Raw genomic sequence first — 280,808 nt, 5'->3', positions numbered from 1 at the left:
GTGGCCATGAAAGGTGGATTGCCAGCATTTGTCTGGACTCTGGAAAATGGCCCGGGAGCCTCCCCACCACCCTCCTTGCTTGTTTCAGATGTACTTGTACTCTAGTTCTAACTCCTCACAGCTTCAATCCCCTCGCCCAGAGACTCTTAACCCCGACTCCCACCTCTATCTGACTTTTGAAACATGGTGTTTGATCCTTGATTTCTCTCCTCAAGAATCTGGCTTGGTTAGCCTTCTCACCTTCTGTGTTTTCTCCCCTCCCACCCTGGCCTCAACTCCATAAAATCCTATCCTCACCTCTACCCAGGAAAGGACGTATGAAATCCAGGGATAATGGAGCAACCAAAATATCAAACGCAAAGACATAGCAATTAATCATTTGGCATAGTCACATAGAAGCATTTCCTTCCCTTCAAAGCCCCATTGCTATATAGTCCTGTTTAATGTGATTATTTCACCAATATGATTTTCTCACTAGGCTACAAACTTCAAGAGCATGGCTTTGCTTTACATCTTTTATGCTCCCTGCTGGAACATAGCAGGTACTCAATAAATATATTACGAACACATAAATAAGCAGAGATTCATAAAAGCTTTCTATTATACAGAGGATAGCTCACATAAATAACATTAATGGTATCTGCAGCAGCAAATAGCAGACAAAACATAGACCTATGAATTTGAGCACATAAATAGACTAATTTTATTCAGAGCCTTAGTCCCAAGATTGAGGTTATGTGTACAAAGAACAGGCCATCTCCTTAGTTATTATAATTGAGAAAAGTGGGAAGTTCCCTTGCCCTCAAATTATTTTCACCTGTCTCTCCAGAACCTTAAATTACTATTAATGGAGGTGATATTTTAAGCCTATTTGCAAATGCAAATATGTTCGCAGTATGTGAAATATGTTAAACCACTGCCTGAGCTCTTTTTTGAACTAAGAATATTTCTTTCCAAATGAGCTCTCGGTCTCTGGTGCCAAGAGGGGCTAATGTTGGGATGGGGCACTTGGATGAGAATAAATAATGGGGAAGAGTTTCTGGACCAGAGAAGGGAAAGGCCAAACAGAAAAACAGAGACCATTGCAGAGAAGCTGCGAGTTTTGCCCCGCTCCTTTGGATTTCCCACCGGCACAAGGGGCTCAGGCAGGGCCAGTAGGCATCCTTGGACAGCTTCCTCTAGAGCAGAGATGCTTGGAGCCCCCAGCATCCCAAGGCCAAGAGCGGCTGCCAGTTATTTGGTAAGTGGCACCTTCTATATCCTGCCTGTCCTGTCTCTTAGCTCACAAAAACAGATGAAAGGATCTGGCAGGAAGAGACATATTTTTGTAATGTCCCAACATCCACATAGCCAGTCTGAGACTCAAGCCTGATGGTCAAAAGTTTTAAGCATGTTCTCTGCGCTCCTCCTACCCCTTCCCTTCAGCCATGAGCACATCAGCACCGCTACCCCAGATACAGCTTCATTTCACACCACTCCCCAGGCATCTGAGTCTACGAGAACGTACCTGTCACAGATGCCCATCCACCTGGGCTCCCAGAGACCAGACGCACAAGCACAGCAGCATTCCCGAGGCAAACAGAATCGAGGTACTAAGAATAAACCAGAAGGAGCTTTTGCATGCTCCCCATGCCTCCTAAAACTCCTTGTAGAGAGAAAAACAACCTCAGGGCTGAGGCTAGAGCTCGCATACAGAAAGGGGAACTGACTAAAGAGAAACACCACCACTGACAGGGACAGTGTTCTCGTTTGGTTCCAGATAACTTCTGCTGGCAGGTGGGCATTTCCACTGATGAAGATGACTACAAATGCACCCTCGGAGAGTGAGTGTAAAGCCCTGAGGAAACCCCCAAATACAGCCCCATCCACAAACATGACAAAGTCACCTTCTCTAACAGATTGACAGAGATCTGGGAGCACAGCGTTTAGAGCCCGTAGGTAAAGACCGGACTCAGTTCAACGAAGGTTTTCACTCGGCAGCCATGTGGCAAGTCCTGGGTCTAGCTCCACAGAGCTGCAGAAGACAGTCCTCAACCAGAGAGATCAGAGAGACCAGGAGCTTCCACTCTTGCCCTCCCCTCAAACCAGTCATTAAGTTCCTCTCCACAGATCCTGCTAGAAGGCAATTAACATAACGCAACTCCCATTTTCAGATTATCGTAATCCAATCCTAGTTGTTTGGATCTAGAATGTTTGTGTTACCTTGGTCCACTGTTCCTGGAAGTGGGTGGTACTCCTGAGTTTGGGGACAAGTCACAGGCAGATGCCGGAAGTTGTGTGAATGCCCACTGAATACATTTCTATGCACCCAGTGCGTCAGCAGGGACAGGCTGCGCAGACATTAAGTCCTGCCCCGGACGCGTGCAGCTCCTGCCACTGCAAAGCCCTCTGCTCGGGGGAGGGAGGCGCGTTATGTGCCTCTGAGGCCTGCAGCATTGAGCTCTGAAGGAGAAAGGCGGCCCTCCGTGAGCACGCCCCTCTCCTCTCTTGGAGGCCGGCTGTGTCCTGCAGGGCAGGAGAACTGAGAAGTGACAAGGTGAAAGTTGTTGCCTGGGTAGAGGAGGCTCATCCAAACAAAGGCGCATAGTGCAGGGGGGAAGGAGGTGGGTTTGGAACTGGTGGTCTGAGGTTCAATCCTGGCTTGACCACTGGGCCCTGGGCACTCTGTGAGTGTCAGTCTTCTCACGTGAAATGTGGCTCATAAGAGTTTCCTGGCTGCATTGTTATGAAAAACAAATGAGATCTTTTCTGTAAATCACCTGGTGCAGAGCATACCACGTGACTATTCAGCCTTCATTCTTACTTTCCTATTTTCTTTTCAGACTTTCCCATTTTCTTTTCAGACTTTCCCAGTTCTCACTGACCTTTCCGCAAAGATCTTCCTTCGGTCACTGAGGAAGTCCGTAAACAGGTCTGTGAAGCCCTTCACCTTCCATCCAGGGCCTCTCAAACCCACAGGGCTCCTGCCTGTGTCCTGAACCCTGGTTTACAGGTCACTTCCCCTTGGCCATTTTATGTGCAGCCCTTGGAAACGTCATCCTTTCCACAGAGAGGTCCCACCTGGGGTTTTCCTCTGGATTTCACAATCATGATTTTTTGTTTTTGTGGTTTGAAAGGATCCATTTTGTTTTCTTATTGTAACACCTGAAATTACCTACTTATCAAAGCACAGGAGAATTAATAGTCTCCTTAATTTTCACATTTCCTTCTTTTCCTGTGCTCAGCAGTCAAAATATAAGACAGGCTAAATTCAAAGTCCAGCTCTCAAAATACTGGGAGCAGTATTTCCCAAACTTCTGCCGTTCTAGCTACTAGTACCACTTGATTTCCATACACAATCTATCCTATTATTTACATGGTATTTTTCTCTTACTTTAAGTAAATTTATTTTAAAAGGAATCTTTATGTCAATACTAAAAATTTTAGAAAGCAATATTATTTGCCATAAATAAAAGATGAGTGAAAATAACACACTGTACTGGGCTTTGGAGTCTCAGAGACCTGTGTTCACACCCTGGCTCTAGTACTTAATACCTGTGTATTCTTGGGGCAGCTACTTAACCTCTCTGAGCCTTGGTTTCCTCACAGAATACTAAATAGTTCACAGGCTTGTAATGAAGATTAAATAAGATAGCAGAGGTCCTGGCATATAGTAGGTTCTTTTTCAAAAAAAAGTTTTTTTCATTGTTTTTCCTTTTCCATATCCTTTCTCCCATCTATCTACTTATCCCAGTTCCTGCTCTGAGCAGCCTCCTCCACTGCTGTGACACATGAGTATGTTAAAGGCAGTGAAGGGAGATGAGTGGTGAAGCAGGTGACAGAAACAAGGGGTGACGTGGTGTCATGGAATTGTTTTACTCTATGACTTAGCTAGAATTACCAGGCTGTGAGGGACCTTAGAAATCAACCCTTCAGTCTCTCACTCAAGCAAGGATCCCCTTCGATGTCCTGACACATGCATGTCTAGCCTTTGCTTTCTTACTTGTCATGCTGGGAAACTCACTACCTGATAGAGAAATTGTAAGAAAAATGTCTTTTTTATAATAATCCCAAACTACTACCCCGTTAACTCCCCAGCTCCATAAGTAACACCTAGTTGTCCCTGTCCCCTTTTCTACAACTACTGCAATACATTCTTTTACCCTTTTCCATAAACCCCTCCAAAAAGCTGAAAGCAGATATTATAAATTTCCCGCATAACCTCTCAGTGTCCTCAACTGCTCCTCATGTGATAAGGTCTCTGGGACCCTAAGCAGCCTGGCGGCCCCACCACTAGCACCCTTCTCCCTGAGTCAGTCAACATACCTCCTAGCAGAGAGGGCCTGCAGAACGCGGAACAGGCAGTGACGAGATCACTTTCGCTAATGAGTCAGAGATCAAATTAGCCTTTCAACCGTTGCAGGAGGTTGCTGACCATATTTTTTTTTCACATATCAAGTCAGATTGCAACCCTGTCGTCCTGCTGTGTTTGTGTCCCAGGCCAGCGTTCAGCCAGTCAAAATCACTCTGGCCCACACACGTGTCATCAGAGTCAAAGGCAGGGAGGGTCCAACAGAGATGGCAGTGTCAACTGCTGAAAGGAGGACAAGCAAGGTGAAGTTCCTTGTGTTTGGTGAGGAGGAAGTTGCTGGTAACCTCAGAAAGCTGCTTTCGGTGTGGGGCTGCTTCCTCCAGGCCTCTTCTCGGATGTTCTCAGGTCTGAAGAGGCCGGGACTCTGAGGAAAAGCAGCCGGAAGGGGAGAGAGTACAGGTGGCAGCTGGGGGTGGGGTGGGCAGATACCTTCCTGATGCCCTCATCCAGCTTTGTCCAAGAGATATTCCCCTGAGGACCCCCTAGTCAGGATCGACCCTGTGCCAAAGCCAGAAACCTACTGGCATCTGGAAACATCCAAATACTTAGGTAAACTTTTCAATTTCAGTCATATGTTTGTTGCTACGTGGACATGGCCTCCTGGGGCCAGTGGTCAAGGTGCCATCTATAATATTCTGGGTGGTGGTGGTGGTGGCGGTAGTTTCAATGTAGAATAGTTTCCACAAGTAATTATAGCAGCATTATTTATTGAAATGTTAATTAGTGTTTGTTTTCTGAACTTTCTTGATACAGAGATTTGTGTGGGGGGTGGGGTTGGGGGGGTGGGAGGAGCAGAAGAGATCCAAAGTCAAAGGCTCTTCTAGACTTTTGTGAAAGCCCATGGAGGAGATGATTCACATGTCCTACAGGGTGAGAGGAGAGGGAGAGAGTGCTTTTGAGATGCAAGAGGATGGGAGGGCAGGGGATGGATGTGTGGGTCCTGTGAGCCATGGGAACCCAAGCACCCCTCCATCAGTGCTCCTGAGTGGGCAGCAACCTCGGGGGTGATGGCTCACACTACCAAGTACATATTCTCATTCCCCACTGTGGCACGGGGGCAAGGAGATGCCACGCTTCCCAGCCCACTGTGGGCTCAAATAGTGAAGATACTAATGGCAGCCAGGACAGACCTGTGGACCTGTGGCCCAGGCACCAGGTGAACTTCTTGGATTCTGACTGGGCTGTAGGAGAGGAGGGGGCCCTGACATGATCCAGATGGAATCTTTTGTTCAACTGGCAGAAAGGAGGCTCAGAGGTGGGATTGGGTTGAGTTAAAGGAAATAAGGAAAGTATTACTTCTTATGTACTTGGACTCATGTAAAACCTATGTGTGTGGGGGGGCTGGGATTCCACTGTAAACACAATTCTTGAATTGTTCTTAATTTAGAAGTGATGCAGCTCAGGGCTGGGTTGTCTTCTTTTTTCCCAGCCCTGCTGCACAATTGCTAATAAAGTAGGGTGGTCATCCCCAGCCCCCAGGACTTGACACTCACCTTTTAATGAAACCCTGCTGGGTCCACAGCTCCCTAACATCACCTGAGAGAGCGCATAAGACGTTTGTGATGAATTTTTCTTTTTACTGCTGCTATAAAATCATGTTTTTAGAACCCCTCCTCCTTAAAGCATAAGCACACACTAACCATTAGAAGAGTAAAAGGATGAGCCACAGAATGGAAGAAAACATTTGCAAAAGATATATCTGATAAAGGACTGGTTTCCAAAAGATACAAAGAACTCTTAAATCTCAAAGATAAAAACCCAATTGAAAAAGGGACAAAAGATCTGAACATACATCTCACCAAAGAAGGTATACAGATGGCAAATAAACATATGAAAAGATAGTCAGCATCACATGCCATTAGAGGATTGCAAATTAAAACAACAAGATACTACTATGCATCATTTAGAATGGCTAAAATCCAAAAACCTGACAACACCAAATACTGCCAAGGATGTGGAGCAATAGGAACTCCCATTCATTGCTGGCAGGAAGGCAAAATGGTAAAACCACTTTGGAAGACAGTTTGGCAGTTTCTTACAAAACTAAACATACTTTCACCAGACAATCCAGCAATCACACCTGTAGGTATATTAACCGAATTGAGTTGAAAATTTATGCCCACACAAAAACCTACATGTGAATATTTATAGCAACTTTATTCATAATTGCCAAAAACTGGAAGCAACTAAGATGCTCTTCAATAGGAGAATGGACAAACTATGGTACATCCAGACAATGGCATATTACGCAAAGATAAAAGGAAAAGAGCTACCAGGACATGAAAAGACATGGAGAAAACTTAAATGCATATTACTTAATGAAAGAAGCCAATATAAATAGGCTATATACTGGATGATTCCAATGACATGATATTCTGGAAAAGACAAAACCATGGAGACAGAAGAAAGATGAGTGGTTGCCAGGGGCTCAGGGAGAGGTAGGGAGGGGTGAATAGGCAGAGCACAGGGAAATTTTAGGGCAGTGAAACTATTCTGTATGATACCGTAATGGTGGTTATAGGACATTGCACATTTGTCAAAACCCATAGAACTACACAACACAAAGAAGGTAACAATGTAAATTATAGGCTTTAGTTAATAATAATGTATCAATATTGGCTTGTTAATTGTAAGAAATATACTATACTAATGCAAGACAGTAATAACAGGGGAAATTGTGTGCGGGGTAGAAGGTAGATGGGAATTCTTTGTACTATCTGCTCAATTTTTTGTAAATCTAAAACTGTTCTAAAAATAATGTCTATTAATTTTTTTTAAAAAAGCACGTTAACCACATGCACTTATTCCTGGTAAAGTAACTAAATTGATGATGTGACATTTTAGAGGGCTTCTAGACTAGTGGGAAAGAAAATTAGCATCAATTTCACAGTCCAAAGGTCCACTTCCCCATGCTGCACACTTGGAATCAAATACTATGCACATAATATTGTTGCAACAAATCTCAGTGTTGTATTTCTGCCCTATATTTTGACATTTTCTGCATCTTTCTGGTGCAGAACCGTAGATTTTTATGTTAATTCCTTAGGTAAATTAAAGAAAAAGCCCCACTGTTTTCTTAGGGCCAGATCAATAAAAAATGGCTTTCAGTTCCATGTTTCTGGAGGAACATTCTTAGAAATGTAGTGGGTTTCTTGTTTCTTTGAAGGGGGGATACAATTTTAGCCTGCACTTAAAAGCAAATCTTACATAGTTAAGCATTAGAAGTTGAATCTTTTTCTTTGAGCTAAAATTTTGCAGCCTCAGTATTTATGTCATGCCAGTGCGTCCCGAGGTAGCGAGTGACCCTCACTTTCACAACCTCTGACATAGACTTCACTCTTGTCCTAGGCTGGCTTCTTCTGTCTCCCTAGCGCCCTGGGGTATCTTCTTTTATTCACTTTCTCATGATGCAAATTCATGCCTATCATTCATGCGTGCTGAGAAAGAGGCAATGTGTATTGTTTCTTAACTTGTATTTGATCAATTTCTCAACACGGAAACTAGGGCCCAGTGACACAATTTTGCCTAGATGTCCTCAAGGGACAGAACGCAAGGGACGCCAAAAGGTATTTTCAGGATTCTATCAAGTGAATGCAAAAGACTATCGGCACTTTCTCTCAAAATCACGTGGTGGCTTTGGCAGCAATATACCTTTATTTGGATTGTACTTGCTTATATTAAAATGTAGGTTAAGGAAAAAAAATTGTCCAAAGAGTAAGCATTTTTGAAAATTTTTTTGGCAGTGATGAGTGTGGCCTTCAGACGTGCATTAGCTTTAGTAGTCTGGGCAAGGGGGAAGAGGGGCCTGGGTAGAGCTCAGGTTAATGACAACAACTGCAGCAGGTTGGGAGCCAGGGACCCCAGAGACAGGGTCTGAGCTAGGTCTGTGGTCTGGTGGAGACATGGCAGAGTGGAGTAGGGGTGTCCTGGGGCATACGCAGAATCAGGAACTTCTGGGAAGTGTGTGGAGCAAGGCCCATCCCTGTAGCCAGGCCACAGGGGCTGTTGGGGAACCAGACTGCAGGTCAGGGAGGCAAGGCTAAGCCAGAGAAAGACTGCAGTGTGGGGAACTGAAGGGCTCACAACTCATCCCATGGACACTTGAGATCAGGATCTAGCAGCAAGACCACATCCAGGGCACTCCTCCCGCCTTGCCTACCTGCCGTGGATCAAAACACCTCATAGAAGCAGCTGGGCAAGGCATCGTGCCAGGGTTGCATGGGAACTAGTCATAGGTACATAGACTCTAGTGACATACAAAGACACACATTTTTATGCTTTACCTTTGTTCCTACCCATCTCTGAATCTCAGTAATATTTCCCATTTTCCAATAAAACCGTAAAATCCACAGATGTAATTGCACCATTTGGAATTTCAGCTTTTCAATTTGCCTTCATTTATTCAACAAATGCCTTTCTAGCCCAGACTGAATGCAGGCCCTGGGCTAGTCCTGAGATCCAAGGTGAGCTAAAGAAGGTCCTTGCCCTCCTAGAGCCTGTAGTTGAGGAGACCTATAGTACTGACTTAATAAAGTCAAAGTACTTGCCACCAAGCAATTTTCAAGTCGGTTAGGTATGATGTCCACATGATTAAATACCATCTTAAGAGCATGAGGTAGATTCTAACTAGGTTGTATAGGTCACAACCAAGAAAAATTTCCCCCAGACCTCTGTTTCAGGAATAGGTTTCTCCCAGGAGATAGTGGGTCTCCTTCACATCATATTTTAAGTGGTCAGGGTATCTGCATGATCGTTAGTCATGGACAGAACGGTAGAGAGAACCTCCTGGAGGAAGGGTGGACTAAGTGACTTAACTTCCTTTCCAACTTAATAATTCTACAGTGATCTAACTTCCCTTCCAATTAATAATAGCTATATTCTAGCTATTCGATAGAATTTACAATATGATCTTACAGTCTCAGGACTTTCTCTGAGAGTTTCCACAAAAGATGGCCTATTAGTTAACAAATAACGTAACTGTGTAAAATCTTTCCAAGATGAAGGAAATACATACAACAGCATATTTAAAAATTGGTACCAATAAACTACCAACATCTGTGATATCACTTTTCAGAACTCAGAATAAATAGCTGATTCCAAACCTTTCATCTTTTCAATTTTTAGTGTTACCTAGGAACATTAAGCCAATATTCAGAAGACTGTGGTTCTGAATTTAAAGTGGCCCATTTGCTTAGGGGCATGAACTTACTTATTCAGAGAAACCATCATTTCTTTCACAAAACATCTGACATTTGTCATTTCCTTTATAACCTCAGTTAGAAGAACTAAAACGAGGTAATATACTAAATGTAAAAGTTGCTTAAAGAGTTAAGTTCATATTTTTTCCCCTATGTGTGCAGAGGAGGGGGTATAATGCATAACAAAACTAACACATTTTAACAAATTGCAGCATATTTAAAATTTAGGGAAGCAAGAAGGTATGTGAAAGCACCTTTTTATGTAAAATATTTGTTTAATAATATAAATAAAATGTGCACTACAAAGTAAAATAAGATAGATTGGGGCATACAGAACAGCAGATATGACTAAGCTTGTTAAGGGAAGAAAAACCCTCTGGATTTTTTTTAAAGCTTCCATTTTATAATGAGGGTGGCACTGCACAAAGACTTACTTCCCTATGACATCTTTGTGACCAAAAGCAATATACATAAGACACCTTTAAAACGTGCATTTATCAACCTGAATTTACAGTTTTCAAGTTGGTGGTGCAGAACCACAGAGATATAATTTTTACAGCTCTCTATTACTCCCCTCACATGCCTTTATCTGGAAGATTCTAAAGATCCACCACCACACAGAGGTGTTGGCCCTTGAGAGAAATTTTCCAGTAAAACAAGATGTCACTCTTCGTACTTCAGCCATGTAAGGGATGGCCTCTTTGGAAAAGTGCCTTAATTTGAGCTTTCCTGAAATCTTATTTAAGATTGCTTGCAATCTTAAATAAGCCTTGCCTGGTTGGCTACAATTTAAAGGTGAGGAGTTGCAATTTTTCAGAAGGACAGCATTTATAATAAACCAATTTGATCTTTGCGTTTCATGGCTTGGAAACAAAATATTGCTTTTTGAGTTGCATTTTCACTGTATGCAGCCTATTTGCATACAAACAAAAGAGACTATTTTTATAAGAGGTTTTTTGTTTTGGTTTTGGTCCCTCGGGATGACTGTGGTAAGGAAGAAGGGACCAGGACATTTTCATACCGTGGATTTCACACATTGTGTTTATGTCACCCTGCACTCCCCTTTCTGCCTCTCCACCCACTTCCAACTCGGTGGTGGCCAGTTTCAGAGCCTCGTCACCTCCTGTTGGACCACTGAATGCAACAGTCTCCTAGCCGGTTCCCTTCATTACCTTTCATCAAAAAACAGTCTGACTATGAAACTTCCTTGCTTTAAAGACCTGCTCCTTCCTCCTCACGAGCTAGTGTTCATACTTCCTAACAAGACACGTGAGGCCTTTCACAGCCTGTGTCCAAATTTTCCCTTCTGTTTTAATTATCCAACCCATACCACTTCTTCCCAAGTCACACATGAACCGTTCACTGTTCCCTGACCCCCTCAGACCCTTCAAGGGTCTTTGCACAAGCTGTTCCTTCTGCCTGGAATGCCTTCCCCACCTTCTCCACTAGGAAACCCTACTCTTCCTCTGAAATCCACGTCACTCCACAGTTGGAGCCTTCCCTGCACCCTGCCCTTCCCTTTTCACCATATCTGTATCTTCCTTCCTCCCAAATCACACTATTCTTCCATTATAACAATTTCCTCATTGTGTTAAAATTTCACTTCTCATATGGCTGTCCTCTACTGAGTTCCACCAGGGCAGGGAACAGATTGAATTTCCCTTTGCATTCCTGGCACTTAGCATAGAAACAGGTCCAGAGTGGGGGCTCAGTGAAGTGTCTATTTACTAAAGTTAACGTCTGTTAATTGGTTGCTGTAAGCTAGGTACTCTGATAGTACTCTGCGGCACTCGAAGTATTTTAAATGCATGACTTCACTTAATCTTCACAATAAATGTAAAAAAAATTTACAGACTGAGGAAACTGAGTTTCAGAGAAGCTAGGCCACCTGCCCAGGGCCAGACAGCTAATGATCTCAAGTTTTTAGCAGAATATAGAATTGAATGTGTTTAAATTTCTAGCTGACAATGCTACATGACTGTTAGAATGCCAGATGTCATCATACTTTTTTTTTTTCCTCAATGCTAAATGGTTTGGCACTTTTTGAGTAAGTCTCTCCACTCTGCCCCTTACTAATTGTGCAATCTTAGTTACTAAACCTCTCCAAACCTCAATTTCCTCATTTTTTTTCAATTGTGAAGATAATATCTAACTCATGTGGTTATTGTAAGGATTTAGGGACAACACCAGCTATGGAGTGAGTGTGTCCACCAGAAATCATGCGTTGGAAATCTGACTGCTGCTGTGGCAGTGTTGGGAGATGGGGGTTTTTAAGAAGTGATTAGGTTGTTAAGAAGGATTAATGCCACTCTGACAGAACTCGGTTAATTCTCGGGGGAGTGAGTTCTCATTTGTGGGACTGGATTAGTTCTCTAGAGCTCAGGTGGTTATCAAGTGAAGCTGCCCCTCATGTTTTGCCCCTTTTGCATGTGCTCACTTTGCTTCTGCATCCACTTCCCTGGCATGCCACGATGCTGTGCCAGGTCCTCACCAGAAGTAGCTGCCTGATCGTGGACTTCCCGGCCTCTAGAACTGTGAGACAAATAAACCTCCTGTCTTTATGTAATAAATTATGCAGTCTGAGGTATCCTGTTATAGCAACAGAAAATGGATCAAGACAGCACCCGCCTAGCATTCTTAGCTCTGTCCCTGGTCATCACAGCAGTCATTTGTTCCTTTCTGCTCTGAGCCATGGACTTGATATCCCTCTGTCTGACCACTTAATCCTTACCCTCTGAAAGTTTGGAATTATTCAACTTTCTAAAAGACAAACAAACTGAGGGTCAAAGAAGTTAGTAACCTGCCCAAAGTTCCTTTAATTTAAGGCCCCCATGGAACTGAATGGGACCCTCCCATCAATACCTGAATAGTGTGTAAAGGGATCACTCTACCTGTTCATGTGCAAATATAACTAGAGGCATTTAAGAGGCTGGAGTTTGGTTTGTTTTCCTTTTTCTCTAACTTTTTTTTCTAGCAACCACGAACACTTAACAAGCCAGGGAAGTCTCCTGGAAACAGAATCTTGGGTTAGCCACAGAATGGGCACATTAACTTTTCTACTCCCTATTGTCTAAATTTTTCATTTCCTTCAAATTTACATCTCTCCATCAAGCCCCCAGTCAAGTTTCTCCCACTCTCCTAATTCACTTCCTTCCCACCCCCAGGCAGAGATTTGGGAGTGGGGAAGGTAGATGGCCTTTGCCTTAGGATCTGACTTCCTCAAGGAAGTGGGCTGGCTGGGTCCAGATTTTCAAATAACCTTCCCTTCTGGACTCCCAGATCTTATCTGCTTTGATCCATAGGTTATTCCTTCCCACTTGTTGCTGTTTCATTTTCTGCACCAAGGCTCTCAGATGCAAGCCCCTGCAGGATCCAAGCAGGCAAGCAGGTCGCATAGAAAGAGGAGAGATTACGCCCTTGGAAGTTGAGCAGCCTCTGCCAGATTCACCAGCTGTAACCACGTGGGAATGTGGGCCCACTGTTAGCAGGTTTTCTGATTCCCTAGAGGAGCTAGAAAGCCAAACTTATGTGAATTCTCCAGATTTTTGAAATATTGGCAATGAATTATGATTTAATATTTTGTTTTGTTTTGTTATTCTGACTACTGTCTGTCATGGACCATTTCTAGTCCACCAGCCTTTAGTTTTCAACCTCCACCCCAGATTTTGCGCCTGTCCCAGACCACTGGCTCCCTGGCTCTTCCCTTTACCATTGGCTGCCAGAGCTTGTTTTGGACCTGACCCAACACAGCTCTCTCTAAGCTCAAATCTTTCATCCACAGATCTTTCTTGCTGCTGGGAGTAATCTCTCCCTCCCCTGATCTCCCACAACATACGGCATGGTTGTTCAGAGCTTGGGTCTGGAATCAGATTTGGAATCCCAGCTCTGTTACCAGTGATGTGACTGGGCAAGACTCAAGTTTTCACGTGTGGAAAATTGGGGATAATAATGGTACCAACCTCCTGCAGTCGTAAGAATTAAATGAGATAATTTAGGATGTAACATAGTACACCATAATTCCAGCCAGATGGTAAGCAGCATTAACTATAGTAATATATCCTCCTGTAGTAGCTTCTAAACAGGATCTCTATCTGATTCATCTTCATTCTCCCAACATTAAATAAAACTTCATTGAATAAATTAATAAACAAATAGTCCCAGACTCCTCCTTTCTGGCTCTGATTCACTACAGCCTGAGCTGCAATATAATATATTCCTAAACCACTCCATTCACAAATTTTTCACTCTCCTCTGAACCTCTGTTGCACTAACAGAAGTCAGTGATAAAACTGGTGGTCTACCCCCAACTAGCTCCTCCAGACATTGAGCCATTAAGAATCAGGATTTCACCAGTAAGTTTGCCTTTCTGACTTCTCTTGAAATATAAGACTTGGCTGTCCAGACCATATCCCTACATACCAGACAACAGAGCAGTGACAAGAAGCACGCCTTAAGATGGGGCTTTCCTGTGGGTGTAATGCTGCTTCTGCCATTTGTACGTCATGGAGCTGTACATAAACCACAGGCCTGCATCACTCACTTCTGTCATGGGAGGATCTATGTTGGCCATTCCTGGTGTAGAGTAGAGGCTGTACATCACCACTACATTACTTTTAACTTGATTTTATCCTGTTCAGCAGAGCAATGTAAGTTCACCGAAGATTTGGCAATTTTAAAATGTCAAAGAAAGAACCCTATTTCTGCAATTAGAGGTAACCACTGTGGTTTTTCTGACATGTTTGCTTGCTGTCTTATTTCTATGAATTATCTGTTTGATTTTACCTCTTGGGCTCCCCTTTCTCCAGCATCCCCTTCTTAGGAGGAGCTGCCCTTTCTTTTCCTGCTTTGTCAACCTGCAGCTGTGGACACAGAGGCTGCCTCCCCTTCCTCGACTGTCTGGGCTGGATGGTGGAGAGGCATGACTTATGCCCTCCTTCCAAGGCTGCCTGTGAGCCACGCTTTCCCTTCCCCTTTCCCATCTGTCTTGTTTGGCTGATTCATCTGATTTCAAATGGTTTTGTACAAGCTGACTTTTTGGAGTTGTTGCGTTTCTTTGCTTTGTTTTGTAAACCAATGTTTATGCCAAGATTTCTCTGTGCAAATATATTCTCAATTAAAACACTAGCTCCTCAATTCCTGATTTGGGGCTTTTTTTTTTTTTCTTTCTAAAATTCTTCCCATGTACTTATTTAGTTTTTAGGAAGAATTTACCAAAAATAACACACATTCTATGTATTATTTTCTTTGTGATTCTGTAGCCTTATGTTGTCTTCTGTCATTAAAGTGTCACTATCAACTTCATTTTTAATTTACTTTACTATTTGCCTACTTATTTAGGTTGATTCTTATTTTTCATTATATTAAATAATGCTATAATAAGCATTTTTGTGCCCACACATATCTCCATATCTCTTGTTATTTAATTAGCTAGCTCCTGAGAGGTGAAATTATCAGAGCAAGATATAGAAGAATTTTTTATGATAAAGAAAATGGTAGTTTATGTATCTTCTTAGAATTAGAAGTGTAAATTTGAATATAGTTATTCATGATTGCCAATGAGCAAAAAAGTCTTTGTAAATTAAAAACAAACTTAAAATATTTGAATTCTAGAGGCTAAAAAGTGGGCTTTTGTAGACAACTTCATAGAGATACTCACATGGTTACCATTATTGAATAGGATTTTATTTTAATGCTCTTGGCATCCTCTCTTATGTAAAATATATTTTAGCTGGCTTTGTTGTTTGACTTACACCTTATTCACCTGCATTTGGCCTGCCCCTTTCTTCTCTAATTAGGAAGTAGGTTACAGGTAAGACTCCGTTTGCTAAAACTCAATCAGAGAAGGCAGAGCTAAAGATATCTAAGGCTTAATTAAAAGCATAGGAAGTAATAGATATTAAAGAAAAGAATGTAAGTCATAAAATATTGTATTTCCATAGATCTCTACATCCATTATAAATTCTTATATCTTTCACGGCGTTTATAAGTACTAACGTAATTTTATAGAGGACAACACTGAAGTTCAGGGAGCTGATAGCTTCCCCAAGTGATAGCACTACTAAGTAGAGAACGATTTATTAACTACTTGTTATTTGACAGCAGCCCAACTGACTTAAAACCCTGGCATTTATCTAACGTAAATGGAAAAGACAAATGGAAAACAGCCACCTTCATGCTCCTGTGGAAACTTGCGTACTTCACTATTATAAAAAACATCACCTTTGATATATTTACCACTTAAACTTAAGATCTTGAGGACAGAAATAATGTTTACTCTTCTTTGGTATTAATATATTTCTAATGTGTGGCACAGTTCCTGGAACAAAGATGCCGAATGAACTAAAAAAATTACTAAGAACATAGAGAAATTGGCAGTGCCAAGAATGGGTGTCTGCTTGTACAAGCATTTTTAAGACTCTTGATGTACGCTGACAAACTGCTTTCTGGAAAGGTTCTACCTATTCATATTCCCACAATCAGTAATATATGAAAGTACCTCTTATTGTATGCTCTTTAACATTATTACTCTTAACCACCCCCAACCAAAAAAACACATAAATTGTTAATTTTATAAGTGAAAATATCTTGTATTTGAATTGAAATTTCTTTACTATCTAGTGAAGATGAATATTTTGGGGATTTTTTAAATTACTTTTTAAACTTTTTATTTTTAAATAATTATAGATTCAAAGAAAGTTGAAAAAATATATAGGGGAGTCCTGTGTACCCCTCATCCAGTTTCCCTCAAGGGTAACATCTTGCATAACTGTTGCAAATATCAAAACCAGGAAATTCACACTGATATAGTCCATAGGCTTATTCAGATTTCACCAGTTTTACATGCCCTCATCTGTGTGTATGTGTGTAGTTCTATGCAATGTTGTCATGTGTGTAGAGTCACCTAATGATTGCCATTATTAAGATACAGAACTGTTCATCACCACCTCCTCCCTTGTGCTATCCCTTTGTAGCCCTGCACCCCCCACAACCTCCAGCCATGGCAACTACCAATCTGTTCTCTGTCTCTGCGATTTTGTTACTTTAAGAATGTCATATAAATGGAATCATACAGTAGGTAATCTTTTGGGATGGGCATTTTTACTTAGCATAATTCCCTGGAGATTCATCCAAATTTTTGTGTGTATAAATAGTTCTTTCTTTTTTATTGCTGAGTATTATTCATGGTATGTATGTACCACAGTTTGTTTAACTAGTCGCCCGCTGGAGAACATTTTTTTCCAGTTTTTGACTATTGTGAATAAAGCTGGTATGAATATTTGTGTACTGGTTTTTGTGTGAAGATAGGCTTTTATTTCTCTGGGACTAATGCCCAAGAATGCAATTGTTAGATCATACAGTAAATGCATGTTTAGTTTTGTAAGAAACTGCCAAACTGTTTTCCAGAGTTGGCTATACCATTTTACACTTCCAACATCATGTGTGATCCAGTTTCTCTGCATCCTGCCAGCCTTTGGTATTGTCACTTTTTTAATTATTATTTTTAACCATTCTGATAGGTATGTAGTGATATCTCACTGTGGCGTTAATTTTCTTTTCCACAATGGCTAATGATGTTGACCATCTTTTTCTGTGGTGTTCACCATCTATATATCCTCTCTGGGAAAATGTCTTTTTATATCTTTTGCCCATTTTTCTAATTGGATTGTTTGTTTTACTGTTTAATCTGGTAAATGAAAATATCTCACTGGTGTTTGAATTGGCATTTCTTTACTATTTAGCAAGAATGAATTTTTGTCATTTATATATTTTTTTAAAAAAATCACTGAATTACTAACTGTATTGAATTGCTTTTGTTGGTTTCTATTTCCAATTAAACTTAAAGAATAACATATCAGCTATTTCATCTGTATTCTTCATAGTGCCTTAAAACTATCAGGTTCTTGATAAAGATTTATTGTTGGTTGAAAATAGTTGTAAGATGGTGATGATGATCTAGGTTGACACTTCTAGTAGTTGTGTATTTCAGGTTTACCCAGTTTTACTAGTTTCTGGCTGGTATTCACTATTTGGTTTACTTACCTAAATGTTCATTCTTTGTATTTTTATTTGATCTCTTAGTACAGTAATATCTGATTAATTTGACCCCAGTAATATAGAGCTGTGACATTTGAATTGTTTGGCCTATCATATTCCTGACACTACAGAAAGCAAATTTTAGATTCATTGTGACTCAAAGGATTTCTAAGAAAATATTTTAATACTTCTCTATTCCAATTCTCCCGTGTTTTTTCCCCTCCTTCTATTATGTAAACTATAAATGATCCCTGAAATTCCGCTTAGGCTTGTCTTCTTCTTCACACCACCAAATTCACCAGAGGCTTTATCTCTGAGAAGCTTTAACCATCAACTTGCTCATGACTTAAAAATACAGAATGGAAGCTATGTCAGTACTGAAACTCCAACATGGAAAATGACAGCTGCAAAAATTCTTTTCTTTCTCAACCCCTTCCCAAACCAGTTTTGGGTGGAAAAAGAAGTATTGACTCTTCTCTCCTTTGTTTAGCTTTTAAAGTTGAAGAGGGAAGATGCCAGGCCTGGCTGACTGGACTCCAGGTTATTTCCACGTGGCTCTTTCTGGACAGCAGTGGTGAGTTCGCTCCAGTGAAGAGGTCTCGATTCATCACCAGAATTTTTGCCGGAGTTGTCCATCTGTGCTGCCTCTGTGCTCTCAGCTCTCTGAATAGCACGCAACTGGAAGTACTCTGCAAAGGTCACCGAGGGCCTGTGGACTGGCATTTTCAGTCATTCTCCTACTTCACCTTTCTGCAGAATTTGAGTCTGTGACTATCCTCTGCTTTGTGAAATATTTTTCTAATCTTAAGTGACCTAATCCTCTTTGGTTTCCTTCCCTCCTCTCTGATACACTTATTCACCATTGCTTTCTCTGGCTATATGCACTCTCACCAAGTATATTACTTTTCCAGGGCTGTGGAAACAAAGACCACAAACTGGGGGGCTTACACAACAGACATTTATTTGTTTCTGGAGGGCAGAGTCCAAATGAAGGTACTGGCAGGGTTGGTTCCTTCTGAGGGCAGTGAGGAAAGAATCTGTTCCAGGCCTTCCTCTTTGGCTTACACATGGTCATCTTCTCCTTGTGTCTTCACATTGTCTGCTCTCTATGCATGTTTTTCGGTCCAAATTTCTTCTTCTCACAAGCACACCAGTCGTCTTGGTGTGCTAATGACCTCATTTTAATTTTATTATCTCTATAATGATGCTATCTCCAAATATAGTCAAATCTTGGGGTACTGGGTGTTAGGAATTCAACATGTGAATATGGGGGCAGTCACAACTCCACCCTTAATACTTAGTCACTAGAGTTGCGTTTTATGTCATATCTCATGTACTCAGTGTAGAAGTTTGGTGAATATGCTTTGTTTTTCTGCAGACATATCCTCCTCTTTCTTGCATCTCTCTCCTCCCTTGGTTTCTATGACACCACTTTCCCTTGGATTGTTCCAACCTCACTAGCTCCTCCTTGGTCACTATTGTACATTCTTCTTCCTCATTTCCCTCCGTAAATGCCAAGGTTTTCTGGATTCTGTCCTTGGCTTCTTCTCAATCCATAATGTCCTCTCCCTAAGGAACTCACCCACAATGAGAATTTCAACTATCAACTGTATCTATGCTGGAGACTCTTAATGTCCACTTCCAGGCCATCCCTCATTCTTGAGCTTGCACCTGAATATCCACTTGTCCACTTGGACATCTCTACCCAGCTGCTCCACAGGCACTCAAATACTCAAATTCAATATGTTAGAAAAGGAACTCACCATCTGTCCTCTCTCTCTTTAGCCCCAAACCAGTCCACATCCTATACCTCCTATTTTATAAAGGATGCCACTGTGCACTTACATCTCTCCTTCTCCCCAAGTCTCCACATCTGTCAAAAACTAAATCCTGTCAATTCTAGTGCTTAAACATCTCTGAAATGCATCCTCTCTTCTCTAATCCTACCATAACTGACTGGTTTCATGCCCTCATCACTTCTCCTTCAATTATTCCAATAGTTTCCTAATGATCTTCTTGTTGCTATAAATTAGTTTTCATTCTGCTGCCAGGGGAATTTTTTTTTAAATCAAATTTTATCATGTCTCTTCCTATTTTCAATTCTTCAAACTTAGGCTATGCCTTCAGGATAATCAACATTGGATGTCTGGGCTCTGGGCTCCATATACTAGCCCAGCTTAACTTTATTACAATTCCCCCAGGCATGTAGACCTCATTTGTCTATTTGATCACCCAGGTCTTGGATCTTTAAACCACATTAACTTGCCATGAAGTCCACAGCTGGTTGCCTAAAAGCCCCAGCAGGGTCTGAGTTACCTCTCTCTTGCACTAGCTCTTTGCAGGCTTCATCCCTGCAGCTAAGTTGGCTCTCAGCTCCCTTAGCTTCACCCTTCTTTCTAGCATTTGGCTTCCCATTGTGATTAGAGTCACTCCCTGGAGGCTAGCTTATGCCAGGAGTTAGTTAGCCTCCCAGTAAAACAGGTCCCAGACAGGATTGTTGCAAGAGATTTGGAAATAATAGAGACAAAGAAATAACAGAGACAGAGACAAAGTGCAGTTTAAAGTGATGGGGGAGTCAGGGGTCCTCCAGCATTCCCGTGAGCTGTGAGGCCCCAAGTGAAATCCCACATCAGTATTTATTTTTACAGCAAATAGTCGTCCTTGGTTAAAGAATTATGTGTACAACTCATTCATTGAGGTTTCCAGGGGACCCTTACCTAATTCTGTCTACAAGAATAGATGGTTACAAAATTTTTCTAAGATAAACATGTTAAGCCCTAAATTAGAAACAGACCTAGCTGAGCATACAAATTAAAGATAAAAATGTATAAAGTGAGAACACTGAGTCTGTGTACTAATCTAATCTACCTCTCTAAATACAGAGACATATGGACAGGAGTAAAGCAGGAATAGCCTTGAAGTTTAAGATAGTTCAAGCTGCACGTTATCTGCTGGGCAGGCATTTTAATCAGCTTCTCCACCAAGGACCCAAACCGAGCTTCTGCTCTGTAAAAAAGCTCAAGGTGATGGCCGGCAGCATCAAAGAAACGTTGCTTTGCAGACGTCCTGACAATGCCTCCATTGTTGGGAGCAGCTTCTAGTCTGTGAACTAACACACTCACAGATTCCTTCAAGGCAAAGCCCTGCAAAACTCCTGAAACATTTCACATCTCTTAGCTTATTTTCCCAACAGGCTTTGTTGTTGGATACTGCCTGTTGCAGGTCAGCTCCCCTAAGAGCACAGCCTGGAGTTGTCCTGCCAGACTTGGAAGTTACTGAACATTTCTGCTGGAAATAACCTTCTTGCATTCCAGTCCTAGCAACGCCGTTAAGTGGTTGCACAATCTTGGGCAAATCACCTCCCCTCTGTTTCTTAACCCTAACAGTAACAGCAATAAAAACAACTAATAATTTCCAACTATTTACCAGGACAAAGTTCTAAACACCTTAAATAGATTATCTCATCAAAATCTCACAACCACCTTATGACATATCACTATATTCCCCTTTTACAGACAAGAAACTGAGGATTACAGTGGCTAAGCAACTTGTCCAAGGTCACACAGCTATAAAGTGGGGGAGTGGTATTCAAACCCCAGTAATCTGGATAACCACTGCACTTCCCTCCCTCTCAATATGCAGCTCACTCTAGAGCCATGCAATCACATCTGTAAAAGGAGAAGAGAGTTCTAATTTCTTCCAAATGTAAAATTCTGTCATTGGATCTAACGAATTATGGGTGGAGTGAGTGTATTTTGAAGAGGAGTCAAGAGATGAAAAAGTTAAACACAAAAAGGGCTAAAGCTCTAACCACGGAATCCCATGAATTGTGTGACCACACATCACTAGATAGTTGTTTGCTTTTTCTGAGAAAAGCCGGCCATTGTTTTCTTTTTTTACTTAAATATATAGTTTTATTTTATGCCTGTAGATGTGATTCAAGTTCAAAAGCACACGGTAGAAATAAAAACCACCTATATTTCTGATTAACATTGTATATTACGTATAAAAGTGGCAGTGTTGTTCATTCTGCTTTTTTTTCCTCTTAAGCTAAACATATTATGAGTTATTCTAAGATAGAATTGTGAATGATTGCATGGCATTACATTAGGGATGTTCCATAATTAACCAATGACCTATTTTTAGACATTTGTTTCTAAGATGTTGCACATTAGAAACAATGGCAAGAAAATATCCATGTCACTAATACTTTACGAATATATATGATTATATACTTAGAATAAATTCCTAAATAGTAAACTGCTTGATTAAAGAGCATATATATTTTAAGCTTTTGATATGTATCACTAGATTATTATCCAGAAAGATTTTATCACTATCAGTGGGTAACAAGGGTATTAATATTCCTCCCTCCTTAGCAATATGGGTGATTCTTGCTTACTTACGTTTTAAAAAATTTAATATTTGCCACTTTGATAGAGAAAAATCAATACTTCACTGTTTTAATTTGCATTGATTTTATTTCCTACTGCTTATTGGCTATTTATTGGTTCATGACCAATTTTCAGGCACTGTGAAACAAAGAGAGAATCTTAACGAGAATAACATAGACAACAGTCTGTGGTTCTATAGACCTCTGCAGGCAGTGCTAGCATAATTAAGTAGTATCTACTCTATGGTTCCACAAAAATTACAAACTCTGAAATCCTTTCCCATACATGTATAATATTTCAAAATTCCATTGGAGGGAAAAGGAATCTTTACTTGGAAATTAAATTATGATTTTCTGAAATAAAAGCATCAAAGCTGTTTCTCAAACCAGCAAACACTGGGTACATGAAAGTTTCTTAGCTATTTAAAGAACAGTAATAACAAGTACATAGTGACTGGCCCCAGCCGCCACCATCCAAGAGTGTGACTCCTTCTAGGAAGAAGTGTGTCCCTGTCATGGGGACCGACCACAGCATGGAGACATTTGTGGTGCACAGCAAAGTGGGCAAGACAGATTTTTAGCTCTACCCTTTATGAGCAGCGTGACCTTGGGCAAGTTATTTAGCCTGTGTAAGCCACAGTTACCTCTTCTGTGAAACAGAATGATGATATCTGTTGAAAGTCATGGTAAAAAAATAAAATTCAGTGAAATAACACTAGTAAAGTACACAGCACACGATGCATGTTCAATACAGGACAGCTAACTGATTTGCCCTCCCTCTTTCTACTACTCCACCCTGCCCAGAATCTCCCAGGGCCTGTTTCTGATTCATTATCTGAGTTGTGCATTTTCTCGTTACACCTCTTTTTCCCCTTTCTTTTCCTTGGCCTCTCTCCATCTACTTTCTCTATCTCATACCCCAACTTTTAGGCCAAACTGACCCTAATATACAAAACATTTACTGTCTGTCATTTGTCATACTTATATGGACACTTAAGAATTTCCTGATTCTTAACTGAAAATAAAGGACTATAACATTCGATATTTGAAAAACAAATTTATAAAACCAAAATTAGTCACTTAAAGAAAACACAACCATCACCAATAAGCTGCTTTTTGGCACCTCAAATAATTCAGACCTTCATGTGGCCAAGATGTTCTGTAGGAAAAAAAAGTTTCCCCACATGGGAGCTATAGAAGCAACCTAGAGTGGATCGTCTAAGAAGGGAGAATGGCTTCCAGGCTTTAGCTAACCTCTCCCTCCCAAGGCTATAGACTCCTCTCTCTCCCAAAGGTTTCCACTTTTGGTCTCTGAATAGACATGCCCTTAGACCACATCAGCGTTCTCACACAGGAAGGACACACATCAGAGCACCATCCTAGATGTCAGCCTCCTACTGAGGTCACAACTCATAATTGCCTTGAAAAAGTAAGAATTATTACTCACCATCTAGGATCCATCTTGGCTGCTTCTGCTGTCCCTTATGTCTGGAAATGACCCCACTTGTCTGCCTGCCTGTGCTAGTCTGCGTTACAGCAGCAGAAGAGCAACCCTTCCACGCCTGTGTGAGCCTTTTCCACAGTGACTGTATACTTACTCAGTTAACTTTCTTCAATAGAAGTGGTTCCTCTTTTCTTTACAGATTTTTGCCCACACTTGAGGAAGAAATTTAACCCTTTCTTTGCATTTTAAATTTATTGACCTGGATCTAAATATATTTTTAAAAAATAATTCAGTGGTTTGAGTTCCAGACATGACGTTAAGATGAGGCTAACTAAAAATCTCCTCCAAGGGTTTTTGAAATTCCCTCAAAAAACCTAGAAAATAAAATAATTAAAAAGAGAAAAAAAAATCTCTGCATCTACAAACTAGAATATAAAAGGACATTTTACAGATTTTGGTAAGACAATAAAAAGTGATTTATTATGGGTGTGGATTGGGAGTGAGTAGCCTCCATCTGCCATTTCCACCGCCAAGATGACAGAGAATTTCGCTGAGCTTGGGGTTGGGGGACATGTTCTCTTGTGAGGACTGCACAACTTAGGATGGCAAATACAAACTACTGCTTTTATGATTTCATTCCTGCTATAGCCACAGCTTAAATTAGTGAAAGAGAATATTCTGAAATAGAAATCTTTTTTTAAAAAGCAGCATTTTAAAATTAATAGTTGTATCTGAGAAAGAAACATAGGAGCCACCAAGCAGAAACTATACCAGAAGAAATTTCCTCGTACGAACTTAAAAGGGCATCATCTAGAAACTCACGTCAAAGCAAAATTTGTGAACATGGATTCGCATGCAGATAAATCATTGTGAGCATTTTAAATTCCAAGGACAAAGAAAGTTAAAAACAAATGAAAAAGTGGGATGAGTGCAGAGAAATACAAACCAGCTTGGCCTGTAACTCAAGCTTAAATGGCAGAAAACATGAGAACAATATCTACAGAGTTTTGAGTTAGCATTCTCTACCTAGAGAAGATGCCAGTTAAATGTGACGTCAATGGAAATATATCACCAAGCAGACAAGAAAATAGCAGCAACAAAAATACCACTACAAAGATACCCTTCCTAAATAAATTACTTAAAGATGTGTTCAAGAATAATAAGAAATGAATTAAAATTGGAAAGCCTAAGAATGGAATAGAATGGAGAAGCCATAGCTAAAAAATACCAGTGGTGAGTGCTGAGCTGTAAAACAAGTTAAACATATAGAAATAAGACTAAATAATTGCAAATTAGTTTATACCAGAATATAAATTTAAAAAATTATTAGAAGTAGATAACATATATTATTTTAAGGAAGTATAAAAATAACAGATGATGTCACTGCTAATTGGAGGAAGGAAGCAAAATCAACAAATTGTTACTCTGCAAATAAAAAGACAGCACAATTATTATTTTGTCAACTTTGATAATTTCATCTAGTTTTGAGAATTTTTAACAAAAATGAAGATAGCCCCCAGGCAATGTGAACCATGGGGCATTCCTGATCCATTACAACTCTAAGTCTCATAAATACACATAGTATAAACCCTCTACCCTCTGTAACAAGAAAATGCCTGAAAAAATAAGCAATGGTATTAGAAATTCCTCTAATTTGTGATGCTATTAATTTAATGCATTCAGGAGAGAGAACAATCAATAAATTGGTGTATCAAAAGTAGCAACGTGTGAATAGAGCAGATTCTATATTTGAGATCTGCTAGCAAAGTATAGAGTTCTATGTGAATGTCTGTGAACCAAATTCTTCTGTGGAAGGCTCCTTTTGTGTGTGATTTCTGTGTCACATTTAAAAATACCAAGGCTTGTTGGACAATGTATGTCAGCTTCATAGCTGTATTGATTTTTTTATTCTTTCCGAATTGAATGTAAATATAAATAAAACCTTGACCTTCATATTAAAAAAATTAAGATAGCAATAATACAATTAAAAATAGATTATTCATCTTACAAATTATTGCAGGAGTGCAAATAAAATAGTATTTAAAATAAATGACACGTTAGAAATAAGATGAGATAAAAAACCAAAAATAAATCCATGTAAACTCACTTTATAAATATTGAAGGTATGGAATGTCATCTTTCAGTTTCTTGGTATCAATGTATATATTCTAATTTTTAATTAAGATAGCATAATCACATTAATAATATGTCAAGTAGATACATTGTATTATAATTATTATCTCCCTAATATCAGATAATATTTAGTTTTTGGTATTTTTATATTACAATTTTGTAATTAATATATTTGCAACATAAGTTTTTAGTATTCATTATTTATCCATTACTGCATAACAAATTATACTAAAACTTAGTTGTTCAAAACAACAAATATTTAGATATTATCTAGAATATGTAAAGAATTCCTACAACTCAACAACAACCAATTAAAAAATGGGTAAAGGACTTGAATAGACGTCGGTTAAGGAAGATATACAAATGTCAATAAGCACATGAAAAGACGCTCAAAACCACTAGTCATTAGGGAAATGCAAATCAAAACCACAATGAACGTCAGCAAGATGGCAGAATAGGAAATGGCCCTCTTCTCTCCCACAGAAATACTGATTCAACAAAAACTCACAAACTAATTCTTTTTGAGAAAAATCCAGAAGCCAGTAAAGAGGCTCCATCATAATAAGTGAGCACAAAACCAGCTGCACCAAAGCCAGTAGGAAAATTTGTGGTATCCTCTCACCATAGTCCCTCCCCTTGCCACAGTGCCACATGATCAGGAGGAAATTCCCAATTCCTGGCTCCTCCCTGAGAAAGAGAAGGGAAGACTGGATGATACATCCAAAGTTAAAACTTTTTGAGGAGGCTGACTGAGGGAATGGCTTCCGTCTTGCCCATCTCGTAGAGCTGATAGGAACCCATCTCTAAATGCTATAGGGACACTGAGAAAAAAAGGATCTCAGTGATGTGCTGCTGCTCTAGAGGGCCCTTGGAACAGCAGACACAGGCTGATACAGCTTGGTGGCTTCTCCCTCAGGGGCATGGAGAAGAGTAGAATATACATCTAACATTCTATCGTTTTAGGCAGATGGGGAGATGACCAACAGATAGGTTCTTTCTTGCTTGTCTTGGAGCACTGGCATACTTTAGATGCCTCAGGGCCCCTGAAAAGATTAAAAGAGATGGAGAGCATACTGCCACTCCACGTGACCCGTGATATTGTAGAAGCCAACATAGCTCAGTGCCCTCTACTTTAGGGTGGATAAGGGAAAAGTGGAGCATGTGCCCAACATTCTGCCTTTTCAAGGACCTGCCCAAGGGACTGGTTTCTGTGTAGCCCAACTTAGGACACAGATAAGACCTGATATACTTTAGGAGACTGAGGGCTGCCAAGGACAAAAGAGAGCAGGATAGTGTGCTGCTACTTCAGTGGAAACATGGTATAGAAGAGAGACACCAGAGGGGGAAAGAGATTATGAGCTCCTTAAAAAAAGAAACCAGAAAATCCTTCTAATTAAGAATCTACATACCCAAGTGTAGAGAAAACACATTCACAGAAAATGTTTGAGAGGTCCCTAGAATCTTTAGCTAGGCCGATAGCTAAAGGTCTTTCACAGTACAAAGTCAGTTGGTAAAGCCTGGAAGAAGTGGCTATTTTTTCAAATGTGCAGACATCAACACAAAGTTATAAGGAGCATGAAGAAATCAGGAAATGGTTTCATCAAAGAAACAAATCAATCTTCAGAAACAGACCCTAAAGAAACACAGAAGTATATGGATTATCTGACAAAAAACTCTAACTACCCATCATAATGATGCTCAGTTAGTTCAGGAAAGTGATACATGAACAAAATTAGAATTTCAATAAAGATAGAAAAAATTAAAAAGAACCAAACAAAAATTTGGGAGCTGAAGAATGAAATAACCGAACTAAAAAACTTCACTAGAAAGTTTCAACAGCAGACTTGATCAAGCTGAAGAAGTAATCAGCAACTCGATGACAGGTTGTTTGAAATTATCAAGTCAGAGGAACAAAATGGAAAAAAACATAATGAAAATGAGTGAAGAAAGCCTAAGGGACAAATGGAACACCATCTAACGGACTAATATACATATTATGGCAGTCCAAGAAGAAAAGAGGGACGGAAAGCTTATTTAAGGAAATAATGGATTGAAAACTTCCCAGATCGGGGGAAGAAAATGGACATTCAAGGCCAATCGACCCAAATAAGATGAACTCAAAGAAATCAACACCAAGACACATTATAATCAAATTGTCAAAAGTCAAAAATAGAATTTTGAAAGCAACAGAAGAAAAACATCTCATCACATACAATGCCCCCCCCCCCCCCCATAAGACTATTAACAAATTTCTCAGCAGAAACCTTGCAGGGCAGAAAGGAGTGGGATGATATCTTCAAAGTGCTGAAGGGAAAAAAAAAAACCAGCCAACCAAGACCAAGAATACTCTGTCTGGTAAAAATATCATTCAAAAATGATGGAGAGACAAAGACTTTCCCAAATAAACAAGAACTGAGGGAGATCATCACCACTATACCTGCCTTACAAGAAATGCTAAAAGGATTTCTTCAAGTTAAAATGAAAAGATGCTTAATAGCAACACAAAAGTATATGAAAGTAGAAAGCTCACTGGTAAAGGTAAATATATGGACAAATACAGAATACTGTAATATTGTAATGATATTGTATAAATCACTTAATTCTGGTATAGAAGTTAAAATATGAAAGTATAAAGAACAACTACAACTATGAAAATATATTAATGGTTATATAATATCATGACTTACTTTTTCTAGATGTGCAAAAAATGATGTTGATATTTTAATAGGGATTGCATTGAATCTGTAGATCATTTCGGGTAGTGTAGACATTTTAGCAATGTTGATTCTGACAACCCATGAGCATGGTATGGTTTTCCACCTGTTTATGTCCTCTGCTATTTCCTTCCTCAGTGTTTCATAGTTTTCCCTATAGAGGTCTTTTACCTCCTTAGTTAAATATATTCCTTGGGATTTTATTTTCTTTGTTGCTGTTGTGAAGGGTATTGAGTCTTTGATTTGGTTCTCAGTTTGGTTCAACAGTTCTTGACTGTTGTTGGCATACAAGAATGCTACTGATTTCTGTACATTGATTTTGTAACCTGAGACTTTGCTGAATTTGTTTATCAATTCCAGTAGTCTCAAGGCAGAATCTTTGGAGTTTCTTAGATATAAGATCATATCATTAGCAAAGAGTGATAGTTTGACCTCTTCTGCCCCCATTTGGATGCCCTTGATTTCCTTCTCTTGTCTGATTGCTCTGGCTAGGATTTCCAGCATTATGTTGAATAGAAGCAGTGATAGAGGGCAATTCTAAGTGGTTCCAGTTCTAAGTGGGAATGCTTTCAATTTTTCCCCATTCGATCTGATGTTGGCTGTGGGTTTGTTGTATCATTTTTAGGTAAGTCCTGTCTATGCTTATTTTGTTAAGTGTTCTTGTCATAAAAGGGTGCTGAATTTTACCGAATGCTTTTTCTGCATCTATTAAGAGGATAATATGGTCTTTTTACTTCTATTTATGTGGTGAATGACAACTTATAGATTTGCTTATGTTGAACCATCCCTGCATCTCTGGAATGAAGCCCATTTGATTGTGATGGATAATTTTTTTGATTAGCAGCTGAATTTAGCTTGCTAGGTTTTTATTGAGATTATTTGCATCTATATTCATAAGGGACATTGGTCTGTGCTTTTCTTTTTTTGTTGGGTCCTTTCCTGGCTTTGGTATCAGGGCGATGTTGGGGAGGACTCCTTCCTTTTCCATGTTGTGGAATAATTTCTGCCCGCACCAGTTCTTTGTCTGGTAGAATTCAGGTATGAAATCATCTGGTCTGGGACTTTTATATGTTGGAAGGCTTTTTGTTACTGCTTCAATTTCAGTACTTGATATTGGTGCATTCAGTAATTCTATTATCTTCCTGACTGAGTGTAGGGAGGCTGTGTATTTCTAAGAATTTGTCAATTTCCTCTGTGTTTTCAAGGTTATGTGCATAGAGATTTTTATAGTATTCAGAGATGATATTTTGTATTTCTGTGGTATCAGTTGTAGTTTCTCCCTTTTTTATATCTAATTGAGCTAGGTAGAGTCCTTTCTTTTCTGTTTCTGGTTAATCTAGTTAGAGTCATGTCAATTTTATTTATCTATTCAAAGAACCAACTTTTTGTTTTATTAATCTTTCATATAATTCCTTTGTTGTTGATTTCATTTAGTTCTACTCTGATCTTGGTTATTTCTTTTCTTCTGCTGTGTTAGGGATTGGTTTGTTCATCCTTTTCCGGATTTTTAAGATGATTCATTAGATTGTTGATTTGTGATCTTTCTGTCTTTTGGATGTAGGTATTTATGGCTATGAATTTTCCACTCAGGACTGCTTTAGCTGTATCCCACAGATTTTTTTTTTTGATAATGTGTGTCCCAGTTATCATTTAGTTCAGAGAATCTTTTGATTTCCATCTTAGTTTTCTCCTTGACCCAACTATTATTCAGCAGTAGGTGGTTTAGTTTCCATGACTTTTTGTAGAGATGAATGTTTCTGTTGGAGTTGATTTTTAATTTTATTCCACTATGGTCTGAAAAGATGTATGGTATAAATACAGCAGAAAACTTCAAACAGTAGCCTAGTCTAAGCAGAAGAAATAATCTCAGAGCTTGATGACCAGGTTTTTGAACTAACCCAGTCAGTCAAAGATGCAGAAAAAACAATAAAGAAGAATGAGCAACCACTCAGAGAAATATGGGACTATGCAAAACAAGCCAATATATAGTTTATAGGTATCTCTGAGGAAGAAAAAGAAAAAGCAAAAACCATGGAAAAACATATTCACAGGAATTATTGAGAAAAATTTTCCTGGTGTCACCAGAGATTCAGATACCCAGATATGTACATGACAGTCACCAAACACTGGGAAGATTCATAACAAATAGGACATCTCCAAGACACATAATCATCAATCTGATCAAAGTCAAAATTAAGAAGAAAATTCTGCAAGCTGTAAGACAAAAGCAACAACTAACTTACAAAGGAAAATCCATCAGGGTAACAGCAGACTTCTCAACAGAAACCTTACAAGCCAGAAAGGACCGAGTCCCCATTTTTAATCTTCTTAAACAGAACAATTGCCAGCCAAGAGTTTTGTATCCTAAAAAATTAAGTTTTATGAATGATGGAGAAATAAAGACTTTTCCAGACAAGCAAACAATAAGGGAGTTTATCACTACTAGGCCTGCCCTAAAGGAAATACTCCAAAGTGCATTATACATGGGACAGCATAATTGCTAGCCAGCAGTATGAAAACACCCAAAAGTTAAAGCTCACAGTTATTATAAAACAATAGCACAAGAGAGAAAACAAAATGACAAGGTAATACAACATGATGAACAAAACAGTATTCCACATATCAATACTAACTCTGAAAGTAAAAAGCCTTCATGCCTCACTTAAAAGATACAGACTGGCTGAATGGATGGAAAAACATAAGCTAAGTATATGCTGTCTCTAAGAAACACATCTAACTTGCAAATACCTTCACAGATTCAAGGTAAAGGGATAGAAAAAGTATTCCACACAAATGGGAACCAAAAGTAAGCAGGTATAGCCATTCTCATAACAGATAAGATAGACTTTAAATCAACAATGGTTAAAAAAGACAAAGATGGTCATTATATAAAGGTAAACAGAGCAATTCAAAAAGAAGACATAACCATCCTAAATATATATGCACTTAACACAGGAGTTCCCAGATTCATAAAGCAAACACTACTAGAGCTAAGCAAAGAAATAAACAGTAGCATCATAATTGCTGGATACTTCACCACTCCACTGACAGAAATGGACAGAACATCAATGCAGAAAATCAATAAAGAAGCATTGGACTTAAATGGGACTCTAGAACAAATGGACCTAACAGACATTTATAGAACATTCTACCCCAAAACTGCTGAATATATATTCTTCTCCTTAGCATATGGGACATTTTCCAATATTCATCATATCTTAGGCCACAAAGCCAGTCTCAGCAAGTTAAAAAAAAACAAAGTCATACCATGTATCTTCTGAGGCCATAGTGGAATAAAACTAGAAATTAATTCCAAGAGAAACACTCAAATCTACACAAAGTCATGGAAATTAAAAAACTACTGCTGAATGATCCTTGATGAAATTAAGATGGAAATCAAAAGATTCCTCAAACTGAATGATGAAGGGGACAGAAGCTTTCAAAATCTTTCAGATACAGATAAAGCAGTCCTAAGGGGAAAATTCATAGCCTTAAATGTCTATATTAGAAAGACAGAATGATCACAAATTAATAACCTAAGGTCACATCCCAAGGAACTAGAAAAAGAAGAGCAAACCAAACCCAAAGCCAGCAGAAGAAAAGAAATAACAAAGCTCAGAGCAGAACTAAATGAAATGGAAACCAATTATATATATAAATGTGTGTGTGTATGTATGTGTGTGTATATATATATTTTTTAAAGGATCAATGAAACAGAAGGTTGAATATTTAAAAAGATCAATAAACTCAATAGACCAAAATAGAAGAGAAAGGACTAAAATAAGCTCCGTCAGAAATGAAAAAGGAGACATGACAACTGATACCACAGAAATATAAAATATCATTCATGAATACTGTAAAAATCTCTATGCACACAAACTAGAAAACATAGAGGAAAGGAATAAATTTCTGGAAATGCACACCCTTTGAAGACTGATTCAGGAAAATATAAAAATCCTGAGCAGGCCATTAATGAGCAGTGAGATTAAAGCAGTAATAAAAAATCTCCAAACACAGAAAGCCCCAGACTGGATGGATTCACAGCTGAATTCCACCAGAGCTAAAAAAAAAAAAGAACTGGTATCTACCCTATAGAAATTCTTCCATAACATCGAGAAGGAAGGAATCCTTCCTAATTCATTCTATGAAGCCAGCATCACCTCGATACCAAAGCCACAAAAGGACACAACCAAAAAAGAAAACTATAGGCCAATATGCCTTATGAAGATATTAATAAGTACAAAAATCCTCAATAAAATACTAGCAAACCAAATTCAACAGCACATCAAAAAGATAATTCACCATGATAGAGTGGGTTTCATCCCAGTGTTGCATGGCTGGTTCAACACACAAATCAATACATGTGATTCACCACATAAACAGAAGCAAGAACAAAGACCATATAATCATCTCAGTAGATGCAGAAAAGGCATTCTATAAAATCCAGCACCCTTTTATGATAAAAACTCTCAACAAGTAGGCATGGAAGGAACGTACCTCAAAACTATAAAAACCATATGTAACAAACCCACAGCCAACATCATGAATGGGGAATGGTTGAAAACATTCCCCCAAAGAACTGGAACAAGACAAGGGTTCCCAGTGTCACCAGTTCTATTCAACATAGTGCTGGAAGTCCTAGCCAGAGAAATAGAAAGTCCTAGCCAGGCAATAGAAAGAAATAAAGTGTATCCAAACCAGGAAAGAGGCAGTCAAATTATCCTTGTTTGCTGACAATATGATCTTGCATCAAGAAAACTCAAGGACTCCACCAAAAGACTCATAGAATTGATAAATAAATTCAGCAAAGTCTCAGATTATACAATTGATGTATACAAATCAGTAGCATTTCTATATACTAGTAATAGTCAAGCTAAGAGTGAAATCAAGGACGTAATACCATTTATAATGGCTACAAAGGAAATAAAATACCTAGGAATATACTTAACCAACGAGGTGAAAGATCCCTACAAGGACAACTAAAAATACTGATGAAAGAAATTATATATGACACAGACAAATGGAAAAACATCCCATACTCATGGACTGGTAGAATCAACATCATTAAAATATCCATACTGCCCAAAGTGATTTACAGATTCAATGCCACCCCCATCAAAATATTTAATCATATTTCACAGATCTAGAAAAAATAATTCTAGGCTTCATTTGGAACCAAAATGAGCCCAAATAACCAAAGCAAATTTAAGCAAAAAGAACAAACCTGGAAGCATCACATTACCTGACTTCAAATTATACTACAAGGCTATGGTAACCCAAACATCATGGTACTGGTATAAAAGTAGGGACGTAGACCAATGGAACAGAATAGAGAACCCAGAGATAAAACCATGTATGTACAATCAACTGATCTTTGACAAAGCCGACAACAACATACACTGGGGAAAGGAATCCCATTCAATAAATTGTGCTGGGAAATTGGATAGCCACATGCAGAAGAATGAAACAGGACTCCATCTCTTGCCATTTACAAAAATTAATTCCAGTTGCATAAAATACTTAAATGTAAGGCATGAAACCATAAAAAATTCTAGAAGAAAAAGTAGGAAGAGCTCTTCCAGACATTGACCTAGGCAAAGAATTTATGACTAAGACCCCAAATACAGCCATAACAAAAATAAATAAATGAGACTTAATTAAATTTAAAAGCTTATACACAGCAAAGGAAATAATCAACAGGGTATATAAACAACCTACAGAATGGGAAAGAAATATTTGCAAACTATACATGCAATAAAGGGCAAATATCAGAATCTACAAATAACTCAAACAAATCAGCAAGAAAAAACCAAACAACTCCATTAAAAAGTGGACAAAAGACATTAACAGAGGTTTTTCAAAAGAAGATAGACAACTGGCCAACAAACATGAAAAATGTTCAACATCACTAATCATCAGGGAAATGCAAATTAAAACCACAATGAGATACCATCTTACCCCTGTCAGATTGGTCATTATTAAAAAGTAAAAAAAAAAAAAAAAACCCAATAGATGTTGGCATGGATGCAGAGAGAAAGGAATGCTTTTACACTGTTGGTGGGACTGCAAATTAGTACAACCTCTATGGAAAACAGTATGGAGATTCCTCAAAGGAATAAATGTAGATTTGCCATTCGATCCAACAATCCTACTGCTGGATATCTACCCAGAGGAAAAGAAGTCATTTTATCAAAAAGACACCAGCACTCTAATGTTTATTGCAGCACCACACACAATTGGAAAGATGTGAAATTAACCTAAGTTAATTCATGAGTGGATAAAGAAAATGTGTTTTATATATATGCCATGGAGTACTACTCAGCAATAAAAAGGAATGAAATATTGTCTTTTGCAGCAACTTGGATGGAACTGGAGAACATTATCCTAAGTGAAGTATCTCAGGAATAATAAAACAAACACCACATGTACTCACTAATAATTGGGAGCTAAACAATGGGTGCACATGGGCACAAAGAGATGTAAAGGACATTGGAAACCAAGAAGGGGGGAGGGTGAGAAAGGGGCGAGGGGTAAAAACTTACCTATCAGATACAATGAACACTACTATAGTGATGGGCACACTAAAACCCCAACTTAAACATTATACAAGGTATCCATGTAACAGAAACATTTGTACCCCCTAATATTTTGAAATAAAAAATGTATACTATATTATTTCTTTTATATAAATGTTAAATGGAAGCAAAGTCAATCTATAATGTAAGAATCCAAGATGGTGGTTACCTTTGGGAAGGAGAAAGCAGGGAATGACTAAGGGTCACAAGGGGGAGCTTCCAAAATGGTTGGACTGTTCTATATCTTGCTCAGAGTGGTGGTTGCAAACGTGTATTTACAGTGTGATAGTTCATTGAACCATACAACTCTGATTTGTGCATATATTAGAATTGTCTTATACTTCAATTTAAAAAAAATTTTTAACGCTATCAAGGAAATTAAAAAGCCCTCTTCTGGCAAGAACAAAACAGGTATGTGTGCTGGATTTGGCTTGCAAGTAGTCAATTTGTAATATCTGCTTTAGACCAAGGTTGATGTGTTAGTTCAGTTGGGCTGCAGTAACAAACTGCTATAGACTGGGTGGCTTACAAACCACAGCAATTTATTTTTCATAGTTCTGAAGGCTGAGAAATCCAAGATCAAGGTTCTGGCAGATTGATATCTGGTGAGGGCCTGTTTCCTGCTTCATAGGTGGCCATCTTCTTGATGGGTCCTTATATGGCAGAAAGGGCAAGGGAGCTCTCTGGGGTTTCTCTTTTAAGGGCACTAAACCCACTCATGAGGGCTCCAATCTCATGACCTAATCACCCCCCAAACATCCCCTCTCCAAAAACTATCACAGTGGGGATTAGGTTTCAACATATGCATTTGGAAGGGACATAAATATTTAGTCTATAGCAGCTGGTAAATACAATTTTCTGCAGGCCTCAAAACATATGGGTTATGATAGACTTTGATGGTAGCATCAATTTATTCCTGTAGAATTTAGAAAAATGGCATATTGGTTCTGGAAAAGACCTTCTGGATCATTGGTTCCGTGATTTTTCAAAACGACCTCCCTGGCAGAGGCAACCCCTTAGGTACTCCACAGCAGAGAATGTCAGAACTTCTCAGAACATAGTCTAAAAACCACTGATCTAGCCAACTTCCTGGTGTTACAAATAAAGGAACTGAGGTTTAGACAGGCTGTGTTACTTCTTTAGGGTTATGGAACTACTTGTAGTAATGTCCTAAAATTCATTCCCATATGAATGTACCATGAGTATATTATGCTTTTCTGGCGGGCGGGAAGCAAGAAAGGGGAAAAGTTACACATCTCAGGACCATGATTTTTGGAGTAAGAGTTGTCCTAGTCTGTCACTCTAGGTGGTGGCAAAGTTACCAAAGAGAAGCTGAGATAGGAAATGTGTTGAAAAGCATTCCAGGGACTGCCCTGGGGAATGCCCTATTTGATCACAAAGATGCGGGGCATTCTCTCATTCAGCTCACCTTTTAACTAGCTTCTCAGCTCTAGTTGCACATTAGAACCACCTGGGAACTTTTAAAAAATACTGTTTCCTGGGCCTCCCCACAGACTAATTCAATCAGACTTTCTAGAGTGGGCTGGAAAGGACAGGATATTCTGACTCTTCTCGAGCGTTACTGAGATGTGGGTGGACTGAACACGTCATATCAGAGGAGCTCAGAGTCTGAAGTTCAAACTGGGCCCTTAGAAATACTTTAGTTCTGCATTACTCTGTCCACCCATGGGAGCCTGACACCTTCCTAACCTGGGTTCTTATCCCCTTTGAACTGTAGAATGCCAAGGGTGAAAAGCACCAAAAAGGTTATCTCATCTAGTTCTCTATTTTATAGATTAAAAATATTCTTGGACAAAAGTAAATTTATGCAAAGCCACATATATGTCGGTGGAAATGTCATGGGACACACATATATGTCTGATTCTATACCCAGAGCTGACTCTTTTTTGTCTTAAAAGTATTTAGAAAAGCAAAATATACCAAAGATACATAGAAGCACATAAAATAGTATAATAGGCACCATCTAGCATATACTACCTAAATTTAATTTGACATATTTAGAGATTATGTTTCATATATATATTTTGAATAAAATGTTAAAGATTTAGCTAAAATCATCCCATCTCTTTCCTCCCTTCCCCCTCAGAAGTAACAACACTTAAGATTAGTGAGTCCCATATCTCTGAATAGTTTTACACTTTCTTCTACATATATATATATATATGTATATCGTCCATATGTTATATGATATTGTTTTGTCTCTTTTTTTTTTTTTTTTTTTGAGACAAGGTCTCATTCTGTTGCCCTGGCTAGAGTGCAGTGGCATCATCATACTTCAGCTGCAATCTCAAACTTCTGGGCTCAAGTGATTCTCCCACCTTGGCCACCACACCTGGCTGGTTTTGTGTCTTAACAATTGACATAATACTGTAGCCTTCTGCAGCTTCTTTATTCATATGAAATTATATTTTTAATATTCATCCATGTTATAGATCTAGTTAATTTATTTTAACAGCTGCATATTATCTCATCCGTGAATAAACACCACTCTATTTTTTTTATCCCTTGGAGAGAAAGTTGTTTTCAAGTTTTGTACAAATTTCTTAGCAATGAACATCCTTGCACATTTATCTGTGTGCATGAGTGACAGTTTCTATAGAGTGGAGCCCTAGAAGGGAAATCACAAGGTCCTAGGATTTGTTCACCTTCAGTTTTACATGGTATTGTCAAATTGTTCTCCAAAGTGGTTGAGCCAATTTACACTTCTCACATCTTTACCAACACTTGATTGACTCAGACTTTCACATTTTAATTAATTTGATGGATGTGAAATAGCATTTATTGTTTTAGTTTCTATTATCTTTGTTACTGGTCCAAGTTGAGAATTGTTTAATATGCTGAATCAGATTGCCTCTTATGTGAATTGCTGTTCATCTGCCTTACAATTTGGTTATTTTTCTTCACTGATTTTTAAGTTCTTTATACATTCTAATTATATAATTTTTTGTATTTTTAATGCACAGCAAATATAATTTCCTAGTGATTTTAAAATTGTTTGTACTTTCTTTTGTTTGTAGAACTTTTTTCTTTCTATACAAACTGTTTTTCTTTCTCTATACTCTCACACAATACATGCGACACGAGATAAGTGGTTTTTTCCCCCACAGCAAGCAATTCTCAACTTCTTGGAGGACACCGAGTGGACATCCTACAATTTAACTCAATTCTGACACTGTCTACTTGGAGATAGCATCATAACCCACAGGTTAAGGGCTCAGTCCCACAAGACTGCCCCTCCCAACTTCATATGCCAATTGCAAGTTGAGGTTGTTACTTGTGCTTCTGACCATGTGGCTATAAATCTCACAACCCCCTCCTTGCATTCAATAGTTTGCTAGAATGGTTCACAGAACACAGGAAAACAGTTCATGCACTAGATTACTAGTTTATTATAAAGAATACAACTCAGGAACAGCCCGATGGAAGAGATGCAGAGGGCAAAGTACGGAGGAAGGGGTGTGAAGCTTCCATGCCCTTTTCAGGTGCATTATCCTCTCAGCACTTCCACGTGCTCAGCAACCTGGAGGCTCTCCAAACCCCAATATTTTGGGGTTTTATGGAGGCTCCATTACATAGGCGTGATTGATTAAATTATTCCCTCCTGGGAGGTTGGACAGGTGGAGCTTAAAGTTCCAATCTTCAAATCACATGTTTGGTTTCCCTGGCAACCAGCCCCTATCCAGAAACTATCCAGTAGCTCCCAGCCACCAGTCATCTCATTAGAATGCAAAAACATACCTATCACTTCAGAGATTCCAAGATTTTCAGGAGCTGTGTGCCAGGAAAGGAGTGGTGGAAACTAAACATTTATTTCTTATTATGTCACAATGGTCTTATACGTATCGGTCTTGTTTAATGACTTCTTTTCTGTTTAAAATTCATTTTTTCTTCAACATCACATGGATATTCTACCACACATTGCTTTTTAAAGCTTGAAATTTTTGCATTTAACATTTGGATTTTAATTAGTTTGGAATTTATTTTGTATGTGATATGAAGAAAGGATACACTTTATATTTGAACATAAGCCAAATTATTCATTAGTTTATGGTTGTCCTACTGAATTATAATGCCATCTTTGTTATGTATCAAGTCCCCATCTAAATCTCTTTTATGTTCCACTTGTTTGTCTATCCATGAGTCAATGCTACACCGTTTCCATTGTTCTAGCTAATTTTGCAGTATGGTAGGGTAAATTCTTCCTCTCCCTACGTCTTCAAAATTGTCTTTGTTATTGGCCATCCTATAATTTCCATTTAATTTTAGAAACAGTTTGTGAAATTCTGGAAAAATTTTTTAGATTCTTATTAGAAATATATAGAATTGATTAATTTGGGAAAGATTATCATTCTTAGTGATACCAATGGTTCTTATCTAAGAACATGCTGTATCTTTGAATTTATTTAGGTCTTTAAAAAAATGTTCCCACTGTTTTCAATTTTCTTCATTAAATTATCCCACATATTTTATAACATTTATTTCTAGTTACTTCATAGATTAATTGCTATTGCATATGTGTATTTTGGTATGTAGTTGGTATATACAAATGTCAGTGACATGAATATATTGACCGTGTTTGTTTCCAGCAACCTCTCTTATAGTCCTTACATATAATGTATAGATTTTCCTTAATATTTTGTATAATCATAGTATTGTGAATAATAACATCTTTATTCTTCATTTTCAGCCTTTTAATTTTATTTTCCTATTGTGTTGGTTAGAATATCTGGTATAAGACTCATGATACAAATGTCATTTTTAAGGAAATAAGCAAAAGTATCTAGTATAATGTTAAATAGGAGTGGTGATAATGAACATACTTGTTCTCAAACTCTTTTCATTAGATTCTACCACCTCCTGCTTTTAGCTTTACTCCAAGATGACTTGTTTTGTTATAGCCCATTAAGTAAGAAGTAGGTGTCCCATGCCTACTGACCCAGACCTACCTGTGTAGGCAAGCAGCTCCTACCAGCATCATTCAGCCAACTACACATTTAATAAATGTGTACAACCATCCACAGGAGGTTTATGTGGATGCTCCTGGTCCACTATTCTCTCTAGTGCAACGTGTCTGAAGTTATTCAAAACCTGTTGTTCTTTCTATATATCTATGTTCTTTAAAGGCATCATCCTCCATGTAGGGTCAATACTCAGAAACCTGTATTCTATTCTCAATCCCCACACTAACTGATCATCAATCTTCTCAATTCTACATTCTAAATATCTGCTAAAGTATTCCCTCTTCTCCATTTCCAACACCAGTGATTGTCTTGGGCCCTCAGTATCTCCCACCATAATTATAGTAAGTTTCCTAACTAGTCTCCCTGCCTTTTGTCTCAATTCCCACCTACAATTAATTCTTCTCACTGCTACCAAGTTTATCTTTCGAAATTTCTCATTATGCCTTGCTCAGCTTAAAACGTTTCATTGTCTACTGTATGGAGTCTTAGTCCTCCAGCTGGTCATACAAGTCTCTTTATTTATCTTGGCTAGCTCTCTGACATACTAGCCTAACAAAACTAAAGAGCTTATTGTTCAGCTATACCGTTTTCTGGTGCTGTGATTTTTGTATATGCTGGTTTCTCTGCTTGGATTACTCTGGCAAAGTCTTATTCATTTTCAAACCCAGATCAAATGTCACTTCCTCCAGGAATTATTAATAAAGAGCTCAACAAATATTTATCTATCTTTATTCCAGGTACTATGCTAGATGTTAGGCATACAAAAATCCATAAGACATAGTCCAAATCAGGGGTGAGGAAACTGTGGCCTTCTAGGTCCTTAAGCATGGCTTTTTGACTGAGTCCAAATTTTATAGAACAAATCCTTTTATTTTTATTAATACATTTTTTGTTCTTTTATATTTTTATTTTATTTTTTAAAATGAACATATTTAAAACACCAAAGAATAAAATAAGTTTCAACAAAATAATCCTCCCAGATTGACTGGCACAATTAGAACATTAGTAAGCCCTAAGGCTAAATTGACGGCTGCTACATCCATGATTTAGTTCTAACCTCCTCCAACTGACTGGCGCCACTATGGCACAAGGCTGGTTGGCGAGAGTTTATGGGGGTCCAGTACTCCAGTCTGTTATCAGCTTTTGACATCGATGCACTGTGTTTCTCTTTGAAGTGGAATTTGTGAATAGTTGCACAGCTCAACAGTATTTTTTAATTTTGTCTGCTTAACAACTCATCATGTCAAAGAAGACCAAGAGAACACTGAAGGAAGAAAACAAATTTTTTAATAAGGATTGGGAATTGCAATATTATCTTGTTTCTGCTAAAGATAAGATGATTTGCTTGCTTTGTGATACTGCAATATCAACATTAAAGAAATTCAATGCTCATCAGCATTATAACACTCATAAGGACCACAGATATTTTAAATTAGAGGGAGAGGCACAAAAGGTTGTATTGCAGAAATCAAAAGATGAAAAGCAAAAGCAAAGACACTTCTTTCAAGTAGCAATAAGACCTGGAATTAATGCCACTGAAGCAACTTATAAAGTAGCTTATATACTTGGGAAAAAAGGGAAGCCATTCAGTGTTGTAGAAATTGTGAAAGAATGCATTGTCAAAGTTGTAGGATGCTTAGACCCCAGTAACGTTTCAAAGTACAAACAACTGCCTCTTTCAGGGAGAACCATACTGGTCAACAGCATGAATTAGCCTTCAACTTAGAACAACTTCATGAAATACCTCAAAAGGAAAATATATCTTATTCAATCGCTTTGGATGAATCAACTCATGCTACTGACTTGGTGCAAGTTTTATACTTCATTTGGGTCATAACAAGATTTTCTTTACTACAAAGTATTACTCACTTTGGGCACTCTGGCAAACAGAACACAGGCAATAGATACCTTCAACAACTTTCAAGATAAATGTCATGAAATTGGACTGAATTTGGTAAATTTAGTGAGTGTATGTACAGATGGTACATCTTCCATGACAGGAAAGCATGAGGGGTTGATTGCACAGATTAAAAAAAGGTACTAACAGATCCAGAGACTCTCATTTCTTTTCATTGTATCTTTGCATAAAATAGTAGCTTCAGCAAAAGCTACTATTGCAACAAGTTATAAGTATTGTTAACTATATTCCTGCAAATGCAACAGGGCCTGGTCAGTTTTGTAACATGCTAAAGTTGAATGATGAGATATTCAGATGAGATATTCATCTCATCTAAATTCTCATCTCATCATATCATTCTAAAGTGCTTTGGCTATGACAGGGACAGGTTTAGCCAAAATTTTATCTCTGCAAGAACAGATAGTTAAATTTTATGAATAACAGAATCAGCAATATAAATTATTGAAAGAAGATTTCTATAGGAATGCAGCATTTCTGTGTCATATCATGTCAAATCAAAACGACCTGAATATTTCTTTGCAAGGTAAACTAAGTCCATATATGATATGTGGCAAAAAAAAAAAAAACAAAAACAAAAACACAAACCCTAAGCATTTTGAAAAAAGCTATCTTTTTTCAAAACACTTCATTTTCAAAAGGAAATTTTGGATAAACATTTTCCCCAGTTAGCAAAAGTCATTGATGAGCAGGATAATGTATGCAAATCATTTGAAGAATACACAACTGTTATAGACCTATTAATTGGAGAATACAAGGAAAGGTTCACTGACTGTGAGAATAATGACATCACACTCAAATTAGCATTTCAGCCTCACCTAGTTGATATCAAGGCACCTAAAGAACTACAGATGGAATTGAGTGAGTTCTCAGTAGATGACATTTTAAAGTCACTGTTTAACACTAAGAAAGATCAAGCTGAAATATGGAAAAATGCAGTAAAATACCCATGCCTTTGGCAACATGCCTGAAAAATGCTTTCTTGCTTTTCAACCACTTATTCCTGTGAATCTACATTCTCCTACCTAACCCAAATCAAGACACCCTTAAGGTCACAAATGACTGATACCCATCTAGGGATCAACTGAAACCGCAGACCCCCATGCTGCAACCAAATATTCAAATGCTTTCCAACAAAAAGCAGACACAACAAGGTCATTAAAAGGTTAGTTAACTTTAAAGTTAACCAATAGTTTTCATTTTTTGAAATTATTAAGTACATAGTAATTAGATTTTTACAAAATAATGTACATTTTTAAATATATCTAATTGAAGTTTCTTGAATGTGGTCTTATTTGATTACAGCTAAATTAATGCAGCCTTCCAGCATGGAAAGGTTCCCCACTCCTGGTCTAGATCTTCTAGCATCAATTAGCTACTTTCATTTCTTGCCTCCCTTTAGCTCTAAGTGCCTGGTGCATGATTTTTACCTTTGTGGTTCTTCATTTTCTTTCCTGTGGGCCCCCAAAATCTTCTCTATTCTTGATAAATACTGTGCACATATAAATGTGTAAACATTACATTATTCTCAAATATAGATGTACATATACAGTATTCAGAAAACACACGGTATTGAGAAACATTCATGGATACAATTTCAACTAGGAAATATGATCATAAATGGTGAAATCACAGCTTAGTACTTTGTGGTCAGATCCTGGCTCAGTTAACACACAGAAGTACAGTATGACTAGGGTAGTGATTAAGGGTCTGTGCTCTGAAGACAGATTGAGTTTGCATCTCAGCTTTGCCACTTACAAGCTGGGTGATGCTGGGTAAGTTACTGAATGTTTGCACCTCATCTATAAAATGAGGACAATGATAGTCCCTGCCTCATAGTGTTGTTGACAGAGTTATTGAAGTTAATACAAAAATTGCTTAGAGCAGTGCCTAGCACAATGTAAATGTTTAATAAATGGTTAACAAATAATAATAATATTATTATTTTGTACATAAGGACAGTTATCTTGGTCATTAATAGTAGGTCAAGTGATTTTCACTTTGTATCCAGCAATAAAAGAACTATTTGCTGTTCTGAGCCAAATATATCCTCTTATCTAACCTTTATTGAACCAATGGCGCATGTTGGAAGAATGACTAGCCCAGGATTTCCCACAGCTGCGGAGTTGAGTTTTCCTTTACGTAGAGCTAAATGACATACGTGGAAAGATACTGCATTAGCACACACTGATACAGTCAGCTAGCTGTAAATACAGATTGAAACGCAGCTAGGTGAGGGTCTATGTGTAATAGCTAAGAGCAAGCTGTGGAGTTATTGCCTCACCTACACTCATTGCTCCACCACTTACTAGCATTGGGACCCTGGGCAAGCTATCTCTTCGTATCTCAGTTTCCACAACTATAAAATAGGATTGATAATAACAGCCCCTATTTCACAGTTATTGTAGGAATTTAATGAGATAATGCATGTGCAGCACTAAGAACACTGCTTGGTATACAGCACATAATAAATAGTGAAGAAAAAAGATGTGCACAGTAGACAGAGAAACAAATAGAAATAAAATTAACCTAAGTGTTTACTCCAAGAGAAGCAATGGAGGTAAATATTCAACTGGATGAGTGATTCCCAAGAGAAAATAAGTAAATTCTAATTCTATTGCACTTGAACTTTTATTAAACCTTTTATTTAACCTTTGTTAAAGTCATTTTTTGTTGTTGTTTCTATAGAGGTCTCTAACTTATCCCCCCAATTATGTTTGGTTTAGACCACCAAGATTTCCTGAAATGTGGTCCATGGAACATCTGCCCTAAGCTATGTATGAAAAAAAAGGGTTTTATGGTCGAATAACTTTGAGTAATGCTGCATGCCACATTCCTTTGGAGATTCAAATGTGCTCTAGCACCCTAAGGGCTTAATAAGTCCTGGATTTCTTGAAAAGGGGTTCAAGTAAAAAACCAGGAAAATGTTTCATTTAATTTAATCCAGCATTTCTTGAGTTGATTTAATCATAGAGGCCTTTTTTTTTTTTCATATACTACTTATTAACATTCCATGGAACTACTGTTCCATGGGACAAACAGAGAAATGCTGGCTTAGATGAATATTAAAATGGCCTTTATACCAAAGCAAGGGCTGAGGGGTATGGAAGAGTATGGGCAGGAAGAAGAGAGCTCACATTTTTCAGATTAGGATTGAAAACTTGCTGAAGACAATTCACAAAGTCAGAAACCATACAAATCCCTCAGGGTACAGACACCCAAACCCCCACAGTGTTTCTGGGAGCATGCACAGGGTCTCTGGAGGAGGTTGAGGGAGTCCCTGCCCCGCACTGCAGCCTCCTCCTGTTGCCACTGTGCTGGGATCCTGCTGTGGAAAACCTAAAGGCTCCTAAACCTATTTTACTACCTGCCTTCGGCCACACACTTTCTGAATTTACTTCCTACTTTCTGGAAGAGAAGAGGCTATAAGAAAACATTTAAAGTGAAGAAGCCCATTGGGGGAACTACGGGCCAGACCCAGGAGTGAATGGGGAGGAGAGAAGACATGGAGAAGAGACCAGGTTGAGACCTCACATCAGATCCAGGACAAGGTCGCTCCTCTGGGTGGAGGTGAGATGACTGACACCACCAGCAGGACACCGTCACAGCCGAGCAGGACAGGATGAATCTGCCCTTTACACAAATCAAAAATGGGGTGCAAGGCGAAAACTATGGTAAGGACCTAGCTAAAATTAAGGCACAGGCCTAGCTAAAAATAATGATTATAACTAGCCACTGTCCACCTGTTTGCTTCTCTATAATTGCCACTCTGGAGCTACACAGCTGGTGTTCATAAAGATTCTCAGCTTTCTCCATAGATAATATCACCTTTTTGAAACCTAGGAGCAGTTTCTCAGATATCTTCCAGATCCCACATTCCAGGAATGGCCGACCCACCCCCACCCGGAACAGCGACCCAGAGGAACTGACTCAACTGGTCTCGTGACCCCCACCCAAGAAGCCTGGTCAGCAAGAAGACAATTTCTACAACCCTATGGTTCTGATCCAGAACCCAGCCAATTAGCAGATTCAATTGCCTACGCCAAACTGTCTTTAAAATCCCTGTCTCCCAAATTCTCAGGGAGGCGGATTTGAGAAGTTTGTCCCCACCTACCGCTGTGTGGAATAAACTCTTTCTCTGCCGCAAACCCTGCTGTCTCAGCGTGTTGGCTTCCTCTTGGGCAGTGGGCAAATGAACCTGGTTGGATGGCAACCAGGAGATGCGCTTGGAAGTAACGTGGACTTCTGAGGACGGTTCACAGGATGGGAGCTTCCTGAAACTGCATCTTTATATTTCTTTTCTCGAAGAAAAGTGATGGCTGGTGGGGTCCCTGCCATGGAAGGAGAGACGGAGATTACATGCTGGTCTTTGCGAAGTTACAGGTGAAAACCTTAGGAGGGCTGAGGTCTGTTTGGCGGGCTGCTCAGTGACAATGCAGGATGGGAAAAAAATTAGAAAGATACCAACATTAGCAATGCCTACCTATGGAAGGTAAGAGCAAGATTTTTTAAAAAAATTTCTATTACTTTTTATTTTTCTAATTTTTCTATGATCATCTGTTACTTTTGTGATTGTGGAAAGTTAAGTTTATAAGAAATAGACTCATCTTTACTTTTTAGAAAACCTGAACAGACATTACGTGTAAACTTCATATTACTGTTTTTAGTGGGGAAATAAAAAGTTTTCCAAGCACTTACGAGTAAATGGAAATGTGACGCAGAAAATACTCTAGAAAGTTATACCCGTATAATTCTAGAAAGAGAGGGGGATAAATTCGCCAGGGGTGATGTTTCCGGGAACTTCTGGAAGACAAGAGTGACATTCCCTTTTGGCGGGCGGGGTGATTCGCAGGCGAGGGCTTTTCTTAAGGGGAGAATCACCTGGCAGCGCGCACCGGAGGCGGTGGCGGGGAGGGGAGGTGGCCGCCGCGCTCCCGGGAGCCGGGGGCGGGGCAGGAAGCCGCAGCGCACCGGGCCGGGGCGGGGCCGCTGGGGGCGCCGCAGGTGCGGAGGAGCCGCGCTGTACCTGCCGGGCAGCAGGGCGGACCCTCCCGCCGCGCTGCGCCCAGTGAGGGGAAACCTGAGGGATTTTCGGGAGAAGTGGTGCGTCCTGGGGCGGCAGCTGATGAAGAAAGGACCCGGTGCCCCGAAGCCTCTGAGTAGAAGGGGATCGGAGAGGGGCCAGCATGGGCGCCGAAGTGCCCACACCTTGGCTGCTGCTCTTCACCTGGCTCCCCGCAGGTGAGCCGTGGAAAAATAGGACCCATCCTGGGCCCAAGGAGACAGGAAGCCATTGTTGCCTGGCCTTGCAGAGCTGTCCATGGGCAGGGACATGGGCAGTGGAGGCCTGGGCCGCGCTCCGGTGGCTCTTGGCATGGGTGCCAGGAGGTGCGGGGACGAGATCGAGTTTCTGCCTGTGGGAACCTGTTGTTTTCCTCCTTTATTAGCCCAGGCGCTTCTGAAACAGGTGCAACTAAGAAAGAAACCTAGAGCCTTTGGGCTTCCCCTCCTGCAAGTCATTAAGCACTTCTTGATCTCAGAAGCTGAATTGATAGGGGCCAAGCACCATTCTTAAAATTCTTACTTTTTCCTTTCATCTGACACTTGCTTTTAGGTTTTAGATATGGTGACAACCATATTGGCCTAGAATTGCATTCATTTCATTCTTGGAAGGTTATAATGTGTCCTCAGTATATTAAGGAATGTTTGCCATGATCCCACATCTATTGTATGAGACCAGACATGTTTCTCTTTGCTGATCACATTCAGTGTTACTTTTCTACTTTGTATCCACCAATTCTCTAACTTTACCTCTTCCTCATTATCTCCTTATCAGGTGCCCAATGACTTACCTTCTGAGCTTCATCCTCAACCTACCCACTAGTCCGCTCTCTATTTTGGGAAGCATGGTTTTGTGTGTCTCTACGTATCTCTTGGAAATATGGCAGAAGTGTGTATCTGCATGAGTGAAACCAAGCAGGAAACGATAGCCGAGAAACAGAAAGTGCACACTCTTTCAGCCCTTTTCAAATTAAGATGTAGGTGTGATCTTGCAAACAAACAAGGACTTATAAATTCCCTTGGAAGTTCCACCCTGTTATGTTTTCACTCCCCGACCCCTTTAGAAATGGCTTCCCTTTTACTTCTAAGTTGTCACTGGAAGGTCAGCTCAGAGTTTGTTCACAGACCAATTTGAGTCTTGTATTTTTTGGAGGGAAAAGATGTAATATGAAGATGTTGGCAGAATTGCCTCCTTTTTACAAGCTGGATAGGACATGATAATTGCTCAAGTGTAATCTAATTTCATTCAGACAGGATTCTACAATATCTTAAGCTTAATGCTGAGAATAAAAGGGGGAGGGGAAGGCAAAAGGGTAGAAAAACTAGAAATTTGGTATCCCCAAGCTCTTCTGGCTTGCAAGGTTTTCTGCAAGATTTAGGTACTATATATTGAAGCTGACAAGACTAGATGTTGGACACTCACGATGCACAAGAAAATGAACTAAACCTCACCTAAATTTAAGTGTCTAAAATTCCACCAGGCAGTCACCAGATTAGACTGTGAATGCAAATTTATAAAAATCCCGCATCTTTGCAAGGTCTTCTCTCCTGCACCTCACATGCTCACCTCAAACTCTACAGCAGCTGGGGGTTTCTGAAGCTGCTTGAGCTGCCTTTTTAGGAAAATAGAGATCTGCTCCCACCTCTGCCCTGGATACCCCATCCCCAGAATTAAGAATTAATAGACAGTAGTCATACAGGTCAAGAGAGTAAGAAAATAAGCCTTACAAACAAAAATCCCATTAGGGTATAAACCCTAATACTTAAGTCACCAGCATAATGTTTAAAAAGCTATCCAGCTTTTATAAAGAATATTGAACACTGAACATGTTTCAAATACAGTGAATATAACCAAAGGGTGAATTCTTATACAGTTTGAACATCCCTAATCTGAAAATCTGAAATCCAAAATGCCAAAATGCTCCAAAATCTGAAACTTTTTGAATGCCGATATGATATCCCCAAGTGGAAAATTCCACACATTAAGTACTTAACACAAACTTTGTTTCATGCACAAAATCATTAAACATATTGTATAAAATTACCTTCAGACTATGTGTATAAGGTATATATGAAACAAAAATGAATTTCGTGTTTACACTTGGGTCCTACCCCCAAGATATTCCAAAATCTGCCCCCTTCTCCCCTAAAAATCCAAAATCAGAAACACTTCTGGTCCCAAGCATTTTGGATAAGGGATACTCAATCTGTAGAAAGCAAATTGCTAAATGGATGGGGACTTTATTTATTTTTTTATTTTCTCAATGTGTTTTTTAATTCAGGATATTATGGGGGTACAAACATTTTGGTTACTTTAGAAAGCAGAGTTCCAAGTCTTTGTGAACCAGCCACACAGTATTAGTAGCCAGGACACTGAAGTAGTGCAATTATACAGGCTGTGGTATTTGCCTGGCATTCTTTAAATGAATGACACCTTTTAGAACCAGGGAGCACTGAAAGCAAAAAAGTCCAAAGTGAGCATTTCAATTCACTTTCATAGATGAGAGATTGAGACTTCAGCTGTTTGACTCCAATACTTTGAGGGAAAAAGCTATTTTAGCAGGTATTTTCCCTGAATATGTGTAGGAAGTAAATAAAACTACATTCAGCTATTTAATGTGAGTTTGCATTGATGATGTTTGTGTGACTCTGGGCAAGTTACTGAACTGTTCAAAGCCTCCAGTAAATAGGGATGATTATAGTACATGTCTCATAAGGGTTTTGTGTGGGGTAAATAAAGTGAAGTTTTTAAAGTGCTCAATACAGTGCTTGAACAAAGGGAGGGAGGGCTTAATAAATATTAGCCATGGTGATAATGGTAGTCATGACTTAGACCCAGGTAGGATTGTTTAAAGCTAACTTTAAAGAGAGAAATTAAGTTTCCATACTCCTCCTCCACCCATGGCTAAAAAACCTTGAACTAATAGATGATTATCATGTTGGAATTCAAAATTTGCCTCTTTTTAGCTGTGATTTTGAACAAATTATTTAAATTCCCTTCATCTAGAAAACAGGTGAAATTTCTCACAAACTCTTGTTGGGTGGGTTAAGGTCAAGCACAGTGTCTACGACAGTCATCACTCAGGAAATACTGGGGAACAGTCCCTTGTACTACCCCCACTTTTTCTTTATTTTTAAGCCAAACTTCCCCAAATGTCTGTTAAGATCAAAGCGAACATCTAGCTTCCTCTCTTGTTCTCAGTACCTACCAAAGCAGTGCTTTTCAATTTTTTTCACAGCTCCCAGTGAGAAATAGTTTACATTGTGACATGTCTGCCCATGTATAAGGTTTATAAAATAGAAACAAAAGGGTCACCCAAAAAATTCTGTTACTTTGTTGGATAAAATAATAAAAATTGACTCAAATATTATCTTACTGATATTTAAATTCATAGAAAATGATCCCGACTTTAACAATATTAAATAGAAACATCCAGTGAGTTGATTTTCTCAAGACCCATCGCAAACTGTGATATGCACTTTGGAAAACCCTATACTACAGTGTGGTTTATTATTTTGGTCCATCACCTTGCTCTTCGCTGTCTTTAAACAAGAGTCAACCCAATTCTTTGATTAGCATCCGAGTTCCCACATTGTAAAGTATGAGGCAGCAGTGAAATTGCGTCAGATTTAGGAACTCATTGGTCAGTGTGGCTTGGGGCTGCTGATGAAGCTTCTGAAGTCAGGGAGTCTTGTGAAATCACTGCAGTCCCTGTGCTCTGAGCTATACAGAGATCAGTTGTCAGACGGGTGTGTGTGTATGTTTGTAATTTCCTGAAGTTTTTTCTTTCAGAAAGAAAGAAATTTTTGTCATACACATGATATGTGAATATTTGCTCCTTAAAATATTAAGATAAGGCCAAAATAAGTACCTGTAGCTGTTTGCATTATTGGCTAAGAGCTCTGGTTGCCTTCATCCAAGCTCAATGTTTATTCTTAGAATGAAAGTTTAGTTTTCCCCTGAAATTCTAAAAGGATGTGTCATTTGTGGTTTTGTGAATTTTTCTTTAACATTGTAGAATGGTATTAACTTACAAATCCACACAGCTATCAACTTGTATTATCATTCTTGGGGAAATCAGACAGTTGACCCCTAAGGGATAAGAGCCTTAAAGAGAGAGCATCTAGACCAGTAATTTTCCCTGGGTGGTGCGGAAGAAGGTGTGGATTATCCTGTAGACCTAATGAAATCTTATAAATTTCCCTGATATAGTAGATAATGAAGTAGAGCTTCTCGAGGTGGGGTGGGTATGAGTGGTGGATGGAGGGCTGCCCACTTAGCTGCTCCTTTTCCTCCTTGGGGGCCCTGAGGTACCTCCCAGTGCTCTGTGAATACAGGTAGAAACCACTCCCAGCCCTGTCTCCCCTCCCAGTCAGGTTTACAGATAAGGAAATCTGGATTCAGGGGAGTCATGTGTCTTGGGTTGACGCAATGGAGTTAGTTTGAGAGCTGGGACCAGAACCCTGGTGTCCTTACATTTTGCCCATTGCTCTTTCCCCTATTTTGTACCATGGAGCAGGTTTCTTTTGTTTAATTTAATTCTGGTATACAGAAATGGAAATACGTGACTTCTTCCTGGATGTCTAACTAAATGGTAATTATTAAACATCTTGCCCTAACAGCAATGCTGTGAAATGAAATGTTGGGTAAGTAGTGCACAGTCAAACTGGGTTTCTTTTACCATAATAATTTATTTCATTATTTGAAATCCTTGGGTGGAAATTGTGTGTTTTAAGAATTAGGAAGACTCTGGCCATATCTTATCTTTCTCCAGTTCTTTCTAGATGTTCAAATCTGCAAATCTTGGGAAAAGGTAGGGGTCAGAGGAAAGCAGTTTTGACACTTTCTTTATTTCCCGTACCCAGTTAATCCTCAAGTTATGTTACTTAGTCCCAGGATCTGTCTTGTCTTGTCTTGTCTTTTCTTTTCTTTTCTTTTCTTTCTTTTCTTTTCTTTCTTTTCTAGGTAACAGTATTTGTACTAGCCTACATTAAACATCTTAGCCATCTCCTTCCATCTAGGTCTACTTCCAATATCTGCCTCTACCCAGATGATAGGTTAACCTACCCAAATTAATCTTTCTCACCTTCACTTTAATTCTCCATCCAAGAACTTCCATTAGATCCCCATAGCTTATAAGAGTGGGTTAAAGCTCTTTGTTGGAATTCCAGCCTAACTAATTCTGCACTCACTACTTTGGGCAGGCTTGTCCCCACTGATATGGACATGGTCTTATTGTACCCCCTCCCCCCTCAACACACACCCTTCTTTCTTGCTTTTTGTCTGGCCATACTAAATATGATTAACCATTTATTTTCTGAACTTTTAGGGGACTTAAAATTTGTTCCAAGCAATTTAGCCTATCTTGCATGAATTTATTTGTTCACTCATTTGGCAAATGTTTATTGTGTGCCATGTGCCAGGCATGGGGCTGGCAAACAAAAGCAGTCATGGCTCTGACCTCATGGTGCTTGTGGTCTAAAGGGGATACAAGCAAATAAATACAACTGTGACAGGGGTCATGAGAGAGACACAGAAGGTCCTAGAAGTGCACATAATAGATGGAGTTTGCTCAATTGGGTGGCCCTCCCTGAAGAAGTGATGCTTGAGTTGAGCACTGAGAAATGATCATTCAAAACCAGAGAAACAGCATGTGCAAGACTCACTGCATAGAAGCCCAGTGAGTGTGAGAGATGGGAAGAATGTCATTGTGACTGAGTGGAGGAAGCCATGGGGAGTGTGGCAGAGAGGAGGCCAGAGGGGTGGGTAGGACCAGATATGTATGGTTTCACAGATCATGGTAGGAGGTTTTGTGTTCATCTTGAAAGCAATGGACAGCTGTTGGAGGTCTACAAGGAGGAGGAGTTGGGAGACTAACAGCAGTGTAGAACCCACATGGATGAGAACCAGAGGGTGTGCATGTACAGTACCAGTTAAACTGAGGCAGTATGCGGGCTGCAAGTGATGGTAGCCTGTACTGGGATGGTAGTGAAAACAGGGAAATTCCAGAAATATTTAAGAGAGAAATAAACCCAATTTGATGGAGTGTGAGGGAAAAAGAGACAAGAGGATGATTCCTGGTTTTTGTTCTTGCCCATTCACTGAGACAGGAAACATGGGAGAGACCGAGGTTTATATGGGAGGAGGATGATTTAGATTTGGGCTTGATTTAGAATTTGAAACGACCAAGAAGAGCTATCAGGAGCATATGGATACAAGTGTCTGTCCAGTCCCTTCTTGTACTAGGATTTAATATTCAAAGCAGAAGTACTCTATGTGTTTATTTGTTTATTGTTGATCTCCCACCAAGAGCCTAAGTTCCAAGAGTATAGGGACCTTGTCTCTCTTATTTGCTACTGAACCACCATCATCTCGAACAGTGCCTGGCTCAAAGTAGATAATAAATGAATGAGTGTGCATTCTGCTGGGACCAATTTGCATATGCTCTGAAATTTGTGTGTGGAGACATGAGTCACTAATCTGGGGTGAATGACTTTGGGAAACTCCGAGTATCTGCCCTTTACTCAGGTCTTGTCCTCCCCCTAGTAACCAAAGGAATGCCAACTTCAAACCACCTGAGTGTTTTTTTCACTTAGTAGTTTATACATTTTTTTTAAAGATTGATATTTTCCCCTGTTGAAAAAATTGTGGTGAAGCATGGGGCTGTCCCTCAGTGGTCATCAGAGTATAAATTTCTTACTTAAAGTATCTAATAGATATCTAATAGATACTTTGACCCAGCAGACTATTCTATCTAATAGATACTTTGACCCAGCAGATTCACTTTGAGAAATATATCCTACTTGAATAAAAGTATACATACAAAGAGCTACTAATATAAAAATATTCATTTCAGCAGTTTATGTCAGCATGATTTATAAAAGTGAATCAGAAACAACCTAAATACCCATCATTAGGAAAATATATAAATAAACCATGGCTCATCTATGGAGGGAATTTTCATGCAGCCACTAAAAAAATCATCTCTGTATATAATGATATAGAATATAATGATATGTCATTAGTTTGAAGAAAAAAGTTGTGAATCAATGTACATAACATGATTAATTTAAAAAAAAAAAAAAACCAGCATAGGAAACGATGTGAAGGGATGTACACCAAACTATCAACAGTTGTAATTCTGGAGAGTGGAATTCACGGTGAGCAAGGAGGAACTCTACTCTCTTCTCTATTGTTTGAAGTTTCTTATTTATTTTGCATTAAACAAAAAATTTTCATACAGAATGATTACAGTAAATTTGTGAATGCCCTTTAAGTTTATAAATATTCCTCAAAGGATTAAGTCTCAACCACTTAGAAAACTTATCCAGAAGGCAGGGTAGTATAGTGGAAACAGTATGGGCTTTGGAATTTTAGAGGTCTAAGATGAAATCTAGCTTTGGTGCTTACTAGCTGGGTGGGCTTAAGCAGGTTACTTAATCTCACTGAGAATTTTCCTCATCGATGAAATTGAGAGAAAGTAAAGCCAATCTCATGGGTTTTCTGCAAAGGTTAAATGAGATAATGTATGATAAAGCACCCAATACCATGTCTAACAATATAGTAAGTGCTCAGCATGTATCAGTCTCCTCCTCAGGGCAGGGTCCTCTGTTAAACGTATGATACCTAGACATAATTCCTTCCCCGCCTGTTCGTTCGTGTTCCTGGTCCCCTTTCCTCCTCTCCCGACTCTCCCTCACCCTTACTACTTGTCCATTACTCATTGCCAGTCCCTCCTCCCCTTAGTTCCTCTAGTATTTGCACTGTTATCTAAGGAAATGTAACAAGTACAGATGGCAAACATGCTTGCTAAGATAGCTTGCTCAGACATAAACTCTGATAGGATTGACCTGTGTACTTTTTGTTAACCTGCTGCATGGAGTCAAGGTGCCTTTTTACCTGAAAACCACTCAGGAATCCCTAGTGCCCATCAATGTCAGCACCAGACTGCCGCCCCTACTCAGCAAAGACCTGGCTCCCCTTCCCTGCCTACCACTTGCTTCCAGGCAGGGCCTTTCTTGCTGGAAGGAAGGCAAATGCTATCTAGTTCTCCAAAAACAGTTTCTTCATTAAAAATTTTTAAAAATATATTCTTATGCTGTGTGGATATCTTGTAGAAACTAAAACATCTTGCCTGATCTGATACTACAGGGAAGACAGACTTAATTAAAAAATGTACAAGGATGTGCCTGTATTTAGGAACATGGAGCATTTAGTTGCAAAAATACTCTGCTTTCCTGGGTGCATTTCCTTCTATTTTAGCATAGGATGGCAGTCCCCACTGCCCTGTAGTCTTGGAAAGTACCTCATGGCGGGAAATAGCAAATCCCCTTCCCCCTCCCTCCTTCCCATGATCTTTAACATCTCATCTGAAGTTTCCTTTCTGCCCTTAAGTGACAGGTCTCCCTCCCTTCCCCTTTCATAGAGAGGGCAAACTGTGAATGGGTTTGCTGGGGTACGAAACTTTCAAAGCTTTTAATATACTAACTCATTTTGCAAAGAGAAGACAGTAATGATAGTTTACATTTGTATCATTGTAATGTTTTTGCACACTGATCTCAGTGGATCTCAGTCTCCTAAAGTGGTCAAGATAAGTGCAAACGAGACAAATGTTTATTGAGTATCTACTATGTGCCAGGCTCTTTGCTAAACAGGAGACATTTATTGCCCTCACCATGACCCTATGAAGTAAGTATTATCATCATCCCAATTTTGCATATAAAGAAAAATGGCAGTTTGGAGATGACTTGCTAGGTCTTTAGATGGTGGGGGTTGGAGGTAGAATCTGAACTCAGGGCATCAGGCTCCAGAATTAAAGTTTTCAATAGAAAATTGATAGAGACAGCTAGGAAATTAGGAGGCAATGGACTGGGAAGGAGGAAATGCCACAGGATGAAGGAAATTTCAGAAAGAAAATTTAAGAATTTAGAAACTTGTAGTACTAAGTTTGAAAGAGCAAAGATGCAACAAGGATATGTATAATCAGGGCATTTATATTTTTGAGATTGTTCGTGTTTTCAGCCTGTATTGTGCTGCTTTTGGTCTCTTCTTGAAAACTTCCCCTGCTTAGTGCTGTGCAGGCCCAGTATGTTTCGTTTTACAGAGAAGTTAGAGGCTCTAGGAAAAGAAATTTGGGAGGTTTTTGCCTTTGAGTTGAGCTGTCTTACTACCTTCTTTCTTTCCCTCCTAATCTGGAAAATCCTACCACTTTTTGAGAGTCTGGCACCTGACTTCCTCTTTGGAAGATCAAGCTCGCCTGCTTGGGAAATACTGGGTTTTGGCATCAGAAAGACCCAAGTTCAAATCCTGATGCTGATACTTTTTAGGTATGTGATGTTGACGCATGGGGGCTTGGCTTATACTCTGTGAACTTTTGCCCACATATGTGAGCAGGGCTGCTACCCATTCTATGGGGTTTTTGTGAGGATTAGAGAGAAAGAATGTGTATCACCTGGTACAAAATAGATGCTGAGGGTTGGCAGGAACAACTGAGAAGGAGGGAGTTGGCTGGGTTGTTTAGCACCTCTTCTCCTGGGACTCTTCTCCACCCTCCCTGTGTGTGTGTGGCAGGGTGAGGGGTGGCAGTGAGATCTGGGCAGGATGCTGTGGGGTTGGCAGACCCCTGGAGGGAGTGTGAGTGAGCTCAATACCGTCAGAACCTGTGGGAACCTGATGTATTTTAAGGCTTGAAATTCACATAACGAATAAAATAGAAAAGAGCATAAACGAGTACCTGAGCAGGAAAGCCAGTGCTGACGTTGGTAAAGGTGAGTCATGTCACCCCGCCTGTGGTTGCCCATCATAAGGGCATTCATGTAAGGGGAGCTGAGGGATCACCCTGGTCCCCATTCTCCTCCCTTAAGAGTATCAGATTCTGCAATCTTCAAAGACACCCAAGAAACTTCTGACTCCAATCAAATTCCCTTTTCTGACCCCCAGAAAACCCACTCTCCCTCTCCTAAATGCTCTCCCTCTATACAAGTAATGTTGACTAGAGTTTTTGAACAAACTATTTATGTCCAATTACCATTCAGCCAAATAAAAGCCGTGTGGGTTAGTAATCGCTGTGTCAGAGTGACTGCTGCCAGTTGTATTTTAATTATTGCTTACATAGACTGACTCCAAGCTCCAATTATTTGCAGACTTATAAATACCAATCATCTTCCTTTATTTAAAGACTAGCTAGGCCTAGAGGCAAGAGCACTGCTCAGGGACAGAATCTTGACTCTGACCCCCTTAGAAAATGCATGACCACAGACAAGACATTTAAATTTCCAAGTCTCAGATTTGTTGTATATGAAGTGGGCACAGCCTGCCTCCTCCCAGGGATCACATTTAGTGTGTAAAAGAAAATATTGGAAGGTGTTGTGTGAGCCTAAGATGGTTTTTACACCACAAATCCGTGTTTTGCTCTCTAACAAAATAAGCCAGTGTTGACAACGGCACCCCATTCATTGTGAAAATCTTATCTGTAGCTACTTCCACTGTTCAGTTAAAACTGGTGGGCAAAAGCTCTAAGGTCTATTTCAGATCAGTTCTGGAAAAAAAACAAAGTAGTGATTAGAGAGGAGGAATAAGAATTAAAAAATAAGATTGAGAAATAGTCCACCTTAGACTTGAGATGTTGGTCGGTTGGTCACTAGCCCTTCTATTCCGATTGGCCTGATTTCAGGGACTCCTACAGCTGGTAGAGACAGCAGCTATTTGGCCCCAAACTGCTTAAAGTTTATTCTCAAAATGATGTTCTTTTCCATTCACAGCCACATGGGGAAGCCATCCATCTTCCTAAAAACACCACTTTCACCCTATTCTCTTCTTCAGAAAAGCCTTCAGTGATTATCCATGGACTAGAAATTGATGCTGGATTGCAAATTTAGACTCTGCCCGGTCTCCCCACCTCCCGCTCACCACCACCAGCCCTGCCTTACTTATGCCCTCTGTCTTCCATAAAACCAGAGAGGCCAGCTACATTGGTTTCCTTCAGGCTGCCCAAGTAACCGCCCCTTGCCGATAAAGGTCTTTGCTCCCTCCTTTCTTCCTTACTGACATGAGTTTCTCTGCCCTCTCCCTACTTCTCACGTGTAATCCTAATCCTACCTGAGCCTTAGGATCTAGTTTAAATCTCTTCCTTTTGTGAAGTCTTCCTGCTCGCAGGTGGTCTCCCCCACACTGCTGCAGAGCTGCTCTCCAGGACATGTGGTGGGGAGCCATCTTCATTACAGCCTGATCCTGGAGACGGGTTGGGTCATTTCTGGGGGCCGGAGCCTGTCCCGTGCTCTGGGCTGAGAGTGTCACACGTGTGAAGATCTGGAGAAGAGTAAGATCTTAACGTGGGAAGGGCTGCAGCGAGTTCAGAGTGGCTGAAGCCTCGAGTGGGAGGTGGGGCGTGAAGGGAGAGGAGACAGCGGAGTAAGGCAGGAGGTAGACCCTCGGCCTTATTGGCCTGGTCGTGGAGTTCGAACTTATCCCTAGGGAGATGGGAAACCATTTTAAGAAGAGATGTGATGTGGGAAAAAGTGTATTAGCAGTGTCACTCCAGCACAAATATGACTTTACTTTGATACAGTTTTTTTGTTGTCTTTGAATGTGCTATCACTGTGAATGGACGGTCAGTTCTTGAGAGTTCCCCTTACTCCTTTAGTCCAGCACTTCCCTCAGGTTGCCGGTGCCTTCTCCGCCCCACCCCATGCCCTGCCCAAGCCCGGTAAGAACCTGGCTCTGCCTGTGAGCTCTTGACCAGCGGCAGGCAGGAGGGCAGGCAGTGTGTTTTGCTCATTTGCATTGCTTTTATTACCCCAGGAACAGAAAGTAGGTCACCTTCAGCATTGTCTCCTGTCTTGGCTTTAGGGTGCCTGTCCTTGCTGGTGACGGTCCAGCACACAGAGCGTTATGTCACCCTGTTTGCCTCTGTCATCCTCAAATGTGACTACACCACCTCTGCCCAGCTCCAGGATGTGGTGGTGACCTGGCGCTTCAAGTCCTTCTGCAAGGACCCCATCTTTGACTACTACTCTGCATGTGAGTGCCCTCCCCCTTCTTGCTTCTCTGGGTCCCAGACACCTCGGTGACGTACTGCCGTTAGGGCTTAGGAATTATTTAGGATCACAAATCCTTATAGTGAGGAGAAGCCACAAAAATCACCTAATGCAATCCCCTCATTTTATAGATAAACACACTGAGCGCAGGCAGACGAAATAACTTATTCAAGGTCATATACTAGTTTATTTTAATTTTTTTTTTTGGTCCCATCTTTTACTAAAAAGATTTCAGGCAGCTCAGACATGAAGTAAAAGGCAGAGCCAGTCCCGCCTCCTCGTGCACTCCTGACTCCACGCCAGCGCGCTGAGCCAAGGAGGCCGGCCTGCCCCTTATCACCCCCACCGCCTTAGCACACAGGCAGGAGGACTCCTCCATGCCTCACATTCCCTTTACAGACAGCCTTCCTGGTGAAGGCCATTCCTCTGCTGACTGAGCACTTTCAGTACCCTCCAGGCAGCCCATGTGTTGTGGGACATCTCTCAGTGCCGCACAACTCCCCATGAGGCTCAGCCAGTCCTGCGTCTCAGTAACAATTTCCCATTCGAGTCACTTCTGCGTCTGGACCAGAGCTCTTCCCTGGCTGCCCATTTGTGTCCTCTCCCAAGGAGCAAGGGAACTCAGAATCCCACTGCCAGCCCAGAACAATTAACCTTTTAGAAATTTGGAGAATAGAAACAGATACCCTGTTCATAAGAAGGGAGCTTCCTAAGGCAAGGCAAAGGGAGAGGGAAGCATCAGCTTTACTTTTGTTTTAGCCCTGGGGCTAATGTCTCCCACTATGATTTGAGTAAAACCACAAAAGCTAACTGCTGAGCCACCCACTGAAGCTGATATTGTCCCCAAAAGACTCCTTTCTAAATTGAGGTATGGTTTTCTGAGGGTTACTCTTAAAATGCCTGGGTTAAGTGAGAAGAGAGACTTAGGTGGTAGGCATAGCTCTCAAACCTTATGTTGTAAGAGCAGGTAGATGAACCCCATGGAGTAGAGGCTGGGGTGACTTTGAAAATGAGACAAGAGAAGTTGGGATAGGAGATAGAGGGATACAGCTGGGATTTGGAAATGATGGCTCTTGTGGGGGATCTGGAGTCTCGCTGCTCCAAGTGTGGTTCCTGGCATCACCTGGGAGCTTTTTGGAAATCAGAATCTCAGATCCCACTCCAGACCTACAGAATCACAATCTTCATGTTTAACAAGAGTCCCAGGGCTCAGGAAAAATTAAGACACTTCACTGTGTCTGACACAGTGAGCAGGAAGGGCCCCTTCCTTCGTGGGAATCCCCTACTGCTGTGTGACTCAGGTGTGTCCTCTCTCCTCAGCATACCAGGCAGCGTTATCCCTGGGCCAGGACCCATCAAATGACTGCAACGACAACCAGCGGGAAGTTCGCATCGTGGCCCAGCGGCGGGGACAGAATGAGCCTGTGCTGGGGGTGGATTACCGGCAGCGTAAGATCACCATCCAGAACCGTGAGTGTGGGGGAGGCGGCAGAGGAACTAGGGGTAGAGGGAGGAGACACCAGGCCCGGCAGGCTGTGTCAGTATGGGATTTCCCTTTTTTTTTTTTTTTTTCTGCCTGATGGTCTACTTGGTCACTGTCATTGTCTGAGAAAAATGCCATATTCATTGAATGTGCTACACCATCTGCACTTCCCTGGAAGCTGGTCTCTGGACCAAAGGCTAAGCTTTGGCTAAAAGTCTGCGGCTGGGTTATTTCCTTTGCTCTCCTGAGATTTAGGGTTAAGGTATGGATCGTGTTCCTTTGACTTTTTTTCCCACAGATTGCTCTCAGGGCCAACTCAAACCCCAGGTTTCTGAGTTCCCCTCTGGCCATTCCTGTTGTCCATTTGGAAGGAAATAGGGACTTCTAAGTAGATGGCCATCTTGAGACCACTGCCCTTCATTGATAGAGGAGAGAGCATTGGGCTTAGATTAAAAAGCCCCAGGTGAGAGTCCCGGTGCTCCCTCTCACTAGCTCAGTGTAGTTATTTTCTCTGGCTTCTGTTTCCTCATCTAAAAGGCAGACACAATGGTATTCGCTACAGCAAAGTGAATAGCAAATGCAATATCCAAGAGCTGTGTCTAAAGCCTATTTGTGCCGGGTGCAGTGAGTAGCGGTTAGATCCTTGGCTCTAGAGTCAGACTCAGTTGTGTGTCCCTATTCTACATTGAGAGGGTGTGTGAACTTGGGCAAGCACCTTCAATTTCTTCAGCCTTAATTTCTATAAAGTGGAAATTGACATAGTACCTATCTCATGGAGATTTGTGGGGACTGAGATAACGTGTGTAAAGCATTTAGTAGTGTGCACTGTTAGTTATCACTCAGTACACTTTTGGATAAATGGGTTAGCTTGCACATTCCTATCTTATGATCCAGGGTTCCTGCAGTAGGTTATCAGCACAGAATTTGGAGCCTATTTCAATGAGCCTTATGTGCTGTGTTAAATAAATATTTGCAGTTTAAAGGGAAAAAAGGGGAGAACTCAGCAGGCTACTCATGGTGCCATATCTATGATTTGAGAAAATCAGGGCATAGTCTATGACTATTTAAAGGTAGATCATTTAAAGGGAACCAGTTTAATATTAATAATTGTTTCCAACTTTGTAATACTTAAGTCTGATCCTTTTACATTCAGCCTCTGATTTCTCTAAGCCAGCCCAGATCCCTCAGCCTTAGGAAACATCTGTCCTTCTTTTCTAGTCTCCAGGGACATCTTCATAGATTCCAGGTGGTTGTACTTTTTCCAAGACAGCAGAATTACTTCTGATCTGACTCTGAAGCAAGTCACCTTCACAGTTTCTGAAGGCTGAAAATCCCCATAGGTGCTAGTTCCTGTTCTTCTGTTTTGTTTTATTTTTTCCCTAAAAACATGAATGTATATACCTTCCACAACCTCCACTCCCAACCACCTTTGAATCAAACCTTACCTCTTTCTTACTCCCACGGGAAAGCAGTACTATTTCCTTGTGGTTTTTATTTCCACTTCCAGACTTGCTGTGACTTCCTGGAGCCCTTGTTTTCTGATACTTTTATGCCTGTGAACATTTGAGACAACCCTATCAAATCAGTTCCTGGATCCTTTAAAATATTAACATATCTGAATATTCTCATTACTCTGACATCCCTAAAATACCCTTTATGTCTCCAATAAACATTGGGGCAGGTTTATAATACATATCAAGCTGTAAGGGGGAATTTCCTTTAAAGCATTTTCACCACTCTTCCAAGTCTGGAGTAAGCCTTTTTCTTGGAAAGGCAGTGGGTTTGGAAAATAGCGCATAGGAAAAAATTGTGGGGATTGACGTATGAAATAGAAAGAGAAGGAAACAGAAGTCAAAGTTAGGTCCAGTGTTGCATGACCTCGAGTTTTCGTTTCATTTCCTCAATAAATATTTCTTGACGAACACATAATAAAGAACTGCAGATATGACCACCAACTAAACAGGAGCAAGTCTATAAAGCTAAGGTCGCCTGGCTCTTACCACGGGTGAGAGAGCAGGGACAGCCAATGCGCCGAGACCTGGAGACTGCCCTGGTGCCTCTGACTGGATTTTAAACCGTCTCAGGACAGAGAAGGGTCTTGTTCCTTTCAGATCTCCCACACAACTGCCTGATGTAGTACCGGATCCACAAAAGGTCTTTGGTGAATATTTGTTGACTTTGCTGAACTTGAACAAACATGTTAACCATTCATCTGTCTTAATGGGATAACATAGCACTCAGTGCTCATAAGAACCCAATCTTTTCTTGAGTTACATTTACTGTTATCATATTGGCATTTCATCCTCACTTATTCAGGTTCATCTCATACCTGTCCCTTTCAGATCTAGAGGTATTTGGTCATTTTAGGCTAGTGAAGGCTGCAGGCTGCAGAGTTTTCCACCCAGGTGGGAGAGGAGCTTAGTAGATAAGAGCTTTGAGGCAGAGAGACGTGAGTCTGAACCTCCCTCTGCTGAGCACTGTGTGTATATTAGTAAGCCAGTTCCTTTAGCCTTTTTAAGTCCTGATATTCCTCATCTGAAATGAAGTTAAATGATAATGCCCACTGTATCAGTTAGGATTAGGTTTGATTGCGAGTAAGCAAAAGCCCAAAATATTAATGACTTAAAGAAGTTTATTTCTCTCACATATAAAATCAGAGTCAGTGTGGTAGTGCTGTTCCATTGGGTCCTCACCAAGAATGCCATCTTCTTCCTCATGGTTCACAGTGGCAGCTGTTACATTTGCTTGCCCAGTAACACAGTAGAAGAGAGAAGAAAAGGGCAAAGATGTTCACAAGCTGTTTTTAAGAAAGTGTGTGGGAACCATTATGTGACACTGCTGCTTATGTTCTATTGGCCAGAACTGAGTCACTTGTCCATGTCCACCTGTAAGAGAGGATGGGAAACATTGATTTTATTCTGGATGGCCCTGTCTTAGTCCATTTTTTTCTGTTCTAACAGAATACCTGAGACTGGGTAGTTTATAAAGAACAAAATTTATTGGCTCACAGTTCTGGAGGCTGAGAAGTCCAATATCAAGGTGCCAACATTTGGTGAGGGTCTTCTTGCTGCCTCATCACGTGGCGGAAGGCAAGAAATCAAGGCGGGGTCAAACTCACTCCTTTGTAACAGCCCTAATCCCACCCATGAGGGTGAAGCCCTCATGGCCCAATCGCCTTTTAAAGGTCCCACCTCTTAATATTGTTATGATGGCAATTAAATTTCAGCATGAGTTTTGCAGGGTACAAACATGCAAATCATAGTAGTCGTGTACATGGTCAATATTCTATGACCATGGGAGAAGGAGAGAATGAACAATGGGAGACAATTGGTAATCTATACCACACCCACTTATAGGGTTGTGGTGGAAATTAAATGAGGCAGTGTATCCAAAATCCTGGCCAAGTCCTTGGTGGGGCTCAGTGATTAGTCAGTTCTATCATCATTATATTTTTTGGAGAAAGAGGAATTGAGACCTTTCTCTGAACTGCCCGGGGCCCTCCCTTGTAGGGTTTGGAATGATAATGCTGGGGTCTTGAAGCTGACATGGTTAATCGTGTCAAAATCAGTGCCCTCTCCTCTGACGACTAGCGCTTTCTCCCTCCCTCCTATGTAGGAGCAGATCTTGTGATTAATGAAGTGATGTGGTGGGACCATGGAGTGTATTATTGCACCATTGAGGCTCCAGGGGACACCTCAGGAGACCCAGATAAGGAGGTGAAGCTCATCGTCCTGCGTAAGTGCTGCTGGAACTTTCTATTCAGCCACCTCACCATCATAACACTTTTACTTACAGGAAAAAAACAAAACGGACATAAGCAAACCTAGGTTATTGTCATTGCATTGTCAACCTCTGAAGTTCCCTTATCAAAGCTAAACTTTTTTTTTCCAGTATATTGCTCAACCTTAACCTGTAGGTCAAGCACTGTATTTATTGGATGCCTAGACTTTAAGGACTGGAAGCATCCCCCCTGAATGTTTGGTCTGACCCCTGCTCGGCTTCCCCTCTGCAGACTGGCTGACGGTGATCTTCATCATTCTGGGAGCCCTCCTCCTCCTGCTGCTGATTGGTGTGTGCTGGTGTCAGTGCTGTCCTCAGTATTGCTGCTGCTACATCCGCTGCCCCTGCTGTCCCACCCGCTGCTGCTGCCCTGAGGAAGGTGAGAGGGGATAGGCAAGTGGTGGGATGGGGTGGACTAACACCCAAGACCCCAGGCTCATCAGCTTCACCTGCCCAGGCCTAAAGTTCTTCCAGGTTCTCCTCCATGCCCTTCTCTCATTGCAGGCTCAGAGGACATTTGCCTCCGCCCTGAGAATGATGCTTGGGGAGGCTGTATAGAGCCATATGGAAGGTGTGCACTTTCTAGGCAGCCTAAAGCCTCTGTCAGATAGCTCAGCTTACTGATGGCATTTCCTCAGTGTCCCTGATAGCCTGTGCTTCAGTCTTTGCTCCTAACACTGCCCTTGTTTGGACATAGGTGGCTGGAGGGAGTTGTTTAAAAGAAACAGAAAGAATACCACTTGTAAAGGAAAAAACAAACCTTTTTCCTATTCTCACACACTACTCAACATTTCTGATACCAGATATGTGGGGGTTTTCCCCACACGCCAAGAATTCTCCATTGAACACCAATTGAGTGTCCTATAATTTAACTCAATTCTGACACTATCTATCTGGAGGTATCATCACATCCCACAGGATGAGGGCTCAGTGCCACAAGACTCTCCCCTAACTTTAGATGTAAATCACAATTGCAAGTAGTAGGTTGTCACCGATACTGCTGACCAACTGGCTATAAATTGAGGGTTCCCATGACCCTCTCCTTGGGTTCAATTAATTTGCTAGAGTGACTCACAGAATTCAGGGAAATGTTTACTTACTTATGTTTACCCATTTATTACAAACGATATTTTAAAGAATGCAAATGAACAGACAGAAGAAGGAGATACATAGGGGACGGCATGTGGAAAGGGGCTAGGAGCTTCCACGCCCTCTCTAGGTGTGCCATCCTCCTAGCACTTCCGTGTGTTCAGTAATGAGGAAGCTCCTTGAACTCAGTCCTTTTGGGTTTTTATGGAGGGAGACTTCATTGCATAGGAATCATAGGCTAAATCATCGGCCATTGGTGATCAACTCAACCTTCAGCCCTTCTTCCCTCACTGGTTGTCAGAATGGAAATGAAAGTCCCAACCCTCTAATCATTACTTTATCTTTCTGGTGACCAGCCACTAGCTATCTCATTAGCATACAAAAGGAACTCATCACTCTGGAGATTCCAAAGATTATAGGAGCTGTATACCAGGAACCAGGAGCAGAGACTGTCATCCAAAGGAGTATAAGGATGGCTAAATAGTAGAAAGGAGAGTTTTATTGGTGATATCAATTTGCAAACTAGGAAGAGACAGTCTCCAGCGTGGACCAAAGTTGCTCTCTCTTTGAAGAGGGAAAGATCAAGTTGGGTTTTATACCTCACAGGGTCTGTATTGCACAATGGAGTCATACATGCTCAGCAGGTCTGGGGGGAAAGTTATATATTGATATAGTTATGAGGAGAGCTGAACACATGCGCAATGGGTAAACATGTATGTAGCATATTAATACATCCCATGTTCACCTTGGGGGTGGGGTTTTAGCATTAAAATGAAGTGGAATTTGGCTCTTTATGCAAAAAGTAAACTGTAGGACACAAGGATAGTTTGTGTATAGTCTCTACAAGCTGACTGAAACTGGCTTAAGGTATGTAGATGCTTATCAGAAAAGAATGTTTGTAAGGCTGGTCCTCTGTCCAACCAGTTGTAGTGGTCTGGTTTGTAAATCAGAGTTAGAAGGGCTCTGATAATTTGCCTGATAGCTGCTATTGTTAGGAGGTTTAGCAAGAGTGTGGTTTTTCTTGTAGCATTTAGAAATTTGCCATACCAGCTGGGCTCTGAATCCTTGATTTTTGGGTAACTTTTGTTTCCTTAACCTAAGAGTCTGTCTGAGTTGATAAAGGAGCATCTATTTTGGTCTCCTAGATCATAAGACCAAATATATATTTCTTATTCTAGCACAATGGTGTCCCACTCCTTAGAGATGAACTGAACAGAACATAACAGATGAGGAAGGTATTAGAGCAGTGGTTCTCAAACTGAAGGTTGCATTAGGATTACATGGAGGGCTTGTTCAAACTTAATTGCTGGCATTCACTTCCAGGGTTTCTGACTCAGTTGGTCTGAGATGGGGCCTCAAAATTTGTATTTCTCAAAAGTTCCCAGGGGATGGTCTGGGCACCAACATCATTACACCACCTATGAGTTAGGGGAAGGGAAGAGGGAGCAGAAGATCTTGCCCTTAATATAATTTTTTTTGGACTAAAATTTGATCCTTCAAAACAGAATTATAACAGAATTATGCTCTAAAAAATTTGGCTACAGAATATATGGTAAAGGCAAAAGAACAAAAAATTATCCTATAAAGATCTTTTCTTAGTAAATAGATGGAATAGCATCAACTACTTTAAGTGGAAGGTTTTTTTTTAGTTTTTGTTTTAAATAACATTTCCTTTTCCTGATGATAAAAGTAAAGTACTACATTGTAGGAAAGTTGAGAAATTCAGGAAAATGTAAAGACTGATCTAATTACCGAAAGATACTCATCATTTTGGTCAATTTGAAAAAAAAAATTTAAAGGAAAAATAAGGAATTGCCCATTAAGATAGAAACAAAACTTAATCTACAATGTTAGTTTAAGAAGGTCAGCAGTCTGAGTCTGGTTTCAGGCGTGTGCTCTGAGTTGCTGTCTTACAGGAAAACAGAACCAACTTTTATTGGATGTTTACTATGTGTAGGCCCTTTGCGTATATTTCCTCATTGAATCTCACAACAACCCTAGAAGGCGGATGTCATCTGTATTTAACAGACAGGAGACGAAAGGCCAGAGAAGTCCCTAGCTAGTAAGTAGCAGTGGTGGTGCAGTGTGGAATCCACGTTCATCTGACTTGTGAATGTCTGCATTTCCCACAGCAGGGACTGCCACAGCCTCTGTAGGCAGATCACTATGAGATTGGCTAAGATATTGTGAACTCCTTAAAGAGGGAAATAGCAGAGGATGCAATATTGGGTCGTGGGGCTCCCTACCCTTCAGGGACCGCAGGGAGAGAGGCCATGGAGAAGCCACTATCCCTGGAGTAGTAATACACAGAATGAGATAAGAAAAACCCTCCCAAGACGGTGTCTTAGAATCCAGAGGTCTGTGGGACACTAAAACAGGTAAGACTGGGGACAAGACTAGCACAAGTGGTAAATGAATTCCTTGTGGGTAAGCTAATAAACAGAGCTTCTGGGGGAGAGTGATTTCTCCTAAGTGGTTAAAGTTTATTTAAAAGAACTGGTGAAATAAAGAAATGTAGGCCATAAAAATCCCTGACTTTGAGCAAATGAGGTCACTGTCAAAGCTACATCGATAGGGCAGACTGTCCTAAGAAGTTTGTTGACAAGAGGAATTGCATGGAGGGGCACACGTGGTTAAGGAGAGTTCTTTGCTTAGGGGAAGGGGGGTGATTGTTGGTTTTGTGGAATAAGGTAATCCTAAGCATAGTTGTACGCAAAAAACCAAGATCAATGACAAGTGAGTAAAGTGAAGCCTTAAGAAGTGAGGTGATGACTGATGAGTGATGAAGACAGTGGGAGTGGCCTCAGGCCTACAGCAGAAAGAATTAGCCTTAGCGAGGGAGGGGAAAGGGAAGGGAGGCAGCCTGACCTCTGAAGACAGGAAGTCATTAAAATGTGGAGGATGATTAACACATAAGGGAGGAGGCTGAGGCAGCTCACAGCCGCCTGACTCGATTTCAGCAAATCAAAATGCCAGACGCAAAAGGGAGCTTCAAGAAAGAGGTCAGTGATTCTTGAACTACTTTGACCACAGCCCACCTCCTTAACCTGCTCCCACTTTCCAACTAGAGTTAAAAGAGGGTTAGAGAGGAGAAAAATAACACCACATTTTAGTAAGCCTTGATAATTCACTTACTACTGGTAAACAACCCTCAGTGGGACTTAAAGATGAAAGTTTTTTGAAATTGAATATTAGTTTTTCCATGAGAATTGGAGAAACGGCTTTCATCCCTAGGGTGGTTACTGGCCCTCCTTCTCAGAGAACCTCTGGGCATACCCTGCAGTGGGCACAGGCCACACTGAGGATCTCTAATCTATCCTGCCCCTTCCTTAATCCCCCCTTCCCCCCCTTCCCCCACCCGCCCCCGCCCCCGGCTGAGGGAAGTGAGGCTTGGAGAGACTTTTACACAATTACACACAGCCTGTTAGCAGTGGGCCCTGGACTAAACCTAGGTTTCTTAACTCTACGTCCAAGGCCAATTCCTCTTCCTCTACAAAGATGATGTCATGTAAGTTCATGGGGAGGGGAAGACCTGAGAAATAGGGAATGTTTAACCTGCTGCCGTAGAGGAGGGAACACATGTTCAGTAGATCAATCAAGGAAAGCCGTCTTGGGATGAGCCCTATTGGAGGTCAGCTGCTTGACTGGGGCCCAGAAGCTTCTGCTGGTAGTTTCCTAAAACTGAAATTACAAGAGTTCAAAGGGGCATGGAATTCTAGGAAGCTCCTGAGGATGTCACTGAAATGACTGGGCAATCAAGTGAGGGGGACTGGTAGTTTCAGAAAAAGCAAAAGGACTATGTGACTGTAGTTAAAAGGAGGGCAAGAATGGGCTCTGTGAGAGTGGAGAGGGCATGGTAAGGAATGGCAACCTGTCACAGGCAAGTGGAATTGGAGACCCTCAGGTGCACCAGTTCTGTGTGGTGATGCACACAGATGATGCTGGCTTCAGGGCAGGAGAGGTGCATGTCTCTGCAGGAGGGTGAGGTGTTGAGTGTCATTTCTGTCATGAAGGGGACATCTTAAAGAATATGCTCTGGGTTTTCTTTAGAGATGAAGGTTAATATACCTTTGGTGGTTTAGTCTCCCAATATTTGTTTTATCTCCTTCTATGGGATCTTGGGCAAGAAAAAAAAAAAACAATTCACAGCAATGAGAGCAACTGTTTATTGACTATCTGTCATATATTAGGCGTTTCATGTGCCTTACCTCATTTAACCTCAACGACCTTGTAAAAAAAGCTATTATTATCCCCAGCTCTCAGATGAGGAGACTAGTCTCAGAGACTCTGGAAACTCACTCAAAATCACAGAGCTAATACATCCTGGAATTCAAATTGAAGTTCATCTGACCTTCAAAGTCCATATTTAAGGAGACCTCTCCTGAAGGACCATTTGTTGAGAATCCTCATTGTCAACTCCAAGGTGACCTTCTGCATTAGAACAGGGAGCTTGTTGAAAATACAAATTTTCTTGCCTTGCATTGAAAGGCAACTGAAGGAAAGTCTCTGGAAGTGAGACCCAGAAATCTGTATTTTTAGCAAGCTCGTTAAAGTTGACTAAGGTGGATTTTACTCCCCTGAAGTTAAGAGAGAACTTATTGGGAGTCTTTTGAAACTTCATTAGTTTGTCTGTTTCTTATTTTTATTGCAGGTCTGATTCCCCATTAAGTGAGCAACAGATAGCCCGATGGTCTAGACATCCCTGAGAGAGGCTGTTTCCAGGGATTGGGGTGGAGGGCAAGAGAGAAGCTCAGAGGTTGTGTCTTCTGTGTTGTTTCATCAGTTCTAGTGCAATAAGGAAGGGAAGGGCCCTGGAAAAACATTGTAGCAGCTAACAAGGAAGTAGGTGGGTTAATCTCTGGACTGTGTGAAAAAATTCAGGGAAGTGGCAGGAAAGCTACTGCAGGATCTGGAAGGGTCATTAGGGAGTTATCTGTTCTGGGAGTCCCATTAATGGAAAAAAATCATCTGAGAAGCAAGGAGGAAGCACAACTCTTCCTTTCTCCCCTATTGAATTGGAGAGTAGAAGGAAGTGGCCAAGCAGGGGAATGGTACCATCTGGAAAAAACCAGGATTCAGTTAAAGGGGTGGTGATTGGTAGGGTTGTTCCTAATGGAATCAGGCGTACCCAGGTCTTGGAGGGAGAGACTAGCCTAGAGTGGATTTTGAAAAGTGTGGAGCTGAGTTGGAGAGAAGTAAACTGAGGAGGTAACCCTGGGGAAGGTTTTTTTTACTTCATCATAGAAATAAAGGAGTATGGGGACTCGGTGGTGTGACACAAGGAGCATAGGCTTGAATGTCAGACAGACATGGGTTCACACCTTGGCTCTGCCAGTCACTAGCTGTGGGACCTTGGGCTGGGAAGGTGACCTCTCTGAGATGAACTTCCTCATCTGATTCCCACATTAAGAGATTTCTCAGAGGACTAGTTAGCTTATGTAAAATAACTGGCAGGTACTAGGCAGGACATTCCTGTACGTGTGTTGGTGGCCGGTAGAGGGAGTTAGGGAGAGGCATGTGTTAGCAAGAGGGAACGGAAAGTGGCGAGCCTTGTGGACTTGTCTTCAGGCAGGCTGGGAGGCTATCGGTTAGCATGATGGTGTGGCAGCTGGGTGAGCTGCCGCAAGTTTGCATCTGATTTCTTCCAGGCTGTGCTGTGACTCACCATTAGGGCTTCTAGGGGCTCCGCTGCAACTGCTTCCTGTTGTGCTAGAAGTTTGTTTCAAATTGAAGCCGCTGGGTAGCCCACCGGATGACCCCTTTGCCATTGGCCTCAGCAGATCTCTCACCCTCTGTAGCTGGGTCCAGAATGCTTGTTTTCTGCCCCCTCCTACTATGCCAGGGGGAAGCCTCAGGCAGCACCCTACTGTTTTAGGGGTGGCCACAGGGCCTGGAGAACAGAGGAGGAGGTGGGGAAACAGAGGGGAACAGAGGAGTGCCAGGTTAGGGGTCTGTCCGTGTTCACAGCATGCGGCAGGCATTTCCTGCACTTAAACATGAAAGTACATGCCTTACATGCATGGGTAGTCAGAGACCTTGGGAGACGTATTCAACCATAATTGCCTCAAAATAGAAATTCATGAACAAAAACAACTAAATGCTTTCATTTTTAATTTGCACTCACTGTGGGTTTTGTGCCTCAGACTAGCCATGCCTAGGCGACTGGGGCCATATTGCTGTGGACCCGTTGTGCTGCTTTTTAAATTCTGTTTTCTTTGCCCATAAAGGAAATGATATTTCCCTTCCCTCTTCCTGCCTGTACCCCACTCTTTTGAGATTCCCCACACTTAGGGAAAATCCCAACACTTAATGAGATGAGAAAAGTAGAAACAATCCACTTGAGTCCACTTGAGCATTTTGCACTTTCTTGCCTTCCTCCCAGAGATCTTCTCCCACCCAGGGTTGGTTTACCAGCTAGAAACACTCTTCAGTGTAATGACCACGTAATTCTGCCCATTGACTTCAGCATCATATCCTTCCTTTTTTCTTTCTCTCCGAGCAGACAGCCTTGAGCTTATCTAGCAGACACCCCCACCCCTGACTCACAGCCTCGTCTAAGAACTTTGTATCTGCACCTCCTATTTGTGGCCTTGGCTTCTGGTTTTGTTGGCCCATGGCCCGAGATTTCATTGTCTGCCAGTATCAATCCATCTACCTGTGCATTTTAGGTGATGTTAGGAGTGGGCAGGATGGTGAAATGGGGTATAGAAGTTACAGTCTTGCATATAGGGAATTTATTCCCAGCTGCTTGCCATGGGTACAGTGTATATACTACTTCCTTCACCCTTATTCCCACGCAAGATAGGTGAGAATGGACTTAGAGGAGAGAAGCTGGCCTCTTGCAAGACCACAAGGTGGAGAGAGGTGAAGTGGGAGGTTTGGAGCTTGCCCTGGCTGAGGGTCTGCATTTCTCCTTCTTCCCCTGCAGCCCTGGCCCGCCACCGCTACATGAAGCAGGCTCAGGCCCTAGGTTCTCAGATGATGGAAAAACCTCTGTACTGGGGGGCGGACAGGAGCTCCCAGGTTTCATCTTATGCAATGAACCCGCTGCTGCAGCGAGGTAAACCTTGCCTGAGATTTGGGGTTGGGGAGGGCAGAGGGCAAGGGTAGGAACATGGACTGCATCGGGGCCCCATGACCAATAGGGTGTGTGTCTTCATGACTGCGGGTGGGAGGGAGTAAAGACAAGCTATATAATGTAACATTCTGATGTCCTGATTCTGAGGAGTATGTTTTGGGCCAGTAGATCTGCATATTCTGTCCTTATTTCCATTCAGATTTGTCCTTGCGGTCCAGTCTTCCACAGATGCCAGTGACCCAGACCATGGCTCACCCTCCCATCACCAATGGTGTTCTGGAGTATTTGGAAAAAGAGCTGCGGAACCTCAACCCAGCTCAGCCTCTGCCCCCTGACCTCAAAACCAGATTGGGCCATCCCTGCAGCATGATGTCTTCCCTGGGCTCTGAGGTTGTGGAACGCAGAATAATCCACCTGCCACCGCTGATCAGAGACCTGCCATCCTCAAGGAGGACCAGTGACTCCTTGCACCAGCAGTGGCTCACTCCAATTCCCTCCAGACCCTGGGATCTGAGGGAGGGGAGAAGGCAGCATCATTACTCTGATTTCCAGCAGCAGTTCCAGGACGGAGGGCCAAAGCCCTGGGCATTGGAGAGAAGGGAGCTGGACCACCCGTGGAGTGGAAGGCACCACAGCTCCAGGTTCAATGGGTCACCCATACCCTGGTCAGACAGGGACAGCCTCAGCGATGGCCCCTCCTCCAGCGTGGCGCGCTGGCATCCCAGCCGTCCCCCTCTGAGGAGCCACTATCAGCAGAGGCCCCGCAGGCCCAGCCCCCAGGAGAGCGCCCAGGGGCGTGGGAGACGCAGGCACCGCAGCCACTCCCCTCCCCTGCCCTCGGGCCTCAGTTCTTGGAGCTCTGAGGAGGAGGAGGAGAAGGTGAGGCAGCCCCAGAGCCGGAGGGCCCGCCAGCGCTCCTACTCCCCAAACTGGCCCGAGGAGAAGCCGCCCAGCTACAGCTCACTGGATGGCATTCCAGGCAAGAATGGCAGGACAAAAGGGAGTGTGGAGAGGCGCTCGGTGAGCCTGGGGCATCCCACTGAGGGTCGGGCGTGGGCAAAGAGGACTCTCCAGCCAGGCTTGGCCACAGCTGACACAGGCCGCCTGGTGTGCCCCTGCTGAGGGCGCGTCCTCCCTGTTTTGCACAAATTATCCCGGTCGGCTGGGTGAGCCACCTCTCCTTAGAGCTAATGGGACCTAATGTGTATAGGGTGCCAGTCAGAGTAGAGTGCAGGGGAGGGCCTCAAAGCTTACGAAGGGCCCTCTTGTCCTCAGTGTCACTGTAGCTCTCATCACAGTCCTGTGGGCAGGTCAAGCAGTGTCCCCATTTCACGGGTGAGGAAATGAGGTTCAGAATGATTAAGCACCTTGTGAGTAGTGGAGCTAGGACTTGAATGCAGGCCTTCGTGGCTGAGGCTTTACCTCCTTTCACAGCTGCCCTACTTTATTTAGCTGTGTATTTCCATACCCCAAATTAGAATGGGCAGCCTGACAGAAAACATTTGTCAAGTCAGCACACAAGGTCCTAGTGTATGTGAGGATGAGGCCCTCTGAGACATCCCCTGGAAAGGATCATTTAAACTGATTTTTTAAAAAAGCAGAGCCCTTATATCCCAAATATGGATCAGAACTTTGGGATTATTAGGCAAGATGTCAGTGGGTGCCAGACATAGCTTATCAGCCTAAAAGGAGGATGTAGGTGCTTTCTTTTTTTCTTTCTTTTTTTGGTAGAGAGGGGGTCATGCTCTTCTTCAGGCTGGTCTGGCCCTCCTGACCTCAAGAGATCCTCCCACCTCAGCCTCCCAGAGTGTGCTAGGTTTGCATGTGTCAGCCACTGCATCTGGCCAGGATTTAGGTCTTTTGGGCCTCTGGATACAGATATTTTTCTAAGAAGTGACTTTAAAAAATCATTTATAATTAATACACTCAAATGATGGTATTCATTTAATGTTGCCACTTTGCAAAAGAATGCTTCCATTGCTCAAAAACATTAATGAACTGCCTCAGAGCGAACTTACAAGCTACCCACCAAAATCTATTTAACAAAAATCCTTTTCTCTTTTGCTTCTGTTGAGACAGTCAAAGAGACATGAAGTAGTTCTGAGGGAAGTTCCCAGAGTAGAGGGATATTATAAAAAGAAGAATTGTAGTCTCTCACAGGCTTTGAAGGATATAACTCTCATTTGGAAGTACGTGTTCTGCTATGCTTTTATTAAAAAAATCAATCACACACATGGTGTGTGCAAAGGAACAGGCCTCTTGGGAGAGCCACAGTGCTGCTCTTTCTAAAGCAGAACCTTGGTGAGAGAGCAACTTATAAGGAAGGTAGTAAAGACCAGCAGGTGTATCTGAAATAGTCAATGGCAACTATGTCATTTTATCACAGATGTCCCATGAGAGACAAAGATCAGCAATAGTGAAAATAGCTACCCCTTGCTAAGTGGTACTGAGTTATTGACATGCAACATCTCATTTAATCCTCACAACAATCCTGTGAGATTGATACTATTATCCTCATTTGCAAATGATACAACTATTTTTTCTATGTTACCAGTAAGAAAATTGCATCCTGAAAGAAAACACAGTCAAAGGTCAGACAACTGACAATAATTACTTTATCATATAGTGACTAAACCAGGTCTCTTCCTTTTAACAGAAAAAATATAATTTAAAAACCAGTTTGGGGCCAAAAATCTAAACCCTATTTTCTTCTAAGTTAAATTCTTTTCTTGATTTTCTTTAAGTTTAAATTATGTGGCTTCTTATAAGAGAGGTGTAAAAGGAACATCAGTTATGTTCCAGACACTAGAGTTAGCCTTTTCCAAGCCTTAGTTAATCCTCACAACCACCATGTGAGGCTCAGAGAGGTTGAGTAACATGCCCAAAGCACACAGTCAATAGGGAGTGAAGCCAAAGTTTGAACATAGCCCTTCGCCCCCTAAGCCTATGTCCTTTTCAATAACTCATGCTGACTCCTTAGAAAGAAAGAGGAGTATCATCAGGGGTTAATGATATTTTCTGATAACTTTATTTCTTCCTCATTTTCTGAGAGTAATACAGTTTCCTTTAGCATCAAGATGTACACAACAATAATTCTACCATAAGCAAACCAAATTTTCAATTGTAAAGTTGCTCCCCAGAGGCAAAGATTTTGTCCAAGACAATTTTAAAAGGCTCCATTGTTTTGGGTCTCTTTGAGCTTATCTCCCAAGGAGTTATCATTTACATTATCACGTTCAACTCTCCTCTCATTTTCTTACCGTGACCAGAGGCTCAGGACCAAAAATTGATTTGGCAGATTGGTTAGTTTGAAGGGCAGAGTGTTTTGTTTGCAACTTGAAGTTTGAATGCCTTTATTGAGGCAAAAAAAAAAAAAAGCCTCTAGGGCCAAAGTCTTGCTCTTCCCTCCTCTCCTTGGTGAGGGTGGATCAGGGGTGGGGAACCTGCAGCCTTAAGTGCCGCCTTTTTATCGGTAAAATTTGGATTCAGTCAAAAGGCTGCACTTAAGGATCTAGAATGCCACATTTAGCCTTAAGGCCACAGGTTCCCCACCCCTGGGCTGGATGCTTCCCACACAGGTTACCTTCCTAGCCTCTGAAGTCATTGGAACTTGCAGCAGAATTCACATACCATAATACGATTGGGCCTCTGGAGGGTGATCTTTGATCATGGACACTTGAAGTTTCTGTTTGTTCCTAGAGTTGATAAGATGTATCACTGTTTTGTTTTTTGAAAAGCAGCCTTTTAGCAGTTACAGCTTAACCATAACTTTTTATAAGATACTTATTAAAAATTATTTAGTATTTAGAAAAATATGAGTTAAAAAAAAGTTTTCAGTTCACATGGAAGATTTTCTCTCAAGAGTAATGTGTAACAAATAGATACTAATAAACAAGAGTTTCCATGTAGATGATCTCATAGGAACCTGAAATAGGTAAGAACTATTTTTTGCACAGTGTCCATGAGGAAATGGAAGTTACGTTGAGGGATCTCCCCTCCAACTCGAGAACCAGGACTCCAGCTGAGATCTTCTTAATTCAGGTCTGGTGGTCTTTTCACTCAGCCAGAGCTACAACCTCAGAAATATAAGGAACAGAAACAGTGGCCCCTGTGTTCCCAGCCTCCTTCAAATCAGTTATCTTTCTTTCCAATCTTGCCAAGGCATTTCTGGCTTGTTCCAAACTTGGCCTGTACACACCTATTCTACTACAAGAGAAAACCGCCGTGTTCTATTCTCACCAAGCTAAATTCAAACTTTCAATAGAGAATCCTAGCTGTTCCCTTTTTTTCTTGACTTTTTTATTTAATAAAAAACTTCTATATCAGGATTCTTAATCTTCTGCTTTCAACAAAATGTCTGCTCCTTGGTCATGTCTAGGTTTTCCTTTAGCAAGCTGTGCACAAACTCCTTTTATCCCATTTCATTGTTTTCCTTTGTGTCAGATAACATTAATCCCATAGCATTTTGGTTAGAAACCATGACTTCTAAAACTCACTTTCCTGATAAATTGGATTTTTTTATAGCAACATGAATGTGCATACATATATGACACCTTTTGAACAGTATATTTTAGGACAGATGTCTTATCTTCCTACATCAAGTAGGATGAGGAAGGTCACATTCATGAACTACAAGTATAGATCTTCAAAATTTAAAATGATCCCCCATAGTACATAGTTAGAGAAATATGAGAAATGTAAACCATAGTTCTTACCCTCATCAAGCAAGTGGAAAAAGCCCAAAGACCAAGCAGAATAATTTCTGATGAAAAGCTACTGAGTTTAGTCAGGAAGAGGTAATTAGTGACCTTTGAAAAATAACTTCAGAGAAATACTAAAGTATTAAGCTAAAATTTTTAGAAAAAGGCTGGGAATGAATGATTCAGGAGACTATAAATGGAAAAAGAGAACTGAGCCCTGTCTTCATGGATAAATGGTAGAGAGAAGATGTTAAAAAACAGACCAAGTGGCAGAGTGGCTAAGACTGTAAGAATTTTTTCAAAATTAAAGGTATTTGAGGGAGACTCTAGAGAGGTAGGCAGGAAGAGAAACCTAAGCCTGGGGGGAGAGACTTGCTTCATGCAGAGTTAAGAAATATTCTTTAGGTTCAAATCTGCTGTCCCGGCAGCCCCACTCACCCAGGATTTGTGAATCAAGCCCGCCTTTGTGTATTATATGCATAGACAGAAGATTCTGGCTGACTGGATTTTTTGTGCTCTTCTATTCCGCAGGAGAGAGGCAGCTCCCGTAGCGGAAGGAGTGTTGTCATTTAGTCACCAGGCACAGCACAGATTCTGTGGCTACTTCTTGGCTCCTGCGTGTCCTCCGCATCACCTAGATTTCCAGCTGACTTGGGTGGGCCCTGCAAGTCTGTATATAAGGGTTTTGGCTTAGATTCTGAGAATCAAGTAGAAGAATTTTAAAAACAAGAATTTAAGGAATTAACGACTGTCATTTTAGCTTTGGTTCGCACACTCTGCATATTTATAGTCTCTGACTAGTAATGGACCCTAACTGGGATGTGATGGCTCAGGAACTTAAGTAGCCTGAGTCTTTAAACTAGGCTATGCTGCCCAGGACTATGGCCATTTTCAAAGTGAGGACTCAGGAATTTTTAAGAAGAAATTAAACATGTTGGAAATCTATGGCGTATTATAGGAAATTCCTGTGGGAACTTGTCTCCCTCTATTGCATGTCTTGAGGGTCCCTCCGTGTTTGGAGTTCATCCCGCTGCCCCCATGCTCAGTCCTGAGCAATCCTGAGGTTCTAGCAAGAGATGTCACAGGAGATACTCCAACCTTGTGCCCTCTCGTGGGCTATTTATTTTAAATGTAGAAACTCACAGGTAAGCAGTTTTTACAGACTTATTCTTGTGCCTTGTTTTCTTCTTGCTCTTAGTTTATATTTTCTTATATATTATGTATCTGTTAAAATCACTTTAAATGCTTCTTGGGAAGAGCACAGTGTATAAATGAATAAGAAATAAAATGTACCAGGCTGAGGATTCTACCCCAAATAAATATCTGCTTTTCTACTTTGGTGCCACTTGATGGGAGTAAGCCGCCTTCCCCACTAAAGCTCAGAGAAAAGCCAGGCCAACCTGGGTAGTCCTGGAGCCATCATTCTCGTGGTGCTACTCAGTCTTTCAGAGCTGAGATTTCTCAGGCAGAAGCATCCAGGCAGGTCTTGCCACTCAGAGAGCCCCAGGAGGAAAGGGCTGTGCGTGCCCTCCCTATAATAACCTTCGCTACCCTCTCTCATTTTTTGCAGCCCCTTTGGAGGCTTCATCAATCCATTTATGCTTGATGTGGAGACCGGCCCTGAGCATATTGGGAGGAGGTAGCCTGAGTGGAGGAGGAATGTGTGTGTTCTTCAACGGCATTCATGTGTGCTCAATTTGTACATTATTAACACATCCATTTTTCCCAGTCTCATTAACTTAGTTACATGTGGGGAAAATAGGTTAAATTCCTGCATTGGGCAAAGGTTTCTTTTTTGATATCCATGTGTAACTGGATTGAAAGTAGCAAAACAGAAAAAAAAAGATTTTAACAGATAATGCAGACATAAAAATTCAGTAGGTGAGGGACTATGAAGGTGGCAATCTGGTTTGGGAACTCATCCCACTGGATCTAATGGAATCCTGCCGGCAACCTGAGGCGAGGATACTGATGGGGAATCCTGCAAAAAATAAGTGACCAGGGGAAGTACTCTCCTCCCTGCTGGGCCAGAGACTCCTCTTTTCTGAGGAGAGATACTGAGGTGGGCAGTAAGAATCAGTAAGAGAAACCCAGGAAAAACAAGTGGTCCAGTTGGGGAAGCCTCTTTGTGCAGGCCTGAGACTTTTCTCCCTTGCCCTTTTCCTTGTAGAAACACAAAAAGGGCCCTGTCACAGCCAGCAGCTTCATCACGGAAGCCAATTTGTGGAACTGAGACTGTCCTGGGCCCAGAGAAACCTGATCAGCTGGGGAACACCAGCAGGAGGATTCCTCACACCCCTCCCTCACCAAGAGTTATCTGGCAGGAGGAATTTCCCCTGCCCCCTCAGGCAGTACCTTCTAGAGACTAGTGGGGGCTCCAACAACACCAAATAAACCAGGCAGACCAAAATAACACTACAGGGCTCCGAAAATTAAACTGCCATTAGAATCACAACCCACAAAAGTAGGCTAAGACCTATACGCTAAACCTAAAGAATGACTCCCTGTAAAATAAAATATTTATATAGAACTCAGAGTCTCCTAACATAATAGACAAAATGTCCAGAATACAAACCAAGAACCAAGAAAATAACAACTGAAATGAAAAAGGAAATCAACTGATGCCAACACTGAGATGAATCAGGTGTTGAAACTATCTGGTAAGAATTTGAAAGCAGACATCATATAAATGCTACAATAATTATAAATTCTTTTGAAACAAATGAAAAAAACTCAAAGAAATAGCAACTATATTTTAAAAGAAATGAATGAAAATTATAGAACTGAAAAATACAATAACCAAAACTGACGACTCACCAGATAGGCTCAGTAGTACAGTAGAGATGATGGAGGATAAAATCCGTGAACTTGAGGACAGAACAATAGAATTTACCCAATTTGAACAATAGAAAATAAACTGGAAAAAATGAATAGATCTCAGGGACCTATGAGACAATAACAAAATATCTATTTTATTTATATCATTGGAATTAAAGTAGGGGAGAAAAAGAGTAGGGATGAATGAATAATTGAAGAAATAATGGCTGAAAACGTCCCAAATTTGATGGAAGACACCAACCTAGAGATCCAAGAAGCTGAATTAATCCCAAAGAGGAAAAATCCAAAGAAATCCATGCGAAGATACATCATAATTAAACTTTTGAAAACTAAAGAAAAAAAAAGCCTGAAAGCAGCCAGAGAGAAATAGTGCATTACCTGTAGGGGGAACACTAATTTGAATGGATTTCTCATCTGAAACCATAAATGAGGAAGTGGCCAAATATGTTTTTTAAGTGCTGAAAGAAAAGAATTGTCAATCTATAATTCTATATCTGGCAAAACTATCAGGAATCAAGGGAAGAGAAAAACATTCACAGATGAATGAAAACTAACAGATTTTGTGACTAGCAGACCAACCCTTAAAAGACTGGCTAATAAAGGAAGTTCCTCAAACAGAAAGGAAATTATAAAAGAAGGAAACTTAGAGCATCAGGAAGGAATAAACAACAGAAAAAGCAGAAATATTGGTTCATATAATAGGCAATCCTTTTTCTTATGAGTTTTATAAATCATATTTGATGACTGAAACAAAAATGATAACACCATCTGATACTCAGAACAATGATACTTAAAGGAAACAAAAGGGATTACTTTATTCGAATTGGTAAATCTTGATACCAGTACATTGTTATAAGTAGCATGTGTAACACCCAGAGCAACTACTAGGAAAACTATACAAAGAGACAAACTCATAAGTACTATAAATAAATCAAGATGGAATCTGAAACATATTCAAGTAAATTGCAGAAAGACAAGAAAGAGAAATGAGAACCAGAGGAAAGAAATAAAAAATAAATAATAAAATAACAGACTAAAGTGCTAACATATCAATAATTACCTTAAATGTAAATGGTCTAAATACATGAATAAAAAGACAGAGATTGGCAGAGTAGATATAAAAAAACCTAACCATAATCCAACTATATGCTACGTAAAAGAAAATCACTTCAAATTCAAACACAGGTAAGTTGAAAGTAAAAAAGAGTGGAAAAAGATATACCATGTACACATCGATAATATTTTTTTAAAAAGTATAAATAGTAATGTTTGGATAAAATAGACTCCAAAGCAAAGAAAATTACCAGAGACAAAGAGGGATATTATATAATGATAAATTCACCGGGAAAGACATGATATACTACACGTGTGCAAACTAAACCACAGTCTAAAATACATGAAGCAAAAACTGATAAAGCTGAAATGAGAAATAGAAGACTCTATGATTATAGTCAGGAACTTCAACACCCCGACCCATACACTCCCTGGCAATTTATAGAACTATGAGGCAAAAAAAAAAAAAAAAAAAAAAAAATATCACAAGGATAGAGAATATCCACACAACACAATCAACAAGATCTAATTAACATTCATAAAACATGCCACCTAACAGACCTGACAGAATATATTTTTCTCAACGGCCCATGGAATAGTCACCCAATAGAAAAGAAAAAAATATATATATATATACCATAAAACAAACCTCAACAAAGGTAAAAGCATTAAAATCATATAGAGCACATACTCTGACCATAATGGAATTAAACTAAAAATCTCTAACAAAGACAACAGGAAATTGTTGAAATACTTGAAAACTAAGCAAGACACTTCTAAATAATCTATGGGTCAAAGAGGGAATCTCAAAGGAAATTAAAAGGTGATATAGAACTAAATATAAATGAAAACCCATATCAAACTATGTGGGATACAGATAAAGCAGTACTGTAATTTATAGCACTAAATACATTAAAAATGAGGAAAGACCAGAACTGGTGGCTCACACCTGTAATCCCAGCACTTTGGGAGGCCGAGGCAGGAGGATCACTTGAGGCCAGGAGTTTGAGACCATCCTGAGCAACTCAGTGAGACCCCAGTCTCTACAAAAAATAAATAAAATTAGCCAGATGTGGTATTGTGCACCTGTAGTCTGAGCTACTTGGGAGGCTGAGGAAGGAAGATCACTTGAGTCCAGGAGTTTGAGGTTGCAGTGAGTTATGATGACACCACTGCACTCTAGGCTGAGTAACAGAGAGAGACCCTGTCCACCCCCTCCAAAAATGAGGAAAGATATCGTATCTATAATTTAAGTTCCTACCTCAAGGAACTTGAAGAGCAAAATAAACCCACATCAAGCAGAAGGAATGAAATAATAATGAGCAGAAGCCAATAAAATTAAAAATTGAAAATAGAAAAATATTACTAAAAAGAACAATGAAACAAAAAGTTGGTTCTTTAAAAAGTTATAATAAAATTGATAAACCTCTAGCAAGATTGACAAAATAGAAAAAAAATCACCAATATGAGGAATAAAATAAGAGATATTATTCCAAATACTGCAACCATTAAAAAAGATGATAAAGGAGTACTACATACAACTTTATGCTCATAAATTTGACAGTTTAGAAGAAATGAAACAATTCCATGAGAACCACAAACTACCAACACTAAGATGAAATAGACAATCTGAATAGTGCTGTTACTACTAAGGAGATTGAATTTTTTTTTTAACTTTATAAACTTTGAGATTGAATTTTTAATTAAAAAGCTCTCCAAAATAAAATCTCCAGGCCCAGATGGTCTCACTAAAGAATTTCTACTAAACCCTTAAAGGGGAATTGACACCAAGTTTATATAATCTCTTCTAGAAAATAGAAGAGGAGGAAATATTTCCGAACTCATTTAGAAGGCCAGTACAAAGCCTGACAAAGACATTACAAGAAAAGAAAACTATAAACAGACATCTCTCCTGAACTTAGATGTAAAAATCCTTAACAAGGTATTAGCAAACCTTTTAATAAATAAATATAATTACACACCATCAACAAGTGGAATTTATTCCAGGTAAGCAAGTTTGGTTCCCAGAATATATTTAAAAAAATCTTGAAAAGTCTTGAAAAATAAAATTGGAGGACTTAAAACACTTTTCAATTTTAAAATGTACTATAAAGCATCAATAATCAAGACAGTGTGGTAGTGACATAAGATTAGACCTATTAATGTGACAGAATTGAAAATTCAGAAATAAACTCTTATATTTATGGGTAAGTTGATTTTTTACACAGCTGGTAACGCAATTCAATAGGAGGAAGATAGTCTTTACTACAAATGGTGTGGGCCATTTGTTTAGTCATGTGCAAAAAGATAAATTTATACTTTTAACACACAAAACATTAACTCACAATAATACACCTAAATATAAGAGCTAAAACTGTAAAATATTTAGACGAAAAAGATACAAGAAAATCTTTGTGTCTTTGGGCAAGGCAAAGAGTTCTTAGATATGACACCAAGAGCATAATCCTTCAGAGAAAAAAAATATATAAATTGGACTTCATCAAAATTGAAAACTTTTGTACTTCAAAGAATACCATTAAACCTGGAAATACAGGCCACAACCTTAGAGAATATATTTGGAAATCATATTCTGATAAAGTACTTCTAACCGGAATATATAAAGAACGCTTACAATTCAATAACAGGACAACCCAATTTTTTTTTTAATGGGCAAGATTTGAATAGAGACTTCAGCAAAAAAGATATAAAAATTTCTGATAAGCACATGAAAAGATGATCTTCATCATTAGGGAAATGCAAATTAAGACTGCGTTGAGATATCACTTCACAGTGATTGGAATGGTGTGTTTATCTGCCATAACAAAATGCCACAGACTGGGTGACTTAACAGAAATTTATTTCTCCCAGTTCTGGAGGTTAAAAGACCAAGATCAAGGTGTCACCAGATTTGTTTTCTCCTGAAGCCTCTGTCCTTGGCTTGCAGATAGTGGCCTTTTCACATCTCTCTCATATGTCTTAATCTCTTCTTATAAAGACACCTGTCAAATAGGATCAGGACATATCCTAAGTAGCCTCATTTTAACTTAATTCCCTCTTTAAAGGCCCTATCTCCAAATATAGTCATATTCTGAGGTACAAGGGGTTAGTGCTTCAGCATATGAATTTGGTGGGGGACGGTGGGGGGCAGGACACAATTCAGTCCGTAATGTGGCATATCCATGGAATTCTATTCAGCAATAGAAGGGAATAAATTACTGACACATGCTGCAACATGGATGAACTTCAAAAACATTATGTGAAAGGAAAGAAGCCAGATGCAAAGACCACATGTGGTATGATTCTATTTATATGGAATGTCCAAAAACAAAGGCTTACATTTCTGTAGAGTCAGAAAGTAGATCTGTGGCTGCCTGGGACCAGGTTGGAAACAGAAATTGTAAATGGATGCGAGGGTTCTTTTTGGGGTGATGGAAGTATTCTAAAATTGGATTGTTGCAATGGTTGAACAATTTTGTAAATTTACTAAAAATTTTTAACTTGTAAGCTCATAATGAGTGAATTTTCTGAATTGTATATTATACTTCATTAAAGACTTTAAGCATAGTAGATTAACATTATTCCAAGTTTTTTTTACTCTGAGCAATCGATACTCTTTTACAATGTGTTCATATGAATGTTACCACTTTTAATTTAAAAAATAAACTTTTTTGCTCAACTTTAACAGAAGAAAAGAAAATTGAAGTGAAACTGGAGGAATTGTTAAACTTCAAATATTTAAGAGATTTTACTTCTTAAAGAAATCCTCTTAGATTATGAAAGAAGACAAAGAAAAACGTGGAGCAGTTAGAATAATTGTGCTTTAAAACCTTAGGTTTCAAATGGACTTCCTGGCATAAAAATGAAAATGCTAGCATTCTCATACTTCTAATATTACAGTCCCTCAATTCCCAACTTGTTAAACAAAACTAGTTATTTTTATTTTAGAAAACCTGAAAAAGATCATTTTTATTCAAGGCTTTTTCAACTTCCACAGACAGGAAAGAATTCTGATGGCCATCTTAAAAATCAAAAGCTATTCTGGTCTTTTATAATTCTGTAGGAAAAAGCTGCTCTTTTCTTGTGGGAGTCTTAAGGAGGACAGAGTTTATAGAGTTCATTTTAAGTTCAGGTACATTAAGACATGAACAAGTCAAGGCTTCAGGTTTCTTTTAATTATCTCAAACATATTTCACAATTTTTGACAAACATAAAGGTTTACATTTCAGATGAGTCATTAGACAGTTTGACAGCTCCAGAGTCTTAACTTCTTTAGCTTGAATGGAAGGGAAGTAAGCAGAGAAATAGCGTAGTAGGTAAAGATAGAACATAGTCAAGTTTTGTATTTTTAGAAACCTCATCTGAACCTGAGGTTAGTAAATACAACCTTTCTTTATACAGCCAGGTCATAAATGTACTGTAGCCCCTAGATCCTATTGTCACACAAAAAAATTTACAACATAGTGATTTCATCATATAGCTTTTGCAAAAGATTCTCATAAAGGAAATGGTCCTTGAGTTGTTCATGTTAATGAAAGCTGTAAGTAGCCCTAAAACTTAAACCACATCTTGGTATAATTTTTCCTTTAGCATATTGTAGCAACCACTCAATTATCTTTTGGTATTGAATGTTGCTGTGGAAAAAACTGAGGGTAGTCTATGGTTTTTTGTTTTTTTTTTTTTCTTTTCTCCGTGGAGCAATGGTTCTTAAAGTATAGTCCCTGGATCAGCAGCATCAGTATCACCTGAAGTTTGTTAAAATGCAAATTCTCAGACTTCCATTTTATAGCTACTTAGTTAGGAATTATCAGTATAGAGTCTAGTAATTTGTTTTAACAAACCATCCAGGTGCTTCTCATGCACACTCGTTTTATAACTGATTAAATATTTACTTTTTTTTTTGCCTGAGTGCTTAAAGATGTCTTGCTTGAAATTCAACACCCTAATCTAGAAAAAAATTGAGAGCTCTTTATCAAAATTTTCTGGATTCATCTTTCAATGTGTACTCAGGCTGGTTGAGGGTGCAAAGCAAACAAATACATTTCCTTACTCTTATGACTAGATGACCATATGTTGTCCTGGCATATTTATTACTAGTGCTTTCTTTCACTTTCAAGATTGTCCTAGTTTGGGTGATAGATTGTCACCCTACTTATGACCAGTGAGTCCAATGGTTTTCAAAATATCTATAGCTGATCAAGGTGCTGTATGGACTCAGTGGAAGCCCTGATAGGAAAATCAGAGTAGAGGCCTGTAGGGTTCTGGAGAAAAATCATGGCTGTTTTGAAAATTAATTATCCTCGTTTTGAGAGAGAGCTCTTGGCTTGCTTTTGGGCCATAGTAGAGACTGAACACCTGCTGACTGTAGGACATCAGTTGCTCACATGAATTTGGTGTCTGATCTATCAAGCCATAGAGTCCAGCATGCCAGAACACTCCTTCATCATGTGGTGTATTTGGGATTGGGCTTGAGCTGGTTCTAAAAACAAGTGTAAACTGGATGAGCAGACGGCTATTGCTTCTGGTGTGCCTGCTGCCACCACACTGCCATCTTACTATCATTTATGCTTAAGCCACACAGAGTGTCGTCTGTGACCAATTGACAAAAAAAGAACAAGCATCAGCTAGTTTATAGATGGTTCTGCACAAGAGCTGGAGATGGACCTCTCCAATGCAGCAGCTCCACCAAGGGACAGCCCTGCAGTAAGAGTAGGGGATTCCTTCCACTGGGCAGAATTTTAAGCAGGATATCTATTGCCATTTTGTCCAAGGGAGAGATGAACTGAGAAGTTACTCTATAGTAATACATAGATAGGGGCTAATGATTTGGCAGGACATGAAAGGAATAAGATATAAAGATTGATAACAAGTTGGTCTGGAGAAAGAGTTATGTGAAGGGATCTCTCTGAATGAATTCAGAATCTGAGAATATTTGTGTCCTATGTAATTGCTCACCAAATGACTTTTATTGCAGAGAAAACTTCATTTACCCAGGTAAACATGACAACTCTCCAATTTCCACATAGGGACCTTATGATCAATTATTCAATGGCAAAGATTCCTGTGGGTTGAACCATTATGATTACCCACCAGTCCTTCTGCCTATTAAAATCACCAGCCCAAGTTGTCTCTGGTACTATTCATTAGTCTTCACCAACCTGAGATGTCATCATCCTTATTGAAATTGTAGAGCTTATTTCAATCTCCATATTTTCCAGCTTTATCACTGGCATATAAAAGTCAGTGATAATCGTGCTTTTCAAATATGTTGGTACTACCTTCATTAAGGCTTTTCTCAATTCTCTTATGACAAGTATGTTTTCGGGGCTGGGATAGCTGAGTGGATAACACATAACAAATCCACTTGAACATTCTCATCTCCTTAAATCTTTATATTCCTTTCTCTGGAAGGTATTTCTGAAATCTCAACTCAGCACAGGCCAAAAGTGAATCCGATTTTCAGTCTACCAACAACAAAAAAGGAAAATGGTATTTAGAACTCTACCAACTGTGTGTGTTAGACATTGAATGCAGAATCTGTGGTAAGTTCACCTATATAAGAATTTCAGCCTAACTTAAATTTGTGTTCCTTCATGACTGGGGTAGTAAGCATTATATTAATAATTCTATTTCACGTATGTTCACCCAGGTTTTTGCTAGTAAATTGCTAATGCAATTTTGTAAGTTCTTTGTCATGCAGGCCTCTTGCTTCCAAGTTTGACTTTGTGATTGGCCCTCGGGCTCTGGGATGAATGCCCAGGAATGCTGGGTCATATGGTTGAATGTTTAGTTTTGTCAGAAATTGCCAAACTGTTTTACAGTGTGGCTATATCATTTTACATTCCACGAGCAGTGTATAAGTGATCCAGTTTCTCTGCATCCTCACCAGAATTTAATGTTGCCACTATTTTTATTTTAGCTATTTTGATAGGTGTGTAGTGATATCTTATTGTGGTTTTAATTTACATTTCCCTAGTGGCTAAAGAAAAAACATCTTTTCATGTGCTTATTTATTATCTGTATATCCTCTTTGAAATTTCTCTTCATGTCTTTTGCCTATTTTCTAAATGAATTATCTATTTTATTAGTGTTGAGTTTTCAGAATGCTTAATATGTTACAGAAACTAGTACTATACTGGATATGTGGTTTGCAAATGTTTTTTACCAGTGTATAATTTGTCCTTTTACCCTCTTCACAGGGGCTTTCACAGAGCAAATTTTTATGGAGTCAAACTTACCAATTTTCCCTTTTATGGGTCATGCTTTAGTGTCAATTCTAAAACCTAACTCTAGATCCCCAAGATTTTTTCCTATATTTTTTCATAAAGAATTTATAGTTTTATATTTTACATTTAAGTCTATGGTATATTTTGAGTTAATTTTTGTATAAGGTGTGAGGTTTACATTGAAGTTTTGTTGAGGTATTTTGTTTTTGTTTTTTATTTGTTCGTTTGGTTTGGGTTTTGGTTATTTTTGTGTGGCAGGGCTGGGTTGTTTGTTTTCCTTTTTTTGTCTATGGATGTCCAATAGTTCTAGCACCTTTTATTGAAAAGCATGGCCTTCCTCCATTGAATTATTTTTGCACCTCTATCAAATATCAGTGTGGTAACCAACGCAATAATGAAAAAGAACAAAGTTGGAGGACTGACACTACCCAATTTCAAGACTTACAATAAAGCTACAGTAACCAAGTATGGTATTAGTGAAAGCATAGACAAATAGATCAATGGAACAGAATAGAGAGCCCAGAAATAGATCCACACAAATATAGTCAACTGATTTTTGACAAAGGAGCAAATGCAATACAATGGAGCAAAGAGAATCTTTCCGATACATGGTGCTAGAACAACAGGAAATCTACATGCAAAAAGCTGAATCTAGACACAAACTTCACACCCTTCATAAAAATTAACTCAAAATGGATCATAGATCTAAAAGTAAAATGCAAAACTGTAAAACTCCTAGAAGTTAATGTAGGCAAAAATCTGGGTGACGTTGAGTTTGGTGATGACCTTTTATTTATTTATTTTTTGCATTTTTAAAAATTAAATTTTATTGTGTATATTTAAGGCATACAACATGATATTATGAGATATGTATATATAGTAAAATGGTTACTATAGGAAAACAAATTAATATATCCATCAATTCACATAGTTACCCATTTTGTTCTACTTGTGGTAAGAGAAGCTATAATCTACTAGTTGAGCAAAAATCCTGAATACATTATTATCAATTATAGTCCTGATGTTGTACATTTGATCTTTAAACTTGTTCATTCTGCATATCTGCTACTTTGTATCCTTTGACCTATATCTCCCCATTCTTTTCCTGCACCCTGACCCTGGAAACCACTCTTTTATTCTCTATTTCTGTATATTTGACCTTTTTAAAAAAATTAGATTCCACATATAAGTGAGATCATGAAATATTTTTCTTTCTATCTCTGGCTTATTTCACTTAGCACAATGTCCTCTAGGTCCATACACATTGTGGCAAATGGCAACATCTCCTCCTTTTTAAAGGATAATTAATATTCCATTTGTGTTTATATACCACAGTTTCTTATTCACTTGTCTGTAGATGAACACCTAGGTTGTTTCCATATTTTGGCTATTGTGAATAATGCTGCAATGAACATGTGAATGCAGTCTTCTTTACAATGTGGTGATTTCATTTCCTTTGGAAATATATTCAAAAGAGGAATTACTGAATCAAATGGTAATTTCATTTTTTTTTTTTTTATGATGAAGTCTTGCTATGTTGCCCAGGTTGGTTTCAAACTCCTGGGCTCAAGCAATCCTCCCATCTCAGCCTCCTGAGTAGCTGGGATTATAGGCGTGTGCCACTGCACCCAGCTGGTAATTCTATTTTTAATTTTTTAGGAGCCTCCATACTATTTTTCATAACGGCTGCACCAATCTATATTCCAACCAATAGTGTACAAGGTTTCTTTTTCTCCATGCTCTCATAAATATTTATCTATTGTTTTTTAAAATTTTTAATTGTTGTGGATATATGATAATTATATGTATTTATGGGATATATGATATTTTGATACAGACATACAGTGTATCTTATTACTTGTTATCTGTCAATTCTGGCTTTGGATTTCCTCATGGTTCCATCTTGGTTGCACATGTCTAGAAATTTTCTCTTTCTTCTAGGTTTTCCAATTTATTGGCATGTAATTGCTCATAATAGTCTCTAATAATCCCTTGAATTTCTGTGGTATCAATTGTAATGTGTCCTTTTTCATCTCTGATTTTATTTATTTGGGTCTTCTCTCTTTTTTTCTTAGTCTGGCTAAAGGTTTGTTGATTTCATTTATTTTTTACAAAAAAACAACTTTTCCCTTTGTTGACCTTTTTGTTGACCTTTTGAATTGTTAGAGTTTTTTGGTCTCAATTTCATTTATTTCTGCTTTTGCCTTTATCATTTCTCCCTCTACAACTTTTGGGCTTGGAATGTTGTGTTTCCATTTTTGTTTGTTTCAAGAAATTTTTTAATTTCCTTCTTAATTCCTTCATTGACTAAATGATTGTTCAGGAGCATATTGCTTAATTTCTATGTGTTTGTATAGTTTCCAAATTCCTCGTTACTGATTTCTAGTTTTATTCCATTGCAGTCAGAAAAGATACTTGATATGATTTCAATATTTTTTAATTTTGAGACTTGTTTTGTGGCCTAAAATATGGTCTATCCTTGAGAATGTTTAATGTGCATTTTGCAGCTGTTGGATGAAATGTTTTGTAAATATCTATTAGGTCCATTTGGTCTATAATGAAGATTAAGTCTGATGTTTCTTTGTTGATTTTCTATTTAGATGATTTGTCCACTGCTGAAAGTAGGGTGTTGAAATCCCTAGCTATTATTGTATTTGGGTCAATCTGTCATTTTAGCTCTAATAATATTTCCTCTGTATATTTGAGTGCTCCAGTGTTAGTTGTATATTTATTTACAATTGTGATATCCTCTTGCTGAGAGGTTATATATATAATATATATTATATAAAGGTCTATATATAATATTATATATATCATGATATATGATTATATATATCATATAATAATCTGTATCTCTTTACAGTTTTTGTCTTGAAAGCTATTTTATCTGATATAAGTACAGCTACCCTGCTCTTTTTTGGTTTCCATTTGCATGGAGTATCTTTTTCCACCTCTTTATTTTTAGTCTATATGTGTCTTTATAGGTCTAATGAGTTTCTTGTAGGAAGCATATGGTTGGGTCTTGTTTTTTTATCCATTCAGCCAATCTGTGCCTTTTGATTGGAGAATTTAGTTCATTTACATTCAATGTTATTATTAATAGGTAAGGACTTATTACTGCCATTTTGTTATTTGTTTTCTGGGTTTTGTTGTTGAGCCTCTCTTCCTCCCTTCCTTCCTGTCTTCCTTTAAGAAACTTATTTTCTCTGGTGGTATGTTTTAATTTCTTGCTTTTTATTTTTTGTGTTTCTGTTATAGGTTTTTATTTTGTGGTTACCATGAGGTTTGCAAATATCATCTTATAAGCAATTATTTTAAACTGATGACAACTTAACTCTAATTACAAAGATAGTGATGACTTTTTAGAGGAAACACCAAAGGTATAATCCATAAAAGAAATAATTGATAAACTAGACTCCACTAGAATAAAAATCTTCCACAGGTGAAGTCTGATGGAAAGTCCTTGGTTTGGCTGCCTACCCTGGAGAGATTTCAAAAGTCAAACCTGAAATTCCTTATTAGAAGTTCCAGACTTAAAAAGTGGACTTAAAAAGAGCCTATATGGTCAATCACTATTCTTGCTACACATACGTAAATAATTGGGCCAAATGTAATGAGGCTAAACTGATTTTGCAAACAAATTAACTTCATAATAATTACCTTTGGTGAAAATGGAGATGACTATAGAAGAAAAATTATGTTTCAGTAGAAAACCATAGTGTACTTGTTATTAGATTCTAGCTCTGCTCATTGTCTTTGAGGTTTTATTAAACCGAATTGAATTCTGAATTTTTCTAGTTTTTCCTAATATCTGGCTACAACTCTCCAAACTATCATTTCCAATTTTCTCCCTCCCTTCTGATTTGAAACCTTTAAAAACTAAAATTATTCTTTTCCTAAAGTCCTGATAACTGAAACTGGACAATTTCAGAGAAATTGTAAACTTCAGAGAAATCACCACAAAAGTTCATATATGGACAACTTTGATGCCTGTTGCTATGTAGGCCACTCAGGAAGTTCACTGGAACACCCTCTGATATCACCAGAGACATTCAAAATACAAACCAGGAAAATCCATTAGATTAAAATTGCCATCCTCATTCCACCATCTAAAGATGCTTCAGGGTCAAATTTAGAAATCTTCTCAACTGGCTGCCTTCTGGACTAAGAAACTGGTTTATAATTTGCTCCAATCATTAACCTTTGTTTTTTATTTTTTGATTTCCATAGAAATGCTTCTAATTAAATACCTGTTTGCTAGCACCATATAGAGGCCTAACTTTGATGGGAGTCCACCTGCCACACTGCCTCCTAAAATAATACACAACTGTTTAACTGAACTGACCTGAATATAACTGAACTCAGCACTAAGAAATTGGTCCAATAAGACATAGGACTACCGATTTGGATTTTAATACGTAAAACTTTCTGAAAATAAAGTTTCAAAGGGGTAAACTATAAAAGAGCAGAATATGATATCCTAAAATATGCCACTTTGGCATAAGGATTATTTTGAGCTGAAGACAATTGGGAAAAAAGCAGATAAAAGAAAATCTCTGCTTTCCCTCTATTTGCCTAAAAGTAGGACATATATTTACCAATGTGTCCCTCCTCTCCTCTCAACCAGGAAGGACAGAAGTTGATCACTGTAGCCAACTTTAGGCCCTGATAAGCCTGGAGATTAGCACCAGAGGAATCTACATAACAAGATTTATTAACTAGCCTTTATCCACCATTTATTTGCCTTCCTACAATTTGCCGCCCTTAAACACTCAAGGTCCTTTCCTTTGTCTTGTCACTTCTCTAAAAACATGCTGTTCTTCGTTGAAGATGCTATGCAAGCCTAAATTCAGAACCACTTTTTAAAGATTTACTTATTTCTTTGGGTATCTCCCATGTATACATAAGGTATACATGTTATTAAACTTCCATTTGTTTAAAACAAGCAAACGAACAAGACACTGTCAAGAGAATGAGAAAAAAAGCCACAGACTGGGAGAAAGTATTTGCAAAACACATAGTTGATAAAGGGCATATAATGGTTAATGTTAGGTGTCAACTTGACTGGATTGAGGGATGCCTACTGAAGCATTGTTTCTCGGTGTGTCTGTGAGTGTGTTTCCAGAAGAGACTGACATATGAGTCAGTGAACTGGGAGAGGAAGACCTGCCCTCAATGTAGGTGGGTACCATCCAATTGGTTGCTGGCCTGGCTAGAACAAGCAGGCAGCAGAATGGGGATATTCAGCTTGCTGAGTTTCCTCTCTCTCTTTGTCGCTCCTTTCAAAGTGGGATGCTTTCCCCTCCTGCTCTTGGATGTCAGACTCCAGGTTCTTTGGCCTTTGGACTCTGGGACTTGCACTGGTGGCCTCCTGGGGGCTCTCAGGACTTCAGCCCATACTGGGGGCTGCACTGTCAGCTTTCCTGGTTTTGAGGCTTTTGGACTTGGCCTGAGCCATGATACTAGATTTTCTCATTCCCCACCTTGTAGATGGTCTATCATGGAACTTCACCTTTGCAATCATGTGAGCCAATTCTCCCTAATAAATTCCATTTCATATATATGGTATTGGTTCTGTCCCTCTGGAGAACCCTGGTTACTACAGGGCGTGTATAAAAATATACAAAGAACTCTTTAAACTCACAATAAGAAAAGAAACAACCCAATTTAAAAATGGACAAGGGGTCTGGATGGCAAATTCACCAAAGAAGATATACAGATGGCAAATAAGGTATAAGATAGGCAAATAAGCCTATGAAAAGCATGTTCAACATCCTATGTCATTAAAGAATTGCAAATTAAAATAAGATGCCCCTACACACTTACAAGAATAGCTAAAATCCAAAACACTGAGAACATTAAATGGGGATGTGGGACAACTGGAGCCCTCATTCATTGCTGAGAATGTAAAATTTTACAGCATTTTGTAAGATATTCTGGCAGTTTCTTACAAAGATAAACATAGGCTTACCATATGATCCAGAAATCCTGCTCCTAGTTATTTACCCAAATGAGTTGAAAACTTATCTACACACAAAAATCTTCATAAGAATGTTTATAGCAGCTTTATTTATAATTATCAAAGGTTGGAAGCAACTAAGATGTTCATCAATAGGTGAATGTATAAACAAACTGGGGTGTATCTATATGATGGTGTATTTTTCAGTGATAAATGAAATCTTAATCTATGGAAAGACATGTAGGGACCATAAATGTATATTATAATACTAAGTGGAAAATGCCTGTCTGAAAAAGCTACATACTATATGATCCCAACTATATGACATTCTGGGAAAGGCAAAACTGGAGAGACTGTAAAAATTCAGTGGTTGACAAGCTTTTAAGGTATGGGGAGGGATGACTAGGTACAGCAAAGGGCATTTTTAGGGCAGTGAAACTCTTCTGTATGATACTGTAACAGTGGATATGTGATATTACACATTTGTCAAAACCCATAGAACAACTCAAAGTAAACACTAATGTAAATGATGGATTTTAGTTAATAATTATGTGTCAATATTGGCTCACTAATTGTAACAAATGTACAACACTAATGTAAGATGTTAATAATAGGAGAAACTGGGGGTGGGGCAGGGATAGAATAGGGGTTTATTAAAATTCTACTGTCTGTAAAATCAAACTGCTCTAAAAATAATCAAGTCTATTAAGTAAAAAATCAGTTGGGCATATTTACATGGCTCTATTTCTGGGTTATCTTTTCTGTTCCATTGATCTGTGTGCCCATCCCCCTGCCAAAACCACATAGTATTGATTACCGTAACCATATTATAAGTCTTGAAATCAGGTAGACTGAGTTCTCCCAGTTGTTCTTTTTCAAGATTATTTTAGCTATTATATTTCCTTTTAGCAGAAAGTTTCCCTATTCCTTTTAGAATAAGCTTGTGTGTCTATAAAAAATTTTGCTGAGGTTTTTACTGGAATTGTATTAAACCTATATGTCAATTTGAGGGACAATTGATGTATTTACTATGTTGAATCTTTTAATCCATGAACAATATGTCTCTCCATTTATTTAATCTTTGATTTCTTTCATCAGTGTTTTGTAGTTTTCAGCATGCAAGTCCTATACATGTTTATTAGATTTACACCTAAGTATCTCTTTGTTTTTCCTCAAGGGATTGTAAATGGTATTGTAATTTTAATTAATAATTTAATTTTAATTTCATTGCCAGTATATAGAAATATAATTGAATTTTGTATGTTTACTTTGTATCCTAAGACCTTGATGAACTCACTTATTAGTTCTAAATGTTTATTTTTGTAGCTTTTTTGAGATTTTCTACATAGATAAGCATGTAATTTGCAAACAGAGACAGTTTAACGTCTTCCTTTCCAATTTGTCTGCCTTTTATTTCATATTCTTGCCTTAAGAAAAAATTATTCTGACACTTGTTAAAACAGTAAGAAAGACTTTATTCATGACTATTGTGTTAGGTGTCAAGATTATTGCAGTAGGGGAGAGAGAGTGGGCTCAACTCTGAATACAGCAAAAATAGCTGAGTATTTACAGCCGAAGAGCAGAGGGAGGGGGGTCAGTGGATGGAAAATTACTAAGAGGAGACATCAGTGGGAGATTCTTGCTAAATTCACTTAATAGGGTTTCCACTGAAGGCAGGCCAGGGTGGGGAATTCTTTTTTTGTTTTTTGGTATTTTTTCTATTTATATTTCAATAGATTTAGGGGTGCAAGTGGTTTTTGGTTACATGAATGAATTGTACAGTGGTGATGTCTGGGTTTTTAGCATACTTTTCACCTGAATAGTGTACACTGCACCTGATAGTTTATCTTCCCTAATCTTCTCATCCTTCCCCCTTCTAAGCCTCCAATATCCATTGTACTACTCTGTATGCCCCTAAATACCCATAGCTTAGCTCCCACTTATAAGTGAGAACATGTGGTATTTGGTTTTCCATTCCTGTGTTACTTTACTTAGGATAATGGCCTCCAGTTCCATCTGAGTTGCTGCAAAAGACATTCTTTTATCTTTTTTTATGGCTGAGTAGCATTCCATGATGTATATATACCACATCATCTTTATCACTCCTTGGTTGATGGGTACTTAGGTTGATTCCATATCATTGCGATATGGAAATTCGCATATTGTGCCATGATAAATGTGATTGCAGGTGACTTTTTGATGTAATTTCTTTTCCTTTGAGTAGATACCCAGTAGTGGGACTGCTGGATCAAATGGTAGATGTACTTTCAGTTCTTTGAGAAATCTCCATACTGTTTTCCATAGAGGTTATGCCAATTTACATTCACAGCGGAGAATTCTTTCTAAACTGATTTATCGTGATTCTTGCTAAAACTGTGGTAGACATGATGAAAACAGGATCCAAGCACAAGGCCTGGTAAAAAGGAGGGCTCAGGATCCTGCCTAAAGTTTAGTCAAGGAGGGAGTCTTTTTCACACTGGCTAGAACTTGCAGCATTGTGTGAAAACAAGAGTGGTGACAGTGGATATCCTTGTTTTGTTCCCAGTCTGAGGGGAAAAGTAGTCAGTCTTTCAACATTACATTTATTATGAGCTGTAGGGTTTTTGTAGCTGCTCTTTATCAATATGAGGATATTCCTATTTTTGTGAGAGTTTTTATCATAAATGGGTGTTTAATTTTGTCAAGTGATTTTTCTGCATTGATTGATATGATAAATTTTTCTTCTTTAGCCTGTTAATATAGTGGTGTATATAGCCCATTGACTTTTAATGTAATTCATGTATACCATTTTAACTTTCATTTTCTGAGTTCTCTCTGCTTTTCTTTTTCTGCCTTCCTGTGGGTTACTTGGACTTTTTTTTTTTTAAATTCCATTTTGATTTATTTATAGTGTTTTTGAGTGTATCTCTTTACACAGCTTTAGTCATTGTTCTAGGTATTATATTACACACACACACACACACAGAGTGATTTGCCTCTTGGGGAATACATAATAGTTGTTGATTTTTAAAATTCTTAATAGAATATTAGATAGTACCCTTACAAATTAGGAAATTTATGTCAGCTGATCAAGCTTTAGTGAAAGAGCTCCTCATGTTTAGGATTGGCCCTTAAATCAAAAGAAGTGTGAAGTGGCTGCAAGATCAAGGCATTTTATGCCATTGGAATCTACCCTCCCAAAGGAGTTGCTGTGAGGATTGAACAAGAATAGAATGCCGAATATTTAACATTAAGAAAGTCAGGCAATGATCAAACATAACAAACACAGGTTATGGTGCTAGAGCAAGGTCCTGGAGCCCCTTGCTTGGACCATTAAGTTGCTGTTTTGTATGAAAGTCCATGGGGTGTCGGCAGGAGGGGGCACAGGGCTGCCAGGGTAATGAGGGAGCACTTGCGGCTTTGAGTAATGGCTGTTTAGCAACAAGAACAGAGAAAATTCACTATGTATCAAAGCATACATGATGGTACAGGCCCTAGGATTGAAAGTTATTACTGTAGGTAAAGTGCTTAGCGCAAAGCCTGGCATTGGTAAGCATTCAATTAATGGCCATTATTACTCTCCTACTTCCTCCTGCCCTCCAGCTCCTCTTCCTCCTTCTTGTTCTTGCTCTTTTTCTTCCATTATATTGTATTATCCAAAAACAAATATCTGTCCTATAATGTTGAATGGAAAGCTTCTTTTCTATCCAAAATTTTGGCCATTCATGAGACTAAACCAGAGGTTCCCATACTTTCATGTGTCTCTCAGTGTCTCAGTAACTATTTTGTGCTCTGAGCCAGAAGAAATACTCAACTGTTCTATTTATTTAGGTAGGTCCAAACAACTATTAAATGTGCTAACAACTTGGTAGCCATTTGGAAAAGAAAATACACATAAACCAAAAGGCAAAACAAAATTATAATTTCATTCTTAAAAAACTGCAGTTACTTACTAATGAGACGTATGTACCTGTTGGGCACTGCACAGCTTCTCCAACCCTGTAATCTGTTAGTTAATGCCACCTTCATTTCCTGTTCCACAGGATTTTTGCATGATACTTGCTCTTTATCATAGTAACCACCAAAAAACTCTATCAGAGCAACCACCCTTTGATTGAAGGGTCTAATCCATTTATATTTAACATAATTATTAATGGTTGGATTTATATTTGTTATTTTGCTATTGTTTTCTAGATGTCTAATGTTTTTGGTTGCTCTATTCCTTCTTACTGCCTTCTTTTGTGTTAAATATATATTTTATAGTGTACCATTTTACTTCCTTTATGGATGTTTTAGCTGTACTTTTGTGAGTAATTTTCTTAGTGGTGGCTCTGGAGGTTGCAATATGCATGTTAATTTAAAACATTTTAGTTCTGATTAATACTAATTTAATTTCAGCAGTATATAGAAACTTTGTTCCAATATAGATAGCTTCTTTTTCTCTCCCCTCCTTTGTATTATTATTGTTCTAGAATTCCTATTCTTATATGTCATAATCCCAAAATAAACTTTTATGATTATTATTTTATGCAGTTGTCTTTTAAATTCATTTAGAGAAGAAAAGGGTAAAAAGTACATTTATACTATCTCCTCATTTACTATGTAATTACCTTTATTGACACTATTTCTTCAGAGAGATTCAAGTTAATACCATCTACTATCATTTCTTTTCAGCCTAAATGACTTTCTTTAGAATTTCTTGTAGGTTAGGTATGCTGGTGACAAATTTTCTTAGTCTTTGTTTATATGGTACTGTCTTTACTCTGCCTTGATTTTTGAAGGCTAGTTTTTCTGGATATATAATTGATAGTTGGCAGTTTCTTTTTTCTTTCATCGCTTTGAATATGTCATCTCACTGACTTCTGGCCTCCACTGTTTCTTATAAGAAGTAAGCTGTCAATCTTACTGAGTAACCCTTGTATGTGATCAATCATTTTTTTTTTTTCTTGCTGCTTTCAAGACTTTCTACTTTTCTTTGACTTTTGATAGTTCGACTATAATATATTTAGGTGTTGATCTCTTTATTTTTGTCCTACTTGGAGTTCTTTAAACTTTTTTGATATGAAGATTAATTTTTTCCAGCAACTTGGGACTTTTTCAGCCACTATATCTTCATTTTTTTTCTTCTCTTTTCTTTCCTTTTGGAACTTTTATTTTGCATATGTTGGTATCCTAATTGTTTCTCATAGGTCTTTGAGGCTCTGTTCATTTTTTTAAATTATTTTTTCTTTTGGTTCCTTAGACTGCATAATCTCTATGGACTTATCTTTAAGTTCACTGATTCCTTCTTTTGGTCCAAATTTTCTGTTGAGCCCCTCTATTAAATTTTTGTTTTGTTACTGTACTTTTCAATTCCAGGGTGGAAAGATTTGAAACCTACTGAGTAAGTAGAATCTACAAGATTTGTTGATAGATCAAATATGTGCAATCTGGCAGATGGAAGAGTGATGGATAATGCCAATGTTCCTAATTTGGAAAATGAGTAGATGGCATTGAATTTTGAACCATATAATCATAGTCTTGTGACTTTCTCCTGCAGTTCCTGGCAGTCCAGTAACAGGAACAGAAGTAATCGTATAAATTTGCACAGTGGTACAGATTGGCAGAAATGATGGAAAGTCAAAAATTCTGATGTGGTAGCAAGTGAATAGCTAAAATAATTGACTGTGGGATCCAGGCTAGTTTCAAGGCAAATGAAGCCAGCCTAGAATGTAATCTGAGAGAACTGAGATGTATTGATTGGAGATTACAATAAAGATGAACAGTAAGTTCAATGGAGAGGAAGAGGAAAGGTTGTAAAAGTGCAGAAGATTCAGATTGGAGATTTCAAAAATGGAGACTTTGGACGTAACATTTTTCAGGGGATATTTAATGTTGAGATATAGCTTAGTCTGAGGATGACTGAGTTACCCTAGGTAAAGTGGAGGTCATTGGAATTTAAAAAGGTGTTAAAGAATTGTGATTTCTGGGTGTTAATGGTTTTTGTCTATGTATATGGAAGACTCCAAAAGTGATTGCAGAAGATAAGACAGAAAAAGATTGAGACTCAGGTATACAGTTAGGAAGACACAAGATTTTTGAAGAAAAGTTTTGAAAATTGAAAAATTTTGAGCTCATTGATGGCAAAAACTGTGTTTCATTCATCTTTGTCTTTTTTGTATATAGCATATTTTTAACATAGCAAGTGCTCAATAAATATTTGCTGATTGAACTGACTCCATTGCCTTTCTTTCCTCAGAAATTCATATTTATACATGATATGCTACATAGCTATTTCAAATTCAGAGATCAGGTGATGAAGAGGTAACCTAAGAACTGAGTGACAAGAAGAGTCAATGAAGAAGATTGGGAGAAAGAACATTCCAGGTAGTTCAAAGATCCTGTCCAGAAGAAGCTTGGCATGCTTGAGAAGCAAAGATTGCTAGTGTAGTTGTAACTTAGTGATCATGGGAGCAGAAAATGATAAAGATAAAGATAAGGTTAGGCAAAGGCCAAACCACATGGGGCCTTATAGATCAAGTAGCTTGGATTTTATTACAATTGGGATGAGAATTTGTAGAGGGTGGTAGTTAAGGAATGGGTCAAAATTGGATCTGTTTACTTTGATCTACTGCAGTAATATATTATACTTCATCTTCTTCTTCAGCCTTATCTCCCACTATTACTCTGCACATATTATTTATTCCACATGAATCAGTCTACTTATCATTTCCCCAATAATAGTCATGTTTTCCTGTCTGTCTCCTTATCTTTGCTTGTGATGGACTTTCTACCTAGAATGCTCTCTTGTCCCTTGCCTCATGTCCAAATTCTAGTCACCTTCATGATCAAGCCTAAAATGCCACCTACTCCATTCCTGCTTCATGAATCCTTCCATAAATTCCAACAGCCAGAAATAATATCTCCTTTCTATTAACTTCCACAGCATTTTGTAAATTCCTTGATGTCAGTCACATTCTATCTTCATTACACAGGATTGAGAAAATAATGCATGTGAAAAGTAAGATGCTGAGCAAATGAAAATTATTATATTACTATTTATTTAGATGATAGTTATTTATATACGTGTCTTATCTTCATTATGCAGACTAGAAACTCCTTGAAAACAAGGACTCTTTACTTATACCTCTCTATTTCTCCCACAGTTCCTGATATAGTGCCTTGCAGGAATAAAGAACAAAAAGGAAGACAAAGAAAGAAAGACAAAAAGAGAGGAAGGAAAGGAAGAAGGAAGGAAAGAAGAAAAGAAGGAGGGAGAGAGGGAGGAAGGAAGGACGGACCATCAACTTGAATTAAATTGTGGAGGAAAAAGGATTCAGGCAAACTTACACAGAAATTACCAGAACCTGGCCAGTGTAGTGGGACACACCTGTAATCCTACTTATTCAAGAGGCTGAGGAGAATCTCCTGAGGCCAGGAGTTTGAATCTAGCTTGGGTGACATAAAGAAATTCATTTATTGTATGTAAGGTAATGTTTTCCAACTCTTTTCATTAACACATGTACACATACAAACAAAAAACCTGCATGCTCTACCAGCCTCCAACCCACAAGTTTTGACAGGATCCTTATATGGGTCTATGCCCCTCTACTGAGCATTGCCATTGTATGACCTCAAATCTAGAGCAATATATAACATTTATTGTTATATATAACAAAAAATATAACATTTTTTTAATAAGAAGGGTGACAAAAAAAGAAAAAAAGAAAGAAAGAAAGAGAGAGAGAAAGAGAGAAAGAAAAAAGAAAGAAAGAAAAGAAGGAAGGAAGGAAGGGAAAGAAAGAAAGAGGGAGGGAGGAAGGAAGGAAGAGAGAGAAAGAAAGGGAGGGAGGGAAAGAAAGGAAGGAAGGAAGGAAGGAAGGAAGGAAGGAAGGAAAGAAATGAACAGAACTCAGGTTTGCTAGCAGGAACAAGTGCTTCTTTTAGGTCAAAGATTATTTTTTCATATTGGTTTTATCTAATTACAATAAAGAATGTGTCATTTATAATAAATCACATTCTCCTGGATTTCCTTTTATTTCATAGGTCACCCATCTCATTGCCTTTGCTGCATCTTTCTCTTCTCCTAGAACTCTAATGTTGGCAGATCCGAGGACTCAGTCCTTGACAATTTCTCTCTATATATTCACTTCCTAGGAAATTTCATCCAGTTTCACAGCTTTGAATGACATTTATGTGCTGATGACTGTCAAGTTTATATTTCTAGCCCCTACCTTTTACCTGAACTTTAGACTTATATGAGCCTGCCATTAATAACTCCAACTGGATACCAGTTAACATCTGAAGCTCAACATGCCGCAAATAAAACTTAGTTACTTTACACTCCAAACCTGTTTTTACCCTAATTCTTCTCTACTTTCAGAAAATTCCATCATGATGTATCCCCATTATTCAGGCCAAAATCTGGGAGTGAGCATTGATTTTTTTTTTCAAATCACATATCCTAACCACATTCAAATCATATCAGTTCCATCTTAAAGTTTAATTCCAAGTCAAACTATTTCTGTCCACCTCCACTGCTACCCCATTGCCTAAGTACAATCATCTTTTGCCTGAACTGTTGCAAAAGCCTCCTAACTGGACTCTCTGTTTCTATTGCTTCTTGACCGTAGAAAATTCACTCAGCAGCCAAAGTGATCTTAGAGAATCAGATTATGTCATTCCCATGTTCTAAACCTCCAATGGTTTCATATCTCACTTAGAATAACATAAAAGTGTCTTACAATGGTCACAAGACCCTCATGATCTGATCCTTAGGTTCTTCTGAATGTATCTTCTACCAAAAAGCCAAACTGTTTTCACTTTTCCTCATCACACCATTACTTCTTCCAGGCCTTTGCACTCTCCAGCATCTTGACAGTCTATCTGGATAAGCAAGGTAACTTTGAGGACAGGTATAGTAGATTATTCATCTTTGTTTCTCCAACAGCTAACTCAGTGAATGGTATATAGTGGAAATCAAAGATGTATGTGGATAAATAATAGCTTTCTTAAAAACTTTGAGGTTTTAGCCAACCACATGGTCATGGGCTGTATATTGATGTTTCAGTCAACAACCAACAACATATATGATGGTGGTCCCATTAGATTATAATACTGTATTTTTGCTGTACCTTCTTTTTCATTTTCGTGTCCAAATTTTTCCAAATGGATTGCAATTGCACTCTTTTAAAAAATATTTTCAGGGTAAATATGATAATTTGATACATTCATCTAATGTGTAAAGTTTACTATACCTTTTCTATGTTTAGATACACAAAAAAACATTATGTTATAATTGCCTACAGTATTCAGTACAGTAACATGCTATATAGGTTTATGGCTTAGGAGAAATAGGGTATATCGTATAGCCTAGGTGTGCAGTAGGCTATACCACCTAGGTTTGTGTAAGTACACTCTATGATATTGCACAATGATGAAATCACCTAATGATGCATTTCTCAGAATGTATCCCTGTCACGAAGTGATGCACAATAGAATATAAGCCAACATTGTGGCGTAGTTTCTAAAAACATCTAATGTTACCTTATACTGCATTAACAGAAGTGCATTGTTTGGAGAAAGGCAGATGCCAGTTCTTCCAGTTAGACCACTTCTGGAATGTTGTATTTGGCTACAGGCATCACATATTAAGATATTTTAATCTTAATTCTTGTCTTTCAGGTAAAGGATATTTTTTCAGAAGAGGGAAACCAGGATGGTGAAAGGACAGAAATATGCCTTGTAAGGAACCATTACAGGAAGTGAGAATTTTTACTTTGAATATTTGACGACCGGGGAAGAGCCATGAAAGCTTTCCCCAAACAGCGAAACATCTACCACATGAAAAAGGAGGTTATGCGTATTCTTGTTGGCTAGAGAGGGAAGAACCAATGGTAGGAGGTTTCAGAGAGGAACTAAGGTTCAGCATGAGGAAGAATGGCCTAACAATTTTTCCCAAACCAGTGTTCTACAGAATGTTAGCTTAGACAAAATGTTTTGTGTCTTTACTACAGGATATCTCAAAGTCTTTAATATGCAAATGTTAACAAGAGGATATAGTATATCTCATTTCCCAAACTTATTTGCCATAGACACTTTTATTCACAGAAAAGCATTAACATCTCTTGAAACAATTTTTATAGAACAGTTTAGGTTAAAGCTGCTTTAAAGTGAACAGGCTGTCTTCTAAAGGAGTAAGGTCAGGTTCACATCAAGAGATCAGAAAACTGGGTGGCATTGCTGCCACTTCTGTACTTATGAAATGATAGTCATTAAAACTGAATATATAAAGCTTGGGAAAGTAAATTCTCTTACCTGTTAAATTAACAATGTGAGATCCAATACTCTTCTAGATGAAAATAATGTAAAACCAGTGGAAATGAGGCTCTCTAGTTCCGTGGTTCTAAACTTTTTTTCCTAGCAACACATTGCACAGTCATTGTATTCCCATGCCTATGCCTGGATTCATTTATTGTATGCAAGGTAATGTTTTCCAACTCTTTTCATTAACACACGTACACATACGAACAAAAAACCTGCATGCTCTACCAGCCCCCAACCCACAAATTTTGACAGGATCCTTATATGGGTCTATGGCCCTCTACTGAGCATTGCCATTGTATGACCTCAAACCTAGAGCATTAATATAACATTTTTTTAATAAGAAGGGAAGTTTCAGACCTAAAGGAAGAAATAATATTTTAAAATTATGGAAAAAGCAAGTCAGGATAAATTATCAAAATGGAACCACGACTTTGAGGCTAAATGGAATAATTACAAAACAAAAGTTGGACTTGTAAAAACGTTATTATTGAAAATTTGTTGCTATAGGCAAGACAAGATATAATAATAAGAAAAAGCTGGTCCAGCACCATTGATAAAACAAGGTTGCAAAATTATAATAACTGTCTATATAACTATCCACAGATCAGCATAGTCCAGGGCTAAAACATCACAGTTCCTAAGAGGAATGTGTACTGTAAAAGGATGAATGGGCTCATCAAAATTTCTACAATTTATACCTATTCCTATTCTCCAGAACCATGTTTATGAGTGTTTATTTTCTTTAATCTGGGTGCTAGGATCTATCAGTACTGAAAAAAAAAAAGAGTATTTGGATGAAAAGATAAAATACTATAATAATCACTATATTAACTATGTGTTAATAAAATGGCACGTTGTCTCCTATCATCTGTATTGAAAAATTTACTAATGTCTTATCAAACCTGGATAACCAACAAGGCAGCCCCTGGCTGGACCAGATCACACCATACATACCAATTCTTGAGGTCCTTGTTAATAGCACAATTACCTTGCTTATAAAGAAAGTTGAAATACCATTTCTATTATTCTGCAATTTTGCCCCTAAATCAGCAAGCACCTCAAAAAGCAGTTTTATCAGTTCTAAATGGTAGGTATCTGTAAAGGAATTCCCACATAACTTTGCATACTCTCAGAGACTGATCTTAAATATACAGTTGTATTTTCATGGCCATTAGGAGACACCAGGCCAGCTTTAGCAACACTGCACAAGATTTACTGAGTTTATGGATAGATCAGAAGACATAGAGTCTCAGGGGCCTCATTTAAAGATGTACTGAAAAACCCAGTCTTTAAACTGTCTCGATCATGGGAGAAAGGTGGAATTAGGTCAATTACAATGCTACCTCTCTTGCCTAATCTACTAGGAGAAAAAAATGCTTGACCAGGACCAGGAATTGGGGAATTGGGGTCAGGACAGAGTCCAGGGAGTCATCAAAGCTTTGTCTTCTTGGTCTCTAGGTTGATCATGTCCCCTTGGATGTGAGGAATCTGCTTATCTGCTGGACCCTGTATATCTTCTGGATTTACAGGAACATAGTAGTAGCCCATGATGGAGAAGATCAGGCAGACAACCAGGAGCAGGCAAGAAAACAAAATGAATTCAGCCCACTGCAAGGAGAAATAAATATGGCAAGATTATGGAAATAAAGTGGGTTTGAGTGGAAAAAAAAAGATTATGCAGAAACCTAAACGTAAAAGGATATTTACAGAGTCAGGATTAGGGAGTAGATTGACCCAAAATCACCAGTTTAGGCAGACTTTTACTGGAATAAGACTGGGTTCACTGGAATTTCCTCACATAGGTATATGGTGGTCATTATTGCCACTCTCGTATATCCATTATATTTTCCAGACAAAGTCTGTGTATCTAACCAATCTCATGTCACAGCACTGAGTGAGGGATATGGGAGACAGAGAAATGGAGGGAAAGGGAGAAGAGAAAGTTGGATGGAAAACTTTGGGTAGACATGAGCTCCTACTTCCCTCAGATACCTACCTGTACCAGGCCACTGAACTGTGCCACAACAAGCACGATGATATTCCCAACTGCAACTGTCAACAACCAAGCTGCCTGAAGTACAGATTTCATGCTAGAGGGAGCCTAGGGAATACACAGTTTGAAAGTAAATAAACTCCTTACACCACCCTCATGCCCCACGTGTCTATCCTGGAAACCTCTCCCACAAAAGCTTCTAGATTCAAACTTCCCCCACTATGTTCATCTATCACATTGATTCAGGGGTGGTAATAATGTTAACAGTAATAAAATGGAGGTCTTAATTGAATAGTTTAATTCATTATATTATATAATCTTTACTACAACCCTAAGAGATAAGTTCTATTAGATTCTTCTTTTACATGCAAAGAAAAAATAGCATTACAGAGATGACAATTCACTTGCTCAAGGTTACATACTAGGTCATGCAGCCAAAATTGGAACATGGGCAGTCTGACTCCACAGCCCTTAGTTTTAATCTTTAAGTGCTCTTTCCTAGGGCCCAGACAGCACAGACTCCTGTGCTATGCTGCACAGTCATGATCTGGGGAGTCAAGATGTAAAGGTCATAGATGTTCAGATTCATATACAAGGAACCCAACACCAAAAGAAATGGAGGTCTTGGCCAGGACCATATACCTATTTCAGGCAGTGCTAGAATTAAAACTCACCATCCTTCAAGCAGTATCTCCATTTCTACTTTTTATTTCCAAAAACTTACCTGTGAATAAGAAAACTCAAGTCCTGTGACAGAGAACATGACCTCCCCGGCTGTAACCAGGGCATATTGTGGTAGCTGCCATGCAATGGACATTTTGTTGGCTGGAATGTCTTCCATCTTCCAGGCCTGAAGACCCTGACTGGTACTCTTAGTGGAAGAAAGAAGAAATGAGCTTATCAATAGTGTCAAGTAAATATTCCTAACTGTAGCATTCTATGATCTTATATTCATTCCTTCTTTGTGTTATATTTTCATCCTTCTGCTACCTTCAGGAGATTGACCATTTCTGCACAATTCCAACTTTTTGAAATTTCTTTTGGTATCACTATGCTCACTCACCTGGCTTCAGTCAATCAGATACCATTATTGACAGAGACCTTAAATGGCATAATATTTTGATATTGCAGTTTGGGTTGTCACCATTTGGACCTACTGGGCATTTTGATTCTGGACAACATTTTAACATAAAATGGCATTTGAATTATACAAACAAAATAAATTTTCAGAAACATTTTCTTGAGAACAATTTAATTCCTTATTCCATTTTCTATGTAAGTACAATTAAATTGCTTTTAATATTTTCTATTTTCATTTTTATTTTACTGAAATTACTTTTATCAGAATGAATTATTTTCTTGGTAATTCTTACATTAAAGATTTTATTGATCAATTTTTAATACATATCAAATACCACCTACTATTTTGCATTCTATTTACTGCCAGTTCTATTTTAACTCAAATTTTATGTATCCAAATTTTGTCAAAGAGATATAATTTTTCTGTAAAATTTGGTCAAAAAGAAATTTTTTCAGGGTCTTTTTTGTTATTAATATTATCAAATATATGTGATTCTACAATCAGTTTTTTTGTCTAAAAGTACTTTTACTATATGCACATTTTTAGTTATGGTTTGTTTTATGTAGATTATATCTACTAACACTTTTTATTTTAAAAACTACATAATTTCTTGAATTAAAACCATTATTAGGTAGTAGGTGTAATATCTGGATATACAATAAGTTAAAAATAGCAGAGTTAAAACATTAAGGTCAAAGTCTTTGAGATTAAAAGTCTTTGGCATCTAAATGCCTTTGATTCTCTGAGTCAAAAGGCCATTAGGTTCAAAAGAGGAAGATGAAGGAGTTCTGTTTTGCTTTAGCTGAAAGTGCAAACAATACCTAGGCATCTGTTTGTGTTTTCTTGGCATAAGAGAAGACTATGACCAGAGCTTCTAAATGAAAGTCAGATAGTTAAATGCCCATAGGTCAGATGGAGACTATGGTGAACTGCACAGCACAGGCTCCATTGAAAGTGCACAGCCCCTACAGCACCAACCAATCGACACAGGACTACCTGTCATGAAATAGTCTGATTTTTTCCCCAAGAAATGTCAAAAATCCAACTTCTCAGGTGAAAGCTCTTGAATTTTAAATATTGACAATTAAATCTTTTGTTATTTTTGTCAACATTGTGCAGGCCATACAAGATAGGACTACAGAAGGAAGGGCCCCCAGACTCCCAATTTACGACCTCTACTCTAGATGTTTATTTGATCCTGGTATTCAGAAACATCATGTATGGCTTTTATCTTGAGCAGCAGATGAGAGACCGAACAATAACAACAAAACAGAATAACACCAGCAATACAAGTGTTACGGGCTGAATTGTATCCCCCAAAACTCATATGCTGAAGTCCTAAATACTCAGTACCCTCAGAATGTGACCTTTTTTGGAAATAGGGTTGTTGTGTATATAATTAGTCAAGTTAAAATGAGGTTATTAGGGTGGGCCTAATCCAATATGATAGGTATCTTTATTAAAAAGGGAGTGGGGAATTTGGACAGGCACATAGGAAAAACATGATGTGAAGGCAGATATTAAGAGTAATTCTGCTACACATCAAGCAATACCAAATATTTCCAGCAAGCCACCAGAAGCTATAGGAGAGGCATGGAACAGATTCTTCCTCACGGCCCTTGGAAGGAACCAACCCTACCGGCACCTTGATCTCAGACTTCTAGCCTCCATAATTGTGAAACAACAAATTTATGTTCTGTAAACCATTCAGTTTGTAGTGTTTTGTTACAGCAGCCCTAGAAAATTAATAGGGTTAGGTTGGTTTAATATCTGAAAATCAATTAATGTAATATATCATATCAAATAAAATAAAGGGCAAAAACATATTATCATCTCAATAAATGCAGAAAAAGTATTTGATAAAATTTAACACCTATTTGTGGTAAAATGAACAAACAAAAATACCCTTAACAAACTAGGAATAGAAAGTAACTTCCTCAATCTGATAAAGGGTACCTATGAAAAACCCACAGGTAACCTACTTAATAATAAAAGACTGAATGCTTACCCCCTAAGAGGATGTCTGCTATCATAACTTCTAGAGGTTCAAACCAGAGCAGTTAGGCAAGGAAAATAAATAAAAAGCATCCAAATTGAAAAGAAAGAAGTAAAGCTATCTCCATTTTCAGATGATATAATCTTGTATGTAGAAAGTCTAAGGGACTCCCTAAAAAACTATTAGAACTAATAAATGAGTTTAGTAAGGTTGCAGGATACAAGATCAATATACAAAAATAAATTATATTTCTATAACTTGCAACAAAAAACCTGAAAATGGAATTAAGACAATGATTCCATTAACAAGAGCTTTAAAAAGAACAAAATATTTAGGAATAAATTTAACAAAACAAATGTAAAATATCTACTCTGAAAACTACAAAATATTGTTGGAAAAAATTAAGACCTGAATAAATGAAAAGACATCTCATGTTCACTGATCAGAAGACTTAATATTATTAAGATGATAATACTACTCCCCAAAATGATCTTCAGATTTAAATGTAATCCCTATCAAAATCCCAGTTGGCTTCTGATCCTACACTGATCCTAAAATTCATATGGAAATTCTTGGGACCCAGAATAGACAAACCAATCCCAAAAAAGAACACGGTTGGAGACTTACACTTTCTGAATTCAAAATTTACTACAATGCAACAGTAATCAAGACAGTGTGGTACTGGAACAATGATAGACACACAGATCAATGAAATAGATTTGAGAATGCAGAAATAAGCCCTTATTTATATGCTCAATTGATATTCGACATGAGTGCCAAGACCATTTAATGGGGGAATAATAGTCTTTTGAACAAATTGTGCTGGGACAACTGGATATACACATACAAAAGAATAAAGTTGGACTTCTTACCTTATACTATATACAAAAATTAATTCAAAATGAATTAAATGCTGATGTTATCACTTTTAACATCCCCTATGGAGACAATGGGCTTTCTAAAGTCATTATAGAACTTTTCACCTTACACTAGAAATAAGTATGTGTTCCTGTCTGGCCACAGAGTCTTCTTTATCCTTTGTCCCTGCCAAGAGGACAGAAGATGGAGGTGGTGGGGAGTGGGTGCTGTGAGCTACTTACATTAGTGATAACAAACAGATATGCTGCACCAAATTCTAGTAGACCCAAATTCAGAGAAAAGTCCTTATCTTCTGTTTTACAATGCACTGCAGGGTATCTGGAACAGGATGAGTTCAGGTTAGAATAAATATCACAAGTTAGAAAAGCATTCTCATCTCTAGGGAAAGTGATCTCATCTCTCTACTGATGGTGAAGAAAGCAGTGAAGTCATCATTTCTCTTTGAAGAGAGATGTTTCTAGGAGTGAGTTACCATGCCAGGTTTCTGCCCCTAGTTTGAGTCCTTGATTGCTTGCTTGTTAGATATTTTTTTTAAAATCTTAAACCTGAATAAAGAAGGTACAAATCATCTTCTTTTGTGGACTTCAGGCCTAGTTGAACTATTCTCATACAAATCTTATGACTTAGTGAAACAGCATAAAACAGTGAACCGGAGAGGATAAACTCTAAGTAATAAAGTGCCAATGGGAGGAACCTAAGGATACTTCCTTTGGTAGGAGGGAACCAATAATAAGCTTTGCAAAATTCACAGAGATGGGCTGGGTTAACTATACAGTATGGCCTTCACAGTAATCATGATCTCAATATATCTATGTAGAAAAAAGTGAGACTGAAGGAAGGAGGCAAGAGTTGAAAAAGAGCAGGAGTCTCTCTATACTCAAAAGATGTTCCCCACCTTTATACAAAGATAGCATTTAAAATACAATTGTTGATAAAAGTAAAATGTCCACAGGGGCAATGCTCTTACTCTCCTCTTTGCACAGTTCTGTAAGCAGACACACCATAGTCTTCACCAACATTGAGGGAGCTATCTGTACCCACGGAGATGTTGACATCTTTATGCAAAGTGTTAATAAACCTGAGGGTAGAGACATTATTTACACATCAGACAAACACACCCAAACAGGACATCTGATAACAAAGGGTAGGGGCCTGTTCCGTTTTGTTTATCACTATATTCCCAGTGCCTAGAATAGTGGATGGCACATAAAAGGTACATGATGTATATTGTTAACTGGACAAATGAGTTAACTCACATGTAAGAAGTAATCTGAAGTCTTAGCTATCCCTAACTTCTTGAATTATTAAAATTTCATCTGTCACATCCTCACCAGATCTCTAGCTGGATGGACACTATTATGATCACTCATGTCAATCTGAGTTTCCTTACTAATTCAGTTTAGGTGCATCAAACTTCTTTCCCTTATAATGGTGGAATTCATCAACTGAGACTTTACTAAGAAAAATAATTATGTATATATAATTATACATATAATTATGTATAATGATATTTATATAAAACTTTTGATAAAGGCCATTCTCACTGGAGATAAGTGATATCTCATTGTGGTTTTGATTTGCATTTCCCTGATGATTAGATATGTTGAGCATTTTTGCAGATGTTGGGGGGAGGGGATGAGTGTATACATACATAATGAGTGCTATGCCCACCGTCTAGGGGATAGACACACTTGAAACTCTGACTCGGGGGGAGGGGGACAAGGGGAATATATGTAACCTAAACTTTTGTACTCCCATAATATACTGAATTAAAAAAATAAAATAAAATAAACTGATATCTTATCCTTTTATAAATGAAATACAATTTGACTTATTCAAAATTCAGACTACCAGCCCATAGTAGGTTGTTATCAGTGTTCTGGAGTATACAGAAACTTTTGACTCTTCCAGAACCATCTTTTCAGTTTTCTGAACCTGGGTACCTAGATTTTCTCCTCAGGATGGGTTTTTGGTACATTTCTGTTTTGATAACTTTTGACTGGTCTCTGGCCTAAGGGATAAGAATGGAAGTCCCTCTAGAGTCCTGAATGCGAATTCCTGCACTTTAGATCATCCTGCAGTAACCTAGAAAATGCCCTTTCTTGAGGCCTATGGCTCTCTGGCTTTCTGGCCCCAGTGTTGTCTTATTTTGAACTGTTTGCTTTTTCTAAAGCATATTCAAAAGCAAGTTATTATGACTGTCCTACCCTTTAGTGAAATTCAGACTTTTCAGTAAAAATTCTCTTCTAAAATGCTATTCTCAACGGCAACCTCATGATCTTGGTGGCCATAGGCATGTGTATCTGTCTGTTTCAAGTCTAATACCTGCCACAGAGAGCAGGTGACCTCCTTTGTGCTCCATCTCTATCTCTTGTTTGTCTGACATCAGCCTTATCTGGATTCAAAACCAAATCTTTTGACTTCAAATGTGTAATATATCATGATAACTTTTATAGGTTTATAATAAAAACTATACTTTAAAAGATAGATATTCAACTACCAACAATGAAGGGAAGATTATTTGCTCACTTCTAAATTTCTCTCTGGTGATCACAGAGAGGGAAGTACTCAGTTATTTTCCTGAGAGCAAGATGAATGGATAAAATTCAGCAGAAAGAATTCATGCAGCAGAGCACAGGGGGCATACACAGATGCAGGGTCATCTTTGATCCCACATGAGAAAACAAGCCTATCTGCCTCTCACTGTCCTGGAAAATGCCTTCTGACACCAGTGCCCCTGATATTCTAGGAGAGAGAGAATTCCTGTTTGAAACAAGTGGAATGAGAGGCCTCTTAATCTGAAACCCAAGGATCAGGAGTGATCCAACATTCAAGAGAATAGAGTGGCTTGGTATCTCCTTGACATCCAAACCTCACGGCTGTCATCCCATTGGTTGTTTTGCCTTCTACATCCTTTACCTACAATAGAGAAAAGTAAAAATCAGTAACAGCTGACAAAAAAGAAACTATAACCAGAAAATTTGATCATCAGGAAGACCTTGGTAAGACATTGATGAGCCAGTCAGCTTACGTGGAGATGACAACTTTGAACCTGAGCAATTCTTCAACTTACCATCATGCTGGAGATGCTTTTCCCATCCTCACGAATGATCAGACTATACCAGTTCTTCTCCTGCACAGAATGCTCAGTGTAGACAGACAAATTGTGATGTTTCAGGTGGAAGTGGAAATCCTGGCTTTTTGTTTTCAGGTGCAGTTTGGCATAATGTGGTGTTTTCTGTGGAATGAAGTATCTGTCACACTTACATTCTACCTCATCTTGGACATCACAATCTCATAATCTCTCAGAGTGGGTGACCTCATCAGATACTTTCACAACCTAGTAATTCGTTTCTTTAATTTAGTAATTTTATTTCTAGTAATCTACCATAGGAAATAATTAGAGGCATGCATAAAGACTTATGAATAAGAATATTCATTATGAGATTATGCATAATAACAAAAAATTTGAATACCTATAAAGAAACATCTGAATAAACTATGATATATCTATAGGATGGAATATTATGTGCCCATTAAAAGCATGTTCTCAAAGATTATCTAAGGACCTTGGAAGGTGCTTATGATATAATTAATATAAAGAAAAAATCAAGGTCAAGACAGCATATAGAATTTCTAATTAATTCAGGCCCATACCTCACCTGAAAGGATTTGATGGACTCTACCAACAGAGAATTGTTTTCATTTCCCAATACTGTCACCTTCACTTCATCATTTGCCAGATTCAGGACTTGTAGGAAAATCTCTTGGGGACCTGGCTGGGGTGGAGCCATTCCCTTGGGACAGAGAACACATGTCAGAATCACCAATAAATAATCCTTCAGATACAATGGGAACACATATCTCATTCCTGTTTCTGACAGCCTAGCCCATCTAGCCAAGAGAACATGGTTTTCTCCTTCTGAAGAGTATTTGGTTTAGAAAACTCTGAAGGCAGTTTGGAGGGGGAAACACGAGGTCAGTGTAGCAAGAACAAAGACCAGGTAACAAAATCCATGATTCTTGACTTGGTCGTGGCTGTATCCTTCATTCCCCAATAGTGGCTACTCAATCTGCCAAAAGGTATTTGCTTGAGTACCTAGAAAGGCATCATATGTTCCCTAAAGTGATGGCTAGATATCTTGGATATTAGTTTTTAGGAATTTCCTGAAAATACACTCTGAATCACTCAGGCCGAGGTGGGCCGCATTTTTGCATGGCTGCTCTACCCCTGTATCTGCTCATTTATCACAAATACTTACTATGCACCTTCTATAAAACAGGTACTGTGCTAGATCCCAGGGTATCAAGATTGAACAAGTCAGAAGAGTGAATAATACAGGTATTGTCCTGCCTTCATGGAGCTTAAGATTTATTGAACTCACATTTATTTTTATCTCTACAGCTGCTGCAACTGCAAATGCCAAGCATGCTAGGATCATACCAACAGCCATTTTCCTAAGTGATCTGCAGAGGAAAGGGAGAGACAATTACATCTAAACTTTAGACTCTCGAGTATAAAATCCACCCTCCTTAGCCTATTATTAAAGACTTTTCCTGATTCGGTCCCAATTACTTTTCAAAGTATTTCCTAGAACTCCCCTTCACACATCCTTCTTTCTCCTTTTACTTGAGTCACTTTGAACTGCTCTTCTCTGTAATGCACCACCTTTTCTCACCTCTACTTTTGCTTATGATTTTTTTTATTTATTATGTTATAATACCAAAAATAATAGCAATATAACCAGATTTATTGAACATTTGCCAAATATCAGGTGCTATACATGCTTTACTTCATTTTCCTCTTCAGAAGTCTGCTGACCCTGGCAGCCAGAAGGGCTCTCTTCCTTCTCTATACTCCCCTGGCATTTTGATTTTCCCTTCCTAGGGCACTTAACATATTTTACCTGTATAATAGTTATATTACATATATAACTTGCATCTGCTCTAGCTCCTTTACATTATATATAGTACTCCTTGAGAAAAAGATTTTTGCTTGATTTACATTTGTATGACACTTGGTCCTAAACTCCCTAATATATCTGTTCAGTGAATGAGTAAATGACCAAAGGCCATTTGAATTTGGTAAAATGGTCATCAAAATGAAATCACTATTAAATCAGGAATGAAAGGAGGCTTGAAACCCTCTTCTGCCAAACTTTACAAAGAATAACACTTCTATTTAGAATAAGGAAAAAACAGTAATTAGGAACAATTGTATCCCCAGTCCTACCCAGTCTCCCATTTGTTTTACAGGAACAACAGGAGATTTAAAGAGATTAGTAGTCATCAAAGGTTTTGGGCTTCTTTGAAGAGACAACATTCAAGAACAAGGAGCAAGTTGGTTTAGGAGCCTAATCTCACATATTTTTGACTTTCCAGATTGCACAGTTAAGTCCATAGTAATGACTTTGACTCTCATTAATTAGATCTAATTCCTATTTTTCAGTGTTAATAGGCACTTAATCTAACATGGAAAAATAGAAGCAGATAAATGATAAGCCAAAACAAATTATCACTAAGGAGAAAAATATTGACATTGAATCATTATCAAACTGAGCAAAGATTGAGTCAGTTTGGAGTAATACAGGCACAGTGAGCACTTACGAGAAGTTAATTCCACACTTGGAGATCAGACGATAAATGACAAGGTCAAACAACGGGATGAAGACAAGAACCAGAAAGGGATTTAGTACCTGTAACATCATGGTAAAGAGAATTAGCTACAAGAATTCTCCCACTGTGAGTGTTAGCACTGCTCTCATTTGCTTGTGTACACTCTCTCTCACATCCACATACACTTTTCTCATTATACGTACAGAATGATTCCACATTTCCCAATACCTTTACACCCAATACTTTATTTCCCTTGCACAGCAGCTTAGCTTACAAATATCCCAAGGGACTAGTTTCACTCTGAGCCAGTTTTCCTGCCAATCATATTAGGAGCTCTTCCTTCCCATTTTCACCCATAGTCCCCAGTTCCACAGCCTAAGGGGAAAATGTCAGGGCCAGAAAGAAGGAAGGAAAGAAGGAAGAACTGGGATTTTAGAACAAAGGGTTAAAAAAAGAACTGGGAATCACCAGTAAACAGAGGTTATGACTTCATTACTCACACAACAAATCTTTACACTTTCTTTGACAATATTTCCATTATACTACCTTGACATGGAAAAAAAAATCCAATGCTTATACTTAACCTGTGGCTCAAAACTCACTCTCCCTGGAGTTGGGCAGGAGCTACTCACTTAACAGGGAATGTGAAGGGGAAGTGCAGGGCTTAAAGGAAAATGTTTTCATCTCTAAGCTTGGCCCTCTTCACCATATAAGGAGAAAAGCATCAAATTATGGTTGTTAATCCTAATACTGCAGGTAAAGGAATAGATGAGGAAAGAACTGAGTCCCCATAGCTATAGAGAAGTCTCCTACCTGCATCTGATCCGGCTGAAGCACAAAAAACCCCTGAAACATTATAATAAATTATATTTAGATGGTGGCCAAAGATAAGAAAAACCTAGATCAACAATTTTGCTAATTAGCAGGTGAGAAGCATATTAGAGAAAATTCATCAGGTGTTTGGTTCAGGACCACTGTCTTGCTTGTAAGAGTATTTGGAGATGGGACCAGACTTGGGATGGCTTTTGTCTGTTTTTGCTGAAGGTAGATAGGCCTAAGGAAGAATGTTCTTTTCTATGACCTATGTTTTCCTTAACTTGAGAGAGAATAGAGTTGGTGTGTTTTTACTAATCTCAGCAACTGCAGTTGTAGGTGGAAATAACGTGAAGGGCAAGACATCATGGTTAGGGCGAAGACTCCCTCTGACACATAGTGCTTCCAAAGTTGTTCTCCAGTGGGTCAAAAAGAGGACCACCATAGTAAATTATGGACAACCAGAGGGAGAGAAAAGGTAAAATTATATTTTGCAGGCTGCAAATAGACTGGTTAACATGACTCTGGTATCATTCCACCCTGTCTTCTACAGAACTGAGAAGGTAGAAAAATAATACAATAATCTAGGAAGTGAACAGTTGGGAGCAGAGATGGGACCTTATTTGAGTGGGCCAAAGAATGGAGATTAGACAAAGAGAAAATAATATTTACAACTTTCTCATTCTTTCCATATCCATGTACAAAATATTAGATTTCCTACAGGTCCTCTGCTGTGATCCCTACTGAGAGATGGAACAATTGTGTAGTAAGTAGTGTCAATCAAACCTGTCTCTGCTCTGCTTAGATAGAAGAAAATCACTATCCTAGGTCTGTATCACTTCATTTGTTATCCTCTCAATACTTCCTCGTATACATTAAAACCTTTCCCATCCTTTTGTTCCTGATTTCTGAAGACAAGATTCTGGTTTTTGTATCTAGACTAGCTTTCTTTATCTTTGCCTACACTGTGCGTTCAGGCTAAATGCACCTCTCTAATGACCGTAAGTCAGTTTTCAGGCAAAAGCACAAAGAAATTAATTTTTCCTCAATATGAACGATGACGAAAATGGTAGACTTCTCTGTAAAATCTCTTCTACTCACCAAATTCCCATTCATCTTGGTGGCTTGCAAAGTCCATCGTGAACCCTAGGGAAAACAGATAGTATTATGAGAAATTCATAATACTAGGGAAGTGGCTATAAGAAGAAGTAGCTTTCAAAAGAACTGTTCTTACCTGCTGATCCAAAAGAGCCCAGAACATGGGCAATGGGATATAAAGGAATAGAACCCTGGTCAGTGCTTTCACATCCGTAAGGAGCTGCTTCTACAAGAAGGAGGAAGAACAGGCAGAATTGCCAGAAGTTCTACACATGGTTTTGTTGCATAAAGTAGAAGTTCTCCCAAGAAAGTAAGAGAAGAGGTTCAATGCAGTAGGAGAGAATCAGTTTGAATATCAGGAAAGACTCCACTGAGCCATAAGATGTTTCTGCAGTTTCAACTTACTGGATATTTCTCAGTTGCCCAGTCTAGCCAGTGCTGCCGCTTTGGAATGTCTCCAGAACGGTTCTTGAAACGGTTGGAAAGAGCAAACTAGGGCAGAGGACAGACATCAGGGGGGATACAAAGAGAAACCATCCCCTACCTTTTCCAATTTATTATCCCTTTCCTCAAACACATATACTTTTAGTGACCTACTCCAACCCTTTGACATCATTAAGAATTGAATTTCAGAATATTTCAGATATAATTTTATCTATCCTTATTTCCTGTTGGTACCACATATAACTATACTTCAGAATCTTATCACCAATTTTTAAAAATGATTACCTTTTTTTTTTTTTTTTTTTTACTTAATGGTTAAGTACAGGCACAGAGGAAGACAAATTGATCTCAGCTTTCAAAAGGCATGGAAATAGAACAGAGGTCATTGGGAAAAATGTATAACCATGTTTGAAGACCATATTCTCAGCATAGCATCTTTTTCTTTTGATTCAAAAAGGCAGGTAAACAATTCATGGACTTACCCACACACATTTGAAAACTTGAGCCACTATGTTTCCTTCAGGAGGTGGTTTTTTGTACATTTTGCTTCCCATTGCAAACACAACTGCAGTTGATACATAAACAAGGTTCTTAGCTTCTCATTCAGCATGTCAGTGCAAAGGGCAGACTGCTAAACTGTGGGAGTGACTGGCAAATCTCATAAAGAGGTAACAGACTTACATTTCCTGACTCTGGGGTTATAAAAATTACAGGTGCCAAGAGAAGATAAAATGGTCAATTGATAAGAGAGATATGTGTTAAGACTTTCATGTAATCACAGAAATGGAAGTCATCTTTGACTTCTCACTCTTCTTTCTCCATCTCCATATCTGAAATGTTACCGCCTGTCACTGATCCTCTTTCTTCAATGCATTGCCCGTCTGCCCCGCCTTTACATTACCACTGCTAGCACTCTTGATCAGGACTTCACAGCTTCTATCCTAGATTATTAAAATGGACACCAACTAGTTTCTCATTCCCTAATCTCTTCCTTCTCTAATCTGATGTCAAATGTTTCTTTCCAGGATCTACTTAATAAACTCAAACTCCTGGCATGAAAGGCCTTCACAAAGTCATTATTATCTTGATGGCTATTGCTATCACTACCATCTATTGAAGGTTTATTATTATAAGTTCTTAATCATTTTACTTATTAATACGTTAACTGATTTAACCTGACAAAATATGTACTCCTACCTCCATTTTACACATGAAGAAACTGAAGATTAAAGAAATTAAGCAACTTATACAAGGTTACACAGTTGGAAGTTGCCAGAAACTGCATTTTTGACCTGAGGCCTGACTAAAAAAATCTATGCTTTTAGTCACTATAAAACATCTCATTCACTAATTTTTGCATCATACACTGTACAAGGGAATACAAGTAAAAAATACAAGGCCCCTATTCTCAAAGGAGCACACTTCGACCTATCATTTCCCACTTTATGTTTTATTATTCCTCTTTAGGTACCCCATGCTCTAACCACTATTCATCATTCCTACAAAAATTCTATCCCATATGATTTCTGTTCTTGAGTTCATTCCATTTCCCTTAACCTGCATCTTTATCCTTTAATCACATCTCCGCAGCTAATTTTAGGTGAATTTTATTTTATTATTTTTCCTTTTATTCTCCAGATTAACGATGAGCTTGTATTACTTTTATAACTATAAAATAGTAAGTGTTATGTTTTTTAAATATTATTAAAGAAAAATCAATGAGAAGACTCTACCTTGGTACCTTCCCAGAAGTACTTTCCTCCTTAACAGATTTCCTAGCTCCAGTGAGATGTTTCTCTAATAAACCTTCTGGTAAAGATTCCTTTCTCAGTGACCAGTAGCATTTTCCAGTATCCTCACACATCAGAGGGCATGAATCACCTTAATTTTCTCTCCCTTAACTTTCTAGTATCTCTCCATTCCTCTCAGTCACATTCACTCTACCACTTTTCTTTATGCATCCTCTCAGTTTCTCCAAAGTTCTCCACTTTACCTACAATAGTCTTCTCACTGATGACCAAAATAATAGTTCAGGGGAAGAATGCTAATCCTGTGAGTCAAGTAGGCAGATAAAGAGGTACCTAGACAAGAGGAAAATTTTGGATAGAAAATAAACTAATCCTGAAACTAAGAATGATCCTAGTAAGAGACTGGACACCTCCGGAATGCTGGCTGCAATAGTGACAGTAGAGTGATAAAAGGAAGACTATGTAATCCACTAAGGTCACACTTAAATTTCAAGGCCACTTAACTAAAGAAGATGAGTAGGAATTTTGAAATTCTCTACTATCTACTACCTCTAATATATGATGTTGCCTCTTACTTGACAAAGAAAATAGAAGCCTTCAAATGAAACTCCCTCAACTTCCTGCCACTAAATCTAATAATTCCTGTATCCACATTCATTTTCTCCTCACTCCATTTAGGTGAGGATGATGCTTCTCCTCCTGTCCAAAGCTAATTCTTTCATGTGTGCTTTCATACTCATTATACTGTCTTTATCTAGATGTTCAACCTCTTTCTCTGTTGGATTCTTCCTAATAATATTTAAGCATGCTTCATATTCTCTCTTAAATCCATGTCACCTTCCAGCTATAAATACTTACTGTTTTTACTTTCTTACCTTTTATTTACTTCCCAAACTACTCCAATCACTCTCTAGCTTCCATCAATCTACCATAACTGATATCACCATATCAATGAACTCCTTGTTGCTATATTTAATAGACTTTTTTTTACCCTTATCTCAATTCCCCACTCAGTAACATCTGTCACTCTGAATGAGTCCCTTCTAGAAATCCTCTTAGTAGCCAAGATAACACTGTTACCACTTTGGCCATTCCTTCTTAGTCTCATTTGCGAGCTTTTCTTCGTTGCCTATCTTTTAAGTCCTGGTGTTCTTGGGGTTTAGTCCTAGGCCCTCTTTCTACCTTACTCTTATCAGCACTTAGTTATCTATCTTCACAGTTTATTACTACCCATATATGAATGACTCCAGATATATATCTACAGGCTAAATATTTCTTCTGAGCTCTAAAACCTGTATTTCCCAATGACTGTTTGGTAACTCCAATTAGACGTTCCAAGAACATCTAAAATACATGCTGAAAACTAAATTCATCAACATTGCCCCAAACCTCTTCTCCCTCATTATCTATCTCAGTTAATGACTCCACTATCTACCCAGTTACTCAAGTCAGAACCGTACACTTAATTTTGACTTATCTTATCTCTTCACATATTTAATCATACAAAGGTTTGCTAATTATACCAGGGCCAGGACGAGGGTGAGCTAAGTGAGATACTCATCTCAAACACAAAATTTAAGGGAGTGCCAAAAAATCAGTAGTCAAGATAAATATTATCCTTGCTTCACCCCTAACACAATCCTTTCTCCACATTATAGAATCATCATCGAAAAATAAATATCTAACAATCATGCCTCTATTCAATACCTTTTTGGGCCTCCCCACTGTCCCTCATGATAAAGTTCTAATTAATGATTTAAAAGGTCCTTATCTGGTTTCTGCCTATTTCTCCTCTTTATCTTTCTCATTTATGCTCTAGGTAATCTGAATTACTTCAAGGTCTTTAAACATGTCATGCTATCTGTCACCTCCTGGTCTTACAGATACCATATCCTCTTTCTGTACAACTTATAATTTCTTCTTTGATTGATTGCTTTTCATCCCTTAGGTCTCACCTTAGCTGTCATATCTTTTGGCAAACTTTCTATGGCCCTTAATCAGACATTTCTTCTATGTGTTCCTAAAGCTCTCTCTGTACTTTTCCCATTGTTACATTGATCACACTATATTGTACAATCCTATATACTTGTCTGTCTTCCTCTCCATACTGAACTATATAAATTCTTTGAGAGCATGAACTCTGTAGCTGTCTAATTCACCAATGCGACCCCAATACCTAGCACAGAATCTGGCACACAATAGGTTCATTAACCAAATGTTGAATAAATGAAATTAATTAATTAATTAATTAAATTATAGTGAAGAGTCAGAGAATTGAGTTCTTTATTAGCACCCAGAAACCTGAAGCCATTGACTAATAATGACACCTAGCACTTGTTTAACATCTTATAATTTATAACACATTTCACTTACAGAATCTTTGTTGATCTTCATAATTACTCTGATATGTAAATATTATTGTCATGCAATGATCCAAAGGAGAAGACAGTACTAATCAGTGGAAAACCATAAAAATATTTTGGAAAATACTTTGCTTTGAATGGAGAAGGAAGCAGAAAATATATTATCACAGCTCTCCTGGAATAAATTTTCTTGGCATTGGGAACTCTCAGTATTACTATCAGCCTCCCTGGTAGAAAATAATCAGACTGAACATTAGGCTCTGTGCTCTTTTTCCTCTATTGAGCTCTCTATGTGTTTGGACTGGATATCTTCCAGGGGGGGCGTCACCCTGAGGCTCAGAGTGAGAACAGGTTTCCAGGTCAGTGATTAGAGACAATCATGCCCAAATTTCCCCTTAGGCTGAAAAAACTAAGGAACGCCACATTCTTCTTCTCCAGAACTGGGTTCTCAGTGGTAAAGAGAATGTCACTTGATCTAAGTTGCCTTAGTTTCCATCTACTTATCCACCTCTTCTTACTCCCTTTGCTCAAGGGCAAACTCTTGGGGAGTATTGCAGAGCAGGACCAGAATAGCTAAAGCTAGAAGCTGCTTTAAAAGGCCTAGAGAAATAAAAACGTCTTCCAATTACCAAATAAATATCAGATGGAGTAAACTAGTTTCAGAGAGAATTAATTATCTTCCTTGCTTCCTTACATATAGTAGTGTAGAGCAGTGGATCACAACCTTGACTATACATTAGAATCACCTGAGATACTAAAACAATTATAGACTCTCAGGCCCCTAATTGGTCCTCCATATGGTCCAGAATTTGGTCTTTTTAAAGGCTCCACAGGAGATATCTTATTAGTTATGTAAACTTGGACACTTTTTAAAAACTTTCTGGACTTCATTTAGAATCTATCTGCAAAGTCGGCTGGGTGTGGTAGCTCACACCCATAATCCCAGCACTTTGGAAAGCTGAAGCAGGAGGATTGCTTGAGGACAGGAGTTTGAGACCAGCCTGAGCTATAACATAACGAGACCCATCTCTACCAAAAACTAAAAAAATTAGTCAGGCATGCACCCCCTGGCCTTAGCTGAAGCAGGAGGATTGCTTAAGCTTGAGGCTATAGTGAGCTATGATTGCTTCACTGCACTCTAGCCTGGGTGACAGAGCAAGATCCTGTCTCTAAAAAAAAAAAAAAGAAAAAAAAAGAAAAAAAATAAAAATAAAAATAAAAAAAAGAATCTATCTCCAGAGTCAAGGGAAATCCCCTACAATAACACTTATCTAATAGGGTTGGCATGAGGATTGAATGAAATAGTTTGTGTAAAGTGCCTACATTGTGCTTTACATGTGGCAGGCATCAGTGATTATCAGGTTTCCTTTGCTCCATTACACTTACCAAGTGCTATCACCATGAGCAATCCTGGAACTCCAAAAGCCAATGCATAACAGTCTTCTCCAAAACACTGCACATCTCCTAAGGAAAATGGCAGGGGGGTGGATGGAAAGAGTAACTCTGAATCTTGAATCTTTGATGCTTTATTCTACAAGCCCAGGTTCTTGAGATCATAGGCATAGCCATCTTCTTTCCTCCCATCACCTAATCCATAATCCTTCTTTTGAACCAGACAAATCAAAACTAAAAGAAATTCTCACAGATTTTCAAGCTCTTGCGAAAGGAGAAGGTGGATAGCAGGAAGCCTTGAATGGCTGGCCAGAGTAAAGCCTTATACAGCGCCCCTCAGAAATGATCCTAACCTCTCAGCATGGGTGTGACAAATGTAGAAATCAAGCTCCCTGCATTGATGGAGAGGTAGAAGACTGAGAAGTATCTAGTCCGTTCGTCTGCCTGTAACAAACAGGATAAATCATCAGTGCAATGTGCCTCCTAGCTCCATCCCCCCCGTCATGTTTAGATTCAGATCTGGAGGTGCACACAAAGGGATTCAGATACTGCCTCCACAGTGTCTGAACATCACATTAAATATTTAAAAACACAGCTGGATGACCCCAGACAAACATTTACTCAGCTTTCAAACTCCAGTACAAGCAGCTTTTACATTTTTTTACCCCCTTTATCTGGGCAAAAATGATCATCCTGTCCTCAGTGCCACTACTGTGTCCTATACATATCTATTTTACTATTAATATTAATGTCTTTGCATTAAACATGTGTTTCTTTCAGCAGGTTGTTTCTTTAGGGTAGAAATTGTACCTTACTCATTTCTGTTATCCCCAGTACCTAGCACAGCACATGACATTTATTAGGGACTCAATAAATGTTTATTGACTGTATTAATTAAGCAAATGACTGAGTTAGATAATAGATTTTGTGGTAGGAGTGTGTGGTAGGAATAGGACAAGAACATAGGACAGTGGAATAAATTGTTTATCACCTAGTGCTTAAGGGGTATCTGCCAGAGAGCATAAAAGGAGATCAGCGGGCTTAGAAGTGGCTGGCACTAACTTGGAGGTGTTTTCTTCCTATTAATTGAAATATCTTTGTGGTGCTGTTACCAACTGAAACAACTTTTAAGTAAAGTTGCTGATGTTACATTTATTGTGTGTGTATTGCCGTGCTTCATTTTGACACCTCGGATCTTTTCCTTACACATTAGAACAATCAGTCCTTCCCCATTTTCTATTTACAGTGTGTTTTGCTTCCTCTTCTGTTTTCCATTTAAACGTTAGTCCAGTCACCTAGTTTGCATAATTCGTGTGCTCAGAATCCCACTTGCCAAAAGTCGGTTATTTCTCCAAAGTCAGTTAGGATCTATGGACCCTTGGAAAGATAAAGAGTATAAAATAACCCAAATGGTCTGAAAGTTAAGAGAAACACAGGAAGATAGGACAGGACAGAGAGAGAATAGAGTCAGAAAGAGATAGCAGGCTCTATTCAGAGAGGGTAGAGGAGGGAAGTGGAGGGAGAGAGACAGAGAGACCGAGGTTGGGGTGGGGCGGTGGCTAGGGGAGACAGAGACCAGAAAAATGATAAACACCTATACAAGAGGGAATAGGTACATGAAGACATACAAAAAACAAAACTGAGAGCAAAAGAGAGGAAGCCAGAAATGCTGACTGATCTAAGAATAGACTATTCCTTTGACCATTTGTCACTGCTTCCTCATACAGGCCCATTTTTACCTTACCTATATTGTCTTATTTTTCTCCCACTGACAATGGAAAGTGTTTAGGAAAATATGGAATGGTCAGCCAGGCAAGTTCATCTATGTAAATGCATTCTGTTTCATTCCAATTGGTCATTTCCCCCTTACTTAGAATTTCAAAGCTAGAGATGCTTAAATCATCTCTATACTACTCATGATCTCCCATTCCCCAAGTGCTTACCACATTTCTTGTTAAATATCTTAAGTAAGAGTAAACTCACTACTTCCAACTCTGTTTGCAGTTTTTTTCTTCCATCAAACAAATTGTTGATTTCCTGTAGCTTTCACTCACTGGTCTCAGAGTTAATCTTTGACTTCCTTTCAATGTCTATAAGCAGCTATAATATTCTCCTTGATTCTTATCCAGGCTAAATATCCCCATTTTCTTCAACCTTTCCTCATAACACATATCTTTGAGTTCCTCCACCACCACCATGCTGGTCACTTTCCTTTGAATGTGTGTCAGTTTTTCTCTCTATTAATGACCAGTATCTAGCATTGAACATGACTCCTCAGATAGCAACTGACCAGTGGATTACTTCAGTCTTGGCCAAGGTGTACCTGCCAGGGACCCCTTTTAATGCTGGCTCTGCATTCTTGAAAATACAGAAATTACAGGACTCTTACATGTTTTTCTTCAAACTGGTCTCCACCAAAAGCTGCCACGCACGGTTTGATACCTCCTGTCCCCAAAGCTATTAGACTCAGGCCGACCAATGATAGGACTCTGAAATGGAGAGGTGAGAATACTAACCATGTTGATAATAAATACAACTGTAGAGACGAACTATATTATTGCAGAGGGGAAAAAAATGTATACAAGGGCAAAGATCCCCTTCACATTTCTACCTTGTAGGCATTTTCCATTTGCCTTCACTCCTAGGAAATATTTATGGGCACTTACCATATTTATGACCCTTGAGACTCTGCTAGAAAGTATACATTGCACAGGGAGATATTATTCTTGATAGTTCCATTTAACCCTTGTGTGCATCAGATAGAAGCAGATATTGAAGGAACTTCAGAGCTAACACAAACCAGCGTGTTTTAGTCAAAGGGACACATCAATAGAAAGACCTTATGTAGGACCCTGATCCCACATATGCTTACTAACCAAAAAATAAAATGTTCAAATCGACCATAATTAATAGGAACAGTGTCAAAGTTTTTTAATGGTATACCAATAAGAAGGTATCTAATATTTATTAAATTTTCAAATAAAATTCCTAACCCATAGAATAAACACATATATAGGCACATTATAACATAAATATATATGACCTTCTTCCTAAACGCCTATAATCCTCTCTACCTACTGAACCAACAGATATCAGAATTTATTAAATGCCTCTAGTGCCATAAATGTAAATAGCAACTGGAGTATATGGAGCTACACATAAATGGAAATACTCCAATGTTTGAATTTGATCTCTACAATATTTTATAAGGAAATATTACAGACATTTTTTAACCTTGGTGAAGTATACATGCATGGATGAATGAATAGGTAAGGGAATACAGAGGGCGTGAAGATTTTAATTATTTTCAAGCACATTAAGAGAATACTAACTAGGCATTCTACAAGTCAGCAAAACAAATGAGCTCAGATAAAGTAGGAAAGAGTTCAACTGTTTAAAAAACTTTTTTCTTAACCGGTTTGATAATAACAGTGTAGATTGGAAAATAAAGGAACATCTCTGGTTAGAAAATAGAAAGTCATTTGTAATGAATGCCTGCAACATATACCTGTCTAATGGGAAAAAAGTAATTGAGTTGATTCCATGATTTTTACTCACGTGTGTACCACCGGTCCCCCCAGTATTGGTAAGGCACCCAAGGACTTGATCACATGGCCAAGCACATACACCAGGGAGAGATAGATGATTGTCCTGTTGAGAGAGTTAAATTAGTCAGGCTGAAAACAGAATTCAGAGACTTGAGTAATACAGACTCAGGGTTCTTACTGTTCTCAGTGTGGGGATAAATGGAGGAGGAGGAGGAAGGGGTGGAGGAGGTAAAAATTATCTGAGAAATGCAAATAGAAACAACAGTGGTGAATGAAGCAAACAGACCAGGAAAAGGGAGTGCAATTCTTCACCCTGTAGTGTTAGAGGTAATAGACATTCCATTTAAGTTCCCATCTTATACGTACACTCTTCTTTTCCCAACCCCTCACTCCATACATACACAGAGTAACCCTACTTTTGTACAAATATGATAGGAATGGGGTGGATTTGTAGCAAAAGTGACAATGTTTTAAATAAGGAGAACCAGTAGAACAGGATACTTTGACCTGAGGTGCTTTTCTCTGAGAATGTCTTTTGCTGTAGAAGGCAAGAGGGGTTGAGGACAAACTAAGTAAACAGGAATGGCTAACACAAAAGACTTTCTCTAAACCCAAGAAGGACTGGGATTCATACAGTTCAGTTTCCAAAAAAAAAAAAAAAAAAGAAGAAGAAGAAGCACTAGGCTATATAGAGAGATAAAAATTACCTCTCAGGTTCAGTCTGTGTAACTTGGACACTTGGGTTAATTGTAATCCCCACCACAGTTTCCTCACAGACAAGTTACCAGCATTAAGAAAGGAGCCAGGGACTTATAGTAGACTGTCCAGTGATAAAAATCATGCAGTTGGTAGGAACTTCCTGTCGTGTTTTCCCAAGGAATTGAGCAGCAAATAGAAGGTTGAAGAGCAAGGAATTCCAGTGAGAATATACAGCAGATACATTGAAATATGGCACACTACGACATATACCTCCTACGTGTATTACCATACCAGCATTCTCTTGAAATATAAGTAGAATGTTAGCGCTACAGTGAACCTTGGAAATTATATAGTTTACATCCGTGACTTTAAAGTGTTAAATGCTAAATAATATAAAGAATAGAATGTAATAAAAGTGAGCAGATGCCAAAAATCATCTCAGAACGTGGATTTCTAATTCTAAATGCCTAATCTTCCTAGGTTGGCTTTAAAGGGTATATAATGACAAGTAAGGGATAAGAAGTTCAGTGACCAATCCAGGACTAATGGACATCAGTGAAGGGGCCAAGCTTTCCCAAAAAGCCTTGTATAATAGTATCTTCTAGAGAAAGTTCTCTTTGTTACAATAAAAAGAATAAATAGAAAGAAAGGCAATAAAAGGGAACAGAAAAAAGGCTAGCTATCATGAATATAAAAGAGATTGTCTATGCTAGATCCTTAGAAAGAAGAAAACAACAAAATGATTCTGAGCTGGAATGATATAGTCTAGGTTGTAAGATAGATCGGTAGCTGGTTGTTGGACTGAATGAATGAGAGAAGTTTAAGTAGTTTAGCAGGAAAATAGGTGAATTTCTAAATGAAAGACTCATAGGAAACAGTCCAGATACGAAGGATGTAAGAGAGGAATCTAACGGCAAGAAACTTCAACAGAAGGAGAAAGAAGTCAAGAGAGACTTGAACACTCTGGGTCATTAGGATCATGGTTATCCCAATCACAGGACATGGAACTGGTTTAGGTTGACTTGACCAATCTCCCAATTTTACAAATCAAGAAACTAAAATCCAGAAAGGTCAAATGACATTTCTAAAAAGTTATATTTTAATTGATATTAGGGTTAGGCTTAGAACGTCTACTTTCCAACTTATAGACCAGCATTCCTTTGGTTTTATTGTGAATAAGTTAATGTGGAAAAACGAAAGGGAAGAGGAAGAAGTTATAAATCTTATTTCATCATAAGAATATAAAAAGCCAGAGCCATTTTTAATAAGAGCTTAGGAACTGAGAAGGAGGATTTACAGAGACAGAGAATGTGCAGTGATGGCAGAGAAAGAGATCTCGCATGAAGAAAAGAAGGTCAGCTCTGACCAGAAAAAAAAAGATAAGAGAGAGAAAGGACATACCTACCCACTCAGAGAAAGAGAAAGGAGATGTGTATAGAGGATACCCAAAAGCATAATAAACACATTTAAGAGAGTGGTTCTAAGTGATTGCCAAGGTCAAAAGCTGAAATGGATAGGCATAGAAACTAGGAACTATGACTAAACATGTTTTTCTCTCTTAATAGCAATTTGGCACTAAAAATAGCATCCTAGCATGTAGTTAACACTTTCAGCAAATGTCTATACAAAACATGAAAATCCAACATACATGTTTAATCATTTTTATTTTCTACTGTGTACCTATTGGTTAGTCTTTCCTGTGTGTAGCCTTGAACGAAGCCTCACTTCTGTCCTGGAATAGGTAGTTCCTTACACAAGAGCCAGGGACTTTGGTGCTCATTTCCTTTTAATAAAGCTATTATATAATTCTGGGAAGGATTTTTAATAGAAGTTGTTTACTAAATTCAGAATATTGTCCCTTCAAGGTTTGAACAATTTTTCTAATGCTATAAAAGGTTTTCATCCCCAACACCACATATGAAGAAAACCACAAACACATATACATACTCACACACACACACACACACACACACAGATAGAGGGACTGACTAAGCCAGAGGAACACATGACACATTGACACATGAAAGATGGGGCAGAACTTACAGTTTGAAACATAAATCTATCTTATTTTCTTCTAATTAATGAAGAAAAGAAGGCTGTAGATTCAACTTAGAGAAGATAGTGAAGGAGGAGCCTGCTCATTTTCTGATTTTCCAGTTTAAGGAAATCAGGAATAAAGTATGGTGGGTGAGTAGTTTTAAGTACTTGTTTCATTTGGTTGCTGTTATCATTCTATTTGTATATATGAACATGCACAGACACACACACACACACACACACACGTCTATGGGAGAACAAGGTATCTATCTTTTCTCTCATTTCCTTTCTGAAAGAGATGAATCTCCCACAAGAGTTTCACTATTTAAAAAGCAACTACAACTCAGGAAGGGGGGGTGGGGAAGGGAGGGATATATACCTCATGATGGGTGCAATGTGCCCGACCTGGGGAACAGACACGCCTGGAGCTCTGACTTGGGGGGAAAGGCAGTACAGGAGCAACGTATGTAACCTGCAATTCTGTATCCCCCATAACAAGATGAAATTTAAAAAAAAAAAAAAAGCAACTACAATACCTACAAAAAAGTAAAAGTCATCTTCATGCCTGTCTATATCCATCTTTACTCTTGTGCCTCCATTTGAGTGTCTGAGAGTGAATAAATGCATTAATTCAAACATTTATTGTAGGCCTGCTACGTACCAGGCAATGTTCTAGGTACTATGGATAAAAATATAAATGACTTTGTCTTCTAAGTGTTTGGAAGAAGATATCGGATTCATATACAAATAATTGTAATAAGATAGAGTTTGGTAAATGTCATATGAGAGAAGAAAATAAAGAGTTCAGAGAACCCTAGATTACTCCTGGCCAGTAGTAAAAGGTGAGGGAGCACAGAATATTTCATACATAGGTGGTATTTGAGCTGCACTTTTAAGGGTTTGGGCAAGGGATGGGGAGGTAGGGGATTCCAGGAAGTAGCAACAGGGCAAGCAGACATGGAAAAGAGATGTCACTGGATATTATTAGGGAAATATTAATATTCAATTTTTCTCCAGTGGCTATTCTTGAAAGAGAGTGACTATGACAATAGCACAGAAAGGTAAGTTGTAGTAAGATTAGTAGACAGTGATTTAGTCACCAGAAATTTGGGGGCAGATAGTAATGTGAATAGAAATTTCTTTTAGGAAGATTAATCTGGCAGTACTGTATATGCTCATTTATAGGAAAAAGATATGGGAAGTAGCAAAAAACATTTTAGGTGTCCATTTCAATATCTCAATTTAGAGGCAATGAACACTAAAACTAGGGTGGTGGCAATTAATGACAGTGGATTTAGTGTTGAGAAAAGATAAATGTGAGATGTAGAAACAGAATTGGTAGAATTTGATATCTGAATGGATGTGGGAATGTAGAAAATCCAGGAAAAGAACAGGTTTGGGGAGTAAGGACATGGTGGAACATCTAGAAGGTGAATGCCAATATGCAGGACACTGGAGTTTGAATGAGAGGTTATGACAGAGTTCAAGGAGCTATCTGCATATAGTTAATATCAAAACCACAGAACTTGCTAAGGGAGAATTTGGAGAAAGAGAAGAGAGTGAAAGTCATAACGTGGAGGAAATGTTTACACTCAGGAAAGAATGAAGTAAACAAGAGACAGAAGAAGAGCCAGATAAAAATACAAAAATGTAAGAGGAAGAGAGTGAGAAAATACAGTGTTAGAGAAGGCCAGGAAGTTTTAAGAACACAGGAGTAATAAACAGACTGAAATGTTAAAAACAAGTTCAAAAGGAATAAGAATTTATAAAAGACCATTGGAATTTGTTAGCAAAGAAATCATTATCAGTAGTATTAGGGAGTAATTTCAGTAGGAAAAAAAGAGGATTTATACTGTATCTTCTTGAACTTACTATACTATGCTCTGTATTAAAGCTATTTGAATATAAACCATGTAAAGCAGGTATTTTGTGTAATTCACCTCTTTATCCTCCATGATTCTTTGGATAGATGAAGGTGCTAAATAAACATTATTGAATTAAATTGGATATAATGAGATTAAATTAAATTGGACTCTACTGCATTGCATTAGATTACTCTACCATAAGAAGTGATAATGAAGAAAAAGAAAAGCAACACACATAGGTGATTCTTTTTAAAATTTTGTGGTAACGGTAATAAGAGAAAGAAGACAGAAAAAGAGGGTCAAGAAGAGTTTCGCTTGTTTGTTTAAACCTATTAGACATTTTCATCTGCTTCTAGGTGCAGGAAAGACTCTGGCTCTTAGGGAGAATTTGAAGGCAAGAAGGGAATATCGAGGGCACAGAAACCCTAGGGAGAGCGATCTAGGTGATGGTGATCATATATAAAAATTCACCACGCTGAACAGTTAAGACTTTCGGTCTTGTGTACTTTAGGTAAGTTATACCTCAATAAAAATAAATGTTAAAAAATAAAAATACCTCAAGGATTAAGTCAAGGGCACAAGTGGAGGTGGTGGTTATATTTCCTCTGAATTACGCAGGAAGCTATTGCTCATCAAATTCTGAAACTATATTTCTTCAATCTTAACGGAAGTTATTTTAAAAATAAATAAAGATGTTATTCCATGTATGTGAGTCTTTATTCTATGAATGAATAAATAGATCATGGCTTATACTTTCTATTCTGCACATACTGCCAACCACATCTGGATGAATTGGTGAGTATTACCGCATATGTGGTGAACGCAGATCTCAGCCACCCACCCACTATTCCTGTCCCAAGTCAAGAAACTGTTCAGTACTGTGTTGTGTCTATAGATATAGGTGCTTATTAAACACTTTTCGGACAATGAACATATATATAGGTCAAAGTAAGACATAAACCAGAGTTTACTAAAGAAGGCTTCTTAAAATGCTAGGTCCACAAAATACCCTGAAAAACATACCATGGTCAAACCAGTTTGGGAAACACTACATAATAGAACCTTCTCTTGAAGATTTTACATATTAGCATGTTAAAGGCTATAAGAAGTCATGCAGTAAGAAAACATTAAGGAAATGCTAATTTAGACAAATCCATGGATGAAAAGTCCATAGAAAATAACTGGGCAATGGATATTCAAGATCCATCTCTAGCGTATAAGGATAATGTTATAGGGGACAACTATAACATTATACTATAATATGTCTCTTGGTGCTATTTTTAGGGACTTAAAAGATACTGAATTGAATGGATCATTAGTCTAACCCATGATAATATATATTATATTCTTAGGAATGAAAGCAAAAGAGGTTAGAGAAGAGAAATACATGGTAAAAGAGCTGAAAAGGGGACTCATAAGAAGATACTGAAACAGTTGGGATGATTCAATTTAGAAAAGAGATGGAGAAAGTGTCAAAAAGCTACACAAATGTCTCTAAAATTATAAACTTGCTGGTGGGTAGCACTCTGAGATCAGAACAAGATTTGATCTTAAACTATACAATGGAAGATTAAAATTAGATTTAAGCAGAAAATACCTTTTGACTGAAAAGGATGTAAAAACATTGGAAAAACTAAAAATGAAAAGAAGTAGACTTTCTTTGTTTTCAGTCTTAGATCCTCATTTGTCATGGATGACATAAGTATGTTTTTGCTTGAAGGCAAGAAGCTAGAAGTGATAACCTTCTGTATAATTAATCTGTGAAATCTGTGGAGATACGATTTCCCATCTTCCTTACTTGAATTTTCCCAACCATGAGTCAGCAATGGCTGCTCCCAGAATGGGAGTGAAATAACAGAGGCTGCTGAAGGCGTGGTATATAGATGTGGAAGTATCTTCATTCCAGTGCAGGAAATACAGGAAATACAGGGTCAGCACAGCTGAAGTTGGGAAAAAAAAAAAAAAAAAAAGGAATGGGGGAGACAAAACAAGGTAGATATTAAAGTGACTTATGGAAAAGTATATTTAATCTCTTGTATTTGAAGGTGATCTGGCCTTCAAAACTACCATCAGTAAAGTGACTGAGAGGTGACTACCAGGCAGTAGAAGCAGGGTCCATGGGAGTTATGGGAGTGAATGGGGCTATGTTGAATGTACAAATATAATACTCTTCTCTTTGGTATATGTGCAACCATAGCATCACTTGGGCCAACCATGAAGATAACATGGTGCTTCCAATATCCCTTCCCTCTCCTCTTCTTCCCAGTAACAATATAGTTCATAGACCTAAGGAACAGGTATGAAAATGGGACTCAGATCATGAGAGATTTCCCACTTACATTCTTTTTTTTTTCTTAGAGATAGGATATCACCATGTTGACTAGGCTGGAGTGCAGTGGCTATTTACCAGTTCGATCATAAGCACATTACACTTTCAAACTCCTGGGCTCAAGGGATCCTCCCACCTCAGCCTCCCAAGTAGCTGGGACTACAGGTGTGCACCACCACCCTTGCTCTTATATTCTCACAGGCTGTGTTCTGGTTTCTGTCAGGCGTTTCTGGTCTTGGCCCATATGAGTTATTAGGTGAAATCCTATGAAACATTTATTGGAAGTCTTGGCCAAATGAAAGGTCAATTTGGACCAGGGCAGAAAGAATGGATAAGGGAAATAAATGCCTGTGAAGAGAACAGGCTGTTACAAATATGGGGTCAGCATGAGTGAAGAAAAGTAGGACTCTGGGACACAAAATTACCTTTCATGCCATAATAGGAAAAGCGCTCGCAGAATTCATTCACCACAATGAAGGCAATGCTCAGTGGATAGTTGGAGCCACAGATTTTCTATGCAACAAAAAGGCAATAATTTAAGCATGAGCTGTTTTTCCCTATTTCAACCACTAGATTGCTTCACAACTGAAAAATTCATTTATTTTAAAATGCCATGGTAGGTAATATGGAGCAATGGTCTCTACTGTTCATGAAACAGCTATTATCACACTAAAAGTGCTTACATTGCTCATTTAGGATTAATAGAAGCTAATCTGAGCATTGCTTTGTTTCTCATTTATTTATCATGAAACCGTTTGGACATTCCTTGATCCTAGATACCAGGACTTGCTCATCTTCCCACAACTACTAAATGAAAAGTCTGGGGCTCTGGGTGAAAGAATAATCATACTTTCTAGGAACAGAATGAAGAGGTACCCTATGGAGTACCTGATATCCAAGCAGTTTAGATTCAGATGTCAATATCTGCTTAGCTCTACCATGGGGACTGGCCCCTTTTGTCTCCACCTTCCCTGTTTGCCATGCTGGGAAGAATCCTGGAAATATAATGGCGTTCTCTTCAGAGGCAACTGGAGCCAGGTACAGAGCCCAGTATGTAAGTAGAGACTCCTAAAGGTGAACTAACTGATCACCTTGACTCTGGGCGGAGAGTTCTTATATCCTGTAAAATTAAATGTCCATTCTTCCTAGTAAAGAAATTCTATAACATTTTCATGATAATACTACCGGACATTAAAAGGACTATGCTATTTCATGCACTGTATCAATCAGAATATAAGGAATGTTATGGGTTATTTCAAATCCCTACACATTACAATAGCTTAACTAACATGAGTGGGATGGAGATATCTGTCCTTGGTACAGTCAAATCTTACCCTGAGATTTATATCTCTTATTTGATAAGTAAGCAGCCTTAAATTTTTTGGGATCAGAAGAGACATAACTAAATAGATAAAATAATAAATTAACATATTCTTTTACTCATATGGATATATATAAACCCTCATAAATATTAATATATGCTAATATATGACAATAACTTGCTTGGAAGACACAATAAACTGAGCTTCTTACCTTCTCAGTTCACAGCTTGGGAATTATGCAATCTGGAGTTTAGTTAACACACTGTCACTAGCTATGCAACACTGTCACTGGCTGTGTTAACATACTGACACTGGCCATGTCACTACACTTGTCTCTAGGCTGCAGTTCTGTTATTCCAAAGAAATGAGACTAATACTACCTTTTGGTCCATAGTAAGAACTCAGTAAATATTGGCTATTATTACTATATCCTCTCCACTTACAGGATTTCAGTGTGAGGATTGAATGAGATAATAAATATAGAAGAAGTACTTTAACGAGTATATAATGCAAAACATTATTACTTCTTGTTTCTTTGTCCTACGTCCCACTGTAAGTTGGGAACACATAGTAACAGATTGAATCTATTCTGAAACCTCCGCTTGTGTCCAGCTGAAGGCTCTGCACACAGGGGGAACTAAGGGTTGAGTTTTTATATTGGTAAAGAAAGAACAATCACACACAGTTCTCCAGACAGAAATGCTTGCCAAGTTTCCCTGGACATTCAAATTGCTTCCCCCCCGCCCCCCAGGGAAACTCAGAATATGCAATGAAATACAGCAAAGCCCTGGATCTCAGCTGAAAAACTTTGACTACCTCTTCCTGCTGCTTTTTCTCTTAAGTAAAGGAAGCTTTTGTTTAGATTTGGGTTTCAGGTGAATTCTAACTCCAAGAGAGAATAGTTTTATATCCTAAAACAGCTCAGCCTGAAGCTCCAGGGGCCAAGGAAGAGAGCCAAAAGAGCAAAACTATTCTTGTCAGAGGCAGAACTGAATCTGAGGACTCACCGGAGGTGGCTTCTTTGGAGGACTGGGAGGTCGAGGTGGTACCTCTTCAGTGGAGACAGGTGAAAAAAGAGTTTCCTTGGACTCATTTTTCTGGAAGGGATTCATGGCTGGCTCCTTACTCTCTCTTTCCTCAAGCATTTGGCTTCAGTAGGCAGTTAGGACAGCTGCCAGGCTACTGTGAAAAGGGGGACTGGGAGGGGGAGGGGGGTGAATTCAGCAACTGGGTTTAACCCTGTGCGTGTCGGCTTCAATAGCTGCCTGATCCAGAGCAAAGCAGGAAGCTATAGTTCAAAACAATGATTGTGCAAAAGGGAGAGCATGGGGAAATGCAAACACGTCAAAGATAGAATGAGACAATGCTAGAGAATTGATAAGAAAATCTATTTAGGAAAGATTATCTTTGAAAATAACAAGCACAAGATAGTTAAGAATACCATGCCTCGAGCATAGATTAAAAGACTGATTTCAAGGTAACAATAGCTGTCATTTATTGAACATCTATGATGTATATATATATGTATATAAGGTTAATATATATATGAATTACATATGTAGGTGTATGTAACATTTATATTTATTCTAATTCTTATTACTGTCCTCCTTTTACAGAAACTAATGTTCCAAGAGGTTAAATAATTTGTTCAAAGTTACGTGGCCAGTAAGTGCAGATCTGGAATTTTCACTATGCCATGACAGCTGGGAAAGGTAGAGATTAATATCGGTAATGACTCGGGTCATTATCCAGGTATGGAGGTTATGTAAATGGAATGTAGGGGAATTGAAATGTATTGAAGAGGGAAAGTCATCATAAAACTGAATTTGAGAGACAGGAATGATGCTGATTTTGGTTTTCAATGTTGTAAAGTTCAGCTAGAAATATCCTATAAGCAATTAAAGGGGTGGAGCTAAAGATATGAGAGAAAAGGGTTGGTGATGTACATGTGGGAATCATTCTTCTCCTTTGCTAAAGTCATTCCTTGCATTTTCATTCTCTCACTTCAAGAAGAATACATCCTTTCATTTAAAAAAATTTAATTTGAGCAAAAATTGTGAACTAGTTAATTTCTAGGTACTGCTACAAACATTATTTTCCTTAATTTCCAGTATTGAACTCCCTGACTCCAAAATATTATATTTAGTCTTTATCAGAGAAAGAACAAGAACAAATGGGACGATGATAGATGCATTTTATGCTGTATTATTTTTGCTAAGTCAAAGAGGTAAAAGAAGAACAAAAGAACATGATACCCCGCTAGCTGTCAGTCAAAAGAAAAGGAAAAAGAATGGCCAGAGAGCTCTAAAATAAGAAAAAATGAGGATTAAACCAATGAGATCAGGCAACAACAGAATGAATTATTTGATTTGAGAATACAAGAGAGAAAACCAATGACTCATCCTCCACAAAATTCTTACATTAACTCTTTGAATAATTTATTGACAAACAAGGCCAGGATAAACTCTACTTTTTCCTCTCTAAACTTTAACTCAGACTTTGACCATAGCTTCTATTACACTTTTCATTTTCATTCTCTCCCACCACCGTTTACCCAAAGAAGAGTCCAGCTACCTGTCTGAGTGTGGCATTAATGATTAAGCTGTAGTTACTCTTTCAGGAAGTATTGCCTTTTCTGACCTAGTTTGGTTAATGACTCTGGATGCCAAACAAATGAACAGTTATAAGTTACTAGTCAAGTTAACTAGTAGAGGCACAGATGCCTGGAAGATCTAATTATGTCAGTGACTTTGCTTTCTCTGGCCTTGTACCTCTATAATGGCATTTGATCTGGCAGAGCAGATGAAATAGCACCTGTATTCCATGCACCAATTCACTTGTGCTCATAGGTACCTCACATACCAAACTTTAGAACATTGGCACAGGTTTTCTGATACTCCTTTGTTTAGATAAAATTCTTTTTTTGATTATGGCAAAATAATGACAGTATTCATAGAATCAAATAATATCAGAGATGGAAGGAATCCTAATCATTTCCTATGTAAACTAAACTTCCCTGATGATAAGAATCATTTTCCCTTGAAAATTTTGATTCAGTAGATCTCACTAGGGACCTAAGAACCTGTGTTTTTAATAAGCACCTCTAGTGATTCTTATGCCAGAAATTTGGGAAACACTGGTTTTAAATCCCTCTCCTATTCTAGCCTGAAAGATATTTCAGAGGAGTTCAGAAGGCATAAAGCAAGGACTAGAACTCTAGTCATACTCTAGAGCCCTTTACATAATATCAAGGTGCCTTCTATACCCTATTATTTTTCCTAAGTTGACATCAGATAGGACAAAAGGGAAAAGATCAGAGAAAGCACCTCTCAGAAATGTGCACAAACTCTTCAGAGACACAAAAGATGGTGCTGGGAAAATTGGAGAGCCACATGTAGAAGATTGAAACAGGATCCATATCTCTAACCACTCACTAAAAGTAATCCAAGATGGATTAAATCTAAGACATGAAACCATAAGAATTCTAGAAAAAAATGTTGGAAAGCTCTTCTAATATCAGCCTAGGCAAAGAATTTATGAAAAAGATCCCAAGGGCAATCACAGAAATAACAAAAATAAATGGTACTTGATTAAATTAAGATGCTTCTGCACATCCAAGGAAACAATCAACAGAACAAATAGACAACCTACAGAATGGGAGAGAATATTTGCATGCTGTACATCCAATGAAGGGCTAATAACCAGAATCTACAAAGAACACAAGCAAATCAGAAGAAAAAAAATCAAACAACCCTATTAAAAAATGGGCAAAAGACATGAATAGAAGCTATTCCAAAGAAAATAGACTAATAGTCAATAAACATGTGAAAAAATGCTTTTCACTAATCATCAGAAAAATGGAAATCAAAACCACAGTGAGATATCATCTAACCCCAGTGAGAGTCGCTTTTATCAAAAAGTCCCAAAACAATAGATGCCGGCGTAGATGTGGAGAGAAAGGAACACATACACTCTTGGTGGCATTGCAAACTGGTACCAGCACTATGGAAATAGTATGGAGATCCCTCAAGGAACTAAAAGTAGACCTACCATTTGATCCAGCAACCCCACTACTGGGTATTTACCCAAAGGAAATAATGTCATTTTATCAAAAAGACACTTGCACTCAAGTGTCTATTGCAGCACAATTCACAATCGCAAACATGTGGAATCAACCCAAGTGCCCATCAACTCATGAGTGGATTAATCAAATGTGGTACATGTATACCATGGAGTACTACTCAGCCATACAAGAAATGAATTAATACCTTTTACAACAATCTTAATGGAACTGGAGACCATTCTCCTAAGTGAAGTATTGCAAGAATGGAAAAACAAACACCACATGTACTGCCTATTAAATTGGAACTAACCAAACAGCACTCATGTGCACAGATGGAAGTAAAACTCAACGGAAATCATGCAGTTGGGAGGGGGGAGGACAGGATGGGTGAAATCATACCTAACAGGTACAATGTATACTATCTTGGTGAGGGGCACACTTATAACTTTGATTCAAGCAGTATGAAAGCAATCTATGTAACCAAAACATTTGTGCCTCCATAATATTCTGAAATAAAAAAACACAAGACAATAAAAGTGAAAAAATTTAAGTATCAGTGATAAGAATAAAGAATATTTGTGCTCTTACTGATTATGACATAAGATAATGTTTAATATGACTTATGATAATGTTTTACAGTTATATAAAGGAGACAGAAGCTCTAAAATGAGAGAATCTAATATAGAAGAGGCAAATATGAAATTAAAGGAGAACACATATTTAACAACGCCCCGGAATATAAAATCAGCACACAAAAATAAACTGAATTCAAATATCAGCAATAAAAAATTAGAAAAGGGAATTTAAAAATGATACCAGCTATAAAAGCATAAAATACCTAGGAATAAATCTAATAAAATATCTTCTAGACTGCAGTACTAACAATGAAAAATGTTACTCAAAGAAATTGAAGAAGATGAAAATAAATGGAGTCATATCATGCTTGCCATTTGGAAGACTCATAGTGTTAAGATATCAATATTCCTTATCAATCTATAGTTTCAGCACAAAATCCCAGCAGGTTTTGTGAGTGTAGAAAATGACAAATTGACTTTTAAAATTCCTATGGAAGTTAAAAAACCAAGATCAAAGTCAATATTAAATAAGAATAATGGTGGAGGACTTATGCTATCCAATCTTAGACTTATTTTAAAGCTACAGTAATTATAACAGAGTGGAATTGACACAAGGATAGATAAGTCAACCAGTGGGCTAGAACAAAGTTCAGAAAAAGATTCACACATATAATGTTTAGGACAAAGGTGATATTGCAGTGTAGTGGGAAAAATAATGGTTTTTTTCAATAAGCAAACACCATTTGGATAACTATACCAACAAAAATTATTTCGACCCTTATTTTACACTACATACAAAAGTCAATTCCATAGAGATTACAGATTTAAATGTTAAAGTAAAAAATCCCACAAAAACTAAAGCTTTATAAGAACATCTTTATGACTGTGAAGTAAACTAAAATTTCTTAAATAAGACATAAAATATGATAACCATGAAAGAAAAATTTTGATAATATCAAAATTAAGAACTTTTGTTCACCGAAGACACCATTAAAAACAAAAAGACAACTCTCAGAGTTGGAGAAAAATATTTGTATTACATAAATCTGTCAAAGGATTTGTGTCCAGACTATATACATAACTCCAAAAATTAGTAACAAAAAGATAGATAAGTAAATGGAAAAATGTTTAAAAGATTTGAACAGATATTTCACAAAAAGGATACTCAAATAGTCAATAAATCTGTGAATAGGTCATCAACTGTATAGATGTAAATATAGTTTATTTAACTAGTTCTCAATTGATGCATATTCAGGTTTAGTCTTTTGCTATTATAAATAATACTGCACATTGCATAAGTTAAATATATAAAAAATCCCATAATTTTTAGAACTGCCTATTCATTTTCTTTGCCCATTTTTCTATTTAGTTGTTTTTCCTCTTTTTGTAAATTTGTAGGATCTATCTGTATATTATTAATAGTGATGCTCTGCCACCCTCTACATTCCAAATATTTTTCCTATTAATTTTGTTTATGTACTTTTAAAATTAAATTTAACTTGCAGTAAAGTGCACAAATCTTAAGTGTACAACCCCATTAATTTTTATACATGTTTAACTCACATAAACCACGACCCAGATAAGATTTTTTTAAAAAAAATTTCTAGCACCTCAGTGTTGAAAGTCCTTTAGCGTTAATACTCTGCTATCCTACTGCCTCCCTGTCAAACTTGACCCACTGCCCAAGATAAGCACTATTCTGTAAAGTAGCAGGTGTTACTATGAGTGGTCAGCCAAAGACTGGACAGAGATTGTGGTCAAACACCTTGAGCCAGTTAAGGCTTTGTCCTTTACTTATGGATCTGTATGTGTAAGGGAATTCAAAGTTCAGGCTATTTTCAAGTCTTTCAAGGTTTCATTTCTCATCAGGCATTTTTGAGTATACTATGCACATGCTTCAGGGTTGGTCACAAGTGTGTGAATAGCTTGGGGCAACTCTGGTTTCTGCTGCGTGTGCATACAGCCTTAACCTGAAATATGGTGGCCCCAACTAGGATTGTAAGTTCAGGCTAGGAGGGCCAATAAACTCTTGGCCTTCCCTCTCTGGCCAGCATCTGAGAAGTTACTTCCACTTAAAATGTTTCTTCTGGGCATGAGTGTCACCTACTCCTTCAAACAGAGTGAGTTTCCTTCAGGGGACAAAAAAGGTGCCAAGTCCTCAAAATATTGGAAAATTATCAATCTTTTTAATTGCATTTTTACTTTTTCCCTTCTTCAGTTCTTAATTTTGATTCATCTCTTAATTGGAAATTACTAAAATAATTATCATAGGAATGGTTTGTGAATGATATAATTACTGAATTCTGATATGTCTAAGAATACCTTCTTACCAAACTATGGATGGCATTTGATGAATGCACAATTCACAGGTCACACTCATTCCCTTGTGCAGATACAGCTTTATTACCTTTAGAGTGCAGTGTTGTGGAATAGTTGAAAGCCCTTTGATTTTTGTTCCTTTGTAGCCAACTTTTCCCGCTTGCATGCTTATATTATCATCAGTTTAATCAAACCATTCAGAACAGATCAAACCAAAAGGGTATGTGCTTAGAATCACGGCAGGATCATCAGATGTTTCTGGCAGAGATCCTTACATCTGACAACTTGTCTAATCTACAGGCTCCCTACATTTCAGTGACTGAAAATACTTCAAATAAGGAGATACAGAAGCATAGGAGAAATTATTTCATTCCTCTCTAAGCTACTTATATATACCCTTGAGTGGTATAAACAATGATATACTAGGTATTCAATCAATAAAAAAAGATTATTAAGAATGTTTCATTTATGGGGGAAATAATAAGGAGGGGGAAATGTGAGCTGTTCGGATTGCAGGAAATAAAGTCTGAGAACATAACGCACGTTATGTAGCCAGTATTACCAGCTCAGATCACCATGTACTCATTTCTGGTAGAGTTAACAACTAATAAAAGAAATATAAGCGTAACAACTTTCAGTAAAAACCATCACAGTTTGTACTACTACATTAAAATGATAAACATGTTTTACTAGCTACTTTGAATTATGAGCTTGCTTTATTTTAGATAAGTAATAAATGACATGGTTGTAGTTCTCAGCTAAGTATGGATAAATAAAGGAAAAATAAAAATGAAGACAGATTAACTGAAGGTAGGCTAGAGAGAGAAAAGAAAAGAGAAAGAAAGCAGGAGAGATTAAAACCAAAACTTATGGATTTTTAAAAGACATAACTATAGAAATTCCAATGGTAAGAGGTGAAGTTGATTAAAAAAAATTCATAATTGGCAAAACTTGGAAGCAACCATGATGTCCTTTAGCAGTGAAGTGGATAAATAAATTGGTACATCCAGACAATATAATATTATTCAGTCTTTTAAAAAAATGAGCTATCAAGCCATGAAAGACATGGAGGGAACTTAAATGCATATTATTAAATGAAATAAACTAATATGAAAAGCTACATACTGCATGATTCCAACTGTATGGCATTCTGCAAAAGGCAAAACTATGGGGATAGTAAGAAGATTAGTGGTTGTCAGGGGTTAGAGGGGTTAAATGAATAGGCAAAGCACAGAGGATTTTTAGGGCAGTGAAACTATTCTGAATGTTACTACAATGAGAGATATGTTGTTATATATTTGTCAAAAATCCATAGAACATACAACATTAAGGCTGAACCCTAATGTAAACTATGGACTTTGGATAATAATGATCTATCAATGTAGGTTCATCTATTTTAACAAATATACCACTCTGATGTGGATATTGATAGTGGGGACAGAAGAAGTAGCAACTGTCTGTACTTCCTGCTCAATTTTGCTGTGAACCCAAAACTGCTCTAAAATATAGTTTATTAAAAAAAAAAAGAAAGAAACTGCTGGTCAGTGGCTTTTAACTATAATCTAATATTTATCATTTCCCCCAAATTAAAAGATATTATAAATACAAATATTATTCACATTCTTAACACTTATTTTTCTCTCAAAAGCAAAATAAATTGATGAAAAATACTGCAAGAGATAAACAGTTGAATCATTAAAATAATTATATAACTTTGCCTTTACCCTAAATTATACCTTAATTTTGTCAAGAATTAAATTATTTTCAGCCATAATTTAAGGGATATCAGATAGAGATGTAATTAAAACCATGGAAATTTATTATAAATCAATAGTTTTGACATTTCACAACCAGAGACAATGGTGTGATAAAATAGAGCACTAAACAGACTCTAGAACACTTAATCTGCCACTTATCAACTAACAATACATGAAGCAAGTTACCTAACTTCTGAGTATATTTTCTCATCTGTCAAACTTCATAAAGGTTTTAAGATTAACTGAAGAGAACACATGAAAATGCCTCAATAAAAGGTTAAAGATATAACATCAACTGAAATTTCTGAATAAAATTTAATTTTTTTTTTGAGACAGGGTCTCACTCTGTTGCCTGGGCTAGAGTGCAATGGCTTCATCATATAGCTCATAGCAACCTCAAACTCCTGGGCACAAGCAATCCTCTTGCTTCAGCCTCTAGAGTAGTTGGGACTACAGGTGCATGCCACCACGACCAGCTAATTTTTCTATTTTTTGTAGAGACGGGGTCTTGCTCTTGCTCAGGCTGGTCTCGGACTCCTGACCTCAAGCAATCCTCCTACCTTGGCCTCCCAAAGTGCTAGGATTACAGGTGTGAGCCACCATGCCTGGCCAAATTTAATTTCTTTTATCATCAAAAGTTAAGACACATTTTCCTCAGTCTTAGAAATTTTTATTCTTAATACAAAATGAGTTATCACATGTCATATAAATTTTATATTTGTAGCTGAATATTTCTTCAGTCATCACTGTCACTTCCTGATTCACTCAGCTGCAAATCATTTCCTAAAAAAGAAACAAAACCATAGTAATTACATAATTAATATTTATTTTTCTATAACATAACTTTTATGCAAAATACAACTCCAAGAGTGATACTGTTTAGCTAGCATTTTGTAATTAATAATCAGATTGCTTATTCTGTAATCCAGGCATATAAATAGTAACTCAAATAACTAATGCTACCTATAAAGAAAAAATACCACAGTTTTAATATTATCTGGCATCTATTTTAGTCTTCTTTCAAACACCAACATTACCCTTTTTTTTTAATATCACTGACTTAATTTTATCAGGAAATGAGAGACGGTATGGTTTAGAAGATAGTTATATGATGCACCTATCATGTAAACTGAAAGATAACTTTGTTTTCTTGAGAACTTTACCAAGATTTTATTTCTTTTTTTTTAAGAGTGAAAAAATGTTATAGTATTTTTTACTTAAAATGCAGTAGATATCATTAAGTAATACATGTCAAGAGTAACTCATCACTGATACTTTTGCAATTCATCTATCTGCTTATAGTCATGGAACTTACACTCCACTGGGGCAGACAGACAGTGAACAAACAAATGTATAACATAATGCCAAGTGCAATGAAAAAATGAACATGGGTATGGAGATAGTGGTGGGAGTTGCTAATTTAGATATGGTAGTTGGGAAGGCCTTCTTGGGGGTAACATTTGAATAGAGATCCAAATGTATAAAGAAAGTCATAAAAAAATGGAGGGAGGGCAAACTGTTCAGGTTAAAGGAGTAGCAAGTACAAATACCCCAAGGCAGGAGCATGTTTATTGTGTTCTCTGACTTACAAGGTCACTGTGGCTGGAGTGGAATGAACTAGGAACAGAACAGTAGTAAATGTGGTCAGAAAGATATCCAGAAGGTCATGGTAAAAATTTTGGATTTTGTTTAAGTCATAATGAGAATCATAGGAAAATTTTAAGCAGGCAACTTACTTGAACCTGGCTGCATATCAGTGAATACACTACAACAGTGTAGAAGAAACATGGAGAACAGTTATAAGTTTATTGCAGTCTCTCATGTAAGAAAAAATGTGGGGTTTTGCTTAGGTGGTCCAGTGGAGGTGGTGCTAAGTGGTCACATTCATAATATACTTTGAAGATAGGGCACAAAGGACTATTTAAAATATTGGATTTAAGGTATAAGAGAAAGACAGAAATGAACAATGACCCCAAGGTTTCTGGTCTGAACAACTACATAAATGGTTTTATCATTTACTGAGATGAGAAACACCAGAGGAACAAGGTTGTTGGTGAAGAATCACATGTTCAATTTTTATTGTGGTACATTTGAAATATCTAGTAAATATTCAAGTATATATGTTATAGGCAATTAGATATACAAAGAGCTCAAGGTAGGGATTGGATCTGGAAATAAGAATTTGGGAGTAATTGATTATATGGGTTTAATTGAAGCTATAGAATTGAATGAAATCACTTGGGTAGTAAATTACAACAATTAAAAAAAAGTTGTTTTTTTTTTTTTTAGCTACTCCACAATCAACAAAAGGTGGAATATTTTGAAGTAAATATCTAATTTAGGAGGAGTAGTTTTCTTAGGCTATATATAAGTCATTGCAAAATATCTCAGTTCTTCACATGAACTCCAGAACTGAATACACCATTTGATGAAAAAAATCTACTAAAGCTTCTTTTGTGCATCTGGTTCCCATGACCATTTTATCATTTTCAAGGCTTAAGTTTCCACGTATTATACAACTATTGTATGGCATAAGAATGTTTAACTTGATATAATGCCTGTAATATGAGTTTCTCAAGTGACATAAACTCAAATATCCTCAGAGTTCCATTTGCCTTTATAGACTTTATGCTATTAAGGTTATATGCTCAGCATCAATACGCTGCTTGTTGAAATGTTCAGTCAAGTTTTGAAGACATAATATAAGCCTTTGAATATGAAATGCTTAATAAAGGAAATGTGTTTTCAATCAAAACAGTAATTATGACTTCGAAAAAGGAGCGTAATATGTAGCAAATGTATTCAGACATTTAAACCAATGGTTCTCAATCAGTGGTACTGCCACCAGGAGATGTTACAGAAATTTATATGAGGGGCTGCTTGTCCTAATGATTGCAGATTGCTAGTAGCAATGAGTAGAAGGGGAATTCAGGAACGCTAAAGGTCTTGCAATGTATAGACCAGACTTGCAAAATAAAGAAGTCTTCGATTTTATACATTCTACAAAACTTCTGCAAGTCCAGTGGGATAATCATGTACTTGGAAAATCTGTTTATAATTTTAAGGCCAGAACCTAACTGCATTTTCATAATTCCAAGTATTCTTTCGCCCAGATATAACTGAAATTGACAAGGATGCAACTATCATGTAAACTGAAAGACAACTTTGTTTTCTTGAGAACTTTACCAAGATTTTATTTCCTTTTTTTTGTTTTTTTGTTTTGTTTTAAGAGACAGGCTCTCACTCTGTCACCCAGGCTGGAGTGCAGTTGTATGAGCATAGCTCACTGCAGCCTCAAACTCCTGGGTTCAGGAGATCCTTCTGCCTCAGCCTCCTAAGTAGCTGGGACTACAGGCATGTGCCAGGCTGGTGCCCAGCCAAGGTTTTTTAAAAATAGTTTTGGAAAGAGGGGGAAGCAAAAATGGCGGATTAGCGGTGACCTCCTGGCTCTCTGTTCCCAGAGTAGGAGATGAAGAACTTGGATGGCTACACATGACTGGATCACTGCCCCTCCAGGAACAGTGTTGTGAATCTGCAGAGAAGCAGTGCGGGACAAGCAGCACGGGGAAAAAAAAAAAAAAAAAAAGTGAATGGGAGATAAAATCACAAAAACTACAGAATGCGAGATATACAATAGGGAATAGAGCCTGGGATGGCAGTGCCTGCGTGGCCAGGCAAGGCAGTGTGATCTGACCCACAGGAGGATGCCTGGTTCCTCCACTGACCTGGCACCCACTCAGGGAAGCGCCTGAAGTCAGTGCAAAGTTGTGGCACAGGAGGACAGGCTTTGTAGGGAAGAGAGAATAGCGGGAAACATTTTGAACTCCCCGGTGCTCTGTGCTAGGACTGCACTGGGCGGGGGAGGAACTGGTCTGAGTGGACACTTCCCACAATCCTGCCACGGAGTTTGGAGACAGACGCTTCGCCTCTGGCGGTCAGCGGGACCAGAACAAAGGAAGTGAATGCTGAAAGGGGGGCTCTGCCCTTGGAAACCGCTGAAGATTTGGCTGGCTCAGGGCAAGACAGAGAGAGCAGGGCCCTCTACTGGACAGATGTGAGACAGTGAGACACTGGGGACAGCTGGCGGCTTGTTGATTCAGCCTGCCAAACCAGCACCTGCCGACCCCCGAGTGGTCGCCCCCAACACTGGTTCTCCGTGGGTGACTGGCCGCCATTTGGGGGATCCACACCCCTGAGACGCTGTGGCATGCTGCGGTTTTCAGCAGCACCCCTCCCCCAGCCCGGGTATCTTTCACACTGGGGATGGTGGGCTCCATCCTAGGAGAGGGGGAGAAACCAGAAGAGACACTTTCTCTGTGCAGCTGCCGTGAATCCACTGGACTTTGGTACTAAAAAGTAGTCGGGCCAGCATCAGCGGGCAAAGCTTGAGCGCATCCCCCCAACACTGGTGCTCTGGTGGGGAGGCCACCAGCTGTGGGATCCCTAGACGCTGGGGAGGATGGCAGTTTCAGGCAACACCCCTTCCCCAACCCAGCGACTTTCAGGCCCAAGCGGCGGGCTCCAACCTTAGAGGCAGGGAGAAGCAGAAAAGCCGCTTTCTCTGTGCCACTGGCATGAATCTGCGGGGCCTTGGTACTAAGCAATAGGTGGCAGCCTGTTGATTTGGTCCGCCAGACAGCCTTAGATCATCTGGTAAGAACGTAACTTTAGGGCTTGCTCTCCGTGTCTGGGTGGCTTCCAGCTTTGGGGTCTGTGGACTGGGAAGGAAAATCCTCGCCAGAGTCCTCAGCAATTACACCAACTGATACCCCTTCCTACCCCCTCAACAGGAGCAGCCTCCCAAGTGTAGTGAAAGAGCCCTGAATAACATATTAGTGGCTCCCCCTAGCAGATCAAGCAACCATAGTATACACACTCAGGCTTGCAGGCACCAGTTGCTCTTACCCCACCTAAAGGGGGAACAGGGTTCAAGTAACCCTCGGGAATGGTAAGACACTTCCCAAAGATTGGGGCATTCGTATACCCCATTTGGGGGACCAGAACGCAACACAGAGGCATCAGATTATCTTGATAACTGGCTCCTCCACGCAAACTACAATCAACAACAGAGAGGGTAACTCCGTAGCTCAACACAGTGCCTTTCATCCCAAGCTATGAGACGGCAGTGGAGTCATACACACAAGTGTGATTCATCACCTGGGAGCTTAAACTGGGGGACCAAACTCACTAATCTCCATTGGCAAGAGGTGAAGATAATAGGTCAGAGGTAACCCAACTTGCTAAAACACCTCTAAGGCAATACTGGACCAGCACGTCTCTTCTCAGCTCTGTTAAGGAATGTCCCTTTGGGGACTTGGAGATAAGGCCATAAACCAGTCCTAGCACCCCCAGTTCTTGACAAAGTAGCCTGATGAGAAAGAATCAGCAAAGGAATGCAGGAAACATGAAAGATCAGAGAGAAAAGTCACCCCCAAAAGAAATCATTAGATCTTCAACAATGGATACCAACATACACTAAATGATTAAAATGATGGAGGAAGAATTCTGAACATGGATTATAAGAAAATTCAATGGAATTGAAGAGAAAATAGAAACTCAACACAAAGAAGCCACAAGAACAATATAGGAAATGAATGAAAAATTCTCTAAAGAAATTGAAATAGGAAAAAACCAAACAGAAATTCTGGAAATGAAAGAAGCATTTAAGGAACTACAAAACACAGTGGAAAGTCTTCAGAATAGAATGGATCATGCAGAGGAAAGAATATCAGAGCTTGAAGATAATGCCTATGTGCTAAAAATCAGGAAGAAAAAGGACACAGAAGCAAGAGACAAGAACAAAATATACAAGAAATGTGGGATTATGTGAAGAAACCAAATATAAGAATCATAGGCACCTCAGAGAGAGAAGAAGAGAATACACAAGAGCTGGATAATCTGTTTCTTGGAATATTGGAGGAAAATATGCATGGCCTGGCCAGAAATCTAGATATCCTGATACAAGAAGCACACAGAACTCCTGGGAGACTCAATGTGAAAAGGCAATCACCATTTCATGTTGTTATTAGGCTGGCCAAAGTAAACATGAAAAAAAAGGAAGATATGATTTCGTCAGAAAGGGAAGAAAGACTTCCTTGAGAAAATAGCTTTGAACTGTAATCTAAAGGAGAAAAAGTTAACTACATGAAAAGAAGAAAGGTTTCTGGAAAAATGGACAGTATGCATAAAAGCCCTGAGGTAGGTAAAAGTATTTGAGTGCAGTAGCAAAAAGAAGGTAACTGTTGCTAGAAAAGAAAAAGTAAGACCATTATGTTAAGGAATCTAGTCTCTATTTCAAAAGAAATTACAAGGATTTATGGAAAGCATTATGGAGATACCTTAAACAGATTCAAGTAGACCTACCATTCGATCCAGCAATCCCATTATTGGGCATCTGCCCAGAAGAACAAAAGTCATTTTATAAAAAGACACCTGTACCCGAATGTTTATAGCAGCACAATTCACAATTGCAAAGATGTGGAAACAACCCAAATGCCCATCAATTCATGAGTGGATTAGTAAATTGTGGTATTATGTATACTATGGAGTATTACTCAGCTATAAGAAATAACAGTGATATGGAGTCCCTTTTGTTCTCCTGGATAGAGTTGGAACCGATTCTATTAAATGAAGTATCCCAAGAATGGAAAAACAAGCACCACAAGTACTCACCAGCAAATTGGTTTTCCTGATCATCACCTAAATGCACATTTGGGAATAACACCAATTGGGTATCGGACTGAGGTGGGGGGTGGGGAGAGGGGATGGATACATAACGACATGATGAGTGCGTTGTGCACCGTCTGGGGAATGGTCACCTTTGAATGTTCTGACTCGGGGGAATGGGGGGTGGGGGGAGGGGATGGGGGTATACCTACATGATGAGTGCAATGTGCACTATCTGGGGAATGGAAACACTTGAAGTTCTGACTCGGGGGGATGGGTGGGACATAGGCAGTGTATGTGGCCTGAACTTTTGTACCCCCCATGATGATAAGCTGAAATAAAAAAAAATAATAATAAAAGAAAAAAAGTTTAAAGCAGGAGAGGTGACACCATATTTGAATTGTGAAAAAACCAAAATGGCTACAATGTGATAGGAGAAAAACCAAGAAGGCATTATGTCATACAAGTCAACAGAAAATGCATAATTCAATAAAAAGGTCATGGTTAACAATGTCAAATACATAAAATAGGAATCTTCTTTATCCAAATGTTGTATCATAATCAATATGGCTCTACTGTGAATTCTCACTTTTCCAATTACTTGTGTTTATGTATACTTACTTAAAGTATTCATCAGAAGGCCACTGTTGTCATGAAATCTGTTATGACCGGCATCTGTGTCTGGAATCCTAGCTTGTGGCATGGCAGACATGGTAGGATGTCCTGAGATATAATTCCCTGCATCAGAAGGAGAGGATTTGCACTCTTCATTTTCTGAATCACTAGAACTATCCTCACTACTTGTAGATGATGAACTTGTAGAATCTGATGAACTATCACAACTACTCATCTGGTCCATTAGACTAGCTTCTGCCTTCAATTCTGAAAATAAAGCAGAAATCAATAGATTAAATAATGTCAAATAAATATAATAAAATGTGAATGTATTAGTTTCTAAGAAACTGTTGAGGAATAAATAAAACCAAACATACATTTATAGCTTTTAGAGCACTTTATTTAAAAAAATCCTCTACCATCAAACCATACTTCAATGATAGGATTATGAACACTAAAAGATATAGACAATGTCTAAATATAAATTCCACATTTATTTATACCACTGTACTTAAATATACAGGTAACTCAAATATAAAATAAAATGATATAAAAAACTAAAACTATAAAAATTAAACTCCATTTTGACAGAAACTGTCTTTTAATTCTTTTTTATTTTCTTAATACATACAATACAATGTGATAATATAATAGCCTGGTTGTCCTAGAGAACATTCTGATGAAGCATCATTATTTAGGATTCTCCCCTGCCCCCTTAAGGGGGATTTAAAATATTCTAAGTATTTTTGAAAAGCTAGTTCCCATTATAACTTTGGTTGTAAATATTTTTGTAGATAAAAAGAATAATGATAGCTGGGCATGGTGGCTCACACCTGTAATCCCAGCAACTCAGAAGGCTAAAGGAGGAGGATTGCTTGAGTCCAGGAGTTCGAGATCAGCCTGGGCAACATAGTGAGACTTTGTCTCTAAAAAAAAAAATAAAAAATAAAAATTAGCCAGGCATGGTGGTGCACTCCTATAGTCCCAGCTACTCAGAAGACTGAGGCAGAAGGACTGCTCGAGCCCAGGAGTTCGAGGAGATAGTGAGCTATGACTGTGCACTGCATTCTAGCCTGAGGGACAGAACAAAACTTCTCTAAAAAGCAACCACAGCAACAATGTTGATGTCCTCCTTGGTTTAGTGTTTTTTGAATTTCTTTTAAGACACAAAAAGTTTATGGTTGGAAAGGTCTTCAGCTATTATTTAGATCGACCTCATAATTTTATTAATAAAAATGAGAGAATGGAGGGCCAGAAAGGCCAAAATTTGTCAGCAATTTAGGGGTAGAGCCAAGTCTACTAACACTCAAGTCAGTATTTTCCTACTGTATTATAAAACTTGTCAAATAATTGAACAAAATTTTTTAAAATAAAAAATTCTAAGTGAATAATATATCCAGTTAACACATTGCCATTTGATATCATTTTAATACATTACTATATTAAATTAACTGGTAATTTCTAGCTCATTTTCTCATCCTCCTTATTAAAGACACGTTGGCTTTCTTTCTATTATTTGATCGCATTAAATCCATTTCCATCTTAAGTTCTTTGCACTAGCTGTTTCTTCTGCATGGCATATTCTTCACTCAGATCTTTTTTGTTTGTTTGTTTTGATACATAATTTCCACACAGCAAAATGCATAGCTAGATGAGTTTTAGAATATATAAAACCACCGAGATCAAGATATAGAACATTTCCATTCTCATAAATGTTCTACTGTGCTCTTTTCCAGTCAATACTCACACCATTTTGACTTGTATTACCAAAGATTTTTGTCTGTTCTTGAACTTAATATAAATGGATTCACTCAGAATGTATTTTTTTGTGTCTGCCTTTTTTACACAACATTTTTTTTATATTCATTCATGTTATGTTTAATTTTTAAATCTTTTCCTTTTTTATTTTATTGATTTATAATAATTTACATATTTATGGAATACATGTGTTTGTTATATATATATAGAATGTATAACAATCAAGTCAGAGTATTCTGGGTATCTATCACCTTGAGTGTTTATCATTTTTATGTGTTGATATAATTTCAAGTCCTCTTTTCTAGTTATTTTGAAATATACATAATATTGTTACTAACTATAGTCAGTCTAGTCTGCTATCAAACATTAGAACTTATTTATTCTAAAGGCCTGCTTGTACCCATAATCAACCTCTTTCAATCTCCCCCTCCCTCCCTTTTCAGTCTCTGCTATCTATCATTCTATTCTCTATGTCCACCAGATCAAGTTTTCTAGTTCCCACATATATGAGTGAAGATGTGGTATTTGTCTTTCTGTGCCTGGCTTATTTCACTTAACATAATGACCTCCAGTTCCATCCATCTTACTGCAAATGAAATGATTTCATTCTTTTTTATGGCTGAATAGTATCCCATTGTACATACATACCATTTTCTTTATCCATTTGTCTGCTGATGAACATTTAGGTTGATTCCATATCCTTGCTACTACTGTGAATAGTGCTGTGCTAAACATGTGAGTGAAGGTATCCCTTTGATGTATTGATTTCTTTTCCTTTGGATAGATACCCAGTAGTGAGATTGCTGGATCATATGATAGTTTTATTTTAGTTTCTTGAGAACTCTCCACACTGTTTTTAACTGTGGTTTTACTACTTTACATATTGAATGAATTTGTAGCTCATTCTTCTCTACTGATATGATGATGTTCCATTGTATAAATGTACCATAAGTTGGTTACTTATTTCTGAGCATTTGAGTTTTTAGTTCTTGGCCATTATGAATAAAGTTTTATGAAAATTCTTCTACAAGTCTTTTTGGGAATATATGCATACATTTCTCTTGGGTAGAAAGTTAAATCGCTGAGTCATAAGAGAGGAATAGGTTTCATTTCTTTCTTTTTTTTTTTTTTTTTTTGAGACAGAGTCTCACTCTGTTGCCCAGGCTAGAGTGAGTGCCGTGGCGTCAGCCTAGCTCACAGCAACCTCAAACTCCTGGGCTCAAGCAATCCTACTGCCTCAGCCTCCCGAGTAGCTGGGACTACAGACATGCGCCACCATGCCCGGCTAATTTTTTCTATATATATATTTAGCTGTCTATATAATTTCTTTCTATTTTTAGTAGAGATGGGGTCTCGCTCTTGCTCAGGCTGGTCTCGAACTCCTGAGCTCGAACGATCCGCCTACCTCGGCCTCCCAGAGTGCTAGGATTACAGGCGTGAGCCACCGCGCCCGGCCCTATAGGTTTAATTTCATTAAAAACTGCCAGTTTTCAAAGTGGTTCTACACTCCTACCAGCAATGTGTAAGAATCACAGATGCTTTATAACTTTCCCGGTTTTGGCACACACACACTTAATATAGTGAGTCTGATGGGTGTACAATGGTATCTCACTGTAGTTTTAATTTTCATTTCTCTGGTAAGTGGTGATACAAAGCACTTTTTCATATGCTTATTGGTCATTTGCATATATTCTTTTATGAAATGCCTGTCCAAATCTTTTGCCAATTTTTGTATTTGATTATCTTTTTCTTACTGACTTTTGCTAGTTCTATGAGTCCTATAGGCAATGAGTCCTTTATTAGATATATGCATTGTGAATATTTCCTCCAAGTCTGCAGCTAGCCATTTCACTTTATTAATGGTGTCTTTTGATGAGATTCTAGATCTCTGAAAGGCTCCTTCTTAACTGAGTTTAAATGTAACCTTTTCAAAGGGTTATTTCCTTTCCAACCCTCATTGCCTGTTTCATTTTCTTCAAGACACTTCTGAAATTCATTTGGATATTTATTGGTTGTTTATTGCTCATCTCTCCCCACCCTTATCCACACTCCCAAATATAATGTGAGAATAGAAATGTTGTCTTGTTCATGTTGTGTAATTCTTTTAATACAATTTGGGATTTGATTTGTTAATATTTCACTGAGAATTTTTGAATTTAATTTTATGAGAGATATTGGTCTATAGTTTTCTTTTTCTTGTACTGTCTTTATCTGGTCTGGGTATTGGGATAATATTGGCCTCATAAAATGAGCTTAGAAATGGTCCTTCTTTTTCCATTTCCTAGAAAAGACTGTGTAATGTTGGTGTTAATGTTGTTTTAAATTTTTCATACACTTCTGGGTCTAGATATTCCTTTTTTTGGTACTTTTTACTTACTAATTTAATTTATTTAATGTTTATAGAACTATTCAGATTGTCTACTTCAAATTTCTTGAGTTGTAGCAGTTTTGAGCTCTTGAAGAATTGTTCCATTTCTTCTAAATTGTCAAATTTATGAGCATAAAGTCATAAAATTTCTTTATAATACTTTCAATGGCTACTGAATCTGTAGTAAGCTCATTACTTTCCTGATTACAGAAGTGTACTTTACATTTCTGATATTAATGATTTGTGTCTTCTGTCTTTTTACCAGTTTTATTAGAAGTTTATCAATACTATTAATTTTTTGACGAATAGTCTTTTTGTTTCATTGATTCTCTATAGTTTTCAGGTTTTCAATTTCATTGATTTCACTTATTTTTATAATTTTCCTCCTTTTTTTTTCTTGTAGATTTAACCTGCTTTACTTTTTCTAGTTTCCTGAGGTAGGAACTTAAATTGTTGATATGGTACCTTTTCTCATTTCTTTTCTTTTCTTTTTCTTTTTTTTTGAGACAGTCTCACTCTGTTGCCCAGGCTAGGGTGCTGTGGTGTCAGCCTAGCTCACAGCAACCTCAAACTCCTGGGCTCAAGCGATCCTTCTGCCTCAGCCTCCCAAGTAGCTGGGACTACAGGCATGTGCCACCATGCCTGGCTAATTTTTTCTATATATATTTTTAGTTGTCTGGCTAATTTCTCTCTATTTTTTTAGTAGAGACAGAGTCTTGCTCTTGCTTAGGCTGGTCTTGAACTCCTGATCTTAAGAGATCTTCCCGCCTTGGCCTCCCAGAATGCTAGGATTACAGGCGTGAGCCACCACACCTGGCCCTCTCATTTCTAATGTAAGCATTTAATGTCATAAATTTCCTGTTCAGCACTTCTTTAGCTACATCCCACATATTTTCGCATGCTGTATTTATACATTTAGTTGCATGTATTTTTAATTTCCTTAGATTCTTCTTTAATCCATGGATTATTTAGAAGTGTGTTGTTTAATTTCTAAGTGTTTAGAGATTTTTCCTATTGTCTGTTACTGATTTTTAGTTTGATTTCATTATGGTGAGAGAACATAGTGTGTATGATTTCAATTTTTATAAGTTTATTGAAATTTGTTAATGGCTCAGGATATGGTTTATCTTGGTAAATATTTTATGGGCACTTGGAAAAAAAGGTATATTCTGCTACCGTGTGGAGTATTATATATGTGTCAATTAGATCTTGTTGGTTGATTGTGTTGCTCACATTTTCTATATTCCTGTTGATTTTCTGTCTAGTACTTCTAGTTCAATTGCTGAGAGCAGAGTGTTGACGTACCCAGGCATAACTGTGGATTGGTATATATCCCCTTTCAGATCTATCAGCTTTTGCTTCATGCATTTTGCAATTCTATTGTTGGAAATGTACACATTTATGTCTTCCTAGTAAATTAATCCTTTAATCATCATTAATGTACCTCTGTTTGTAGTAATTTATTTTGCTCTTAATTCTAACTCCTGGCCTCAAGTGATCCTCCCGCGTTGGCCTCCCAAAGTACTAGGATTACAGGCATGAGCCGCCATGCCCAGCTCACATGTGCTTTTTTATTTTTATTTATTTATTTATTTATTTTTATTTCATCTTATTGTTATGGGGGATACAGAATTGCAGGTTACATACGTTGCCCATGTACCGCCTTTCCCCCCAAGTTAGGGCTCCAGGCGTGTCTGTTCCCCAGATAGTGCGCGTTGCACCCATCATGTAGGTATATATCCCTCCCTTCCCCACCCCCCCTTTCCGAGTCAGTACCTTCAAGCGTTACCATTCCCCAAACAGTGCGCAATGCACTCATTGTGTAGGCATACCCCCATCCCCTCCCCCACCCCCCACCTCAGTCTGATATCCGATTGGTGTCGTTCCCAGATGTGTATTTAGGTGATGATCAGGGAAACCAATTTTCTGGTGAGTACATGTGATGCTTGTTTTTCCATTCTTGGGATACTTCACTTAATATAATGGGTTCCAACTCTCTCCAGGAGAACCATAGAGATGTCGTATCTTCATTATTTCTTATAGCTGAGTAATATTCCATGGTATACATATACCACAGCTTACTAATCCAATCATGTATTGATGGGCATTTGGGTTGTTTCCACATCTTTGCTATTGTGAATTGTGCTGCTATAAACATTTGGGTACATGTGTCTTTGTTACAGAATGACCTTTTTTCCTTTGGGTATATGCCCAATAATGGGATTGCTGGATCGAATGGCAGGTCTACTTGAATCTGTTTAAGATACCTCCATAATGCTTTCCACAGGGGTTGCACTAGTTTGCAGTCCCACCAGCAGTGTATGAGTGTTCCTGTCTCTCCACATCCATGCCAACATGTGTTGTTTTGGGTTATTTTGATAAAGGCCATTCTCACTGGGGTTAAGTGATACCTCATTGTGGTTTTGATTTGCATTTTTCTGATGATTAGGGATGTTGAGCATTTTTTCATATGTTTGTTAGCCATTCTTATATCTTCTTTTGAGTAGTTTCTATTTATGTCATTTGCCCACTTTTTGATAGGGTTGTTTGATTTTTTCTTGCTGAACATGTGCTTTTTTAAATTAATGTTTGCATGGTATATATTTTTCATCCTTTTAAGTTACCTATTTCATTAGTTTCTTATAAACGGCATATAGTTGAGTGTGTTTTTTATACATTCTGCTAATTTCTGCCTTTTAATTGGTTTGTTTAGACCATTTATATTTAAGGTAATTATTGATATAGGTTAGGGATTAAGTATATCATTTTATTATTAATATTGCTTTCTGTTTGTTTCCTCTGTATTTCATTCCTCTAATTTCTTTTCTTGCCTTTCTGTGAGTTACTTGAACTATTTTGGAATTCCATGTCAATTAACTTATAGTGTTTTAAAAGGTGTCATTTTAAAAATATTTTTCATAGTGGTTGTTTTGGGTTTTTCATAATATGTATATGACTTGCCATTGCAAGTAAGGTGTGAAAACTTCACTCTCATTTAAGTCCTTTTCCCCCCTCCACTTAAAGGTATCATTTTCTTGAGTATCAGAAGTGTTATAGTATTTGTTTCGGTCATCACATATGACTTAGAAAAGTCATGAGGAAAACTATAATTTATTGTATTTATTTATATGTCTCCTCTTTCTGATGTTCTTTCTCCCTTCCTGATACTCCAAAAGTCCTTCTTTTATCATTTCTTTTCTATTCCAATAACTTTCTATAGCCAATATTTAAGCATATTATTCCAGCAACAAATTCTTTTAGTTTTCCTTTCTGAGGAAGGCTATTTCTCTCTCATTACTGAAGAATCATATTGGCAGATAAAGAATTTGCAGTTCACATTTTTTTCTTTTATTAATAGCACTTGAAAAATACTGTGTCACTTCCTTCTGGCCTCCATGGTCTCAGATGAGAAATCTGATGTTATTTGAATGGTATTGTTCTATAGATAATGTGTCGTTTCTCTCTTGCTTTCAACACTTTTTTCTTTGCTTCTTGTTTTCAGACGTTGAATTACAATGTACTTGGCATAGATTTATTTGAGTTTATCCTATTTGGGATTTGTTTAGTTTATACTTGTATGTTTATGTCTCTCATCAAACTTGGGAAGTTTTCAGGCATTATTTCTTTAAATACTCTTCTAGCCCTACTCTCCCTCATCTTTAAGACTTCAATGATACAAATATTGGATCTTTTGTCATTCTTTCACAGATTCCTACAGTTCTGCTTCATTATGTTTCAGTCCATTTTCTATTTTTAGATTGAGTAAATTCTATAAATACTAAAGTTTAATGATTCTATCCATTCTCTAGCATTGAGCCCATCCAGTGTGTTTTTTGTGGTTATTGTATTTGTTAGTTCTACAATTTTCATTTGATTCTTATTTAAAACTTCTACTTCTTTGATGTGATTTTTTCATTTGTTTCAAGACAATTTATAACTGAATCATATTTGTGATAGTCGTTTTAAGATCGTTGCCAGGTAATTTTAACATCTAAGTCATCTTAGTGTCTGTTGATTGCCTTTTCTCATTTAAGTTGTGATTTTCCTGGTTTATAGTATGATAGATAATTTTCTTTTTTGTTGTTATGGGTGTTTGTTTGAGACACGGTCTCACTTTATTGCCTGGGCTAGAGTGCAGTGGCATCATCATAGCTCACTGCAACCTCATACTCCTGGGCTCAAGCGATCTTCCTGCCTCAGCCTCCCTAGTAGCTGGGACTACAAGCACGTACCACCGCACCCAGCTATTTTTTTCTATTTTTTATAGAGATAGGGGTCTCGCTTTTGTTCAGGCTGGTCTTGAACTCCTGACCTCAAGCGATCTTCCCACCTCAGCCTCTCAAAGTGCTAGGATCACAGGCGTGTGCCACTGCACCAGGCCTTGATAGGTAATTTTCTATTGTATCCTGGACATTTGGGTTTTTATGCTGGGGGAGATCTACATCCTATTTAAATTTTTTATTTTAGTAGTTAGTCACCCTGTTTAGGTTTAGCATATATAGCTAAGGGCCTTCTTTTGTGGGCTATGGTTTAAATGACAATCTAATTTTCAGAGCTTTTATAGTACTGTCTTGTTCTTCTTAGTAAATCTCTAGCAGCTGAGGTCCCCACTGATCCCTGCTAGTTCTTCTTGAAGGAAAGAAAGAACTTCACCAGGCAGGGAAGTGTGGTGCCTACAAGTAAGGAAAGGGAGTCTCTGGCCTAATAGGATGAAGAGTGCTTCCTGGGCCAGACAATTTTTATGTTGCTGGCTCCCCTGCTTGGAGGGAGAATGTAAATTACTTCCCAGTGAAGTACTTGTTGTGGTAGGATCTCCCTTGTCAGTGCCACCCAGTCTCAAGATGTCTTTAGATAAGAAAGAGGAATCTCAGGGTGACAGGTCAGGGAGAGGGTCTGGGAGCTAGAGGGGTATGAACTGTCTTTGTAGGCTGAGCACTTGTTATTGAGTGATTCTACTTGTAGGTGCCTTCTGGCATGCAGTATCTCTGATGAGGGAGAGGACTCTCAGGCCAGGCATAGAAGGAGAGCACTTCCAGGACTGCAACCATTCATTGTGGCAGGAGCCCCTTTGTTGGTACTCCCAGCTGTGTGTTTTTGGGTAGGGGAGGGGAATCTTGGGCCCTACCTTATTTCTTAAACTCAAATTCCAGATAGCTCAAAGATGTAAATGTAAAAATTAAGTGACAAAAATACTAGTACAACTGCCTGACATAAATTTGAAAAGATAATTCAACCATCATAACAGTAGTCAGTGGCACAGTAGGACCAAGAAAAGATTTTATAGAATACAATTTAAGGTACATGCTATACAATCAAGGTAAATGAAGTTCCATTCTTATACAAAGTTAAAACAAGAAAGCTTTATGCTTGGATCATGTTAACTTATCATCTACAACTCCCTTTTCCCTGAGTTATGCTTCGATACAATGGTTTTATTAAGATCTCTGCTAAAAAACTGTCACATGGAGGAACTTCCACTTGTACTGTAAAATTATTGTTGAGGATAATATATAGCTTAATGTTCCCTAGAACAGGTTCCACATGATGAATTCCTTTTAGAATTTAGTAACAGGGAAGAATCTGATTCTTTGGAACCAGTCTATCAGGTAATACAAAATATGCTACTTGTGTCTTCATTTTTGTCTTGATGGCTAGGAAGCTTAGAGCTAAATTTAATGTTTTAATAATCAGCAAGTTTCCTTCCTCTTTCCCTTCAATATCTTGATTTTCTGCTCCAGTATTTTATTGTTTCACGTATATAATGACATCATGATTCAAATTCATTTTGGAAGCAGGTATGATGTAAAAATAAAATTCAAGATTCCCAACAAAGGGTTCTGAGCTTGTGTCTTCCTTACTTTTTGTATAAGGACTACTAACCCATTAGGGAATTAATATTGTACTGTACCTAAAAAGGGGCAAGTGGAATTGGGGAGCTATGTGCAAATTATGAACACATAGCAGAAGCAAATATGCTTTGGTGATCAGGGTCTCACTGCTGCCACAATTATTATAACATCAACACCCAAACTGTGGCTTGAAAAAAAATGGAGATTTAAGTTTTCTTACTTTCAAAAGAACTGTATCTCCTTAGAAATACTTTCCTGCTGAGAAGTAAGCAGTAATTCAGAAGAATTTGCTTGCTCCTATTTACTCCTCATTTTCCTATTGAATTGGTAACATCTTAGACATCTACAGTCTGGCTATACATAAAGAACTTTGACAACAAGATGCTGTGAAAATTGAATTTGAGTCATCACAATTGCCAAAAAGAAGAAAACTCCAGTTACACACATCTAAACATTCATTTTTTTGTCCTGAATAATAATTTAAAAAACTACAAATTCTCTTGTATGGCTTGTATGGTCTTACTTACATACTACTCTAAATCATAAGCCATGTCTTTGCCCCAGAAAAAGCATAATTACAAAAAATATTAGCTCTCAGTAAAAGTTTATAGTTAGTACTACTGTTAATTAAAATGAAAAATTTCACTTAACATTTATTATCTCTTAATAAGGGACATTATATACATTTAGATTTTACCTCTTTCAATATCATCCATTGGAGATGCTGGGGACATCTTGTCTTCACATGGAGAATGTTTTACAACATTCGGAGTCCTAGTTGAATTCCACATTTGTTGCTGCTGTTCTCTACGATACTGAATTTTACTGCTTCCTTCAACTCTGCAATTAAGAATACCAAAGATTGAAATAGGTATGACAGTCATGTAACAATAATTTCAACTTATAACGTTACTAAAATTGACCACTTATTTTCCCTATATACCTTTAAAATGATATTCAAGATTAAAACATCAATTTAATTCATTATTTAACAAATATTAATATTTACCAAGTGACTACTATGTGAGCGGCATACACACAGGTACGGTGGGGTATATAAATGTGAACAAAAACAAAAGCACTGCTCAAGTTTAACAGATAAGACACACAAATAACTAAAGTAAAAGGAAAAACATAAGTATACAACAGGTTCAATATATTCCCTAAGTTCTAAAATTATTATTTCTGTTAAAACTAAATCACTTCAACACTTTGCATTCATAACTTTAAGACAGACATGTTCATAAAGGAAATTCATATGCTTTTCTCTCAACATCTTTAAGAAAAGAGTATCTAACAAAATTATGCTTGACTTTTGCCTTTCCCATTTCTGGTCACTGAATCCTGCCAGTACTTCCTTCAAAAAGTATTTAGAACCTCATTTTTCTCTTCATTCTTACTCTTAAAAATCCTGGTTTATACATTTTTCTGTTTCCTACATTTTTTTCATTTTACTGAGTTTCCTTGCTGGATTAATGTTTAAAAATAAAACTGTAAACATGCCAGTCCCTAGTTAAAAAGACTTTAATATGTAACCACTGCCAGCATGATAATGTCCTAATTTCTTAGTTAATACTGAAGGCATTAACCTCAACCTCCCTTTACAGCCTTACCTCTAACTCAATATCAATATTACCCTCTACTTTCTAAAACTTATAGACAGGTATAGAGACAAATTTCTGCTCTGTTCAAACAGGGTCTTATTCAGTAGCCCTGAATAAGTCATATATATTACTGTTTTGAAACCCTGTTTACATCCTCATATCCTCTCTGATCAACAAAATCAGTATTTCCCAAACTTTTCTACTAGTAAGAATCATGGAGGGCATGGAGGACAGAGGTGAAGGGATATTAAAAAATAGAGTTCCCAGGCTCCTTCTCTGATCTGAGGCTGGATTTGGGAACTCATATTTTTAACAGGCACCCAAGGTAATTCTTGTTTGTTTGTTTTCTAATTTCAAAGTATTACAGGTACAAATAATTTTGGATACATGAATCACTTTTATAATGCTTAAGTTGTGGTTGTAAGAGTGCCTGTCACCCAGATATGGTACGCTTTAGGTAGGTTTTCACCCATCCCTTCTGCCCCCCTGGTTCATTTCCACTGAGTTTTACTTCCTTCTATGCACATGTGTGCTCATCAGTTAGTTCCAATTTAGTAGTGAGAGCATGTGGTGCTTATTTTTTCATTCTTTAGATACTTCACTTTGGAAAATGGTCTCCATTTCCATCCAAATTGCTGCAAAAGGCATTAATTCATTCTTTTTTATGCCTCAGTAGTACTCCAGTGGTATACATATACCACATTTTATGAATTCACTCATGAATTGATGGCCACATGGGTTGATCCCACATTGTTGCAATTGTGAATTATGCTGCAATAAACATTTGAGTGCAGGTGTCTTCTTGATAAAATGACTTCTTTTCCTTTGAGTAAATGCCCAGTAGTGGGATTGCTGGATCAAATGGTAGGTTGACTTTTAGTTCTTTGAGGAATCTCCATACTGTTTTCCATAAAGGTTGTACTAATTTGCAGTTCTACCAACAGTGTCTAAGTGTTCCTTTCTCTCTGCATCCATGCCAGCATTTATTATCTTTATACTTTTTTTTAAGGCCATTCTGATTGGAGTAAGGTTATATATCATTGTGATTTTAATTTGCATTTCCCTGATGATTATTGACATTGAGCATTTTTTCATATGTTTATTGGTCATTTGTCTATCTTCTTTTGTAACCTCCCCTTAAGGTATATCAATATGGCCTTCCTGAATGTTCCAATCTACCACGACCTCTCCTTTCTCTTAATTCTCAGAGCAATTTTGCCTATACTATTTGTATGGCTTTTAGAGAAAGTGTCTTTGTATTACATGGTAAGTTATGTATCACTTATTTCCAAAAAGAATTGGAGATGGCTATATTCTCCTATTGGCTTTAATGGAATGGTCTGTTAATCCAATTAAAATGCAGACGTTTTGAGGTTAGTGTTTGTATAGTAAACTTTCCTTTTTCTAGTGCCTTACATATTCTAGGTGCTCAATAAATTTTTACTAATGAAGATGAAATTATTTTGGGGAGTGTATAATGGTTCCTTTTAGTCCAGTGCTATGGAAGTATCTATAATAGAATAAAAAATATATCTATACCTATAGAAAGCATTTAGAAGCAAAACAGGCTTTATATGTCACAGGGTGATGCTTTTGGCTTAGGATCTCCACTAAATTTAAACTTAGAAAAAGATTAAAACATTTTTGTACCTGACATAAATAACCCTTATATAATAATGTGACTTAATCCAGTAACTTTTCCCCCTGACAGTTCCTTAAAAATTTATGTGTTGATAATATAATTTATTTCATTAAACCACATACCTTGTTTTTTTTACAGTGATGTTGCTGCTGAGTTTTTCTAGTCGACATTCTCCAGTATCATGGTTAATAATCAAAATGCATTCTCTTAAGTAAGGTTTCTTTGAACCTTTGAAAACAGTTATTGGTGGAGTTGAACCCTGTTTAAGAAGTTAATTATCATTATTTGAAATTTATCATAGAAATTTAGTTGGGAAGGCCTTTGAGATCTTCTGATACTGTGTTTCTCGTTCCATATTATACTTCAAGTAACCTATAAACTACCTAAATTTACTAGCCTGTATCCAAAGAATGTGATAACAAAGACAGAGATGACGAGAGGCTGAGATCTCAAAGCTCCTGTCACTGAGGAAAAAGAAAAAAGGAGGTACTTACCTGAGCCAGTAAAGATTTGTTTCACTGGCCTATAATGGGCAATTGGGATTCAATTCTAATACAATCAATATATTTTATGGATAAAGAAACAGAAGCCTTGAATCATATTTCCTACCTCTTCTCTTCATCCTTATTGCTTTGTAAGCTTACTTTTTAAAATCTGATATTTTCTTAAAGTGTTACCTCCCTATTCAGATTAAGGAAAATGAATGTAATCAAGAAACTCCTGTTATACTGTTGATTAGTTTTAGCATCATTAAAAGTGAGGCAACCAGACATTATGTGCTTCATGATGTGATATAAAAGTATACGGCATCACCCATAAAATAGCCTTGCCAAAAAGCAAACATACAAAAACCCCAAAGAATTTAACTCTCATCAAACCCCATATAATCTGTCATCAAGCCTTCCTTTACATACATAGCTACTAGTCTATAGGAAATATGGGGAATACATGAACAAGTTAAATAATACCAGATGGAAGTAATTTGAAATCCAGAATATTGGTATATTCTCTAGGACACATTCTCCAACAAACCAATGGCTTAAAAAAGGGAAGGGACTTTTATGGAATAAAAAAGAGAAGAAACATAATGTTCAAATACAATGTGAGAATCTTATTTGAATTCTGGTTAGGATATTTTACAATGTCTGTAAAAAGACATTTTTGAGGTAAGCATGAAAATGTGACTTGGACCAAGTGTTATTATTAATTCTATTAGGTATAATAATACCATAGTATGTAGATAAAAATACAAATGTCCTTATCAGGTAAAGATACATAAATAAGCATTTATGAAATGGCACAAGGTCTGGGATTTGCTTTAAAATACGTCAGGAAAAAAACAGTAGGGAAATAGATAGAAAAGTAAAATGTTGATAATTGTTGAAGCTGAGTAATGGGGTACATGGAGTTCATTCTGCTAGTCTATTTTCCATAATAAAAAGTTAAAGAAACCTAGATCATTACTAATAACATACATCTACTTACATGCTCTTCCCTTACCCTTTGTTGCTGCCACTCTCAAACCGGAAGGAATTTTATGTTTACCAATCTTTTGTTTTATTCCAAATGCATGTATCTCTAAATAATATATTGTTTGTATTTGCTTGTTTTTGAACTTTATAATAGTATATTAAATTTTTAAAGGATTTATTATTATCACATACAATAGTACTGTTAGATCAGGTTAGAAAAGGATATGCTTGTATCAAAATAACACCTGTATCCTATAAATATGTATAATTATTAATATATATTCATAAATAATTAAAAATAAATTTAAAAAATAAAGAAACAATAAATTTAAAAAAATTTAAAAAATAAAAAGACTAAAGAGCATATATTAATATTAGCTAAAAATTATTATCTATTCACTAAACGACCACTAGGAGGAGTATGAGATAAATTTGGTGATTGAAATCACCAAAAACTGGGGTAGGTTAGAGACTTCTGAGAGGTAAGGACAGAAAATGAAAAAAATGAAAGAAAGGAACAGGGCTTTTTTTTTTTTTTTTTTTTTTTTTTTTTTTTTTTGAGGCAGAGTCTCACTCTGTTGCCCAGGCTAGAGTGAGTGCCATGGCGTCAGCCTAGCTCACAGCAACCTCAAACTCCTGGGCTCAAGCGATCCTCCTGTCTCAGCCTCCCGAGTAGCTGGGACTACAGGCATGAGCCACCATGCCCGGCTAATTTTTTCTATATATATTTTTAGCTGTCCATATAATTTCTTTCTATTTTTTAGTAGAGATGGGGTCTCACTCTTGCTCAGGCTGGTCTCGAACTCCTGAGCTCAAACGATCCACCCACCTCGGCCTCCCAGAGTGCTAGGATTACAGGCGTGAGCCACCACGCCCGGCCAACAGGGCTTTTTTTGTTTGTTTTTTTTTAATCTCTCTAGGGATTTAAGTTATCTACAGAAAATCAATAATATACAGCACATAGATGAGGACATATTTGGGCAAGTTCTAGAAGGGTTATATGTGGAGCACTTCGTTGAACCACTAGTATGCTGGAGAGCCAGGAGCATGATCATGACAAAACATACTGGGTTTACTTGGTTTGTTTTTCAGATGTCTTGGCTGAAAACAAGTAAGGTACCCCAAAACAGTAACCTAAAGACTCCAAATTACAGTTGATAAGAAATGTGTACAATATATTCTTCTTGAAGACATTTATATTCTTACTTAGAATGGAATACATCTTAAAATTACAGTGTATTATTGTTCTCTTAGCTCCTAAAGAATAACTGGATCATTATTTTTTTTAATTGTTCCTACTGCACAAAGTACCAAGACCTTTACAGATAATGAATGAATGTTGAATATGAACAATATAAATAATTTCTGATCATAGGTAACAAATTCAATAAGCCTTTCATAATCTCTATACCTGCCTTCTACACTTTGAACATGTTACATAAAATTAAACTTTTTCCTTTATTAAATTGAGCACCATTCCTAACTTTTAAACTTTAATTTCTGTCCATTCCCCATTCCATACCCCAAGAAAGGCAACTATTGAAGTACCAGGCAACTATTAAGCATATGAACTATCCTTGCCTCTAAATAACTACTGAATACCTCCTATTATCTCCATGTTCACTGCTATTACCCAACTTCAGTACCCAACATCATTTCATCCGGATTACTGTTATCCTCCTCCCAACTCTCTTTCCAATTTTGTTCCCCATTCTGCTGACAGGCAAATCTAATAATTTTGTTCCCATACTTAAAAATCTTTATGTACCATAAAAGTTTTGTGTATTCAGGATAAAAGCTATATTCCATAGACCTGTCCATGGGCACCACCTTCTCATCTACACTCCTACATTCTCAACCTGCCACTCTTTACAAACCACACAGAAATGATTATAGTTGGTTTGTATGAATGACTAACTTAGGATGATCAACCAAAGGAAACACTACAAAATAAAATATAAACTACGTGAGTGCACACCTTATTTAGAACAAAAAAGAGTCAAGAAAGACTCAACCATAAAACAAATGAATCAAAACAAAAATCTCAATATAGGGGAATGAAGAGAAAACAGTAGTGAGCAAAGGAACTTGGGTATTTATATATAATTAACTATAAATGGATAAGGATAGACCGAGAATGTATAATGTAAGAGCTAAATAAGTATTCCTGACATAAAGATATTTTGCAATATAATACACTATCTTAGAAAAATGTAGGTGTTTGGCTGAGGTGGAAAGGAAGAGAAGTGGAAGGGCGGAGGAAAAAAGTTTTATTGTTAAGGGATGACAAAGTATTCCAAAAATCTCATTTGATGGGGATAGGGTAAGAGTGGACGAACTCAGTTTTCATATAATAACTGAGAATTATGAAAACCAGGAAAGGAAAAGAATCAGTAATGGAATGGAAAAGTACAATAGTAGTCCCAAAGCAGCAAGAGTTAAAAAAAAAAAAAAAGGAGAAAACAAAGAAAGAAAATAGAAATAAGAGATGCTTGGTGAAGCTAATAAAGAATAAAAGGAGGAAACAACAAATTAAAATAACTAGTAAAGATATTGTAAGATGATAGAAATAAAAATCAGGTATACCAACCTTGAACTAAATGTAGATAGACTGAAAAGATAGAATTCTCCTAATAAAAATAGAAAGTGTTAAACTGGGTTTAAAAATAAAACACAGTATATTCTATCCACAAAATATATACTTAAATTGTCAGCTAAGTAAAAGGAAAAGACACTAAGATTCTATGAACATGCAAACAAAAAGGAAGCACAAGTGGCAATATTAATAACAGACAAGTTGGTATTTAAGATTAAAACCATAAAAACAGGATAAAAATGTTTTATAATGATAAAAAATACAATTCATTAAAAATATAACTGTAGGCCGGGCGCAGTGGCTCATGCCTGTAATCCTAGCACTCTGGGAGGCCGAGGCGGGTGGATCATTTGAGCTCAGGAGTCCGAGACCAGCCTGAGCAAGAGCAAGACCCCCCATCTCTACTAAAAATAGAAAGAAATTATATGGACAACTAAAAATATACAGAGAAAAAATTATCTGGGCATAGTGGCACATGCCTATAGTCCCAGCTACTTGGGAGGCAGAGGCAGTAGGATTGCTCGAGTCCAGGAGTTTGAGGTTGCTGTGAGCTAGGCTAACACCACGGCACTCTAGCCTGGGCAACAGAGTGAGACTCTGTCTCAAAAAAAAAAAAAAGAGAAAAGAAAAAAAATATATATATATAACTGTAACAGAATACTAAAATAGCACTCTGGTCCTAAAATAGGCTGAGGTCCCAAGAATGTGGTGGATTATTTTCCCATATGGGCTAAGTGAACCCAGTGGAGGGAACCAGAACACGATCTTGTTGGAAGGGACTTTGACGAAGAAGGTCATCTAGAGTAGCATAGTAGCCCTCACACATATAGAGCCCTCAGAAGTCCAAGGCTTGAGGGTTAAATTTATAAGTAACCAGTAGAAACGCACTGCCTGTATAACAGGAAGGGTAGTTGGAAGTTTCCAGAGGGCTATTTCATAAAAGCCCATAAAAGTACTCCACAGGATAGAGTCAGCACTAACAATACGCCAGTCTCAGACAGCACCAATGACAGATCGTAATGGTCAAGTTAAGTAAAAACTTTCTCTAAACTATATAGCAGCCAACCATAGAGAATTGTTTGTAAAGAAAGATGTGTAAATGCCCAGTTTTTAACCAGCTTAACAGTCTTCATTCATTTTTATTAGTTTCTTCTATTTGGTAATACCAAAGAAACCCAAAAGGAATGGAATTAGAAAGTCTACCTTATCAAAGAACCACCTGAACCTGAAGGTAATCTTAAAAGTTTAATAGAATAAAAGCTCTATTTTATGGTCTGACTCTAAGCATCCTAGGAATTTACCAGGATGATGAAAGCAAGTTCATAAAGAAAATATGAAAATCTAAATGACTTGAACGAATAACCATTACATTTCCATAAAATACTCACAGAATTAAGAACCTTGTTTAAATGAAGGGGGAAAAAGAACCCTACAAAGTTTATTTGAGAATGTAATTTCCATTCTTATCACAATTGTTCAAGGACGATATACCTAGGAGAAAAAATATTTGCTCTTGAAAGGTGATAATTTAAACAACTCTTTTTCATTTCAGCTGTCTAGATGAATTATAGAATAAAGTTAAAACTAATTTGTATTATATATTAGGCACTTTATTAATCTGATTCCTAAGTATCTTTCCATCTCCCACCCTGTCCCCACATGCACCCTTCTGACCTAGCCATAGTGGCATATGTGTAGTTATTCAAACATTTAACATTCTTTTGTTGCTGTATCTTAGTCCATGTCTTTTTATTTTCCTCCCAAAATTTTTCTTCCCTCTCTTCTTCACCTGCATAACTTTGACTCATCTTTAAGATTTGGTGTATTCTGATATCTCCTCCCTTTCCTCTGGCTGGGATACCACTCTTTTGTGCTTCTATAAGACTCTATGTATATTTTTATGATAGTCCTTACATTTCTATATTTTAATTAGTTATTTCCTGTCTTTCCCATTAAATGGCAAAATGTTTTAGGACACTGACCATGTCTAATCTACTTCTGTATTCCCAGTAGCCACCCAGCATAGGATTTACCACAAAGAAGATACATGTATACACGACCAGTCTCTTTCTCTTTTTCACTCTTTCTTGAGCACACACTTACACACACACATATACTGAGGCATATTCTTTTTTGTACACATCTCTGGTGGGCTTCAGGGGTGGGATGGTATTGCTGGTGGTTGCTTTTGCCCAAATGATTTCTTTATAATTTCAGAAATTTACAATTTGCAGACTTGAAAATATAGGCCTTCTTTAGTTGTCATTCCTTTAAGAGGTATTTCAATTGAGACCATAACCAAACAATGGTAGATGGTAACTCTTGATAAAAGCAGGATATATGAGTGAGGAAACAGGTTTACTAATAAATGTAAGAATCCCTATTTGTTTGGAGTAGAAGAGCAATGATGATGGGAGGATGGCAATTTGAGAAAACAATATTCGATATGGCAAAGAAGAATTCAACTAAAGTTAATCTACAAACCAACCATCACTTATCAATAATACTATAGACTGAGACAACAGGCTAGTGGCTCCTGTTATCAACTTAAAGCTTTTCAACAACTTTTAAAATTAAGTGGCTGGTTCAAGTTTTTCTTCAATAGATATCATAAAGCAAAGAAGCCTTAGGTTACTGGAGACAATCTGAACAATATTTCTAACAGTGTACTACAATAACTAACTTATCTATAATACCTTGTAATAAACTGATTTTTCATTTCCTTCAGTTCCTAAGGGAGCAAATGAGAAATATTCAATAAAAAGTCCCCCAAAATTTAATTAGCCTTAGAAAACTATTCAGAGGCAGCAACTGGTACAGTCACATAAGAGTGGGGTCTCAATAAATGCTGTTGACTGATAAAAAATAATAAAAAAGATAGATGAGAGGACAGAGAGCTTACTTGCTTTATCTCTAACCATGATAAGCCATCTCATCAATGTATAAGGAAGAATGTGGATGGACCAGCACAAAATTACTATTATAAAAATTAAACAAAATGAAAAAAATCTTTAAAAATTCCAAGGTTTTCTTTATATATTAAAGTATAAAGTTACAGTCTTGGTTTTCTCTGAGAATAGACAAAGTCAATACAAAAGTAAAGGAAAAGAAACTTAAGCTGAATACTAAGAAATTTCTAACTGAAGGACAGAAAAGTAGAGCATACAAAAAAGGACTTGTATTTCTATGCAAATAGTATTTGGTAGTGTTACTTGGATACACCTGGAAATTTAAAAAACAGACAAAACTTTTGGTTAGGGCCTTCCTGACCAAGTCTCGTTCTTTTCAACCTATTCCCCAAACTACTGCTGAAATCCTTCCAAAAACACAAATCTAATCATGTTACTTCTCTGCTTACAAACTTCTAATGGTTTTCTGATGCCTATGAGATAAAGTCTAAATTCTATATTACAACATAAAATGTCCTTCATGGTCTGATCCCAATCTACCTTTCCAGTCTCTATTCCTGTCAATCTTTTTCGTTATACTGTGATTTACTACATAAAGTCATTTATTCCACAAATTCCTTGTTCTTTAACAGCAGAGCCTTTCACATACTGTTCTGTATGTCTAGATAGAATAGTCTACTCTCTGTCTACCTGATAAAGTCTCACTTTTCCTCTAAGGATCAGCTCAAATATTGCTGGCTTTGTGAAGTCTTTCAAGATTCCACCAGGCAGAGTATTTAATTCCACTCAAGTACTTGCACAGAATTTTGTATATGCTCTGATATTAGATGTTTATGTGTTTGTCAGCTATAACAGATTAGGACTAGAAGGCAAAGAATATGTTATAATCCCTATGTCAGAGTATAAAAGCTGGTTCATAATAGAATCTAATTAATACTTCTTTAGACCTCTAATTTTTTCGAATCATTTGCTATGATAGTTTTTGGAACTATTAAATGGATTAAAGTATTTTAAGTTTTTTTCCTAAAATAGTTCAAAAGATGGTTATTTGCTTTGCTATGCTTATTAATTACTTTAACCAGCCATTGCTATATGAATTGTGCAATTATTTTTATCTAAATTTAGTGAGAATCCTGTAAAAAAGATCACTTTAGTCTAAATATAGAAATACTCACTTCTATATTTGGCAGAGTTATTGTCACCTGTTCACCTTTGCCAACTTCCAGGTCTCCTTCACAAGAAGTATCGATAGAAGCAGGTTTGAAATCATCTAAAAATAGATACAAATACTGATTTTTATAAAATAGAACACGTGGATATCAAAAATATGAGTGATAAATCATTTTTCAAAAGCCAGTAATTAAAATGGTTTAGAAGAGTTCTTCATATTACAAATGAATAAACAAAATACAATCCAGGTAATTTCTGTATGCATAATTCTAAGAACAGAGAAATAGCCATAGTCATAAAAAGTATTCCTCAAACTCATGCTCCCTTAGAATCCTGTTTAGACCAAGATAACTTGAATAACATATTCCACTGCTAAATAATGTCAGTGTTTTCACAATTTGCTGAAAAACTGATATAGGTAGACCATTTTCAATGTCAGTCCTTTTCTCCCATAATGTTTTCTTAAACCACCTATGGTGCCTACTGCCACTTGTCTGCTATCCCAGAAGAACAAAACAAATGAATGTACTGAAAATTCAGTGCATATTAATGAGGAAAATTATGAAAAAGTAATCTTTTCAGTTTAACAGTTTGAGTTTTTCATGAATACCACTAATGGATGTAAAAATTTAACCAAATCTGTCACTTTGGAAGAAGCTAAATTAAATTTTCAGTTAAATCGTAGTTCAAATGATGCCATTAAAAGCTATCACCTAGCGGGAATTTAGGGTACTAAGATATTTCACATGTTAAATAAGCTTAAAAACGTGCAAGATATGAAAGACATTAAAATAATTCATATCAATATACATCAATGACTAATAATTCTGATATATAATTCTTCATGTTACATTTACTTAACTCTTTATTCAAATATGGCATACATGCAAAATAGAACATAAATCATAAGTTTAATAACTTTCACAAGTGATACATGTATAACTAACAACCAGATCAAGAAATGGAACATTATCATCCCCCTCAGAGGTCCTTCCCAGTTATTACCCCTACCCTAAGAGATTCATCTTCATATTAACAAAAAAGCTTCATAGGCAAAACGTCTAAATCCAAAGTAATGGATATACATTAGTGAAACTTAAGGAATTATAATGGGCAGATCTTAGGAGAATCTCCCAATTTTCCTCTAATTATTACTCTGTCAGTAAGGCTGGCCTTGCTTCACAACGACAATTGTAATAGCTAACATTTATGGAATATTTACTATGTGCCAGGAGTCATGCTTAACACTTCATATTTAATTCTAATAACAACTCTATGAAAATAAATACAATCCATTCCTCTATTCCTTAAAGAAACATAAATGCAAATGAATATACACAATTTACAAAAAGTATTCTTTATAATATAGTTTATTCTTTGTGCTGTTTTAATTCAAAAGTGAACACATGCATCTCTTAAAATCTTAATAATTATTCCTAGATTTTAAGAAATAGATATACAGATAACATAAGTAGTATGAAAAGTACGAAAGAGTTTTGATTTACAATGTATCCCTAGGAAGCACAATAAAGAATCAAAGGATAAAGGTTAGACTGAAAATAAATTGGGGAGTCACTAGTACAGCAAGTGAGAAAGATGAAAGATATATAATTAAGGTGTTAAGTTTTAGATGTTTGAAAGAGGGTTTGGACTAAGGGAAAATATGTTAATGTCAATTGATAAAAAGATAGTGATACTGAAGAAAAAAATTAGAACTGAACTTGCATATGACAGAGATAAAGAGAAATTCTCCTCACCTACATAGGACAAAAAAGAATTAAAAAAAGAATAAAATTTAAAAAAGAATTAAAAATAGACAGTAGAAAGTAAAAGAGAAGCTATAAAATCTAAGACAATGAACACAAATATAAAACAAAGTAACAATAATAATTACTTACATGCTAATAAATTTAAAAAGTCTTTCCTAGTCACTTTTATCTTGAAGCCTCACAGTAATCCCTTAAGGTAATGAATATCCCTATCTTACAGATAAGGGAAGTAAGGGTGGAAGAAATTAAGTCCCTTGCCCCAGATCATGTAACTACTATTTGCTAAATCCAGAATAAGGAACTACAAAACCCAGTTAGAATAAAAAGATGGGAGGTTGGCCAAGATATATTAATGTCAATTGGGGAAGAACAGAACTTCAATTTGAGCAAGCAAATACCATTTCTTAACTTAAAGTGAGAATCAAAGTCATTTTATTAGGATGTATATAGTAGATATGAAGTAACTTCCACTTAAAATCTTTCATTATCTATAAACAGGTTATCATCATGCCCTATGTCGGTGCCACACAGTAGTGGATTTTCTTAGCCCTCGACTTTCTAATTTTAACTCTCCTTCAAGGCTCTGCTCATCAATCTAAGTATTCCTCTAAATATTCCTCTATTTCCTTCATCACTCACATCTAGTCACTGTATCTTCTTTCATAATATCTTTCAAAGCCACACCATACCATTCTTGACAAACACAAACTAGTTTTCAATCAACTAAAAGCTAAACTATCAGAATACCTACAAGCCTGCCTTTCTGCTTGTTTCTGTCCTTTTGCTCTCTTAGCATTTGAATCCTATGTCAAAGTTCCCTTTTCCCTGAGGCTATTTTTGGGTGCAGCCCTCTCCCTACTCTGCAGAATCTCAATTTCTTCTCCATTCCTGTAACATTTACTATACCATTCATCTAAACCTAACATAAACTACCTGATATTGTTTACTTCTTTATAGACATGTCCTACCATACTGTAATTTTTTAAAGCACAATGCCTCATACTTTAATTCCTCCAGAACTGTGGCTCTAGCACAGTGCTTTTAGCAAATATATAAGAGATTTGTAGTTGAGTTGGGTTCATATAGTTCGCCCTTCTCTGAATCACCTGCAAACTTATTTTAAGTATTAATACATATAAGGTGCTAAAAATTATATGTAAAATGCTTGTTTTCTAATTATTTTCTGTGAATCAGAGTCACCTCTACTTCAAGACTCTCAATCTCTTTAGGGTAAACATTGTCATTTTCCCTTTGTACTTTTAACTAAGTACACTTCTGTTTTCACAGAATGCACCCATTACTTAATGTTTGACAAGAAAAAATTCTCTATGAGAAATACGCAAAACATTAGAAATGACATCCTAGAGTAAAATCATGGCCCTCTGACCTCCAATATTTTTCTGACAGTGAAACAAGGGCAATACTGTGAGATATGGTTGTCATTTAACTACAGGTAAATGATGCTTTAGAGTCGAGGCAGTGAAACAGACCAGTGGGAACCATTGTAACCTAGAGAATGAATAAACCCTTTCAAAGCTCCTGTGAACATTAAAAAGCAAAAAAAGGGAGAGAGAATGAATAAACCCAATTTCACAACTCTGCTCCAGCCAACTGCTGCAAAGAAGAGATATGGGCACAGTGTTGCCAGCTTACCTTCTGATTTTTAAAGAGAAGCTGGAAATCCAGATTTTTATATAAAAGGTCCTAGTTTTTAGGCATTTGCACCTAATTCAAGATAAAACAACAATGGCATGTACAAAACAAAGCAACTCTAAAATCAACCTCAGCCCATAAACTGTTAATCTGTACCCTCTGTTTTAGAGTTTCCAGAGTGATTTTTTTTTTTTTTTTTTGAGACAGAGTCTCACTCTGTTGCCCAGGCTAGAGTGAGTGCCGTGGCATCAGCCTAGCTCACAGCAACCTCAAACTCCTGAGCTCAAGCGATCCTGCTGCCTCAGCCTCCCAAGTAGCTGGGACTACAGGCATGCACCACCATGCCCGGCTAATTTTTTCTATATATATTTTTAGCTGTCCATATAATTTCTTTCTATTTTTAGTAGAGATGGGGTCTCGCTCTTGCTCAGGCTGGTCTCGAACTCCTGAGCTCAAACGATCCGCCCACCTCGGCCTCCCAGAGTGCTAGGATTACAGGCGTGAGCCACCGCGCCTGGCCGATTTTTTTCTTTATATTACCACTTCTAATCTTTACAACAAAATTTTGGGTTAATCTCACCCACATTTTACCAATGGGGAACTCCTCTAAGTAATAAAGTCAGTAAGTGCTGAAGTTAGGAACTCAAGCTACATATATAACCACTGATATAATACAGTTTCTTTGTCATATATCCACTGTTTTTAACTTTTGTGTATGGGTGTAGGGGGGCAGTATTAGGAGATGAGAGACAGTCATAAGTACCTATGAGAAACTGATGAAAATCATAGCCTAGTTATAGAGCCTCTCCACAGAAAAATGCATATCTGAACATACATATCAAATACTGTATAATTTCAAGGGGTTCCTGAAGCGCTGAAGACTATATAAGCTATATAAGTCCCTGAATCCTATATAGATGCCTAGAATACATGAGATTAGCTGCAAGAGACAGAAATATACTCAAAATATCTTCAGTTTTACTTAATGATAATATCAGCATGAATTTATAATCAATAGGTCTACCAAAACTATTCTGAATCTACTTACATTTCTAATTATTCTACTGTTAGGATTAATAAATTCTACTTTTTAGTACTTGTTACATCAAGTAGTGTCATGTTTTATTTGCTTTTAAACAAGTTTTTTAAAGTATACAACTTTTGAATTTCAAGAGGTTAAGTATAGTTCTAGAAATATAGAATTTGTTGAATAATCTCATGTTCATGCTTTCCATATGCTTCCAAATATCAAATGTATTTTCTTCTAAGTTGTTACGATTCCAGGATACATAGTTTGTTTTTCAGTTCTCCTTGGTTTGGAAACCGCCCCCCACCAATTTTACCATTTATTTATTCTCTCTAGATTTCTCTCATCTATGTTATTTTCTTCAGGTTTATAATATAATTGCCTATTATACTTCGTGAAGAGTAGATATTTTCTACTTTGTATTTAATACTTTTCCTGTCAATTTTTATCACTTTTCTGATCATTTTGGCTGTAGCATTACATAAAGTCAGTATCTTCAAAAAAGAATCCACAATTACTATTTATTTCCTGGGATTTGAGAATTCAACTAACCCCCAAATCCACACTGTTTCTACTATACCACACTGCTCAGAAAACCTTAGTTGTAAATATAATTTTAATTTTATTTTTCCTTAGTGTACTTTCTGATATTTGCTCACATGAAAGCTTAACTACTACTTTTTGCGGGGTGAGTCCACTTAAAGTCTCAGACAATCTTTCTGTAGTCATTGCTCATTAGCTCATTATTTCATGACAGCAAAAAGTAATATCATTTACAAACTTAGGATTTCACAATTTGTTCCCTTATCTGGATGAATTGTAAAACTAGTACTAGCCCAAATCCAAAATTGATTCTAATGAGTCCTGTTATTCAAACTCTTCTATGCAATGAAGCATCTATTGCTAGCATTTAGCTTATCATTGATAGAACATCTCATGCCCTTCCTGCCACTTGCCAGACTTTCTTTTTGATAGGTTTTATTGCCAAGCCCTGGTAAATGCCTTTTCAAAGTCTAAGTAAGTTACCATTGGCACTTCTCATAGACATATGAACATAACTCTTCAGAAATAGCAGTGACCGCTATATATTCTCTACCCTGTGCCAAATACTGTGCTAAGTCATTTATGCTATTTTATTTAATCCTTACAAAAACCATGAAATATGGATATTATTATCATTTTGCACATAAGAAAACTGAGGCTGAGAGCTTAGCTAATGTTCCCAAAGTCATATTACATATATAGATGGTGGAGGCCAGGATTCACATTCAGGTTTGTCTGAAGCCTCAGCATATCAGAAAGGCATAATTGCCCCTGTACATAAAGATAGAAGATATTACTTTCTCCCAGATTACATTGGCTTGACTGTCTGTTATAAATTAGATCCACCTGCAATGTATGAACAACAGAATCACACTATTCAATAGTTTCTATCCCTTACTCTGAGTCCTCAGGAGTGAGGATCACATTGAAAATGAACCTGTACTCAAGGATAAGGACTGTTTTTATTTAAATAAAACCAAAATGATTCTGTGCCATTACTATGCTTGTTGCAATAAGAAAAAAATGAGGGCTGAAAACCTTTCTAATGTCTTCCACAGGATTAAGTGTGTATTCAAGCATCTGTATTTATTTATTCATTATTGTGGTTATTATTATCAATTTTATTTTTGTTTATTTTCATTCTTGTAGCTGGATTATTTGATTCTCTGATTTTGAAGATACAATTCCAGCATTTTAAGAACCTTTATAAGTGAAAGGCTTTGAAAGCACTTGCAAGGTGATTTCCAAAGGCTATTTTTTATTCACTTAATTTGAGGTTTGCGACCTTAAAAAGAGAATATACATACCCAAATTATATAAGAATATATTCTTGAGGAAATTCTTATAATCTTAAAACTTGTAACTTGAAAAATTAATACTAAGACTACTGCATACCTGAGAAGGAAGTGGAAAGGAGAGAAGCTATACTATTTGAAAAAAGGCATGGAGAAACCAAATAATGGTATCATACTTCTGGAAAATGGAACTGAAGAGAGAGAGAGAAACTGCAGAGCTAGGACAGCACTAGCTGCTTCTCTGTGGGGAGGTTTGGAGACAGAGTATGGTAAAGAAGAATAAACAAGGACACTGTTGAAGATCTCTGTTCACAAATATCTCCTCAATTTATTCTACCAATTGGATACTAATTTTGCTTAATAAAATCCTTTTACAAAATGCAAATATATCCTTGGAGGGTTAAAACAATTAGTTTCTCATACTTTTATGCTGAGTTACTGGAACCTACAACTTAAGTAAACTTTTGGACAATGTGTGTTTTAATTGGGTGGGCTTTTTGTTTGTTTTGGTTTGGTTTTGGGTTTTTTGGCTAAAGACTGAGTTTATTGCTCTATGAAACTTTGGCAGTGTCTAATTGGGTGTTTTGTTTGAATCATGGAACCGTTCAGAGTAAAAATCATAAAGGTCTCTAAATGGCCTGAGGATAGAATGACTGAGAAAGGCAGAATGATAAGATACTAAGGAAGGGCAGGGCTGAGAAAAGGAAGTAAAAAAATACCTACTTTATAATTTTGCCACAGAAAAATGAGAGGTTATGATTCAATGACCTCAGAGTTTCCTTCCTGCTCTAGAATTCTATGAAGGCTATTATGCAAAGAATGAATGTTTTACATATAAACATGAAATCACATATGCTATATTTTCCTTCCTGGAATCTACATCACTCAATTACTAAAGCAAAAGAGCTCCCTTTTCTACCTTAATAATATAAAAGAGAATAATTTATTAAAACTGGTTCCAGAGAACATAAGGAAAACCAAAGAGTACAAATCATAGGGAGGTTAATTATCTTTCAAATAAAGAAATTATTAACAGCCTCCAAGACTTTGATAAATCAGTAGTTAATAACTGACTGAAATCTGGGGTCCAAAGAGATACAGATTATTGGGATGGTTGAGAGTTTCTCCCCAAGAACACACTAAATAAGAACCCTCATCAGCCAAAGGTGAGAAAAATGAAGAAGAGAATATTGTCCCACCAGCCCCAAGGCATTCCCTTCCCCCTGCATTCGGTCCTTTGTCCCTTCCATTTGACACTTTATTATTTTCCTTTCCATTTTGCCTCATCCACCTGTCACGTCTATCTCGAGTTATTCCTGCAGATCTCCATAAAGTTTCCCTTCCTGTCTGCGGATCTCACTCACCGCCCTCTGCCCAGGGTTTACCCACATCTGCTGGACTCGGGACTCCTTCCACCGACCCCCTAGGACTCCAGGCAGGGGAGGGGATCGCGCTCCCCCTGCAATCTCCAGCAGAGTAAGGGAGACTGTGGGATCACAGCTCAGAGGAGTCTGTGCCTTCACATCCCCATTCCGTTAGCCTCCCTCCAACCCCACTTTATTCCCCAGCCAGTCCTCACTCACAGCGCACAGTGTGAAAGGCGCAGCGCGGCCGCTTCTCGAAACTCTCGCCTAATTTGAGAACCCGTTCGCGACCGTCAACGTGCGAGAGTCCTGCTGCGCCACTCAACATTATTCTTCGGCTCCAACTTTACCTCCGCCGCTGGCGCTCACCACCATCTGCCACCTCAGCCTGAAGCAGCTGCACTAGTTGCAGCCGGCGCCGCCACCTCGGACTCCGCCCCGCACCCCGCGCGCGGACCCACCGGGTGCCTCTCGCGTTCTGATTGGCTTCCTGGCAAAGGTCGCCCCGCCCCTTGGCTCTGAGGCTCCTGGTCCCGCCTCCAGCCCGCTTCCAGTGTTGGGACGCACGCTGTCCTGGGAAGGCCGCAAGGCTGTGGGACCTGGTGGGCGCAGCGTCCTTTGGTGGAGGAACGCGAAGCGAGGATGAGGTAACGGAGCTGAGGTAGCGGCTGGAGAAAGAGTGGGCTCAAGGGTACCCGAAGGCCCGGATCCCAAGCTGCTGGACCAAGCGAACCGGCATGTAGGAGCTCTTAACGGGAGACTCGGCCTGCTCCGCGGCCTTTCTGTGGAGATCTGGTGTGGAAACTGAGGCCCAGGGAGGGTTAGTGTCTGGGCACAAGGCCTGTTAATGTCAAAGCCGGGTTCAGAATCCGGAGTAAAGGAGCCCGCGGCTCCGTAGTCTGGGTCCTTGGATCTGACTGGAAGCGACGCCGTTACCTCGGCAATCGTTTCTGACCTTTCTGTTCCAGAGAAAGTTCCCGGTGGTCTTAGGACTGGAGAAGGGGAGGTGCAGGGAGGGAAAAAAGAGGATTCGGAGTTAGGAACTGCAGACGGTTTAGGATCAGTTGCAGCTAGATTGCATTGGATTTCTTTCTTTTATTTCTATCACAGTGATCCGTGGAGGCAGTAACAGACACGGCCAGGGAGACGTGATTCTCAAAGAATCAAGGCTGAGGCTGGAGCTGGTGCTTTGGCAACAGGGTAATAACATTAATGATTGACAAACTGTCGTTGTTTTTCTGTCAGAGTTCATGAATTTAATGTAAAGATGGGAGAAGTGTTGTATTGGAGGAGAAGAACTCAAGAGAAAGTTTAGGAATAGTTTCCATAACAGGTGGTTGTTTTTCAGAGTAATTATGTAATCAAACTATACTTTCTTACCTTCTACCGTAGGCAGATTTGTCAATTTATTGTTCCAGGTGGGGAGGTGAATGTGTCTCCCTCCACCTGTTTGTATTCTACCCTTTTAAGGTGTACTGACACTGTTTCATATCATAGATAAATGTTCAGTTTCTGGAGCCAGAATCTGGCTCTAGTTTGAACTCCAGCTTCATACTTCACAATGTGACATTATGGAAACTAATTAAATTCTCCGAAGTTAAGTATGCTTATCGTTAAACTTGGAGAAAACTCTATCCTTAGAGTTGTTGAGGTGATTAAATGAGTTAATATATGAAAACAATTAAAACAATTCATGGGACATAATAAGAGCTCTCCAAAGGTGCAGTTTCTCTGTCATACTACATTTTAAGGCCATCATTGGTGGCTGCCTTCTCTTCTAAATCTTGAATTATTCTGAGAATTAGGAATTGCTATTTTGTTTACAGGTAAGAAAACTGGTTCAGAGAAGCCCAGTCCTCTGACTTTATGGTCTGTATTCTTATCATCTGTGTCATCTAATTCAGCACTTAACATACATATTTTATATACCTAAGTATTTTATGTGTGTGTATGTATATATGTACACATAAATACCAGAACATTAGCAGGGAATGTGGCCTATACTGAACCTTATATCTGCCATACTGTTTTACATACATTTGGTGATGATAATGTTTTAGTGATGTTTTATTATGGTAGCTTGGATGGCATGAATTATTTTCAGCCTATTTTACTTTAGAAAGGTTTTCAACCAGAAATATGAGCTTTCCATATTGTTACAAGAAGAAAAGCAGAAGGTCAAGAAATTGAGTCTCAGAATAGACAGTTTATGCATTTATTCATTCTGTCAACATGTATTTGTGAAGTACCTACCACATGCCATGCGCTAGTCTACCCACTAAGGATATGGTAGTTAACCAGAGAGATAAGAAAGAAGCTACCAAGAATGGTATGGATTTACCCTCATGAAGCTTACCTTCTGGTATGAATTTTCTCCAAACATATATTAAAATGAACTATGTTGTACTAGCTCAAGAATAAACAAATAGATTAGCAAAACTAAATAGGGTCCAAAAACATACCCTATGTGTGCATGTGTGTGTATACTTAGTGTATGAAAATGTGACATTTCAGACTGTTTCTGTTATGTCTGTTTATGGCCAGTTACCTCAGGAATTTATGACGGCTATGTGCATTTGTTCTTTTTTCACCAATCTATAACCTCGTCTAACGTAAAAAATTAGATTACTGTATCACACCATTCACAAAAAAATACCTTAATTTAAGATAAAAATATAAGGAAAACAAAACTATAAAAACACTAAAAAAGATTAGGAGAATTTTTGGCTCTTGGGGTAGAAAGGACCTTTCTAAACATGACACAAAAAGCAGAACCCATAGAGGAAAAGATTGTTATATTTGACTACATAAAAATTGTAAAACTATGATAAAGACACCATAATCAAACTTAAAAAATAAATGGCAGTCAGGGAGAAGTTTTTATAGCCAATATAAAAAATAAGATTTATATCCATATATGAAAATCTTCTCTAAAAGAATAAGACAAGCCAATAAAAATATGGTCAAAGGATGTGAATGGAAATATATAAAGGAAGAAATAGCCAGGAACATGAAATGTGCCTGACTTCCCTAATAATCAAAGAAATACAAATTAAAACAAGATTATACCATTTTTCATCTAGCAGATTGGCAAAAATATAAAAGATAACATTATGTATTAATGAAGGTATAGTAAAATGAGCACCCTCATATAATGTTGGTGGAAGCATAAACTGGAACACTCACTTTGGAGAAAAATTGGTATAATCTAATCAAAATTTGAAGTATGTGTGCCCTGTGACCCAGCCATTCATCATCAAAGGAAATTCATCCTACAGAAATACTAGAATAAGTGCATAAAGATGTGTACATTAATATTCATTGCAGTGTTGCTTATAATGGCTTATAGCCTGAATGACCTCCAGTAGAAAGGTTTAAATATATTTTGATGCATTCTTACAAGGAAGCATAGCATAATGTAGCTGTTGGAAAGAATGAGATAACTATATTCACTCTCTTGGAAAATTTGTGCCTACTATGTGCCGGGAGTTGTCCTGGGCTTTCTTTAAAGTATATTCAGCAAACTTGTCTTTTAATGATTTATTGTACATATAAGGGATGTATGAATGGAAAAATAAAAACCGTTTTTTTCTTTGCTCTCACACCACAACAGTCAACACTGAAGACTTTTGTGACCAAATGTGAAGGGATTTCTTCCCACTAATAAGCAAGCAATCAGTTCTTAGCGAACACCAATGGGGTGTCTTCCTATTCAATTCTACACTATCCTATACATTGAGGGCTCAGTCCCACAAGACTGCTCGCTACTTCTAACGCCAATTGCAAGACCAGGTTGTTTTACCTGTCCTTCTGACTGACCAGCTATACACATTGGCAATCTCACAACCCCTTCCTTGGGCTCAAGTAATTTGCTAGAGTATCTCACAGAACTTTAGGAAACACTTTTTTGTTGTTTATTGTGAAGGGTATTGTGAAGGATACAGAAGAAGAAATGCATAGGGTGAGGTATGGGAAGGGGTGCAGAGCTTGCATACCCTCCTTTGATGGACCACCCTCTAGGAACTTCCATGTGTTCAGCTATCCAGAAGCTCCTTGTACCCCATCCTCTTGGGCCTTTTATGGAGACTTCATTGGATAGGCATGATTGAAGCAAGGACGACCGTGTGGAAATGTGATTGGACAATATAATACTAATAGACTCAGTGGGGAAACCCAGCAAGGTCTGTCTGTTCAGATTCTTCTTGGTCTTTCTGTGCAGCATTCCTTCCCCCCAGGCTTCAGTCCCCAGCCTCTGGGCTGTGGACCGGTACCCATCCATGGCCTGTTAGGGACCAGGCTGCAGAGCTCCACTGCCCCCTGCCCCCATCCATGGAAACATTGTTTTCCATGAAACTTAGGAAATGTGGGGGGGGTGGCATAGAGCAGGAGGTGAGCGGCAGGTAAGCAAGCGAAGCTTCATCTGTGTTTACAGCTGCTCCCTATCGCTCACATCACTGCCTGAGCTCTGTACCCCTCCCAACTCTCTGCTCCCCACCCCCCGCCATTGTCCATGGAAAAATTGTCTTCCATGAAACCAGTCCCTGGTGCCAAAAAGGTTGGGAACCTCTGCTCCCAGGGTGTAGGGCAAGACCTTTTCTGAAATGTGGGTCTTAAGACCTACAATCAGATAAGGTAGATCAAAGAAAGGCAGGAAAGATTAGAGCCCTTCCTTGGGAAGAAAAAGGAGCAGGTGAAAGGGTGGATTCTGTTTTCTGAGGCCTAAAGTACTCCAATATTGTAACAAATGACTGTAGCAAAGGCTATGGAAGTTATGAGCCAGGAACCATGGACAAAAACAGATATATACACACACATGCATACACATACATCTGAAATGGAGATGATCACAGGCTCTACCTCATAGTCCTGTTGTGAGGATTAACTAAGATAATGCATATAAAAGCATTTAGTATGTTACTTAGCTCATAGTAAATACTATATGTTAGCTTTTATTAATTATAAGTAATGAAAAATGCTTTTTATTAAATGATAATATCTTTGAGCTTCAAATGCTTTAAAACTTTATATAGAAAATTTTTAGCAACAAATTAGTATGTGGACTTTTAAAATTTTAGGACAGTTAATTTTATTCACTATACTATTTATGAACAATCTTTGGTTATCTTATAATTACATAATATTTCTGAGTCTTAGAGTGTTAAGGATCCTCAAGACAACCTCCAGGTTCAGTGCTTCACTAGGAGGGCTCACAGGACTCAAGATACAGTAGTATTGATTTATAACAGTAAAGGGATATAAACCAAAATCAGCAAAGGGAAAAGACATATAGGGTGAAATCCAGAGGAAACCAGGTACAGAGTTACAAGAGTCTTCCTCTAGTTGAGTTGCATAGGACATGCTTAATTCCTCCAGCAACCAGTTGTGACAATATCTATGAAATGTTATCTAAGACCAAGGAAGGTCACTAGATACTCAATGACCAGGATTTTTATTGGAGGATGGTCATGTAGGCACCCTCTGTTGGTATATACAGAATTCCAAGACTCCTGGAAGGAAAGCAGGTGTTCAGCATAAACCACATTGTTTTTGTAAATAGTTTAGGCACAGTGAGCCACTCTTGTCAGAGAATTGTAGAAACCCTCCTGAAATCCAATTTCTGGATGTAAGCCAAGGGCCAACCTTACAAGCAGACCTTAGAAAAGATATCAAGCAGTCTTAAACCTGCCATGTTAGCTATTTTTGTAGTTTTTCTTGTATGATAATTCCTATGCTAGATTGTGCAGATTAGAGAGAATGTGAAGCTCCTAGCACAGTTCCTCTTAGTGAGTGCACAATAAACAATACCTACTATAGCTGTTACATATGAGTGCAGGAATCTAGAGCTTTTGTAGAGTTTTAGAAAAACAAGAGTTTATTATAAGGAAGAAATGAAAAAAATCTATGCTTCATTTCTTAAACAAGGCAAGAAAAGCTAAGTTTCATTTATATTGAAATTGTATTTCAAATAGCATTTAGGTAGTGAATATTTTAGGGCATTTGACCTTTATTCTTTGATTCTGCTAAAATATAGGTGATAAGAGAAATGAAGCCAACAGGTACAGACCCAAGGATCTTAGCTTTAGCTGCTGAAGTTGCAAAAAGTCCTGACCAGAATGTCCCTGTTATACTGTTGAAGTTAAAAGGTAAGAAAATCTTCTTGTGATTGGTAACACTGTTTAAGTAAAAAACAGTATTTCATCATTGGCACAATTTTAGAATTTGTTTCTAATTTGTTCAGAGAAATTATAATACTATGATAGAGCAGTGATTTTTCCTTAAAATGTATTTTTAATGTTATTTAACATATAAAAATACAAATAGTCCTTGGTTGTACTGAGCAAAAATAAGTATATCTTATTTCCTTTTGCCTTAGAAATAATAAACAACACACCTATAGGAAGCTCAGAGTTGAAGAAAATCAAACAAGATATATATTGCTATGACCTCATTCAATATTGCCTCTTGGTCCTCAGTCAAGACTGTTCTCGAATTCAGGGTGGTTGGAATACAATATCCCAGCTTACACAGATATTAAGGTAAACTGAAGCACTAAGTCAGTTTGTTCTTCAGGGATGTAGTAGTTGATTCCAATATTCAACATTTGCTTGTTTTCTATTCATCTGCCTAACAAGCATTGGCAACTGCCTGTGATAGGTTTTGGTTGTACTTTTCCTTCATACTGTATGTTATTGTTTATAACTCTATTTGCAATTATTTGATTGCCTAAAATTTTCCTCCGTAACCTTCATGAAGATGGTAATAATTTTTTTTTGCTCACTACTGAATCCCAAGTGCCTGCTTAATATACTCTTTATTGACTAAGGAATATTTGAAGAAATAAAGGCATTAAGGCACCGGCTCTATAATTGAGAAACTTAAAATAGAGATTGGATGATAGTCATGTAAATGTATGATACAAGGCAGAATGAAATAGGTGCTAAAATGAAAGTATGCAACCAAAGTACTATAGGAGAACAGATATAAAAACTAGTCATTTTAGTTTGTATTGGTTTGGCTACCTTCTATTTTATTCAGTTGCCCAAATCCTGTCAGTCAAATTTAAAAGCAGCATTTACTGATAGACTGCCATGCTAGAAGTTCATAGAAAAGAGATCAAAATCATTTTTTAAAAGGAGGCAGTAAAATAAACCACAACATGTTCTCAGTGCTTAAACCACTTCCTGATTAAGTAATTGGAAGTGTATAACTGGATCCCAGCTTTCTTTTTTTTTGTTTTTTAGACAAGCCACTTAATTTTAACAAACTATCCCCATTAAAGGGCTTTTGTCCTGTTTATACCATGTCTTGATTCTAGCTTTCTTTTTTTTTTTTTTTTTCCTGGAGACAGAGTCTTGCTCTTTTGCCCTGGCTAGAGTGCCGTGGCGTCAGCCTAACTCACAGCAACCTCAAACTCCTGGGCTCAAGCAATCCTTCTGCCTCAGCCTCCCAAGTAGCTGGGACTACAGGCATGCGCCACCATGCCCGGCTAATTTTTTCTATATATTTTTAGTTGTCCAGCTAATTTCTTTCTATTTTTTAGTAGAGACGGGGTCTCGCTCTTGCTCAGGCCGGTCTTCAACTCCTGACCTCGAGCGATCCTCCCGCCTCCGCCTCTGATTCTAGCTTTCTAAACTGATCATTCCCACTTTGTTACTAGGTAAAGGCCAAATTTAAAGTATACAGTTAGAAAAAACAGTTAACAAATGTATATAATAATCTTTTTTATACTTTAACTTTCAATATTAATGATTTCCTTAAGTAAATAAAGCCATTTGATTAGATATGCTAGCTGATGATAATATTTTTTTTTTTTTTTTTTGAGACAGAGTCTTGCTCTGTTGCCCAGGTTAAAGTGCCGTGGTGTCAGCCTAGCTCATGGCAACCTCAAACTCCCGGGCTCAAGCAATCCTTCTGCCTCAGCCTCCCAAATAGCTGGGACTACAGGCATGTGCCACCATGCCCGGCTAATTTTTTCTATATATTTTTAGTTGTCCAGATCATTTCTTTCTATTTTTTTTTTTAGTAGAGACAGGGTCTCGCTCTTGCTCAGGCTGGTCTCGAACTCCTGACCTCGAGTGATCCTCTCGCCTCGGCCTCCCAGAGTGCTAGGATTACAGGCGTGAGCCACCATGCCCGGCCCTGATGACAATATTGATTGAGCCAGGTTCTCAGGGGTGGAATTCAAGACTTAAGAAATTCCTAAGTTTGTGGACACACAAATAAACATAATTCCATTTATTAATGCTCTCTCTCAATCAAAATAGATACTCCTAATGTTAGAAACCAAGGAGAAAAGAAAAGCTGATACATGTGAGCGTTAGCCCGTTAATTTTGGGACTCAAAATACAAACAAAAGAAAAATAAAACTTATCAACATATGAACATTAGCCACTTAGGTTTTTTAGCATGCATAATATGTAGTTGTTATTGTTTATTAATGTCTGCAGATTTTGTTGAAAAGACTCAAACAGCAGTACTTATTCATTAGAGTACACACATAGAGACAATTCTTGGGTTTGGGGCTCTTTTTGGTATTAGTCTCCAAAAATATTTTTTATTGAGACTTCTGAATATATTCAGCTCATATCTAGGGACTGACTTTTATGTGCAGTTTCAAGAGGATACATTTCTCTAAATGACTTTCTCTTTTTTAATGTATATTGTAAAGTGTTCCTACTAGAGTTAGGTTTTTGCTGATTTCCCTTCTATATAAGGCATATGCAGGCAAATATTTTGCAGAAAGTAGAATTGGTGTGAAATTGGTGTTTAATTTCCTTATCTGTTCCTTGCAGATTAATCCTACCTTGGTATTTTTCAGCTATCAGATGTCTAAAATGGATCAGTTAACACAAGTGGTATTTGTAAATTAAACTCTCAAGGTATCCTATGGCTTTTAGAGTAATTATACTGAAAACTTGGCGTGTTTCTCTTTATTGTGAGCCAAGTGTCTTTTATTTCCTCAAGGGTTAACATGTAGGTTTTTAGGATGTATGCATCCTGGACCTAAATGTAAGCAAGGTCCATACCACTATTTGCTTTTCTAGAAAGTTGATAGGCTAATTTTCCAATGTAAGAAATTCTTTATTGGCTTGACAACAAAACAAATAAGGATACTAAAAATTCTCAATAAAGCATAGTGTCTGTAGAAGCTTGAGCATTCAACTGAAACTTATAATTAACATAAACTGGTGCTCTTATTTCAGCCATTGCTGTGTGGGCTTGGAGCCAGGAGAAGATGCAGAGGAATTTTACAATGAATTACTTCCATCAGCTGCAGAAAATTTTTTAGTTTTGGGGAGAAGATTGCAAACATGTTTCATCAATGCAGCTAAGGTATGTTTTTATTTAGTGTTTCATGTTTTTTAGCGAAATCAGTTTAATTTTTGAGAAGATGTTCCACATTATTTTTCAAATGTGCAATATTTGGCCGAAAGTACATTACAGTAGTGGATTTAAACATTTTGAAGGTTACAACAAAAAAAATCTCTATATTTGAAAATTTTTAAATATTGGCTAAAGCATACTATTAATGTATGCCTTTTTGAAGGATCTGTCTTACTACTCAACTTTGGGCAGCACTCGTAGATACATATTTCCATAACATTCTTTCTAAAACATACTTTCTACTTAAACTAACAATTGAGGAAAGTATTTTCTCCAGGCCTGGAACTTTTCTGAGTAGCTACAATAGTGAAGAAGAATAAAGACGGACCTTCTGTTTGATCTTTTTTATCTTTTCTAATCAAAATATTTCAACCCAAACATAGGGATCTTTTCAAGTATTTCTTGGGTACATTGTGCAAGATACTATACACATACTCTTCTTCTTTGACTCATGAGTTTAGAAGTATGTTGCTCAATTTCCAAATATTTGAAGATTTTCTAGATATTGTATTGTTATCAATTTTAATTTAATTCTATTGTGGTCAGGTAACATTCTCTATATCATTTCAATCCTTTGAAATATTTTCAGACTTGTTTTTATAGCCCTCTAAATGTTTTATCTTGGTGAATGTACCATTACAAGCAACCTTTGCTTTGCACAGTGCCGTCATAACTGAAACTCATGCATATCAGAACCATGCAAAGATTTTGATATGCACAGGTTTCACTTAACATGATACCATGCAAAAGCAAGGACTACTTATATACTTGATGTGTACTTTGTGGTTGTTGTGTGTTCTATAAATGTCAATTAGGTCAATTTGGTTAATAGTGTTGTTGAAGTCTTCTAAATTCTTACTGGTTTGGTTTGTTTACATGTTCCACCTTTTAGTGAGAAAGGGTACTAAAATCTCCAACTACAATTGTGGATTTGTCCAATTCTATCTTTGGTTCTATCAGGTTTTGCTTCATATATTTTAAAGCTGTGTGATTAGATGCTTACATATGTAGGAATGTTACATCTTCTGGATGAATGAATACTGTTATTATTATGAAATGATATTCTTTATCTCTGGTAATACATCTTATCTTGAAGTCTGCTTTGTTTACTATTACTAATATTGCCACTTTAGTTTTTGCATGATTAAGGTTTGCATAATACAGTAGTTCCCCTTTTCTGCAGTTTTGCTTTTTGTGGTTTTGGTTGCCCATGGTCAACAGTGGTCCAAAAATATTAAATGGAAAATTCTAGGAATAAATAATGCCTAAGTTTTAAATTGTGTGCTGTTCTGAGTAGCTTGATGAAATCTTGTGCTGTCCTGCTCAGGACATGGAGCATCTCTTTGTTCAGCATATACATCCTGTATACACTGCCCACCTATTAGTCACTTAGTAGCCATCTTGGTTATCAGATCAAAAAAACATAATATATATAGGGTTCAGTACTATCCATGGTTTTACACATTCACTGGGGAACTTGGAACGTATCTTCCATGGATAAAGGGGGTATTGTGACTACTGTATGTAGTCTTTTCTCAGCCTTTTACTTTTTAACCTCTGCTTACACTTAAAATAGATCTCTTATAAATAGCATATTATCAAGTCTTGCTTTTTCCTATAGTCTGACAAGCTTTATTTTTAAAGGGTGTCATTTACTTGAATTTAATGTAATTCTTGGTCTGACTGAGTTGAATTCTACCATTTTGCTCTTTTTTGTTTTGTTTTTTTTTAATTTGTTCCCTGTATGATATACCACTTTCAATCTTTTGTGCTATTTTGTCATATATTTTACTTTATATATATTATAAAATCCACCATAATTATTGTTATTTTCACATTAAATTAAATAGTGTGTTGACTTTTAAAGAATTTAAGGAAATGAAAGAAAAATGGTCTTTTATATTTACTATGGCTAGTAATCTGTATTCCTTCATATAGATCTGAATTTTCATCTGCTCTCATTTCCTTTCAGGCTGAAAAACCTCCTTTAGTATTTCTTACACTATAATTCTATTGGTAATGAATTCTCTCAGCTTTTTGTTTATATGAAAATGTCTTCATATTGCCTTCACTTTTGAGAAATATTTTTCTTGCATGTGTATAATTCTACTTCATTGGACTTCTGTTGTTTATTTTTCTTTTTGCACTTTAAAGATTTTATTCCGTTGTCTTCTGACCTCTATTGTTCCTGATATAAATTTAGCCTTCATTCTTGTCATTCTCCCCTATATAATGCTCCTCTTTATCTCTGGCTGCCTTTAAAACATTCCTTTTTTTTAAGACAGGTTCTCACTCTGCCTCCCTGGGTAGAGTGCAGTGGCATCATCATAGCTTACTGCAACCTCAAACTCCTGGGCTCAAACAATCCTCCTGCCTCAGCCTCCTGAGTAGCTGGGACTACAGGTGCATGCCATCACACTCAGCTAATTTTTTAAAATTTTTTTGTAGAGATGGGGTCTTGCTCTTGCTCAGGCTGGTCTTGAACTCTGGACCTCAAGTGATCCTCCCACCTCAGCCTCCCATAATGCTAGGATTACAGGCATGAGCCACTGCTCCCAGCCGATACTCCTTTTTTTGTTTGTTTTCAGCAGTTTTACTTTAATTAGCCCTGGTGTGGATTTCTTTATATATATCTTGCTTGGGGTTTGCTTAGTGTCACGTATCTGAGTTATTGTATTCACAGTAAGAGAATTTCAACCAGTATTTCTTCTAATATTTTTTTCTGCCCTATTTTATCTACTTTCCCTCTAGGACTCGAGGTTGTTGAGGCTTTGTCCATCCTTTTTTTGTTTACTTTAGTTTGGATAATTTCTATTGGTCTGTGTTCAAATTCACTGACCCTGTCTTCTGCAGTGTCTAATGTGCTAATAATCCCATTTTAGTGGATTTATTTCATGTATTATATTGTTTAATTCTTTATTTTAATTCTATGATTTCTATTTACTTCTCTTAATTCTTCTGGAAGTCTCTTTTTTACCGCTCATATCCATCTTTTCCTGTAGATTCTTTATCATATTTATTATAGTTACTGTGAAGTTCTTATGTATAAATCCAATACCTGGATCATTTGATAGTCTATTTCTATTAACTTTTTTCTTTTTAACACTGGATTGAATTTTTCCACTTCTTCACATGTCTATTAATTTTTTGTTTTAGAGTGGACACTGTGAATGGCACATTATAGAAACAGAAGAACAGTCCTTCAGAGGAACACTCTTAATCTTCCTCTGAAGACTGATGAGAACAGTTATATTCTGGCAGATTAATTGATCCTGTGGTGGCTTGGTTTTAGCCTTTTTCAGAGTAGATTTACTTATAAATCTTTGTTTTGCTATGGAGTATTGCCCTTTGTCCTGGTTCATGGTCAAGGTATGATCCTTTTGTGGTTTAGGTAAAAGCTCAAGATGCTAACCCAGACCTTCTGACTTAGAAGAGCTTGAATTCCAAACTCTGTATGCCCAACACTGGGCAAATGATGAAATTGCTGCTAATTTCTTTCAGCCTTCTAGCTATAGATCTCTGGAGCTCCTTAGAGCTTCTTTCCATATGTACACAGTATAGGAGTCAATAATTCAGCAGAAGTTTGTACAAAGATTTTGGAGCTCCCTACTTTGTGGCTCACTTCTTTCCAAGCTGTTATCTGGCAGCCCCAAACTGCCAACTTCTGACTCTTCAGCATAGTTAGACTGCAAGTTTTTGTTTGAACTTTCTCTGTGTTAAATACACACTGGGAAAAGCCAGATGTATTAGTGTTCTCCAGAAAAACAAACCAAATAATATGTAGAGAGAGATTCATTGATTGATTGATTATAAAGAATTAGCAATTATGGAAGCTCACAGGTCCCAAGATTTACATTTGGCAAACTGGAAACCCAGGAGAGCCAAAGATGTAGTCTGAGTTTAAAGGCCTGAGAACCAGGAGAGCCAATGGCATAGTGCCAATCTAAAGGCCAGCAGGCTTGAGACCCAGGAAGAACCAGTGTCTCAGTTTGAGTCTGAAGTCAGGAAAAAAATGATATTCCAGCTCAAAGGAAAACCGGCAAAAGGAACTTCCTTTTATTTGACTGAGGGTCAGCTTTTTTGTTCTATTCAGGCCTTCAACTGATTGAATGAGGCCTACCCACATTGGGGAGAGCAATCTGCTTTACTTGTCTAAAAATTTAAATGTTATACTCATCCAAAAACACCCTTCAGAGTTTATAATTTTGCTCACCAAAAGCATGAGTCAATTTAACTATGACCTATGGGCTACAACCAGCCTGTTTTTGTAAATTAAGTTGTACTGGAACATAGCCACATCCATTTGTTTATTTTGTTCCTGGCTCCTTTCACCCTATAGCAGTAGAGTTCAGGAGTTGCTAGAGACTGCAATGCCGAAAATATTATCTGGCCCATAACTGATAGAAAAGTAAGTTCCATAAAGGGAAGAGGAAGGAGTAACCAATATGAACAAGAGTGATTAGTAAAGCTTTATGGAGCCAATGGTAATTGGTCTGTCTATCTCTAGAAAATAGGTAAGATTTAGAAATATGACGGTTTTATAGGTAGGGTAAATGCCCAAGACCAGGAAAGAGAAATAAGTATGGCATATTTGAATTCCAGTGCAGATACTTACCAGACTTAGATATAGTATTCTCATTGAAAAAGATTGAAAGATAAAGTTGGGAAAGACTGTGAAGGGTAGAGAACTTCAGATCGGAGTTTGAACTTGATTCTACAAATAGTGGAGAGGCTTTTGAGAAAACAAAAGAGTATGCTGGATAGTGTAGAAGAAGAGACCATTTCAAATTATTGCTGTAAGCTACGACTGAGGTGATAAGGGTCTTGACTTGACTACAACTTTGGAAAAAGAGAGTCAAATGAAATATTATAAAGAAAAAATTGAAAGAATATAAAATGTGTAAGATACCACTTTTGTACAGATAATGCATAACAGTGTAAGGGTGAGTCTAAGCTGACTGACTCTAAGGTTCAAATCCTCATAGATGTTTAACAGAAGTGGTAATTCAGAGGTAGAAACTGAGTGGGGAAAATGATGCAATCTCTCTGAAGTTAGTTGAATTTTCAAGTGGTAATGTCCAAGTTAGAAATATGGAATTGAAGTTTGATTGAGAGAATAGGACTATGACTATAGGTTGGAAAGCCCTCTAATATGAGTGCTAGATAAAACTTTGAAGAGGAAAGTGATAGAGTATGAGCTTTCTTAGGGATGTAGTATAGAGGTAATATCTAAAGGCTATGTCCAGAACCTTAGAGGTATATGAGATAGATGCAATTTATCTGGGCAAATTGACAAATTGTGGCTCAACATGCTAGATTGGTAAAGAAAACTGCAGGGTCAGATGTTGAGAAGGCCATATTTTCTTTTTTCATATAATATTTGTCATCTTAAAGAGATGAATTTGCTAGGTACTGTACCTGCAGTTTAAATAATTTAAGTAATGGCATCTAGTTTATAGCCTTATGGTCTATCCCTGTATAATACAATTTGGTAGCCATTAACCCTGTGTAGCAAGTAAGCACTTGAAATGCACCTTTGTAACTGAGGAACTGAATTTTTTATTTTATTTTTATTATTTTAGCTTTAAAAATTGATCAGTTCAGTTATTAGGACACTTTTAAGTGTGTTTGGAAAACCTGATTATGTAAATCTACTTTTTCAACTGTAAATTTGGTGAAATCTAAATACACATCAAGTATTTCTAATGAAAATTTAACATTGAGATCTGCTGTAAGTGTAAAATACCTACCAGATTTCAAATACTTCATATCAAAAACATTTTGTACATTTATTTCATGTTAAAATGCTATTATAAAATATATTATTACTTGTTGCACCTGTTTCTTTTTACTTTTTAAAAATGTTTCTACTAGAAAATTTAAAATTATCTAGATGGCTGGCATTATATTTCTTTTGGATAACACTAAACTATAGAGTTAGATTACTCATAAGTAAATAATAATTGAAAATTTAGCATGATACTCCCTTCAGTTATGCTCTTTCTCTTAAAAGACTAAATAAAATAGAAAAGCATAATTATCAATTATTAATTACTGTATTTAATAAGGACAATTGAGCATAAGATGTTAATATAAGTAACTAGATACTTTTAGGTACTTATTACATTATTACATTATTCTTTGTCTAGTTTTACACACAATTCTCTAACTTTAAGTTGATTTTACTCATTGGAAGATGCTTCTTAACAAAAGTTGCTGTTTGCCTCCACCCTCCAGAAATTCCCAGTTTAGTTACTTAGCCTCAGATTTGGGTCCTCTTAACCTTTGTCTGAATATCTAGCTTCTGACTAGTTTCTTAACTTGATCCCTTTTCTTCATTTACATACTGATTCTAGGTTTCTGTCTGGTTTTTACTAGTGGTCATCTTCTGACCTTTATTATCTACACGCATTTGGTACATAGATGTTGTGATCTCTCTTTAAAAATCTGTTTGGCTTTTCTTTGTAATACTTATCAATCATCAATCAATATCTTATTTGTTTTTTTGTTTTTGTTTTTTCTAAAAGCTGTTTACCATCTCTTTTGGGTTCTACCTTCAAGTTGTGTAGTAGCTACTAGCTCAAATGTCTTTAGTCCTACTTTGACTCCTAGCTTCTGGGCCTTCCCCAAAGTCCAGTTTACCCACATGCTTCTCTCTTCTTTTGGGTTTCCATTTTAGAGCCAGTTTCTTAGCTCCACTTGGAGAAATCTAGCAGGATTATTTTGCTCTGACCTCTTTGTCCATTAATTTTTTTTTTAAACTTTTTAAAATTGAGTTTATTTAGACAAATCCATACCTTAGCCATTTGTGTGCTACAGTCTTAATAGTATTAGCCATAAAGGAGTTCAGGTTTATAGGGTTTAGTTTACCTATTAAACCATCATTGACTATGGAAATACTTTCTTAGCAGTCTAGAGACAAACAACATTCTTTTAACCTTTCCTTTATATCTTTTAAGAGAGCCACTCAAATTTTAGAAGAGTGAGATATAATGTTAGAGAAAGAAAACAAGATACAAAGGCTTTATTCATATGTGATCATAAAAATCAAGATACGAGTCAGATATAAAAAAAGATAAATGGGTATTTAAAATGTAATCATATGTGCCGTTTAGCAAAATATTCATGGGTTAAGTATTTCTGGATTTTAAAATACCTTTCTTTAAAGGTTTAATCAGTTAAAAATGTGAGATTAAAAAGACAAAGATAATATTTTTTTGAAAGATAAGTAAAGAAAAAAATGGAAAGCATGTCTTTGTTGTTCTTCCTCCATTCTAAATTGCTAACTCTCCAACAAAAACCCCTAGGTCATAGTTTATGTTTTTGCTCTCATTAATGCAAGTAGAATGCTGGAAAAAGAAAAAAAAAAAAGACATACTAACCAAAGGCTGCAATCACCTTTCAGTTGCCCCACAATAAATATGTGACTTGGGTTAAAATTTCTATGATATAAAATTTAAAATTTGGAAGCTACTTCAGTAGATTTCTTCATGTTTGTACAAATCCAGTTTGTATTTTTGATTCACTAATTTGATAGTTTGTAAAAATGCTAGAAATGAAATTGTGTCTAGACTGACTTGGGGAATATATCCTATTTTAAATATTTAGTTTGAAGGTCATTTTCACTTTTTTCCCTTAATAGTGCAGCTTCAATTGGCACTGGCTTCTGGGGGCATGAGCTGCTGACTTGCTTGTCAGGCAGCTGGAGGCAAACGTCACTGACAAGATTCAATGACTTTCTCCACTGCCCAAAGTCAGCTACGTAAAGATGGGAGGTTTTCTTTACACTGTCAGGTGATTGCGGACCCTGCTTTTTCAAAGATCAGATGTCAACAATGTCAGCATCAGCTATTAGGAGCCAACTCTGAATCTTTGGGAAACTTGCAGAGTAATTGATTTTTACATCCCTTTTGTCAGAGCTTCTTTCGTGCAAGTTGTAAACCTTCACTGGCTGGCATATCTCAGCTCTCCTGGTGACCCTGCCTATGTTGACCCTTGTGCTTACGGTGGTGATGAAGGTCTAGAGGAGGGGCATGAGTAGGAGCATCTGGTGCTCCCAGTTGCTGATTCTCTGAAAGCTCACTGCTCCCAAGATGCTGATGCCCATGATTGTGATGATGCCTGTGGTGGTGATGGGGCTGTGGAGCTTCAGTTGTTTTTTCCACCGTAGCCAAAGATACATTTTTACAGAAGTCTTCATCTTCGAGAGTCGTGAGAGAGAAGTTTCCACATTTCTTTTCACAGTAAGCAATCTTAATGGCTTCTTCTACATATGGGAAAGTTAGGAAGGAATAAGGCAAACCAATATGATATACAAGACGGCCACATCTGTCATATATGAGGAAGTCATCTTTGTTTCCATTTAAAAGAGTCCAGACATCTGTTTGGTGTTGTTCTTGTTGATAAACAGAAATATGCTCTGACACTTTATTCTTAAGATGTATATATTTTAATCGAGAAGAGATTCCTTGATGATTAACCACTACATAGGAAATATTAGAATATCCTTCTTTCTCCAATTTTACTCGCAGGTCTTCCAATCTAGATGCCTGCAGAATGCACAGGTATCAGCTAGCTTGAAGAAGAGCAACCACAGTCACTGAACCAGAGGAGTTCAGCATTGGATCTTGATCTCCTATGTTCCAGGCTGGGGGTTGTTTACATAAGGAGCTTTGGCCCTGGCTTCTCCACATTTCTGGGATTGTCACACCCCTTCCCACCGTCCTGCTTTCTTTCTCTTTGCTTCTCTGTGGCAGCTCCACTGTCAGTTAATTTTTTAAATGATATTTTCTCACTAAACACCTCAAGTATGAATCAAAAAATAAGTACTGAGGAGAGTGGAACTTGGCATTAATGAATACTTCATAACAATGTGCAAACTATTTTTATATTGTATATGATAGCAAGTGTCTTAATTCTGAAGACAGCAGAGGCTCATCTTAGAATTTATAAGAAATTATAAGTCTACAAGGCTGAAACAGCTTTATTTTTGAAGAGTTCTTGGCTTTATATACATTTGTGCCTACCATCACAGCTTGAGCAGATTCACAACTTTTGTGAATTATGGAGAAAGATAACTCAGTCATTGTATTAGTCTGTTTGGGCCATGAATTCATGGGTAAAATTATCTAATAGGCATTTTAAGAAGAGTAAGAAGTCTAGGAGTATAGCACTATTCTTTGGGATTGACAACAATGAAAATTACCATGCCCTTTCTGATGTGTCTTTGGGTGAAACCGGCAAAGGTAGTTTACTGGACTAAAGGGATTCTTGATCTGATGCAACTTTTTTTAATGGGTTATTTTGTTTTGTATTTTGGTTATATTTAAGTCAGCACATGTCTGTTTACTAACTATCTATCTAGCCTTGTGCTAGAATATTAGGAAGAAAATACTTTCATTACTATCAAGAATAATCATGGTAATCATGTAATATTTTTGCTGTTCTCATCATTACTTTTGTGCTGCAGTACAAACATTCAGGATATGGTAATATTATTGGTCTTTATACAACTTTCCACTAAAGTTACACGGCCAGTATATAACAAAATTGTAAATGGAATCTGTACTACTCATTTTCCATTGTGGCACCCTATTGTAGAATAATTTCTTACCCTACTTTCCAGAAAGAAAGAACCAGAAAAAAATTATCATTTTTTTTTTTATTGAATGAATAGTGATTGAACATTTACTATGTGTCAGAACTGTCCTAGACACTGAGTTAATAATGATGAGCTAAATAACATGATCACTGCCCTCCTAAAGTCATAGAGTATACACCAGAAATGAAATGCACTATTAATGATGCCTTACATGGTGGCATCTACATTTGCATATTGCCGTGATTTTCAACCCTGGCTGCGTAACCAAATCACCCACCTAACTTTGTGCAAATACAGATGTCTAGACCTTACCTTTGGAGATTAAGATCAGTATGTTTGAACTAAGCCTTGCATGGGTGTATTTAAAAAACTCCACAGCTGATTCTGATACCTGGCAAGTATTGAGAAATACTAGCGTATCAACTTGTAGTTCTTATAAGATTTATATTATTTTATCTGAATAATAACCTTTTCTAGGAGGTAGAGTAGGTATTACTGTCCTGTAACCACAAGTTTTATAAATTAAAAAACTAAAAGCAACAAGATCAGTTACCTCATAAATAGCTAAGTTATATCTAGAAACCAGGTCCTCTCACTCCTCAGAGAGAAGTCTTTTTTTTTTAATAAAACAAATTGCAGAAAAGTAAATTGAGTTTATCTTTTATGTTAAGGCTGAAGAAAAAGATGAATTACTACACTTTTTCCAAATTGTGACTGATTCTCTCTTCTGGCTACTGGGAGGCCATGTTCAACTAATACAGAATGGTAAGAGAAAAGATTTTAATGTAACAGATAGTCATTGTAGAGTCAACTGCTAACAGTTTGATATTTTTTCCTAAAAATAAATGCCTTATTAACCAAACAGATAAACACAGTGAAATGAAACCATGCTGAAATAACTGTGCAATTGAAAAAAAAACCTATTTGGATATTCCAGCTTTAAGTAGCTAACATTGGTAATATGAATATTATATTAAGAAGAATATTGCTAAAATATAACTTTCTCCTTAGCTTTTTCTATTTAAGAAATCCAAGATAAGGATTAATGGTAATTTGAATAGTTTAGTCTAGGAAAAATAATAGTTTAGTAGATTACAGTAAGTGTTTTAGACCTGTAAGAGAAATCCCTATCTACGGAATAACTTATTTAACTATCCAAGTAAGAGTAAGCTTTTAATTAAGTCAAGTATCCCAAGAATGGAAAAATAAGCACCACATGTACTCACCAGCAAACTGGTTTCCCTGAGTGCACATTTGGGAATAACACCAATTGGGTATCGGACAGAGGTCGGGGCTGGGTGGAAGGGATGGGTGTATAACTTGATGAGTGCAATGCGCACTGCCTGGGGAATAGACACGCTTGAAGTTCTGATAGGGGAGGATGGGGTGGGGGGAGGGGATGGGTGCACACCTACATTATGACTGCGATGTGCACTGTCTAGGGAATGGACACAATTGAAGCTCAGACTCGAGGGGATGGGGAGGCATGGGCAATATATATAGCCTGAACTTTTGTACCCCCATAATGAGCTGAAAAAAAAAAAAATTTAAAAAAAAGAGTAAGCTTTTATTTAATGACCTTTTAGTGAACTTGAGTTATTTTATAGGATACTTCTGTTTGCATTGAGAAATATAAAGATATTTTAGTTTTATATTCTGGTTACTTACAACTGAAAAAATAATCCTTAATGGTAATACTTGAGCTGAATTTTTATTTTAATTTTTTTCCTTCAGAATCATGCATACACATAATTTAAAGATATTTCTATAAAATTGTTTAAAAAAAAAACACAATCCCTGGCCCTCACATTCACTCCATTTCACATTTTCCAAAGGCAGCTACTTGCAATTAGTATAACTAATACTTTTGGCAGTTATATCCATATAGCTAAGTAACATATCTAAAAGCTTCCATTTTGTTAAAAGCATTATCTATTAATTTCCCATTATGGGACAAATATTGTTATATTTCCTAAAGAACTGTTTAACAAAAAATATAAAGTACTTAGAACTGTGGATATAAAAGACCTAGTAAAAAGAGAGAGAAAAATAATTTTTAAAATATACCATGTCCCTTTTTGAAAGTAATAACTGTAACAAAAGTGATAAGGTGACTTTAGTTAATATATAGATTTAAAATATTCATAAAGTACGTATTGTTATATTTCCTAAAGAACTATTTAACAAAAAAGACAAAGTACTTAGAACTGTGGATATAAAAGACCTAGTAAAAAGAGAGAGAAAAATAATTTTTAAAATATACCATATCCCTTTTTGAAAGTAATAACTGTAACAAAAGTGATAAGGTGACTTTAGTTAATATATAGATTTAAAATATTCATAAAGTACGTATTAAAACTAAATTAAATGATTGTGAAATTTATATGTAAAAATACATAGGTACAACGTTTTCTCTCTAAAAGGAATCACTTCCTTGGAGAAATGACTGACTCTAGGCCTGGTGTAGAAAGTATATAAGTGAACCTAAAGTATGTTGAATACCAGATATGAGGGAGCAATCAGAGTTTATTAGGATTATGTGAAAAGGACTCAGGAGCCAACATAAGGAGGCTTCTACTGGCCAAATCTGGAAAATTTGTATAGTAATAATGATAATAACTGCAATGGACTGAAATACACCAAGTATAGTGAGACTAAAATAAATCACCATTGGAGTCATATAGGGAACCAATTCATTTTAAAAACTGGTAAATAAAGAATCTAGCATTTGTACTGCCTTTTCTTACATATAGATGAGAATTTTCTCTTATAAAAGTATTCCAACTAATAAGTGAAAAAGGTATGATTTAATAGCACCCATTTTGCAACACTTAGTGAATTAACAAATTTAGGAATTGATAATCTGTGGCTGTCAACATCTCAAAAAGCTCTCTTAACCAGACATTAAGTGCCTCCTAATGGCTTCTCATAGCATCACATATGAAAGTCTCTATGCCGGAGATTCAGACTTAAATCATTTCAATTTTGTAGCTCTAACTACCAACCTATAGATGGTCAGAGAAAAAGATTACACAAAGATTAGCAAAACTAGACTGTGAAAAGCTCATAGGACAATTGACACAGTTTCTTCAAGAAATAAACTGCAAAGAAAAAAAAAGATAGAAGAAAAATCTATAAATTAAAAGAAATTTGAAAGATATCAGCCAATCACAATGCATGGGTATTATTTGGATATTGATTCTCACAAACTTCTAAAAATTCACAAAACTTATTGGAAACAATAAGAACACTTAACTGGCTATTTGATGAAATTAAAGGGTCACCATTAATTATTAGGTGAGATGATTGTTTCATTATTTAGCAATTCATATCTTGTGGGAATATATATTGAAATATATATGGATAAAATAATTTGACGTCTTAGATTTGCTCCAAAATAAAATGGGAGTGTATGGGATAGGTAAAACAAAATTGGGCACAAATTATCATTGTTAAGGTAGGGTGGCACGTGGGAGTTCATTATACTATTCTATCTGCTCTTATAGGTGTTTGAAATTTTTTTTATATTTTTGAAAATATTTTTATATTTATATATATTTATTATAAAAATATTTTTATATTTTTTTATATTTTTGAAATTTTTATTATGAAAGCTTTAATTAATAAGTAGATAGACAGATAGGCAAAGTGTCAGTTTTTGTTTGGAGGAGTAGTGGCAGTAAGGTAAGACTTATTCTACCAGGTAGTTATTTAACTACAGTTGTAAAACAGAAAAGTGGCTTCAAAGATAAGTTATATGATAATGCATTATAAGACAAACAATATAAAAAATGAAACGGAATGACTGTATAATAAATATTTTAGCATATATTTTTCCTATATAGAAAACAAGATAAAGTTATACATATACTACATGTCATATAATTTCAGTGAATTCAAAGTTAAAGAGTTATTAAACATTTTTAAGTAGACAAAAATGGAAAATATACTTATTTTAGCTACAGAGAAGAATTTTTTTACTACTAAAGTAACAGAAAATGAAAACCCCTAGAAATATTTAATAGTAGGAGGATTGTTTTCTAAGTTGTTAAACATGTTTAAAAATGTTATCTAGTGGAACATTGGACTATGCAAATAGAAATGAAGAACAAAAGTTAATATGGGAAAGAAATAAAGTCTATTCCTTCCAGAGATAAAAAGAGAAAAAGAATAAAGTTGTTTTGTAGAAGGTAGGGTAATGTTCACAGGGCCAGCTTGCCAGTGTACTAATCTTACTTTACATAAAATTTTATTCAGTTAGTGGAGAAAGGAATGGAAACTGACATTTACTGGAAATGTTTTCTGGTCTAGGATGTTATACATTAGACCATGTTGGAACTATTATTTCTAGTTTTACAGATGAAGCAATTAAGAAATAGAGGTTCTGAGAGGTTAAGCAACTTGTATAAGCATCCAATGCTAAGTCTTTATAACTGGCTGCTCAGTGCCTAAAAATTATAAACCAATGAAAACAATTTTTTGTAGTTAATGTTTTCATTATTATTTAAGGCATTACATAACAAAATTAAATTTTTTAAGGACATAAGCAACAGATTATAGTCATCTATGCCATGTTCATTCCCTTGTACTCTATCTTCTTTGCAGAAAATTTGTTTTTATTCACTGAAATTCATTGCTAGAAAAAGGGATTCAGATTTATGATATATAATTTTATTTTTAATCTAAAGAAAGAACAAAAGATTCTTAGCTTGGTATTTATGAATGCTCTCTGACTATAACTATTCATAAAAATGGAATGACTATTATTTATGGCTACATTAAGATCTTCTTTTTGTAGGATAAATAAAGTCAGAAAGTTTAACAGAAATGGTTACACCTTGATTTGGTTTTAAAAGGACAAAATCCCACTTGTGATATCATAGAATCTTTGCTTTAATCTTTCTTTTGTTCTTCTTCCTTTAGTACTACAAAGTGATCATTTATTACATTTACTTCAAGCTGACAGTGTCCAAATAGGATCTACAGTCATGACTATGCTTGAGAATATACTGCAGATCAACAGGTGACTTGGTTTTACAGAATGTTACTGATTTTTTTTTATTTTTGATCAGAAGCATTACCTATTTTATTCTAGTTTTGCTAAAAATTGATTGCATATGACTTTTACATAACACTTAACCTCTATTACCATTGTCTTTCAGAAGAAATTAATATAAAATACTGTAAAAGACTAGAAATTTATTATCAAATTGGTATCTTATCTCAGAGCTTAAGAAGATTTTATCCCATATCTCAGGTTTAGAGAAGAGAATTAATATCATAGCTGAAGAAAAATATTGGGATCACAATGAAAAATGCTTAATCACATATTTTTTAAAATAAACTTGAAACTCAGTATTGTGATAGGTGCTTAAAGAAGGATATAAAATAAGCAATAGATAATTTCTCTGGTTAAAATAGAAAGGCAGAGTATACACAATTGAAATAGTTCATTCTTTCAGTTCAGTATGGATTTATTAAGCAGATACCGTGGCTGTCATTGCATTTACAAAGTTGATTACAATACAAAACTTGTCTTCTAAGAATTTACAGTAGAGTAGAAGACACAGACACACATTATTATATTAAGTTACAATATTAAAGGTATATACAAATGTTAGAGGAACTTCTAACCCAAACTGAGGGGTGATACTTCCTAGAGAAGGTAATACCTTAGATGAAACTTTAAGGATGATAAATTGGCCAGGGAGGAGGAGGAGAAAGCAGTTATTCCCAGGCAGACATAATAACATAAGCAAAATCACAGAGATACAAAACAACTTGCTGAGAGTGAAAAGTAGATATAATTCATTGTTGCTGGGATTTAAAATTTGGTATAGGGAGGTGGCTAGCAAGTTCTGCAGAGAACTTATATGCTATGTTAAGGAAACTAAATCTTGCGGGCAACAGCCACCATTGAAGATTTTTAAGGTAGATGAAAATGGTCAGATTACATTTCAGTTTTGTCACTCTGGTGACTATGTAGAGGAAAGATTTAAAGGGGACAAAAGTCTGGACAAAAAAGGCAATTAGAAACAACTGTAGTAAACCAAGTGAAATAATGAAATCTTGGCTTTGGGCATTAGTACCTGGGGAATGGATTTTTTAAAATAATGAATTAAAATCATCAGGACATTACTTCTATTTTTGATCAAGATTGAGTAATGGGGATGGATTTACTCACCCACCTGAAAAAAAAGGACAAAACCATGAAACATCAGTTTTTGAGAAACTAGACATCAGTCAGTGAAAGAAAGTGAGCCAGAGAAAAAGGAGTAAGCAAGATGGACCTTACAATTGCCCTGATTTATAGTATTTAGAGAGTTCCCAGGTTGTGATATAGGGAGGGGTATCCCAGCCAGGTTGAGTTGAAAAGATAGAGCTCAGAGTCTGGGGAGAAAAAAAGGCTATAGAGCACACAAGACAGAATACCAGAGAAGACAGAGTTACACACACAGAGAACCTCAGAGATCTATAGAGGATTTCCTTCGGGTATTCAGTAAAGTACTGATCAGCATATATGTGTGAAGAAACTACCCAATGTCAGGGAAAATAATAATCCAAAAGGAACAGTGCCAGAAGCTCACACAGGGCCAGAATAGTGCCTGTTTCCAAGAGCCAAACTGGAAAACCTTATAAACAATGTGTCATTGGGTAGAGTATTCAGGAAGGTTTTACCTCAGCAGTGGGTAATAATTGGCACTAGAGTTTTATTCTGGACATTCCAAATAAATCATAAAGGCAAAACCTAAAAGGGTCAAACTGTTTCTAAGTAATTTAACTGCATATGGTTATTGAACTTGCCTACGTCTTAAAATCTTTTTTTATTGTAGGATATACAAAGGCAGGAAGTTTTGCAGAAATGATCATGCTTTGATTTGGCTTTTAAAAGGATAAGAAAAATCCCACTTATGCCAACATAGAATATTTGCTTTGATCACTCTTTTTCTTTTCTGTTCCTTTAGTACTACAAAGTGATCATTTCTTGCATTTACTTCAAACTGATGATGTTCAGATAGAATCTACAGTCATGACTATGTTATAGAATATACTACTGCTCATCAGATGATTTGGTTTTACAAAACGGTACTGATTTTTTAATTTTGGATCAGCCCCAATAAGACAAAATTCACAGCATCTTGCATGCAAATAAGCAAGAAAACAGGACCCAAAATGAGAAGAATTAGTTGATCAAGACTGATATATGTGTGTGTGTATATATATCATACATATATGTATATATACACACACATACACACACATACATATACATACACAAATTAGAATTAACAGACAAGGACATTAGGACAGTTATTATGACTGTATTCCATATATTCAAAAAGCTGAATAGAGACATGTATGATATAAGAACCAAACTGAGCTTCTAGAGTTGAAAACTATAATATCTGAGATGAAAAATACACTGGATGGGATTAATGACAGATTAACATTGCAGAAGATTAGTGAACTTTAAGGCAAATCAGAAACTATCCAACGTGAAATAGAAAAACAAATAAAAAAAAAAAAAAGAGGAAAGAAAAGCATATCAGTGAACTGTGGGACAACTTCAAGCAGCCTTATATAAGTTGTAATCAGCATACCTAAAGGAGGTAGTAGGGTCATAAAAAAAATTTGAAGAAATAATGGCTGAAATTTTCCAAATTTGATGAAAACTATAAACTCTCAGATTCAAAAAGCTCAAACCCCAAAGACAATAAATATGAAGAAAATTCCACATCAAGCCACCTCATAATGAAAGTGCTCAAGACAGTGCATAAAGAGAAAATATTAAAGAGAAAACCCAACCAGAGGGGAAAAAACAGTATATAGAGAAATGATAATAAGGATGACAGCAACTTTAACAGAAACAACACAAGTAAAAAGACAATTGAGCAACATATTTAAAGTACTAAAAGAAAAAAAACTGTCAAACTAGAATTTTATACCCAGCAGATGTATATTTTTGAAAACAAAGGTGAAATGCTTGTTCAGAAATCAGCAGACCTACACTACAATAATAGTTTTAGGAAGTCCTTCAGCCAGAAGGAAAGTGAATCTGCATAAAGGAATGAAGAATATCAGAAGTGGTGATTACATAGTAATCAAATATAATATCAGATTATATTTCCTATTTTGTTATAATATTATCTATAATATATTTGTCTATATGAAAACAATAATGTATTTGGGGATATAACATATGTATAAGTAGAATATATTCCAACAATAGCATAAAGGCTGGGGGAAGAGAAATGGAAATATACTGTTATAAGACTCATACACTATACATGAAGTGGTATAATATCACTGTGACAAGTGAATAAGACTGTAATAACTTGAAATACATACTGTGAACCTTTAAGCAACCAATAAAATAACAAAAAATTATAGTTAATAAACCAACAAAGGCAATAAAAACGAATCTTAAAAAAAGAAGGCAGTAAAAAAAAAAAGGAGAAACTGAATAAAGAACAAATAAAACCAAGTGGTACACTTAAACCTATCTATGTTAGATTAAATGATTGAAAAACCCAAATTAAAAGACAGATTGACAGATTGGATTAAAAAAAGGTGAGAGCCAACAATATGCTATCTACCAGAAATGCACCTCAAATATAAAAACACAAATAATTAAAAGTAAAAGGATGAAAAAAGATATACTATGCTGATACTAGTCAAGTTGGAGTACCTATATTAATATGAGAAAAAGAAAATTTCAAAGCAGAGAATATTATCAGTGATAAAAACAGTTATTTCAAAGTCATAGAGAAATCAGTTCATCAAGAGGACATGCTTATTGACCTAATAACAAAATATGTAAGCAAAAGTTGACAAGAACTATGAGGAGAAATAAATCCTCAATTACGGTAAACAACATCAACTAACTTGACCTGATTTACATTTTTAGAACGTTTTACCAAGAAAGAACAAAATGTACATTGTTTTCAAATGCAAATGGAACATTTATAAAGATGGACCATATTCTGGGCCATAAAACAAATCTCAAGAAACTTAAAAGGATTTCAGTCCTACAAAGTATGTTCTCTGGCCTCAATGGAATTAAGTTAGAAATCGATACCAAGACCTCTCAAAAGTCTCTAAGTATATGGTAAATAATAACACATTTTTAAATAACTCACAAGCCAAAGAAGAAATCAAAAGTGAAATTAGAAATTATTTTTAAATGAATGGAAACAAAAACACAACAAAAGAGAATTTCTGGGGTGGATCTTAAGGCAGTACTTAGGGGAAAATTTATATTACTAACACCTATTTTAGAAAAGAAGAAAAATCTCTAATCTTTGACCTCAGCTTCCACTTTAAGAAACTAGGAAAAGAAGGGGAAATAAACTCTAAGCAGAAAAAAGAAAATGATAAAGATCAAAACAGAAATCAGTAAAATAATAAGCAAAAACAAGAGAGAACATAAACGATAAACTGGTTCTTTGAGAAGAAGAAACATGAAGCAAGAATAATCAGGAAAGGAAAAGAAAGAATACAACTGAACAATATCAGGAATTAGAGAGGTAACACCACAACACAGTCTACAGATATTAAAGATATCACAAGGGAATAATATGAACAACTTGCTTATAAATTTAACAGCTTAAATGAAATGGACGAGTTCTATGAAAGACACAAACTACCAAAATTCGTTCAAGAAGCAATAGATAACCCTAATGTATACTACATAGCTATAAACCATGAATTTGTAGCTAAAAACCTTCCCACAAAGAAAACTCTAGGTCTGGATGGATTCTTCACTGGTAAATTCTACTAAACATTTAAGGAAGAAATAATACTCCTAAGCAAATTCTTCTGGAAAATTGAGAGGAGGAAATACTTCCCAACTCAATTTATGAGGTCAGCATTACCTTGATAGCAAAACCAAAGAAATTTTGAGAAAAGAAACTACTCATCGATATACTTATTAACATAGATGCCGACATTCTAAGCAAAAGTTTAGCAAGTCAAATCCAACAATATATTAAAAAGTTAATATATCATGAATTGAGTCTGGTTTATCCCAGGATTCAGGGATTGTTTAATATGCCAAAGTCAATCAATGTAACTCATCGTTTTAACAAACTGAAAATGAAAAACCATATTATATCAATAGATACAGAAAAAGCTTTTGACAAAATCCACCATTCACTACTGATTTTAATATTAATAAAAAACCGCTTAGCAAAGGAGTAATAGAAGGGAACCTCCCCAGCCTGGTAAAGGGCATCTAGAAAAAAACTACAGCTAATTATCATAGTAAATGGTAAAATACTGTATATTTCCTTATAAGATCATGAAGAAGACAAAGATGTCCATTCTGACCACTTCTCTTCAACATTGTACTAGAGGTTCTAGCCAGTGCAGTCAAACATGAGAAAGAAAAATTATTCATAAAAGAAAGGAAGAAATAAAACTTTCTGTATTCAGAGATGACAATGTAATCTACGTGGAAAACCCAATGGAATGTACAAAGCAGCTTCAAAAACTAATAAGTGACTTTAGCAAGGGTAATAGGACACAAAATCAGTATAAAAATATAAATTAAATTTTTATATCTATCAATTAACATTCAGAAATTGAAATTTTTAAAAATTGCAATTACCAATAGCATAAGCAACATAAAATGTGTAGGATTAAATCTGACAAAAGATATAAAAGACCTGTTCGCTGAAAACTATAAGACATTGCTGATAATTAAAGAATATATAAATAAATGGAAAGATATACCCTGTCATATACCTTAAACACAATCCCAGTCAAAATCCTGTTTTTGTAGAAATTGATAAGCTGATTCTATAATTCATATGAAAATCAAAGGATTAAAATAACCTAGCGAACTTTGAAAATGAAGAACAAAGTTGGAGAAGTATACCTAATGTGAAGACTTATTTATAAAGCTACAGTAATTAAAACAGTATGATATCAATAAAAACATGTACAAATATATCAGTGTAACAGAATTCATTCAGAAGTATATTCACATATATATGGATAATTAATTTTCAGCAGAGGTATAAAGGTCATTCAGTGGAAAAAGGATAATCTTTTAAAATGATAATGGGACAATTGGCTATATCAATATGCAAATAAAAGAATTTTTTATCTGTACCTCTCAACATATACAAAAATTAACTGAAAATAAATAATAGATCTAAATGTAAAACTTAAAGTATAAAACTTTTTGAAGGAAAATAGGCTGGGTGGATCAGGGAACAAAGATGGCGGAGTGGTGGTGACTGCCTGGATCTGCGCTCCCAGTGAGGAAGTCATCAATCCAGACCTGCCACAACGCTAGAGGACCACTCCCACACAGGAACAGCAGTGTGAATCCACGGAAAATCAACGTGGGACAAACAGAGCGAGTGAGGTCTGAGGTGAACGAAAATTAGGATCGCGGGATTCTGCAGAACGTGGGACAGACAGTAGCCAGCAGAGCGCGGGTCGGCTACACCCGCCCCCAGCCGGGGCAGGTGCAGCCTCTTGGGAAAGTGGCTTGCTCTCCTCACTGACCTCCGCTCCCAATTGATTAGAGCCCTCCCGCAGGCCAGGGCAGAATCACCGAGGGATACGTGGGGCATTGCAGACAGGAGGCTTTTTTGAGAAAACACCTTAGAACCTAGGGGCTCTCAGCTGAGACAGCGCTTGGTGAGGAGGGATGGACCTGCACAAAGGTGGAAAAACACAAAAGATTCCCGGACAGCGAATAGCGTTGTACTCCGTGCTGCCTTTTTCGGCAGTTCTCCAGCGGGTCACCCCCGGTGCGCATCCTTGCTGGCCACCCCCGGGCAGTGGCGGTCTCTGCCTGTTGGGGAGCCGGTCCCCTCCAGCCCTGGAGCTCTGCAGGCACCATCTTGAAAGTGAGGGCGAAACCGCTTGGGAGCCATAAAGTGCCGAGCGGCTCTCTCTGCCTGGCGCCCTCCGCTGGTCTCTGAACCAACGTGAGGAGGGGGGGATATGCATGAGCACGCTGAGTAGCAATAAAGGGTGAACAGCTTGGACCCTGGGGGAATCTCTGCTGGGGCTGCGCTCGGCATGAAGGGGCAGAGCTGCGCTAAGGAATAAGTAAAAAAAAAAGAAGAAGAAGAAGAAGAATAGGCTCCCTGAACTATATATTTTATTCTTGGTGAATTTTTTCTGTTTTTTTTTTTTTTTGCGGCGGCTCATGAGCCGGACAGCCTCGGTGGGCACCATTGCCCTCCGGGCCTCTGGCTGCTGCGTCTTTTTGAGCGCGGAGGCTGGATCCCCACCACTCCAGGAACTCTGCGGGCACGCAGACGCCATCTTGAAATTGACTGTGAAACTGCTTGGGTCCCAGCCGGGCGGACTTGAGGGGCAGAGCTGCGCTAAGGCGTAAAAACAAAAACTCTGAATCGCCGAACTATATACTTCAGATTTGTGTATCTTTCCGCTTTGCGGTGTGTTGTGGTGCTGTGTAGTTTGTTTTTGTTCGTTTTTGTTGGTCTTTTTGATGTTTTTGGTTTCTTTTTTTGTGTTTCTTTTCTTTTTCTTTTTCTTTTTCTTTTTCTTCTTTTTTTTCTTTTCTCTTTCTTTTGCTGCTCTTTCTTTTCTTTCCTTCCTCTTCTTTTATTTTTTTTTCTTTCTTCTCTCTTTTTGCCTTCTAACTGAGGACCCACGGTGAGCTTCAGAACGGGCCAGGCCCCTGGCTCTGCTACATACCGGATCCTGAGCAGTCACCCCCAGCGCCGGAGATAGCGTGGGCACGCAATCGCCATCTTAGGGCCCACAGCCAAGTCACTGTGGAGCAATAGGGTACCAAGAGGCTCCCTGGACAGCCCTCTCCCCTGGTCCACGGACCTTATATAGGGGCCCCGCCCATGTGTAAACACTGAATACTTCTCGAGAAGCGAGAGTGTGGAACCTGATCCCTCCGGACATTGGGCCAAGGCGCATGGTGGCGCATGCCTGTAGTCCCAGCTACTCAGGAGGCTGAGGCAGTAGGATCGCTTAAGCCCAGGAGTTTGAGGTTGCTGTGAGCTAGACTGACGCCACGGCACTCACTCTAGCCCGGGCAACAGAGCGAGACTCTGTCAAAAAAAAAAAAAAAAAAAAAAAAAAGAAGAGGTTGGGGCCCCATTTTCACGCTTCTGAAACAGAATAATGCCCAGCCTAGAATCTTGTACCCAGCTAAGCTAAGTTTTCTATACGAAGGAGAAAGGAAGACATTCTCAGATAAACAAAGGTTGAGGGAATTCACCAAGACAAGACCAGCCCTCCAAGAAGTACTCAAAAGAGAATTACACACGGATCAGCACAAGAAAGATCCACGAATGTAAAACTACTCAAGAGCTAAAGATCAAATTCCAGATACCACAATGGCTCAGGAGAGAAAACATCGCAATGATGTTCTACCCAACAAGCTGAACAAAATCTGTCTCACTTATCAGTTTTCTCAATAAATGTGAATGGCTTGAATTCCCCGCTCAGGAGACATAGACTGGCCCAATGGATTAAAAAAACACAATCCAAGTATCTGCTGTCTTCAAGAAACTCACCTAACCTGCAAAGATGCATTTAGACTGAAAATAAAAGGATGGAAATTGATATTTCAAGCAAACGGTAACCAAAAGAAAGCTGGTGTGGCAATCTTAATTTCCAATAACTTAGCTTTCAAACCAACAAAAATAATAAAAGACAAAGATGGCTACTACATACTGGTTAAAGGCACAATTCAACAAGAAGCCATGACTATACTCAATATATATGCACCCAACCTAGGTGCACCTAGATTCATAAAGCAAACCCTACTAGATCTGAACCAAATGATAGATAACAATACTGTAATAGCTGGAGACTTTAACACCCCACTGACAGTACAGGACAGATCCTCTAAACAGAAAATAAACAAAGACATAATGGACCTAAATAGAATGCTAGAACAAATGGGCATGGCTGACATCTATAGGACATTCTACCCAAAGTCCACAGAATATACATTCTTCTCATCAGCTCACGGGACATTCTCTAAGATTGACCATGTCCTAGGACATAACGCATGTCTTAAAAAATTCAAAAAAATAGAAATTATACCATGCATCTTCTCAGATCACAGCGGAATAAAAGTAACAATGAACACAAGCAGAAACCCTCACTCTTACTCAAAGTCATGGAAGCTAAATAACTTTCTCCTGAATAATTATACTATAAAAGAAGAAATCAAGACAGAAATCAAAAGTTTCTTTGAATTAAACGACAATGGAGACACAACTTATCAAAATCTATGGGACTCAGCTAAAGCAGTCCTGAGAGGAAAATTCATATCCATAAATGCCTATATCCAAAAGACAGAAAACATGCAAATAGACAACCTAACAAATAGACTCAAAGAGCTGGAGAAAGAAGAACAGAACGACCCCAAACCCAGCAGAAGGCGAGAAATTACTAAGATCAAATCAGAATTAAATGAAAAGGACAACAAAGAAACTATAAGGGAAATTAATAAAACAAAAAGTTGGTTCTTTGAAAAGATAAACAAAATAGACACACCCCTGGCTAGACTAACCAAGAGCACAAAAGTAAAATCTCTAATAACCTCCATTAGGAACATGAAAGGAGAAATCACAACTGATGCTACAGAGATACAAGATATCATCTATGAATTCTACAAAAATCTTTATGCACACAAACTGGAAAATGCGGAGGAAATGGACAAATTTTTAGAAACACATAGTCTTCCCAGGCTCAACCAGGAAGAAATAGAGTACCTGAACGGACCAATATCAAAAACTGAAATCGAAACGGCAATAAAAAACCTTCCCAAAAAGAAAAGCCCTGGTCCAGATGGGTTCAAACCTGAATTTTACCATACATACAAAGAAGAACTGGTGCCCGTCCTACATAAACTGTTCTCCAATATTGAGAAGGATGGAATTCTCCCCAACACGTTCTACCAAGCCAATATAACATTGATACCAAAACCAGGAAAGGACGCAACAAAAATAGAGAACTACAGACCAATTTCTCTCATGAATATAGATGCAAAAATTTTCAATAAAATACTAGCAAATCGAATCCAAGTACTTATCAAAAAAATAATCCACCACGACCAAGTGGGCTTCATCCCAGAGATGCAGGCGTGGTTCAACATACGTAAATCTATAAATGTAATTCACCACATAAATAGAAGCAAAAACAAAAACCATATGATCCTCTCATTAGATGCAGAAAAAGCATTTGACAAAATTCAACACCCTTTTATGATAAAAACGCTTAACAAAATAAGCATTGATGTAACCTACCTAAAAATGATACGTGTCATATATGACAAACCCACAGCCAACATCATTCTGAGCGGGGAAAAACTGAAAGCACTCCCACTTAGAACTGGAACCAGACAGGGCTGCCCTCTGTCCCCATTACTTTTCAACATAGTATTGGAAGTCCTTGCGAGAGCTATCAGGCAAGAGAGCAGGATCAAGGGAGTCCAAATAGGGAAGGAAGAGATCAAACTCTCACTTTTTGCTGACGGTATGATGCTATATCTGGAAAACCCCCAGGATTCAACCATGAGACTCCTGGAATTGATTAACGAATATAGCAAAGTCTCTGGCTACAAAATTAATATACACAAATCAGAGGCATTTATATATGCCAATAACAGTCAATCAGAAAACCAAATTAAAGACTCAATACCCTTCAAAATAGCAACAAAGAAAATAAAATATCTAGGTATATACCTAACTAAAGAGGTAAAGGACCTCTATAAGGAAAGCTATGAAACACTGAGAAAAGAAATAGCAGAACTTGCAAATAGATGGAAAAATATACCATGCTCGTGGATCGGAAGAATCAACATTGTTAAAATGTCTATACTACCCAAAGTGATCTACAGATTCAATGCAATCCCTATTAAATTACCAACATCATTCTTCACAGATGTAGAGAAAATAATTATACACTTTGTATGGAACCAGAGAAGACCCCGTATAGCAAAAGCAATTTTAAGCAACAAAAACAAAATGGGAGGTATTAATTTGCCAGACCTCAAACTATACTACAAGGCTGTGGTTCTTAAAACAGCCTGGTACTGGCACAAGTACAGGGACACAGACCAGTGGAACACAACAGAAAATCCAAATATAGAACCATCCTCATATAGTCACCTAATTTTTGACAAAGCGGGAAAGAATATACTCTGGGGACAAGAATCCCTATTCAATAAATGGTGCTGGGAGAATTGGTTAGCCACTTGTAGAAGACTGAAACAGGACCCACAGCTTTCACCTCTCACAAAAATCAAATCACGGTGGATAACAGACTTAAACCTTAGGCGTGATACAATCAGAATTCTAGAAGAAAATGTAGGAAAGACTCTTACAGACATTGGCCTAGGCAAAGAATTTATGAAGAAGACCCCCAAGGCAATCACAGCAGCAACAAAAATAAATGAATGGGACATGATTAAATTAAAAAGCTTCTGCACAGCCAAAGAAACAGTCCAGAGAATAAACAGACCACCTACAGAATGGGAAAAAATTTTTGCATACTACACATCAGATAAAGGACTGATAACAAGAATCTATTTAGAACTCAGGAAAATCAGCAAGAAAAAATCAAACAGCCCTATCAAAAAGTGGGCAAACGACATGAATAGAAACTTCTCGAAAGAAGATATAAGAATGGCTAACAAACATATGAAAAAATGCTCAACATCCCTAATCATCAGAGAAATGCAAATCAAAACCACAATGAGATATCACTTAACTCCAATGAGAATGGCCTTTATCAAAAAAACCCAAAACAACACATGTTGGCGTGGGTGTGGAGAGACAGGAACACTCATACACTGCTGGTGGGACTGCAAACTAGTGCAACCCCTGTGGAAAGCATTATGGAGGTATCTTAAACAGATTCAAGTAGACCTGCCATTTGACCCAGCAATCCCATTACTGGGCATATACCCAAAGGAAAAAAGGTCATTCTGTAACAAAGACACATGTACCCGAATGTTTATAGCAGCACAATTCACAATAGCAAAGATGTGGAAACAACCCAACTGCCCATCAATACATGATTGGATTAGTAAGCTGTGGTATATGTATACCATGGAATATTACTCAGCTATAAGGAATGATGAAGATACGACATCTCTATGGTTCTCCTGGAGAGAGTTGGAACCCATTATATTAAGTGAAGTATCCCAAGAATGGAAATACAAGCATCACATGTACTCACCAGAAAATTGGTTTCCCTGATCATCACCTAAATACAAATCTGGGAACGACACCAATGGGATATCAGACTGAGGTGGGGGTTGGGGAGGGGATGGGTGTATGCCTACACAATGAGTGCATTGCGCACCGTTTGCGAATGGTAATGCTTTAAGGTGCTGACTCGGGAAGGGGGGGTGGGGAAGGCAGGGATATATACCTACATGATGGTTGTAATGCGCACTATCTGGGGAACAGACACGCCTGGAGCTCTGACTTGGGGGGAAAGGCGGTACATGGACAACGTATGGAACCTGCAATTCTGTATCCCCCATAACAATAAGATGATATAAAGTAATAAAAAAAAAATAGGCTGGGTGTCATGGCTCATATCTGCAATCCCAGCATTTTGTGAGGCCGAGGCGGGAGGATCACTTGAGGCCAGGAGTTCAAGACTAGCTTGGGCAACATAATGAGACCTTGACTCTACAAAAAATAAAAAGAAATAACCAGGTGTGGTGGTGCACCAGTAGGCCCAGCTACTCAGGAGACTGAGGCGGGAGGATCACCTGAGCCCAGGAGTTCGAGATCGCACCACTGCATTCCAGCCTGGGTGACTGAGCGAGATCCTCTCCCTTAAAAAAGAAAAAAAAGAAAAAAAGGAAAACAGTAGAAAACTCTGTGATCTTGGGTAGAGCAAAAATTCCTTAGATTCTTACATAGGACAACCAAAGAAAATCTATTAAAATAAGAAATTGTTTAGACTTAGACTTCATCAAAAAAGAATAAAAAAAATAGACTTTATTAAAATTAAAATTTTTAAAGTCTGTTCTTCAAAAGATGCTTTCAGTGAAGTAAAAAAGAAAAAACAGGCTGGATGAAAATGTTTTCAAAGCATCTGTTAATATCTTAGTAAGTACTTCTATCCAGCATATATAAAAAACTGTCAAATTTTTTTTTTTTTTTTGAGACAGAGTCTTGCTCTGTTGCCCTGGCTAGAGTGCCGTGGCTTCAGCCTAGCTCACAGCAAGCTCAAACTCCTGGGCTTAAGCAATCCTTCTGCCTCAGCCTCCTGAGTAGCTGGGACTACAGGCACGTGCCACCATGCCTGGCTAATTTTTTCTATATATGTTTTTAGTTGTCCAGCTAATTTCTTTCTATTTTTAGTAGAGATGGGGTCTCGCTCTTCCTCAGGCTGGTCTCGAACTCCTGACCTTGAGCAATCCACCCGCCTCGGCCTTTCAGAATGCTAGGATTACAGGCGTGAGCTACGGTGCCCAGCCAGAACTGTCAAATTTTAACAATAAAGAAATTCAAAAAATAGGCAGAAGATTTGGACATTTCATGAAAGAAGATAAATGGATGGGAAATAAACACATGAAAAGATGTTCAGCAACATTAATCAGTAGGAAGATACCACTACACACCTGATAAACGGCTAAAATTTAAAACACTGACTCAGGTATTGACAAGGATATGAAGGAACTGGATCTCTCATACACTGCTGGTAAAATGTAAAATAATACAATCACTCTGGAAAATAGTTTGGAAATTTCTTAACAAGCTAAATATATACCATATTATCCATCCATTCCACTCCACGCCTACTATATTATCTATTCAGTCTACTCTGTATATGGAAATGAAAATATCTGTACAAAGCCGTGTACACTAATGTTCTTAGCAACTTTATTTGTTATAGTTGAAAACTAGAAACAACTCTAATGTCCATTCACAGGTGAATAAACTGGTAAATCCATATAATATTAATGATGTACCACTCAGCAATAACCAGTAATGAACTGTTCATACACGTGACAACACAGATGAATATAAACATAATTGTGCAGAGTGAAAGAAGCCAGGCAAAAAAAGAGTACATACTATATGATTCTATTTATATAAAATTCTAGAAAATACAAACTACAGTGGTAGAAAGATCACTGGTGGCCTGGGAGTTGAGAGACAGGAAGGGAAAGGAGGGAGGAACTACAGTGAAGTACAAAGAAACTTTGGGGGATGATGGATATATTCATTTTCTTGTTTTGTGTTGGTGATATATGTCAAACTAATCAAATTGTATGCTTTAAATATGTACAGTTATATACCAATTATACTTTTAAAAAGCTATTAAAAGTAAAAATCAGGACTTAGTATTTTGATATGGGATAAAAGGTACAGTCAGGTATGACACTAAGTTTTCTGTATGTGGAATATATAAAGAGTTGGTTTTGTAAGACATGATGAATTAAATGTTATGTTGAGCATAGGTAGTTTAACAGGCAGTAAAATGTGTCCATACAAAGACTTATACAGAAATGTTCATAGAAGCTTTATTTGTAATAACCAAGGACTCGAAATGACTCAAATGTCCATCAAATGAATAGATAAACTGACTTCTGGAAGAGACTATGGACTAGAGTTAGAGATTTACAAATCAGCTTATAAGTGGTAGTGGAAAACATGAGTGAAGATGAGATCAGTGGGAAATATGAATAGAAAGAGAAAAGAAAGGCCTTGAAAATGGAGTCCTGGGGAATAAAGTTTTAGGGATATACTGGGGAAGGGAGCCTATGAAGAAGACTGAGAAAGAATGGGCAGAAAAGTATGGGTGAAGGGGAGACCAGAACTTTTTATCATAGAAGCAGGGTAGGTAAAGAGTATCAGGTACAAATAGGTGTAGGAAAATAAGCATTTAGTGATACATATGTGACTTGACGTTTGGAAAGTTATATTGATGAAATGAGCTTATTAAGGGCTATATATTGAAGTAGTGAGGGGAAAAAACCAGATGCAATGGTTTGAGAAATGGATGGGTGGTAAGTAGAGACAGGGAACTTTGGATTAGAAGAGAGGCAGAAAAATAAGATGGTAGTTAGTGGTATGTAGAGGATGTTTTTAGAATTAGGAAAATAAAGAGCATTTAAAAGTATTTGAGTTAGTGTATTACAGTATAGCATAAACTCTTGGTAGGATACGGAGTAAAGAAGTAATTAATTAGATTGGGATAGGGATATCTATGGAAGGCTTTCTGAAATGAGCATAGTTTTGACCTGATTTTGAATGGTGTGGTAACATTGAATGATGCAGAGGAAAGGAGTGAGCATCCTAGGCGTAGGGAATAGCGTAAGAGCCAAGGGGCACAGAAATTGGTGTCACAAAGATTCCCTCCTATTTTGATTGGATGACCTTTAGAGTCTTAACCCTGGGATTTTAAAATGTAGAATAGGGTGCTGATATCTTTTTCTCTTAGCAAAGTATTTTGGTCACTGCTAAAGTGTAGTTTTCAAAAACTAAAACATGAGTCTTGTGCAAATATGAAATTTAACTGGTCAAAAATTTTATTCAACTCATTAATTAATGAGGGAACCAGTTAAGATGTTTATATAGGTTCAAAGGAGAATTCAGGGAACATGGATTTATAGAGCTGGTTTCTCAAAGAATACAGAAATGAATTTGCTAATAGATTAAAAAATTGTTAATAGAAAAAAAGATTTTATTATAAAGCAGTATGTAATAGCCCTTAAAATGACCTTTTCTACCGGATAGGAATCATTTGCATTGCTGCTGAATAAGAGTATTTTCATTGCTCTCAGATAAGTATCAATTGGTATTACCAGTTTTCTACCAGCCAACCTCTATTTTTACAGAATTGTAAAATAATGGTAAGTAGAAAGTCAAACAGAGGTACACACCCTAGAAAATCATATACTCCTTAAGGGGATGAGTAAAAGGACACTAGGTAATGCCTTTTGACTATTTCTAAGCTTTAGATAGTTTTTCATGACATCAGTAATGCAAGATGAAGTTATTAGTATAATGAAGGAAATATCAAAGGAAAGATAAAGTTCTTCCTATATTAAGCACATGATTGAATTTCTATAGCATTTTTGTTTTCATGCATCATTTAACAATTAATCATGTACTTGTCTTGTGATTTTACTTTTATTGTTGCCTTGAAGCTTTTGAATCATTTGTTAATTAATATATTGCACATTTATCTTTTCTCCTTGATTTGATTGAAGGCTTCTGTGAGGAAAGGGCCTTCAGCTACTTTGTATTCTCTATTGTACCTAGCTAGCATGGTACCTTGCACACAGTAGGAATTAAATAAATATTAAGTGACTTAATATGATATATTCTTGGAACCAAGCTAAATGTTTTTTAAAAGTGGTTATCTTCTTGGATCAAGCCACAGGCATGAAGTTATTAAATCTTTTATTTTAAATTTGTTGTGATACATATACATCAATTAGTAATGGTACTTTTTTTGAAATTTTATTCTATTAGTGGTGATTTACTCAGAATAGAAGGAAAAACCCTGCATTCAATTTTAAATGAAGTTGTTTTCAAGCTTTTGTCAACTAGTCCAGTCATAAGAAGTACTGCTGCAAAACTCCTACTGTTGATGATCGAATCCCATCAAGAAATTTTGATTTTACTGAGACTAAGTGCCTGCTACAAAGGTAGTGTGTGTATTCTTTCTTTTCTTGGGATTCTCAAAAAGAAAATTTTTATTGATGGTTTATGAAAAACAAAATTCTTATATTTTGAAAAGTTAATAACTGAACTGTGCAGATAAAACCCTATCACAACAAATACCAATTCAGAACAATGTCTTTATGTAATCAAGCGATCTTCGTATCTTAACAGATGGCATGTGGTAGGTACTTTGATGAGGTTATAATAAATATTTACTCTTTCTCTCTGACAAAAAGGTTGTGCATTGAATATACCATATAGTGTAATAAATTAAAAATGACCAAAAAGAGCAGTGGCTTTATCAAGACCAGCTTTAGTGGAAAAAATAGAGCTGTATGTGAGAGGTTGATAGCTCTTTTGGTCTTTATACCAATGAATAATCACTGCCTTTCCTCAAAAATAAAACAAAACAAAACAAAACAAAAAAATTGCCTTACATCCAAAATCAAACACATAGGTGAATAAAAAGTCAGAGGATGAAAGGACTCAGTGTATTACCATTCTCACATAATAGCTTTCATTTAATTGAGCAATTACCCTATGTCAGACACTGTTCTACATACTTTACATTCATTAAAAGTATTTAATCTTTATATAATAACAACATTATGGGATAGATACTCTTATCCTCATTTTATAGATATGGAAACAGAGGCATGGAAAAATTAGGTATATTTACCCAAGATCACATAGGTAGTATATATTTTTTTAATTGCCAAGCAAAGTTATATGTTAACTTTGTTTTATTTCTTTGCTAACCAGAGCCATGTATTAATTTTAATCTATTTTTCTTATTCAACATGGTCAAGAAATGGGTTTCTTATTAATATATGGTTATACTATCTGGGATTTTTAAAAGATTAGAATGTAATATGATACATTTAATACCTGAACAATTAGGATGGATTTTATCATTCATGATGATTTGGAAGACACTATGGTAAACTTACCTTGCATTAGTCATTACTGCAGACATTATAATTACTTTATTAATATGTATTGCAGGAGTAGAGAGGGAGAGAAAGTGCTAGTAATAGAACTCTTTAGTTGACATTGTACCAGATATACATTTTTCAGTTCCGTAATAGGATTCCTACAGAAATGTGAATATCCAACAGAATTCATTATAAAGGAATTTTACCTTAATCTTTCTCCCTTTCTTGGACTTCTATCTCAATAGCAGAACTTACTCAGGTTCCTCAAAATATTTTACAGTTGTTAATACTGGTGAGAAATTGGGTCTTGAAGAGAGTAGGAGGCATGGAAAGATCCAAATAGTGGCTTCCCCAATTGTACACTACAAGCAATTTTACTTTATTTTACCTTACCTTTTTGTATTTATATTGAATGTGTACAGTACAATACATCATTCCAACATGCCTTAGAAATAGTATTTACTTTGCACTTTTTACTACTACTATGTATTATTTGGGGATGAAAATGACTATCCTAGTGTAATAGCATTTGCTCCGGAACATAATGATTTGCCCAAAATTACATACGTTACTGTATGTTTATATTTAATAATAATATTCCTCTATTAATAATGACTACTAATAATCTGCTTAAGTGCTTCCACACAGTAGATATTTACTGAGTATGTGCTTATAATAATTTATCTTTAAAATGTTTCAATTTAAGGTATTTATGTTCAAACAAAAAAAAATTATCACTGCTCTTTGACTTACCACAGTGATTCTACTCCCCATGTTTTTTAAATGAAGAGAATGTCTAGATAGATTTTTGTATCAAATCTCATAAGTGAGTAAGCAAGAAGTCTCAGGAGGAGAAAAATTTTAAAGACTTCAACCTTAGAAGTCTTTGAGGAAAGGACAAAGAAAAATCATGTGATTAATCTTGTGTTCATTTGTTTCTAAAGCAGACTTTTTAACATCAAATTAATACTGTTTAGGTAACAAAATCATATTTTATATTAATGGTTGTACCCTTTGTTATTCATTTCAGGACTCAGAAGTCTACTAAGTAAACAGGAAACTGAGACAGAATTTAGTCAAGAACTTAAACAGCTCATTGGCCTTTTAAGCCCTGAGGTCTATGAGGAAGTAGAAGAGCAGGTATTAAATTACAAAAATAATTTGCATGATATTTGCTAACTGTGTTAAACCTCAGTATTCTTAAATGTTCCTTGCTTTCTTTCTCTTAACGCTTCAAGCAAAATGCTTCACATAAAAATAGAAATATATTTAAAGATTTTTCTATCTCTCTGCCATTCAGCCTACCCACAAAAATAATTTCAATCTCCCATTTAGACCTGTTTATAGACACTACCACATCAATTTTTTTTTCAGAATTTCTCATGAAATTCCCATCTCTGATGTTTATCTTCTTTTATTTATAGGCTATTTAAACTTTTTTCATTGTTTTTTTCCAAAAAGATTTCTAATTGTAGCAAACTGTATTTATGGTCACTTATGGCTAGGCTAGCCTTCTTATTCTTTGAGATATAACAATAATGCTTTTTCCTCTATGTAAGAAATGGTATTAATAACAATTATTTAAAAGTTTGAGGTAGCAAGTTACAGATTATCATACTTCCTCTAGTATACTCAAAATGGTGACTGTAGATAGCCCATTCCAATAGAAAGAGGTGTATAGCTTTTTGATTTGCAGATGAAGACTTAAATATGGAAAATAGATTTCAATCTAAAATGACTAAAGGTATTTTTTAATTTAAAAGGTAATGAGTACATTGTATATCCAAAATCCAAAACCAAAAAGGCAATAAAAATAAAAATACAAGCAGGAACCACGAAAAGAAATCGAGTTAGGCAGTAGAATGAGGGAAAGGAAGAAAGCAGAGGAAAAGAGAATTCCCTACTTTTGTGTATGAACCTTCATGAGTCTCAGACTTATCTCAAAACTAGGCATATGCTGGATAGGCAGAAAATAGCATATCAAAATTTTACGGAACTAACCAGATTTGAACAACCACCTACAAAAGATCAACAGAGCTCATAGTCTGAACCTGTAGACTGATTGCCTATTAAATAAAAACATTAACATATTAGCTCAAAATAAGTTATGAAAAGTTAGGCCAAACTATGAAATCTTTGAAAAGGAAATGGAAGTGAGATTAGTCAGGGAGAATTTAGAGCCAACTAGACTATAACTTGAATATGTTCTAAATATTGTCTACCTGAGTATAGCATACCTCCTTTGGGAAGTGAGGTTTAGTATTCTTAGGCCTTCCCTGTCCTGGACTTGTGAACTTAATGTTGCCACCTACCCATCTTGTTAGAAACAGAGATTAATACTTTCCCTGGCCTAATATTTTTAGAGACAAACTTTTAAAAAAGACTTTCTTAGAGATGTCTCTAAATTATTTCTGGCTTTTAATTTCAGAAACTACATCAAGCAGCTTGCTTGATTCAAGCATACTGGAAAGGTTTTCAGACTAGAAAGAGATTAAAGAAGCTTCCATCTGCTGTGATTGCTTTACAAAGGAGTTTCAGGTAAAAAAAAACAAAACAGAAAATTTTATGAGGAGTATTATAGTCTGAATCTTACTAGAGTACAGTTGAATTGAAACTTAGGTGATTTTTTTTTTTTTTCAATTTTCTAACATGTTTCCTTTTTTTTAGTTTTCATTCTTATTCCATATGTTTCTAAGTACCAACACTCCAGTAACGAAATGTGCTTTCAAAACAAAGCATGTAAGTCAGGAATCTCATGTGTCAAATACACATAGTCTTATCTACTTAAGATTTTATGTGGACCAACCCTACAGAGGGAGCCAGTGATAATTATATTATTGAACCCTCATAACCAACAGCTGTCATAATTGTTTATATATGATTATGATAAAAGCATGTATGAGTATATAAAGGTTAAAGTATGTTAACCTGATTTTCCTGAGCAAATATGGCATGAATGGGTATGGTCATTGAGATAGCACATAGTATCTGGGCATGGTCATGCCTGTAATCCTAGAACTCTGGGAGGCTGAGATGGAGGATTGCTTGAGCCCAAGCGTTTGAGACCAGCCTGAGCAAGAGCAAGACCCCGTTTCTACTCAAAATACAAATTTAGCTGAGCATTATAATGCACATTTTAGTCCCAGCTACTCAGGAGGCTGAGGCAGGAGGATCACTTGAGCCCAGGAGTTTGAGGTTGCAGTGAGCTACAATAATGTCACTGCACTTTACCCAGGATGACAGAGCAAGAATCTGTCTCAAAAAAAAAAAAAAAAAAAAAAAAGGAGAACATGGTTTTTTATTACCTCTATTTCAAGTGGGTGGAAAATAAAATACTGAAGACATGGTCCACTTTCTGATATGACTGACCCATCCAGATTCTTAAAACTGACAGAAAGAACAACAACAAAAAAAATGACTTAGCTTCTAAGTTGTTTTGATAAAGTAGAGCCATCTCAGAGATAATTTTTCATTCAGTTTAACTTAAAGCCAAGTTTTAGTTCACTAAAATGAAACTGTCATTTTACAGAAGTCAATTTTTTAAAGAAAACTGAAACTATTCTTTTAATAACTGCAGCTGTGTTTCTCAGTTATAAAAGCATTTTAAAATAGCTCTGGGGTTCAAAATATTAGTACTGTGTTGTCATAGGGTTGAAGACAGTGAAGTCACTCTGGCTAACTGTGTCCCTTAGTGGATTTTCTATTCATTGATGAAATTTTTCTTTGGGGAAGACTTAAAGATAGATTATAAATATTATTGGGCATGAATATTATTGGTAGCAAAGTAAAGTATTAATTTTTTAAACAGTATCAAGTGCCTAGTATATGTCAGGGGATGGATTGAGTTTGTATCGCACTTTAGCAACTTAACTAAGTGACCTTGGACAAGTTGCCCACCTCTCTTAGACTCAAATTTCCAATCTGTAAAATGGGAATAATAGTTTACATACCACAAAATATTGAGATAACATAAACTTTTTTAGCATATTGCCTGGCACTTAGAAAATGGTAGGAGGAAAGAAATATAAATGGCACATTTTCTGCCCTTAGAAATTTATAGATCTAGCCAGACAAGCAGATGTATTAAATAAATAGTATTCATGAGAGGCAAGGCATGTATTATCCATCTAGCATTGTTCTTAGTTTTTTGGCTATCCTACAAGCTGTTTCTTTAAAAAAAATTTTTTTGAAGCATTTCTGTGGTCAAATAAATTTGGGAAATACCGAGTACTTTTTGAGTCACAATGTATATTCTTCTGTTCAAAAGAGTCTGAGGTGTTCTTGGTATTGGCCTCTGTGGTAAACTCTGTTAGAGTTATTACTTTTGGATTTTACCTGCTGTCATCCTCGGCTATCTAGCCTTTTAACATTTAAAGATACCCCGTGCCATGGATTCAGACCTTTAAGGTTTAATTGCCGGATTTACCCATTTACTTTATCTTTCAGAATTAAAATCTTTATTTAAAAGTATCCCAAAATTATATATTTTGTCTACTTAGAATTATACCTATGGAATCTAATTAATATTCCACTATTTTAAAATAGAAATTCCATTATTATCTTTATGAAACAAAACCAGACTAGTTATAAATATTTCCATTAAGAAAGATAAACTGTGAAGCTAAAATGATTTAAATCTCACATTATATGTTTGTTTCCTTTCCAATATTTTGAGTTTGAGCTTCTAGAACACATTAAACTACAGTTTTAACTTTTGGGTTCTATTTAATTTTTTAACCTCAAGTTTGCTCCAGGCTTCAGCATCTTTCCTCTACTGTCAGTTGCACAGTTTATGCAAATGTATCTTGCTTCCTTTGTAGTTGGGCTTTCTGCAAAGATTATTTCTGTCTCTTTGTGGTCAGGTCATTATCTCAGAGTAATTTCCCCCTCCCATGCTTTTTGGGAGAGGGACTGCCCACAAGTCACATTTATGGGTCCAGACTGATCAGTGTTCTTTAGATTTAGCAAGAGGCACTCTTTTATAGTCACACCCTTCTTAAAGCTCTTTCTTTTTTATTTAATCATTTCTCTTGATCAGAAACTTTATTTTCTATTAAGTACTTATATAAATTGAGAATATGATATCCAATCAGTCATTTCCTTCTCAGAAGTGCAGTACATATGCCAGATGGTCAAATGCCTACTACTTCTTACAAAGAAACCAGTTGGATGAATAATCTTTAATTTTTGAGTGATTATAGAAACTCTTAACAAAATAACTAACTTATTACTAAGTGGCGGAAATAACATTCAAAATCACATCGGTCCCTAATAAATGTTTTCAAACTTGAAATTAAAGCGTATAAATCCAAGAAGCACACATTATTTATAACTTACAATTATTATTTCAATCACTGAACCTCTCTTTTCTACTTTCTTTCTGGTTCATATTTTACTTCTATCTTCATGCTCCATAGTCTTTACATTTTGCCATATTTCATAGCCTGTATGCCTAAATCGTTTCCCAAACCCAGATTTATGACAGATTAAGTGTTCTACCAATGCAATTTTAATGATTACCATGTTTCTCATACTACTAGTCTAAAATATTGATAATGCAGTATTAGATGTTATAATCAATAACCAATTAGAAGTTAGAAACAGAGATTGAGTTTTTAAAATAAGTTTGATAGGAGACACTGCTTAGAGTCTGTTCTTTTTCATATTCCGTAAGTGGTAAAGGACAAAACATTATTCTCTGCATGCTATACAACCCAGAAGTTTTTGGAGTGGGAGTTCTTTAGGACAGGCAAGTTGCTATTTTCTATTCTTTGGAAAGGGAGAGGCCCTTACCTACTTAATTGTCAACTTTCAGGAAAAGCAAGAAACACTTAGAAACTATTCAACTAGCTATACATCCTCTTTAGAACCCCATCTCCTTTTGGCACACGTCCACACTTTTGAGGTCTTTTCTACCTTTGATAATAGAGATAAGAAAGGAATTTCAAAACAAATAAACCTTCAACTTCGACCAAAGAGGAGAACAAAGAAAACTTAAATTATGATTGATGGAAGTTAAGAAATTGTGGGAAAACAAGCAACCACACACGGACAAAATTTGATCAAAATAATTTTGTGAGTCTTCCTTCTTTGAACAGTTTCTTTTTAAAGTTGTCTTAGGCTTAATTGGTTTTGCTTTTTCAAAGAAAAGTGAGTAGAAAATCATAGTAACCCTCTGTAACTATACCATTATGAAATCTGGCTATTAAAAGTACAAAGCTACAACTAAGGGACCACATTTTTTGGCAGTTTAATTCTAGTAAAAGGATCTAAGAGAAAGCATACTTACAAATTAAGTCTATAGAGGTCTCTTTTCTTTTTATCCTTCTTGTTTTCTCTTTCTATGGGTATCTGAAGGCATTTTGAGTATATTTACTATAAAGTAATAATTGTGGTCTCCTTATGTAATGATACAGGAAGCAACAAAAACTAAGTAGGAATGGCTATGGGAGAAATGTTGGTGAATAAAAGCAGATAATACAGAAATGATAATTAAAATGTAGCCACATAAAAATTTTCATAGCCAATTGTAAAAATAATGTTTATTAGTCAATAATTGAGAAAAGGTAAACATAAGAAGAAAATAAAAATCAGCCATAATCATTCTATGCAGTAAAAATCACTATTGAAATTTTAATGTTTTTTTTTCTTTATTTTATTTTATTTTATTTTATTTATTTATTTATTTTTATTTCATCTTGTTATGGGGGATACAGAATTGCAGGTTACATACGTTGCTCCTGTACCGCCTTTCCCCCCAAGTCAGAGCTCCAGGCGTGTCTGTTCCCCAGGTCGTGCGCCTTGCACCCATCGTGTAGGTATATATCCCTCCCTTCCCCAACCCCCCTTCCCGAGTCAGCATCTTCAAGTGTTACCACTCCCCAAACGGTGCGCAATGCACTCATTGTGTAGGCATACCCCCATCCCCTCCCCCACCCCCCACCTCAGTCTGATATCCAATTGGTGTTGTTCCCAGATTTGTATTTAGGTGATGATCAGGGAAACCAGTTTTCTGGTGAGTACATGTGATGCTTGTTTTTCCATTCTTGGGATACTTCACTTAATATAATGGGTTCCAACTCTCTCCAGGAGAACCATAGAGATGTCGTATCTTCATCATTCCTTATAGCTGAGTAATATTCCATGGTATACATATACCACAGCTTACTAATCCAATCATGTATTGATGGGCAGTTGGGTTGTTTCCACATCTTTGCTATTGTGAATTGTGCTGCTATAAACATTCGGGTACATGTGTCTTTGTTACAGAATGACCTTTTTTCCTTTGGGTATATGCCCAGTAATGGGATTGCTGGGTCAAATGGCAGGTCTACTTGAATCTGTTTAAGATACCTCCATGATGCTTTCCACAGGGGTTGCACTAGTTTGCAGTCCCACCAGCAGTGTATGAGTGTTCCTGTCTCTCCACACCCACGCCAACATGTGTTGTTTTGGGTTTTTTTGATAAAGGCCATTCTCATTGGAGTTAAGTGATATCTCATTGTGGTTTTGATTTGCATTTCTCTGATGATTAGGGATGTTGAGCATTTTTTCATATGTTTGTTAGCCATTCTTATATCTTCTTTCGAGAAGTTTCTATTCATGTCGTTTGCCCACTTTTTGATAGGGTTGCTTGATTTTTTCTTGCTGATTTTCCTGAGTTCTAAATAGATTCTTGTTATCAGTCCTTTATCTGATGTGTAGTATGCAAAAATTTTTTCCCATTCTGTAGGTGGTCTGTTTATTCTCTGGACTGTTTCTTTGGCTGTGCAGAAGCTTTTTAATTTAATCATGTCCCATTCATTTATTTTTGTTGCTGCTGTGATTGCCTTGGGGGTCTTCTTCATAAATTCTTTGCCTAGGCCAATGTCTGTAAGAGTCTTTCCTACATTTTCTTCTAGAATTCTGATTGTATCACGCCTAAGGTTTAGGTCTGTTATCCACCGTGATTTGATTTTTGTGAGAGGTGAAAGCTGTGGGTCCTGTTTCAGTCTTCTACAAGTGGCTAACCAATTCTCCCAGCACCATTTATTGAATAGGGATTCTTGTCCCCAGAGTATATTCTTTCCCGCTTTGTCGAAAATTAGGTGACTATATGAGGATGGTTCTATATTTGGATTTTCTGTTGTGTTCCACTGGTCTGTGTCCCTGAACTTGTGCCAATACCAGGCTGTTTTAAGAACCACGGCCTTGTAGTATAGTTTGAGGTCTGGCAAATTAATACCTCCCATTTTGTTTTTGTTGCTTAAAATTGCTTTTGCTATACGGGGTCTTCTCTGGTTCCATACAAAGTGTATAATTATTTTCTCTACGTCTGTAAAGAATGATGTTGGTAATTTAATAGGGATTGCATTGAATCTATAGATCACTTTGGGTAGTATAGACATTTTAACAATGTTGATTCTTCCGATCCACGAGCATGGTATATTTTTCCATCTATTTGCAAGTTCTGCTATTTCTTTTCTCAGTGTTTCATAGTTTTCCTTATAGAGGTCCTTTACCTCTTTAGTTAGATATACACCTAGATATTTTATTTTCTTTGTTGCTATTTTGAAGGGTATTGAGTCTTTAATTTGGTTTTCTGATTGACTGTTATTGGCATATATAAATGCCTCTGATTTGTGTATATTAATTTTGTAGCCTGAGAGTTTGCTATATTCGTTAATCAATTCCAGGAGTCTCATGGTTGAATCCTGGGGGTTTTCCAGATATAACATCATATCATCAGCAAAAAGTGAGAGTTTGATCTCTTCCTTCCCTATTTGGACTCTCTTGATTCTGCTCTCTTGCCTGATAGCTCTCGCAAGGACTTCCAATACTATGTTGAAAAGTAATGGAGACAATGGGCAGCCCTGTCTGGTTCCAGTTCTAAGTGGGAGTGCTTTCAGTTTTTCCCCATTCAGTATGATGTTGGCTGTGGGTTTGTCATATATGGCTCGTATCATTTTTAGGTAGGTTCCATCTATGCCTATTTTGTTAAGCGTTTTTATCATAAAAGGGTGTTGAATTTTGTCAAATGCTTTTTCTGCATCTAATGAGAGTATCATATGGTTTTTGGTTTTGCTTCTATTTATGTGGTGAATTACATTATAGATTTACGTATGTTGAACCACCCCTGCATCTCGGGGATGAAGCCCACTTGGTCGTGGTGGATTACTTTTTTGATAAGTACTTGGATTCGATTTGCTAGTATTTTATTGAAAATTTTTGCATCTATATTCATGAGGGAAATTGGTCTGTAGTTCTCTATTTTTGTTGTGTCCTTTCCAGGTTTTGGTATCAATGTTATATTGGCTTGGTAGAACGTGTTGGGGAGAATTCCATCCTTCTCAATATTGGAGAATAGTTTATGTAGGATGGGCACCAGTTCTTCTTTGTATGTATGGTAAAATTCAGGTTTGAACCCATCTGGACCAGGGCTTTTCTTTTTGGGAAGGTTTTTTATTGCTGTTTTGATTTCAGTTCTTGATATTGGTCTGTTCAGGTACTCTATTTCTTCCTGGTTGAGCCTGGGAAGACTATGTGTTTCTAAAAATTTGTCCATTTCCTCCACATTCTCCAGTTTGTGTGCATAAAGATTTTTGTAGAATTCATAGATGATATCTTGTATCTCTGTAGCGTCGGTTGTGATTTCTCCTTTCATGTTCCTAATGGAGGTTATTAGAGATTTTAGTTTTGTGCTCTTGGTTAGTCTAGCCAGGGGTGTGTCTATTTTGTTTATCTTTTCAAAGAACCAACTTTTTGTTTTATTAATTTCCCTTATAGTTTCTTTGTTGTCCTTTTCATTTAATTCTGATTTGATCTTAGTAATTTCTCACCTTCTGCTGGGTTTGGGATCGTTCTGTTCTTCTTTCTCCAGCTCTTTGAGTCTATTTGTTAGGTTGTCTATTTGCATGTTTTCTGTCTTTTGGATATAGGCATTTATGGATATGAATTTTCCTCTCAGGACTGCTTTAGCTGAGTCCCATAGATTTTGATAAGTTGTGTCTCCATTGTCGTTTAATTCAAAGAAACTTTTGATTTCTGTCTTGATTTCTTCTTTTATAGTATAATTATTCAGGAGAAAGTTATTTAGCTTCCATGACTTTGAGTAAGAGTGAGGGTTTCTGCTTGTGTTCATTGTTACTTTTATTCCGCTGTGATCTGAGAAGATGCATGGTATAATTTCTATTTTTTTGAATTTTTTAAGACATGCGTTATGTCCTAGGACATGGTCAATCTTAGAGAATGTCCCGTGAGCTGATGAGAAGAATGTATATTCTGTGGACTTTGGGTAGAATGTCCTATAGATGTCAGCCATGCCCATTTGTTCTAGCATTCTATTTAGGTCCATTATGTCTTTGTTTATTTTCTGTTTAGAGGATCTGTCCTGTACTGTCAGTGGGGTGTTAAAGTCTCCAGCTATTACAGTATTGTTATCTATCATTTGGTTCAGATCTAGTAGGGTTTGCTTTATGAATCTAGGTGCACCTAGGTTGGGTGCATATATATTGAGTATAGTCATGGCTTCTTGTTGAATTGTGCCTTTAACCAGTATGTAGTAGCCATCTTTGTCTTTTATTATTTTTGTTGGTTTGAAAGCTAAGTTATTGGAAATTAAGATTGCCACACCAGCTTTCTTTTGGTTACCGTTTGCTTGAAATATCGATTTCCATCCTTTTATTTTCAGTCTAAATGCATCTTTGCAGGTTAGGTGAGTTTCTTGAAGACAGCAGATACTTGGATTGTGTTTTTTTAATCCATTGGGCCAGTCTATGTCTCCTGAGCGGGGAATTCAAGCCATTCACATTTATTGAGAAAACTGATAAGTGAGACAGATTTTGTTCAGCTTGTTGGGTAGAACATCATTGCGATGTTTTCTCTCCTGAGCCATTGTGGTATCTGGAATTTGATCTTTAGCTCTTGAGTAGTTTTACATTCGTGGATCTTTCTTGTGCTGATCCGTGTGTAATTCTCTTTTGAGTACTTCTTGGAGGGCTGGTCTTGTCTTGGTGAATTCCCTCAACCTTTGTTTATCTGAGAATGTCTTCCTTTCTCCTTCGTATAGAAAACTTAGCTTAGCTGGGTACAAGATTCTAGGCTGGGCATTATTCTGTTTCAGAAGCGTGAAAATGGGGCCCCAACCTCTTCTTTTTTTTTTTTTTTTTTTTTTTTTTTTGAGACAGAGTCTCGCTCTGTTGCCCGGGCTAGAGTGAGTGCCGTGGCGTCAGTCTAGCTCACAGCAACCTCAAACTCCTGGGCTTAAGCGATCCTACTGCCTCAGCCTCCCGAGTAGCTGGGACTACAGGCATGCGCCACCATGCCCGGCTAATTTTTTGTATATATATATTTTAGTTGTCCATATAATTTCTTTCTATTTTTAGTAGAGACGGGGTCTCGCTCTTGCTCAGGCTGGTCTCGAACTCATGACCTCGAGCGATCCACCCGCCTCGGCCTCCCAGAGTGCTAGGATTACAGGCGTGAGCCACTGCGCCCGGCCCCAACCTCTTCTTGCTTGTAAGGTTTCAGCTGAGAAATCTGGCGTAATTCTGATGGGTTTTCCTTTGTAAGTTACTTGTTTCTTTCTCCTTACAACTCGGAGAAGGGACTCTTTAGTGGATATTTTGGTCAGCCTGATGACTACGTGGTGTGGTGTTTTCCTATTTGCTATGAATCTCCCAGGGGTCCTTTGAGCTTCTTGAATCTGTATGTCTAGAGTATTGGCAAGGCCTGGAAAATTTTCCTCGATTATGTCTTCAAATAGCTTGTCCAACCCTTGCTTATTATCTTCTTCACCCTCAGGAATGCCAATAACTCTCAAGTTAGGTTTCTTCACATAATCCCACATTTCTTGAAGACTCAGATCATTTCTCTTACTTTTTTGATCTATCTCTGTGACCGACTTACTTAGTTGGAAGGAGTTATCTTCAATCTCTGAGATTCTTTCCTCTGTTTGATCTACCCTGCTCTTGAGACTTTCCACAGTGTTTTGTAGCTCTCTGAGTGAATTCTTCATTTCTAGGAGTTCAGTTTGGTTTTTCTTCAATATTTCAATTTCTTTAGTGAATTTTTCCTTCAAATCCTGTATTTTTTTTTGTGGTTTCCTTGTGTTGTTTATCCATTGATTCTTGTAAATTATTCAGCTTGTTTATGATCCATAATTGGAATTCTTCCTGTGACATGTTGGTGTTTTGAGTCTGGTTTGTGTCAAATGGTTGGGAGCTGGAATTTCTCTTTGGGGATGAGCTTTCCGTTTGATTCTTTGTGCTCTCCGTGTTTTTTCACTGGGCCCTTCCCATCTAGATTTATCGTTGGATCTTTTCTTATAGATTCAGTCTGGTTAACAAGACTCTTTGTCCTCTATTCTTAGGCTGTGAAGCGGTCTTGGTATGTTGCTTCTTTTGGCAAGAGGGGGAGACTGTTGTGTATTGTTTAGAGATTTTTCTGTTTCCGTTGGGGGACTGCTTCTGATGGGTCCAATCCTAGAGGATTGGAGTGATCCAAGACCGCTTTGGCGAGTTAGGACACTGTGTTGTGGTCTTTCAGAAGGCAGGCAGAGTCCACACTAGTAGTAGACCGAAGTTCTCTTTGTTTGTTTGTTTGTTTGTTTCCCTTTGGTTCTTCCTCTATAGGGGAGGTTTCTGTCTCTATCTGCAGGCAAGATACTAGCTATGGGGAGAGGACGGTACCCTCGCTTGCTCAGCGCCCTAGTTGCTGTAGCTCCCACGGGCAAAAGTCTGCCTTGGCCCAATGTCCGGAGGGATCAGGTTCCACACTCTCGCTTCTCGAGAAGTATTCAGTGTTTACACATGGGCGGGGCCCCTATATAAGGTCCGTGGACCAGGGGAGAGGGCTGTCCAGGGAGCCTCTTGGTACCCTATTGCTCCGCAGTGACTTGGCTGTGGGCCCTAAAATGGCGATTGCGTGCCCGCAGATAGCCGGCATTGGGGATGACTGCTCAGGATCCGGTATGTACCAGAGCCAGGGACCTGGCCCGTTCCGAAGCTCACCGTGGGTCCCCAGTTAGAAGGCGAAAAGAGAGTAGAAAGAAAAAAAAAGAAAAAAGAAAAGGAAAGAAAGAAAAGAAAGAGGACAAAACGAAAGAGAAAAGAAAAAAAAGAAGAAAAAGAAAAAAAAAAAAAAAAAGAAAAAAAAGAAAAACGCAAAAAGCCAAACCAAAAAACACCAACAAAAATGAACAAAAACAAACTACATAGCACCTCACCACACCGCAAAGCAGAAAGATACACAAATCTGCAGTATATAGTTCAGCGACTCAATGTTTTTTGTTTGTTTGTTTGTTTTACGCCTTAGCACAGCTCCACCCCTTCACTTCCGCTTGGCTGGGTCCGGAGCGGCCATTAAATGTTTTTGTTTTTACGCCTTAGCGCAGCTCCGCCCCTTCACGCCCGCCCGGCTGGGTCCTGGGCGATTTCGCAGTGGATTTCAAGATGGCGTCTGCGCGCCCGCACAGCTCCGAGGGTGGTGGGGATCCAACCTCCGTGCTCAAAAAGGTGCGGCAGCCAGAGGCCCGGAGGGCAAAGGTGCCCGCCGAGGCTGTCCGGCTCGTGAGCCGCCAGAAAAGAAAAGAAGAAAAAAAAAAAAAGAATAAAATACAAACAAACAAAACCCAGAAAAAATTCACCAAGAATAAAATATACAGTTCGCGTGCTTATTCTTCTTGTTCGTTTTTTTTATGACTTAGCGCAGCTCTGCCCCTTCACCCCGAGCGCGGCCCTGGCATATCCCGCACTCCTGGCGTTGGTTCAGAGACCAGCGGAGGCCGCCAGGCAGAGAGAGCCGCTCGGCACTTTATGGCTCCCGAGCGGTTTCGCCCTTGCTTTCAAGATGGTGCCTGCTGAGCTCCGGGGCTGGAGGGGACTGGCTCCCCGGCAGGCAGAGACCGCCACTGCCCAGGGGCTGGCGAGCAAGGACGCGCACTGGGGATCACCGGCTGGAGAACCGCCGAAAAAGGCAGCATGGGCAGAAAGAGCCGCTGGGCACTTTTTGGCTCCCGAGCGGTTTTGCCTTCGCTTTCAAGATGGCGCCTGCCGAGCTCCGGGGCTGGAGGGGACCGGCTCCCCGGCAGGCAGAGACCACCACTGCCTGGGGGCTGGCGAGCAAGGACGCGCACCAGGGGTGACTGGCTGGAGAACTGCCGAAAAAGGCAGCACGGGGTACAACGCTATTTGCTGTCCGGGAATCTTTTGTGTTTTTCCGCCCTGGTGCAGATCTGTCCCTCCTCGCCAAGCGCTGTATCAGCTGAGATCCCCCGGGTTCTAAGGTAATTTCGTAAAAAAACCTCTTGTCTGCAATGCTCCACGTATCACTCATCGATTCTGCGCTGGCCTGGGTCAGGGCTCTATTCAATTGGGAGCGGCAGTCAATGAGGAGAGCAAGCCGCTTTCCCGAGAGGCTGCACCCGCCCCAGCTGAGGGCGGGTGTATCCGACTCGCGCTCCGCTGGCTAGTGTCTGTCCCGCGTTCCTAATTTTCATTCACCTTAGACCTTACTCGCTCTGTTTGTCCCACGCTGATTCTCCGTGGATTCACACCGCTGTTCCTGTGTGGGAGCGGTCCTCTAGCGTTGTGGCAGGTCCGGATCGATGCCTTCCTTCCCGGGAGCGCAGATCCAGGCCGTCACCACCACTCCGCCATCTTCCTAACTTGAAATTTTAATGTTTTTTAATCATTTATTTCCCTATGTAAGTAAATATAAACTTTTTTAACACAATTTGGATCTCACTCTTCTTTATCTTGATTTTATTTTCACCTGACATTAGACTGTATGTTTTCATGTCACTAAATATTCTTTGAACATTTTATTTTTTCATAGTTCATAGAATCCCATCAGGTAAGTGAACCATTATTTATTTATCCAAGTCCTTATTGTGGGACATATAGTTTGTTTTCAACTTGTTACTGTTGTAATACTGTGGAGAACATCCTTGAACATAAATCTTTACATACATATCTGATTATTTCCTTAAGAAAATTATTTGAAATGGAATTAATTGGTCAACATTTTTAAAACTTTTGATGTATATATTTCAAATATTTTTCCAGACTTCCGATGCATATATCCAAATATTTCTCCAGAAGAGTTGTAGAGCAGTAGCATATGACAATTTATTTCATCATACCCTAGTATAACACTAGGAATTATCTTAAAAATTTTTTTCTCCAACCTGGGCAACATAGCGAGACCCCATCTCTACAAAAACTAAAAAAAGTAGCTAGGCATGGTGGTGCATGTCTGTAGTCCCAGCTACTCTGGGGGCTGAGGTAGGAGGATCGCTTCAGCCCAAGAGTATGAGGCTATAGAGAGCTATGATCATGCTACTGTACTCCAGCCTGGGTGACAGAGTAAGACCCTGTCTCAAAAGAAAAAAAAGATTCTGTCTGTATTTATTTGATTACTAGTGAGATCAAACATTTTTTCCACATATTTCTTGAATGGATATATGATTTATGAAAATTGTGTTTAAGGCACTTACTGTTTCCATCACAGATCTAAACGAACAAAGATATTGCTGAAGATAAATAGGCAGAAGGAAGAAGAGGACCTCAGATTACAATTACAGCTTCAAAGACAGAGAGCCATGAGACTTTCCCGAGAATTACGGCTGAGTATGCTTGAAATAGTTCATCCAGGTAGGTGGCAGTATCAACTTTATAAATATGACAATGTATAGAGTATCTTTTAACAAACCAACTTTTTTTAGCCACCTGATGATTTCTTTTTTTTTTTTTATTTGGACCTTTGCCCTTTTTCTCTGTTTTCCAAATAAAGCTTATTAAATCTCTTGAGTTAAAAAAAGTTACTGTTTTTTTCTGTTTCAGACCTATTGATGATGAGCAATCTCCCCTCCAGTTTTTCTTTTCTTATCTTTTAGATAAATTAATGAAACATGAAAATTTATGTATAAAGAGCTGTCAGAGACACAAAGGAAGGAGTTAGAATATTGCTGTATTCTGCCATTAGAACTTTACTCATCCCCTAGTACTAACCTTGTGACATCTTACCTCCTTTGACAGACTAAACTGAAGTTAATAAAGTATGATCTGGGAGGTCTGAGAGTTTTCAAGATTCTTTTCTCATTCTTTTACTTCCCCTCCTACTATTTATTCCCAGGGTTCTTTAATAGCTCCTTGTTTCTCTTCCTTTCCCTTAAATATAGATATTTCCGAGGGTCCCATCCTCACCCCATAATTCTCATGTTGCTCTTCCTGAGGTATCTGTCCTATTCATAACTATAGCTTCAACTATCAGCTGAGTGCTAAGTAGTCTCAAATCTGATCTCCATCCTCACCTCCTCTCCTAAGCTCTAGGGCACCACTGCCCAATAGCACTTTTTACAAAAATGAAATGTTTTATATCTGTACCATCCAATATGAAAGACAGTGGCTACAGGTGGCTATTGAGTATTTGAAATGTGGTTAGTGTACTCAAAGACCTGAATTTTAATTTTACTTTTATTTAAGTAGCCACTTATAGCTAGTGCCTACTATGTTAGACAGCACAACTCTGTAGCCAGCTGCCTATTGGATAGCTTTATTTAAATATCCACAGGTATCCCATAAACTAAAGTCATTATCTTACCCCCTAGATTTCCTCTTCCTTTATTCCCCATCTCAGGTAATGACATCAACAGTCTACTCAGTTTCCCATTTGAGACATCCTAGAGTTCTTTCCCCCTGAGCCCCACATCCAGTTGATCATTAAATCCATGAGTTTTTTTAATACTGAAGTATACCCCCCCTTTTTTTTCACTGCAACTACCTTCTACTGCCTTAGTCTATCACTTATCTATTCTGAACCCTTGGCTATATGCTGACAAACTCGAAGAAGGTAAAAAGAAAGTCATCTGTATAACTGACTGACTTAAGAAAAATTTGAAAGCACATAGAGTAAAGTAGATAACACATACACACATTTTGCCCTTTCCCTCTGTTGGTACTGGGTGCTTCTTAATCACATACTTATTATTTTTCCAAAATGTCCTTGCTGTTATATTTTCAGCTATTTGCTCATTACTCTGCTACAAAAATGTTATGAGTCTTTTCTCTAAAGAAGCTGCATAATCTGGGAAAGCTTTTATTTCTAAAATCTTAGAACCATTATAAAATAATAGAATTGGAAAAATTAGTGAATAACATTGAGAAAATAAAAAGACAAGATTATTATTATTACCATTGTCCTGATTCCAGAATTTGAGAAAGCATGGGGGTGAGTATGTTGTGTCTGTCATCTCTTTAGGTCAGGTGGAGAAACACAATCGGGAAATAGAAGAGAAATCAGCATTGATTATCCAGAAACATTGGAGAGGGTACAGGGAAAGGAAAAATTTTCACCAACAGAGGCCATCTCTCTTGGAGTATAAAGCAGCTGTCACACTTCAAAGAGCAGTGAGTCTGATGTAGTAAAAAGAGGCAAAAACATGGGTTTAAAACTGACTTTACTAATTACCTGCTATAAAGCCTTAGTCAAGTCACTTAGCTTTCCTGAGCCTTAGTTTCTTCCTTTATAAAATAAAACTTTACCTCTGGCCAGGCACTGCCATAGAAACTTGTACATCATTTACCAAACTGTAATGTTGTTATTATTAACTTTTTTTTCTTTCTTACTTGGGCTGCAACTTCCTCAAGAATAAAGAACCAAGTCTTATTTATTATTGTCAGCTCTCAGCATGTGCTTGATAGGAATGGATGTTTACCCTACCTTTTTTACTCAATTGTTATGTGGATCAAATGATCAAGTTTATAGGAATGTATTTTGTAAATTACAAAGTCCCATGCAAGTTCAGCTTGTCATATTTGACTATTTTTAATGCATAGATAAAGTATTAGGTATAATTAGATCATTATAACTGGAATTGTGGAATGGTGTTCTTAAATGATAATTTTCCTGTGATTTATCTGGAGCATGGTAATATTTTATTGCCTTTGAAAAGGATAGCACAAGGCTGTTTTTGTTTTTTAATTTAATGACTAGTTTTCATAATATCCAGTTATTCTCTTATATATGGTTAGCTTTCATGTTAGGATTTCAGGCCTTATAGCATTTAACCTGATCCATTATTATTGAAATTTTAGGTCAATTTAAATTTTTCATGGTGATAGATTTTGAACAGTCTCTGTTACTAACTTTTTACAAAGATTTTTTTTTTTTAATCATCCAAAAGACACAGTGGAATAGATATGAGGGAAATAGGAAAGAATGTCTGCCTCTTCCTTCTCCAGGCTCATCTGGGGATCTCAGGATGTATCTACAACAAACCAGTCTTGCACCTTCACTGAATCACACACACTCCTGATATTATCCTCTGCTAAACAAGGCCATCTAGGAATTAACCCATTGACATTGTGGTTGAAAATACTTCCTTTGGAGGAACCTTTGTCTCCTTCCTAATATAATACTTTTACCTCATGGCTACCTCCTTTTTAGTCTTCCCTGCCATAAAATTAACTGGGCCCTTATTTAAGTTAACTTGCTACCTTGCCTGATTTAGGTGAATTCAATACTTTGTAAAGGGGTCCTCTACAATAAAATGAGATACCCCATTTTGTCTACTATTCCTTAGAGAGAGAAGTAGGGGTCATAATAGGAAAGTGTCTGAGGACTATAAAGGCAAAGTTGTTTTGGCTTTTATACTTTCCACTGGCACAAGAAGAAAAAGATTAGTCGCATTTGCCTCAGGTCTGCTATATCCAAAAAGGGAATATGAGTCTCTGTTTAAGAGCGAGCAAAGAGGGATGAATCAAGGTCATGTTTATGGTCTTTGCATCTCATTACTAAAAATAACAGTGAGATCAAAGCAGAGTTAGCCAAAATGGAAAACGAAATAAAATGATTACTTTCAAAAAGGTAAAAGAGAAAGAAAAATGGGAAAGTACACAGAGGGAAGAAAATAAAAGTAGTAGAGAAAATTAGAGTAGGGCAGTGGTCAGTAAAGGACACATTTTGCCATGTTTTTAAAGCATCCTTTTCTAACACATACTGTGGACCTACACTATTACATTATATAGTATATTACAGTATACAGTAGTCATTAAGCACATGTGGCTATGGAGTACTTGACATGTAGCTAGTCCAAATTGAAATGCGCTATAAGCATAAAGTACCCACCAGATTTTGAAAAGGTATTAAAAAAGGAGTGTAAAGTATCTCATTAATACTTTTTTATCTTGATTACATGGTAAAATACTAATATTTTGTGTATATTGAGCTAGAATATGTTTTACATAACTCAGTATACGCAAAATATTTCACTTTTTTTTTAACATAGCTACCAGAAAATTTAAAATTACCTATCTAATTTGCATAATATTTCTGTTAGCACTGCAATTGATGTTGGTAAGAAAGAAAGGGAAATAATTCATCAGCTTCATTGAAAGTAATAGAAAGGAATAGGAATATTTTTCAATGAACATGTCCCATACTGGTTATTAGTGTTCTTGGCAGGAAAAGAAAGGCCAGAACTGTTATCTACCTTCTGTTCCTCCCTTACTTTATGCAAAAGCAGAAACATTGTTTCTCCAGTAGCTAAAATTTGAGAAAACCCTATGTAAACTTGCCAAAAAAGAAGCAAAATAGAAAAATCAAGGAAAGAAAAGAATAAAAGGAAAGGGGAGGGTCTCTCAACAGGAGGATGTAAGCATAGTTGAAGGCTTGAGTACCATACTAAAAATGGGTATTAGGGAAATTTTCTAAACAGCTTTTTAGGGCCACCCTTAAATATCAGCTGAAAGATAAGTATCACTGAACATCTGAGGAAAGCCAAAGCCAAAACAAACAGAATAAAATTGCTTGATAGAAATAGAAACATAGCAGGTATAAGAAAAAGAAATTTTATCTCCTTAGATGAGAGAAAATAATACATGAAACAAAAGGGAGAAAATAGAATAAAATTTGACAGAAAAACTGAAAGATATAATAAAAAGGTTGGGGAAAAAAGTTAAGGAAATCTCATAGAAAGCAAGGCAAAAAGAAAAGATTGCCAGTCCAGGAGGTCAAATGTCCAAACATTTGAAATCAAGAACAGGAAAAACAGAGGAGAGGAAATCAAATAATTCAAGATTTCCCAGAACTGAACGTTATTAATTTTAGATTAAAAGGACCAACTTAAATGTCTAATACAATGACAGAAACATACATTTATTTCACAATATTGTGAAATACACTGGGAACAAAAGACTTCTCCACCAGAACATTGGAAGCTAAAAAGTATTGAAGTAAGACTGTCACATGTTTGAGAGAAAATGATTTCTAACTAGAATTCTACACACAACTAAACAATCAATTAAAGGTAAGGATAGACTAAACACATTTTTAGGCATCACAAAATCTCTAAAACAAGTGTAACCCAAGAAAGAAGACAATGTGGAATCCAGGAAACACAAGGAAAAGATTAAAAGCAGTTATCATGATGATGGTGAATGGAGACCACAGCATGAAAGCTGTGCCCCAGGTATAGAGAGTGGTCAATCCAGATTGCAGCAGGTCAGGAAGCTCCAGAAAATGTGTATCCAAGAAAATGAATTCGATAGAATGCCCAATGTGTTTTAATGTGTTGATAATTAGGGCGAGAGTTTGTAAAACATAATCAATACTAAGTACCTAGAAAACTAAGTGTAGGAAAAAAAGAGAAGTATTAATCCCAGAGAAAATAAAAAATGTACAGGGAAGGAAAAGTGATCATAGTATACTATATTGTTCAGAAGTGAATAGCCTTTATGTGGTCATAATTATGTAAACAATGAACATTGATTTAACTAAAAACTACAGAAGGTATGTGGGAGTATAAGTAGTGAACAAGAAAATTCTTATCTTTGATTTAACTAAAAACCACAGAAGGTATGTGGGAGTGTAAACAGTGAACAAGAAAATTCTTATCTTCTGTATAAGATGATTGATAGAGAATACCTATATCTGAAAAAAATCACAATAAGTAGTAGGTGGAGCTAAATATAAAAAGAAAAACCTGAAAGAGTTAAAAGTTGTTGCCTTTGGGGTTGGGGAGCAGGGTGAGTAGGTAGAGCACTATAGTTGTGTTGGAAATAATTCTTATAAAATTGACACTTTAAATAGTAGAATAATTACATCAGCAAACTTTTTCTGGAAAGGGATAGATAGTAAAATATTAGGCTTTGCGGATCATGTAGTCTCTTGCAACTATTCAGTTATAGCACAAAGACAATAGTAAAAAATGAACATGACTGTGCCAATTAAATGTTATTTATAGATATCAAATTTTGAATTTCATATAATTTTGTCACTATTCTTTTCCTTTTGAATTTTCTAACTATATAAAATGTAAAAAAAAAAAAAAAAAAAAAAAAAAACCAAACAAAAAAAAAACACTTTTAGCTCTCAAGCCAGACAAAAACACGCAGCAGGCTGAATTTGGCCTGTGGGCCATGATTTGGCAACCCCTGTTTTAAACAGTGTAAATATGTAACTTTGATGAAAATAAAAACTACAAAGGAGGGAAAAGAATGAAAAAATTGGGAGGAATAATTTCAAATTTTTCCCAAATCATGCCTGTTAAAAGATTTCTTATTTTTACCAGGAGTCTATTCTGAAGGACATGAGGAAAGAACATTCAGAAAGTGCTTTTGTCATAGCCCCATACTTTATAATTTTGTAATATTTTATCATTTATCAAGATTTTCCTTATATACTATCTTGTTGATATTTATAGTCCTATAGGCTACATAAAATTAAGGTCCCTGTTTTCTATAGACGTAGAACCTGTGCTATAGAGATCAAGTGACTTGCCCACAATCATAAGGGACTAGAATTGATACTACAGCTCAATGCTTATTTCCTTTTTGCCCCCCTCTTCATTGCTTACTGTACAAATAATCTGTGAATGTGTCCTACAAAAAATTAAAGCTCTACAGAAGAATACATAGTTAAAAAAAATCACTTACCTCCCTCACCCTGTCACAATCCCATCCCTCTCCTCATTGACACTCAGAATTAACTACTATTGCAAGGTTGTCACTACTATATGTTGTTGGGAGAAAATAGTTCTATTAGGGGAGAAAAATCACAGACCTCCTGTTTTTTCCCTCCAGGCTCTTAAATTCCTAGCAAAGTGTCGTAAGAAAAAGAAACTATTTGCTCGTTGGCAAGGACTCCAAGAACTCACTGATGCACGCCGAGTTGAACTGAAGCACCAAGTGGATGACTATCTCAAAAGACATCCAGTATGTAGGCCTCTGTGCCATAATATCAGTGTTACATTACTCCACTGCATGATATTTACCAACAAAGCAGTATCTCATATGTATGTACGTTTATTGTTGGTACAGAGTAATAGAGTAGCTTTACCATAGATTTAATGGATTCAGAGTCTTTTTATAGTTACATGTCATAGAGGCACAGTCATTGAAGAGGGCTTTGTTTTAAATCAGTTATTTCCCATACCTACAGCAACAAGTCTTGGTCATTGCTTCTTTTGCAATAGTACAGTAAAACTTGGGCTATTTTGAACTTTTCACATCTGTTTTGTTGTGATTGTGGTTGCTTTCCATTTGTATAAGTTCAAAAAAACCTATGCAAATGGAAAGCAGAGTACAAATATAATAATTGCTGAGCATGTATTTGGTAACCACCAGAGCAGAGCAATGGTAAAACTGAATTAGATACCAAGGCTCAATCCAAGAGATATAAATTAGGCCTCCTACTTTCTCCTACTACTAATCTGAATTTAGGAACCCATAAACTAAAGTGAGTCTGTGGAGAAAGAAAGGAGGAAAAGACAACCCTTGTATCTCAGACCCTTTGTGATTATCACATAGAAGTAGACAGTAAAAAAAGTTCTGACATCTGTTTCCAGCCAAGATGGAGTGACAGGAACTGGACTTACTTTGTACCTAAAACAACCAGAAAAACAAACAAACAAAAACAGATAAAATATATGAAACAATGGTTTTCAACACCCTGAACATCAAATAATACAAAACAATAATATCTGAGAGGGAACGAAGTGAGCCCTATAATTGCCCCAGCTTACTGCCTTGAAAGAGTTTCTAGGCTATAGCCCAAGGAAGAGGAATAGCAGAGGAGCTTTTGGAATCCCTTAGTTATCTCAACTAAGAGTTGGAATTAAGAGTCTGAGGAGACCAAAGCAGCTAGACTTCATGGGACAAGAGTACCAGAGTGAAGAGTACTGCAAAGAATAAGAACCCCTTGAGTATTCTTCAAAATACTGATCAGCATGTGCATGTGAGGAAACTACCCAAGGCCAAGGAAATAGTCATCTGAAAAGATAAAATGGAAGAATGCCAGGAACTTACACAGGTCCAGGAATAGTGCTTGTTCCCATCAAATACACTGGAGAAACTTATAATTCATAGGGTATTGGGACGAGAACTGAGGAAGATCTTTCCTTAATAGTGGAATATAATTAGCCTATACTGCTCCATTCTGCCGAACAAATCATAAAATCAAGAGCCAAAAAGATCAAAATGTTTTCATGTAATTTCATGTAACAGCATCCTAGAAAAAGGCTCAAGATTTTTAGAAATACCAAAATATCTAGCACCCAACAAGATAAAAGTTACAGTATCTTGCAGCCAATCAAAGGTTAACAGGCATGCATAGAGACAGGAAAACATTACTAGTAATGAGGATACTCAATCAAACCAACCCAGCAATTTATACAGATGTTAATATTAGCAGAGAAGGGTATTAAAACAGTTATTTTAACTGTATTTCAAAAAGTAGAAATGGGGAAAATAAAAAATCCTAAATCAAACATCTAGGGATGAAAACTTTAAAATGTGGTATGAAATATATACTGGATCAAATTAGTAGCAGATTAGACATTGCTGGATAAAAGGTCAATAAAGTTGAAGTCAGAGTAGTAGATACCATACAAAATAAGTCACAGATGGCAGGGGGAAAGGAAAAAAAATTGAAAAGAACATTACTGAGCCATGGGACTTTAAGTAGCCCAATAAATGGATAATTGGAGTCTCTGAAGGAGATGTGGAGGAAAAATAATGACCAAAAACTTTCTAAACTGCAAAGATGTAGAATCAACCCAAGTGCCCATCAATTCATGAGTGGATTAACAAAATGTGGTATATGTATACCATGGAATACTACTCAACCATAAAAAAGGATGAATTAATGCCTTTTGCAATCATTTGGATGGAACTAGACACTATTATCCTAAGTGAAGTATCTAAAGAATGGAAAAACAAACACTACATGTACTCACTATTAAATTGGAATTAACCAATGAGCACACATGTGCACAGAGGGAAGTAAAACTCAGTGGAAATCAAGCAGGGGGGAGGAGGAAAAGGGGATGGGTGAAAACCTACCTAACAGGTACATCAAACACTATCTGGGTGATGGGAACACTTGTAGCCATGACTCAGGCATTACAAAAGTGATCCGCGTTACCAAAAACATTTAAGTGATCCACGTAACCAAAAACATTTGTACCCCTATAATATTTGGAAATATATATATATATATATATATATATATATGAAAACAAAAAGAAAACTTTATAAACTTAAAACAATAACCCTCACCCAAGCCCAGTGAAGGCACAGGCACATGGAAAAACTATGCCAAGGAATGTTGTAATCAAAATTTTCAGACCAGTGATACAGTGAAAATCTTAAAAACAAAAAATAAAAATGTATCATATAAGGACAAAGATAAAAATGACATATTTTCAGTAGGAACAATGCAAGCAAGAAGACATCTTGATTTTAAAGGTACTGAAAGGAGAAAAAAAAATTGTTAACCTAGAATTCTATACTTGGCAATAATGTCATTAAAAAAACAAAGGCAAAATAAAGACTTTTTCAGAGGTACAAAAGCTGAAAGACTTGATCACCAGCATATGAACACTACCAAAAATGTTGAATCCTTTTTAAGTTGTAAAGGATTTAACATTTCTGTTAAAAATGAAAAGAGAAAATCTGGCTGTACATAGCTTAAAAGCACTGGAAATGGTAACTACAGCCATGTGCCTCATAGTGACCTTTCAGTCAATGTTGGACCACATATTCAACAGTGGTCCCATAAGATTATAATACCTTATTTATACTGTACCTTTTGTATGTTTATATAAACAATACCATTGCATTAGAATTGCCTGCAGTATTCAGTGTAGTCATATGCTGTCTAGGTTTGTAGCATAGGAACAATAGGCTATACCATATAGCGTAGGTATGTAGCAGGCTATACCATCTAGGTTTGTGTAAATACAGTAAGTCACATAATGATACATTTCTCAGAAAGTATCCCTGTCGTTAAGCAGTGCATGGCTGTACATGGGTAAATATACAGTAGTCCTTCCTTAACCTCAGGGGATGTGTCCCAAGACCCCCAGTGGATGCCTGAAACTGTGGGTAGTACCAAACCCTATATGTACTATGTTTTTCATATATATATATATATATATATATGTACATATATATATGAGATAAAGTTTAATTTATAAATTAGATTCAGTAAGAGATTAACAATAACTGATAATAAAAAATTATAACATACTGTAATAAAAGTTACGTGAATATGTTCTCTTTCTCTCTTTCAAAATATTTTGCTGTACTGTACCACAGGTAACTGAAACCATGGAAAACAAAACCATGGATAAGGGGAGACTGCTGTATGAGACTTTTTCATCATCATTTAAATCTTTATAAAATATAATTGATTCTTGTAACTCATACCACATAGTAAATATTTTCAGTTTTGCAGGCCATACAGCCTGTATCACAACTATTAATCTCTGCTGTTGTAAGACTAAAGCAGCCATAGATAATATGTAAAGGAATGGATGTGGCTGTATTACAATAAAACTTTATTTTCAAAAACAGGCAGTTGGTTTTGGTTTGCTGGCCCTGGTTTTAAACAAAAATAATAGTGATATACAGTTTATAACATACTAAAAGTGGCAACTTTTTATGTTATTGCTGCAAATGCATGGCAGCCATTGTACTCCAGTCTGGGCAACAGAGTGAGACCCCTGTCTCTTTTAGGAAAAAAAAAAAAGACCTTAACTTACTAACAATCTTCTCAAATGCGTGTAGAACATTTACCAGTGTTCTCGAGAAACTAGAAAAGGAGCAATTTAAACCCAAAGTAAGCAGAAGAAAGGAACTAAAGATCAAAGGGAAATCAATAAAATAGAAAACAATAGCAATAGAGAAAAGTTCACACCAAAACTAGAGACATTACAAGCAAAAAATTTCAGAACAATATTCCTCATGAACATATATTTAAAAATTCTAAACATAATTTTAGCAAATTTAATCCAACAATATAGTGAAAGGTTAATACATCATAAACAAGTTTAACCTTCAAATATCAATCTGTGTAATTTACCATATTAACAGACTAAGAAAAACCATATTATTATATCAATAGATGCAGAAACAGAATTTGACAAAATACAACACCTAGTCCTGACATCACTCCCCCCCAAAAATCTCAAGAAGCTAGGAATGGGAGGAAACTTTCTTAACCTGATGAAAGGTATCTATGAAATATACAACTGACATCATATTTAATTGCAAAAGACTGAATACTTCTCTCTTAATATCAGCAACAAGATGTTGTTTAGCACAAAGTCCCATCAGGCTTTTTTTGTAGAAATTTAACTGATTCTAAAATTCATATGCAAAGGCAAAGGAACTAGAATAGCTAAAATAACTGCAAAGAAGAACAAAGTTGGAGGGTTAACATTACCTTGTTTCAAGAATTATTAAAGCTACATATTCAAAGCAGTGATATTGATATAAAGATACAAAAATAGATCAATGGAACAGATTCAAATCCAGAAATAAACCTACATATATGACGAACTTATTATTGATAGAAGTGCGCAGTTAATGCAGTAGAGAGACTAGAGCAGTTTGATATCTATATGTAAAAAAATTGAATCCATACACAACTTCATATACAAAATTTAACTAAAAATGGATCATAGACCTAAATGCAAAACCTAAAACTATAAAAACTTCTAGAAGAAAACATTGGAGAAAAATCATGACCTTGAGTTTGGCAAAGAGTTCTTAAATACAATACCAGAAGCATGATCCAAAAAGGAAAAAATTGATAAATTTATCAAAATTTAAAACTTTTGCTCTTCAGAAGATATTATTAAGAGAATAAAAAGAGAAGGCACAACTTGGGAGAAAATCTTTGCCAAGCATATATCTGAAAAAAAGGTCTTGTATCCACCATATATAGAGAACTCTTGAAAGTCAACAATAAGAAAATTTATGAACCATTTTTTTTAAATGGACAAAAGATTTGAACAGACACTTTACCCAGAGAAGATATATAGCAAACACATGAAAAGATACATCATTAATCATTAAGGGAAGTGCAAATTAAAACCACAATAAGATACTCCACACCTGTTAAAATTTAGAAGTGTGAACATACCAAAGGTTAACAAGCACATGGAAGAATTATGATTGATACACTGCTCATGGGAATTTAAAATAGTACAGCCGCTTTGGAAAACAGGTTGGCAGTTTCTTATAAAATCAAGCATACATCTATAATACGATTCAGCCATTCTACTCCTGGGGTATTTACCCCAGAGAAAAGGAAATATATGTGCATACAAACACTTGTATTATTGATACTCTAAACAGCGTGGATAAATCTCAAAATAATTATGCTAAATAAAAGAGGCTAGACAAGGTAGAATATATTCTATATGATTCCATTTCTATAAACTCTAATGCAAACTAATCTATAGTAACAGAAAGTAAATCAGTGGTTGGGAGGGAGGGGGATGGAAGGATAGAAAGGATGAGAATAAGGATTTACAAAAGGACATAAGGAAACTTGATAGTGATGAATTTTCATTATCCTGATTGTGGTGATGGTTTTATAGATGTATATATATGTCAAAGCATAGCAAATTGTACCTTTTCAATATTTGTACTTCATTGGATGTCATTTTTACCTCAATAAAGCTGCATATTTTTTTAAAACTTTTTTTAACCCAAATGCTTAAAAAAAGTTAGGGGTCCTGAGCTTATCAGCCTGGCCACGAATAAAATGACCAATGAATCTCTTAGGTTCTGATCAATCATATTAGCAACTCTCCCCTTTGCCAAGAACCAGAACTGAATTAGAGAGAGGGCAGAAGCACAGCTGGAAGTTCTTTCCTGTGAGCAGAAATAAAATGGAGAGAGAGAGAAGCATGCCTCCTCTCTCTGGAGCTCTGTAGAGAGGACTACATTGCTTTTAGCAGTTTTAATCATTTACAAATTTAATCATGAATTTAAGCAACACACACCCCAAGAAATTCAAGTTCAGTAAGTTTTGTGTGACCTCATATATCTATATTTTCATTTATTTATTTTCAATATGGTAAAATATACAAAACGTAAAAATTACCATTTTAACCATGTTTAAATATACAGTTCAGTGGCATTAAGTACATTCACATTTTTGTGCAACCATCACCACCATCCATCTTCACAACTTTTTTCATCTTGTAAAGTGGAAACTCTGTATCCATTAAACACTAAATCCCCATTCCCCCTCCACCCAGCTCCTGGCAACCACCATTCTGCTTTCTGTCTATGAATTTGACTACTCTGAATACCTCATATGAGTGGAATCATACTTATTTTACTTGTCGTAATGTCTTCAAAGTTCATGTTTTAACATGTGTCAGAATTTCCTTTTTTTAAAGGCTGAATAATATTCCATGGTGTGTGTGTGTGTATATATATATATGTATATATACACACATATATATGTGTATGTGTGTGTATATATGTATGTATACACACACACACTATATTTTGTTTATCCATTCATCCTTTGATGGATATTTGGGTTGCTTCTACCTTTTTGCTATTGTGAATAGTGCCACTGTGAACATGGGTTTACAAATGTCTATTTATGTTCCTGCTTTCAATTCTTCTGGGGATGTGCCTGGAAATGGAATTGCTAGATCATATGGTAATTCTTATTTTAAATTTTTTGAGGAACTGCCATTCTGTTTTCCATAGTAACTGCACCATTTGACATTTTTACCAATAGGGCACAGGGTTCCAGTGTATCCACATACTCATCAACACTTGTTATTTTCTGGGGTTTTTTTGCTAGTAGCTAATGGATGTGAAGTGGTATCCCTTTGTGGATTGGACTTTCATTTCCCTAATTAGAGATTTTGAGTGTCTTTTCATGTGTTTAATGGCCATTTGCATGCCATTTTTTTGCAGAAATGTCTATCCTAGTCTTTTGTCCATTTTTTAATCTGGTTGTTTTGCAGAGTTTTAGTAGTTCTTATTTTATTTATTTTTTTTTTTATTTTACAGAATCAAAGAGTCTAACAGTATATCTTGTTAGATACAGTATGTCCTCATAATGTATACATTATTTCTTGTACAATGATATGAAATAATATGGGAAATATTCATGATAAATTTTTAAGTGAACAGTGCAAGTTAAAAACAATAGTTTCATATTTTTTTCCCCACCCCCCCTTTCCCGAGTCAGCACCTTCAAGTGTTACCACTCCCCAAACGGTGCGCAATGCACTCATTGTGTAGGCATACCCCCATCCCCTCCCCCACCCCCCACCTCAGTCTGATATCCAATTGGTGTCGTTTCCAGATTTGTATTTAGGTGATGATCAAGGAAACCAATTTTCTGGTGAGTACATGTGATGCTTGTTTTTCCATTCTTGGGATACTTCACTTAATATAATGGGTTCCAACTCTCTCCAGGAGAACCATAGAGATGTTGTATCTTCATCATTCCTTATAGCTGAGTAGTATTCCATGGTATACATATACCACAGTTTACTAATCCAATCATGTATTGATGGGCATTTGGGTTGTTTCCACATCTTTGCTATTGTGAATTGTGCTGCTATAAACATTTGGGTACACGTGCCTTTGTTACAGAATGACCTTTTTTCCTTTGGGTATATGCCCAGTAATGGGATTGCTGGGTCAAATGGCAGGTCTACTTGAATCTGTTTAAGATACCTCCATAATGCTTTCCACAGAGGTTGCACTAGTTTGCAGTCCCACCAGCAGTGTATTAGTGTTCCTGTCTCTCCACACCCACGCCAACATGTGTTGTTTTGGGTTTTTTTGATAAAGGCCATTCTCACTGGGGTTAAGTGATATCTCATTGTGGTTTTGATTTGCATTTCCCTGATGATTAGAGATGTTGAACACTTTTTCGTATGTTTGTTAGCCATTTTTATATCTTCTTTTGAAAAATTTCTATTCATGTCCTTTGCCCACTTTTTGATAGGGTTGCTTGATTTTTTCTTGCTGATTTTCCTGAGTTCTAAATAGATTCTTGTTATCAGTCCTTTATCTGATGTGTAGTATGCAAAAATTTTTTCCCATTCTGTAGGTGGTCTGTTTATTCTCTGTACTGTTTCTTTGGCTGTGCAGAAGCTTTTTAATTTAATCATGTCCCATTCATTTATTTTTGTTGCTGCTGTGATTGCCTTGGGGGTCTTCTTCATAAATTCTTTGCCTAGGCCAATGTCTGTAAGAGTCTTTCCTACATTTTCTTCTAGAATTCTGATTGTATCATGCCTAAGGTTTAAGTCTGTTATCCACCGTGATTTGATTTTTGTGAGAGGTGAAAGCTGTGGGTCCTGTTTCAGTCTTCTACAAGTGGCTAACCAATTCTCCCAGCACCATTTGTTGAATAGGGATTCTTGTCCCCAGAGTATATTCTTTCCCGCTTTGTCGAAAATTAGGTGACTATATGAGGATGGTTCTATATTTGGATTTTCTGTTGTGTTCCACTGGTCTGTGTCCCTGCACTTGTGCCAATACCAGGCTGTTTTAAGAACCACGGCCTTGTAGTATAGTTTGAGGTCTGGCAAATTAATACCTCCCATTTTGTTTTTGTTGCTTAAAATTGCTTTTGCTATACGGGGTCTTCTTTGATTCCATACAAAGTGTATAATTATTTTCTCTATGTCTGTAAAGAATGATGTTGGTAATTTAATAGGGATTGCATTGAATCTGTAGATCACTTTGGGTAGTATAGACATTTTAACAATGTTGATTCTTCCGATCCACGAGCATGGTATATTTTTCCATCTATTTGCAAGTTCTGCTATTTCTTTTCTCAGTGTTTCATAGTTTTCCTTATAGAGGTCCTTTACCTCTTTAGTTAGATATATACCTAGATATTTTATTTTCTTTGTTGCTATTTTGAAGGGTATTGAGTCTTTAATTTGGTTTTCCGATTGACTGTTATTGGCATATATAAATGCCTCTGATTTGTGTATATTAATTTTGTAGCCTGAGACTTTGCTGTATTCGTTAATCAATTCCAGGAGTCTCTTGGTTGAATCCTGGGGGTTTTCCAGATATAACATCATATCATCAGCAAAAAGTGAGAGTTTGATCTCTTCCTTCCCTATTTGGACTCCCTTGATTCTGCTCTCTTGCCTGATAGCTCTCGCAAGGACTTCCAATACTATGTTGAAAAGTAATGGAGACAATGGGCAGCCCTGTCTGGTTCCAGTTCTAAGTGGGAGTGCTTTCAGTTTTTCCCCATTCAGTATGATGTTGGCTGTGGGTTTGTCATATATGGCTTGTATCATTTTTAGGTAGGTTCCATCAATGCCTATTTTGTTAAGCGTTTTTATCATAAAAGGGTGTTGAATTTTGTCAAATGCTTTTTCTGCATCTAATGAGAGTATCATATGGTTTTTGTTTTTGCTTCTATTTATGTGGTGAATTACATTTATAGATTTACGTATGTTGAACCACCCCTGCATCTCGGGGATGAAGCCCACTTGGTCGTGGTGGATTACTTTTTTGATAAGTACTTGGATTCGATTTGCTAGTATTTTATTGAAAATTTTTGCATCTATATTCATGAGGGAAATTGGTCTGTAGTTCTCTATTTTTGTTGTGTCCTTTCCAGGTTTTGGTATTAATGTTATATTGGCTTGGTAGAACGTGTTAGGGAGAACTCCATCCTTCTCAATATTGGAGAATAGTTTATGTAGGATGGGCACCAGTTCTTCTTTGTATGTATGGTAAAATTCAGGTGTGAACCCATCTGGACCAGGGCTTTTCTTTTTGGGAAGGTTTTTTATTGCTGTTTTGATTTCAGTTCTTGATATTGGTCTGTTCAGGTACTCTATTTCTTCCTGGTTGAGCCTGGGAAGACTATGTGTTTCTAAAAATTTGTCCATTTCCTCCACGTTCTCCAGTTTGTGTGCATAAAGATTTTTGTAGAATTCATAGATGATATCTTGTATCTCTGTAGCATCGGTTGTGATTTCTCCTTTCATGTTCCTAATGGAGGTTATTAGAGATTTTACTTTTGTGCTCTTGGTTAGTCTAGCCAGAGGTGTGTCTATTTTGTTTATCTTTTCAAAGAACCAACTTTTTGTTTTATTAATTTCCCTTATAGTTTCTTTGTTGTCCTTTTCATTTAGTTCTGATTTGATCTTAGTAATTTCTCGCCTTCTGCTGGGTTTGGGATCGTTCTGTTCTTCTTTCTCCAGTTCTTTGAGTCTATTCGTTAGGTTGTCTATTTGCATGTTTTCTGTCTTTTTGATATAGGCATTTATGGATATGAATTTTCCTCTCAGGACTGCTTTAGCTACATCCCATAGATTTTGATAAGTTGTATCTCCATTGTCATTTAATTCAAAGAAATTTTTGATTTCCATCTTGATTTCTTCTTTTATAGAATAATTATTCAGGAGAAGGTTATTTAGCTTCCATGACTTTGAGTAAGAGTGAGGGTTTCTGTTTGTGATCATTGTTACTTTTATTTCGCTGTGATCTGAGAAGATGCATGGTATAATTTCTATTTTTTGAATTTTTGAAGACATGATTTATGTCCTAGGACATGGTCAATCTTAGAGAATGTCCCGTGAGCTGATGAGAAGAATGTATATTCTGTGGACTTTGGGTAGAATGTCCTATAGATGTCAGCCATGCCCATTTGTTCTAGCGTTCTATTGAGGTCCATTATGTCTTTGTTTATTTTCTGTTTAGAGGATCTGTCCTGTACTGTCAGTGGGGTGTTAAAGTCTCCAGCTATTACAGTATTGTTATCTATCATTTGGTTGAGATCTAGTAGGGTTTGCTTTATGAATCTAGGTGCACCTAGGTTGGGTGCATATATATTGAGTATAGTCATGGCTTCTTGATGAATTGTACCTTTAATCAGTATGTAGTAGCCATCTTTGTCTTTTATTATTTTTGTTGGTTTGAAAGCTAAGTTATTGGAAATTAAGATTGCCACACCAGCTTTCTTTTGGTTACCATTTGCTTGAAATATCGATTTCCATCCTTTTATTTTCAGTCTAAATGCATCTTTGCAGGTTAGGTGAGTTTCTTGAAGACAGCAGATACTTGGATTGTATTTTTTTATCCATTGGGCCAGTCTATGTCTCTTGAGCGGGGAGTTCAAGCCATTCACATTTATTGAGAAAACTGATAGGTGAGACAGTTTTTTGTTCAGCTTGTTGGGTAGAACTTCATTGTGATGTTTTCTCTCCTGGGCCATTGTGGTATCTGGAATTTCATCTTTAGCTCTTGAGTAGTTTTACATTCGTGGATCTTTCTTGTGCTGATCCGTGTATAATTCTCTTTTGAGTACTTCTTGGAGGGCTGGTCTTGTCTTGGTGAATTCCCTCAACCTTTGTTTATCTGAGAATGTCTTGATTTCTCCTTCGTATAGAAAACTTAGCTTAGCTGGGTACAAGATTCTAGGCTGGGCATTATTCTGTTTCAGAAGCGTGAAAATGGGGCCCCAACCTCTTCTTGCTTGTAAGGTTTCAGCTGAGAAATCTGGCGTAATTCTGATGGGTTTTCCTTTGTAAGTTACTTGTTTCTTTCTCCTTACAGCTCGGAGAAGTGACTCTTTAGTGGATATTTTGGTCAGCCTGATGACTACGTGGCGTGGTGTTTTCCTATTTGCTATGAATCTCCCAGGGGTCCTTTGAGCTTCTTGAATCTGTATGTCTAGAGTATTGGCAAGGCCTGGAAAATTTTCCTCGATTATGTCTTCAAATAGCTTGTCCAACCCTTGCCTGTTATCTTCTTCACCCTCAGGAATGCCAATAACTGTCAAGTTAGGTTTCTTCACATAATCCCACATTTCTTGAAGACTCAGATCATTTCTCTTACTTTTTCGATCTATCTCTGTGACTGACTTATTTAGTTGGAAGGAGTTATCTTCAATTTCTGAGATTCTTTCCTCTGTTTGATCTACCCTGCTCTTGAGACTTTCCACAGTGTTTTGTAGCTCTCTGAGTGAATTCTTCACTTCTAGGAGTTCAGTTTGGTTTTTCTTCAATATTTCAATTTCTTTAGTGAATTTTTCCTTCAAATCCTGTATTTTTTTTTGTGGTTTCCTTGTGTTGTTTATCCATTGATTCTTGTAAATTATTCAGCTTGTTTATGATCCATAATTGGAATTCTTCCTGTGACATGTTGGTGTTTTGAGTTTGGTTTGTGTCAAATGGTTGGGAGCTGGTATTTCTCTTTGGGGATGAGCTTTCCATTTGATTCTTTTTGCTCTCCGTGTTTTTTCGCTGGGCCCTTCCCATCTAGATTTGTCGTTGGATCTTTACTTATAGGTTTAGTCTGATTAACAGGACTCTTTGTGCTCTATTCTTAGGCTGTGAAACAGTCTAGGTATGTTGCTTCTTTTGGCAAGAGGGGAAGACTGTTGTGTATTGTTCAGAGATTTTTCTGTTTCCGTTGGGGGACTACTTCCGATGGGTCCAGTCCTAGAGGATTGGAGTGATCCAGGACCGCTTTGGTGAGTTAGGACACTGTGTTGTGGTCTTTCAGAAGGCAGGCAGGGTCCACACTAATAGTAGACCGAAATTCTCTTTGTTTGTTTGTTTGTTTGTTTACCTTTGGTTCTTCCTCTATAGGGGAGGTTTCTGACTCTATCTGCCGGCAAGATACTAGCTATGGGGAGAGGACAGTGACTTTGCTTGCTCAGCGCCCCAGTTGCTGTAGCTCCCACGGGCAAAAGTCTGTCTTGGCCCAATGTCCCCAGGGATCAGGTTCCACACTCTCGCTTCTGGAGAAGTATTCAGTGTTTACACTTGGGCAGGGATCCTATATAAGGTCCGTGGACCAGGGGAGAGGGCCGTCCAGGGAGCCTCTTGGTACCCTATTGCTCCGCAGTGACTTGGCTGTGGGCCCTAGAGTGGCAATTGCGTGCCCGCAGATCTCCGGCCCTGGGGGTGACTACTCAGGATCCGGTATGTACCAGAGCCAGGGACCTGGCCCGTTCCGAAGCTCACCGTGGGTCCCCAGTTAGAAGGCGAAAAGAGAGGAGAAAGAGAAGAGGAAAAAAAAAGAAAAAAGAAAAGGAAAGAAAGAAAAGAAAGAGGAGAAAACGAAAGAGAAAAGAAAAAAAAGAAGAAAAAGAAAGAAAGAAAAAGAAAAAGGAAAAAAAAAAAGAAAAGAAAAAAAAAAAAAAGAAACGCAAAAAGCCAAACCAAAAAGCACCAAAAACGCCAACAAAAATGAACAAAAACAAACTACATAGCACTTCACCACACCGCAAGGCAGAAAGATACACAAATCTGAAGTATATAATTCAGCCACTGGATGTTTTTTTGTTTGTTTGTTTGTTTTACGCCTTAGCACAGCTCTGCCCCTTCACTTCCGCTCGGCTGGGTCCGGAGTGGCCATTAGATGTTTTTGTTTTTACGCCTTAGCACAGCTCCGCCCCTTCACGCCCGCCCGGCTGGGTCCCAGGCGGTTTGGCAGTGGATTTCAAGGTGACGTCTGCGCGCCCGCACAGCTCCCAGGGTGGTGGGGATCCAACCTCCGCGCTCAAAAAGGCGCGGCAGCCAGAGGCCCAGAGGGCAAAGGTGCCCGCCGAGGCTGTCCGCCGCCGGAAAAAAAAAGAAAAAGGAAAGAAAAAAAAGAAAAAACCCCAAAAAAACCAAAAACAAACACAAACACAAACAAACAAAACCCAGAAGAAATTTACCAAGAATAAAATATACAGTTCGGCGAGCCTATTCTTCTTGTTCGTGTTTTTTTTTTTTTTTTTTTTTTTGCCTTAGCGCAGCTCTGCCCCTTCACCCCGAGTGCAGCCCCGGCATATCCCGCACTCCTGGCGTTGGTTCAGAGACCAGCGGAGGGCGCCGGGCAGAGAGAGCCGCTCGGCACTTTATGGCTCCCGAGCGGTTTCGCCCTCGCTTTCAAGATGGCGCCTGCAGAGCTCCGGGGCTGGAGGAGACCGGCTCCTCGGCAGGCAGAGACCACCACTGCCCGGGGGCTGGCGAGCAAGGACGCGCACCAAGGGGTCACCGGCTGGAGAACCGCCGAAAAAGGCAGCACGGGCAGAAAGAGCCGCTGGGCACTTTTTGGCTCCCGAGCGGTTTTGCCTTCGCTTTCAAGATGGCGCCTGCCGAGCTCCGGGGCTGGAGGGGACCGGCTCCCCGGCAGGCAGAGACCGCCACTGCCCAGGGGCTGGCCAGCAAGGACGCGCACCCGGGGTGACCGGCTGGAGAACTGCCGAAAAAGGCAGCACGGGCAGAAAGAGCCGCTGGGCACTTTTTGGCTCCCGAGCCGTTTCGCTGTCGCTTTCAAGATGGCGCCTGCCGAGCTCCGGGGCTGGAGGGGACCGGCTCCCCGGCAGGCAGAGACCGCCACTGCCCAGGGGCTGGCCAGCAAGGACACGCACCGGGGGTGACCGACTGGAGAACCGCCGAAAAAGGCAGCACTGGCAGAAAGAGCCGCTGGGTACTTTTTGGCTCCCGAGCCGTTTCGCTCTCGCTTTCAAGATGGCGCCTGCCAAGCTCCGGGGCTGGAGGGGACCTGCTCCCCGGCAGGCAGAGACCGCCACTGCCCAGGGGCTGGCCAGCAAGGACACGCACCAGGGGTGACCGGCTGGAGAACTGCCGAAAAAGGCAGCACGGGGTACAACGCTATTTGCTGTCCGGGAGTCTTTTGTGTTTTTCTGCCCTGGGGCAGATCCGTCCCTCCTCGCCAAGCGCTGTCTCAGCTGAGATCCCCCAGGTTCTAAGGTAATTTCTCAAAAAAAGCCTCCTGTCTGCAATGCGCCACGTATCCCTCAGTGATTCTGCGCTGGCCTGGGTCAGGGCTCTGTTCAATTGGGAGCGGAGGGCTAGCCGCTTTCCCGAGAGGCTGCACCCGCCCCGGCTGGGGGCGGGTATATCCGACCCGCGCTCCGCTGGCTAGTGTCTGTCCCGTGTTCCCAATTTTCGTTCACCTCAGACCTCACTCGCTCTGTTTGTCCCACGCTGATTCTCCGTGGATTCACACCGCTGTTCCTGTGTGGGAGCGGTCTTCTAGCGTTGTGGCAGGTCCGGATCGATGCCTTCCTTCCCGGGAGCACAGATTCAGGCCGTCACCACCACTCCGCCATCTTTGATCTCCTCAGTAGTTCTTATGTTCTAAATATGAATCCCTTGTCAGATACATGATTTGAAAATATTTTATGCCATCCTGTGGGCTGCGTTTTTACTTTGTTGATAGTGTCCTTTCATGCACAAAAGTGTCTAATTTCAATGAAGTCCGTTTTATCTATTTTTTCTTTTGATTCTTATGCCTTTGGTGTCATATCCAAGAAATCATTTCCAAAACCAATGTCATGATGCTTCCCCTGTGTTTTCTCTTAAGAGTTTTTATAGCTTTAGCTCTTATGTTTAGGTCTTTGATCTCTTTTTTTAATACACTATATATAATTCTGATGTATACTCCTGGTTTTTTTTTTTAAAGTGTTGCTTTAGCCACACTCTGGTACAACTGTTTAAGATTCTATGGCTGTTTCACTTGGACGCTTAGGCCAAAAAGAAAAAAAAAAAAGATTCTATGGCTGAAAAGTAAGGTGTTAGCTGGAACAAGTGGAACAGGGTCACATCCAAGATCCAGGAACTGGAATATTTGAGAAGGCTGTGGTGTCAGAATCTTTATCAGCTCCAAAGTTAAGATTATTTTATCCTTGTCCAAACTATTCATTTAAGTTCCCCTTAAATTAGCTGACTAGGCAAAAGAACATGGTCCTTTGGCTGATTTTGTCCTTTGTTTTATGAAAGCAGAAGCAGTTCTAACATTATGGCTTAGATAAGTTTGAGAATGGGGATGGGATAAGAAGGCAGTCTTTCAGATGGGATCCAGAACAAAGGGGTTGGCCATGTTACACCTCTTCCAGGCCAGTGTCATTACCAAACCATTTGTAATTTTCACTGTGATCTCTCAATCTTCTCTCTTCTCCCTTAATACCATGTTGTCTGAGAAAGTGAGGTATGGGAGCATACCAAAAAGAAACTTACCTACCTGTGTTTTTATCTAAAGCTGTTTTTAAAAGACTAGTTAATATTTGCACAAAAGTACAAGGTAGAGACATCAGTTATAAGATTCAATTGATAAAATGAGAGACAGCTAAGCATTCTAGAACCTCTGCTAAGTGGTTGGGTAAAACAGACTTTGATATGTATGTCCTTCCTGTAACAAGTTTTTCTGTCCTGTGTTCCCAGGGCTCTCAGCTGTCAGATGTGGCCAGCAGGGAGCTCCATGCCCATGCTCAAGAACGACTGCAACACTACTTTATGAGCAGGGCCCTAGAAGAGAGAGCCCAGCAGCACAGAGAGGCTCTGATGGCTCAAATCAGCACCAATATTGAACAGCTAATGAGTATGTGCTCATTCCATATTAGTTCCCTAAAGGGAACAACCTATCCAAGGTCTATGACATCTAAAATCTTCAGAAAGAAAGCACTATTAAGGGTCTTTTAGCCCGTCCCCTATCCTCAGGAAATTTCTTACATCTAGAACATACCAGACACAGTGTTTTCAAATGATGCAGATTTTATAATTTCCTTCTTGTGTGCTTCCTCCAGCCTTGCCATGATTCATATGTATCAGCTCAAACAAAGTTATTAATTTCAAAGATGTTGAGCCCTTCTAGCCAGATTCTGCTATGTAACCTTAAAAGCTTTTGGTAATATTTTAGAAGTAGATGATAATAGCTAAAGTGCTAAAGTAAAATTAATTCATTGGTGCCTCACAACCACTGATTCATTTAATGAGAGATCTCATCCATGAAGCCACAAACAATGTTTTAGTCAGGCTCTGGGATTTCCATTAGTGTGTGTGGTCAGAAAGGGCCAGAGTTCTCTATTTAACGGTCAGTACTTGTGAATTTTGTATTTTTGAATTGGATGAGTGACTGAAACTGAGCCTCTCACTTATAGGATGAGGTTCTACTAGTATTTTTAAAGTTCCTGTTCTTTAAATAAACCATCTAACAAAAATCTACATCTTTTTTCGCTCTTTTAAACATAGAAGTGGCCAGAGGGTGAGAATGTTGCTACCAGCCACAGCTGCAACTTTTGAATAGTCCCATACCATCCACAGTTAGGAATGATAATAAATTCAGAGTTGGAATCCTGTCCCTGCCTATTATAGCAGAGTTCCAGCACTTTAGCTTCCAAGTTCCTACTTGCTTGGCACAGGATTCTACCACTCACCTATTTATTTTCTGTTTACTACAGAGGCACCAAGTCTGAAGGAGGCAGAAGGGAAAGATCCTGAGCTCTTCCTAAGTAGATCCAGGCCTGTGGCAGCCAAGGCCAAGGAGGCCCATCTCACCACCCTGAAACACATACAGGCACCCTGGTGGAAGAAGCTTGGGGAAGAACCAGGAGATGAGATTAATGTTCCAAAGGATGAGCTTAATTTAGAATTAGGAACTTTATTCATTGGTGGAACCAAACCACCTTAGCAAGTTACCCTAAGAAATGATACAAATCTTATATTTTAGGAGCTTACATTAGTTTAGCCTCTGGCATGCTGATAGTGCTATCCAAATTCATGATTTTCAGAGGTTCCTCTCCAAACAAGATTTGCAGTAAGCAAAGAGTTATCTTCTACCTCCTTCTCAATTCCCTTTTGCTTTTCTCCATACCCCAGTCCCTGGCCATACACACAGATTTGTGTGGCTTTTATTGTGGAACTACACTCAGCATGGTATTCTGTTATTTATATGAGGTGTGATATTTCTTTCATTTTTGTTTTCCAACTAAAGGTTTTATGTAAATAAATATTTTCAACAATTGATTTGAAAAACTTGTCAGGATTATTCAACTTTTTACATTTGTTCTAGAATTTCTATTTTCCTATTAACATAGGATGTGTTTTCTTGGCCTTTATTAAGGTGAGGAAAGAAATAGTCAGTTGAAGGACATTTTACTATTTTCTATAAAACAATGGTTGAACTCATTTTCTATTTTGTTATTTCTAAAAGGAACTACACAAAAAAAAATCCAACTAGGATTCAATGCAACAAAAATTTCTCCAGATAAAATTACTTTCTTCCTATTAAACTATGAGGACTATATAACTCACTGCTCCCTTTTTTGTCTTTTCTCCTAGGAATCTTAGAGCTAAATATAATGTTTAATTTTTGTTATGATCCTAGGTACCTATATGATTATTTGCTTTTGGCCTAACAGTTTCTGATTTCCCTATATTTAATTATGTTTTAATACCAGGAGCCACCTCAATTTGTGTTTCTAACAATATGGAATTTAAGTTGAAATCATTAACGAATCATGACTCCATATTATAAGGAACCTAGAGGGTGCTCTTTGTATAAATGAATGGAAATACCGGTGTATCTGTATGGAAAGACCAAGTAGTGTAATGTCCAGTCTCCCAAGGTTAATTTTAGTAAAATCCTAGTCAAAGTCCAAATATAACTTTCATTCACAATGAATGTAAGAATTGTGGAAGAATTCCACAATTGGAAAAGAAGTGTGGAAAATTTACTTGTAAGGATAAGCAGATGAGAGTTCTGGTCTCACTTAGAATGTAGAAAGCTACATGAGAGTTTTCTGCCACATTAACAAAAATGCCAGATCATCTACAACAATAATTTTTCTTGAGCCCATCAAGTAGTTGAGGCCTCAAGCCAACCACATAAACTGAGATGGAACTCAGTCTCTGTGAAAAGAAGTATTTCGTCTCTAGTAGAGCACAGGGGAAAGAGATGGGTAGGTAAGAAGAATCAACTAAAATTTTAACAAATTCTTAAAGGCCAAGTGTGGGTTAGCATGTCCATTAAGGATATCTAGGAGCCCTAGACAGAAGAAGAATTTGGACCTCTACCAAATGCTCACAAAAAAGGCTGGGAGCAAGGCAGGAGGCCTGAAGAGACCCACTTAGTGGCACAAACATGAAGTGATAGGCTGCTACAGGGTGACATGCCCAGTGCCCCAACTGCTTCCCCAAGCCTTTTATAAGTGTTAAGCTGCTACAGCAGGGGCAGCAATCTCTCTTACCAGCAAGCCTTGAGCAAACTTCCATTGCATGTAAGGAAGGAATGAGGGAAGGATAGGAAACACTAGCCGTAGATACAAACAGAAATCCAATGTTGCTGAGGGAGGGATAGAAACAAAATACCTTCACCTCTGGGTGAAGGACAAGAAATGATCTTGGGCCCCCAAATCCTGTGCCAATACAAAGCAGAGGTCTGCTAATGCTGGAGAGGAAATTCTTACTCATGACCAAACACAGATACAAGGCAGTTTGGCTGCCATGGGGTACAGGAATAGGAAGCCTGAGGAACCACCCCTCCCGGCACAACCAGAAGCAGAAAAGACTTCTCCTAAGACTTAGGGTGGATCAGGACAACAGAACACCACCGTCCCAACAATGATCCTAGCACCAAGTAATGAACAGGAGCCCTTTACCACTGGGTTAGGGAAAAGCGGATGGAGAGAGACCTCTGTGACAAAAGCATACAGAAATAGCTGAACGTGAGGGGCAAGAACACAGAAAACCAAGCTTCCAGATCCCACTCTAAGCACAAGGTAATAGCTAAAAAGTAAAGGAATTTGAAGCCTATGGTGCGCTAAAGATAAAAAGAAAATCTAACCTAGCTAAGTGGACAAGTTCGACTCCCCTGTGATACTACAATGCAATTATGGTGACATCGACCTAGGGTTCATGCAGACTCCACAAATTAAGAAAGAGCACAGTCTCCAACAAAAATGCCCTCACTTCACATGCTAGCCACAGGTTCAGGATCTTACACTTCTGACCAACTGGCTACAAATTTGGGAGTTCCCACAATCCCATCAGGTTTGATAATTCACTAAAAGACTGACAAAACTCAGGAAAGCACTACCCCTATGATTACTGTTTTATTGTGAAGGATACAAATCAGCACCAGCCATATAAAGAACACTTAGGGCAAGATCTGGGAAGATCCCTAATGTGGAGTTCTGTGCCCATTCCCTGTGGAATGAGCACGCATGATGCTCCTAGTACATCAGTGTGCTCACCAACCAGGAAGCTCAAGTGAGCTTTGGTATTCAGGGTTTTTTAGTGGAGTTTCATTTCATAGGTATGATTGATTGAATCATTGATCATGTAATTGAACTTACATCTCCAGCCGCACTCTCCTGCCTGGAGATCAGACTGATACCATGTGGCTCAAAGCCCCAACTCTCTAATTACATGATTGGTCTTTCTGGCATGACTCAGCCCCCCTCCTAAGTCATCTTCTTGGCATAAACTCAGGTATGGTCCAAGGACCCATTATGAAGAACAAAGACACTCCTATTAAGAATCCTATTTCAAAAGTTTAGAAGCTCTGTACCAGGAAACTGGGACAAAAACCAAATTATCATATAACACCCCCACAGTGCCAGATATTAAAAAAGACATGCCCATATGGCATAAGTAGTATCTACCTCAGTCTTTTTATGTTCTTCTATACATGGTCTGATATTTAGTCAAAAAATTGAGACATAAAAATGCCAGGGAAGAAAAGGAACCTTTTGTCAAGAGAAAAACAAGATTCAGAGAAGACTCAGATATTGGAACTCACAGAAAGGACATTAACTTATTTAATATGTTAATATGATACTGATATAATGTAAAGATATAATGTAAAAATTAACATGCATGAACAGATGAGGAATTTTACAGACACAGAAACTATTTTTAAAAAAGATAACTGGAAATGCTAGAAATAAAAGTCATAATATTGGAGGTTAAGGATTCTTTTGATGAGTTAATTAGCAAACAAGACATAATTAAGTAAAGAATAGGTAAACTTGACAAAAGATCAATAGAAATTTTCCAAACAGAAATACCAAGAGGTAAGCAAAAAAGAATTAAAAGGCTTGAGGGGAGAGGAATAGAGTCTCCAGGGGCCATGAGACAGTATCAAATGGTATAACATGTATTTAACTGGAGTCCCAGAAACAGAAGAAAGAGAAATGAGGCAGAAATAAGAATAGTAAAAATGGCCCATGATTTTTGAAAATTAAACCACAGATCCAAGAATCTCATAGAACCCTGAGCACGATGAATAACAGAAAAAAATATAAAAATTTTAAGAACACCCAAATACATAATGTTCATACTGGTTTGAATCAAAAAATCATGAAAGCAGAGAAAAAAGAAAAATTACATATGCAGGAACAAAGATAAGAATTTTGGTAGACTTTTCATCAGAAACTATACAAGCCAGAAGATAATGGAAGATATCTTTAGAATGAATGCTGGAGAAAAAAAATTATCAACCCAGAATTTCATTTACAGCAAGAATGTCTTTCAGAAAATGAAGGCAAAATATTTTTCCAGAAAAACAAAGCTGATCATATTCATTGGCAACAGATCTGCACTATACGAAATGCTAAAGGAAGTTCCTCAGACGAAAGGAATAGGATACATGATGGAAATTAGATCTTTACAAAGAAAGAGTGAGGAAGTGATAAAAAATGAAAGTAAATATAAAAGTTTTTTCTTATTTTTAATAAATTTAAAAGTTATTAATAGTTGACAAATTACTAATGATATACTGTGTGGTTTATTAAATATGGAGAAGTAAATTGTATGATAGTACCAGGCCAAAAAAATGGAAGAAAGGAAATGGAGTTAAGATTTTTAAACTATACGTGAAGAAGCATAATACTTCGGGGTAGACTATGATGAGTTGTGTATGTGCATTGCAAACCCTAGAGCAACCACTAAAACAATAGTTAAAAAAGAGGTATAAGATGATTGTGAAGGTGGAGCACAGTGGCTCATGTCTATAATTCCAGCATTTTGAGAGGCCAAGGCAGAAGGATCACTTGAGGCCAGAAGTTCAAGACCAGCCTGAGCAACATGGTGAGATAGTGCCTCTACAAAGAATTAAAAATTAACTGGGCATGGTAGCACATGCCTATAGGACCAGCTACTTGAGAGGCTGAGGTGAGGATCACTTGAGCCCAGGAGTTCGAGGCTGCAGTGAGCTATGATCACGTACTGCATTCCAGCCTGGGCAGCAGAGCAAGAGCCTGTCTCTAATAAAAATAAAAAATAAAAGAGATAATGAAGATAAAATGAAATCATAAAACAACTAGAAAAAGGATAGCTTTAAATCCAATTATATCAATAATACATTAAATGTAAATAATCTTGATTTTGACCTTGGGAATCTTTTACCAAGTTGGATGGGAGATAAGCAATGCTATGTTTTCTAAACTTGGCCTAGCTCCTCTATACTCCCTTTAAATTTTGCTTGCAAACTGGCCTTTTCTCTCATTAACTCATCATTTGCTTATGGTTCCTTATTACTCATTTAGTAAGATACTTTTTCCTGAAAGTCTCATTGCTTATATTTTAAAGTTCACTAGATAAATTTTCACTGTGCCAAGTTTCTGCAGGGGATAGGTGTATAAATAGTTTCACCACTTCATAATATGAGTTGTCAGTTTTCTAATTTCCTTGAAAATTCTTGCAGCCTATGCCTTCTACCTGATCACAAAGCTAGTGGCACAACTGTAGAATTTTTTTTCATAGAAACATCCCATATCTAGCTATCAATTTCACTATCAGTTAGTTATTGCTGTGTCACAAACCACCCTAAAACTTAGTAGTTTAAGACAACAACCATTTCATCCAAGATAGAGTAACAGGGACCATATGTATCCTTCCAGCTGGAAAACACAAAAATAATACAGGAAACAGCAGGTTTAAAGACAGTGAACATCAAACAATGAGGAAACATCTTACAGGAAATAAATGAGGTGAACCCAATGATTGTCACAGTTTAATGCCATGAGAAAGTATCTAGGTCATGGTGCATCTTTTCCAACTTCTGCTTTCCCCCTCGTTTTCTACAGTCACTCTATAGGTATCCTCCACCTCATATTTCTTTCATATTCTTAGCATAGAAAAATTTTGTTTATCTGTTGGGAGAGGCAAGGGGCTTCACATATAATACTGTGATCCCCTGCATCTTTCTAGAATGTTTTTAAAAGCTTTCTCATCTATCATTTCATATATCCTCCTTCCAGCTATGATTATCCCCTTTGTGCTAATGAAGAAACTGGGACACTGAGACATAGTGAGTTTGCTTGTCATTAAAGTCACTTTACTGTTTGAATGGGAAGACACTGAGTGAAGTGTTCAGAGACTTGGCCTAGGACTCAACATTCTAGCAGCAGGGTGCTGACAATGACAAACTCAGATTTCCCCTCTCTTTCTGATGCATTCTCCAGCCAAAGCAACATGCCCAGAAAGTTTCCCTTTTGTTTCCTGTCTTGTGCCCTTTCTGCCTCCTCTTTTCCCAAATGAGTCCTTTTCTGCACCAAGGTTTGACAGCCACTAGCCAATCAAAGCCTGCCCCACCCCTCCTCCTCTTCCTTATTCCTGATGCCCCAGAGCTTCCAGGTAACGGCAAAGCTAGGGATTGCCTGTTGACACCAAGAGACAGAGATGGAGGGATTTTGCTGTTGTTCAGGGGAGAGATACTGGAGTAATAGAACCAGAAACAGGGAAGAAGGACAATAGACGGTAGCAAGGTAAGGGGTGGTCTCTGATTGTGCGGGCAAAGGGCATGGGATACTCAACGCCTCTGTGTGAGAGGCTTCAAGTGCACAGAGAGACTGCTTGTGTAAATGTGATGAGAGTTGCTATCATTTTCTTCCTCTAAGTCTCATTCACTGTGCCCTATTGCTGCCAGACTTGGAACTAGGCCCAGGAATTTATGAATTTATGTTCAGATCCTTGTGCCTTCTTCCTCCAACCAGTATGGCTACCATCCTATAAAGACTATTATCTCCTTTACCCAAAGTCTCTCTCCTTTGCACATGCTCTCCCTCTTTCTTTCTTCTCTTCTTTCTTTCTTTCTCTCTCTCTTTCTCTCTTTCTGTTTCTTTCCTTTCTTTCTCTTTCTTTTCCTCTCTTTTCTTTCTTTCTTTCTTTCTCTCTCTCTTTCTTTTCTCTCTCTCTCTCTCTCTCTCTCTCTTTCTTTCTGTCTGTCTTTCTTTTTCTTTCTTGCTTTTCTTTCTCCTCCCTCCTCCTCAATCTTAACCCCAAGGGTCTGGGAATGGGTTTGGGCTCATTGTCTTGCTCTCTCCTGCATTCCCTTGCCTCAGCACTGAGGCTATGCCAGCTGGCTGGTTCCATTTTCTTCCATTTTAGTTTGCTCTCAGCAGTGGTTTGATGATAGTGGGGTAAACACCAGAGCCCAGGGCTAGTGGGTGGGCTGCAGAGGCACTGAGAGGATCTGTTACTCCTCCTCTCCTTTCTGACACACATCAGAAACATACAGCTTACAGGGACCTTAATATTCCTCTGGTCTCATTTCTAAACTGTAGACAGATGGTTACCTAACCTTTGGAACATCTAATGCAGATATTGTTGCCTATCTTAATTCTAGAGAAAGACTAATCTTCGATCAACTTTGATTTCAAGAAAATAGTTCTTAATATCTAATGAAACTCAAAGGTATTCAAAGTCCATCCTCTGGTTTAATTCTCTAGGGAGACAGGGAAAAAACTGAACAGCAACTTTTTCCCCCTGGAAGCATTTTTTAATTAAATGTTTCAACTTTAAATAATATCTATTGACTGCTGTAAGATAAGGAAATTAGCACACTCATGGTTTCTAACCTTCTTTCTCCTACCTTTAGACTTTTGTTTTATTTATTTTTAAAATTGTAATAACAGTTATATTCTGTTCTATTAACCTCTACAATTATTCAGCCACCATTTTATATTGAAATAGAATTCAGTGCTCACTACCAGTCTTTTTCATGTCTTCTCAATTTCTAAGTATTTTGATTCACCTCTTAGTTGGCTGGATTTTGTGGTCAAGATTTTATCAAGAAGGGTTCATGAATATTGTATTTCTTGAATTTTTATATATTTAAAAATGGCTATCTGGCTTTTATAGTTAAAGGACAACTTAACAGTTTAGACTCACACTTTAGGGTCATTCTTTTCCTCAGAACTGTGTAGACATCACACTACTATTTTCTATCGTTGAATGATGCTATGGAAAAGTCTGTATGTAACCTAGAGTAGTTTAGTTTTTCTCTTTCTTTTTTCCTTTCTCTTTCTCCTTCCTTCCTTCCTTCCTTCCATTCTTCTTTCCTTCCTTTCTTCCTTCTCTCTTTCTTTCTTGTTCTTTCAGATTAAGGGATATCATACATAAAATGCACTTATAGTGTACAGTTTGGTGAATTTTTACATATGTAAAAGTGACTCTTTCAGGATCAGCATCTTTTTGCTTATAATTCATTACAAACTCTATTTGAAGACTGGTAAATGCCTCATTATTTTCTTTAGGCTAAACAATGCCCACTCTTCTTTTTCTTTCCTCATGAACGCTTCTTTCATTTTTATTGGCTGTTCTCTTTAGATTCTCCAATATTTGTTAATTTCACTATCATTCGTCAAATATTTTTGAGTACCTATCTTGTCCCAGTGACTGTGCCAGGTGCTGGAAATTTAAAGAAAGTAACAAAGGTCTCTCAGTAAGCTCTTTGTCTAGAGGGAGAGAGAGATATAAGAGGAGATGATGATGACACAGCCTGCTAGTATAAAAGGGGTGTGACAGGCAGGATTCAGGGAAAACTGAGAAAAGGGATGATTAACTTTCTGTAAGTACAGAGGCCAGAAAATTGGGGGCTGGGCCTAAGAAAGTAAATAGTGGTTTGGTGGAGAAAGAGCAACTTTAGACTGGGTTAAAGTCTGCAGAACTACCAAGAGTATGATAAGGAGAAGTTACTCAGAGCTGAGAATTCAATGGGTGAAAAAGTTTTGGAATACTTAATAGTGTTTAACTAATTCTGAATATGACAAAAAGATACCTTCTCCTTTGGAATGTCAAATTCTAGTTAACACACCCACTATATTTTTTACACCCTCTAAAACTGCCTTATATTCAGCGTGGTCCACTGACTTCAAAAGTCTGGCTCTGCCCTTATATGTCATAGATAACCATCTACCACAATGATGTAGACAGAGATTCAAAGTTCTTATGTAAAAAATTTTGGAAAGAACCTCCTCTGGTTATTAACTCACTGTTAATTATAAAATAGACTCCACCCACCTACTGACAGCTCCAAAGTGCCTTAAGTCTCTAGTTTTCTCTTCTTGACTGTTTTGTACTTTCCTACTGCAAACCTGAACCCAACAATAATTAACCCTTAGCAAGCTCTTCTTTGTTTGGGTTCTCAGTCTTTGCCTCTAAGCATCACCAGAGTCTTGCTAGTCTAAGTGTGGGCCTTGGGCCAGCAGTACTGGCATCACCTGGAAGCTGTTAGAAAGGCAAAAATCTCAGGTGCTACTCCAGGTATACTAAATCAGAATCTGCACTTGAATAAAATCCTTAAGTGATTCATATTTACATTAAATTTTAAGAACTGACCTAGGATACTTTTAAAATTATGACTGCTATGACATCTAGTTTAATTATTTTAGGGTGGGTACCAGAATCAATGCATTTTTAAAGCCCCTCAGGTGATTTAAATTTGCAGCTAGGGTTGAGAAACTACTACTTGTTGAATTTTGGGTTAGAAAGAATATCCACAATTATCTGAAAAGGCTAATGTTCCTCTCTTTTCCAATTACTTGTGTGAAGCTGGATTTTCTTCATATGCCTTAAACAAAACAACCTAACACAACAGAATGAATGCAGATGCAGACATGAGAATCTAGCTGTCTTCCCCTAAGCCAGCTACTAAAAAGCTTTGCAAAGATGTAAAACAGTGACACTCTTTCCTTTAAAACTTGTTTAGGAAAATATAATTGTTTTTCATTAAAAATGTTTCTCTTTGTTAATATGTAATTACTTTTTAATCAAGCAATGAATATTTCTAATATTTTTGTTTTAATTCTACTATGATAAATACCAAGAGTTATAAGTAGTGGCATGCTGGAGTCTTTTTATACTGGTTTTTACTAGAACTGATTGTTAAAATTTTCAGAACTATTACAAGCTACTTGTTCATTAAAAATAAATTATATTTAAAGGAACAGGGACTTGGGGACTAGGCAGAGACAGAATTAAATGGGCACCAGCTCCTTCTAGAGACTTGGGCAGGTCACTGCCCCTCTCTGAGCCTGTTTCCTCATCAGCAAAAAGAGGGTACACTTGAAAGGATATGAAAACAATGTCTCTACCTTTTTGGTCTTCCTCCCAAAAACCTATAAGCTTAGTCTAATCATGAGGAAAATATCAGATAATTAATGTACCTAATTAAGGGACATTCTACACATGCCCGACTAGTACTCCTCAAAACTGCCAAGGTCATCCAAAACAAAGAAAGTCAGAGAAACTGTCACAGCTAAGAGGAACCTAAGGAGTATTAAATGGAAAAAACCTCAGACAAGTTTAAATTTTAACTGAGTTTATTATTTGAGCAAAGAAAAATAAAACAAAGCAAAGCAAAATAAAAAAGTGATTCATGAATCAAGCAGCCTTTTAAACCGGAGCAGGTTCAAAGAACTCCCACCGATAACATAATCTGACAACATTTATATGAAACAGAAGTGTGGTGTAGAGACAACTTAATTGGTTAATTGGTTACAGAGCCTCCTGCAATTAACTAAAGCTCAGCTACTCTACTTTATATTGGTTTGGCCTGTGTAGGCTTAGTGCAGGAGCCTAGTCTAAATCAGTGATCTCCCAGAGATTTTATTTAACAGGAGACATGATGACTAAATGTAATATGGTATCATGGTTGGAATCCTGGGACAGAAAAAAAGACATTAGGTAAAAACTAAGGAAATTTGAATAAAGGATGGACTTTGGTTAATTAAAAAATATAAGCTTATAATTAAATAAATCATATTTAAAACAAAAGTAATATGTCTATTGTATCTGTAGGAAATTGTGCGTGTGTGTGTGTGTGTGTGTGTGTGTGTGTATGTGTGTTCCCACACATCTCTCCTCATTCAATGACAGCATATTGATAACTTGAAATCAGGCATGGTGAGAATGGTTATATCACAGAAATCAGTAAATGCTACAAATCCAAAATTTTCCCCTGGAGAAACATTTCTCCTGGTTGTTAAACACTTTCCATAATATCACTGGATATAACTCACTTAAACAAAAATTCTGTGGGGTCCTCCATTAATATTTAAGTGCATTAGAGGATCCTTAAAACCACACTTTTGAGAACTGCCAATCAAAGATAATCATTTCAGCATTAGTCTTTTATAGTTGGTCCCCTGCCTAGCCTATTGAGAATGTAAGGGTATGCGATTCATAGAAAGTTCATCAAATCATCCCACTTTGACCCTTCCCAGGAACCTAATGATAATAATAATACTATTATACTAATAAATAATGGTTAATGTTTATTATGAGATAGGTACCATATTCTGTGCTAAGAATTGTACGGTCATCTCCTTTAATCCTAACAGTAATCCTATTAGATGGGAACATTTATAATTTCCATTTTAGAGATGTAGGATCAGGCCACGATGGCAGACTAGAAACAGTCTGTGCACTTCCTCAAGGAGAGGATCAAAAGTTGCAAGTATATACCCACCTACGGATAGATCTTCTTGGAGAGAGCATTGTAAATCATCAGAGAAGCAAGAGAGACATTCAGAGTAAAAGAGAGGGAAATGGGGTGATCCACTCAGCAAGATGGGAAGGTACCTGGAGGAGGCAGCCACAGTGGAAAAGGATAGAAGGCGAGATCCCCAGAGCTCCATACTCCCCCTGCAGACACTGCCACCCACAGGTCAGGACTATCAGGGAGCTGCTTGGAGACTGCAGTGACATTGCACCAGAGAGCAGGCACAGCAGGGATCCAGCGGCTTCTGTTTCAGGTCGCTGCAACTGAGGCCATTCTGAGCTCTGGGGTCCAGAGCACCTGGCCCACACAGGGTTCGGCTTCACTGCAACCATCTCTGCCAGGCCAGGGTGGGAGCAGGGAGAGCAGATGCTCCCCTGCGCCCCAGTGACTGGGAGCCCAGGGCCCCTCCTTCCCACAGGGGATTCAAACAGAACAGGCAAACAGGTGCTGCTGCTGCTGCTAAGGCCACCTGAGAAACCCCATGGCAACTGCCTCAGTGGGACCTATGCTGGGAGAGAGTCCCAGCCATTGAGCCCTGCAGCCACTTCCTTGAGGCTCACTGGGGCTCCAGTGCTGTTGCCTGATCCAGCAGCCCCACCTGGAGGCTCCCATCCACCACCTAGCAGGACCCACCCACGCAAGTCCAATGCTCTACCACAGACCCCTAGCCACATGCTGCCATTGCACCAGTACCCTGGTGGAGCTAATGCCCACAGCCCTGACACCCAACCACCACCTGGATAGCCTTGCCCAGTTGCCTCGCCCGCAGGGACACCCAGGCAGAGCAATCTCCTCACAATGCCAGCCAGCCTCCCACCGGTCAGAGCTTCCAACACCAGCCTGGGGAACAACCTACCACTATGCATGAAGATTATCCAGCACCAACTTGGACTGTGACAATCACAGGGGAACAGGACAGCACAGAACAACTGCATTACAGGCTCTCAGTGCATCTGCCCCTCTATTGCCAGGTCAATCCTCCAGAGTAGGACACAAAAGTGCCATCTAGGGACCCTTCCTTCTTTTCACTAACTAGGAGAGTTCCCAGCAAAGAACAGGTGTGCCACAAACCTGTCTGCCCTGGGCTGAGAGAATAGATTTCAGATGGGAAGAAACTAGCAAAAGAACTCTGGCAACATGAAAACACAAGCTAGTTTGACCCCCAAAGGATCACAATAGATCCACAGCAAGGAACCTCAACCAAAAGGAAATTGTCAAAATGTCAGAAATGGAATTCAGAATGTGGATGGCAAATAAGATGAAAGAGACTGAAGAGAAATTTGAAAACCAACACAAACAAACCAAAAAATATTTCAAGGCATGAATGAAAAAAATGAAAAAGTCCCTAAGGAGATAGACAACATACGAAAGTATATAACAGAACTTAAAGAAATGAAAGAATCATTTAAGGAATTTCAAAATAGAACAGATGTAAAAATAAAGCTGAGGGACATTAACTTGTCCAAGGTTAAACCCCAGTCTATATAAGTCTAAAATAAACCACCTATTCATTTCATTTAATCATTCATTTATTCACCCACTCACTCTTTTGGTACTTGGGATTTGTGTCAGTATTTGTACACAAATGGGTCATCCACCTTATAGAAGCCCTCCTGGGGGCTGGAATGGTGTCCTATAACTTTTTAAAATCCTCCCATTATGCACTCCGAGATGCTCAGTTAATAATTGCTAAATGACTGAGTTCTCAGTATTTGACCAAGTGTCTATTGTGTCAGAGATGTTAAACTCTAAGATAAATCTATTCATTCAGTGAATACCAATAAGCATTTATACCGTAAAAGACACTGTGCCAGATGCAGGAAATGGATAAGAGTCTCTGCTAATGGAGCTTTCATTCCAGTGGAAGAGATAAACATTAAACAAATAAATGATGTAAAGCGTGCTGGCTGTTATTTTGCAGGGAGTGATAGGTACATGAGAGGCACTAACTTAGCCCTGGAGATGGTCAGTGGAAGCCCCTCAAAGAAGTGAACTGAAGGATGATATGACCAGTTGAAGCAGTAGAAGGGGACTGCTCCAGGCAGAAAGAAAGAAAAAATACTGTCTCTGTTCAACCAAGTTTATCATGAAGGAGACATTCAGTAACTATTTGTTGAGTGTGGATTAGGCTAGCACATACGCAAAAGTGGACTTGCCCTGCCATTAAGAGATCCAAACAATTTTAAGTGCTCTGAATTGTCATATAATAGATTCACAAGAATGAACAATAAGCAGAATAGAAAGACTAATAAAATAAATTCAATTACTAAATATGGAAGGAATAAATTGGCTTCATAAAATGCCCCTATGTGACATACAGTAGACAAGAGAGTTGATGGCCTAGATGGCCATGTCTAGAGTATACACCTCTCAGTGCTACACAGGCATAAAAAGGAAATCACATCTCTTAATGGGAAAGAGTTTCCAAGGGTTGGGAGATTCAATACCTGTTTTCTACAGAACTCTTAGAGGGTATCTTATTACTAGGTCTATGAATTATGCAGCCTTCATTCATATTAATCAGCCCGTATTTCTTGTGCCTGTCAGCTGAACTAAAATCCGTGTGAAGAAGGGGAATGAGAAGGTTAGTAACTGGATAGAAAAAGGAATAAGGCAGGAGACAGAGATTCAGGCTGCATTTCCCTCTGGGATCAGAAGGGAGGCTGTAAAGTGCTAGTTATACAAAACTTACTAACAACTTTGTTTTGACTCTAAGTTGAATACACCTTCCTAAACAACATGCTTAGCACTCTAAAATAGTAAATGGAGGAAATCTCTTAATTGTTAAAGAAATGATCTTCTGATAAAGATCAAGGAGAGCTGATCCTACAGCTAGGACAAGAGACATTAGGGATTCCATAGACTTTCTCACAATATCTGCTTTACACGCAAAATCTCCAAATTTATCAGTTACATCAGTAATGGTTCCATCCCTTTTGAAAAATGAAGATAGTATAGGGATCTGAGCATAGAGACCCAGGACACCTGTCTGAGCCTTCCCCAGCACTTTGCCTGCCAACGCTTTCAGCATTTCATGCCTGGCTCCATGAGCTCCATGGGGACTTCTGAGCTGGGGCTGTGTCAGCATTCAGTAAACCTCCCAGGTCTCAGCCAGCTTAGAACCATGACCCTGAAGCTAAGTCACCTCTAACTAGTTCCAATTAAAGGTGGGTGAGGAAGTATCTAATCTGGAAATAGGTTGCCTTAAGACAAGGCTAAACCATCAAAATGGACCTGAAAGTTATGGAAAGAGGGGCAAACAGCCCAGTTCCTTTGCGTAAGACATTCTACTACATTTGGCACCCTTTCAGCCTAATTTCCCACTCATACATTCCCCCTCTTCTAAAACTTTAATTTCTAAGAGGCATTTCTTTTAGGCACATAACACACTTGATCAATCCTTCAGTGTTCAACTTTGAGCCTATGTACAATATATGTTATTCCTTTGAACTTACCCATATCCTACATAGTAATCATTTTAAGATATTTTGCATATATAAGTAGTATATCTATAATTGTATTGCAAACATCATAAAGAAAAAATTTTCCACTTTATTATGTCCAATAGAGTGCTAGTTATATGTCAGGTACCCAGAAGGTCCTCCAACAATGGCTGACAACTCCTTTCCCCCAATTTTCAGAGATAATTTACTGTGGAGCTAGTTATATCATTGCTTCCTGTAGCTACAGTCCTAAGGCTGCTACCAAGTGTCTTCAGGACTATCTAACTCCCAAAATGCTGAGCTTGCTGCCCTGTACAATAGTAATCTCTCTCTGGAGAGTTTCACTGCACATGAGAAAAAGAAAAGGAAGAGATCACAGAGGCTGGAGGGTGAGCTGGATGGGCAGTGAGCAGAACACAAGGCAGTGCAGTGTAGTGTTTACATGTCAGAATGTCTAAATGTAAATCCTGGCTCCACTTCTTGCTAATGAGGGCAAAGTGCATAATCTACATATACGTGAATGACACAGTGCCTAGCAGCATGAGCTTAACATTCCTAAAATGTCTACAACTCTCATAATGTTTCTGGGAAAGCAGCCAAATGGCAGTATCTAATATGATGTCTGATATGAGCCTGAGCATTTGAGTTGAATCAGAGGAAATAGTATGGCGGTGGTTGTGGTCCATGATCCATTTTTCAGGTGCTTCCGTGGGTGCAGGAATAGAGACATGTTGCTCTGGCTGGAGGTAGCTAACATAAGCAAGGTGCAGCTTGATAAGTAAATCTCTTTATGGCCCTCACTGATAGAGCTGCATTGTCCCTAGTAAGGCAGTGGAATTTTCTGTTCCAAGGCAGTCAGGATGAACCCACTATTTGATGACAACTATTTGACCATCACACGAACAAAACTACTGAATTCTACTGCAGGAAATTGAAAAAAAATAGAGATGAGTTTAAGGATACATGGAAGGTTAGGGAGATGCAGAGATAACATAAGGGGGCATGGAGGTGGTCTGAGTATGTATGACAATTCAGGTTCTGTTCTGAAGAGAGTATGGTTGATTTTCTCACCACAGGTCCTTTCCTTCCACTTTGAATTCCCCTTCCTTTAGCCCTGAGCTCCAGAGCCCTCTAGGTAAGATCCATGACCCCCTTCCTTTTCTTCCTTAACTACCTTGTAATTATGCTCTATCATGGTTCAAATTTCCTCCCCAAAATTCTTCTCCTTCCTACTAGTTTTCCTTTCCTATTCCCTGTGATGTCTCTGCTATCTTTTATAGATCCTGGGACCTGCTGTGACCAGCAACCCAGCCCTGTTTTTTTGTCCCTAGTGGTCTGGCACTTTAGAGAAATGTCAGATTCAGCCTTATTGGCAGGGCTCAGCAGGAAGGAAAGCCAGCCAGGATGGAAGCCAGCCAGGAAGGAAAAATGCAGCTGAAGACTGCTACATCTGTGCCCCAGCACATCAGAAGTCCAGGTCAGAGGAGATCCAGTTATTTGCTCTTCCAGTCATCCCCTTCCTGTCCCCTTCCTGAGTGTGCGTTTCTTCTGTATTGCAGATAGCGATCATCTCTGGCCTCTACTATTGCTTCCTGTCCAGTACCAGCCCCAAACTCTAGTGGATAGTCTATAACACAAGCATGGGAGTGGGGCTTAAATGCTAGTAGCCTGCCAGCTTTTTGGTTGTCCTGCTTATGAAGGCCAGGGATTTCAAAATAATAATTTTTTAATGTTTTGATTATGTGGTATTTGGTATACTCTGGATCTTCTGAGATTTTTTGCTGATGTAGGGGAATACAACAGATAAGGACTCAGAGCAGGGCAAGTTTACAGAGATATTTTTATACAAAATCCACATCTCATAATTAAGGCTCTTCTTCACCCCTAAAGAATCCTGATTAATGAGGATTTTTACTTAATGACTGTATTAAAAAGTAATTCATGGAGACCAGCTACTCGGGAGATCTGCATATCATTAGGGAGCAGTTTCAGCTATTAATGCAGTCTGCCCAGATGCCTCAGTTCTGAACAGCTGCAGTTGATATGCAGCAACATTCTGTTGTTATTTGACTTCAACTAGAAGTCTTGGAGAGTCTGCAGAAGATGTTCCAAACTCTGGCTCATGTCTGGCTCTCGAAGGGCTGCCCTGGCTCTGTGGCTCTAACTGGACTATTAGTTTCAGTTGCCCTAACATGGCACCACCACTTGATTGCTCACCCTGGCTTTGCCCTTCTTCTCTTCACAGGCCCCATCAAGCTCCCTGGAAAATAATCTGTCATGCAGTACTTTTACTTTTGTAAGGAACAGCTTTGGCTAGAGTAAATATGGAGAAAGAAAGGTATTAATAGTAATGACAAAAGTAATCATAATTAAACTACATCTCTCAACCTCACCATGTCAACCACTGATCTTTTTTACTGTTTCCATAGTTTTGCCTCTTTCAGAATGTCATATTGTTGGATCATATAGTATGTAGCCTTTTCAGATTGGTTTCTTTCACTTAGCAATATGCATTCAAGGTTCCCCTTGGTCTTTTCATGACTTGATAGTTCCATTCTTTTTGTCACTGAATGATGTTCCATTGTATGAAATGTACCACAGTTTAGCCAATCACTTATTGAAGGACATTTTGGTGCTTCCAAGTTTTGCTAATTATGAATATATCTGCTATAAACATTCATGTGCAAATTTTTGTGTAGACATAAGTTTTCACTGATTTGGGTAAATATCTAGGAGCATGATTGCTGGATCATATGGTAAATTTGTATTTAGCTTTGTTAGAAATTGCCAAACTTTCTTCCAAAGTGATTTTACCATTTTGCATTCCTACTAGCAATAAATATGAGTTCTTGTTGCTCCATATCCTTGCCAGCAGTTGATGTCAGTCGATTTTTGCCATTCTAATAAATATGTAGTGATATCTCATTGTTCCTTTAATTTGCAATTCCCTAGTAACATATGTTGAGCATCTTTTTACATGCTTATTTGCCATCTTTGTATCTTTAGTTCAGAAATTTTGCCCACTTATGAATTTTTTTAATTTAAATTTTTGAGTTCTAAGAGTTCTTTGTATATTTTGGATATCAGTCCTTTATCAAGTAGATGTTTTGCAATTTCTTCCAGTCTGTGCCTTGCTGTTTGTCCTCTTAACAGTGCCTATTGCAGAGAAGAAGCTTTTCATTTTAATTAAGTCTAACTTATCAGGTTTCCCCCCACTCCCCATGGATCATGTTTTTGGTGTTATATCTGAAAAGTCTTTGCCAAACTAAGGTTATCTAGATTTTCTCACATATTATCTTCTAGACATTTTATAGTTTTGCATTTTACATTTTGGTCTTAAGATCCATTTTAAGGTAATTTTTGTAAAAGGTGTAAAGTGTGTATCATTTTTTGCAAATGAATGTTCAATTGTTCCAGAACCATTTCTTGAAAAGACTATCTTTTCTTCATCAAATTGCCTTTGCTCCTTTGTCAAAGATTAGTTGGCTATACTTATCTGAGTCTATTTTTGGGCTTTCTATTCTGTTCCACTTATCTATTTGTCTGTTCTTTTGCCAATACCATGCTGTCTTGATTACTGAAGCTTTAGAGTAAGTCTTGAAATTGGGTAATGTCAGTCCTTCAATTTTGTTTTTCTTCAGTCTTGTTTTGGTTATTCTGGGTTATTTTCATATAAACTTCAGGATTAGTTTGTCAATATCCACAAAATAACTTACTGGGATTTTGATTGGGGTCATTTTGAATATACAGATCAAGTTGGGAAAAACTGACATCTTAATAATATTGAATCATTCTATCCATGAGTATAGAATATGTCTCCATTTATTTAGATTTTTAATTTCTTTCATCAGAGGTTTGCTAATTTCCTCCATATAGATCCTGCACATATTCTGTTATATTTATGCCTAAGCACTTTTTTCTTTATTTTTTGGTGCTAATGTAAATGGTATTGTGTTTTAAATTTCAAATTCCAATTTTTCATTGCTGGTATGTAGGAAAGTAATTAACTTTCATATATTAACCTTTTATCCTGCAACCTTGCTAAAATTGCTTATTAGTTCCAGGTTTTGGTTTTTGTTTATTCTTAAGTATTTTTCTACATAAACAATCATGTCATTTATGACAGTTTTTATTTATTCCTTCCCAGTATGTATATATTTTATTTCTCTTTCTTGTCTTACTTTAGGAAGGAATTTTGGTACAATACTGACTAGGATTGGTAAGAGAGGACACCCTTGCCTTGTTCCTGATCTTAGGGGGAAAGAATCTAGTTTCTCACCATTAAGAATATTAGCTATAGTTTTTTTGGTAGATGTCCTTCATTGAGTAAGTTTCCTTCTATTCCTAGTTCTCTGAGTTTTATTTTTAAATCATGAATGGGTGTTGAATTTTGTGAAATTTTTTTCTGCAATG

At 37.6% G+C, this 280,808-nt stretch overlaps 4 protein-coding genes and 1 pseudogene across 6 annotated transcripts; 2 read left to right on the top strand and 3 right to left on the bottom strand.

Annotated features, from left to right (window-relative positions):
* Positions 1–58,402: 58,402 nt before the first annotated feature.
* On the top strand, positions 58,403–77,539 carry ILDR1 (immunoglobulin like domain containing receptor 1). Its single transcript, XM_069471977.1, has 8 exons — positions 58,403–58,505; positions 58,601–58,819; positions 60,157–60,306; positions 63,935–64,054; positions 64,332–64,478; positions 72,117–72,248; positions 72,466–73,286; positions 77,498–77,539. The coding sequence occupies exons 1-8, from the start codon at positions 58,403–58,405 to the stop codon at positions 77,537–77,539; spliced, it is 1,734 nt and encodes a 577-aa protein (XP_069328078.1).
* A 27,901-nt stretch (positions 77,540–105,440) lies between these two features.
* SLC15A2 (solute carrier family 15 member 2) lies at positions 105,441–136,658 on the bottom strand. Of its 2 annotated transcripts, XM_069472694.1 has the most exons (22): positions 136,554–136,658; positions 134,650–134,737; positions 133,694–133,835; positions 127,305–127,397; positions 126,136–126,235; positions 124,100–124,190; positions 123,741–123,818; positions 118,726–118,808; positions 118,205–118,291; positions 117,936–118,025; positions 117,803–117,847; positions 116,702–116,734; positions 115,880–115,968; positions 114,658–114,739; positions 113,935–114,069; positions 113,346–113,510; positions 113,145–113,191; positions 111,240–111,350; positions 110,494–110,590; positions 107,041–107,187; positions 106,320–106,424; positions 105,441–105,931 (listed from the first exon to the last, which is right to left on the bottom strand). In XM_069472694.1, the coding sequence occupies exons 1-22, from the start codon at positions 136,656–136,658 to the stop codon at positions 105,755–105,757; spliced, it is 2,190 nt and encodes a 729-aa protein (XP_069328795.1). In that variant the 3' UTR covers positions 105,441–105,754. The 2 variants fall into 2 exon arrangements, with proteins under 2 accessions (XP_069328795.1, XP_069328796.1); XM_069472695.1 differs by lacking the exon at positions 127,305–127,397.
* An 8,212-nt stretch (positions 136,659–144,870) lies between these two features.
* On the bottom strand, positions 144,871–180,964 carry EAF2 (ELL associated factor 2). 2 transcript variants are annotated; one of them, XM_069472692.1, is made up of 6 exons: positions 180,780–180,964; positions 172,915–173,009; positions 164,885–165,021; positions 162,214–162,356; positions 151,548–151,808; positions 144,871–145,043 (listed from the first exon to the last, which is right to left on the bottom strand). In XM_069472692.1, exons 1-6 carry the CDS (start codon positions 180,886–180,888, stop codon positions 144,997–144,999), a joined length of 792 nt encoding a protein of 263 aa, XP_069328793.1. In that variant the 5' UTR covers positions 180,889–180,964; the 3' UTR covers positions 144,871–144,996. The 2 variants fall into 2 exon arrangements, with proteins under 2 accessions (XP_069328793.1, XP_069328794.1); XM_069472693.1 differs by lacking the exon at positions 164,885–165,021.
* Positions 180,965–181,166: 202 nt separating this feature from the next.
* Positions 181,167–261,887, top strand: IQCB1 (IQ motif containing B1). The gene is made up of 15 exons (XM_069472691.1): positions 181,167–181,207; positions 181,671–181,760; positions 186,592–186,703; positions 186,934–187,096; positions 189,764–189,893; positions 200,217–200,310; positions 204,469–204,568; positions 221,010–221,185; positions 223,167–223,276; positions 224,565–224,674; positions 237,626–237,768; positions 239,375–239,523; positions 244,198–244,329; positions 260,610–260,766; positions 261,626–261,887. Exons 3-15 carry the CDS (start codon positions 186,604–186,606, stop codon positions 261,853–261,855), a joined length of 1,794 nt encoding a protein of 597 aa, XP_069328792.1. The 5' UTR covers positions 181,167–181,207; positions 181,671–181,760; positions 186,592–186,603; the 3' UTR covers positions 261,856–261,887.
* Positions 196,693–198,701, bottom strand: LOC138386334 (selenoprotein P pseudogene; annotated as a pseudogene).
* Positions 261,888–280,808: the final 18,921 nt, after the last annotated feature.

Source organism: Eulemur rufifrons, chromosome 7 (assembly GCF_041146395.1).
Source record: "Eulemur rufifrons isolate Redbay chromosome 7, OSU_ERuf_1, whole genome shotgun sequence".
Classification (NCBI taxonomy): Eukaryota; Metazoa; Chordata; class Mammalia; order Primates; family Lemuridae; genus Eulemur; species Eulemur rufifrons.
Note: the sequence above shows the minus strand (reverse complement) of the source record. Positions and strands in the feature narration are given on the sequence as shown.

Excerpts from the sequence above, each read along its gene's own strand:
- SLC15A2 (XM_069472694.1), bottom strand. The coding sequence starts at position 136,658 with ATGAATCCCTTCCAGAAAAATGAGTCCAAGGAAACTCTTTTTTCACCT. Across the intron at positions 124,191-126,135 it reads ACCAGTTTGAAGAAAAACAT|GCAGACGAACGGACTAGATA; the intron begins GTAAGAGTCCTG and ends TGTTTGTTACAG. Across the intron at positions 116,735-117,802 it reads CCAAGATGAATGGGAATTTG|GGGTTTTTTGTGCTTCAGCC; the intron begins GTGAGTAGAAGA and ends ATAATGTTTCAG.
- EAF2 (XM_069472692.1), bottom strand. The coding sequence starts at position 180,888 with ATGTTGAGTGGCGCAGCAGGACTCTCGCACGTTGACGGTCGCGAACGG. Across the intron at positions 173,010-180,779 it reads CGCCTTTCACACTGTGCGCT|ATGATTTCAAACCTGCTTCT; the intron begins GTGAGTGAGGAC and ends ATCTATTTTTAG. Across the intron at positions 165,022-172,914 it reads TAACTCTGCCAAATATAGAA|GGTTCAACTCCACCAATAAC; the intron begins GTGAGTATTTCT and ends CTTCTTAAACAG.
- IQCB1 (XM_069472691.1), top strand. The coding sequence starts at position 186,604 with ATGAAGCCAACAGGTACAGACCCAAGGATCTTAGCTTTAGCTGCTGAA. Across the intron at positions 204,569-221,009 it reads AATATACTGCAGATCAACAG|TGGTGATTTACTCAGAATAG; the intron begins GTGACTTGGTTT and ends TTATTCTATTAG. Across the intron at positions 221,186-223,166 it reads ACTAAGTGCCTGCTACAAAG|GACTCAGAAGTCTACTAAGT; the intron begins GTAGTGTGTGTA and ends TATTCATTTCAG.
- ILDR1 (XM_069471977.1), top strand. The coding sequence starts at position 58,403 with ATGGACGGTCAGTTCTTGAGAGTTCCCCTTACTCCTTTAGTCCAGCAC. Across the intron at positions 64,479-72,116 it reads CTGCTGCTGCCCTGAGGAAG|CCCTGGCCCGCCACCGCTAC; the intron begins GTGAGAGGGGAT and ends CTTCCCCTGCAG. Across the intron at positions 73,287-77,497 it reads GGAGTGTGGAGAGGCGCTCG|GAGAGAGGCAGCTCCCGTAG; the intron begins GTGAGCCTGGGG and ends TCTATTCCGCAG.